The 264,484-nt window shown below is 43.7% G+C and overlaps 4 protein-coding genes across 15 annotated transcripts; 3 read left to right on the top strand and 1 right to left on the bottom strand.

The window, feature by feature from the left end:
* The first annotated feature begins 9,422 nt into the window (after positions 1-9,422).
* On the top strand, positions 9,423-21,546 carry LOC102449690 (uncharacterized). Of its 2 annotated transcripts, XM_089775457.1 has the most exons (6): positions 9,440-9,531; positions 9,637-9,683; positions 11,772-11,857; positions 12,186-12,264; positions 14,706-14,869; positions 21,024-21,546. In XM_089775457.1, exons 4-6 carry the CDS (start codon positions 12,244-12,246, stop codon positions 21,256-21,258), a joined length of 420 nt encoding a protein of 139 aa, XP_089631583.1. In that variant the 5' UTR covers positions 9,440-9,531; positions 9,637-9,683; positions 11,772-11,857; positions 12,186-12,243; the 3' UTR covers positions 21,259-21,546. The 2 variants fall into 2 exon arrangements, with proteins under 2 accessions (XP_075775722.2, XP_089631583.1); XM_075919607.2 differs by lacking the exon at positions 11,772-11,857 and having other exon boundaries at positions 9,423-9,531.
* Positions 21,547-23,418: 1,872 nt separating this feature from the next.
* Positions 23,419-51,082, bottom strand: MTRF1 (mitochondrial translation release factor 1). 3 transcript variants are annotated; one of them, XM_006124382.5, is made up of 11 exons: positions 50,944-51,082; positions 46,825-46,886; positions 45,753-46,195; positions 43,394-43,485; positions 42,228-42,309; positions 41,876-41,983; positions 41,613-41,785; positions 36,973-37,090; positions 35,979-36,115; positions 33,581-33,679; positions 23,419-23,608 (listed from the first exon to the last, which is right to left on the bottom strand). In XM_006124382.5, the coding sequence occupies exons 3-11, from the start codon at positions 46,171-46,173 to the stop codon at positions 23,489-23,491; spliced, it is 1,350 nt and encodes a 449-aa protein (XP_006124444.3). In that variant the 5' UTR covers positions 46,174-46,195; positions 46,825-46,886; positions 50,944-51,082; the 3' UTR covers positions 23,419-23,488. The 3 variants fall into 3 exon arrangements, with proteins under 3 accessions (XP_006124444.3, XP_006124443.3, XP_014429684.3); XM_006124381.5 differs by lacking the exon at positions 50,944-51,082 and adding an exon at positions 47,838-47,935; XM_014574198.4 differs by lacking the exons at positions 33,581-33,679; positions 50,944-51,082 and adding an exon at positions 47,838-47,937.
* Positions 51,083-51,109: 27 nt separating this feature from the next.
* NAA16 (N-alpha-acetyltransferase 16, NatA auxiliary subunit) lies at positions 51,110-158,861 on the top strand. 7 transcript variants are annotated; one of them, XM_006124387.5, is made up of 21 exons: positions 51,174-51,314; positions 51,955-52,072; positions 74,923-75,007; positions 79,745-79,849; positions 81,530-81,687; positions 91,246-91,380; positions 93,505-93,658; positions 97,781-97,900; positions 99,600-99,695; positions 106,085-106,191; positions 138,800-138,872; positions 139,117-139,286; positions 139,650-139,802; positions 143,095-143,223; positions 143,876-144,089; positions 151,284-151,477; positions 152,539-152,647; positions 154,369-154,467; positions 154,759-154,899; positions 156,840-156,937; positions 157,214-158,861. In XM_006124387.5, the coding sequence occupies exons 2-21, from the start codon at positions 52,070-52,072 to the stop codon at positions 157,412-157,414; spliced, it is 2,544 nt and encodes an 847-aa protein (XP_006124449.3). In that variant the 5' UTR covers positions 51,174-51,314; positions 51,955-52,069; the 3' UTR covers positions 157,415-158,861. The 7 variants fall into 7 exon arrangements, with proteins under 7 accessions (XP_006124448.3, XP_006124449.3, XP_075775053.2 ...); XM_006124386.5 differs by lacking the exon at positions 51,955-52,072 and having other exon boundaries at positions 51,110-51,314; XM_075918938.2 differs by lacking the exon at positions 51,174-51,314 and having other exon boundaries at positions 51,357-52,072.
* Positions 158,862-189,458: 30,597 nt separating this feature from the next.
* RGCC (regulator of cell cycle) lies at positions 189,459-215,363 on the top strand. 3 transcript variants are annotated; one of them, XM_089775458.1, is made up of 6 exons: positions 189,479-189,761; positions 190,211-190,435; positions 208,010-208,123; positions 211,871-211,933; positions 213,057-213,106; positions 214,993-215,363. In XM_089775458.1, exons 1-6 carry the CDS (start codon positions 189,725-189,727, stop codon positions 215,068-215,070), a joined length of 567 nt encoding a protein of 188 aa, XP_089631584.1. In that variant the 5' UTR covers positions 189,479-189,724; the 3' UTR covers positions 215,071-215,363. The 3 variants fall into 3 exon arrangements, with proteins under 3 accessions (XP_089631586.1, XP_089631584.1, XP_075775065.1); XM_089775460.1 differs by lacking the exon at positions 190,211-190,435 and having other exon boundaries at positions 189,459-189,761; XM_075918950.2 differs by lacking the exon at positions 213,057-213,106 and having other exon boundaries at positions 189,502-189,761.
* The last annotated feature ends 49,121 nt before the right edge of the window (positions 215,364-264,484 follow it).

Consider the following 264,484-nt stretch of genomic DNA (forward strand, 5'->3'; position numbering starts at 1 on the left):
CTTCTAAGTTGTCTTGCTGCAGTGCACAGCTCTGACTGTTGCTTGTGTGAATTATTCAGATGAGTGTACTGCCTGGTAACAGACAGTGCCAGATTACTGATCATAAAAGCTGACAGGGACCAAGGATATAGTGGTCCCAACATGTGAACGTACATTGAGATTGAAAAACAGAAGGATGGTGGACGTAATTGATTGCAGGGCTGCTGAAGAAAGCTGTAGCTTAACGTCCATTATATAAACAAATCAACATTTTGTTAAGGTTAGTGTACTAAAATTCACAAATGAAGTTTTTTATTTTTTCAGATGCCAAAGAAGACGGCTGTACATTGTGCTCCCCAAATTGTTTGCTGTCATCCACTAGACTAGGATATCATTGACTGTCTAATGAAGAGCTAGAGTAGGTTCCAAATATGTTGTGTTGCCATGTCTAAAGTCATGAGTACCTCATTAGAGTATGTATCAATCAATTATAGAACATATGTACAAGCTATGAAGTATTTCAGGGCCCAGATACAATCTGATGTACTTTGTAGTTACTTGTCCTGCACTTTACTCTTGCAAAATGCCCATTTATTCAATGGGCATTTTGCTTCAGCAAAGGCAATGTCTTTGTGGCCCTGCAGTTCAGCCTACAGGTGAAATGCATTGCAGCATGCACTAGTACAGGGTTATATGAAGAGAGATTAAAAAGACTTGGTCTGCATCTAGACAGGCAAGTTTTCCGCAAAAACAGCCGCTTTTGCACAAAAACTTGCCAGCTGTCTACACTGGCCACTTGATTTTGCGCAAAAGCACTGATGTTCTACTGTCCAAAATCAGTGCTTCTTGCACAAATGCTTTGATGTTCCCATTTGAGCAAAAGCCCTTTTCTGGAAATGTTTTTGCGCAAGAGGGCCAGTGTAGACAACTGAGAACCGTTTTGCACAAAAAAGCCCCGATGGCGAAAATGGCGATCGGGGCTTTCTTGCGCAAAACCGTGTCTAGATTGGCACGGACGCTTTTCCGCAAAAAGTGCTTTTGCGCAAAAGCATCCGTGCCAATCTAGATGCTCTTTTCCGCAAATGCTTTTAACGGAAAACTTTTCCGTTAAAAGCATTTGCGGAAAATCATGCCAGTCTAGACGCAGCCTTAGACTTTCAGCTTTGAAAAGAGGAGACTAATGGGGGATATGATAGTCTATAAAATCATGACTGGTGTGGAAAAAGTGAATAAGGAAAAGTTATTCCCACAATATAAGAACCAAATATAGGGGTCACCAAGTGAAATTAATAGGCAGCAGGTTTAAAACAAATAAAAGGAAGTTTTTCTTCACTCAGCACACAGTCAACCTGTGGAACTCCTTGCCAGAAGATGCAGTGAAGCCCAGAACTTTAACAGGATTCAAAAAAGAGCTATATAGATTCATGGAGGTTAGGTCGATCAATGGCTATTAGCCAGGATAGGTAGGAATGCTATCCCTAGCCTCTCTTTCTCTGGAAATGGGAGACAGGGATGGGATCATGTGATGATTACATGTTGTGATCCCTCCCTCTGGGGTATCTGGTATTGGCCACTGTCAGGAGACAGGATACTGGGCTAGATGGACCGTTGGTCTGACCCAGTGTGGCTGTTCTTATGTTCTTAGGGGTGGGCAAAAGCCTCTCAGTGGGCCAGATCCAGCCCGGTTAAGGCTTTGATCCAGCCTGTGTGATAGTTCCAGGCCCTGCGCCCTAGCGTGTCGCCTGGGAGCAGAAGATATGTGAGCCCTTTAAATAGAAGCAGTTAAAAGGGCTTGCATGCCCCAGATCCCTGGCAACACAGTAGCAACAAGCTCTTTAAATAGCAGGAATTGAAAGGGCTCGCAGCTCCTGTCCCTTGCTAATGTGATAGCAGGGAGCTGCAGGGCAGGTGCGAGCCCTTTCAACTCTTGCTATTTAAAGGCTCCACCCCTTCCAGCTGAGGCTCCGCCCCTTCCGGGGTGGTCCATGACCATGTCAAACATTTTTGAAGTGGCCCTCGTTCAAAAAATTTTTCCTACCCCTGCACTAGTACGTTGTGCTGTCACTTCCTTGTGTGAATGCTGCTGGCACTAATTATAAGCTACCCACTTGACATTAACTTAGGTCTCTTTCAAACAAGACTTTTATGTTCATGCAAATATAAGTACCTTTTAGTTCATGTCAGCGGCATCCACACAGGGGAATTACACAGTGTAACATGCTATGGCGTGCTACAGTTCATACCCTTGCAATCTGTACTTTAGGGGCATGTAGACAAACCTAAAGAGTGCAGGACTGGGGATCTTGACCATAAATTACAATAAGAATTGTGATTTGGGGAGGGAGTTGAGTGGTATTTTCCATGGAGGTGGAGAGGAATTAAATGATTACAGATTCATGCCCTTGTGTGCTGCTTGTGTTGCACTGTCATGGCAATTGTGTGGGACCTGCCAAACTGAGAAATTTCAAGGAGCTGTTTAGTGTTCACTCAGAACAGAGAAGGAGCAACTTGTGGTCATAGGTCAAGTGATAGTTAAATTTATTCAGTGTTAACATGATCAGTAAGGAAAAGTACTATGCAGGTTATGGCCTAGGACACCTGAAGTGGTAGGATTGTGTAGAAAGTGCCTAACTATACATGTACAGTATATTGTTTTGAAACTTAAAGTCAAAATTTTGAGAAGTCAAAAATTTTTTTTTGAGAAGTCAAAATTGTTAGAACTTTTGTTCCTTAAGGACAGTAAGTGTGGGGTTTCTCAAAACTATTTTCCATGCCATGTTAAATACATCATTTAAGTTCCTTCCCAAAAACAGATTCATTATTATTGTCAGTATTATGTCATTTTAAAGTGTAATCTGGGCCCTTAAAAAGCCCTAGATTTAAATAACCTTTGTTGCTTTTGGACCATACTCTTTACACTTTGACAGCTATTTCCTTGGATCACATAGAGAAATTTTACTTCATCTAAGAATTAGCTAGGGATACTGATACTCGATGGAATATTTTCTACATATGTACCGATCCCTTTTTCCTCTCAAAGTCTCATTCTTTTGGCACCCAGCACTCCAGCGCTATGTCTACACTGGCGGGTTATTGGGGAAGAACAGCCGTTCTTCCGCAGTGTCCATACTGCCCACCCGCTCTTGTGCAAGAAGATTTACAGTACAGCATGGTAAGAGAGGGCTTTGTGCGCAAGAGCTATGCTCTTTTCTAACTGGTGTAAGCTCTCTTGCACGAGAGGGCAGTGTGGACGCGCGACAGGGGTTTCTTGCACAAGAAAGCCCTATGGCTAAAATGGCCATCAGAACTTTCTTGCGCAAGAGAGCATCCACACTGCCATGGATGCTCTTGCAAAAAAGCACATCTCGCACATGGAAGTGTAGATGGGTTCCTGTGCAAGATGTTCTTGCACAATAACCCGCCAGTGTAGACATAGCAGGGGATTTTAGGGTAACTAGTTATGCTCTGTATATTTTAGTCCTTCTTTAAATTGCACTTCTTTAGCAAGTCCTTTTAATGTTGATTTGTCAAACCAAGGAATGTGATGTTATTGTTTGAAAAAAACATAGTGTTTTCTGACCGAGCTGAGTTTTCTCATCTGGCACATTTTTTATCTGAATTGTATTCTTTGTCTGCCTAGAATGACGGTATGCTTCTTGGGGTAGGAGCAATGTTTTCCTTGGTTTCTACAGCCCCATGTACTCTAGCAGCACTACTGCGCAGAAATGACTATTGGAAAAAGAGAAAGAGGAGCTGTCCTCAGCACTGGAATGGAATGTCCTCAGCACTGGAATGGAACTCAGGAGACCTAGTTTCAGACATTAGCTATGCTATTGTCTGGGTCTGTGATCTTGTTGAAAGTCACTTCACTACTATATATTTTTTTAAAATTTCCCTTTCCACCTTTTGTCTGCTTAGTCTAGTTAGACAATAAGCTCTTCAGAGTAGCTATATATGCCTAGCACAATAAGGCCCAAAACTGTTGTGCCAGGAACTGCACTGATACCACCTCCTTTTCACTTTCCAACTTAACAGGAGCTTGAATTTAACCCCCTGAGGTCTGAGCACATGAATTTGCTTGTAATCCACACGTTTCCATTTTGAGGAATAGTTGTGTCCAGTGTTTGCCTTTGACACACGATGGTCCTGCAAAATCAGATTTAGTTATAATATTCAGATACAGGGTTTTGGTCAAGTCTACTTCTGGTTGCCGCCTGGGGGTATATCTACATTATGAAATTAGGTTGAATTTGTTGAGGTTGACTTTTAGCATTCAAGTTTTATAAAGTAGAAGTTGCATGTCCTCGCTAAGCATGTGTGGTCAACAGAATGCATCCCCACTACTGTGGCTACCATCAACTCTAAGGCTTTGTTTACACTGCAGGGTTTTTGCGCAAGAAGCTTTTTGTGGAAGAGATCTTCTGCAAAAAGTTCTTGTGCAAAAGCGCGTTCACACCTCAAAAGCGCATCACAAAAGCAATGTGCTTTTGTGCAAGAGAGTATCCACACTGTATGGACGCTCTTGTGCAAGAAAGCTCTGATGGCCATTAATATAATGGCCATCAGAGCACCTATGCTTTTCTGATAGGCTCTTTCTGCATGAGAAACCCCTGCGGAGTGTCCACACATGCCTTTTTGTGACAGAGCTGTAGCACAAAAAGGAGTTATTTCTTGTGGAGAGAGGAATAACTTTACTGGCAAAAGCCTCTGTCTTGTCAATTTACTGTACTTCTTTTTTTCTTCACAAAAACATGCTTGAAGTGGGTGCTCCACCAGTTTTTGTACAAAAACCTTGCAGTGTAGACATAGCCTGAGAGCAATGCAGTGCTGTAGCCATCCTGCAGTTCCTGCTGCCCATTTGAATTGTACATTAGGCTCCCAATGCCTGCTAAGACAAAAACAGTGGTGTAGGTGGTTCTGGTACATGTTGTCAGCCGCCCATGATGCACTTACCTTTTCCCTCCTCTCTTCCTTGAAAGCAACAGCAAACAATCATTTTGTACCTTTTTTTTCTGATTGTCTATGCAGGCCCCATAGCACAGCAAGCATAGTCCCCACTCTGCTGCAAACTGCTATGGCAAGTGTTGCAAATGTCTCACACATTATCCTACAGTTTGTCCAGAGGCTATCCAGGACTCACCTGTGCAAGGAAGAATGTGAGGAGGTGTGACGTTATTCAATTCTGATATGAACACGTAAAACATGTTTTATGTTTGCACCAAATTTTGTGCAAAGTGGGCCAAGTGAGATGTCTATAGAAAGCTTATGATTCACTGACTCTGTTTATGTTGCTCGTATACATATATCATTTTTGTATTTGAAGTTATGATATTGGCTGTGTATTATATTTCAAATGTTTGCTTCCAGGAGACATCAACAAGCTTTGCCAACCTGTTCTGAAAGGGTTGCTAGTCAAGTCAATAGCAGTACTACACTGACCATTAGCCTTAATAGGTGCCAATCCACATCTGAGGAACTTTGCTGTGAACATTCAGACCAGAATTTAAGCAATGGCTGATACCTAAAAATAAGGACTGAGTAGTGCATGTGTAACCCATGTACCTGGTGTGGTTCACTGTCTTGTGTAGTGGCAGTGAGACCACTTACAGGGAGAGATAAGAACAAGTGAGCTCTACAGCCTAAGCTGAGAGTCCTGGTTCAAATCTGTCTGGTGGTGTTTACACATAGACAAGTGACAGTCTCGTGTGACAAACTCCCCTTTTTGGTATACTTCCGCACAAGGACAACAGTGGAATTCCCTCCACATGGGCAAGGGTATAAAAAAGGCCTTGGAAGTCCTCTATTTTTGTATTCATTCCTGCTCATTACTTTGCCCCGATTTGATCCTCTCAGTAGTGCCCCGGAAACCTGCTATATTACAGGAAATCACACACACAAACATGCAGGAACCCATTGAATGGATCAATTGGCATATGCTGCTGGCAGTTGGGCATGTTGGCACAGTGGAATCATAGAATCATAGAATAATAGGACTGGAAGGGACCTCGAAAGGTCATCGAGTCCAGCCCCCCGCCCTCAAGGCAGGATCAAGCTCCGTCTACACCATCCCTGACAGATGTCTATCTAACCTGTTCTTAAATATCTCCAGAGAGGGAGATTCCACCACCTCCCTTGGCAATTTATTCCAATATTTGACCACCCTGACAGTTAGGAATTTTTTCCTAATGTCCAATCTAAACCTCCCCTGCTGCACTTTAAGCCCATTACTCCTTGTCCTGTCCTCAGAAACCAAGAGGAACAAATTTTCGCCTTCCTCCTTGTGACACCCTTTTAGATATTTGAAAACCGCTATCATGTCCCCCCTTAATCTTCTTTTTTCCAAACTAAACAAGCCCAGTTCATGAAGCCTGGCTTCATAGGTCATGTTCTCTAGACCTTTAATCATTCTTGTCGCTCTTCTCTGCACCCTTTCCAATTTCTCCACATCTTTCTTGAAATGTGGCGCCCAGAACTGGACACAGTACTCCAGCTGAGGCCTAACTAGTGCAGAATAGAGCGGCAGAATGACTTCACGAGTTTTGCTTACAACACACCTGTTGATACAACCTAGAATCATATTTGCTTTTTTTGCAACAGCATCACACTGTTGACTCATATTCAACTTGTGGTCCACTATGACCCCTAGATCCCTTTCCGCCATGCTCCTTCCTAGACAGTCGCTTCCCATCTTGTATGTATGGAACTGATTGTTCCTTCCTAAGTGGAGCACTTTGCATTTCTCTTTATTAAACCTCATCCTGTTTACCTCTGACCATTTCTCTAACTTGCTAAGGTCATTTTGAATTATGTCCCTATCCTCCAAAGAAGTCGCAACCCCACCCAGTTTGGTATCATCTGCAAACTTAATAAGAGTACTCTCTATCCCAATATCTACATCATTGATGAAGATATTGAATAGTACGGGTCCCAAAACAGACCCTTGAGGAACTCCACTTGTTATCCCTTTCCAGCAGGATTTAGAACCGTTAACAACAACTCTCTGACTACGGTTATCCAGCCAATTATGCACCCACCTTATCGTGGCCCTATCTAAGTTATATTTGCCTAGTTTATCAATAAGAATATCATGCGAGACCGTATCAAATGCCTTACTAAAGTCTAGGTATATGACATCCACCGCTTCTCCCTTATCCACAAGGCTCGTTATCTTATCAAAGAAAGCTATCAGATTAGTTTGGCATGACTTGTTCTTCACAAACCCATGCTGGCTAGTCCCTATCACTTTATTACTTTCCAAGTGTTTGCATACGATTTCCTTAATTACCTGCTCCATTATCTTCCCTGGGACAGACGTTAAACTGACCGGTCTATAATTTCCTGGGTTGTTCTTATTCCCCTTTTTATAGATGGGCACAATATTTGCCCTTTTCCAGTCTTCTGGAATCTCCCCTGTCTGCCATGATTTTTCAAAGATCATAGCTAAAGGCTCAGATACCTCCTCTATCAGCTCCTTGAGTATCCTGGGATGCATTTCATCAGGACCTGGTGACTTGCTGACATCTAACTTTCCTAAGTGATTTTTAACTTGTTCTTTGTGTATCCTATCTTCTAAACTTACCCTCTCTCTGCTTGTATTCACTACGTTAGGCACACCTCCAGACTTCTCGGTGAAGACCGAAACAAAGAAGTCATTGAGCATCTCCGCCATTTCCAAGTTCCCTGTTACTGCTTCTCCCTCCTCGCTAAGCAGTGGGCCTACCCTGTCCTTGGTCTTCCTCTTGCTTTTAATGTATTTATAAAAGGTCTTCTTGTTTCCCTTTATGCCTGTAGCTAGTTTGATCTCATTTTGTGCCTTTGCCTTTCTAATCTTGCCCCTGCATTCCCGTGTTGCTTGCCTATATTCATCCTTTGTTAGTTGTCCTAGTTTCCATTTTTTATATGACTCCTTTTTTATTTTGAGATCGTGCTCCTTCATGAGCCTCAATATCTCATCCTGATCTTATGCTCATGTTCCCTGCATGCGCTCCTGTCTGGTGTGGATGACTTTTAGCAATCTGCACCTCCATGCATTGAGCTGTACCCTGGCAGTGCAGGTGGACTACATGAACTCATTAAACATTGTGTTGAATGTCGAGGTTTTTCATCTAATGTGCAAAAGCTTAACTGCTGGAGCAGGGGCAGATACCACAGATAGGCCCCCAGCTGCACTGGAAAACAAAAAGATAGACATTACAGAAGATACATTGTAAAAAACAGAAGGTTAACTCTTCTACAGTGAGTAAACCACATTAAACACAAACCACATGTTAGGTACAAGGACTTTTTTTTTTATTTTAAATGGAGCACCTACCGGTAAGGTATTACACATGGCAGAGCAGAACTCATTATGCAGGCAATCATGGTAAGCAACTCATTAACAGAGGTCTTCAGCCTCCACTTGGAAAACAAATTTGACTCCATAGGTTTAAAACCTGACCTAGACTTGATATGACTCCATTTGTTCTCCAACTCATTTTTTCTGTTAGACTCATTGCCCTGTGTCCTTTCTCACACAGTCTTATTACTGTTGGTGCAAGAACCATCTTCCTTATAGCTTTTACCCTCTGCCTTTCTGGGTGTCTCTCTCAAATTCTTTGTCTGCTCCCTTTCATCTACCTCACAATTCTTCCTTCCCTCTACCTGCTATTTAACTTTTAAATTATACTATTTCTTTCTGTGATTATGGAACTTTGCTATGTAAAACGATTACATTGTTTGTTTGAAAGTTGCTGTACAAAAAGCAATATTGTATTGTAAATAAAGCAGTAATCTCAAGAAATGGGAGTTTGATGCATGGAGCTGCCAGTCACAATTTCCAGAAAATGGAATGAAACTTGTATCAAATCAAATTATCAAATCTGAACTTGTAAATGTAGAAATAGTCTAAAATAATGTTAGGAGTTTTTTTGCCAAAATTATACGTGCCAGCTTGAAAAGAAACTGTAAATCAAATGTTAAAATGGATAAACAGTGAGGAACAATGGAACTGTTAGAAGTTGTGTTGGTTTTTAAAAATTCCTTATTTGCCAGGCCAACTGACCATTCTTATTTTATAACTTCTCCATTCCAAGAACAGGATATTGCCAGCTGCTTAAATGGATCTGATATGAAAATGCTGACTGACACTCAAAAGTATTGCTGATACGCCTATTCATATTACAGATTTTTAAGGCAGCATAAGAGATTTAGCGTACTGAGTATAATGTCAAATATAAGCTGTGTGTTATTAAACAACTGTTTATATGAAATTGTATTCTATCTAGATTCTTATATCATGCTCATCACCATAGCATCTGAGTGTCTTCCAGTAGTGCATTAAGCAACTATTGGAAATTGCTCTGACCAGTGCATCAGTCATGAGTAACAAATGACCTTTGGTTAAAATTGTTAACTTTTTAATTTTTAACAGACTGCTATTGGTGTTTGTTGTAGTTACTGCTTAGCAACATCCAAAGTATATATAAGAAAGGATTTTTTTGTGTAACAGACTATGATAAAGGGGTCTTCACAGTTATTGATCTTCTGGATGAGAAACAGCTCAGAAAGATTAAGGTTAAGAACTTTAAAAAGATGCGTAATACAAACAAAAATTTGTATCAAGTTTTTTTTTAAATATGAAAATCTTGTAGTAAACTTGTTTAGGAATTTCTTTTACAGAAAGAGACACACTTGTTCAGCCACATAGGAAGGACAGAAGAAATAAGGTAAGGTCCAAGCAAATGGTTTTGCTGGTTATGAAATATGTTTTATCCTCATTTAGGCAGAGACTATTTCTGGGAATTATCTACTTCAGGAAACATTCATAATCTTCAAAATACTAAAGTCACTGACTAACACAAACATATGCCAAAGAAACAATCTTCATTTTGTAATATGGTTATAAGAATAACTGGTTAGTTTTCCAAGTGACTGAATTAATTCAGGCTATGTCTGATTAGCATTTTCTCGTGCTTCATTTTCATAATCTTTTCCGATCTGTTTTTGCACAAAAACAAGCAGTGTGGACATTTCCATTTTGTGCAAAAAGTTTTTTTTTTCACAAAATGGAAATGTCCACATTGCTTGGTTTTGCGCAAAAACGGATTGGAAGAGATTATGCAAATGAAGCACAAAAAATACTAATCCGTGCTTCATTTGCATTGCCTCTTCCAGCAAAGCACGTAGTGTAGACATAGCCTCATAGCTTCAGGATTACTGAGAACTTTGCTGATACATTTTATGAATGATGAAATGAAGGCTGGATTTTTATTCACACTGATATTTTTCTACTGGTCTAGAAAAAAATCTGTATTTCCACTGTCTTACTCATAACTTTGGTAGGTTTAATGGTTTTTCTATGAAGTGTTAGTATTTCCTCCTATGCTTATGTTTAACTCATGCACATAGGAAATGGATATATAATTTAACAATGCTATGAAAGTACCATTATACTTAGACACATGAGAAGTCATAGATTTTTAGCATGTTTTACAGTTTGGTCAACCAACCAAAATGATTAGGGGGCTGGAGCACATGACCTAAGAGGAGAGGCTGAGGGATTTGGGCTTATTTAGTCTGCAGAAGAGAAGAGCGAGGAGGGATTTGATAGCAGCCTTCAACTTCCTGAAGGAAGGTTCCAAAGAGGATAGAGAGAGGCTGTTCTCATTAGTGACAGATGGCAGAACAAGGAGCAATGGTCTCAAGTTACAGTGGGGGAGGTCTAGAAGGTCTAGGTTGGATATTAGAAAAAATTATTTCACTAGGAGGGTGGTGAAGCACTGGAATGGGTTACCTAGGAAGGTGGTGGAATCTCCATCCCTAGAAGTTTTTAAGTCTCAGCTTGACAAAGCCCTGGCTGGGTTGATTTAGTTGGGGTTGGTCCTGCTTTGGGCAGGGGGCTGGACTCGATAACCTCCTGAGGTTTCTTCCAGCTCTAGGATTCTATGACAGTGATTCCTGCTGTTTCACTTTGGAATATGTTGCTAGACTATGGAGGGAAATTTCTGTTCTAGAAGTCAGATGAAGAAGGAAATAGATCAGAATAGATCACAATTAATTTTTCATTAAAAATGGTCATGGGAATACTGTAGGTCTCCACACATCAACCATGGACTCTGGATAACATGTCTCCATGAAAGATTCCCTTTATGAATTCCCAATCTAACAAAAGATGTGTTCTGCCTTTGCTTGTTGGGGAGTAAACTGCAGAGAAAAGATTTGTATGAGAAACTACGTTGTCAGAAACTATGCCTCCCTATGTGCACACGGTACTAAACTGGCTGCATTGGCTGAGAGATTCTCATTCTGTTAGCATATGTTGATCCTGCTGAGAAAGCTGAGTCACGAGGCAGATGCCTCATTATTCCAACACAGACACAAGGGAATTAGGAGTGACTCTTTGAAACAAAACTTCTAGAGAGTGGGTTGAGAAGTCGTAAGGAGAGAAAACTTAAGCACAATTTGTGATTGTATTGTTAATTGGTTGGTCAGTAAAGCCAAACCCTAAGAAAGGTGAGTGTGCAGAACAATGTAGGAAAGATGCCTGGTCTCTCACACAATCAAAAATAGTTAATGTGCATAAAGACAAGTGTATAGTTATATGCAGGTTCACATTTGTACATGTACAAGTATGTGGAAAGCAGTGTTTGTTTGGGTTAGAATGTCCATTTATCATTTCAAGCATTTAGTATCGATGAAATATTGGGGGACCTGGCTCAGAAAATCATATTGTTCCATTCAAGCTGTAAAGAGGTTGTGGAACAGGAAATGTGCGCACAAGAAAAGGATTCTGCTCTCTCTTATTCCTTACCCAGTTCTGAGGGCCTGAACAGCTGATCAGCCTTAACATGAGAAGTACTGCAGCTATCCAATGATCCAGGAATCATGAAGACACCCTTAGGTATTGCCACCATGGCCTCCTCTACCACAATGCATTACCCTTGATTTTCTCCAGCATAGTTCAGGAGAGACCTGAATTTCAACAGCAATATAAAAAGCCAAAAGCATTGACAACACCCTTCTGTGATAGGACCTGTGGGGTATTATCTACAGCTCATTTGCATATCTTGGCTTTTCCAGGCCAGTTAGAAGAGCTGATGCTGTTTAAATAGTAAATGATGTAGGAACTATAGTACCAATACTTTTGGAAAGTAAGGTGTGAAATATAATTGCTGTCAAAAATAATAATATATATAACATTCTTATTTTTCTCATTGCCATCCCAATAGCTGCTACATAGAAGATAAAGAAGTTTTGTCCGATGTTCAAGTGGAATCTACAATAAAAATGCCAAATAAAGCCCAAGAGGTAAACAAAAAGTACACTTACTCTTCATGTAAAGTCGTGGGGATTTTTTTTGCTTCTTTTCACCACATGGAATGTTCTCCAAAAGTGTTTCAGAGAAGCCATTAATCTTTGGGCCATTAATTTTAAGATAAAAATGCTTAAAGTGTTATATTTATCCATATTCATGCAGTTACAGCTCCTAGAAATGGAAAATTATGCCTTGAATACTTAGTCATTATAGTGCTGGGATACTATAATACAGGTAAATTGAGAAGGGTCTTGGTGATTAGCCTTGCTAGTGCCTGAAGAACATATTTGTCTCCTATGCTAATTAGATTATCTAATTTTTAATACATATTCATGTTAAGTTCTAAATGCTCCTAGTAAAATTGCCTCTGGTAACGCTAAACAAGATGTTTAATACTAAACAGAAATGTATTTATATGATAATAGCAACCAAAATGGACTAGATGCTGTAAAGATATGGAGAAACAGTCCCTTTCCTAATAAAGGTCATGCATTCTTTAAAGAACTGTACAAAATCAACATGTAAGTCCCTGCTGAGGATCAAGGCAGGGTCAGAGAACACCAGTGACCACCAGCTGGCATGATGACTTCTCCCCCAGAGTAGGAGGCTGGGCTAATGTAATGAAGGTGTGAATAGGGTTCATATGATAATCCCTTCAAGTCACTGGCAAGCAGAGAGATTTAGCACAGACCAAGATGAGGCAAAAAGCAAAAGGGGCTTATAGGGTATGTGGTCAAAGGACATGCTTACACTGGAGATAGAGATGTAACTTCCAGTTCAAGTAGCTTTGATCAAGCTAGCACACTAAGAATAGAAGCCTAGTCATGGCATGGAATGGGCCAGCTGCCCCACCTGCGCATGCCTAGGATTTCAAATGGCACTGTACTCATGTGGACGGGCTCTCATGATGCCCCGGCTACATGTCTATCCTCAACATACTTATTCAATCAGATCTATCTGCATTGGAAAGCAGATCTCCAGTTCCCATGTAGATATACCCCAAGATGCATTATAAATGCATTTTTCTATGATTCCACCTCTTATCAAATATGCCTCATCACCAGGTAGGGATGTAAAATCCCCATTTAACTGGTTAACCAGTTAAACATCACATTTAACTGGTTAACCGATTAAAGGCGGGGGCAGGCTGGAGCAGCCTCCTCTTTCCCCACCACAGGCAGGGGCTGCTTCTGCCTAGCCACCACAGCCCTTGCCTATGGTGCACCCAGGCCCATTGTGGATAGGGGCTGCTCTCGACAGCAAGAGCAGCCCCTGTCCACAGTGGGTCCTGTGGGGATGGAGCAACTCCCTGCCTGTGACAGACGGGGAGCTGCTCCAGTCCCCACTGGTTAACAGGTGATGCTTACTTGTTAACTTTTCATATCCCTTCCACCAGGTGTGTAGTATTTGTGCACATCAATTTACCGATCGGGAAGCTTTTTATTACTGTTATTTGTGTGGTCACACCTAGGCTCACTACAGCTGGTCCCCGAGTTACGAACACGATCCATGCTTATGAACAGCGTGGTCGTGTGTAACTCTGTGGGGTCCGACTTACAAACAAACCAAGTTATGGACCAATTGCTTGGTCCGTAACCGGTTAGTAAGTTGGAGAGAGGCTGTACTTCTGGACTAAGACCTGCTTATGCTAGGAACATTACACAGACTAAAAAGGCGATCCATTGTTCACTTTAATATGTATATGTCAGGGCCATAGACTGAACATAGTTTGTGGTGCTGAAAAAAAAATCATCTAGTCCGTTGCACTGTGCTGATGCAGGACCAGCTATACTTACCTCATAGCCGAAAGGATTTGGCCAACCTGTTCTTGAAAACTTCCAGTGATGTAGATTCCACAGCCCCTTCCAGAAGCCTCTTCCAGTGCATAGCTACCATGTTTCCTCTAATATCTATCCCATTTGCTACAAAGTTGATTTTGTTCCCTGTCAACAGTGGACATGAAGAACAGTTGATCCCCATCCTCCATAACAGCCGTTTGTTTTTTAAACTTTTCTTCATAAGGCAGGTTTTTAATACTTTTTATAGCTTTTGTTGCTCACCCCTGGACTTCTCCAGGATGTCCACAGCTTTTTAAAGAGTGTGGCGCACTAAATTGGACAAGGTACTCCAGCTGAGGCCTCACTACTGCCAAGTGAATGAGACAATTACCTAACATGTCTCCCATATGATGCTCCAGTTAATATATGCCAGAATGGCATTAGCTTTTCCCACAACTGCTTTATATTATTGATTCATTTTCAAGTTGTGATCCACTGTACCTCCCCAATCATTTTCAGGCGTACTACCTGCTAGCCAGTTTTCATTTAGGTTTTGCATTTTTTCCCCCTTCTTAAGAGTAGTATTTTGCATTTCTCTTTATGGCATAACATTCTTTTCCGTAAGTTAAAACAATGTGAATTTGTTTGACTGCTAGGATGCTGTCATTAACCTGAAATCAGTACAAGAACTGGGTAAGCAACTGGGTTTTGAGTGGACAATTGTTGCTAGCGAGCTGGGATTCAGCAGAGCAGAAATAACCCAGTTTCACTCAGCTAGCACAGAGAAGAAGATTCAAGCACAGAAAATGCTGGAGTGCTGGTAAGTAGCTAATGGTGAGAAGTGCAAAGTCCTTCATCCTTTCAAATAAATAGTTTAGATCATTGTATACTTTCATCCACATCTCATGGTTAAGATAGCCCCTGACCTATGGGACTAATTTTAGGTTATTGCTATTTCTTTTCTCATATAAAAGAAATATTTATGATACTTGTCACAACCTGGCCCAAAACTCTTTTGTATGGTCAGCAGTCTGTTGCAAATAAACCCACGTATGGGGCCCACAAGTGCTTCAAAACCAACTCTGAATAGAGTTTCGTCACTTTTTCTATTTCTGGGACTAATGAGTGCACTCGGGCCTTCTCGACATTTGCGTAGCTTCCTTTTGGCAACAGAACAGGGAGAGAATTTGAAATGTAATGTGACTTTTGTCAGGAAAAACACCCAGTTTTGGCCATAAAAAACTTCCACCCCTGCAAGAGACTTTTGTCTTTTTCCCTTCCTTTATTGTGAACAAATAGCCAGTGTCTCTTGTTTGTTTGCTGAGAGAACTGGCGCCTGCCAATATCCCACAATGCCTGCCCTGATGACTTTGCTCAGTGTTTTGTGATCTCTGCTGCACTGCAGGCATACAGCTCTACCCTTTCAAGGCTTTGGGAATTATCTGACAATGAAGTGAGCTGCTCTGTTTGGGGAACAAAGAACAAATCATTGGAATGCTTCTGTTCTGCCCTGTACTAGGAACACAGCAGTAGGCAGACAGCTGCTACAGGGGGAGGGCTGGAGAGAATGCTGTGCTGCTTTGACATTCCTCATCAAGGAGAGCTCACAGAGCTACAAGGGAATCCTAGGAAGCATAGGGATCAGCTCTGACTTCCCACAACACTACACCGTGGGATGCTTATCTACATTGCTTTGCTCGGTCAACAGGATGCTAGCAATGTCAACATTTCATGATCATTTTCCACTTTTGGTGACAATTGCACATCCACAGCACTTTTGTCACCAAACCTTTCCAGTGTCGACATAGCCTCATATCTCATCTGGCACCCTTCTTCAGCACATGGGAGACCAATGCCCATCTACCCTATACTGTAAAACCAGTGTCTGAGACCTTTTAATCCCCCACCCAAAAGTGCCTACACATGCTCCCTGTAACAGGCATACTCAGTGCTACAACACCTCCTGTGGGTCACTCCAGGAATTAGGTCTGTCCTCTGCAGGGCATTCCCTTCTGGCCAGTATCTCAGCCTTCCGCATTCCATGCATGCTCCACTCTCTGTTCCAGACCCATGTCATTCCCCGGATCACAGCATCCTCTTCAAGATACTGCCTCCCAGCACTGTCCACCACACTGGTCTCATCCCCCTTCCAGGGGTATCAGCAGTCCTCAGGCTTGTACTGGCCACCATGGCCAACTACAGCCTTAATCTAGCCACAAGCTCTAAAGGGCCCTCCTGAAAGTGACAAGGTGTGGTGTAAGGAGATAGGAGGGACCCAGGCCCCACCACTATTCTGGGTCCTGGCCCAGGGACCCTCTGGTGGCAGCCTTGTCCTACCCTCCTCCTTTCCCCATCTACTTCCTCATTTTACTTGGGCCACTGTGAACCATGAACCTCCCTGCCCCTTACATCAAGGCCTGCAGTCTCCCTCCCTCTCCTGAGCCTACCCAGCACTTCTCTCTCTAAGGCACTTCCTTTGAAATCAATCCTGCGCCTTTCCTGCTCAGGTTCCAACTACCCTCGGCTTTGCTGAGCAGCTCCTTAAATCCGGGGCTGCCCCAGCAAGCCACTCCCTGATTGATTGGCTCCTTCTAAGAGCCCTTTTTTCATTTGCTGGGTCTCTGCACAGGCTCTCTCCAGCCTGCTTTAACCCTTCCCCTGCCGAAGCTAGGCAACTGCCTTGCTTCTCACCCCCCTCTCCTCAGAATCCCACTTAGGTTGTGGATGCTCTGAGCGCCTAGTTTAACCCATTTGGGGACAGGCTGGCAGGAACGCAAGATACACAGACTGAGCAAAGGAATTTCTTAATTACTGTCACTTGACTCTTAAGCTACTCAAGACTTACACATTTTTTAAAACAAAATCGGTCGATCTCACAGCATCTGAGAGTTCCAGTTTGCCAGGGATGTTAGAATGCAGGAGAAACTCTACCCAATCTCAATCTCCTTCTTACATGGGGCCATGGTCAGTCCTCCAGCACAGAGCGAATGTTGCTCTTAAGTTGCTTCTCTGCATGGGCAGCTGGTATGCTAGGCAGAGAAAGGCACAGCCTTCCCAAACCGCCAGCCTGGACCCGCCCACACTCCACCCCCAGAACGCCTCCTGTAGGCATTCTGGGAGAGGAGCGTTCCAGCCCCCAGCACCTGCCCTCCTGGTGCTCTGGGCCCAAGGAGACTGAAACCATGTGCCCTCCTCCCTCTCTGTGCTCAGGGGCCGGGGAGGCTGGAGCCACCCGCCCTCCTCCTTTCCCATTCTCTGAGGCCAGGGAGACTTGGGCCATGTGCTGCCTACCCTCCCCATGCTCTGGGCTGGGGAGGCCGGGTTGCCCAACAACAGGACCTTAGCAGAAGGGACAGGGCTAGGCCTTGCCTCCGCCAGCCTTACCTTCATCAACTGATCATACTCCTCTGCCATGTAGAGATCCAGGTCCTGCCCCCAGTCCTGCTTGCCCCATCTGTGCAGAAAAAATAAACTTGTTCTCTGGGTTGGACCGGTAGTTGAGATAATAAAATGCAGTCACCCTAGACTGCAGCCTTGATAGCTTCTCAATGATAGTTCTTCAATGAGGTATCCGATATCTTTTCCAAAGAGGGCAGCTGCCTGGTATGCAGTAACGAGGCTGCCCTCCAATAAGTATATATGTATTCAATACGTAATAGAGAATGGAGTTCAGACTTCGATACAGACACAATGTCAAAATGTTCATTAAAGCTTGTTAGAATTGCAGTAACAGCATGTTAGCATGCCCAAGGGATAGAACTGTTTTTAGAATAGAGATGAAACAGTTGATTTGTGTGCAGCAAGAACAAATTTGTTTCTTTAAAATTAATTATTTTTTTCTCCATCTTTATTATTGTTTCTGTAGCACTCTAACTGTGATGTATAGGAGATAAACTGTGCCAGACCCGTAAGAGGGTGCCTGCCCAAAAAAGCTTAAAGCATAACCCTGTACAAATACAGTGTCTCTAGCTTTGTATTCTTATACACCCATGGATTGTATAATCAGACATTAAGCAAACTGCTGTGATGATCGCTAATCCTTGTCCAATCAACCAGTTACATGAAGCAATTTGGTGACTTTTCAATAGATTAAATTTTTGCAGTAAATGTAGGATCTAATTTTAAGGTCATTAAAATAACCCTTCTTGCTAAGGGCATCGTCCTGAATCCCTCTGCGTGCTATGACCGGTTTTGTATAATATGTTAGCTCAGTCTCACGTGGGTCAGATTATGTCTGATCCTTGCTGGAGGCTACTATTATGCCAACAATTCCTTCCCCTAAGCCGAGGGCAGCAGGCAGCCACAATTGCAGCCTCTGAAATCCTGGGTGCAAGAACTGCTCTGTGCTACTGCCCATAACTAGACACAACCACACATTCTCTAAAAGTGGGTAAGAAAAAATGGTGATGATGAGGTGGGGCTGTAGCTGGGAAAGAGTACACACAGAGCCAGGTTTCTGCCTCAATGGCACCTAATCTGTTCTAGTGTATTCATCAGAGCAGTGCAGCATTGTACTATCTTCCACATACCTAGGAGAGAAGAGTGGAAGAAAGAGGCAGAAAGTAAAAGCAAGGGATAGGAAATAAAAAGTGAACAAATGTTTTGGATGGATCTATAAAATGTGATTAGCTTTGTTATGGTGCAGTTCACCGGAAACGAAATACAATACCAGCCTGAATAACCCAACGACCAGAACCAGAGACATCAGAAATAGGTATTTTGCTTTTACATTTACAAGAGAGTATGAAGATCTGTGACTAAATAGGAGTTAAAGTGGGAAGCTAATTATAGGACCATCAGCCTGATTCCATTCCCAGGCAAGATAATGGGGCAACTGATATGGTAATCCATTAATAAAGAATTAGGAGGGTAATATAATTAATGCAATATGGGTTTATGGAAAAGGGATCTTGTCAAAATAACTTGCTCTCTTTTTTTTGGTGAGAATACAAATTTGGTTGATAAAGTTAAATGTTGATGAAAATGTACTTGGATTTCTGTAATGTGGTTGACTTACTACAATTTTGATTAAAAAACTAGAATGATCTAAATTTACCATGGCACACGTTACATGGATTAAAAACTGGCTAACTGATAGGTCTCAAAATATAACTGTAAATAGGGAATTATCATTAAGTGGGTGTATTGCCAATGAGGTTCCACAGGGATTGGTTCTTGGCCCTATGCTATTTAACATTTTTGTCAATGATCTGGATAAAGTTTGTAGATGACACACAAACTGGGGGAAATGGTAAATAATGAAGAGGACAAGTCACTGATTCAAAGCGATCTGAATCACTTGGTATAGGGGGCAAACAATATACATTTCAATATGGCTAAATGTAAATGAATACATGTAGGAATAAAGAATGTCTGCCATACTTAAGGAATAGGGGACACAATACTGGGAAACAATGACTTTGAAAAAGGTTTGCTGGTCATGGTGGATAGAAGTGAACCCTGAATGCGTCGTCACACTGTGGCCAAAAGAGCTAGAGCAATCATGGGATGCGTAAGCAGGGGAACCACCAGAAGTAGCTAGGTTATTTTACCTCTGTATCTGTTAACAGTGAGAGTGGTGCTGAAATACCAGGCCCAGTTCATACCACAATTCAAGAAGGGTGTTGATAAATTGGAGAGGGTTTCCAAGAAAAGCCATTAGAATGATTAAAGGATTAGAAAACATGCTTTATAACGACAGACTCAAAGGGTATGTTTACACTGCAATAAAACAACCATGGCTCGCTCATGTCAGCTGTTTGGGCATGGGCTGGTACTGATTCTGGGACCCTCGAGAGCCTGAGATCCAGCTCACCCAAACATCTGTGCTTCAGTTTTAAAGATACACGATCTCAGCACTGAGAGCTTGAGTCAACTGAAATGGGCTAGCCAGAGGTGCTTTATTGCAGTGTAAACATACCCCAAGGGATCAAAGAGAAAGTGAAGGAGTAACTTGATTACAGTCAAGTATCTACCTAAGGAACACATATTCAATAATGGGCTTTTCAGCAGAGTGAGATATAACACAATACAATGGCTGGAAGTTGATGCTAGACAAATTCGGACTGGAAATAAGGCATTCCTTTTTGACAGTGAGGATAACTGATTATTGGAACAATTAACCAAGATCATGATGGACTCTCCATCACTAATAATTTTTAAATCAAGTTTGGATTAAAAAAACCCTCCTCCTCTAGGGATTTGGGGGAGAGTGGTGTTCTATGGCCTATGTTACACAAAGTCTTAATCACAATGGTCTCTTCTGGCCTTAGAATCTCTAAAAAATTGACTTACAATGTTTGACATTTTGCTTCAGAGGGGTAGCTGAGTTAGTCTGTAACTGGAAAAACTTAAACAACAAATAATCTTGCATCAGCTTAGAGACTAACAAAACACGTAGACGGTATCATGCACTTTTGTGGGCACAATCCACTTCTTCAGATGAATTATTATGCCAAAGTACAAGGTCCACATTATATAGTTATGAATACTGAAGAAAGTGAGAGTAGTGGGTAGTAAAGTAGGTATTTAATTTGTTTGTTACAATTTTTATTTTACAGGTAAACATTAAGCACTGTGGAAACTCAGTCTATATTAAAGTACTTAAACAGGGCCTGAAAACCTTAAATGTAGGGTATCCAGTTTTGCAAATATTGGCTGGGAGAAATTAGGAGCAGTAATTCACAAAGGGTATAGCTCCACCAGTCTTGATTTTCCTACTGCAAATGTAGCCAAAGGAGCTTACACTATTTTCTGCTGCAGTGTCCCTTTTCTTATCTCCATTGGAATCCAACAGTGGTACTAGAAAGAAAAAGGAAGATATGATCTCAAATAGTATCTTGTCTGTTGGGGGGAGGTAAATATGCCATATTTTACAAATATATATAGTTGGTACACTTCAAGTGCAAATGGGGATGACTTGCATCTTATGCTGATTGATCACAATGCTGTAATGTTTGCTGCAACAAATGCAGGTATGAACGATCATGGAATAAACTTAACAAGACAAAGATCCTTCAGGATGCTCTAGAACGGGCTGGAAGAAAGGACCTGGCTGATAAACTTCAGTGCCTGCACTGGGGACATCAGAAGTTAAGCAGCAGAGTGGAGCTCCCTTCTGCTTTCCCCTTTCTCATCACTGTGCACAAAACCATCAACAACAAAGAGGGGCTTAAGAAAATTAACCAACTTAGTCGCAAGTATCCCTAAGGTGCTGCAGTTAAAACACCACAGAGTACATCTCTTTTTCATGTACACTAGAAGTGAGGCTTGAGGTTACTGTTTGTTATAGAGCTTTTCATCTGATCATTTTATAAGATTTAACTAATTTTAATTCTGTATCTGGAATGTGATATTTGAGGAAATGCCACTTTCTAAGAAAACCTATTACAGGACCCTGAAGCTGTGTAATTAATTGAAGTAATTTGTGTTATACTTCCTTAAAAGCTTCTTACTCACACCTAAGATGACACATACATATGAGAGTTGATCAAATTATTTACAAATTTGTTAGATTTTTCTTTATTCTTTTTTTAATACTGTGTGCAGATAGGTTATGAATTATATTCGATTTTGTTCTAAAGGAAGTCACACTGCCAAACTACTGAGATATAGGGTCCTACCTGATAGAGACAAGGCCCTCCAACTGATATCCTTGGCCTCCCATGGCTTTCTGGCTATCTTACAGGCTTTGGATATTTTTGGGGAGTAGACGGAGTGGCCTACCCCACCACTTGATGGGATAATGTGGAGAGATCTGGGGGCAGGGGAAGGGAGGGCCTGCAGAGGTTTCCATTCCTAAAGCTGAGCCAGGGCTTTTAATTTGAGGGGATGATCTGGGCCCCTGTGAAGTAGTATTGACTTGACTATAAAATGAATTTTGGGAAACTGACTGAATCAGAGCCTTCAGAGATACATCTTTACAGCCCCAGGAGTCAGCCTCCCATTCCAGGCTAACAGACTCAGGCTTGCAGGTCAGAAACTGAGGGCCTGAGCTCCAGGACAAGCTGCAACTTCAAAGTGCTGTCTTCAAAGCTATTTTTAGAGTGCTATGGCAAATCCAAATGGGTCTGTTGCTGTCATGGTGTGTGCAGACACTCCATTTATTACTGGAAACTGTTACCTGTGGTCCCAGCTGTATTCCTTGGAGACACATTGGCATATCAAAGCAACTTTCACAAATGGCATTGCAGAGAGATCCTGCTGTTCATCTCAGAAAAGGGGCTAAGAGTTGATCAAGCATGGAAATCAATCTTGCATTCTGACTCCTCTTTCAAGGTTCAAGGCACCCTGAAGGGGAGGCTGCATTGCTTAGGATATATTAGGGTTGCCAGGTGTCCGGTTTTCTACTGGACAGTCTGGTTTTTTTGGGCTCTGTCCACTAAAAAAAATCCAGAAAATACTGAACATGTGCAATGTCTGGTATTTTCTGGTTTTCTGACTGGGCGCCTGGAAGCCTGGTGGGGGCAGTGGCTGGGAGGCGGGGAGCCCTGGGTGTATGTGAGGAGGAGGGGCAGCTGCGTGCTTCTGCGTGCTGGTCAAGCACGTAGTGGAGCTGCAGCTCGACTGACCCGCACTTCGCCTGGACCGTGCTGGGGGCGGGAGCGCCCTGGGATCTGCACTGCCTGGGTCAGTCCCACTCCCAACTGGCTGATACGCTCCTCTGCCCCACCCCCTCCTGACCGTCCGGTTGGTTTTTCCCCACTTCTCCTCCCGATCTTCCCCGGCCAGACCCGCTGCACCCGCCGCCAGCCCTCCTTCCGGCAGCCAGTTCTCCCCTCCTCTCCTGATCTCCTCTGGCCAGCCCTGCTGTACTCAACCTCTGCCCCTGTTGCCAACTCTACCTCCTGCCATCTAGTTCCTCCTCCCAATCTTCCCTAGCCAGCCCCGCTGCACCCCCCGCCAGCGCTGCCCTCCTCCCCCAGCCAGCCCTGCTCCCGCTGGCCCTCCCCTTTCCCCCCGATCTCCCCTGGCCAACCCCATTCCACCGAACCCCCTCCCCCCACCGACCAGCTCCACTTCCCATTGGCTGCACCCCCCATCTCCCCCTGCCAGCCCCCACCCGCTCTGCTTCCCGGCTCCCCCCTTTTCCTCCCAGCCAGCCCTCCCGCCCATGAAGTGTATCTGGTATGTTTTTAAGGCTACTTGGTAACCCTACATACTGTTCTGTGGATAAACTGAAGATTTCAGTTTGCTCTTAGGCTGGCATCTTTCATCAAAACTAAATTCATGCAACAATAATGCAAACTTAGAGCTGAAATGCTAATGTGTAAAATATTTTCAAAAGCATGTTGCACAGTTAAAAATAAACGTGTCATATTTAACCATAGAAGACTATGAGAAAGACATAGATTTTATCAACATCAGACCTCTAAGAAATACTATTTTATTGCGCTACAGGATCACAAGGACTGATGTGGCATTTTGTACAAGACACATATCAGCCACCTCCTTCTAAAGATTTAAAGTTTTCTAAATGTTCAATTAGAGCCTCCATTTCTGCAGTCTCCAACAATCTGTTGATTAGCTCATCCAATGCCCCTTCACCACAGAGAAAGTCCTATCAAACAAAAGACAGAAGCATTAATTATTAGAATAGATCAATATTTCTGGAATATTAATCAAGAAAAATTCCTGGAATATATTTGCATGCAGCCTGAGCTTTATGCATTAAGTCATCAATTTTGCATTACTCCCCTCATGTGAAATCAGTCTTAGATGGTGTAAAGGAGTCAGCCGAAGACATGATGCTGAAGAAAAGCGTGTGGTTACATTAAGGATGTTAAGAGGCAGGCAATTCACCAATCATATAGTCGATAAATTTTTTATTGACTACACAATTAGTCGATAAGGGAAGGTGCTCAGTCCTGGTACATGCCAGTCCAGGAGCTACCCCTGCTGCTGCTCTGTAGTTTATATGTAGTAACAGCTGGGTGTGCAGGCAAGGCTGATAGAGGCAGCAGCATGGGGGGGAGGCAGGGAGCGGGGAAGAGGGGTGGAGTGAAAGGGAGGCAGCACCATGGAGATGGTGTTGGGGGGAACCAGCTTTTAAGCCAGCTCTCCCCAGCATGGGCTCCTGCTTTCCGCCCACCCCCATCATTGCTTTTGAAACAGAGGCAGCGGGGGGGGGGGGGGGGGGAAGCGAGCAATCAACCCTAGGTTCCCTAGCACCTTCTTGGTAATAATAAAAGGAAGTGCCTCTGTCGAACACCAACGCCTAAAATGGGGAGGGGAACCTTTTCTGGGTCAGGACTTGCTGACCCAGAGAAAAATCAGTCGGGGGCCACATGCAAGTGAGGAGCAAAAAAATTAATTCAAGTGAAAAGTAATTTAACCATACAGCCGGTCCCCGAGTTATGAATGCATCGACTTACGACCGTTCGTATTTACGACCAACCTCGTATACAGCCGGTCCCCAAATTACGAACGAAATCCGCACTTACGAACAGCACAGCTGTACGTAAGTGAATGTAATCCAACTTACGAACAGATCAAGTTACAACCAAGCGTTTGGTACATAACTCATCTGTAAGTTGGGGACCGACTGTATATAGAATTTTACCCAGAAATATGTCATCAGATAACCTTAAAAAGAAACTTTCCTGTTTCCTTTAAAGGTGACCTGCAGAGTGCAAAAATTAAAAAGAAAAGTTTGCTGGTGTGTGTTTTTACTTCTGTACCATATAAAGACAGTCTGGAAATGGTGGGGTGGGGGAGTTCATAGAATCACAGAATACTAGAACTGGAAGGGACCTCTAGAGAGCATCGAGTTCAGTCTCTTGCACTCATTACAGGACCAAGCACCGTCTAGATCATCCCTGATAGATGTCTATCCAAACTGCTCTTAAATATCTCCAGTGATGGAGATTCTACAACTCCCCTAGGCAATTTATTCTAGTGTTTAGGAAAAACTTCCTGTCAGATGGTTAATATCCAACCTAAATCTCCCTTGCTGAAGTTTAAGCCCATTGTGCTTTTTGTCCTACATTAGAGGCCAAGGAGAACAATTTTTCTCCCTCCTCCTTGTAACACCCGTTTAAATACTTGAAAAAGCCATCATGTCCCCTCTCAGTCTTCACTTTTCTAAAAGAAACAAGACCAATTCTTTCAGTCTTCCCTCATTGCTCATGTTTTCTAGATCTCTGGTCATTTTTGTTGCTCTTCTCTAGATCTTCACCACATTTCAAGAAAGATGTGGAGAAATTGGAGCCCAGAACTGCACACAATACTCCAACTGAGGCCTAATTAGCACAGAGTAGAGCGGAAGAATGACTTCTCGTGTCTTGCTCACAACACTCCTGTTAATGCATCCCAGAATCATTTTTTTTTGCAACAGTGTCACACATGCAGCTTGTACTCCATCCCACATGCAGATGGAGTACAAGCTGTCAGGAACAGTATTCCTGATGATGCCACAGCACAACTGGTGGCTGAACTCTGTGAATTTATCCTCACACACAACTATTTCAGATTTGGTGACAACATATACCTCCAGACCAGTGGCACTGCTATGGGCACCCGCATGGCCCCACAATACGCCAACATTTTTATGGCTGACCTGGAACAACGCTTCCTCAGCTCTCGTCCACTTGCACCCCTTCTCTATCTACGCTACATCGATGACATCTTCATCATCTGGACCCTTGGGAAGGAGACTCTGGAAGAATTTCACCATGATTTCAACAGCTTCCACCCCACCATCAACCTCAGCATGGACCAATCTACACGGGAGGTCCATTTCCTGGACACCACGATACAAATAAGTGACGGTCATATCAATACCACCCTATACTGAAAACCTACCGACCGCTATACTTACCTGCATGCCTCCAGTTTCCATCCCGGACACACCACACGATCCATTGTTTACAGCCAAGCACTGAGGTACAACCGCATATGCTCCAACCCCTCAGACAGAGACCTACACGTACAAGATCTTCAACAAGCATTCTGTAAACTGCGATACCCACACGAGGAAGTGAGGAGACAAATTGACAGAGCCAGACATGTACCCAGAAGCCTCCTGCTACGGGACAAGCCCAAGAAAGAAACCAACAGAACACCACTGGCCATCACCTACAGTCCCCAGCTAAAACCTCTCCAACGCATCATTAGTGATCTTCAGCCCATCCTGGACAATGATCCCTCGCTTTCACAGGCCTTGGGAGGTAGGCCGGTCCTTGCCCACAGACAACCCGCCAACCTGAAGCATATTCTGACCAGCAACTACACACCGCACCATAATAACTCGAACTCAGGAACCAATCCTTGCAACAAACCTCGGTGCCAACTCTGCCCACATATATACACCAGCAACACCATCACAGGACCTAACCAGATCAGCCATACTGTCACTGGTACATTCTCCTGCACATCCACCAACGTAATATATGCCATCATGTGCCAACAATGCCCCACTGCTATATACATCGGCCAAACAGGACAGTCCCTACGTAAAAGAATCAATGGACACAAATCAGATATTAGGAATGGCAACATACAAAAACCTGTAGGGGAACACTTCAATCTTCCTGGACACACAATTGCAGATCTAAAAGTAGCCATCCTGCAGCAAAAAAACTTCAGGACCAGACTTCAAAGAGAAACTGCTGAGCTACAGTTCATCTTCAAGTTTGACACAATCAACTCTGGATTAAACAAAGACTGTGAATGGCTCGCTAACTACAAAAGCAGCTTCTGCTCTCTTGGAATTCACACCTCCAGATCAGCTGCTAGAAGTGGGCCTCATCCTCCTTGATTGGATCCACCTGGTCATCTCCAGCCTGATCCTGGCCTGCATATTTATTCCTGCCTCTGGAAATTTCCACTACATGCATCTGACGAAGTGGGTCTTTGCCCACGAAAGCTTATGCTCCTACACTTCAGTTAGTCTATAAGGTGCCACAGGACTCCTCGTCGCTTTTGCAGATTCAGACTAACACGGCTACCCCTCTGATAAGTGTCACACTGTTGACTCATAGTTAAGGGTCCACTATGACCCTTAAATCCCTTTCTGCCGTACTCCTTCCTAGACAGTCGCTTCCCATTGTGTGTGTGAAACAGATTGTTCCTTCCTAAGTGAAGTACTTTGCATTTGTCCGTATTAAACTTCATCCTGTTTACCTCAAACCATTTCTCCAGTTTGTCCAGATCAATTTGAATTATGCCCCATCATCCAAAAGCACTGGTAACCCCTCCCAATTTGGTATCATCTGCACACTTACTAAGCGTACTCTCTATGCCAATATCTAAATTGTTGATGAAGATATTGAACAGAACTGGTCCCAAAGCAGACCCCTGCAGAATCCCACTTGTTATGCCCTTCCAGCATGACTCTGAACCATTAATAACTGCTCTCTGAGAACAGTTATCCAGTCAGTTATGCACCCACCTTGCAACCTAGATGGGGCTACTGTATTTCCCTAGTTTACTGATAAGAGACTGTATCAAATGCTTTACTGAAGTCTAGGTATACCATGTCCACCACTTGCCCCTTATCCACAAGATGTATCATCTTATCAAAAGAAAGCTATCAGATTTGTTTGACGTGATTTGTTCTTTACAAATCCATGCTAGCTGTTACCTATCACCTTATTTTCTTCCAGATCTTTGCAGATCTCAGTTACTTGCTCCATTATCTTCCCTGGCACAGAAGTTAAACTGACTGGTCTGTAGTTTCCTGGGTTGTTCTTATTTCCCTTTTTAGATGGGCACTAAGTTTGCCCTTTTCCAGTCTTCTGGAATCTCTCCTGACTTCCATGATTTTTCAAAGATGATAGCTAAAGGCTCAGATACTTCCTCTATCAGCTTCTTGAGTATTCTAGGATGCATTTCATCAGGCCTCGTGACTTGCAGACATCTAACTTTTCCAAGTAATTTATTTTTTTATTTTTAACTTCTAAACCTATCCCATTTCCACCACCACTCACTATGTTAGGCATCCTTTCACCATCAATTTTCTTGAAGAAAACCGAAACAAAGTTGTCATTAAGCACCTCTGCCATGAGCCGGCTGTTTGGGTTGGGTTGGAGCAGGCTATTTGGTTTTTAATTTTTAAACAAATTCTTCTTTTTTTTCCCCCTACATATATCAGGAATGTCAACTCTTGTCCTCCCAGGTTTGGTGAAGGACTCACTGAATGTCTCAGGGGTAGAGTATGCGCTTATCAGGCCTTCTTCATACAAAACACTTTTAATATATATCAAAGCATGGAAAGGAAGATATAGGCTTTCCCAATCTATCCTGATCAGTAGCATTTAATGATAATTCACAGTTTATGTGCACTCTTAGGGTATGTCTACACTACCCAGCTAGTTCGAACTAGCGGGGTAATGTAGGCATACCGCACTTGCAAATGAAGCCCGGGATTTGAATTTCCCGGACTTCATTTGCATAAGCGGGGAGCCGCCATTTTTAAAACCCCGCTGGTTCGAACCCCGTGCAGCGCGGCTACACGGGGCAGGAACTAGCTAGGAAGCCTAGTTCGAACTACCTAGTTCGTGCCCCGTGTAGCCGTGCTGCACGGGGTTCGAACCAGCGGGGTTTTAAAAATGGCGGCTCCCCGCTTATGCAAATGAAGCCCGGGAAATTCAAATCCCGGGCTTCATTTGCAAGTGCGGTATGCCTACATTACCCTCCTAGTTCGAACTAGGAGGGTAGTGTAGACATACCCTTAGCTTCTTGACAAACTTAGTAATTACTTTCACATGATTAACTTTGGCTAGTGATGTAATTTATATAGGTATTGTGATGGGGAGGCGGGAAGAGGAGAGGAGTACTAGCTCTGCACTGGGAAAGCTGAGCCTAACCAGGCTCACCTGATTGAAGAAGCCCTGCTGGGCATGTTCAGACTACAGCCCAGATATAAAAGTCTGGAGGAACGGTCAGTCTGGGCTGGCTGAGGAGGAGGGTGGCGGCGGCAGCGGCAGCAGCATTACCAGAGCTCCTGCAGGTGAACTTCCTGAAAGATCAGACCTGGAAACCAGCCAGCGAGACACCTACACTACTACAGGAGATTGGGAGGAAGGAGGCCTGAACCAGAGCTCCTGCAAGGGAACCAGCAGACGGACTGGACTGGGAAGCCAGCTAGCAAGACATCTGTGCTAGAGAAGATATGGAGGAAGGACCTTGGAAGGAGGCCAGTGGAGACTGGTAGGAAGTAGCCCAGTGTAGGATATTGTTACGTGTGGGTCTCAGTGTGTTGCAGTGGGATTCCCTGCTGAGAGCACAGTGGAATGCACCACTGCTAATAGGACCCTGGGCTGGGAGCCAGTGGAGTAGGGAGAGCCTAGGTCCTCCTACCCAGAGGTGGAAATAAGTAAGTAGAAATACTTTGTTACACTACTCAAGTATTTCTTTTGTGTGTGTTTGTACATTACTCAAGTAATTTATTTTTGTGATACTTCAACATTTACTCAAGTACTTTTTTTTTTAGAAAATATTGTACTGTTTACTCCACTACCATTTCCAGAAGCATTTTTGTTACTCACTGCTTTCAACACTCTTCTGACAATTGCACAAGCCAGCATTCTGATTTGCTAAAGCACAGCCGCATGCACAAAGCATCCAGTTGTCATGCAGTGACAATTTTTTTTAAAAACAATAACCAATCAACAAGCACCATGACCCTGCAAACACCTTTTCAATTAAAAAACAATCTCTATGCAGGAGTGGGGAGCCCTGAGCCTCGCGGGGCAGATCCAGCATGTTGGGGAGAAGTATGGTGCCGCATGCTGCTGCTCCAGCCAGGGGGACTGTGAGCAATGTGGTGCTGGAAACTGCTACGGGGAGGGTTTTCCTTTTGCTCCCACTGGCCGAAATCAGGCCAATGGGAGCAGCGGGCAGTGGCAAGGTGTGTGGCGCTAGGTGAGGCTGTGTCTTCACTGCAGGCTTCTTGTGCAAGAGATCTTCTGCAAAAACTTCTTGCACAAGAGCACATCCACACTGCAAAAGCGCATCAAAAAAGTGATGCGCAAGAGAGCATCCAGACTGCATGTAAGCTCTTTCCAAAGGAAACTCTGATTGCTATTTACAGAATGGCCACTAGGGCACCTGTGCTTTTTCCTCTTTCCTGTTTTTGCGCAAAAAAACCCTGCTGCCCATCCACACACACTTTGCGCAAGAGCTCTTGCACAAAAAGGAGTTATTCCTAGAAGAAAGAGGAATACCTATTGTAGCCTGTCACTTTGACACCTCATTAATATGTATCTTTAGTTATGAATATGTATTAGCTGTATTCATATTCAGTTAGAAGTTTCTAGGAATGCTGCACACGGAACGCAAGTAGCTGCACATGTCACACTGTGCTGCTGCATGCAGCACACTGATCCAGGCTGTTACAACTTGTTTATCAAAGCAACCAATCAGGGACCCTTGTTTTCCTGTACAGGGTCCAATGATTGTAAAGATAAAGATGCTGAATATTTTATGAGACGGGTGCTTTGAAGGCCTGGCTAAGAGTTGTCTGTGTTCGTTCGCACTTTTTCCACCTTGCTTGTGTTTGTGTCACCCTGTCAGTCTCAGTTAGTTAGTTAGGGTTAGCTAGCTTCTCGTCATTGAGTGTGTCCGTTAGGATTAGTGCGTCGATTCACTGCACCAGCGGCCGGGTACTTGTCCGTGACGGGAGCGTCGGGTTAGCTAGCTAGGTTGTGTGTCCAGTATAGGGAACAGGTACAGCTCGTCGATCACTGGTTCCTGCTGAAGAACAGAAGCCACCAGACGACCAGCGCCTGGCAAGTCTCCACCGGTGATTCCTGTGCCTAGGAGTGGAAGGCCCCAGACGAGGATCTTCACTACCTGCCTGCACCACACCTGTCCCCAGGGTCTCCGAGGGATCGCCTCTCTGTTCCTCACTAAGGGCTCGGAAGGAGCCTAAGGCTTGAGGTCGAGAGCACCGCAGAGGGTCACCGCTGCGAGGGATCTCCTCCTTATCTTTCACCAGAGGCTTTCAATTAGCCAAAGGCTTGAGAGATAGGAGCTTCTCACCCACTGTCAACTACTGGACTGTGTAATTATTGTATTTTGTGTCACCTTGTGTTTGTGGGGTACTTTTCTATCTTCTTTCCTTCTTGGGGTTGGGATAAAAAGTATTTACCTTCTTTTCCTTGTTGTGCTTTTAAAACTTTTACAATATATGGTTTGGCCCTTTTAAAGTGAGCAACATTTTTATTTACTGCAGCATTCTTGGGTCAGCAAACAGCTATGATAGATGAGGTTTGGTGGTATCTGCAACTTCCACTGAGGTTTAATTAATACTAATCAGATGCAAATTTAGGCTTTAGTTATCCTCAGTGTAACACTATACCACAAAAAGCCCTCTGTTCTGTTGATTCACTGTAAATTTACTTGCGCAAAAACACACTTGACGTATGGACGCTCCGTGGGTTTTTGCGCAAAAACCCTGTAGTGTAGATGTAACCTAAGTGCCCCCCCACTCCCTTCATGGCCAGTGTCTGCACCCCCATCTGTCCTCTGTACCGCCCCCCTCCTGCCCAGCCGCTCCTGCACCCTCCCACCCTTCCAGACACCCACCCTCAGCTCACTCTTGCACCTTCCTCCTGGCCAGACCTCCACTCCCAGCCCACTCTAGCACCCTACGTCTCACCCAGACCCTCACGCTCATCCCTACCCCATTCCCTGGCAACTCCCTCCCATACACTGAACCCCTCATTTTGACCTCACCTCAGAGCCTGCGGAGAATCACAGTCTACTAATCTGTAGGGATAACATATTAATGTATTGAAAATGATTCCCCAAATGGAAGTGACCCCCCCATAATTTGTTCCCCACAACTTAAAGTATTTAGATTTATTATTAATTCTTCTTCTTATTATTATTTGTTAAGATTGTTAAATGTTTAGATTTATTATTATTATTGCCCCTTTAGAATATAATGTATTAGGTCATGTAACTTAGAACTGTTAAGAAAATAATCCTATGTAACCAGAAACAGCCCCCCCCCCCCTGTGCTCCAGGGCATGCTCAAGTTTGTGCAAGGGGCTGCTTGAAATTGATATTGCAAAGATACATTGTAACAATGCATTGTCAAGCCACTAACTCTGCTATGGGAGCCAAGCCCTGTAATTGACTAAGGGCATTGTTACTTTAATTGAGGCCTGTTCTCTTTAAAACATTGTAACTTTATTCAGCACTCAGAGAATGTTTTAAGCAATACCACCCAGAAACTTTTGTAACTACAACTTTTATTATTATACAAAATACTGTATGAATGTATGAGAGAGTGCTTGGACGATGAATGAATGGCTCTGAGAGGTGCCAGCCTGAGAATACAGCAACAAAGGGCTGAAGAAGGCGTCAGGTGCCAGTGCAACCAAAAGGTGTCAAGTGGAGAAAACCAAGTACTGGAGGTCCACCCGATGAGATCACTGATGAGCACCTGGCAGCCACCCTGGAGACATCAGCATGATGCAGCAATTCCCATAGACTGGCATAGGAAAAAATTCCTATAAGAACTGGACTAAAAAACTATGGAATCAGAGTCCAAGGTTCTGCTGCCAGCCTACCAGGAGCTTCAGATGCGCATCTGATCAGGACTTTGCTCCCCACTACTATCACTTGTGTACAGAGTACCTGGCCAGTATTCTGTCACAAGCAACTTCCAGGCTGGTAACTATACACAGAACTTGAATGAATGGATGTATGAATGAATGGTTATATATACATATATATAAAAGTGTATAAGGGTTAAGTAGTGATAGGAATAAGTAGTTAAACAACGTTGTTTGCTTCTATCTTTTCTTTATTCTTTATCTTTACAATAAATGTGGCTTTTTGCCTTATCCCCCTCATAAGATCCTGCTTGCTTTTATTTGGTACAACAAATCCAGGGACCCCAAAAAGTTCATCTGGCCTGTGGGAAGCCCTGAAGCTTGGTCCTCCCTGCCTTCTCTACCTTCCCTCCCCTGCCATGGGGTTGGAGTGCATGGGGAGTGAGGTATCTCAGTTGGGGGCCACATCAGTGAGGGTTTTTTTTGGGAGGGTTGCCACTCACTTGTGTGCCCCCTGACTGATTTTTTCTGTAAGATCAGTGCCCCCCAACCCACAAATGGTGGGTATGATAATTCGGGTGGTTAATAATAGATTTCCATAGGATGGCTATATTTTACTCCTGGGTATTTGAGTACAATTAAGATGCGATACTTTTTTAACTTTTACTCAAAGTAGTTTTCCAGAAGGATACTCTGACTCTTACTAAATTACATTTTTTTTTTTTCAAAGCAGCAGTACTTTTACTCAAGTAACTTTTTGGGGTACTTTTTCCACCACTGCCCCTACCACCGCCTCAATCCCAGAGCTGGGAGGGCCTGCACCTGTTTCCTAGAGACTTTGCCTGTTAGACCGCACTGCCTTGGTGAGAGGGGCATTGGTGTATAACCACAATTGTAGAATATGGTCCCAAGAAGCCCAAGGTCTCGACAGTGCCCTCTGGGAGAGATGAGTGTACTGCCCTATGACAGGTACACACACAGTGTCTCTCAATGATAATACATGGAAAAATCTTTAACATAACTACCTTGATATTGCGGACGTCATATGAGAGCCTGTGGTCAGTGACTCTGTCCTGGGTGAAGTTATAGGTACGGATTCTCTCTGACTGGGCTCTTGTTCCTATCTGTACAACAACAACTTCTATTATTTTTTGAATCTTAAAAACGAAAACCTTTCCAAAGGAACTTAACGTAGATTGCAATGGATCAGCCTGTTCTGTAGATACATACAGTATTTACACATCTGATTAATAATCTGCATAACTGCCTCTTACACATACAAATTTTGTCAAGGTTTAAGACATTCCACCTTCCTATTTCTGTACTACTGACTTTGTAGCGGTAACAGAAGTTAAAAAGGAGTGTCAGAAGCCAAAGTTGTCACTGTTAGCTAACCTGTCTCAACACAAGTTAGATCAATCAAGTATGAAAATGTTATGTTTACAGTGATTCTTCAGATTTGACGGATACTGCTGGAACAATCGGTTTATACTATACTTAAGAACCTGATCCCGCAAAATGTTTTGCAAATAACGTAATTTTACATATAAATAGCCTCATGCATGTGCATAGTTACTCATGTGCATGTGTGTGTTGAAGCAGTGGACATCTCCCAGTACCCATTGACTTTGATGAGCCACAGAGCTAGAATTTGAAAGGTATTCGGTACCTAAATATACAGAGAGGTGCCTAGAGCTATGTGCTTAGGCACACTGAAAATACCATTAAATGCCTAGTCATGTAAACAAACATTTGAAAATCCCACTACGTGCTTAGCTGCCTAAGTTCCTACATATCTTTCAAATTCTGGCCCTTGCTCACTAAAGAAAATACTATTATTTACAATTTTTGCTGGAAAAAAAAAAGCCATGGTTGAACTAGTTGTGCAGCTTCCATATAACCATACATTTCCAAACACTACCCAAATTTTCAGGATAAACGTTTTTTTTCAGCTAAAATGCACCACAGCTCTCTGCTCAAAGATGCATTTGATAGCAACGTGAAGAATGATATGGAGCTGTTCTTCAGGGTCACAAGACTGGGAAATATTTTCCCATTTTGAAAGTGAGAAGTCTCTAGTTGGTGCCACTGTTTAAATCTCCCATTCTGAATGGCAACTATCTTTACAAAGCAAGTAACTTTGCTTGAGACTCTCACAGTCCAAGCTAGATGAAACTGTAGGATTGCAATTCCCAATAGTGATGATTAAAGTGGCACTTCTGATTATGCAATTAGCAATCTCAAAATGTACTCCATATAACAGAGGGAAGCTGAAACCCATACTAAAGAGTATGGCTCAGAGAAATGAATGCAGCTGAAGGAATAAACAGAATATTTGTGATACTGGGAGTCCTCTAGTGGTGACAAGATGGAGTTACAAGCAAATCTGAAAGTTTCAAAACTGAATTACAAGTACACTTTTTAGTTTTGTTTATTTTTTTTAAAATGGAGGGCGAGATTGAAAAGTGCGTAGAGAAACAAATACACAGCTGCCATTAAAAATAAACAGAAATTGGGTGCTTAACTAACTTAAATGCTTCTGAAAATCTTGCTTGCAGACACATTTATATTTCCAAACTGATTTAACATATTATGAAACATTAGGGGTGGGCGTTTCATTTTGGATGCCCAATTCCCATTAATTTTACTAGGAACTGCACATCCAAATACTTCAGGCAGCTTTGAAAAAAATCTCAGCCTAAATTTCAAACAACAAGAGATAAAGGCTCCATCAACTGTAGTGACTGATGGAGCACTAAATGCAATCTGCAGTTTGTGGTTGATAAGTGTCTAGGAAGCTTTTAAGAACTGAAGCTTTCAATTGCTTCTGCCCACTAAGACAATCACGTTGCAAAGAACAAGATGCTCAGAGCAAGTGAGAAAAATGGTGGTGTTCGGGGGAAAAAACAACTTTACAACTTCAGTTGTAAGATTAATTTAATTAAATTTCCGTTAATCAATATAAGTTATTTCTTCCTCATGAGAGACGGTAATTTGTTAAGTTTTTGGAAATTTAACCAATGATTCTGCAGTGGCAAGATTTTTTTTTTTTTAAATATCAAGAATATTTTCATTCCCACTTCCTTCTCCCCACAGCAGGATCCTAGCAATTACTGTATTTTAGAATTGGATTCAGAATGTGAGTACCAAAACTTCTTGTGCCAGATTCTCATTTAAACAAAAGATCTTTAGTGTAAAAGGGCAGTAAAATGGGTCGAAGTTACATGAAGGTATAAAATTACATTTAGTTAAAAGAGCAATGTAAACTAGCCTTGATTCTTCAATACATTTACAAGCACATGCTTTTCTTTTTAGCTACATCCATCTGTACATACTTTCTTCCCAGGTTATTGCTAACCATGAAAATCTAAAGCTATGGCATTATGTCCTCACCAAGTCTCAATGAGGAAAACATGTTCTTACCTGCAGTTTTCTAGCATTCTGCGTTTGGATGAAATCTCGCTCAATGATTTGCTGATACAACTTAGTTCTCAGCGTCCGCAGAGCTATTTCCTTATTTAATTGCTGTGATCGCTCCTGCTGACACTCTACTGTTAGTCCTGTGTATAATTCAAGAAAACACTGATCAAAGACCCACTGTAACAAAGAACCAACAGAATTAATCCTAAAACATAGGCAAATGAAACCACCCAGTCATACTGCTCTTTCTCTAAGGGCCTGTTCACACTTGGATGAAAGGTGTATTTTTAAAATAGGTTAGTTAAAACATTTTAGTTGCAATACGGTTTTAAAATATTCTAAATGGGACACATTTTAATACAGCTGATAAGATAACCTGAGGGATTTTTTTTTTAAATGGAGCACCTTTAATTATGGTGCTGCATCTGAAAATCCAAGGTTCATTTAAACCAGCTAATATGTGTTTAAAATATAATTTGTCCTGTATACAGTAGGATGTTTAAAACTGATATAGGATTACACTGTTTGTGTATATAATATAATAATTATGTGGTGTTTTTCATCAATAGATCTCAAAGCACTTTGCCCAAGGAGATAATACTTATCTTGGTCCTTTGTTTACATAAGACTCAATGCCTTACACTGTACCCTCAATTGTCACTTACTTTAATGAGAGGTAAGGGTATACAGTTTGCAGAAGTTATTTACATCTACCACCATGTCCCTGTCCCACCCAAAAGTTTGGTCCATTTATTCAGTTTGTCACATTGTAAAGATAAAAGTGGCAATACTATTTTTCACAAACACATAGAAACCATGACACTCCCCTGCAAAAAAAGTTAGATCCATCTGATTTTCCCTGTCCTGCCAGCTGTTCTGTGCAGACTGATCTTAGTGCGAAGTGAAGCAGCCTGCAGGAACAGAGCCTTTGTTTTAGGATCTAGTTTGTATCGTGTGTGTGCTAAAAGGCACAGATTAAAATACACAAAACACTTACCAGTGGGAATATGCACAATTCTCACAGCACTGTCCGTTGTATTTACATGTTGTCCTCCTGCACCTTTGGCCCTAAAAGTATCTATACGCAAATCCTTTGGATGCACTTTAACATCTACCTAGAGTAAAAGAAAATTAAATTGCCATCTGCTCGTAACCTTTTTAAAGAGATGCTATCAGTTTAAAAACACTAATTCTTGCCAAAATTTCCTTATCTCCCATTGTTATCAGTAGCACCAAGGTTACTCTAACTGAAAGAAATTAGTCAACAACCAACATTTCTGTTTTCAGTTTGTTTACTTTGTGCCTTTGCTAACCATTGTGTATAGTCAATTTCAGTGTTTCCCCTGTGTAATCAGTCAGTTTCCTCTGTTTTTGAAAAGTCTTAAACATAACATCTTAAACATAAAAAATAATTAAGAAAGAGGAAAATGTTACTGTAAAAACCACAACAGTTGGCAAGGAGACTCAGAAGCAGATGAAGTAACTCAACTACATTTGATTTCTTTCCTGTGTTTAAACACCAGTGTGGACCCAAGCTTCAGCTAAAGGCCCCAATCCTAAAAACACTCATGAATGTGCCTAACTTAACTCCCCTGTGTAGACCAACTGATTTGAGCACATGTGCAAGTGTTTCCATAAGGGCCTAAAACTGCTGAAGAATAGAGACATTACTGTTTAGTATCTAGTATGGTAGCATCTAGAGTCCAAAGGCACTGAAGAGACATAAGTACAACTCTGTCAAGTCAATTGTTCATGTTACTAAAAACTGTCTAGGCATTTTTTAAAACTGCAGCTGACACACCTAAACAAGTTTAATTTTAAGCATCACGTTAGAAGATTTTGACTGATTGTCTTTGATAGGGTTGCAGATATGCCATGAAGGGCCATAAAAGCTAAGTACAGTAAAACTCCAGTGGTCCGGCATCCAGGGCCAGTCTGAGCCCTTTTGGCGCCCTGAGCCCGGGCATGTAGCACCGCCCCCGGGCGCATGCGCAGCCCGGCCCAGCCAGCGCTACTAGCGCACGCGCCGGGCTGTGCTTGGCCCTGCAGCCGTAGAGGCAAGGGCACTGCTGTCCGGTGCTGCGGGAGCCGGGCGTGTGGCTCCTGATGGCAGCTGCAAGGGACGCCGCGCGCCCCTTACAACTGCCATCAGGCGCCCCCCGTGGGTTGGTGCCCTGGGCAGCTGCCCAGCTCGCTTATGCCTCTGTCCGGCCCTACCGGCATCCAATGGTCTGGTACCATCTGGAACCCAGAAGTGCTGGACAATTGGAGCTGCTCTGCCCCCGGCTTTCCCAATTCAGCCACTGGTCTGTTTCAGCAGCGGCTGACTTGGGGAAGTCTGGGGCAGAGCAGCTGGGCTGCTGCTGGGTTGGTCCTGCAGCGCTGAGGGGCGCATCCCCCCCACTCCACCCCAGACCTCTCATAGCCCCCTGTTTCCAATAGTCCAGCATATCTGATAATCTGGAACCCCCTGGGTCCTAAAGGTGCCAGATTATCGGAAGTTTACTGTAGTTCATACTATGTTTGTGGCAGAAAAGGGGGGGCCAGTGGAGGAATGCAAAGATGGAAGTGACTTGGTCAAAGCAACAAGCCTGGAAAATGATTTTTGCTGTAGTGTTTTTCATGGATATAAGTGAAGTAAGACCAAAAGGGAGTTTGTAGCAGTGGAGATACAAGACAATGAGCCCTTGGACTGGGGATGTAAAGTGTCAGTTAATTGGCTAATAGAATAGTCGATGCATTTGCATCAACTGTTCATAAAAACATAAGAATATAGGAATGGCCATACCGGGTCAGACCAAAGGTCCATCCAGCCAGTATCCTGTCTGCCGACAGTGGCCAATGTCAGATACTCCAGAGGGAGTAAACCCAACAGGAAATGATCAAGCAATCCCTCTCCTGCCATCCATCTCCACCTTCTGACAAACGGAGGCTAGGGACACCATTCCTTATCCATCCTGGCTAATAGCCATTAATGGACTTAACCTCCGTGAATGTATCTAGTTCTCTTTTAAACCCTGTTATAATCCTAGCCTTCACGACCTCCTCAGGCAAGGAGTTCCACAGGTAGACTGTGTGCTGTGTGAAGAAGAACTTCCTTTTATTTGTTTTAAACCTGTTGCCCATTAATTTAATTTGGTGGCCCCTAGTTCTTATATTATGGGAACAAGTAAATAACTTTTCCTTATTCACTTTCTCCACACCACTCTTGATTTTATAGACCTCTATCATATCCCCCCCTTAGTCTCCTCTTTTCCAAGCTGAAAAGTCCTAGTCCCTTTAATCGCTCCTCATATGGGACCTGTTCCAAACCCCTAATCATTTTAGTTGCCCTTCTCTGAACCTTTTCTAATGCCAGTATATCTTTTTTGAGATAAGGAGACCACTCAAGATGTGGGTATACCATGGATTTATATAAGGGCAAGAAGATATTCTCCATCTTATTCTCTACCCCTTTTTTAATGATTCCTAACATCCTATTTGCTTTTTTGCAATTAGTCAATACAGGTGCCTCTGCCTTTGAAATGTAGCAACAGCCCCAGGGCTGTTGCTACACTTCAAAGGTGAAAGCACTGCAGGGAGCAGTCCCCCACTGGCCCCATGCTCCCTGAGGCAGTGCTGCATGGAAATGCCATGGGGAGCCTGGTGTCAGGCATTTGGTTATCGGACAGTTCAGTGGTGCTCAACCTATTTTTATTTACAACCCCTGGGGGGGCCACCGAATTCTTTTAATTCTCAAGTTGCTCTCCTGCCACTTCCCCACCCCTGACACATGTACGTTGGGCACTGAGCCGGGAAGCCAGGAAAAGCAGCTGGATGGATCCAAGCGCTGCGACCCCCCAGGAAGGCAGCCATGACCCCCCCACGGGTTGTGTACCACTGGGATAGTTGACTAGTCGTTCACATCCCTAGCCTGGACAAGAATTTCAGCTGTATAGACTGAAACGAAAGGCTGAATCTTGGCAATGTACAGAAATGAGGTGCAAGATTTAGACACTATTCTGATGTGTTGTAAAGCACTGAGCTGAAGATGATACCTACGTTCTAGGCCTGAGTGACAGGGAGAGGATAGTGCTGTCCACCGTGATTGTGGAGAGAGCTTGCAGGGAAAGAGAAAGAGCTATGTTGCGTTTAAGCGGATGGTTGGACATCAACAAGGAGATTTCAGAAAAACAGGCCAAATCTCTAGTTCAGTTTTATAGTCTAAGCAAGCAGAGAAAAAAGTAATAAGGCACATGATTTAAAAGAAAAAGGGTATTTCGAGAGGTTTATTGTATCATACCAAACTTTTGCCGTGATGTATCTCCAACCTTCAACACATTATTTAATTTACAATCTGTTAATCCTAGTGAGTTGATCAGTTCTGTGAATGCCAGGAGCTGAAGAGCTTAACAACATTAACTTTCATAGACTCAAAGAAGTGTAAGACTGGAATGGATATTGAGATCATCTAGTCCAGTCTCCTGCACTCAAAGCAGATGTACTAACTAGACTGTACCTGACAGCTGTTTGTCTAACCTGTTTTTAAAAACCAATGACCGATATTTCACAACCTCCTTAGGTAATCTGTTCTAAGGCTCAATTTGTCAGACAGAAAGCGTCTCCTAATTCCAACCTAAACCTCCCTTGCTACGATATGAGCCCGCTGCTGCTTGTCCTACCATCAGAGGTGAACAACAGTGTTTTACCCTCCTCCATGTAACAACCTTTTATGTACTTGAAAACTGGTCTGTCCCTCTTACCTCACAAACTCATTTTTTCAATCTTTTCTCATAAGTCACCTGTAATTATTTTTGTTGCTATCCTTTGGACTTTATCCAATTTGTTCACTTCTTTCCTGAAATGTGTCTCACAATACAGGACACAATACTCCTGCTGAAGCCCAGCAGAGTGACAGAATTATTTTTTATGTCTTGCTTACAAAACTCCTGTAATACATCTCAGAATTATGTTTGCTTTTTTCAACAATGTCACACTGGTCAACTCAGTTTTTGTGAACTGGCTGTTCATTCCCACATGGAGTACTTTGCATTTGTCCTCACTAAATTTTATACTGTTCACTTCAGACCATTTCTTTAAGTTGTCCAGAATTTTTATCTTATTGACCAAAGCTCTTGCAACCCCTCCTAGCTTGATATCACCCACAAACTTTATAATTGTACTCTCTGCCATTCTCTAAATCACTGATGAAGATGTTAAACAGAACTGGATCCAGGACAAATCCATGCTATTACTTGTCCCCTTATTATCATCTTGATGTTTACAAATTGTATGTTTTGTTATTTACCCATTATCTTTCCAAGTAATGAAACGTATTGGCTGGCCTGTATTCTTATACCCTTGAATTGTGCTGTACCTCTGGCAATAGTAGATTTCTGAAAAGTCACTCAGGAGGGTCCAGTAAAGTTTGCAAGGTATCATTGGTCAGGTGCTGAGTTAAGAGTCACAGCCTTACACAGAAGACAAGCTTATGTATCCTTTGTTAGGACTTGGCTATACAAATTGGCACCAATAAAACAGTAGCAGTGACTTGGTTTAGTTCTGGGGGTTTGTTGTTTTAAATATACTACTACTAAAATGCCAAAAAGAAGTGCCAGGAAGATATTTCAATATTGTACTGATTAAAGTTTAGTTTACCTCCTCTGGCTGAGGTAGGACAACAACTGACATTGTCCCAGTGTGAATACGCTGCATTCTTGACGAAAGGCCAGTCTCAGGAATTCGCTGAACTCTGTGAGTCCCTCCTTCATATTTCAAATACTTGTAGACAGAGTCTCCTGAAATATGAGCAGCTGCATGGTGCAATCCACCTTTAAAGACAAATAATGTATAAGAGATATAATCCAAAGGTGCAGCTTTAAGTTAATCTTGTTGGCAGAAAGAACTGAACTGTATCATACCAATCTCAGCTGTTGTGTAGTTCAGAATTTCAAAGGTCCAACATTTGTAATATGCATAATTCTGGTACATCTCAAACATTTCTTTGGTGAACTGCTGGCAAATGTCACCTAAAAATTAAATATTTAGACAACACTACATGAAAAATAAGTTCACAGAATCTTGCCTGAAAGTTACCAGTTTTTAGCATTAGCAGTAACTCTATCTTTGTCGTTGGAGACAGTGCTTTGTTCAAATAATACTAATTTCTAGTAAGTGTCATTTGACATTATTACAATGCAAAAGAAACAACTGAAGTGTTCTAAACCTGGATTGATGTTTGGAGAAATGTTTACTTGTGATGACTTTGCTGACCTCCAGTGGTTCTGCCCGCCGTCACCTCTAAAATAACATCACTTTCATCATGTTTATCCCTTGGCACTATACTCTGGAAAAGCTGAAAAGAATGAAAGAACAACAACAACAAAAATCATTGTCTCCCTTCCTGATCAAGTTTACAGCTTCATCGGTCTATACCAGTGTTTCCCAATTGGTGCGCCACGGAACTCAGCACTCCCCCGTCCTCCTCTTAAAGAGACAGAGCCTTTTTGTAGCGGGACTCAGTGGGTCTTTTTCTTGTATTTTTTGGCTTGACAAATTTTACTCTGGCATATCTAGGGGTTCCTTGAAATTCTTTCAAGCTGAAAAGGTTTCTGTGGCCAAATAAAATTGGGAAACACTGGTCTACACGTACAAACCCCAGACTTGTAAATGCAAATCAGGTAGCTGCGTGTTCAAATTGCCTTGTCAGTGTTGTAGTCAGAGATTGCTAGTACACACAGGTGAGTTTTTGATGTGTTAATCAAGTCTAGCTAAAAATGTGATTCCCACAATACCAAGCATGAGACCACCAACCCCACTGTCTTGTGAACATAGTATTAACCATGAAAGTCAGTTTACATGGACATCGAATCTTCTGAAAAACAAGGTCAATTTCATACCAACAGATTATCTTAATTTTCTAAAATATAGACACTTGATTCACAAAACAACAAAACATTCCATTGAATTTCTTTCAGATTCTCTTACTACAATTATTTCCACGCACTGGTCTCATTCAACTGAAGAAAATGATAAAGGATTGAAGAGTTCCACGTGGATAAAGCATTTCAAGACACCACTGTACTCTTTCTGCTGCCATGAACGACTGATGGAACCTCATGCCATGGCATAGCGGCTCACTGTTAGAGCCTTTTCAATGATAATCTACAAACAAGCACACATACCAAAAGTGTCTAAAAGAAAGAGCTTCTAAGATTCATTTGCCAGTAGACAGACCGGTTAGAGTGAATATTTCCAGGTCTTTTCCAACAACAAAAAACAAGACGCTAGGCCTTTGTTTCATTAACTGCAGGTGTTACAGTCTGTGTTCAAAAAATCTTGCCTGGAACAATAAAACTGCATGGCTGTATGAAGACATATAAATGAAAATGTCAAGAGATATTAATCTTAAAGACTCAGCACCTTCACCGCTAGCTCACCTTTTTGCAATGTGTGTTGATTTTTTGGTTAATGATTTCCTTTTCTTCTAAGGCAAGTTCTAGCAGCTGCTTCTCATCTCTGCTGTCTAGCTCTAAATTCCAATGATAGATATAAATGTTAATCAATCTTATTTAGTTTAGAGCAAATTGTAATAGAAATGACAAATTACATCCATTACACTAGATAACAGCTTGCATTGCAGGGAATTGCTTTCTCAACATGAGACACCAAACAACAGAAACATAAGAGGATGTCTATTAGTAATTAAATCTTCAAGAGCCCTGGATGGCTTGAGACACTGGAAGTGGGGCTCAGAGGATTTTATCTTTACAACTCTGGTTCAAATCTAGCCAAAGTCAGTAGCAGTTAAAAGTCATTTCCTACAGTTCTCCACTAGCATAAATCAAATAAATTGATAATCTAATTCCTGCTAAAATGATTCACTATTTACACTAACTGGTGAATTTTGGCAGACTCAACAGTGAGGCTACAGACTAAATGGGCAAGGATCCAGAACTATCCCCTTCTTGAGAATGAATGGGGTCCTAATACATCAGGGTTTTTATTTAGGTGTTTGTTTTTAGAAGTAAATGTAAAGTGGATCAACGTTCCTGGAGACCAAACTCCTCTATTTTACCAAAGAAAAGGAAGAGACAGGCAGTGGCAGTCTAAGCTTCCCTACCAATGTATCAAATCTTTGATGTAGAGATACCACTGACACCTAGTCTACACTACACAGTTAAGTCTACCTATGGCAGCTTACATTGACTTAAATATGTCAGTATACACAATAGATTTGCTCCTGCCAAAATTTTCTCTAGTTCCCAAACATAATAACTCTGCCAAGAGGTGAAGGGCTATTTCAGTGTAATTAGAGCAATGCAATGTCTGTCTGTCTTTGGCTCTCATTCTCCAAGTCCTCCCTGCTCTACATTTTGGTGTCTCTCTCTACTATTTACTACCCATTAATGAATTTAGTATGATCAGTGGTTATTTTCCTTACTTAGCATGTGCATTGCCTTACACTGCCTAGTCTAAATTTCACATGCTAGTGTTGCAGTTATCAAATTTAGCTCCTTAGCATTTCTTTGTATTTGAAATTCTTTACCATTTCATCCTAGTCCAAGTAATATTAATAGTAATTGTATCCACAACAATTTCTACTACCTTGCTTTTCACCCCATCTTCCACATCCATCACTCATTATGTTGAAAACCTCTGGGAATAGTTCTGATCATGAGATAAACATTGTTTATTTCACTCCACATAAGAGTTCTCAAATATCTTGAAGGAACTAGTATTTCACACGGTTAAATTGAAGCCTAATAATTCAGGCCCTGGTGTTGAACATCTCCCAAGAGATGTGGGGAGGCAATAATGTAATAGATATCAATGAACCAAACACCAAAATCTAAATTTAAATGGCAACACCAAATTCTGGCATATACTGTAAATCACCTCCCCTTGCCCAAATAAATTAACCTTACCTAAAATATGTCTAAGAAAACTGTCATTAGCCCTGTGAAACATAGGCCGGAGTAGTCTTAAATACAAAGTAATAATAAATACTAGAAGATTTACCCAGCATTGCTTGGGTCCTTAACTGAAATAAGTTTTGTTATTCTTCATTAAAATCATTTCTAGGGGATGGGGCTAGCAATGAGGGGTTCAGTATGCAGGCTGCACCAGTCCAACCTCTTGGGCCAGGTGAGAAGTGCCTCTCCATGGCCACTGCAGCTCCAGTGGGCACAGCTGGGGGAGGGGTGCATGTTCCGTGGTTGGGGAACATACAGACAAGCACACAAATAGACAAACACTCACAAATATATAGTAGTTAGCTGTCCCTTTCTCCACTCCTGCACCCTGCTTGACCAATGGGGTTATATCTGTCTCCCATCGCTGGCCCCTTGATGTTCCCCCCCGTGGTCATTCTGCCAGATCCCTCTCTTTCCATTTTATGAGAAACAATCCAATTCCATGCACATCTGATTATCCTGACCTTGCTCTAAGTTAGAAGAGGAAGCTGCATACCAAATCTGGTGGTCCTAGCTCTTACCATTTAGGAGGACTTCTAGAACAAACAGACTCATGGACAGTCAGATGTACATTTCTAAAATATTTAGTAAAATTAAATTTTACTATTAGAATATTTTAGCTAGAGACAACATTCATGTGACCTTGCAACGTATTTGGGTGAAGTGGAGCTAAAGCAAAATGCAATTGTAGGATCTAGAAAGCTTTAACAGGGACATACATGTGTTTGGATTGCTCCCTGAGTGACTTGTTTCAAATTCTGGGTGAAGAGGCATATCACGTCATAAAAAAACTGCTTTGCATAATCAGATATAGTTTACTTACTTGCACACATGGAATCTATCTCTTGAATTTCTCTTTCTGCCTCTTGTATTTCTTGAAACGTAGCTGCAAGTGTGGATAAATGAGCATGTCTTCTGCTCAGAGTACTTCGATCATGCTCATTCATTGAGCCACCATTTAACAACTGGCCAATCCGCTGGTATTCTTTGTTTAAGGTCTCTAGATATTTTTCCACAGCTTCATGCTTCCACAATACTCTAAAATCTTGATGATAACTCCTTGGCCAATCATTAAATGGCATAGTAGGTTTAACTCTCTTCAATAAATAATTGTGCCTAAAGATAGATAGTTCCATCATGTGACCTGTCCTTTTAACGAGAGGAGGAGAGTAGCGATGGTGATAGCAATGGAAACAATTAGCAAGCAGACTTCTAAAAAGTCCAGTGCTTCGATGAGGTTTCATCTCAGCTTTTACTGTTCATCACCTGAAATTTAAAGCAGATACAATACAGGCCACTTTTTCACTTGCTTTTTTTTTTTTTTATAATTAAATGTGTATTTCAAAATGCTAAATAGGTACCAAATCCTGTTCTTAGTCCTGCACCAGTATAAATCTAGTAGCACCATTCCATCATAGATTCAACTAACTCAGATTTAGTTCTGGACTTAAATTTCTCCTCAAGGCTCAGGGCTGCACTGGGGAGAAAGACTTCTCCATGGCCCTGGCATAGAGCTGTCTCGGCCAGCGAAAAGGAGCCACTCTTTGCCGTCACCAGAAGGGAGTCACCCAGGTAAGCCCCACCTCCAACTCCCTATCCTCTTGAGCCCCCCCCCAGCCCTGAGCACATTCCTGAACCCCAAAGCCCTAACCTCTGGCCCCACCACAAAGCCCCCACCCCCAGCCGAGCCTGAACCCCCACTTGCATTCCAACCCGGAGCCTGTACACCCCACCCCCACCAAACCTTTCAAATTTAGACTTCATTTAAAGAGATACAAATCCATTGATTTCAACCGAATTTCACTTCTGCCAGGTAATTTGTCCACAATTTTCTAAATTGACTCAATTAACTGCATTATAAAAATATGAAACACTGCTTAAAACAGTCAGAATACCTGATATTCTGAAAAAGCTGAAGTACTCAACAATTCTTTGTAATATGGCTTCACTTGTCTCTCTGGAAATTAAAAAACAAACAAAAGGTTATTTTACTATACCTAAATTGCTGCATGGTTCAGATAAATTGGGTACTGAACTATCTAGAAATAACAACACACACAAGTAATTGTTCCCCTCTTAAACAGACAGTCAGATTAAATTTGGCCCAAAATGTAAATATTTTGAAACCACATTTTTACAAAACTTATGGCCAATACAGACTTCTATTAACTTCTTTGGTTTTAAAAACGTTAAAAATGTGCTCAATTGAAATTTCATTCTCATACAATGTTTGCAATTGAAACTTTGCAGTTTTATAGTTCATCAGAACCAAAAAGCAAAACAAGTGGTGGAAGAAAAAAAAAAAAGAGACTGACTAGTCTATTTTCACTGTCCAATCAGAGATTAAATCAAAAACAAAGCAAGAATCAGATTTTAAAATAGCTTTCAGTTTTAGTAATTAAAGGGACTATTAATAACAAATAATGTAATTGCTAAAAATATTAGTTTTAACTAGACTGTTTCATTTAAAGGTTCATTTAGTTAATTTACTTTAACTTAAAAAAAACCTTTACAAGGCTTTAGGTGCCCTAACACACTATTGACAATACAATTAAATTTCAGCAGCTTTACAGTGATCATTTCAGCAGGAACTCAGCCACCCAGCTACTTCCTCCCTCTTCACCCCATCACTATAGGAATATATTTGTAAAACTAAAAAATATTTGTAAAATGAAAAGTAATCTGACTGAAATCCCAAAAGCGGTTAGTTAATTTTAGGATTGCTCTTCTTTTCCAATTAACCCCTTTGTCCTTTAGTCTAAATGCCATCTTCCATATACAGCTCTCTTCCTTGTGTTTACATCCAAGTAAGAACTGCTTAAGGTGATGATACCCTGGGAACCAGAGGCCCTTCCTGGAATGGTATTTTACCAACAAAAAACAACACAGAATTTTAAAATAAACTTGCCCAGAAAGAACAGATGGAGCCTTATAACATGCAGCCATTACAATGAGGAAGAGACTGAAAAAGGTAAAAGGACTACCACTCCCAGGGTTCTTGCTAAGCACTTCAGTTCCCAGAATGCCACACTTGACAAGCCTGTTAACCCTTTTTTCATAAGCCAGAAAGGAAACACACTCATATGGACGTTACAATAATTAATAATAAACACAAAAATATTTTTAGAAATGTATTTTATTGTGCTAGTGATCAAAAGACTGCAGCTGCTACACTTTTCAATAAAATTCATCCTTTCATTATTTGTATGGAATTCAATATTGCTAGCCACAACTACTCAAACATCATGAGTCAGGTCCTTAAAGAACAAGTGACTAAAAATCATGAATGTTCAAAGAATAATACATTTCATAGTAAACAAAACAAATTATATCAGTTTCAGTAGCACCCAAGAAGAGTTATTAATCTGAGTATATTAAGCCTTTGATTAAAAGTAATCATGATTAATTTATTAAGCTTGATTGACAAGGGGAAAAGTAGTATAAAAGTAAACACTTTATGTAATATGAAAAGATGCCATAACATGTGTATTAGCTAATTATAAAAGGTAATTAATTTTCTCACATTCATGAGTCCCATTACTGTAAATGGAAATTAAATATGTACCAAAAGAAATATAGCTCTTATAGCAGTGCTTTCCAAACTTTGAGGTTATGCTCCCCTCTCATCCTTGTCCATGCCCCCTAACCTCCAAAATAAAATGTGAGTGGTGTTTGCAGTGACACTAAGTTTCCCAGAACTGAGACAAGCTCAAAAGCTGTGTCTTTCTCACCAACAAAAATGTGGGACATGGCATACAATAACGGAATAATACTGAATTTTGCCATCTGAAATGAAAATTCTAGAACATAAGCAGTGACACTGTTTTACTTTTCCAGACCTGAAGAAGAGCTCTGTATAAAATTGAAAGTTTGTCTATCTCCCCAACAGAAGTTGCTACAATAAAAAAAAGTATTTCATCCACGTTGTCTAACTTAAGACAGTAATTTTGGAAAATGTTATTATGTACCTTACTTAACACGGATCTGGCTCCAAACTATCACATAATATCATTTCATTGTTGGTCAGTTAAGCACTGTTTACTAGCAATACATGTTTTGCTAAATCTATTATTACAAAATATTTAAAACATACCAAAATATAGTATCTTTAATAAATAATAATATTAAATACTAAGGCTAAGTCTACACAGCTTCCCTCTTCCTCAAAAGCCTATACAAATGAAGCACAGATTAGCATATTGCCACGCTTCATTTATATAATTAGGAGCCATTTTTGTGCAAGAGCCATTCTTCCTGAAAAATGGAGGAAGAATGGCTCTTGTGAAAGGGGGGCTTTGTGCAAAAAGGCGCTATGTAGTCAGCACCTTTTTGTGCAAAAAGCTTGCACAAAAATGGCTCCTAATTAATTATGAAAAGGAAGTTCAGCAATATGCTAATCTGTGCTTCCTTTGCATAAGCTTTTGCGGAAGAGGGAAGCAATGTAGACATTGTCCAAGACATTATTGCAAATTAAACTGGTAGCATGGCCTATCTAGTTAATGTTGCTTTAACACTTTCCATTGTAAGACTGTTTTTAGTTGCATATACTTTGTCAAACGTAATAACCATTTGGGCTCAAGTTTTGCTTGCAGGTATCTGCATCAGGTTGAATTTTTGAACCTCTTTCAAAGAATGAGATTAGGAAAAAAATATGTTTATGCCCATATTACATTTTTAAAAACATTTAATTGAGAATAGTGGTAGAGATGTAGCCGTGTTAGTCTGGGGTAGCTGAAGCAAAATGCAGGACAATGTAGCACTTTAAAGACTAACAAGATGGTTTATTAGATGATGAGCTTTCGTGGGCCAGACCCACTTCCTCAGATCAAAATATTTAATTGAGAAGCTCTGGTGATCATAGAATTAAAGACAATGACCCCCTACAGCACTCCACTTGAATCCAGCTGCCAGCTAGACACTAAGCCACTAATTAGAGATGATACAAATCATGTATTTTTGTAAACATGTAACTGCTGAATTTTTCAGTGGTTACACGTTTACATGAAAGGGAGCAAGCAGGAGCTGACACTCATGAAGAGAAGACTTAAAAGTCAGTCCTTTATGAGCACTGGCACCTTCTCCCTCACTCCCCCCATAAGACACACAGGGGAGAGGGTGGCTCCTGCCTGCCCCAATCCTGCACTTCTCTCTGTGGGAGGTGGAGGGAAGCTCCTCAAGAACACCTGCCCCTGCTTTAACAGAGGCAGTAAGGTGGGGAGGGTTGCATGTAACCATTAGGATTAATAGATAAGACCAGGCTTATTAATTAATCATGTAAACAGGTACATGCTACCATCCCTACCATTAAACACTACTCATTGAGCTTGATGCTCTAGCCACTTTATAATCCAGTCATCCAAGCTATACTTCTTTACCATGCTGGCAACAATACTGTTGGAGACTGTTTTTAAGGTACACCATATCCACCGTTTTCCCCATATCCACACAGCCAATTATTTCATCATAGAAGGCAATTAGGTTGGTGAGGCCTGATTTGTCCTTGGTGAATCCATGTCGTCTATTCCTGATGGTCTGGATCACTTTCCTCTTCTCCACGTGTTTCAAAACGGGTTCCAGGAGGGCCTGTGCCATAATTTTTCCAAGGACTGAGAAGAGGCTGACCAAAAGAATCCTTCTTCCCTTTTTTTAAAAGATGGACACTACATTTGCCTTTTCCTCATTTGGACTAGAGGCAAACAGGAGAGAGAGGGGCAAGAGCTGTCCTAGGAATAAAGGGATTTCCCGTCCTCTTACCCCACAAGCACAAGTCAAACACCCCCAAGGGCCACCCCCCACTCTTCACAGCCAAACACCAGGGTGCACTGCCAGCCCCAGCCTGCAACCTCCTCGTGGGCCCTTTGCCCGGGGGCAGTGCCTGGCGGGAGAGAGGGCCGGGTCAGGTTCCCTAACGACGCCGACCGGCCCCACTAGCCAACCCCGGGATTTGTAATGACATCGCGAGAATTGGCGTCAAATCCGGGCGGGCGCGAGACCCCCCCATTACGTCCTCCTACCTCCTGGGATGCCTCTTCTCCCCCCGGGACTGACAGCGGGGAGGGGGAAAGGGGAGGAGGAGGAGGAGGCGGCAGGCGCGAGGCCCTTCCCCCGCTGGTTACCGAGTCGGATTCTGCGCGTGCGCCAGGGGGATCCCAGCGGCCATTTTGCAGCGTCAGTTGGGAAGCGAGGCCTCCCCGGCAGCTGCGCACAAGGGGCCGCGCTCGCTCGCTCGCTCGCGGTGACTGAGGGGAGCCGGCCGGGCGGCGCAGGCCAATGAGTTAAAGAGCCGCCGCCTGGCAGGAGCCGCGTCTTCTCCGGGCCGCTCTCGCGCACCATGCCGTCCGTGCTGCTGCCGCCCAAGGAGAGCAACCTCTTCAAGCGCATCCTGGTCAGTGACCGCCCCGTTCGGCCGGGCTACTCCGGCCCGGGACACGCGCCCTTTCCCGGCCCGTGCAGGCAGCTCCCCCGGGAGCAGGTGCGAGGCCCCGTGCGCTGGGCGGCGGCGCTGGCTTGGCTGGAGCTGCGGAGGCCGCCTCCGGGCTCTCGCTCGCTTCCTTCCTTTGTTTGGCGGGGGCCCGGGGCACAGCAGGCCCGGCAGCCGCTTCGCGTGAGGGGCCCGCCTGCCCCCGGCTGGGGATGTAGCGGGGCCGCAGCAAACGGCTCGGCTCGTTGTTTTGTGCCCGGCCGCCTTCCTCAGCGCGTGGCGCTCCTAAGCGGGATGCGGGCTCTCCCGGGGCACGCTCGTAGCCACGGCCACAGGCGGGTGCTGAGGGTGTAACCGAATGCGGGGCACTTTCCCCTGGCGGCGGCGGCGGCTCTTCCCCCACCCCCGCCCCTCGTCTCCAAGGGAAAAAAGTTTCGTCGGTCTCTGTCTAGGGTTTTGGCATAGCTCCTTTCAAACACACCGTTGAATTGTGAACGCCTGATCTGGGTTCAAATTTCAACCATTTCTAGAGTTTGGGTTCTTGATCTAGGTAGGTGTTCCGGTTCAGGTGCGTTGCTAATGATAATATCTTATATTTGTGCAGCACCGCTCAGCTTCCAGGAGGATCCCAAAGCACTTTACAAATGTAACCGAGGTACAGGGGCTCACCTCATCTCTGAAATGGAGCCGTCTCTTGGACAGCAACTGACCAAGAACACATGGTATATAGGGACTAGATTTAAGGCACTAAAATTCAGAAATATTTTTATCACTTAGTCCCATGGCTGAGTATAATGGGCACTGCCTGCTAAAGCAGAATCAGGTTCTTTGCAACATCATTAAAAGGGTTTTTTAGCTTGTAAGTCATTATCCTAAGTCCTCTATTTACTTACTTGACCAAGTGTCATTTAAACTCCTAGTTCTAATTTGTGTTTATAAATGAATCAGCTCATTCGTTATCCATTGTAGTTTGTTCGAAATATTTTCTTGGTTTAGGTTCTCTAGTTTAAAAAACCAACTTTTAGGCTGTTCTGTGCATAACCTATTTTATGAAAAAACAATCCATTTGGTTCAACTCCATAGGTAGGACCATGCCAAAATCATGGCCAGGAAAAATGCTTCCCAATTGTGAAATCTGCTCTCCTGTGCAGTCTGGTCTCTTGTGCTCTTTTACCCTACATTGGGTACAGATTTCAGGGGCGGGGGGAAGACCAGTATTACTCAAAGTGGGGGTCCTGGCCCAAAAGGGCATTGTAGGATGGTTGAGGTGATTATTAGGATATCCAGTTTTCCTTCTATGCTGACTGCTGAGTTAGATTTCCAGAGAATGTTGTCTTTTGCTTTGGTGCCTACCTCTGAGGACAGTGCCTCACCAGCATCTGTGCACAAGTAAAGGGGGAGCAGTACCATACCATGCTAGCTTCACTTCTGTGCTGTTCCTGGTGTCATTGGCTGCACCTTTAAAGCTGGCCAGCAGGCACAGCTGCTGCTCCTCTTGCTTAGCTCTGAATGAAGCATTGGCTCTAGCAATGGCACAGAATTAAGGCTAGCAGTACTGTGAATCCCCTGTCCTCTCTCAAAAAAACCCCAATATGACCCCCCCCACCTTTTGGGTCAGGACTCCTACAAGTATAATACTGTGAAATTTCAGTTTTAAATAGCTAAAATCATAACACTTAATATGTTTAAAATGTGATAATGATGAAATTGACCAAAATGGACCATAAATTTAGTAATGCCCTGTCCATGGGTGATAGTAATGGAGTTGTAGAGCATGTCTACAGCAGCTGGGTGATGAGATTCTTAGCTTGAAGTAGACATGCATGTGCAAACTCTGAGCTAGTTCCTAAAAATAGTTGTGTGCTTGTGGTAGCACAGGCCGCAGTTCAGGCTAGCTGCCAGAGTACATACCTGCAAGGTTTTATATCAGTGGTCCGTAACACGGTGCCCGCGGGCGCCATGGCGCCCGCGGGGGCATTTGTGTGCGCCTGCCAAGTGCTCAGGGCTGGCCTGGCCCCAGGCACGTGGCGTATGCGCAGTGCCGGAGACGGCCCCGGGCGCATGGCGCACGGTGAGCGCCGGCCCCGGGGGCGCCGCAGATTGGCCGCCTGCGCTCTGGACACGCGGCACATGGGGGAGCGCAGGCCCCGGGCGCGTGGCGCTGGGGGGGGGGCAACGCTGGCCTGGGGCGCGCGGTGCTTGGGGGGGGGGCAGCCCCAGGCGCGCGGCTATGGGGGGGCTCGCTCCCAGGCATGTGGCTATGGGGGGGCCCCCCTGGGCGCCTGGTGGGCGAACGGCCACGCCCTCTGGCGCCCGGCAACCTCAAATGGTTGGGGACCACTGTTTTATATGGAGAGCTAGCCTGAACTTCATGTTGCTGTGTCTACACTTACTTTTAGGCCCCAGCTTGAGCAGAGCTAGTGCATGTATGTTTGCAGGACTGGAAGTCACACCTCCCAGCTGCTATACAGACCTAGCCCTAGCATGAACAAAGCTCCAGGAATTTTAAAATACCTTGTCATCCATACCTGCCACAGGAGATTCAGGTGTGTTATGATGGTAAAACTACTGGAAACCATGGATTGGTTATATGCTTCTAGAGCTTCTTTCTTGCTACTTTAGGTATTAAGATAAGATTTTTTTTTTTTTTTTTTTTTTTTAGGGTTAAGTTTAGTTTGGCCAAGAGCTTAACAAGAGAACAAATCCAAGCGCCAAAGCTAAAACATTTGCTGCTGATGTGTACTGGCAAGTGTTGCTTGATTAGTTTCTCCTGTTGGTTTTGGGCAGCATTTAGATTTTAAGATTTAATAGTTTTTAACAGCAGTTTGCTGCTCACTGTATGGTTATGGTATGCCTCTTACTAAGTAATGTAGCACTCTTGCTATCTTTGCTATAAATAAATTCCTAATTTTAGAACAGTTAAGTGATTATTTTTACTATGAGCAAAGAAGTTCACAGTAGCAGTTACGTCCCAATACATCTCATATAATATTTTAAATTCTAGGTCCGTGCATTTTAGACAAATTACTACCATTTTATCTTCCAGTGTCTAACTATAGGCAGTCAGATATGTGCCTAGAAACAATCTGTATGTGGTGTTAAATGTTCTTACTGGATATTTGGTCATTATTTTTTTATTACACCTTGTTCCAGAGGTATGGTGGTGCATGCTACTGATGGTTTTTGGTGTGTACTTTTTTTTTGGGGCGGGGGGGGAGGGATTATTTGTTTCTTCTCAGATCTGCTCCGCGCTATATCTTGTGTATTACCTGCAATACTTGTTTAATTCATGTAGAATCCGTTGTGAGTTGGGTTTCCATTTTCTGAAGGACATAACATATATGTTATTTCAAACAACATCCTTGAACTTGTCATTTAACCATACTATATTGTGGCTTTCTTTATACGTCCTCTATTCCTGCATATGTTTTTTCTTCATTTTTAAGAATCCTCTGAGCAGAGTTTAGGGTTGCACGTGTGACCTATTAAACAACTGGTCAATTGATGGATTGAGAAGTGTCAATGGTCAGGTAATTTTTAAAGTACTTACTTAATAGAACAGCAACAAAAAAAGAGTAAGAGTTTATGGTCTACATCAGCTAAGCATAAGCTGAGATAATTATGCTTATTTTTTTAAAAAAAAACAATCGTTGCTATTTCAACAGAGAAAAATGTAAAACACACAAATAAAAATTCTGAAAAAATGGTACCATGCATAATTAATAAAGTAGGCAGATGTTAAATCAGGACATTCCAGCTAGAGTGTTTGATGGAGGTCAAATAATAGTTGTCAATTGACATTTAACCAGAATTTTGTGTTACTCGCTTGACCTGTGGATTTGTTTTCTCTTCTGTGACTAGCTGCTTTTATTTTTTTTAACTCCTCTAAAGTTTCATTTCACAGTGCTAGTTTTTGGTAGGAGTCCTCTGCACTTACTGAATCACAGTCATTGTTATGTAAAGGTTTAACTGTCGTTATTACTTGAACCATTTCCTGTGTTACTTAGACACAAGGGCTTGTCTACTTTGGGAAACTGTATCAGCATTGCTATACCTGTAGTTATTAGTATAAATTCCTGTGTGGTTGCTATAATTTGCAATAACAGTTGCTGTTTTCAGGTTAGCTTAATTTACTTCAAAAGGGAATTAATGCTAAACCAAAAAGGGCCACTGTTGTGAATAATAGTCCCTTTGGAGTTATATCAGTATAGCTATAGCAGTTAATTTTCCTATGTAGACAAACCCTAAGGGGAGAAACTATTAAATTGCATGCAGTGGAACTGTATGAAGAAGCAGTTGTATAAATGGTTGAGAAATTGCTAAAAATTATCATGTGATTTTGACCAGTTTATATGCAGGTAGACTTATTTGCCTTTTTGCTCCCCCTCCTAGCTTACTGCGTGCAATAATGATTTCCTGACGAGCAGTTGCTATCTTGTCTTTCATGATTGCAGACTCTAATGTGTGTTCTGTACATTAACAATACAATTGAAAAAGCTTAGAACACATTGCTAATCTGATGCTCCTACCACTGGTAGTATTGTCAGGGAATTTTTGCACTAAGAGTGTGATAAATCAAATTTGGAATTGAATCTTAGTTTAGGGATTGTGTATGTAGAACCCAAGTGCATACTAGGGATGTGAACAGGTAATTGGCCATGCCTTTTTGCCCACATGGTGGGGAGCATGGGCAGCTGTGAGTGGGAGCCTCTTCCCTGCCCTATGCACTTGGGGTTGCCCCTCCCTGGGGATCTTGGTTAACCGGTTAAATATAGGATTTAACTAGTTACTGATTCACTGGGATTTTACATTCCTAATGTGGACTGTAGGGGTGTGACTTTAATTGGTCCAGGTAGACCAGTGGTCTCCAATTGTTATACACCAAATATCACTTTTTGAATTTAAGGGCAACCTAGGATCTACTCTGTTCACTTTCTCCAACCCTCACTTTCACCAGACTGGGGTTTGGAGTGCAGGAGGAGGTATGGGCTCTGACCTGGGGTCGGGGAGTTGGGTGTGGAAGGAGGCTCTGGTCTGAGCCTGGGGAAGAGACCTGGGATGCTGGCCCTGGGAGGGCATCAGGACTGGAACAGGGACTCTAGGTTGCAAGAGGGAGTATGGGTTGCTGACTCCAGGATGGGGTTGAGTCCTCCCACCAGGTGGCACTGCTTGGTTGGCAGCACAGTGAGACAAAAGCCAGGTTTATCCTTAGGGGTACGTTTGAGTCAAGATACACAACTCCAGCTACATTAATTGCATAGCTGGAGTCATTGTACCTTGATTGAAACTTTCACACCATTCTTGCAGTGGAAGGTCGACAGGAGAAATGCTCCCATTGATTCCTCCAACGCCTTGCAAAGAGTAGGAGTACCAGCACTGATGTGGGCACCCTCAGTGTTTGAGCGGGCCCTAACTAGACCTGCTAAATTGAATGCCATAAGCTCGATCTCCAGAGGGTTGATCTTCAGGTTAAGCGTAGCTGTGGCCTAAGGCAGGTTTGCTTCCTGCCTGCTGGGTCCTACACCATTCCTAGAGCTGGCCAACACACCACTGAGAGTAGGGGACATGTGACTCCTAGGGATGTCATAGTGTAGTCAATTAACCAATAAGAAAAAGCTTATCGCTTAATGCTATAGACGACACGAATGATTCTGGACAAACTACAGAAATGGTCTGAGGTAAACAGGATGAAGTTTAATGAGGACAAATGAGAAGTACTCCACTTAGGCAGGAACAATCAGTTTCACACATACGGAATGGGAAGTGATGGTCTAAAAAGGAGTACTGCTGAAAGGGATTTAAGGGTCACTATGGATGACAAATTAAACATGAGTCGACAATGTGACACAGTTTCAGAAAAAAGAAAACATGATTCTTGGATGCATTAGCAGGAGTGTTGTGAGCAAGACCTGAGAAGTCTTCCTTCTGCTCTACTCTGTGAGGATTAGGCTTCAGTTGGAGTATTATGTCTAGGGATATGATCAGATAGAGGCAGCAAAGGGACGGGGGAAGCAACTAATTGACTAGCCTGTTGACTATCAGAAAGAGGTGGGGGGGAGGGTAGGAGAGATGGGGATACTTCAAAGCAGCAGCTCTGCATGGAGCTTGGGGTCATCTGGAGAGTCCCCTGTCATGAGGTCAGCTGGCTCCGGACTCCCTGCGGCATTTCAAAGTGGCAGTGCCCCCTGGGGACTGCTTGAGTCCCCTACTGGCCCTCTGCTCCCCGCAGTGCTTTTGCCTTTGAAGTGTAGCAACAGTCCTGGCACTGTTGCTACATTTCAAAGGTGGAAGCTCCCTTATCAACTAATCAAATAGTGGATGCAAATTGCATTGACTATTCAATAAGCCAAATCATTGAAGTTTTAATTCCCTAATTGTGTCCAGTTCTGGGCACCACATTTCAAGCAAGATGTGGAGAAATTGGAGAAGGTCCGGAGAAGAGCAACAAAAATGATTAAAGGTCTAGAAAACATGACCTGTTAAGACTGAAAGAATTGGGATTGTTTATTTTGGAAAAGAGAAGGCTGAGGAGGGACATGGTAGCTGTTTTTATGTATCTCATAGGGTAAGGAGGAGGAAGAGAAATTGTTCTCCGTGGCCTCTTGAGGATAGGACTAGAAGTAAAGAGCTTAAACTGCAGCAAGGGGAGGTTGAGATGGGAGCTATTTAAGAGCAGGTTAGATGCCAGTCAGGGATGATCCATTCTAGACCAGTGTTTCTCAACCTCACAGATGCCCATGCTCCCCACCATGTGGGCAAAAAGGCATGGCCAATTACCTGTTCACATCCCTAGTATGCACTTGGGTTCTACATACACAATCCCTAAACTAAGATTCAATTCCAAATTTAATTGATCACACTCTTAGTGCAAAAATTCCCTGACAATACTACCAGTGGTAGGAGCATCAGATTAGCAATGTGTTCTTTAAAAAAAAAAAAAAACAACCTACCCTCAGTACCTGCAGTTTTCAGACACACAATCTTTTTCTACTATTGCAACACATTTGTTTAGACAACTTAATCGGAGTGCTGGCGATGAAATTTTTGGGTGTAAAAAGTACAAAAATAATTAAGCGCTGTAAAAATTCAAAAACTTTTCTCCACACTTCAGTTGTTGACGTCCCCCCCCCTTTCTCTCACGTACCCCTAAGGCTACTCGTACCACTGGTTGAGAAACACTGATCTACGCAGTGCTTGGTCCTGCCATGAGGGCAGTGGACTGGACTGGATGACCTCTCGAGGTTCCTTCCAGTTCTATGATTCTGGGTCCTCCCCGTGCCAGTACATTTTTTAGCGGCTGGTCAGCAGCCTGGCTCAATCCTTGCTCGTGCTGGGTCCAGGATGTACCCCTGCTGCACCTCTGCATTTAAAGTTGATTAGGAGCTGGCCAGGCAGGCAGCCCAGCTCAGTTCCGGCTCGTGCCGGGTCTGGGAGTTGAAGTTAATTGACTAGTCAATTAACCAATATATAACATGCCTAAATTCCATATTTTGTGACACTCTGCTGGCACTTCTTGGCCAGCTCCCACTGGCCACAATTCCCCGTTCCTGGCCAGTGGAAGTGGTGCTTTCACGCATGCGCAGAGCTCTATGACCTCTGCCTTCCCTCTCCCTCATTCCTTGCAGGGCCGCTTCTGGTAGTGGCATGGGGCTGGGGCAGGCAGAGAGTAAGCCATCCTTAGCCCTGCTGTGCTTCTGGAGATCATGATTGGCTAGGAGAGTCCCCAGGATCGACCACATGGTCACTGTGGATGGATTAGTGACCACTGAAGTAGATAGTACTATGTTAAAGCATGCTAGAATATCATTAGGTTGCTCCAGCAGGTTAGACAGGTCCCTTAATGTTTCCTATTTAGAAAACATTATTTATTGTAGCTCTTTATAAAAAGTGTATTTAGGAATTCTTTAGATAAGAATGTTAATACTGTTTGTTTTGGGATTCTGTGATAGGGCTGACTAATGAGAATCATTGGATAATCTTCTGAAATTCCTTTGTAGAGATGTAAAATCCCAGTTAACTGGTTAAAGGTTATGTTGACCTTACATTTAATCAGTTAACTGACTAAGCAGGATCTGGGCAGGGACTGGTTCAGCCCAGCTGGAGCAGCCCCCCCCAGACTGTGGCACTCCCACTCTCAGCCCCGCACTGGGGCTGGCTGCTGGCTCCCAGCCTCTTCCAGAGCAGTCCCTGCCTGCAGGGTGTCTGAACTTGCCGTGGACAGAGGAGCACCTGGCTGTGGAGTACCTCGGCCCGCCACAGATAGAGGCTACTCTGGATGCTGGCGCAGCCCCTGTGCACAGTGGTTCTTCTGCAGGGCTGGAGTAGTCCCCTCTCTGTAGCAGGCGGAAAGCTGCTGCAGCCCTTCACCAGTTACTGGTTAACCAGAACCAGTAAGCCTTACTGGTTAATCTTTCACATCCCTACTTTGTAGAATACAGTAATTCCTCATTTAACATTATAGATGCGTTTCTGAAAATGTTCGTGCAAAGCGAAAAAATGCTATGCGGGGTCAATTTTCCTATTAAAAGTAACGGAAAAGGTGGGGGTTACATTTCAGGTGGTGGTGGCAAAGTCAATTTTTTGTTGGTGCTGGGTCGTCAACGTCAACATTAGATATCTAGCAACATAAATCGCCGTGGTTTGTTAAAATACGAAGATAAACACGTGAGTGAGTGGAGGAGTGCAGTGACCATGTGTGTTCATCCGCTCATGAGTATTACCACTGCTTTCATCCACTTATACCACCGCACGAAGTAGTCTGCCACTTGATTATCTTCATATTATTTCGGGGATGGTCATGTTATTCAAAAAAGCTCCCTAAAAAAAAAAAGCCATGCTATTGCGAAAACGTGTTAAGCGGGCATGTGTTAAATGAGTAATTACTGTATTGCCATGGTCACCAACAGGTCGATCGCGAGGCCTCAACCAGTAGCTCGCGAGGCGTCCTGTCTGCCCCGCCCCCATTTCCCTCCCACCCCCGAGAAGCCTCACTACATACCTCAAGTGAAAATGGAGGTAGTGTTGGCTTCCTGGGGATGGACAGAAGTCCCACAGCTTAGCACCACTTCCGGCAATTCCGGAAGTAGCGCTAGCTGCTCTGCTGGGTGTACTGCGGGAGGGAGCATCGGCTCCCTGCACCGCACAGGAGGGAGGAGGGGTGAGTCGGTCTCGGGGCAGGCGCACGCGCGGGGGGTGGGGTCGGCCCTGGGGCAGGTGTGTGCTGGTTTCCCTCTGGGGGGGGGGGGAATCCTGGGAGGAGGCAGACGCAGGGGACTCTGCCTCCACTGGTACCCCAGTCCCCACTCCCTGAACTCTGTCCCCACTCCCCTGTCTCCAGCTACAGAACTCTGTCCCCACTCCCCGAACTGTGTCCCCACTCTCCTGTCCTCAGCCACAGAACTCTGTTCCCACTCCCCTGTTCCCAGCTACAGAACTCTGTCCCTATTCCTGTCCCCACTGACACCCTGTCCTCTGCCCTCCCAGCACCCTGTTCCCTCTTCCCTGCCCTCCGCCGCAGAACTCTGTCCCCACAAAATGTATAATGATAAATGCTTCATTTTAGATTTAAATAGCATGAATAAAAGAGACCATTTATTTCAGAACTAAAACAGTAATATAGAAATGTTAGTAGACATTAATAACTAGTAATTAAAGCTGTACTGGTTTGTGCACGTTTGTAGAACAACATTTTGACTCGATAAATTTGCGTAGGGATACTTGGTTGATTTAATATTGATAGCATGTAGAATTAGACTAGTTTCTGTATAAAACTGAGTAGAAATCATAGGCTGTGTAATTACTATCTTGTAAGCTGAAAATCAAATAGTCATCTCAACTATGTTTGGAGTTTGTGATGTTTGAGGATAGTAACAATTCATAGATGTTTCACTCCAGTGTAATTGATGACTTGTTCATACTCACACTACAGGCAGTCCCCGGGTTACGTACAAGATAGGAACTGTAGGTTTGTTCTTAAGTTGAATCTGTATGTAAGTCGGAACTGGCGTCCAGATTCAGCCGCTGCTGAAACTGATCAGTTTCAACAGCGGCTGAATCTGGAAGCCAGTTCTGACTTACATACAGATTCAACTTAAGAACCTCAGGCATTCCCAAGTCAGCTGCTGCTGAAACTGATCAGCGGCTGATTCCAGGAAGCCCGGGGCAGGGGCTTCCTGTAGTCAGCCACTGGTCAGTTTCAGCAGCGGCTGACGTGGGGACGCCTGGGGCAGAGCAGCTGGGGTGCTGCTGGGTTGGTCCAGTAGCGCCGCCGCTCCTCTGCGCTACTGGACCAACCCAGCAGCACCCAAGCTGCTCTGCCCCAGGCGTCCTGATTCAGCCGCTGCTGAATCTGACCAGCAGTGGCTGAATCAGGACGCCTGGGGCAGAACAGCTGGGGTGCTGCCCGGTTGGTCCCGTAGCGCCCAGAGCGGCGCTACGGGACCAACTGGCAGCGCCCCAGCTGCTGTACCACAGGTGTCCGGAGCAAAGCGGCGGAACACGGAACACGCGGGCAGCGGACAGCCCAGACGTGTCTGGGCTGTCTGCTGCCTGTGTGCTCCGCGGCTTGGCTCTGCTTTGCCCCCCCCCCCCCCCCCCCCGGTCTGCAGACCAGGGAGATGGGGGGGGGGGGGGGGGCAAAGCAGAGCCAAGCCTTGGAGCGTGTGGGCAGCGGACAGCCCTGTCCGCTGCCCACGTGTTCCGCCGCTTTGCTTCCTCTCCCTGGTCTGCTGGAGACCAGGGAGAAGAACGGCCCCGTTCGTAACTGCGGATCCGACATAAGTCGGATCCGCGTAACTCGGGGACTGCCTGTATTGTGGGTAAACCTTGTGGAATTAAGAAACTTTATTGACTTATGTTAAATTTTATTGAATTTTGGTTTAATACCTTTGGGTCCATTTAATTAAATTCAGTTGTCTGTGTTTGTGGAATTGCATGCCCCATCCTCCTAGTGAAGTTCCATATTTTAATATTCATTTTGGTTATCGGTCCTCTTAAAGCCACTCTCTTTAGAAAGATTTTCATGTATGGATTGAAATTAGATTTTCCAGGGATCAAGAGTGAGAAGACTTTTGGGCAAATAGCCTGGTTTTAAATATAGCCTCAAGGTCATCTTTATGATCTAGCAAACAAGCAGCACCTCTAGTTCCTGAAGGGACCCAATTCTTAGGAACTCTCCTCCTGAGGCCTCCTAAGACTATTTGCATATTTTGAGCTGAAGTTGTACAGAGTTTGAAACAAGGAAACCCCGAGGGGGATGTAGAAAGATGACTCCAGTTCAGGTTGGAAGGTGAGCTCATGTCAGCTTATGTGTAGGTTTTTTTTTTTTTTTTTTAAACTTTTAATGTTGTCTGTGTAATACTTCTATCTCAAGAATAAAATAGACCAGTAGTATTGTTTAGGTATAGAGAGAGAGAGAGAGTTTAAACTCCCTTTTTACCTTTCTCCCTCAGGATTGTTGGAAACAATGATCCTCAAACTGGATTTAAGAAATGTGGTATCTGTGTTCCTGAATTTGATGTCTGTGTCAAAGTTTAATTTGCCTATGGAAGGCACACTCATTGCTAGTGTACTGTGCAGCAACTGCTTCTCCCTTGAAGCTTATAGGAATGTCACATCCAACTATACATTTCCAGAGGTCTGAATTCAGCACAGACACTACTTGAAAAGCCAGCCTCAGTACTGAGGCCCAAGGTGTGAAATACCACTTTGCGGAAGGCAATGCTGACACCAATGAATTTGCTTACAGGATGTCTTCCCAACCCTTGTCTGAAGGGACTTTTCAGCTGGTATCCTTCAATGATATTTGCCCCCTACACAAACTGAAGTGCCTGATCAGGCATACTCAGACTGTCAATTACAGAAAGTCACATGGCACCAGTATTCAAGGGCCTCTCTTTGTGCTTTGTAAAGAACACCTTAAATCACCTACATTTTCTGGAGTATGTACTGTGTAGGTCTCTGCATACCTCAGCACAGACTACTTCCTCTGCTGCCTGTGCGCCAGCCCCTGATGCTCCAAGTCCTCCTGTTACAAGGAAGAGAGAGAGAGTAGCATCCTGGAAAATGTACACAAGGAAACACTGACATTCTGCCATACTGAACTTCATGGTGCAATAAATGAGTGTGGGGAACTTTGTGTCAACTAACTTTTTCATTATCAGAGTTATTTGCACTTAATGCTCTACAAATGGCCAGTGTCAGAAAAGGTGAGAGTGTACCCTGAATTTTGGCATCCACTTTTCGAACATCCTCATCCAACTCAGGACACCCTCAAACCCTGCAGCCAAACTCATTTATTAGAGAGCCATCTCCCATCTTGATCTGAACTTAGATTTAACCAAGTTGATGAGACTTCCATTGGAGGCAATGAGTACGCTATTCCTGGAACACTTGTATTTAAAAAAAAAAAAGCCTTTATGAGGAAGCCTCTTCCCTTCTGAGTTTCCACCCTAAAATCCACTTTAATTAAAAGAACAAATTGATTCTACAGTAATAATCTAATGTCATTCCAGAAATTGTTTCCAGTTTCTGCCCATGGTTGTCATCTTCAGACCTTATTCACATTGCAACAAAATAAGACTACATATTGGGGTTATAAATCAAACTTTTTCTACTTACAAAGAATTAAATTACAGTAAGCTATGTATGCACAAAAATGTGAGAGCCTAGTCAAAGGTTATGGATATTAAGATCAAATTAAATAGAATTCTGCTATAGCAGAGTTAGTTAACAAATATCGGCACAATCAGGATCTCCCTTCCAGAGCTACTGAAGAGTCAAATCTCTAAGACACATTCCTGTAATGATAGCAAGGAGTCCTGTGTTAGTGTTTAAGGTGCCACATTTATTAAGGCATAAGCTTTTGTGGGCTGCAGCTCACTTCCTTAGATACATTAAGTGAAAGCTTCAGTTGATAGGGATTTATACATACCTACAGCGATGGGAGTATTCCTGTCCATGGTAATGAGGCTAATTTAATCAGGGTGCATGTGGCTTACTTCTAACAGTGATAAAATGAGAATACCTGAAAAGGAATATTACTTATTACAATGAGCTAGCTATTCCTAGTTCCTATTCAAATCCATCTGATGGTGTAAAATTTGCATATGAATATTAAATGAGTAGTTTCACACTCCAGTCTATGGTGTTTTTGCTCCAGTATGGAAACTTTCAAGTCTGTAGCTGTCTCCAGGGAGGCTAATTTTTCTCCTCCAGGTTTTTGTACATTACTATTCTTGATATTGGATTTGTCCATTTATTCTGTTGCAGAGAGTAGTGTGGTTTGTCCAATGTACATGGCAGAGGTGCATTGCTGGCACGTCATATATTGTATTAGTAGATGTGCAAGTGAATGAGCGCTTCTTGACAGTGTAGCTGAAGTGGTTAGGTCTTATGATGGTGTCACTAGATATGTGACTAGATTTGGCAACAGGGTTCGTTGCAGGGCTGGTTCCTGGATTAGAGTTTCTGTGGTGTGGTATCTGTTTTGGGTTGAGGACAGAGCTGTCTGTAAGCAAGTACTGACCTGCTTACGGTCTGAGAGTGAGGAATCAAATCTAGGATAGGCTGTAGATCCTTTAAGGTAGAGGTTTTAACTGGGAGCTCTAGATTTGGATCTCTTCTTTGCTGGGACTGTCCTATAGTATGTTACTTCTCTGTGTCCGCCTGGCTCTGTCAATCTGTTTCTTTACATCCCTAGGTGGGGATTGTAGTTTTAAGAATGCTTGATAGAGATCCATTAGGTGTTTGTTTGTCAAATGTGGTTGCATCTTAGGGTTTGGCTGTAGACAATGGATCTTATGTTATGTTCTAGATCAGTGTTTCTTAAACTTAAGACTGAGTAACACCAAACAATTTTTTTTCACCCAGCCCGCAGGGGAAAGTTGTTGAGCCAAACAAACAAACAAAACCCACTGAACCAGGAGGGTAGAGGAGCGTCTCAGGGCAGGGTGTCTGGCCAGGAGGGAGGGTAGAGGAGGGGGCTAAGGGCAGGGTGTGAGAGCAAGCTGGGAATGTGGGGTCTTGGCAAGGGGAGGAGGGTTAGGGGGGTTTGGGTACGGAGTCTGGGCATGAGGGGGGGGACGCTTACCTGGCTTGGCATCCTGCTGCAGCAGGGAAAGCCTCCAGGGGGTATGCTCTTGTTCCTCGGCGGGGGTGAGGGTGGAGAGCTCAGTTCCCTCCTGCCCCCCTCCCTTGCCCATGCAGTGGGGAACCCAGTGCAGCTGCAGCACCAGACCAGACTTCCCACTGGCAGGGGAGGGGGCAGTAGAAATGCCGACCCTCCCCGCCAGATTAAACTCTACCACTTCCCCAGCAGGCTGGGAAGGAGCGCGGGGGGAGAGAGAGCAGCTGCTCATGGGGGGCAGCAGAGCCCAAGCATGTTTCGAGTGGAGAGGGGGCAGCAGAGCCTGAGTGTGCCGCAGGTGGGTGGGAGAGGTAGGGGAGGAGACAGAGCCTGAGCTGGGTGCCCCGCAGGTGGAACTTTTAAAATGCAATGGTCCAGGAGCAGCTCTTCAGCTCCTGCCACTCCTCCCCCTCCCAGCAGCAGTGGCCGCTGTAAAAGCTGCCGCCTGCAGAAGTGGAGGAGGAGAAGGCTGCGCGGCAGCAGAGGCCCGGTGGGACAGGGTCATTTCTGCAGGCTGGTGGGGTGGGGGTGGGGGGGCGCTACTGCAGCGGGAGCTGTCTATGGGCTCTGCAGGGGAGCAGAATTTTTTCTGTTTTCTCCACAGCACACTTCTGACTGTCTTGTGGCATACTGGTGTACCGTGGAACACAGTTTAAGAAACTCTGTTCTAGATTAAATTTGGTGGTGTGTAGGCTAACACAGTGGTCAGAAGGGAAGTGAAAGTGAAACCGTATACACAGTTAACTGATAAGTCTTCACGGTAACATCCAGGCTCCTGATAAACGTCAGGAACCAGTTCAAAAGCTGGTTCTTTGCACAGTTCAGATCCTGGGGAGCTGTCTGCTACCTTCCCCATGTGCTGCTTCCTCTTGATCAGAGCAGAAGAGAGGGGACGGGCACCAGTGCATGCTGGGAATCAGCTTTTAAGATGGCTCCCCTCATACTCACTCCTGGGGAGTTGACTGTCCTCCCACTCTGTAACTACTGAAATTTCCAGCAATTATCTGTTTAAACACACTTTAACATCCCTAGTAGTCAGTCGGTTTCTGGTATAGGGTGGTTGTTACTATCACTTATTTGCACTGTAGTGTCCAGAAAGTGAATCTCTTGTGTGTACTATCCAGATTAAGATTGATAAGATGGAAATTGTTGAAATACCTGTGAAATTCCTAAATGGTATCCTTCCCATGTGTGTCTATAATGATGTCATCAATTCAGAGAAAATGGGGGAGTGTTTCCTGGGAATGAGAACCACCTGCTCCTCTTATTCTCTGTGTTACTGCCTCTGAGAGAGACAGCAGTGCAGAGGGTGAGGGAAGCAGGCAGGAGCTGGTACACCCGAAAAGCCGGCTTTCAAGCTAGCTGCCAGTGTGTTTTGGCTCCTGCAGGGGTGCTTGCTTCCCCCATGCTGTTCCCTTTCTCTCTTTCTGAGGCACTGGGGTGGGGGAGGAACAGGTGGGAACTAATATGCATGGGTAGCTGGTTCTGCAGAGCTGGTTCTGTCTATCCAGCCCCCCTTGCTCACTCCCACGGAGGCACTGGGAGGGAAGGGGGCAAGAGCTGGTGTTTGGTGGGAGCTGGCTTAAAAGCACTGGCTCCACCAGCCTCTATCGGAGGCAGCACTTTGGGGATGGGGTAGGTTGCTGTGGAGTAGTTTCTGTCCATGGCAGGCTCGGGCTCACCATGGACAGAGGCTGTTCTGTAGGTTGCTGGTGCAGCCCCTGGGGAGCTGTGATCCCTTGCCAGCAGGGGTTGCTGTTGCCCCACGTTGCTGCCTCTCTTTGGGTACGTCTAGACTACATGCCTCTCTCGCCAGAGGCATGCAGATTAGGCTACCAGACATAGGAAAATGAAGTGGCGATCAGCTGTTTGTAGGCTCAGCGCAATAGTCTGGATGCATGGGTGGCGATATCAAAGGTATTTGTCGACCACCCAGGTATACCTCATCCTGATCAGCTGTTGGTTGGCTCAGCGCGGCAGCCATGTAAATTTAAATGAAGCGGCAATTATTTAAATCGCCGCTTCATTTTCCTATGTCTGGTAGCCTAATCTACATGCCTCTGGCGACAGAGGCATGTAGTCTAGATGTACCCTATGAGGCAGCAGCATGGGGTGGCAGGCAGTAACCAATTTAAAGACCAGGTCCCCACAGACTAATTCCTGCCTGCTGCTCTGATAGAAAGGCAGCAGCATGGGATAGGAGGTAGCTCCTTAGGAGTGGGGCTGGAGTGAACTGGCTGCCAGCCCTGCCCCCCAGGACTACAGAATAATCATGTAACTGCTAATATTTGAAGCAGTTACTTGATTATTCAATTAATTGACATCTAACATCTATATTGCCTTGTTCATAATTCTGATGTTCTTAGACTGGAAGTCTCTGATTTTTAAGACCATTGTGAATTTTATTTCTGATTTGAAAGTTGCTCAGAATTCAGAGCGTAAAAATGTGAAACAGAAGTAGGGATGTTAAATATTGGTTAACTGATAGTTGATTAACTTCATGAATTCTTACTGGTTACTTGACTATTCTGTAGTCCCCGGGGTGGAACTGACAGCCAGTGTGGTCCGGCTCCATCCTGAGGATCCCCCTTCCACCCTGTGCAGCTGCCCCTATGTCAGAGTTAGCAGTGCTGGGTGTCAAGAGAAAGCTGGTCTGCAAGGGGAGCCAGCTGAAAAAACAGCTCCTCTTGTGGACCAGCTTCCTGTCACCCCATGCTGCTGCCTCTGATACTGGTCGCAGCCCCTGTCCCGGGGGTGAGGGAGGAGAAGCTGCGCTCTCACACCTGGAGTGAGTGGGAACTGAGCTAGGCTGCTGGCAAGCCTATAGGGTGGGGAAATACGTGTGGTCTGTAGCATTAACCAATAAGCTTTTGCTTGTTGGTTAATCGACTACACTATTGCATCCCTAAACAGAAGTATACCATGGAATCATTTCAAATATGTGTGAAGTCCCTGCCTACATTGTTTTCTGTGGTCATGGGATGTAATGGCTACTCGTGTGTTTGCGTATCATGGTGATAAATGTGCTGGAAATGACAGGTTATACTGTGAATATTTTTGGTCCATTTGTAACTCTGGGTGGTCATAACTTTGATAATATCTTGGATGCATTAAAACTTTTGCCTAGTTTTAGAATGTAGAGCCGTGGTCACCAACCGGTCGCTCGGGAGCTACTGGTCGATCTCGAGGCCTCGACCAGTAGCTCGTGAGGCGTCCTGTAAGTCCCGCCCCCATTTCCCTCCCACTCCCCAGAAGCCCCACTACTTACCTCCAAAGAAGACGGAGGTAGTGTCGGCTTCCGGCGCGCTGGGGTTTGGCCCCAGGGCTTCCCGGCGCGGGGATGGGGTTGGCGCCGGGACAAGCGCCCGTGGGGCTTCCCTGCGCGGGTGGGGGGGTTGGCTCCCTGGGCAGGCACGTGCGCGAGGCTTTCCTGCATGGGAGGGTGGGGTTTGGTTCTGGGGCTGGCGCGTGCGAGGCTTTCCTGCATGGAGGGGGTTGGATTCGGCGCAGGCGCGCACGCGGGGCTTCCCTGCGTGGGTGGGGGGGTCGGCTCCCTGGGCAGGCGCGTGCGAGGCTTTCCTGCACGGGGGGAGGGGTTGGCCCCGGGGCTGGTGAGTGCGTGCGGGGCTTCCCTGCACCGGTGGGGGGGGGTCAGCCCCCTGGGCAGGCGTGCGCATGCGCGCAGGGCTTCCTGGGGGGGGGGGCGGCCCGGGGGCAGGCACTCACTGGTTTCCGGGGGGGGGCGGAGGAATGCTGGGAGGAGGGAGATGCAGGGGACTCTGCCTCCACTGGCATCCCACTCCCCTGTCCCCAACTTCAGAATGCTGTCCCCACTCCCCAAACTCTGTCCCCAGCTACAGATCTGTCCCCACTGGCACTCTGTCCCCTGCTGCAGAATCCTGTCCTCTGCCCTCCCTGCCCCCTGTTCCCTCTCCCCTGCCCCCAGCCACAGTACTCCGTCCCCACAAAATGTATAATTATAAATGCTTCATTTTAGATTTAAATAGCATGAATAAAAACCAGACCATTTATTTTATAACTATAAACACGTGATTTTAGTTGTATGTATCACACACTCTGATAAACAGTTTATTTTTAAATTATGCAAGTAGGGTCTGGGGGATAGCAAGTGATGAACAGGAGGAGAATAGAGAGGGCGGGGCTTCAAGGAAGGGGCCGGGCGGGGCGGTAGATCTTCGCCAGTTCTGAGATTTAAAAAGTGATCTTGGGTGTAAAAAGGTTGGAGACCACTGATGTAGAGGAAGTGCCTTTGTATTACAAAATGAAACCTAATTTAACAGGTTCCACTACTGTGTTTGTAAGCACTTGATAGAACTTGGGCTGATCAGATTGTGTTGAACCATAACTTTATGCATGATGATAGATAAATTAAGGCCAGGTCTACACTAGAAAATGTTTGCAGCTATATTGGCAGACCTTCTTGTTGTAGGTTCTGTGACAGACCTCCTTTCCCCCCCCCCATGGACACGAATATACATAACTCAAAGGTGCTTGGAGCAAATTATTTCATGTATATCAATCTTCATGTCATGATCTGCTGGTTCTGTTTATCTTATTTTGATGTGTATATCATTCTTGTGTGTAAAATTAGACATATGGAGTGGGGAATACTTTATGATAATGATGTGAATGACAGTCATCAGGGAGGTGAAGCCTCAGTGTCTGGGCAGTCATATGCAAATAGCCTTTTGTTCTTAAGGCTTAGCAATGGTGGCCAGGTGACTCCCCATACAATAAGGGAACTCTTTTTTTTTAAAAAGAATAGGAAAAGAGGAGTTTTTTTTGGCTGGGCCACACCTAAAGAATGGACTCGAAGACCCCAGGGTTGGGGAGACAGACCTGGTTTGGAGGGGCAACAGGAAAAAAGGTTTTAGGTTTAGTTTGAAAAGTTTGTACGGAGGTTTCAGTGTAGGATTAGCCAAGTGTTTTGTTTTTTTTTTATTTGTAATCTACTTTGCTCTGCCTGTTCTCACTTATTACTACTTAAAACGTGGTTGTACTTTAATAAAATCACTTATTTTCTCCAGTGTAAACAATTACCTGGAGAAATGATCAGTGTGTACATTCCCTCTTTCATTGCTAAAGGAGGCTTACCCTTACCTAACTTTTGGGGGTACCATTTAGGGAGTGGTATCCTAGGAAGCTGGGTCCTAAACTGCACTGTCCTTGAACCTGAAGAGGTTCAGTGTCTGTACTGCTTCTCGGGCGTGGACGGGAATCTTGGCTTTGGCTCTTGGCTAGAGGAGACCAGGGAACTGGCCCAGCATAGTGAGAAGCCCCAGAGAGCAGGTGAGTGGCAGTGGCTGTGGCTGTGGCTGTGTCAGCGCTCTGAAAGGCATCACCAAGGGGTCTTCTGTGACTGCACCCCGTCACAGGTTCAAATCATATTGCCAGAAAAAGTGGCGATTTTCATGCTATAGCTTCTGCTGGTTTGTTGACTGAAATAAGACCTTTTATGCTTATATAGAAGTCTTAAGGGGGAAAATTGCATCCCAAACTGAAGTTACTATACCATCAAACATTTCTAATCTAGAGACCTAGCCTAATTACCTTGCTGCAGAATGGTCACCTCTCTTAGGGTTGCCCTAAAGTCTCTGTTCTAAAGGACTTAAAATCTAGAGGTTCCTACTGAGACACTCAAAACACAATACGGAGAAGGAACTTTCTTGGAAAATACATGGTTTAGTATCCTCTTCAAGAGGGAGCTGTTTACAAAAACATTGATTCAACTGGTGCTGTTTTGTTGATCATTTCTAAACTGCCAAACTTTAGTTTGTGTTTATATTTTATCTGTATAAATGTATTCATAATTTGAGACAGCATTTATCCCTTCTTGATAGTGTTGCTTTCTGCTTCTGAATACTTGTTTCACTTCATAGCTGTTTCAATATTGAATAAAGTTAAAAAATATAAAAGTGCTTTAGGATCTTCCTGGATTAAAGGTAAATATAAATGCAAGTCAAATTGAAGTGTTAATTTTTTATTCAGCAAAAATATTCATCCCAATTCCTTAAGTGCTCTTGACAGTTCTTTTAAAGATAAAATCATAAAGGAAGTCCACAGTATGTAGTACAAACCATGAAGGTACAGAAGTGTGTGTGTGTGTGGGGGCGGGGGGAGTGCAGGCCCCTTCAGCAGTAACAGCTATCTCCAAATAACGATGATTCATCCAGTGTGCCTGTAAAGTCAACATATCTGGGTTATTTTAGGTAAAGATGGGAAACTAAAGGGTGGACCTCCCTTGTCTGGCACGGTCGGGACCTGACTGGACCTGAACAAGAGAATTTGCCAGAATAGGGGAGGTCTTCTGTCACCGGCCCCCGAATTTATGGCCCACTGCTGGTAGGCAGCCCCAGCAGGCAACCCTGACTCCCCTTCCCCTCCCCCTCCCCCCTCAACTGGGCTATCCTCCTCTCCCCTCTTTCCCCTCCTCGCTGCTAGATGCACAGGCTCTGGCCTTGGCCCCATGTCGCTGGGGCAGCTGAGACCACGGATGTTGGACGACACATGTTGCTGGACCAGAGTGTGCTGGGTTTTTGGAGGGACCCCATTAATGAGGTCTGCATTTAAAAAAAAAAAAAAAAAAACCCTACTTGGCTAACTAAATTTGGGAGTGGGAGGTGAAGCCGTTTAAGCATTATGTAGAGGCTAATCACCCACGAGCATTAATCACAAGCATTAAATATGTTGAGGCTTAAACATAAGGAATAACTCAATTTGATTTTTCTTAGGTTAAAGAAGCAATTTCCCAGCTCTACCCTTAGGGATCTTGAAAGCAGTCCTGTCAACTTCTTGAAGTTTTTCAGTGCACAAGCCAGCACCTTGTATTCGTCAAGTGTTTTAAAATTGGTCTCCATCCATCTCTAATTCAGCCAGCACAAGTAGTGTACCATATGTACATTTGTACCAATGTAGGTCTGTATTAAAAGAATTTGGAGGCAGCTTGATATTAAGAATCATTATAGCCATAATTTATTTAATTCATACACATGGGATGAAAGGTTCTTAAGAATACACCATATCAATGTTTCTTTAATTGAAGTTGGTAGCCTGTCTTTTAGAGAAACATTGACAATCCCCATTAGCAATGGGTCTGTTACATCTCCACTAACCTCCATCTGTCATGGCTGAGGTTGCAGCTCAAAGTGAAGCATTTGTCTTTTGCTAAGATGTTGCTGTGGCTTCCCCAATGGAGACTGTTAGGTCCAAAGCTGTACATTCTTTGTCACTAAATCACAATTTGCTCTTAACAAAAGTACTCCAGTCATTCAAAGTAGAAATAGCTTTAGCTATTTGACCTGAAACCAATCTGTAGATTAAAATATGGCAGATGTTAGTGCAGAGTAAATAAAGCTGTCCTTCCACATAGTCTTGGGTGCATTGCGGTGACTTGACTTAGAACTGTTTTTATTCTGCTGTTGAGGATCTTGCACAAGATGGGACATGCTATTTTCAATTCAATTTTAAGGAAAGGGGACTTTGTACTTCATGTGAGACTCCTCCTTACCACTGGTTGGTGCTCAGCTGAATATGGATAACAGCTGGATGACATACAGTTTTTTGATAGTCCAATTTTTAATCAAATTGGAAATGGTGGAAACATTGACTTGGACTTTGCATTAATCAATACAAAATGGAGACTGAAATTCTTGTTTTCTGATATGTCAGACTTCTGAGAGAAAATTACAAATGAAATCAGGAGCGGAGTGTTTTAAGTGCCCGAATCTCTTCCCACTTTGTTTTTCCCCACCCACTTCCACACAAGGGTTCCCAAAATGTAGCAGTATTGTTCTACCTTCTTATTCACCCTGAGGTGCCAATGGGATGCATATTCATAATATTCAACAGTGGTAGTTTTCAGTTAGTAACTAGCTCACACAGTGGTTGCCTCTGATCCCACCACTCCTGCAAAGAACTCTTTTTCCCTGGATCCATGTGTAGCTTCTCAGAAAAGAGAATTCAAATTTACAGACAATCATGATTGTACAGACATTCTGTTCAGTCTTCATTCTGTTTCCTGGCTTTCAGAAGTTTTGTGTGTTTAACTCTGGTGTTCTGGAAGGGCACAAGATACTACATTATTAGGTAGCATTAACACACACTTACTTGCTCTTCTGTACTCATGTGAATGCTATAGCAACTTTCAAACATATTCCTGACCAGAATTTTTGTGTGTTCTGTTAGTACCCATAATGATAGTGCCCAGACTGGAAGTGTAAGTGAGGAGTAGGCTTATCAGTTGACCACTCTCATTCCCCCTTCTGCCTCTGTATCAGAGACAGCGGAGGTGGGAGGGAAGAAGGAGCCAGTTCTGGGGGGAAACCAGCTTAAAAGCCTGTTTTCCCCAGCATCAGCTCTGCGGTGCTGCCTGTTTTCTCTCTCCCTCCCTCTTCCCGCATGTTGCAGCCTCTATCAGAAGTTGCAGTGCTGGGGAGTGGGCAGGGGAGGCTGCTGTGAAGCAGCCACTGTCCGCAGGTAGGGATGCAAATGGTTATCAGATAGTTGACAAGCTAGTTGACTAGTCACTTCTCTCCTCCTTGCCACTACCAGAGGTATTGGGTGGTGGAAGAAATGGAGGGCACTTCAAAATGGCATTGCTGCGTGGAGCCCAGAAACGCTGTGTGCAGCCCAGCCAGCTGGGTAGTCCCCAGCTGGCCCCGGGCTGCACGCTGCATTTCAAAGTGGCAGTCCCAGGTGGAGCCAGGGTCAGCTGGGGATTCCCCTGCTAACCCTGGACTCCATGCAGCGCTGCTGCTTTAAAATGCTGCAGGGAGCATGGGGCCAGCAGGAAACTACTTGAGTGCCCTCTGGCCCCATGCTCCCTGCACTGCTTTTGCCTTTAAAGAGTGGCAAAAGCCCTGGGGCTGTTGCCACCCTTAAAAGGCAGAGGCACCCTTATTAACTAATCGAATAGTCAATGCAAATAGCATTGACTATTCAATTAACCAATTAATAAAAATTTTACATCCCTCCTTGCGGCAGGCCCAGACAGCCTGGCTCAGTCCCAGCTCATGTTGTGTCTGGGACCTACGATTGCTGTAGCTCTGCAGTTTAAATGTACTAGAGCTGGGTGGGCAGGCAACCCGGCTCTCAGTACATTTAAACTGCAGAGCCGCAACAAAGGTAGGTCCTGGACCTGGCACGAGCTGGGACTTAGCTGGCTTGCCTTCCCTTATTGACTAATTGAGTAGTCAGTTACCTGCATCTTAACATCTCTAACCCAAGCACCCATAAAGGCACTCCAATGAATGTGTAAGAGAAACAATGTACATAGTGTCGAGGAAGCAGAATTAAATAGAATTTCAATTAGTGGTCTGCTGTTTTGTCACTGAAGGACCTGATAAATTATTTTGTATTGGTCTGTTATGAGGAACTATTGTTCTAAAAGTATTTTCATTAGTGTAATCTGAGCCTCATCTTTTCCAGAAATGTTATGAACAAAAACAATACAAAAATGGGCTCAAGTTTTGCAAGATGATCCTTTCCAACCCGAAGTTTGCTGAACATGGAGGTAAGTGCATGGTTGGAAAGACTTATTCCTGTGAGAACCCAAAATTAAAACTGTAAACAGGCAGTTATGATTGATTATTTCTTTATGGTAGAACCACTCATCATCGATGGAATTAACATCTCATTTCAGACCAGGAACTGAGTGCAACACCTGGGTTTCAGTGATATTGTAGTCAGCTGTAATTCCAGATTTACAGGCAGTGATGGGAGGAGGTAATCATGCTGCCTTTCCTGTTCTTAAATACTTTTTTGCAATGGGATAGTGACTTGTTTCAAAAAGTCACTAAAACCTAATTTGTAATAGTCTCTCAAAGAAAACAAAACTTAGCTACATTCTATGTTACAATATCATTTTTTGTATTTAGTGTATTCCTTAATTAAACATTGTATTACTGATACCATGAATTATAACATGAAATGCAGAACCTGAAAGATCACATTTTGGCATGTCATAGTAATTAGAGGTGGAGATGTATTGTTTTATCTGCTCTATCTCTGTCCTAGATCAATAATTCCATACATTAGGAAAATACTGTAATTTTAAGGTGTGCTACATGATTGAGCTTCTACTATTTGTACTGAGAGAGATTACTGGTTTTCCTTCTCGCCACCCAAAAAAATCAACTTTAAATGTTAATTTTCTTAGTGCTAGGCTATTGTTGCTCTGAAACTTACTCAGATAAATATATTTCTTTAAGTACTTTTACTCTTCCGTATTTGCAGCCTACTGACGTATCTGTCCCATTTGTTTTTGCTTAAATATGTACAGTTTTAATTTTCTATTACCTCCGCTCCTTCCACTGATTTTGTTTGCATTTTTATTTTTATTTTTTGTTCTCTGAACTCCCTTAAGTATGAGGGCATCTTCAGTAGAACATCGCGTGCATCTTCAGTAGAACATCGCGTGTAGGTCTAAATACTGTATTTCTGTCTGTCACATCAAAACTGTACAGAGATCTGTTGCCTTTCCAGCTCAATGGCATGATGTATTTATATTTGAAAGTTCTCTCTCTACGTTTTTTTATTTTCTGTCTATTGGTGCCATGCCACCCCAGGTCTCACTTTTTATGGATTCTTCTCAGGTTTCTTCTTTTCACTGATTGTACAGGTTGGACCTTCCTTGTCTGGCACCTTTGGGACCTGACCAGGCCTGAACGAGGGGATTTGCCGGACCATTTGCCGGACCACAGGAGGTCCCTTCTGTCCCGTGCTGAACTGCTGCCCCTTGCTAGGATTCCAATGCAGCAGTGCTGCTGTCTGCAGCTCCCCAGGCTGCAGTTCTCTAGCTGCTGTGGGCACCATAGCTCTGCTGGTGGCCAGGGCCGGACTCTGAGTTCCACAGCTGGAGCCTCCTGGCTGGGTTGGGCTGGAGCTCTGAGGTGGCTGCTGCCTACCCCTGCTACCCTCCTGGCCACAAGGTCGAGCTCTCTGCTGTTCTGCCTACACCTTGGTATTCCCCCACCCACCCATGGGGCTCCATGCTGAGTCACCAGCCCCCATCCAGCTGCGCTCCTGCTTGTCTTCCCTATTCTTGGGCTCTGTGGTCCAGGAACACCCCCATCTTAACACCCCCATCTTGCTGGACCAGGTGTGTTGCCAGACCAGAGAATCCAGCTTAAGGGAGGTACAACTTGTAGTTTTCACCCTATGGTCCTTTGACCACCCCCATTCCCCCATCCCAATCGGCTGCAGACTTATGTCTAAGGGGTCAGTGAAAAGTTGTGACAGGCAATCTTCATTGTTGTACAATCTCCTAGAACTGGAAGGGACCTTGAAAGGTCATCAAGTCCAGTCCCCTGCCTTAACAGAAGGACTAAGTACCATCCCTGACAAATTTTTGCCCCAAATCCCTAAATAGCCTCTGCAAGGATTGAACTCGCAACCCTGGGTTTAGCAGCCTGATGCTTAAACCACTGAGCTATCACTTCCTCCCAATGATTCTTCTTCGAGTGCTTGCATGAATCCATTTCAATTTAGGGATGTTTGCCCTGAGCACAGTCACTAGAAAAATTTTCCTTCATTGGATATTTTGCAAAAAAGTGCATCTGTTTGGGAGAAAGGTCTCTTTGGGGATTTGCAGCTCAGGATCATTAACCCACAAACCATTCCTCAGAAGATCTAACTTTAAAACAGTCCCAATGTGTTAAGATTCATTAACCCCAAGATTCATTAACCCCAAGATGCCAGAAGGGAGCTCTCTAAGGTTGAGGAGGAAGGTACATGTGTAGCAAGGACTTCCCTACAAATGATCCTGGATGTTCTGGATTTGGCTTGTCCTGGTCCATGACCTCTGCAGACGTCATGCATAGGCGTTCTTGGCTCTGATCCTTGGACTTCCCACATGAGGTTCAGGAGACTCTCCAAAACCATCTTGTAGAGGGCACTTACTACTTCTCAAAGCAGACATACTCCAAGCTCTATGGCCTCAAAGATTCTAGGGCTATTCTGAAGTCCCTGGGCTTATATATCTTGATGAGTTTTGGAAAGCATGATAGGCCCCCGGCAGTACTGGTTCTTCCTTGACCAGTTTGGCAGGACTCTGAGAAGCAGAGGCTTTAGGCATAGTCCTTCACCTCTGTTGTCCTCAAAATCAATGCCTGCCTCTCAGGAGGCCTTAAGTAGACATTTTGATGGGGTGCTCATGGCTGCTGTACCCATCTTAGAAATCTTGGATCCAGCTTACCCTTTGTGGACTGCTTGTCTTACCTCCTCTGGGCATGATAGTCCCATATTATTACAGGCCATCAGGTTCTGAGAGTGGTAAATTCTTATCCTTTCTCTTCAGAGACTCTTCTGATGAGCAACGTCTTGCTTGGGAGGAACATTCTCTCGATGGGTGTGGACCATCATAAAGGTTCCACAGAATCTAAGGCAGTGGTCCCCAACCTTTCGTGGCTGCCGGGCGCTCTGGCGCGGGGCCAGCCCAGATATTTTGGCAGGCGCACATAAATGCCCTGGCAGGCGCCATGGCGCCTGTGGGCACCGCATTGGGGACCACTGATCTAAGGAGTCGGGGTGGTTCTTCTCCCATTATTTCCTAATTCTAAAAGCCATGGGAGGTCAGACCTATCCTTGATCTGTGCCAACTTGTTACCACAAAGCTGAAGTTCTACATCTCTTGGCTTCCATCATTCTCTCGCTGGATTCTGGGGACAGTTATGCCACCCATGATTTGAGACATTTGTTCTAACATCTTGATTTTTTTCAGGGGCACAGAAGGTTCCTCAGACTTGTCAATTCGTGGTTCTCCCCTTTAGCCTGTTGGCTGCACCACAAATGCTTGCAAACTGCATGGCAAACTCCTTGATGAGAGAGGTGGTGCCATGTGTACCATTACCTTGATGATTGGCTGGTCAGAGTCCAGACCAAGGCTGAAGTAGACTCGTGCATACACCTCATTCAGTCAACCTTTTGGGACTTCAGTGTGCTCCTAAATATGCAGAAATGCACACTGATCGTGGTTTAGAAGACAGAATTGTATCATCAGGACACTCAGCTCTGTCGAAGTCAGAGCTTTTGTCTGAAAACTGCCTTTTGGAGAATCCTGGTGTTCATAGTACACTTCAAGGATCACCTGATGATGATGGCTCAGAGTTGCCTGAGACTCTTGGGTCATATGACTGCATGTACTATAGTAGTTCAGGATACGAGACTACACCTCAGCCTGCTCCACGCATGGTTGGCCTCAGTGTAGTTCCCAAACAGTCACTTTCTGGCCATGGTCCTTACGAATTTTGTCTCCCATAATGGTTACAAGATAAAATGCTACTGGTGCTTAACTTAACGAACTGTGTTAAACTCAAAGGAAAGTTCTCACCACATACTTCCAGCAGTCTTACTGACCAAACTTCTTTAGGTCAAGACCCTTCTCCCATCAGAAGTTGCTTCCTTTATTCTTTCAGATGTAGAGATTTGATGGACAGAGGGGGAGAAGAGAGAGGATGTAGTGCTTGGGGAGGGGGTGTTTGTCCCTACTTCTTATGTCTTCCTCCCAGACAAAATAATTTCCAGATGGGTACCAGAAGACAAAAGAATGTATTTTTTTTGTTTCCTGCTATGGTGTTCTCTGCTGTTTGAGATTCCTTTGTTTCTATTCCAGAAAAGAATACTTACTGCTAAATGCAAATTATCCAGAATGCCGATTCCTTTATATAGGACAGACCTATTTACTAAACTCTGTTTGGCCTATGTTAATATAATCGATCCTCCGAGTTATGAACACCAGAGCAATCAACTCACCAGTCAGCCAAACACCTCATTTGGAACTGGAAATAGTCACGCAGCAGTAGCGCTCGCACATCCCCCAAGTCAAACACAGTACTGTCTAAAATGTAAACTATAAGAAGTAAAAATGTCTTCCTGTTCTTCTTCTGCATAGAGTTGCAAAGCTATATTAAATCTATGTTCAGCTGCAAACTTGAAAGAACAGTCATAATGTTTTGTTCGTTTATGAACATTTCAAAGTTATGAACAACCTCCATTCTTGTGGTGGTCATAAGTTTCTACTATAACACCGTACATTGGGATTTTATAACTTCACATACAGTGTTGCCATATGTTTTATCAGGACAGTATTGCCCAGTAAATGGTTTTCAAGTGATACCTTAGAAAGCGTACTTTGTATAAAGATTATTACAATAGTGTGCAGATTCCGAATACAGAATATATGTTAGTCCTCATAAATGATAGGTGTACATTTTGATTTCTCACATTCACAAATACAAAACCTTTTCTACAGAGACCTTGGCTATGAAAGGACTGACCTTGAACTGTTTAGGGAAGAAAGAAGAAGCATACGAATTTGTTCGTAAAGGACTTCGTAATGACGTAAAGAGTCATGTCTGTATCCTTTCTGATAGTATAACTTGACCTTTTTATACTGATGATCTTTGTTTTGCATAAATAGTTGTTTTGGGTATCAGAGGTCCAGATTTTTTTTTTCAACAAGTTTAAAAAATGGCCTCTAGTGTGTACTTTCCCTTTTTACTGGGGGGAGGAGGGGGAAGCCTTATTTTATATTGTGAAAGAAAAGTAGTAGGAAATGTTTCCCCCTGTAAAAGAGAGTTTTCTGTTCAAGATAACTGTATTATGAAAAGGGGAGAGATCTTTATAGATTCAGGACTCTGCAATGCCGTCTTACTCTGTATTTACAAACAAAGAGATTGTTGAATAATTTTTCCCCCCATGTGGATGACTTTTCCCACTTTATTGTAGGCATTTCAATGTTAAATGCTTGCTGCAAACTGTAGACTTGGGGGATTTCTACAGTTGTTGCATTTGAGTCATAGTAAAATGCAGAATTGCCCGGGGAATGAAATTGGAAGTGACCTATAAAATCATCATTGCATTTGTTGAAAGTTCATTTGCTTGTCTGGTACAAGCAATCAGGATTTGGTCAATATTTTCAATGGTACAGCAAAAGTAGCTCAGAGTGTCAAGCAGTGGTGGGTTAGTAATTGATTAGATGAACACAGGCAGCTATGAAATCTTGGGGAGACACCTTTCATGGTGAGAAATCTATAGTAGAGCTTTAAGACTATCCTTCATCTTCTGTTTTAGAGCTTTTCCACACAGTACTGGCAGCTACTCCCCGCCTATTGAAGTGGCTCCCTTCTCCCCCCCAAAGCCCTGTGTACTGGTGGCTCCTCCCTCACTATGGTGCTAAAACCCCAAGGACCCTGCATTTCCCCCCCTCCTTGGTGTATATTGGGCATAGGGAAATATGGTCACTCTATACTGTTACCTCAATCCCACAATTCTTCATACCTACAAAGGATTGTGGAAGATGGTGTTCATGGGATAACTTTTTTGAGCAATTTGTGAGTTGCAGACCAAAATTGAGAATTACTTATCTAGAGGATGCTGTATCAATTAAGATTTGTTCCTTTATTTGCAAGGATTGTGAAGTTAATGACTGAAGTGGACATCATAGATGTAATTGGAATTTTTAAGGTATTTATTAGTATCCTGCCTTGAGTTCAAAGACTTTCATGAGTTAAAAGGAAGGAGAAAAATGGGAAGTCCTCAGACTCAAGATCGCTGAATCTTCAAAGGAAGAAAAAACTGAGATACCTGAAGACTTGGTCAGCTGGGGGGGAGGGGAACACACATAATGAACGTTTTCCTCGTTGAATAAATACAGCTATTACCAGACTAGTTAGGTATTATTTTATATTAAGTTTTTTGGTTTGATGTCTTCTGTTGTTACCCAAATTGTTAACTTTAGTTGATTTGACTTAGCCTGTTACAGGGTAACGTGCTCCTGTTTTCTTGGAGTGAGGGGACTTGTAGCTCTCCTTCAGTAGTACACAGTCCTCAGCATTCTAAATAAGGCTGAAACTACACACTGTTAGTAATAATGAGGGACCAGAAAATCTCAAAGATTGAGAAAATGAACCACATCTAAATAGTATAGAAGAGTCTGAGAGGGAGAAATCTAGCTTTTTGGTCAGGATAATACATAGACAATGTAATTACCTTCAGCAAAATGTGAATGGCTGTCACTTTCCTTAACTTGTATTAGGTTGGCATGTGTACGGACTCTTGCAGCGTTCTGATAAGAAATATGATGAAGCTATTAAATGTTATCGAAATGCTCTCAAATTAGATAAAGACAATCTACAGATCCTAAGAGATCTTTCATTGTTGCAGATCCAAATGAGAGATCTAGAAGGATACAGAGTAAGTATATTCATTTAAATTTGTATGTTTTAAAATGGCTAATTATTTTTTGTATGTGGTAAGCTTAATTTGAGAGTAGCAAGTTATTTGAACTGCTGTCTAGGAAAGATTGTCAACAGTAAACTACCTTAGTAGTGAATCTGATGTAATGAGAGCATATGGAGTATGCCAGGCATGCTACTGTTACTCTGTATTAGCTTATCTACAGAGCGATCTTTGCTTTTCAGTTGCCAAACACACTCCATACTGATGTTCATTCACCAAGGTCACTCGTGCATGTATATTTTTTCTTAATATTATGTTCCTATTTAACACCTTATTTTCAAGTCTTATAACAGCATGAATTACTTACCTCAGCTTGTGGAAACCTACTTTCTGCACCTCGACGTAACACCTGTTTTTAAAGTATTTGAGGATGATTGGGATATGTTTTTTTTAAGATGATCTGTAGCCACTCATTATTTGGATCCGTACTGCTGACAGGAAAGAAATAGGGCTGTTGCCTTATCTGTTCAGAACTTCTTCTTTTCACATAAGTACTAATGCTGCCCATGACTTTCTATGGCTACTCCAAGGTCTTCTGAAACCTTCTCTCCGTGCTAGTCCTAACTGCAGGGTGCATTAGGAAGTACTGTATATTAAATGCAGATGCTAAGTTTCCTCCTCTTCTGCATATAGCATTGAGCACATAAGATACTATTCGGTATTGATCTTTAATACCAGGGTCTCAATTGTGTGATTATAAAATGTGCCAAAGGAAAGAATGTCACTAGCTGATGAGAAGGCCAAAGGAGGAAATGGGGCGATATGAAAATGAAAACACTAATTTTATTTCAGAAAAACTGATAATCTTTGAGTGATATTCCTATAAGTGCCCTACTATAGGTGCAGCAGTTCCCCTGTGCCTGGTATTGTAAGGTCTTAATCAACACTGCCTCTTGGACTGCACAGGTGCACCCTCCCTCCTCTTGTGCTGTAAGAAGGATGTATATGTAATACTGTGTGGAACCAATGGCCCCTACTTTCTTCTCTAAACCCTACTTTTGATCTGGGACAGAATCTGCAGAAAAGCCTGCTTCTCCTTTCTCTTCAGTAGGTAGTGCCTTAACTTTCCATTTTGATGTGCTTTATTACTACTTACATCATTTTTTTAAAACCTTTACTTTTACTCTGGATTTGGTTTTTTGTTTCCCCACTTCCTGCCCTTTGTGACTAGGAAGCTTCCCCCCCCCCCCCATGTATATGCCCCCATTTTATTTGAGAGGTGTGTCTCTTGCTGAAACACCTTGCCAGTAAAAGCCACACACTGTATTTTCTGTCTGGGAGAGGAACAGATGACACAAGTGTTCTCACTGCCATGGTTTGACTTCTGGGGCCAGAGAAGACCAGGACATTCAGTTGCAACTTCTCCCCTTGGAGAAATCACTGCATCCAGCGTTACACTCAAGCCTGAATTTTGCCCCTGTAAGGCATTCACTCTTGGCCAAGTTGACAGCTAATCACTGCAGTCTCATAAAAGAAAGTAGTCCGTCTCTCACTCTGTTGAGAAGAAACAGGCTTCTTCCTCACATTCTGAGACGCAACTCACCAGAATACCATGTGAGGTCAGTAGCCTCAATATCCTCTGACAAGAGACATAGCTTCAGGGCCTGTCCAAGTACCTTTGATATCGGCATGAAACCTTGGTTTAAGGATCCTAACTGGGCAAACCTACAACCCTCTACACCATCTCTCAGTTCTGAAGACTGAGACAGACTGAGTTCAGGAGTTATGACAGCAAGAAGACTCTCACCTGTCAAGTATTCAGCTTCACTTGCTGACTACACAGGGTAATGAATGTCTCCCTTTGGCACCCAGCCATGGATTAATACTGATGATGCTCCTTTCTCCTCCACAGGAATCCAGACATCCTAAAGACCTGCTGGAATCTTACATGCTTGAGTCACATCTGCTCAGACACAACCTCCTCCCCCACCTCTCTGGACTTCCGACGTTCCCCTCTTACTCCTCCAAGAACAGCATCTTTCTTCCCTAGTGCTGGGGATGAGTTCCATCATGCTCTCAAATGTGAAATCTGTGCAATCTACTTGATCTGCATGTCATCACTATACACAGTCTACACCTGTACACTAACCTGTTATGGGCCACTGGATGGAACCGCTGAGGAAGTGCCTCATGCAGCAAAGCTGGAGACTTACACCTTCAACTTCTTGATCAATATATTGGTGATCAGAGACTGACCCTCCCTCCAAATGAGGGTGAAGAGGAGGAAGTTTAATCAACATTTCTTTTTTTTCCTTCCCTAATAAGGCTATCATGCCACCAACTGCTACTGCTGATGACTTCAAATGCTTCCAGAAATAATTCCACAGGATTGCATACTTTTTCCTGGATTCTCTTTGAGGAAGAAAAAGATCGGCACTATCAATAGCTAGATATCCTGCTGACACCTTCCTCCTCCAAAATTGCCCTATCAGTGAGGCTTTCTTGATCCTGTCAGAGTGCCCTGCAGATCTGTGTATCCATCCTTCTGACTTGCAGATGAGCAGACAAAAAATATTATGGTCATACAAATGATATAGAATATTTTGCCTCCAATTCCAAGTTCCGTAGTGGTTAATACCGTGCAAGAAGGACATTATCAACCACTATCTACCCATCAGACCAGAGATGGGAAACTGTTGGACTTGGATGCAAGGCTGCTGCTTCTGTGATACTGAAATTTTGCATATTGAATTATGCAGCTCTCAAAGCCAAGTATAATTACTTGAACTACTCCTGTCTAGAGGAATTCTGCCAAGAAAGAGCAAATAAGGTTCCTTATCTATAGGACACCTCTTGGCCCATACAGCTCTATAAGCCTTTTTAGATTCTATGGATACTGTGACTCGCTTCATCTCAGTGGCCATAATCATGAGGTGAGCATCATGGCTGAACCTCTTGGGCTTCTCTAGGGAGGTAGGACTTACCTTTTGTGGGCCTCAAATTATTCATGGTACATACAGTCAACTCTTTACATTCCCTTAAATACTCACAATGTATTCTTATGTACCTATGCCAAAGAGTCACCTGGGGAGGTATAATCTTCCCCGGTAATCCTGACCCCCTCAGTACACACCGCAGCAGCATTATGGTACTTAGCAGAAATGACAAACGCTATCCCAAATATAGACAGTCTAGTTCTCTAGGCGAGCAACAATTTTGAAGGTGTGGTTAAAGCCACAAGAAGCCTCTTCCCCCACTGTTCCAGTCTTACTATCTACCTTTGACATCAAGTTAACCCTGATTTGGTGACTGCAGAGACTTGTTAGCATTGCTTCCATACACGATAGGATTCTTCTGAGGAGTTGATGTTATAGGATCCTGTTAAGGCTTCAGTATGTTTGGTATGTTTTATAAACTGCCATCCTTGGAATCCCTATGCCCTTTTGTCAGAAGGGGATGAATCCAGTACAACAGTGGTTTTCAAAGTACGGATCATAACCCTGACCTTGGTCACAGAATGTTAGACACTGGTTTGCCTTGCTGTAGAGTGACCAGATGACTAGTGATAGAAATGTAGCCGTGTTAGTCTGGGGTAGCTGAAGCAAAATGTAGGACAATGTAGCACTTTAAAGACTAACAAGATGGTTTATTAGATGATGAGCTTTCGTGGGCCAGACCCACTTCCTCAGATCAAATAGTGGAAGAAAATAGTCATAAGGCAGACATCCTGCCTGCCTTGTCACTGTGTACTGCATTACCTGTTGAAGCAGCCAGCAGCAGGTCCCACTCCTGGTTGAGGGGCTCTACCCACAGGCATCACCCTGAGCACTGACTCCACAGTTTTATTGGTGAAAATGACTGCCCTGAGGCTTCAAATGTATTGGGATAAATTTTCGCAGAAAGAGGTTAAGGTATCATTACTCATTTAGTAGCCAAGATTTCAACCACCGGATAAAAGATTTTATTCAATATGTATGCCTCATACAACCTGTAAAAATGTCTTTGACCTAATTGTGATGCAATTTCTGTAAGCTTGTACTAACTTTTTTATTTTTTTAGCTTGTAGGGCTAGTTTGACCACCCTGTCAATTTTGTTACACTTATTTTTAGGTGATTAATAATAGGTAAGTTTGCCATAGCTCATCCAATCCTGTTGCAGCCGCTTGGATTGCTTGACAGCATTAATATAGAATATGAGCTTTGGGTGTTTAATAAAAATTAAATGTATGAAATTTAGAATAAGATTAAAAGGGCAGCTGCTAATTCAAAATACTAAGATAAAATTGAAGAAAAAATCTGATTTAGTTCTTCACTGTTTTACTTTCAACTTGACAGTGAAAAGATCTGCTCTTATGACAGTCTAGTCTTTCGCTTTTATAAACTTAAAAACCAACAAATAGCCTGGTAGCACTTTAAAGACTAACAAAACATGTAGGTGGTATCATGAGCTTTCGTGGGCACAGCTTACAAGGAATGCTAGTTGGGAGCACAGAGCTATGATCCTTGGTTTGCAAGTGCTGAAGGGAAAATGCTATATTTTTTTTTAAAAAAAAAGCTTTCATTGGAATTTAAAGTAGAAATTTTTCTATTTTTAGGTCTTATATATTTTTATATAACCCGATGGAGATAATTTGCCCTGGTAGAAACACTCTGGTTTGAACAAAAAACAAACGGTAAAACATGGTGCGTTTATAGATCCACTGAGGCATTACTGTTTTCCTTCAAAGTATGTGACTTCTATAAGGTGGAGAGTTTGTGCTTATGTAGGGGGGAGAGAGTCTTGAACAATAGGAAAAAGTAGGAATAATAGAAATTGCTGAAAATTTAATGGGCTCTTCTTTCAAAGCCTGCAGAACTCTTTATGGCAGTGGTTCTTAAAGTGTGGTCCATGGAAAACTAGTGGTCCTCCACTGTTTTACAAGTGGGCCATGGGCTTGGGCCACACCCTCCCCTGCAGCAGGGAGCTTGTGCTGGCACTCTAGCCCTGCAGCCTCCCCCCCTTTGAAGCTGGAACACTGGCTTGTCACTGCGGGGTTGTGGGGAGCCTCACAGGCTTGGATCCAGCTTGTGGGAAAAGAAAGTAACTGCATATTGCCACTCCCCCTCCTCCTGGTTGGGGGAACAGCCTTACAGGAAACCACTTGCCTGGAGGCATTCCTTGCTGCTTCCATTGGCTGGAATCACAGCCAATGGGAGCAGCAGGGGGTGGCGCTTGGGGGTGGTGGGAGGCAGGGGGGCCAGATTAGCACTGCTCCTGAATTCTGCTTATGCCTAGCCCCCCCCCCTACACACACCCTGAATCCTGCACCCATCCTCCCACCCAGACCCTCCACACTCACCCTCAGCCTGCTCCTGCACCCTACCTACCAGACAGACCCCCATCGCCTGCATCTATTTTTGTCATCATAGATGGTTGGCTGGTGGTCTGTGGAAAGGCTTGTGTTTGAGGGGTATGGGCTGCAGAAAACCTTTGAAAAACTCTCTAAAGCAATCTGATTTGGCTGGCCTTATTGTCATACCATAATTATATAAGGCATAATGAAGATCACTGGTAACTTAGGCCTGGTCTACAATTAAGGTTGAATTTAGCTGGAGTAGGTTGATTTTTCTGAAAAATGAGTCGTCGTTCCCAGGCCACTCTGCTGACTTCAAGAGATGGATGTGGAACTGAGGTTGAAGAGGATCCTAAAGGGAGCAGGAAAGAATCCATTGATCATCCTTCATGTAGGAACAAATGATACGGCTAGATTCTCGCTGGAATGAATCAAGGGAGACTATGCCAGGCTAGGGAAGGACGCTTAAGGAAATCGATGCTCCGGTGATGTTCAGTGGGATTCTGCCTGTTCCTAGAGAAGGGCAATTAAGGTGCGATAGGATTATGATGTTCAATACATGGCTCAGGCAGTGGTGCTATAAGGAGGGCTTTGGGATGTATGGCCTCTGGGAGGCATTCACGGACAGAGGACTGTTCTCTCGGGATGGACTTCACCCAAGTAGGGAAGGAAACACACTTCTAGGATGGAGGCTGGCACAACTGATTGAGAGCTTTAAACTAGGAATTTGGGGGAGACAGCTGGGAGGTGTCCAGTAATCTCTATGCCGGATTTTAGCATTGAGAGGGAGGAAAATGAAGTAAGAAAGGATAAAGCCGGGGGTAGGAGAATGGACATAAGGAGGAAGGGTAGAGTGGATACTACTCTGATCATATTGGAGGTACAATGTCCGTGCCAAATTAGGTAAAATTTTTTAATGAATCTCTAAACTCGGGGGTTATACCATTTGACTGGAGAATTGCTAATATAGTTCCTATTTTTAAGGGGACGGGAAGTGACCCGGGTAACTACAGGCCTGTTAGTTTGACATCTGTAGTATGCAAGGTCTTGGAAAAAATTTTGAAGGAGAAAGTAGTTAGGGACACTGAGGTTAACGGCAATTGGGACAAATTACAGCATGGTTTTACAAAAGGTAGATCATGCCAAACCAACCTGATCTCCTTCTTTGAGAAATTAACAGATTTGTTAAAGGAAATGCAGTGGTTCTAATCTACCTTGATTTCAGTAAGGCATTTGATACAGTACCTCATGGGGTGGTATTGGTTAAATTGGAAAAGATGGGGATCAATATGAAAATTGAGAGGTGGATAACGGTAAATTTGACCTTGTATGATCAGTTTTAGAGCAGAGCAGATGCAGTGCTTTGAAATTCAACATTCTTACGCTTCGGGTGATGTCCCACAGTGCCCTAGTGTGACCATTCTAACCAGCACTTGCAGCAGAGGAAAAGCCCAAGAAAATGTCAATTTTATTTCCTGCTTGGCTAGTGTGGTGAGCAGACCTCACAGCAGGCAGCAAACCTCAGCAGCACTCCTGACTGAGTTCCCAGGGTCACAAATGAGTTCTAACATGGAGCATGCAGAAGATTCTGGACCTCATTGTTGTGTGGGGAGAACAATCAGTTAAGGCAGAACTACTAAACAGTGAAATAAACACTTGTATCTATGCCAAGATCACACAGAGCATGGTGGGAAAAGGATACACCTGGGAATCCCAGCAGTGCTGTGTGATGATAAAGAGCTCAGGTAGGCACACCAGAAGACAAAGGAGGCAAACAGATGGCTTGGGTTATTGCTGGAAACATTCTGCCTCTATGAGCAGTGGTATGGGATTCTTGGTGGAACCTGACCAGTGTCCCAACCCTATTCTTGGATTCCTTCCAAGAGACTTTTCAGGGAACAGCCTCGGGCAACAAAGTAAAACATAGTGGATGAGAGAGAGGGAAGAGGAAAATTGTCAACAGGTGAGCAAAGCATCAAATCTTAGACAGCCAAGACCTTTTTATAACTTTGGAGCCAATCCCCTCTTCACAGAGCATACCACCATGAGGCCCTGCTGGTGGGGAGGGCACTTGTGGTGAGTTGACACATTTAATCATGCTACAAGTGGGCTTATGCAATTGGATGTGATCTGTGGCAGCCACTCTGCTTATATATCGGGGACTCCCCAGAATAATTTGTTAAAATGTCTGGAGATAGATGGAATGCATAGCCCTTTTTCGCTCTATTGCCTCACCACAGTTAGGGAATCCAATCGCAGCAAAGTCCTCTGCTATGTCCTGCACGTTTCCCAGAGTCGCTACCTTTCATAGGGTATTGATTTACTTGTCTACTTGGATCACAACATCCCCACTGTAGGTTTTCCCTCTCCAAATTGATTCCCAACTCACCGGAAGTGTTGCGAGCTTCCACAGGCCTGTTGCTACTTGCTTCTCAGCTGTCAGAACAGGACTCATTCTGACATTGCTGCTCTTCAGGGCTGGAGAGAGAAATTTGTGAATTTCCATAAAAGTGGCCTTAAGCATGTGAAAATGTTGTGGACACTGGTGATAGTCCCCTAGCTGCATAACCATGCAGTCCCATCAGTCTGTGCTTGTTTTATGACACTAGAACTAGTGTTACACTGTGTCGAGGCTTAAATACTGCTAGCATCTGCCAGTTGCTTAATTTAGATGCTCAGATCCTTCTTCACTCTGTTGGACCCTGGATAGGCTGTGGATATACTCGAGCATAAGGCACAAGATGATTGCTATAGCACTTTGCTGCTGAATGGGGTCCATGCTTGCCTTGCTATGGTGTCGGCATGGATAACCAGGAAAAAAAGGAAAGATGGTTTACTGTTGCTTTCAAATGGAAGAAGGGACGGGGGGGAGGGGCAGGAGGTGAGTGCATTATGGGATGTTGATGGCATGTACCCAGAACCACCTGCTGCACTGTTTTGGTCCCGTAAGGCACTGGGAGCCTAACCCAGAATGCAAAGGGGCAGCAGGAACTGTGGGATAGCTATCAGTGTGGTGCTGTCAGTCGGTAGCTATCCTTAGGGTTGCAAGGTGTCCGATATTTAACCGGACAGTCCAGTATTTTCGCCTCCTGTCCAGTAAAAAAAGTTCAGAAAATACCAGACACCTCAAAAGTCCGGTACTTTCTGATTTACGCCCCCCACCCTGGCCAGGAGATGAAAATCCTGGGCTGTCCGGCTTAATACGGAGGCAGCTTGGCAATCCTAGTGCTTGCTGGGTTCCGCAGGAGAGCTGTCTGGCCCGGCACACGGAGGCAAGATGGTGGGTGGCTGCCAGCAGCGTGTTAGGGCCAAAAAGCCTCACCACATGGTTTTTAAAGGGGCCACAGTGGTGGTGGGTTTTTTGTTTTTTGCTTAACTCTTGGGGTCCCCCCCTCAAACTTTCTCCAAACTTTTTTTTGTTCGGTGTTTTTTCTGAAACCAGCTGGCAACCCTAGCTATCCTACTGGGGACCCACTACGTCTAATTCTTGTGCACAGTGGTGACATGCACCTTTTTTTGGCTTGACAAAATTAGGTGCTAAAAATGGACCTTAACAAATTCAACCTTATCTCATAGTGTAGACAAGGCCTGAAAGTGTTTCTTTATCTGCTTAACTAGATTTTACAGAAAATTGTTTTGTAAGACTTTTTAAACTGCCACTTAATCATGTTTAAATCTAATTTTAAGGCTATTAAGTACTTGGAATACAAGAATATTAATTGCATAAAATCTTTTGGTCTTACTCTACAAATTAATGAGGTATTAAAACACACATATGAGAATCCAGTAGTACCCACACTCTGGTCTGTTTTGCTCAGGGCAAAAGAAATTTCTCTTGTGTTCCTTGAGTGCAAAAATTCCAAATTCTTCTTTGACATGCAGATGATGGGTAAAATGTTCTGAACTGCCTGTATGACTTAAGAGCCTATCTTGCGTTCAAAAGCAACTTAAGCAGTTAGGGAGCCTATGTATTGTAAGTCAATTAGGCTTTATCATTTAAATTTCAAGAGCACTTACCTTGATTTTAAAATAGATTTTAGACTTTATGCCAAAAATGGCTCAGTATTAATTCTTTATTTCCTATTGAAATTTAATGTTTATCATTTATTTCATCGTACTTTAAGAGAGTCCAACTTTCAGTGATAATGAAGAGTAAAATGCTAGTAATGATGTCCATCACAGTGATTCTATAAGATATTTTAGATCATCTTCATTGAAATAACTTTACTTTTTATTAAAGGAGACAAGGTATCAGTTACTTCAGCTGCGTCCAACACAACGGGCTTCATGGATTGGCTATGCTATTGCATATCATTTGTTAAAAGATTATGATATGGCTTTAAAACTACTGGAGGAGTTTAGAAAAACTCAACAGGTAAATACATCGTTTCATAATAATTCTACTCAGATAAGTTAGAATTTGAATTACTGCAAATATTGAACAGAAGAAATGGTTGTTTGTACAGTCTTGTTTTTTAATTTGGCATCTTGGGACCTATTTCAGCCATGAATTGCACTGGTAGCTATTCCTCTGTCAAACTTTTTGTTCCACAGATACTGATACTTCTATTGTGACGTTTAAAGTTGAGGAGTACTTATTGCATGTGGAATGACTGAGAGGAGTTACGGAAGAGCTGGGCAATAATTTTTGATTGGGGGGGGGGCAAGGGTGCATACCAAAATTTTGGTAAGTGGTCAAGGGCTGCACTTTTCTATGGAGGGGCTGTTGGTGTGGTTGGAGGTTAGGTGCAGAAGGGAGCTGAGGATTGGTAACCAAGGTTACAGGAGAGGGTGTGGGGTCTGAGGGAGTTTGGGTGAAGGAGCAGGCTGTGATCGGGGGCAGGGGATTGGGATGCAGGATCTGGTAGGGGGTATGGGTGCAGGAGCAGGTTCTGGCCTGGGGGAGGAGTGTAGGAGGGGCTGGAAGGTCAGGGGGGATGAGTTGTGACCTTGAGCCAGGGGGAAGAGTGTACAGAGGGTTTGGCTCTGATCTGTGGCAGGGGATTGGGGAGGCGGCATGGATGCAGGAGGAGGTTTCTGGCTTGGAGAGGGTCTGGGAGGGAGTTGGGGAGGGGTACCAGATGCAGGCTCTGGCTGGGGGGGTGCTTACCTAAGTAGCTCCTGGCCAGCAGCACTCTCAGGTAGGATTCCCCCACAGCAGCCCCAGACTGTTGGCTGTGCATGTGGCTCTCTGTGCTGCCAGAAAGGGGGGGGGGAGAGGAAAAGGCTTCATGGACTGCCCTTGCCCCCAGCAAAAATCTCACCACTATTGATCAGAAAAGGCCAATGGGAGTTGGAAGATTTTGCTGGATGATGAGCAGTGTGCTGAAGCCTCTCCTTCTCGCCCTTCTCCTTGTAGCACAGAGAACAATGCAGAGCAGCTAGCTGTTTTGATCAACACTGATCTCTGCTGCAGGGGTGGGTAGGAGTTGGATCAAAAGCCTTGATGGGTCAGATCCAGCCCATGGGCTATATCTTGCTTTCCCCTGAATTAAGGTGTGTGAGACTAAGGAATAGGGAGACAAGGTGGGGGAGAGAACATCTTTTATTGGATGAACTTCTGTTGGTGAGAGACAAGTTCTGAAGAGATTCCCTTTAAGTAAGAGCTCTGTGCTGCTGCTGCTGCAGGAGCAGAATGGATGACTCAGCATCCAGCACGAGCCAGGATTGCTCGGTCCATGTGTGTGCTGAGTCCAGCAGCCCCTGTTGGCCCCCCCTCCTGCCTCTGATAGAGGCAGCGGGGGGGGGGGGGGGGGAAGGGCAGGTGGCACCCTGGAGATGGTGCTGGGGGGAACCGGCTTTTAAGCTGGCTGCCCCCAGCACTGGCTCAAACATTCTGCCCCCTCCCCCCCCCCCCCGGGGGGGTGGGATGCTGCAGGGAGCACAGGGTGAGCAGGGACTGCTTGAGTCCCTGCTCACACCATTTTCCTGCTGTAACTCTGCCTCCCCTGGGGACTATGCTATGGGGGGGACCTGTTTTTTAAGCCGGTTCCTCCCTGCACCGGTGCCTGTTTCTCCCCCCTCTACCCCACCTCTGATAGAGGCAGCAAGAGGGGGAGAAGCGACTAGACGAGTCACTGCATGACTATCCGATAAGCAAAAGCTTATCAGTAGTGGACTAGTCACTTATATCCTTAATTCTGATGGTAGCGGTTTTCAAGGTAATAGATTATAACCTGATAATTTCCAGAGTTCATGAGGGTTATTTTAAATCTTCTTCCACTGTTTGAAAAGGAGTTGGGAGAGAGGAAGGAGAAGGTGAGTACGTTTTTTTGTTTTGTTTAAAGTGTAGTCGTATGCACTAACTCCTCTATAGTGGTGGGGGCACCCAGTATCTACAGCTTCAGTTGACATCTTGTGAATTTTGCATTCTAAATTCATTGTGAGGTCTACAACTCAGTGTCATCTATTCACTGAAACTTTGAGTGCAGTATGTACAATTGCACACAGCCTAGTTATAAGAGGCATGCTGTATGCTAATTAAATCTGTCTTTTACAGATTCCTCCAAATAAAATAGACTATGAATATAGTGAACTAATCCTATACCAGAACCAGGTGATGAGAGAGGCAGATTTATTTCAAGAGTCTTTAGAACATATAGAAACTTATGAGAAGCAAATATGTGACAAGCTTGTTGTAGAAGAAATCAAAGGTAAATCTTTTTCCTCTTCCTACCCACCTTGTACCAAACCAGAATTGTCTAGTGGCTTTATATCTAAACATGATCTCAAAGTGAGGGGTATATGGAGATTCTAAATTATTCAGATATTTGTTTTATGAGTACATTTCAGATCTTTAATTGGTATATTCTCAATAAGTTACTTTGACAAAGTGGAATTGTTAGTGCCACACAACGGGTGGGGCTGAGGGGCAGCATTGTTTTGCTATGGAATTGAATAGCATTCCTTATTCTCTGTGTCAGTAGCCTTCTGATATAAAAGACAGGCCACTAGTCTGTGTATGGTAGATTAAAACTGATAACCCACTCATCTACTTAGTCCAGCAACCAAGAAATCTAATACCCTGTGCATATAGAAATGTTGGCTTCATGCTGGGAGCATCAGGTTGAGGTTTCTTTTTTTTAAATACATCAATGCCTTTGTATTAGCATGATGTTTTTAGCAGAAGTAAATATTCATTGTTCAGTTAAAATTTATGCATAAGGGTTCTTTAAAAACGTGGACTGCTGAGGTTCTGAATAATGCAACTGTGTGACAAACTGATTTAAAATATCCCTTAACTAGAGGATTTAGTCAATGTTGCCTGGGTCCTTGTGGGGGATCAGGGCAGGGAGTAAGGTTGGGGGGGATCAGGGCAGGGTATGGTAGGTGCAAAAATCAGGAGAGAAGATGGGTGGTGCAGAGGCTGGGGTGCTTGCTGTCTCCTTGTGGTCATTCATAAATATAACTCCCTGCTATCACACCCCTCCTTTTTCATGCATGTCCCATTGTCCTGGCACAACCAAACTCTGACCTTGCTTAAGTTAGAAGAGTAAACTGCATGCCAAACTTAGTGGTCCTAGGACTTACTGTTAGGACAAGTTCTTGAACAAAAAGATTTACAGGCGGACACCCAGGCAGATGTGCGCGCACTCAAATATATAGTAGATTTGGTAAGATGTCTATCAAAATTAACTCTGATAGTGACCAGATGGTCTTGAAAATATGTTCCTTGAGGTATGTCCTGGACAGTTTAACTGAAGTGCTTTGAATCCATTTTGTGGCTACAGCTATGAGCTGGGAGCACTCTGAGCATGCTGCAGCTCTTTCACAGTAACCCCATTGACTGCCTGTTGCCAAACAAAAGGGAAGAGTATTTTTGACTATTCTATTGCCTGTGCTTTTCTGCATACCTGCCAACGGATGCGTTTGGTTTGCCAGCTCTCCTGGTTTTGCCAGGAGTCTCCTGGAATTGGACTCATCTCTGAGGTGACAAGCAAAACTAGGGAGATTTTAGGCTGCCTAAAAGTCTAGGAACTTGGGCCAGTGGGAGCTGCAGGTATGGTATCCAAAAGAAAGCAGACTCCCCTGCCCCTTTTCACTCCATGGACTCAGGGATGTGCCAGCCACTTCCTGGAGTGGCAGCCATGCCTTAGTTGCGCTACACCACTGACTGGGAGCTGCCTAAGAGAGCACCACCTGGGCAGAGCCCACACTCCAGTCCCTTTCCCCAGCGTTGAGCCCCCTTATGCACCAAATTCCCTCTCAGAGCCCATGATGGATTGAGGAATGAGTGGGGTGGGACCTTGGAGAAGACGTAGGGTAGGTGGTGGGAGCAAGGATGTTTTGATGTGAAAAGTTAGTTGCCAACTATAGGATAGGCCTTTTATCTTTAACCAAGGTGGTTGCTCTAATTTGTGCCAGTAGGCAACAGCTCCTTAAGAGATCATCCATCATGTGGAGATAGGATGTGTGTGGGGGATTGGCATAAACACTCATAAATCCTGTTGTAAGGTATCTACAAAAGGAAATAGAGGTGAAGTTTCTGAGAACTTTAACTCTGATTTTCTGAGTATGACACTGTTAAATTGTGAACTTGAGGCTTCATCAGTATCGCTTACATGGAGTTTGAAATGCCTGTTTGGGCTAGCTAATAAAAACCCATTAAGTTTAATTTTTTCATATCTGGATAAGTGTCATAAAACTAAATATAGGCATCTAAACAAAAACAATTTTATGTTTCAGAATGCTTGAATCCTCTCAAATCCCTGCAAGGTCATTGTAGGGAGAGTCACTAAGTGGGATTTCTGGATTGAGAAACCTCTCTGAAAATCAGCCGCCACTTCTTTTTTGTTAATGTCTACATTAAGGATGTTAAGAAGCATGTAATTGACTAATTGTGTAGTCAATTCAAATTGTATCAACTGCACTATTAGTTGATAAGGGGAGGTACTCTGTCCTGGCTCCTGCCAGCTCCAGGAGCTACCCCCTCTGTGCCTCTGCAGTTTATATGTAGTAGGAGCTGGGCACACAGGCTGCCTGGCTCCTACTACATTTAAACTGCAGAGCCACATAAGAACAGCAATACTGGGTCAGATCAAAGGCCTATCTAGCCCAGGTATCCTGTCTTCTGTCAGTGGCCAATGCCAGATGCTCCAGAGGGAGTGAACAGGACAGGGAATCTTCAAGCAATCCTTCTCTTGTCACCCATTTCCAGCTTCCGACAGAGATTAGGGACACCATTCCTACCCATCCTGGTTAATAGCTATTGATGGACCTAACCTCCATGAATTTATCTAATTCTTTCTTGAACCCTGTTAAAGTCCTGGTGTTCACAACCTCCTCTGTCAAGGAGTTCCACAGGCCAACCATGCGCTGTATGAAGAAAAACCTTTCTTTTGTTTGTTTTTATACCTACCTATTAATTTCATTTGGTGACCCTCTAGTTCTTACGTTATGGGAATGAGCAAATAACTTTTCCTTATTCACTTTTTCCACACAACTCATGATTTTATGGACCTCTATCATTACATTGTGATGTTTCTAAAATTTTCATAGCAGATGAGGAAGGGTGATGTAGTGCACTGACAAGTGAGACGATTGGCTATTGCACAGTGCCAGAGAGAGATGTCTCTGCCCAGGACTGGTCCTGTGCATGCCTCACTTCAGGGGCTGCCTCTTCCTTAAAGCCCTAGCCTGGCTAGGAGCCACAGTGGTGACGGTGGCAGCAGCAACAGCTGCAGCCAGTGCCAGGCGCTGTCATCCATAACACTTCATCCTGTGGGGCTGACTGGATTTAGCTGAGCCCCTCACACTGCCCGAGGCAGCAACTCCATTGGAGCCTGCACCTCTTGCAGCTCAGCATTTGCCGGTGCCCAGGGCTGGCAGGATGTTACTGGATGTAGTGTGTGTGATGCTGCCTGACTTACTCCTGGGTGTTTGGCCAAAATAAAGTTGTATTAGAGATTTTTTTTCCCCCTGTAATGACAGCATTTAGTATCCATTCCGTGACCGTACCATCGCATCCACTGTCCTCTGTTCAGGGGGTTCACTCTGGCCATATTCTGTAATTGTAGGAGAAACCCTATCTGTCTGTCTGTCTGCACTCAAATTCATTTGTCAGAAATAACTACATAGCCACTGTTTACAAAGTGTTTGGGACCTGACAGACATTGCCAAGTACTCCGTAGGTAAACTGCAACTTTACTTCCTGTCTGTTAGCCACAGTGGCCTCTCCTTTTGTTTGTAAGCCATAGCAGGACTAGGTCCCAGAGCCAGCGCAAGCTGGAACTGAGCAGTCCCAGTTTATGCCGGGTCCCGGACCGCTGTACCTCTTCATTCTAAATGTAGTAAGAACCAGGTCCGGCAGGTCCTGTCTAGGCTGAGACACTGTGAGGACAGAGGCTGCTGCTGCGAAGCAATTCCTGTCTGCTGTGGCCTGGGCTGGCTGTGAACAGAGGCTGCTTGGCAGCAGCCCCCTGTCTGTGGGATGGTGAACAGCCTCTGTTTGCAGCAAGCCTAAGGCCAGCTGCTGGCAGAGGCTGCTTCGCAGCAGCCTCCCCTGTCCTCCACACCTCTGCACTGTGGAGATGATCCTGTGGGGAACCGGCTTTTAAGCAGTTTCCCCCAGCACCTGCTCTGCTTCCCTTTCCCTGCTTTGATACAGAGGCAGTGGGAGGGCGGCAAAGTGAGTAGTTGACGCAACTAGTCGCTTGCATCCCTAGTCTAAATATGGCTAATGGGGCTAGTTTCAGGTGCCCAGTTTTGAATATTTAACCTCAATTCATAAATATACTTTCATTTAACTCAAGCTGATGTTGAATTTATTGTTGTAGGAGAAATGTTGTTGAAATTGGGAAGATTAAAAGAAGCTGGGGAAGTATATAAAGAATTAATTGATCGGAATGCAGAAAACTGGTATTATTATGAAGGCTTGGAAAAAGCCATACAACCTAGTAAGTAATGCTGTAATGTACTTAATTTCCTAATTGGTATTTTAACAATTGGTGTTTTGGCAGAATGTTACAATTTGAAATTGAACATCCCAAATTCAGATGGAAATATTTGTGTATCTTCTAAATATAACACTTTGTGGTCAGATTTACTCAATTAGAAACTTACTAAAAACATCTGTACAACAGAGGAGGGGCTGCACCTCCACTCTGCATCCCCCCTCCTTCCCTCAGAGGCAGAACCTCAAGTGGATGGGGCATGAGTAGGAGCTAGCTTTTTCCAGCCAGCCCTTAACACCTCCCAACACTTGAGCAGCCTTTTAAAGGGCCCAGAATAGGGATGTTAAACAATATACCAGTAAGCATGAAGCTTACCAGTTAACTGGCCCCTCTGTCATATGACTACATATAAAAAACCCCTCACACTCCACCTGTATGGCCCTGAGGATGTCATGGGGGCGCCAGCTCTGTGCTAACTGGGCCACAAGTGACCTGCGAGTTAAGAACCCTGACCTAAAAGATTACACTAGTTAAGAGGTTGACGATATTAATGGTTACTATCTGAAGCATTTTGAAACTCACATTTTATAATTATTAATGAAGAACAAATGTGTATATATAATGTACATTTCACACAAATCCTACTGTGCTAATTATAAAACAATAATGCTACTTTATTTTTTTTAGGTGGTCTTAGGACTATTTCCTCCCCCATGGTAAGTTCTGGAGCTCCAACCTGTGACTTTATATAGGGTTTTTATATGCTTTAGTTCCAATTTTAATTTATTACTCTTAGAATTATGTATACCCTGGAGCCAGTGGGTAGCGTGCGTGCGTGTGTGTGTGTTTGTGTACATATATCTATTTCCCCACCACCGCCATCAATCTGAGACGTGACTATTTCAGATGAAACACATGTCCACGTTTAACTACTGAGCATTTTTCATGCTATAGCCTTGATCTTTCCAGTATTGCATAAGTTTACTAAGTAATTTGAGTTTTCAACTTAAATTCACTTATGAAAGTGAAAATAACATTTCAAAACCAATAGATGAGTTTGTTTTAAAGTTTTGACCACATTGGAGCTCCAAAGCATATTATGGGGGAAAGGGGAGGAGTGGGAAGAAAGTCTAAAGAAAACAAAACTTCTTAAACTTGGTGTAATGACAGTTCTTATGCTAAGTGCTTACATAGTATTAGGTAACTTTCATTGCTGCCACTTTTGTGCTAAGATTCATTTATATATTTTAAAATACTTTTCAATGGTTAAATGGTGGTTCTTAAAGAAGTTGTCCTAAGTGGATTTGTATTGACATGTTTGCATCCATTATTTCCAAATATTGAAGTACTGTTTTGTAAATGGGATTGCACAGTATGTAGTTGTAAGAAAATAAACACGATCTCTCTCAGGTTAGCAGCACAACATAATTACACTGTTTATTTACGAAGACCCTGTCTTATGTTGTTACTATATTATATATGTAAAAGATTGCAATATACTACCTTCTTTAGATAGTGTATATGATTAAATGGAAACTTAGTGTAAATTTTTGCGGTGCTGTAACTAAATCTGTACCTTCTGATAGGTTTATCTAATTTAAAGTAAAGATTAAAAGTAATGCATTTTTAAAAAAAGAATGTAATGAAAAAATAGATTTTTTTCTTCAGTGTTTCTTACATCTGTTATATTTACTGATGATAGGCACTTTAGAAGAAAGGCTTCAGATTTATGAAGAAGTTAGTAAAAGACATCCCAGAGCAGTTTCACCTAGAAGATTACCTTTAAACTTTGTTCCAGGTAACAAACTGCATATCTGTTCCATAATGCTATTATTTTTTGTTCTTTTTAATAAAATGTCAATAATTTGTCCAAAATCTGAAATGACCATTCATGGATCAAGGGCATAAAGCTATGCCTCTCTATTGGTATGGACAAAAATGTAAAAAGTACACTACAAAAGCTGACAGCAGAAGATCCTGAATGCTTGTTATTTTTGCCTTTTACTAATTAAACTGCAGCGTATAGCTGTGTATATATTGCAAGAATAGCAAAATACATAATGCCTTTGCTCCTGTGCTGTGTAATGGCTGATGTCCCCCAGATAAGAGTAAGAAGTGTGGTAAGCTGTTGTGTTAACGGAATAATAAATTTCAATTTTTTTTGTGTCTTCAGTTGTTTATACACTTTGCTAACGTTCCTCTCTAGGCTCTTGGAGAAGTCCCGTGAGACTGACTTTGTATTAATTCTAGAAAGCTCCCAACCTACCTCAAAGCATTACCTGCTGCAATGTATTGTGATATTTAACGTTGGAAATTTAACTTAATCTTTGATGTAAACTACCATTATTTTACTGTACCTTGCCAGGTTATCTGGAGCTCTGTTAGGTTTGCAGCATTTTCTAGTATGAAGTTTAATTGCTGCGTCATAAGCAGTGGTGCTATAATTTTTATAATGACTTCGTTATAAACATCCCAAAACAGAATGCGATTACACTTAAACAAATTAAAAACTCCTCTGATGAAATTTGGGGCACAAGTTCTCAAGTCTGGAAAAAGATTGAAAAAGTGGTTTTTCCAGTGATTGCACATATGCATTCCATTCTTGGCATGTGTGCACCCTGTGCATGATGGTTGGAAAGTCCCCCCCCCCCCCCAATTGGAGTGGCTCAAGTGCACTCTGCCACCTTGTGCTTCTGTGAGCTGGCATAAAAAGGCAGAGCTGCCCCAATCTCCCTCATTTCGTTTTTACTACACAGGGTGGCTGCTGGATCAGTTGGTCTTGCTTTAACAGATTTTCTGAGCCTTACTTTTTCTAGGTCATTACCCATTTTTATAGTGTTGATCGTTTAACATTTTTTTTTCCCCAGAAGCTTCGGGGGTAGCCGAGTTAGTCTGTACAGGATAAATTACAAAACAACTAATGGTCTGGTAGCACTTTATAGACTAACAAAAAATATAGAGGGTATCATTAGCTTTCGTGGGCACAGCCCACTTCAAATGACGGGAGACAATTCCCTTACTTGGAGTATTAATTACTATGCTTTAACACTGGTTACTTTTGCTGCAAGATATCATCTGAGTGCCCTGCATGCCTGGATGATTCTTGCATGTTAGACCATTTTCAGATTTATAAGAACTTCAAGCATAGGACCAAAAAGACAGATGCCAAGCTAAAGTTTCTTTTGATGGAAGCTACTATGACACTAGCATTGGAGCTTTCATGCTCAGAAAAGACCCATTTCTTTAGGTTCATTGACAAGTGTTCTGCCAGTGTTGGCAGAGTCCTGGAACCGGTTATGATCAAGTGCTGAGGAAGAATTATTAGGCTTCCATGGAAGAGGAAGATCTTTGGTTCTGAAGCCCACCAAAAAGCAAAATGGAGAATTGAGTAGATTGGGTAAGGAGGCAATGTTGACTCTGGCACTAGGATAGGCAAAGTCTTTGCCTCTACCACCGCATATCATGTGGAAAATCTTGCTCATTCTCACAGAAAACACAATGGCAGTGTTCCACCTCAACAGGCTGGGAAGGATCTCCTTGTCCCAAGTCTGCTGTACGACAGTCTAACTCTGAGATTTTTGTGTTGCCAGTTAGGTTGACCCCGGAGTCTCTTACTTTATTGGGTGCAGAAGGAGCATGCAGACCACCTTAGCAGATTATTTAAATTACAATGAGTAGTCTGTACATCCAAATATAGCCATGTGAATTTTCTAGCTCTGGAGAACTCCATCTGCTGATGTCTGTGTAATAAGAACCACAGGAAGTGTTGGCACATGCTCCCTTAAAGTTCCCTCAGACATTTTCTCGCAATCCTAGATGGACAATCTTCTGTTTCTTCCACCCATTCCACTCCTTCCAGAGTGTTGCTAAAAATCACAGGATTTGCTTTAGTCTTTATGTATAGTCCTATCTTGGTTTCAGAAGCACTCATTCCCCACTCTTTTCTTTCAGTAAAAGCTCTGATATTGCTTTCATTAATTTCTCAAGGTCAGTGATTCTACCCACATGCACAGGCTCTTCGTTTAATGGCCTGGGTTCTTCAAAGCTAAACTTTCAAGAAGAGAGTTGCTCTAAAGAGATTTGGGATGTGCTTTTAAATAGTATCTCTCTCTACTTGACAAAGTGAAAACAATTCTGTCTTGTCAGAACACTTTGGAATCTTGCTGACAAATTCTTTGATCTAGCATATCTTGAATGCTCTCTTACACCTAAAACAAGAGTTGCCTGTTAGCTGCTATGTGGACTTTGTTAGAACTCTCTCAGCTTTCAATCCTCAGGTTGATGATTTCTGTATTTTCTAAAAGGATGTTAAGATTTTTTTAAAAACGTGTGAAGCAGTTATACCCTCACGTGCAAGATCCTGTTCACCTATGGGACTTGAAGTTTGTATTGTCAAAGCTTACGAGACCTCCATTTAATCCTCTAGATGCTTGGTCCTTACAGCATCTTTCAATGAATATAGTATTTTTGGTGGCCGTCAGTGCTAGTAGGAAGATAGATGAACGATGTGCACTTGTGCTCATCCCCTCACCCATGTAAAACTTCCTTTTAATAAGTTTTCTCTGTGTACTTACCCAAAAATTATTTCACGGGGGGATGTATAACTTTCATACCAGCAAAGCAATTTATTTACCAAAGCTTAACTCAAATGATGATGAGGAGCAATTGTAAGTCACTGATAATGAAATGTACATGTGCAATCACTGGAACAAAAAAGGATCATTAACTTGTTTTGCACCTGTAGCTCTTAAAAGTGTGTTGCACATGCCTGTTACAATGCCACCCTCTACTCCTCTGCAGTGGAGATTCTGGCAAGAATGAACTGTGGGACCGGGTGAGTCAGGGATAGCTCTGCCCTTATTTCTGCTCAAAGGGCATACTACAGCAGAGAGTGCTTGACGCGCTCTGACAGCTATCACTCAGGAAAAAGTTGAAAACAGCTATGCACAGGCTACTTGCACAGAGTGAAATGAACATATGCAACACAAATAGTTAATGAATACGTTGGTAACCATTTTTTTATTGTCAGCATAACAGAATAGAAAAGTTATGCTATATTGAAGTCCATAAGATGGAACAGAAAATACTTATGCTTCTAAAGTTCTAAAAGTAGTCCTCATATAAATGTTTAGGGTGCAAAACCTTTACAAATCATAGAATTGTAAAGGGTTTGGTACAATCCATTTGAATAATTAATATTCATTACTCTAATGTTTGTTCAGTGTCTTGTAAATAAAGTGTTTGTCTACACTGCATTTTAAAATCCTAAGCAAGGCTCAGAGCCCAGGTCTGCAAACTTAAGCTTGCATTGTGGTGCTAAAATGAGTAATGTAGACATTTTGACTAAGCCTTTGAATCCCAGAATGGGGAGTAGAACTTCAGAACCTGAGCTGCAGTACCTAGGCTGCTGCTGTTGGTGCAGTAGTGAGACCTTATTCATAGACCTGGGCTCTGAGCCTCACTTGTTGCAGGTTTTAAAACACAGAAGAGATGTTCCCTCTAAGACAAAACTTTTCAACTTTGGAAACTCTGGGGGCCACAATGATACTCACAGCACATGCCAAGGATTGCAGCTGAAGTGTGATTGCATATACATGCAAATAGTTTCTTTCACACTGACGGGCATGAGTACAAAGATTAAGGCAAGACTACACAACATGCAGGCCCCATTTAAATCAGTTCTGCTGATATTAATGCAATATTTACCTGATTTTCACCCATATGACAGCACTTTTAATGAGCAATACCAGTCTAGGAATTTAACTACTAAAACGCGTATCAACAGAAGACCATTATATTGACTATTTTTTTGTTTTGGCTCCCACCCATGGACAACGTGTTGAGCCCTGCATAAACCCAAACTGCACTGCAGGCCGTAAACAAACAGGCTGTGGGCCGCATGCAGCCCACAGACCACATGTTGAATAACCCTGCTCTAAGAGCTATAAGAATTCTCACTGTATAATCATAGAAACCAAACACCAGATATGTTACCTGGTGAATTTGTCTGTCTCTTGTATGAACTTAAATCTTTTCAACTCTGCTTCCATATGGCTGTAATTTTCATGGAGGACCCTTTATGTAGCTCAGATATGTACCACAGCATTGTAGACTCTTCTGTTTTATTGTAAAATTAGCTTCTGGAGGTCCCAGTAGTGTTGAACTTCTGATTTACACTGCCCTGAGGACTAAAGAATCGATCAATGAGATGCATATTAACAATGTTTTTCTGTTCTTTCCTTGCTTCTTGAATGGCCTTGATATACAGGATACATCTACACTGCTACCGGGAGAGTACATATGATCATACCTGTGACTGAACTCACTAAATATAACTGTGTAGCAAAGATCCTCTTCAGTCCCACACGAATTGTACTTGGGTGGCTAGCCAATGCCACTGTTATCAAGCTACAATAGTCTGTTAGCTCTGATACAGATGTGCTCTGGTTGTTGTCTAGACTATATCCACTGTAGTCCAAAAAGAGAAAAATGCATTTAGTTTGAGCATTTGGGCAGGCCATAACTGGAACATAGTTTATGTAAAATCTGTAAGAGAGATATTTGTAATGCTACAAAAATGGTAAAAATAAGAAATCTGAAGTTTCTACTTCAAAGATTTCCTAACACTGAAAATTGGGAGAGACAGCAAATGATCTTCAGATTAATACAATTTAAGATCAGTTTGAGTGTTTAGCTCAGTGTGGTCATCCCTTGAAGCACTGGGGCCAGCTTGAGTATAGTCCCTTATTTTTTTTCCTTTTATTCCTGAAATCTACATATTCCTCTCCTTGATATGCAGCTTCAAAATTATCATTGCTTCACAATAGATTGAGCCAAAAATTAAAGGCTGCTGTTCGTGGCTAACTTAAATCCCACTTTAACTAATTCTTTTCTGGGGCATAGTTATCTTTATGTTCTGCTTGATTTTTAAGTAGCTCATCTTGCAAATTGATTTTGAGCAGCTACATGATGATTTACTATTTATCATGTTTTCAGATTAAATGTTTTATTCCCATAAATAGGACAAACATGAAAATTAAAAAAACCTCATTTGCCTATTAATTACTAGGGATAATTTTCAGTTAATTTCATAAATTTCAATGTGGATGTGTTCTGGAATACTTTATCATTGTACTGTTGAATGTATTCATTTACATGGGAATGGGTGTGGTAATAACAATTAGTTTGCCTCATTCTTAAGCAATACTTGGAATGAACAAAATATAATTCACAAATGGATCAGAGCCAGACTGCTTTTCACTGGGTTACCCTTTCATGCCTTTTTGTTACAAACAAGGAATTGTCATTGCTCTAATTTTTGTGTTTTTCTATGAAGCATTAACCATCAGATGTCAGTGCTATAAAGTTTGATTTGCTTGTTAGTTAATTTCCTTTACGTTTTCACAGAAATCTTGACTCTGCTAATAGAAAGATGTGATAGCACAGGTACTGCAGTTGTGTCCACAAATACATTCAGATAACTAAGTATTTCGGTAACTTTCTCCCACAATATTTTGCTAAAAGATGTGGGAACGCTGACTTATGAAACAGTCTTATCAGTTTCAATTTCTACAATTGATTTTAATGTAGAAAGTCTTAGCCACATATTAGTTTCCTAAGCATAAACATTTCTTTAGGGGAGAATATGACACTTCTGTTTTCTCTCTTAAAAAAAACACCACACATGCACCCAGGAAAGAAATCAAAACATTAGAATGCTTTTCTCTGTAGAGCAGGGCTACTCACCTTTGGAAGCCTTGGGGGCAAATATATGCAAATAGCTTCTTTCACACTGATGGGCATGAATACAAAGAAGACGGCAAGACTACACAACATGCAGGCTCCATTTAAGTCTATTCTTGCTGATATTAATAAAATGCAATATTTACCTGATTTCCACTCATATGACAGCACTTTTAATGAGCAATGACAATCCAGAAATTTAACTACTAAAACGTACATCAACAGAAGATCATTATATTGACTACTTTTTTGTTTTAGCTCCCACCTGCGGGCCGCAAACAAATGGGCTGTCGGCCGCATGTGACTCTTCAGGCCGCGTGTTGAGTAGCCCTGCTGTAGAGTCATTAGGTTGTTGGTGGTAATCCATAGTTGTATAAATATAATCACTAATCAATATACAATACTCAAACATTAAAATACAACCAATTATGCTTTTGTTTCTAGGTGAAACATTTAGAGAGCTAATGGATAAGTTCCTGCGGGTTAACTTCAGTAAAGGCTGCCCACCTTTGTTTACCACTTTGAAATCTTTATATAACAATACAGGAAAGGTAACTTTTAATATTTATTCAATTTTCATGTAATCTCTTCTAAAATATGTAAATGTTATAGATTTTCCTGCAATTTATAAATGGTTGTAATTCAACATTTCCTACTTTGTACTTAGTATGCTGCTTTCACTATAGAATTACAAGGTGATCACTCATCACACAGTAATATGAATATATCTGTATTAAATTTGATTATTTTGACATTTGAAGAATGAGCTATAAACATGTACAGAAGTTTGAAAAGCCAAGGATAAAAGAAGACTTATCTACTAAACCGTATTATTTGTTCTGAGATGCAAATGTGTTAGGGTTATTTCAACCTGTGGTTTATTATGTCTAATATTTTATCAGGTTTTAGTGTCAACTGTTAACAGTTTTGAATTGCAGTTAAGTCGTAGTATATGCTACAGATATTTGTTCCATATGTCAGTCTGTCTAAAGCTTGTGTAGTACAGGTTGCACCTCCCAAAACCAGAATTCTTTAGTTCTGCTGCATCCATGGTCTGGCAGGACCATGGATGTTCATGGATCAGAGAATCTTGGCAGCCTTAGTGGCAGGAGAGCAATCCAGGAGGGGCTGGGCTGAAGCAGCGGGACAGGGCTGGTGACAGCATTCTGTAGCAATGGGGCTGGAGTTGGCAGAAGCCCCCAACAGTGTGCAGCATTGGGACTGGTTCGGGGTAGCCCCTGACCACACAGGATTGGGTTGGTTGCAACCTGTGGCAGCGTGGGCTGGGGCCAGATCTCTGGGCAGTCCATGGAAGCGGAGCCCAAGTCCACAGGCTGCCATGGGGCTAGGACTGGACCCTGAACCTTGTGGCAGCCCGCAGCAGTGCGCGGCTGGAGCCTGTGACAACTTGCAGCAGCGTGGGGCCAGAGCCTGTGGCAGCATTGGGCCAGACCTTATGGCAGCTTTTGACAGTGTGGGCTGCTGGAGCTGGGGAGGCAGCGGCAGCAGGGCCAGCAACCAGCAGGCAGCCTGGCAGAGGCTAGAGAGGTTCTGTCCTCCCCTTGAGCTGGCAGAGTTCACCAGCTGTGTGTCAGGGAACCTTTTCGGGTCTGGCAAATTCCCTAATTTGGGATGGGTCCGTTCCTGAGGGTGCCAAATAGGAAATGTCCAACCTGTTTTACATTTCAACAGGTCTCTTTTGATCAGGGTTCAAAAAACAACTAGCTAAATTCATGGTGTCTAGGTTCATCAATGGCTATTTATCAGGATGGGTAGGAATGATGTCCCTAGCCTCTGTTTGTCAGAAGCTTGGAGTGGGTGATGAGGAGGATCACCTGACGATTACCTGTTCTGGTCATTCCCTCTGGGGTATCTGGCATTGGCCACTGTCAGAAGACAGCATACTGTCTAGATGGATCTTCGGTCTCTTATTATGGCCGTTCTTATGTCCAAAAGATTGAGGTGTTATGTTTTGTACTAAAACTGTTTTTCCATGATTAGTTCTTGGTTTTAAAGGGTTGAAGTGGTGTAGTGTGTGTATGTATATATTGGGCAAGTCTTACCTAGTTTGTCACGATTTATCAAATTAAAGGGATACTGCCAGAATATTGGGGGGAGGGAGAGAATATTGATTCACCTCTAATCAGCCTAATTTGTAATACCCACTCCCGCCTTCCCCCCCCCCCCCCCAAAAAAAAATTAGTAAAAATGCTGGGTATTACGTTGACTCTTGATAAACAGTCCATTGTATAGCTGGGATGACTCAAGTACAATATTTATTCTTTTTTGCAAGGTTGACCCTCTAGTCAGCACACTCTCATCTGGCAACATCCGTAGTCCGGCATTATTTTAGTTAGCTGGATGTCCACTTATCAAGACTGTGGCCAAGTTTCCCATTGTTCCATGAAGTTTGTTTACAGCCACCAGTCCTGGCTCTCAGTACTCTGTGCTGTTGTTCAGCTCTAATTTACCCCTAAATTTCTTCTAAAAGCCCAGGAAGCTGTGGAAATGTTGGTAATACAGGCAGTCCCTGGGTTACATGGCTCCGACTTACATCGGATCCTTACTTACAAACGGGGTGAGGCAACCCCACACTAGCTGCTTCCCCCCAGCAGACTAGGGAGATGCGAAGCTAGCGCCCCCCCCCTCCCAGCAGACCAGAGAGATATGGAGCGGCTTTTCTCAGCAGACACCTCAGCTTGAGAATAAAGGACTGAGGGAAGTGAGGTGTGGGAGAATAAAACTGAGCTCTGGAGAAATGTTTGGCTAGAGTTTCCCCTACAATATGTACCAGTTCCGACTTACATACAAATTCAACTTAAGAACAAATCTACAGTCCCTATCTTGTACATAACCCGGGGACTGCCTGTACTGCTAGACAATACTGATCTCCGGTGCTTCTGCAAATTCTCCAGTTGGGCACTGGTCAGGTCCCGAGGGTGCAGGTCCATCCTCTGATCTGAAATAACATTATACTGAATCTCCTTGGTTGCTAGGATTTTAAAATTTTGTATAGCATGTATAATAAAAACTATCGTCTACAATATAGAATGTTAATGCATGTTGAAAAATTGGTCATAAGTTACTTTAAAATTTTTAAATCACATTGAGTTTTTGTTTTTTAAGCTATAACCAAGCAAAAAGGTTTTACCCGCTTGATTTTTTTGCAACTGTCTTTACAATGCAAGAGCTGGGGGATTTCAGGAATACTGATATGGATGACAAGAATTGTAATAGCAAGTGCTTCACCAAAGATGGCAATATTAGGTGGACTGGGAAATGCTCAGAGTAGGCCAGTGTGTAATCATAGATGGAAAGGTGAGGAGAAAGGGCTAGTTAGTGCTTCCACTGTGGAAAGCTTTATGGGAGAAATTTTCTTGCCCCCCATGTTGTGAACATAGTATCAAAACTTAAGATTGCATGTAAAATTATTGGTTAGTTCCTCTTAAGTAAGTTGGCAGAGAGGGACAGTTATCAGACGTAACTAGCTTGGTATAGGAACACAGGATTTTACTTATTTTTCTCCCACTCTTTCCAGGGGAAAAAACTGGTTTATTCAAGTTTTTTGTTTTTACATTTCATTGTCGCTTATATATGTTGGAATATGGAAGTAGCAAATTTTAAAGGATTTTGAAACAAGAAAATTAGCTCTAATTTCAGTGTGAATAAAAATGTTAACTATTTTTAAATTATAAGTGAAGTAATGAAGTTTGGGATAGGAAGGAATATTACTTATGATTTGAGGGGGAGAGATCTGTCTGGTAAAATCAATTTTTCTTCATATTGGAGAGTGGTATTGTGAATTGCTTATGGACACTTGGTTTAATAGAGGCACAAGGCCTCTAATTCATTATTCTAGGAAAAAATTAAAATTGACATTGGTTTGTAATAGAAGGTGGTTGGTTGATTGTATGAAATTACCCTGTAATGGCTACAAAGAGTTGTACTAGGGGAAAATATACTTCTACTCTGTGTCAGATTCTGTGTGTGAAGTATCATGTAAAAGATGTGAATATGCCACACAGAGAAATTTTTGGCAAATTATGACTTCAGTCATCATAGGCGCTCTTTACTAACCTTGCGAAGCATCTGCAGAACACAGCACTGTGAAAGACCCATTGGTATGAGGAGTGCAGTAGGATACTTTGTAACATCTGATGAGAGAATCAGTCCTTTTACACCCAGACTTTGCCCCTCATTCCCCTATCCGAAGCTCCGGATGAGCAGGACAAGAAGGTGCATCAAGGGAGCTAGATTAGCTTGGACACCATCCAGAGGGTCCAGAACACTGAACTGAAAAAGCAGCCTAGAGTCAGAGACCCAGACCACTACTGGCCTTACTGACCAAACAAATAACCTGTGATTGGCAGGTGGAAACTGTTGGCTTCTAATTAAAGTTTGAATTCTAGAAGCCTCTGCTGATTGGCTGAGCGGCTTTATAAGGCAGTGGGCAAGCGACTAAGGAGCTTGCGAACAGGTGATTGCTAACAGCGTGTTTTGAGAGGGAGTTGGGAAGGGCGGGAGGTTCTATTGCCTTTCTTTTTAAATCCCTTTTCCAGGACAGCAGCGATGGTTGGTGATGGGTCTGCTGTTGTTACCTGCACAGCGTGTGCCATGTTTGTCTTCCTCCTGGAAGAAAGAACGGATTTCATCTGCACCAAATGCAAGCTGGTCGACATTTTGGAAGAAAAAATTAGAGGACTGGAGGCCCAAGTGTCGACCCTACGCTTGATCAGAGAGGATGAAGACTTCCTCGTTAGAAGGCAGCATTTAATCCTTCAAGCATGGCAGGCAGAAGAGCCAGAGAGGGCAGTATGTGACCAAGAAGAGAACTGGCAGCATGTAACTTCTAGAAGGGGAAAAAGGCCAGCACAGGAATCCCCCGATGCTATAGAGATAAGCAATCGCTTTCAAGCTCTCTCCACAGGCTCTGCAGTGCTGAAAGCTCTGGAAGGGACCTCACAAGGAAGAAACCAGAGGGGAACACCATCTACTGGACGGCATGGGATGCGTAGTCCTACGGATGGGGGTTCCATGGCCACCACGCCCAAAAGGAAACGACGGGTGGTGGTGGTCAGGGAGTCCCTTCTAAGAGGGACTGAGCCATCCCTCTGCCATCCGGACCTGGAATCTCGAGAGGGGTGCTGCTTACCGGGAGCTCGCATTCATGATGTCACTGAGAGGCTTACCAAGCTGATCAAACCTTTGGATCGCTACCCCTTCCTGCTTCTCCACGTGGGAACTAATGATATGGCCAAGAATGATCTTGAGCGTGTTACTGCGGATTATGTAGCACTAGGAAGAAGGATCCAAGAATTTGGAGTGCAAGTGGTATTCTCCTCCATCCTTCCTGTTGAAGGGAAAGGACTGGGCAGGGATTGTCGAATTGAGGACGTAAATGCGTGGTTGCGCAGATGGCATCGCAGAGAGGGCTTTGGTTTCTTTGACCATGGGACTCTGTTCCGGGCGCAAGGATTGTTAGGAAGAGATGGGATCCACCTAATGAAGAGAGGAAGGAGCATCTTCGCGGGCAGGCTTGCAAACCTAGTGAGGAGGGCTTTAAACTAGGTTCGTCGGGGGACGGTGACCAAAACCCTGAGGGGAGTGGGAAAGTCAGATACCGGGAAGAAATGTAGAGAGGAAGGGGCAAGAAAGGAGAACCCATGTTTCGAATGAAGAAGATAGGACGATCAGCTGGTTACCTGAAGTGTTCGTACACTAATGCGAGAAGCCTGGGCAACAAACAGGAAGAACTGGAGGCCCTGGCCCAGACCAAGAAATATGATTTAATTGGGATAACAGAGACTTGGTGGGATGACTTGCATGACTGGAGCGCTGTCATGGAAGGGTATAGACTGTTCAGGAACAACAGGCAGGGGAGAAAAGGAGGAGGAGTTGCACTATATGTAAGAGAGCACTACGATTGCTCTGAACTCCAGTATAAAGAGGGAGAAAAACCTGTTGAGAGTCTATGGGTTAAGTTTAAAGGAGCAAACAACAGCATTGATGTTGTGGTTGGTGTTTGCTGCAGGCCACGGAATCAGGTGGATGAGGTAGATGAGGCTTTCTTCGGACAACTGAGCAAAGCTTCCAGATCGCAGGCCCTGGTTCTTATGGGGAACTTTAATCACCCTGACATTTGCTGGGAAACCTATACGGCAGTACACAGGCAATCCAGGAAGTTTTTGGAGAATGTTGGGGATAACTTCTTGACACAGGTGCTGAAGGATCTGACCAGGGGCCGTGCGCAGCTTGACCTTCTACTCACAAACAGGGAGGAACTAATAGGGGAAGTGGAGGTGGGTGACAACCTGGGAAGCAGTGATCATGAGATGGTAGATTTCAGGATCCTGACCAAAGGAAGAGAAGAGAGTAGTAAATTACACACCTTGGACTTCAAAAAAGCAGATTTTGACTCCCTCTGAGATCTGATGGACAGAATCCCCTGGGATGTTAACATGAAGGGGAAAGGAGACCAGGACAGCTGGCAGTATTTTAAAGAAGCCTTATTGAAGGCACAGAAAGAAACCATCCCGACGCGTAGCAAGAGAGGCAAACATGGTAGGAGACCGGGACTGGCTTACAGGGGAAATCCTTGGTGAACTTAAGCACAAAAAGGAAGCTTACAAAGAGTGGAAACTTGAACAAATGACCAGGGAGGAGTTTAAAGGTATAGCTCGAGAATGCCAGGGGGTTACCAGGAAGGCGAAAGCGCAAATGGAATTGCGACTGGCTAAAGATGTGACGGATAACAAGAAAGGTTTCTACAGGCATGTTAACAAGAAGAAGGTGATCAGAGAAGGTGTGCGGCCCCTAATGGATGAAGGAGGTAACCTAGTGACAGATGATGTGGGGAAAGCTGAAGTACTCAATGCTTTCTTTGCCTCTGTATTCACGGACAAGTTCGGCTCCTGGACTTCTGCGCCAAGTGATGCAAGATGGGATGAAGATGGACAGCCCGTGGTGGGTAAAGAACAGGTTAGGAACTGTTTAGAAAAGCTAAACGTACATAAATCCATGGGTCCGGACTTAGTGCATCCGAGGGTACTGAGGGAATTGGCAAATGTCATTGTGGAGCCTTTGGCTATTATCTTTGAAAAGTCGTGGAGATCAGGAGAAATCCCGGATGACTGGAAAAAGGCAAATGTAGTGCCCATCTTCAAAAAAGGGAAGAAGGATGATCCAGGGAACTATAGGCCAGTCAGTCTTACCTCGGTTCCTGGAAAAATCATGGAAGGGATCCTTAAGGAATCCATATTGAGGCACTTGGATGAGAGGAAAGTGATTAGGAATAGACAGTATGGATTCACAAAGGGCAAGTCGTGCCAGACCAATCTGATTACCTTCTATGATGAGGTAACTGGCTCCGTGGGCATGGGGAAGTCAGTGGATGTTATATACCTTGACTTTAGCAAGGCTTTTGATACGGTCTTCCACAATATTCTTGCCAGCAAGTTAAGGGATTGTGGATTGGATAAATGGACGGTAAGATGGATAGAAGGATGGTTAGAAGGCTGGGCCCAGCGGGTAGTGATCAATGGCTCGATGTAAGGATGGCGGTCGGTTTCTAGCGGAGTGCCCCAAGGTTCGGTTCTAGGACCGGTTTTGTTCAATATCTTTATTAATGATCTGGATGAGGGGATGGATTGCACCCTCAGCAAGTTTGCGGATGACACTAAGTTGTGGGGGAGAGGTAGATACGCTTAAGGGCAGAGATAGGGTCCAGAATGACTTAGACAAATTGGAGGATTGGGCCACAAGAAATCTGATGAGGTTCAACAAGGACAAGTGTAGTCCTGCATTTGGGATGGAAGAATCCCAAGCATAGTTACAGGCTGGGGACCAACCGGTTAAGTAGTAGTTCTGCAGAAAAGGACCTGGGGGTTACAGTGGATGAGAAGCTAGATCTGAGTCAACAGTGTGCCCTTGTAGCCAAGAAGGCTAATGGCATATTAGGTTGCATTAAGAGGAGCATTGCCAGCAGATCCAAAGATGTCATCGTTCCCCTTTATTAGGCTTTGGTGAGGCCGCATCTGGAGTATTGTGTCCAGTTCTGGACCCCCCACTACAAAAAGGATGTGGACGCATTGGAGAGGGTCCAGCGGAGGGCAACCAAAATGATTAGGGGGCTGGAGCATATGACTTATGAGGAGAGGCTGAGGGACTTGGGTCTGTTTAGTCTGCAGAAGTGAAGAGTGAGGGGGGGATTTGATAGCAGCCTTCAACTTCCTGAAGGGAGGTTCCAAAAAGGATGGAGAGAGGCTGTTCTCAGTAGTGACAGATGGCAGAACAAGGAGCAGTGGTCTCAAGTTGTGGTGGGAGAGGTCCAGGTTGGATATTAGGAAAAACTATTTCACTCGGAGGGTGGTGAAGCACTGGAATGGGTTACCTAGGGAAGTAGTGGAGTCTCCATCCCTAGAGGTGTTTAAGTCTCGGCTTGACAAAGCCCTGGCCGGGTTGATTTAGTTGGAATTGGTCCTGCCTAGAGCAGGGGGTTGGACTTGATGACCTTCTGAGGTCTCTTCCAGTTCTATGATTCTATGAACCTTTCTATACAGACTTACTGATAAGAGTGTTGTATGTAAGACATGGGAGGTAATTGTCTCGCTCTATTCAGCACTGATAAAAATAGTGTCTAATTTTGGACATCACACTTGAGGAAGGATGTGGGTAAATTGGAGAGAATCAAGAAGAGAGCAACAAAAATAAGTTTAAAAAAACTTGACCTATGAGGAAACATTAAACTTGGGTATATTTATCTTGAAAACTGAGTGGGGACTGAAAACTGTTAAGTCTTCAATATGTTATGGGCTATTATAAAGTAAATTGAAACTAGTTCTCCATATCCACTGACAGTAGGACAAGAAGTAATTGTTTAAAGCTGCAACAAGAGATTTATATTGAATAATAAACTCTTTCTAACTATAAGAGTAATTAATTACTGGAATAGGCTTCCAAGGGAGCTTTTGTAGAAGCTCTATCACTGTGGGCTTTTAAAAAACAGGTTGTAGAAATACTTTCAGGAATTTTTAGATTTACTTGGTCCTGCCTCCGCACAGAAGGCTGGACTTGATAACCTGTTGAGGTCTTTTTCAGCCGTACATTTATATTTTATTTTTATTTATGGAGACAACAAATAAAAGATTCTTTTTATTCTGTTCTCTGTAATCCCTCCATTTCCTATCTTCATCAGTCCATTGTAGAGGTGAGATTTTATTTCAGTTGGCTATTGCATTAATATTCTGGTCAGAAAATGTACTGAATTAATAAGAATTTAGCTATTTCATGAAAATAACTTAACAAAAGTCTCAAATTTGTATCAGTTTGGATTATAACAGCAATGTGTAGTAATGAGTGAAAAAACTGTCTCCATCATATAGAATTGAAATTGTTGTAGTATTTTCACTTCCAGGTAGTGTTACAGTAAAATCTGTGTTATTCCGCACACCTGGGGATTAGGCTGTGCTGGTAATCTAAAAATTCTGATTATCTGAGGGGCAGGGAGTGGGAGCCCATGTGAGGCCTACGGGAAGTGGGGGGCACGGGAGCTGTGCGGGGGCCAGGATGTGTCCTGCTTGGGGGGGCATGAGCTGAGAGGGGGTGGGATGTGGCCTGGTGGGAGGAGGAGATGGCAGGTGGGGCCTGCTGGGTTTTTTTAACCAGTTTCTACAGTATTGTGATGCTTAATGTTCTGGATAGTGCAGGTTTTAGAGTGTGTGTGTGTGTGTGTGTGTGTGTGTGTGTGTGTGTGTGTGTGTGTGTGTAAAAACCATAAAGTTTTCATTGTTGTATGGAGAATCCACAGACAACCATTTTAAGGATGTATTAAAGGTTGCACTTCCCAAAACTGGCACTCTGGTCCAGCAACATCCATGGTCTAGCAGGACCACAGATGTTCCTGGATCAGAGAGCCTTGGTAACCTAGTGGCAAGAGGGCAATCCAGGAGTCAGGCTGGGCTGAAGCAGCGGGATGGGGCAAGCAGCAGTCCCCAGCAGTCTGGCACTGGGACCAGGTCTGGGGTGGCCTCAGCAGCACAGGAACAGGCTGGTAACAGCCTGTTGCAGCACAGGACCAGACCCACAGGCAGCCTGCTGAAGCAATTGTTGTAATTTATGGTCGGAAAATACTTCATGATGTTTGTGTATAAATCACAAAGATGATCTGCAATGTCCTGGCCAGGAAGAAGAGTAAAGGAGAAAGCTTGGGTCAGAGTGGTCTAGCCAGGAGGAGGCCTTGGGGCAGGGGTAGCAGGCCAGGAGGAAGGGTACAAGAGAGGTCTTCGGGCAGGGTGTCAGAGCAAGCTGGGAATGTGCCAATGCAGCGGGGAACCCAGCGCAACTGTAGCACCAGGTCATGCTTCCTGCTGGGAGGGCAGTGGGGGAGGGAGAGGAGGAAGTAGAAACCCCGACCTTCCCCGCCAGATCAAACTCTGCCACTTTCCCAGCAGGCTGGGGAGGGGCGCAGGGGGAGAGCAGCAGCACTTGGGGGGCAGCAGAGCCCGAGCGCACCCTGAGGGGAGGCGGGCAGCAGAGCCCAAGCTGGGTTCCACGCAGGTGGAAGTTTTAAAACGCCGCAGTCCGAGAGTTGCTCATGAGCTCTGGCCACCCTTCCCCCTCCGAGTAGCAGCGGCTGCTGTCTGCATGTGAGGAGGAGGCTGCAAGGCACCAGAACAGGGCATTCCTGAGGGGTGAAGAGGGGCTGTGCTGTGTGCTGGGGTGGGGTAGCTGCAGTGGGTGGTGGAGCTACCAAAGCCACATGCCCCCAGAATCCCGTCTTCACCGGCAAATCCCCAATAGGAGCACTGGACTAGATGACCTCTCGAGGTCACTTCCAATCCTAGTATTCCATGATACCTTGGTCTGCAAATTTCATGGTTTGGGACCAGTCAGGTCCTGAGAATGCTGGACCAGGCAGATCCAAACTGTATTGTGTATGGCTTTTTGGAGAAAGTACTAGAAATATGTAATGACTGATGCATGTAACTACAAAAATGAGTTTGCTGGTAGTACTTGCAAAGGAAGATGATGATAATACATAGTAGGCACACGCATCTTGAATGTTTTTAGTTCAATATGAGGCACTTGTTGATGGGTTCTTTCTGTTTTTAGGATAATAATTCAGCTGTTTTGTAGTTTTCCAATTTGTTTGGTTCTTAAGGTTTTGTAGCTGTTGAAGGGCTTTTTAATGATGCTGTGAAGATGTCTCTGCAATTAAGCTTATTATCCAGATTTCAGCAATATCGATTCAACCCACTAGCTTCAGAAATCTACAGCATTGTGTTTGGAGGATACTAAAATTGTATCAGGCTTGTGTTCATGAAAATAATGACATAATAGCAGACGTGTATCTAGACACATTATCTTCAACATGATAGTATCTGAATGCCCGAAGACTACTAGTTTAAATACTACATTGAGTTAGCAAGACCTAAAAGCTGCGCTTTTTCTTTGGTGTTCCCAAGCAAAAATTCTGTCTAGTAGTCCTATTATATTGAATGTGGGATTTGAGGCCTTAAGACTTGCTCTTAGCTGAGTGATTTTGATGCAAGCAAATTACTCTGAATAGAAGTGGCACCTTGAAATGTAAGAATTTCCATTTTCAATTTACTACAAAACCATAATTTAACATTGCCATCTGCTCCTATTGTTCCCAAGCAAAAGAGGAAAAAAAGATCAGACACTAAAACAAATTCTAGTTTTTTAATCTGTGTGACCAATATTCAGAACTACTCTTTGGGTACCAGTCATTGGTACTCTGTATCCACGAGATTGAATCCAAAGAGTGAAGACCTTCAATTAGTCAAGGTTTGCGTCGATTGTGTTGCAGGTGTATTGATTCCATTGAAGCGCATGTGTCCTATTTCTGTGTAACTAAAAACATGGAGGCTCTGTGAGGAAATACTGGATGAGAAAAAATGTCTGGCTGGAAGAAACCTCAGAAGTCTCAAAAAAAGGTATAAGGCTCTCTACACAGGAAGGTAGGCTGTCTTCCCCTGAAGCCCTTTCTTTTCCTTTTATAAGAAAGATGGCTTTATTTGTCCTTGACTTGGATAGCTGTAGATATGAATGGGAAGATGTGACCACATTTCTGTAGTTGGGTGCCCTTCATGAACTAGTGGTAGACCACATGAAGAAGTGAAGCACATTTTAGTTGTTATATGCTAAATATATTTGCAGTTGAAGATGGAATAAAAGGTTAGCAACAAGGGGTCTCACTGCCTTTTGTTCATCTGTATCTCTGGTTAGTTTTTTAGAAACTCTGCCTCTGGATTAGAAAGCTCCCTGGATTAGAATTTTTAAGGTTGAAGCTCAGTTGTAAATAGGCTTATAAATCACATCCAAATATCACTCGACATTCATAGCGAAAAGTAAAATATCTTTGACTTTAAAACTTACATTCATAAGAAGAATGGGATAAAGTCCAAAAAGTGTAAGTAGGAATGCAAGGAATTGTCAACTCTGATACTACTTAATGCACAATCAGCTAATATTTGCCTCCTCTCCTAATGTAGTCAGTGTTTGCTTATAATGAGCACTACAATGAAGTGTCATTAGAGGAGGTTTTGGAACAAATAGAAAAACTTAATTTAACAAATCTCCGGGATCGGAAGGCATTCATCCAAGGGTTCTAAAAGAAAATGGGAAATTGCTGAACTATTATCTGTGGTTTGTAACCTATCCTTTAATTCGGCTTCCGTACCTAATGACTGGAAGGTAGCCAATGTGACACCAATATTTAAAAAGGGCTCTAGAGGCGATCCTGGCAATTACAGACCGGTAAGTCGAACTTCAGTACCGGGCAAATTAGTCGAAACAATAGTAAAGAATAAAATTGTGAAGCATGTAGAAGAACATAATTTGTTGGACAAAAGTCAACATGGTTTCTGTAAAGGGAAATCCTGTCTTACTAATCTATTAGAGTTCTTTGAAGGGGTTAACAAGCATGCGGATAAGAGGGATCCAGTAGATATAGTATACTTGGATTTTCAGAAAGCCTTTGACAAGGTCCCTCACCAAAGGCTCTTGTGTAAATTACATGGCCATGGGATAAGAAGGAAGGTCCTTTCTTGGATTGCGAACTGGTTAAAAGACAGGAAAGAAAGAGTAGGAATAAATGGTAAATTTTCAGATTGGAGAGGGGTAACTAGTGGTGTACCCCAAGGGTCAGTCCTGGGACCAATCCTTTTCAACTTATTCATAAATGATCTGGAGAAAGGGGTAATCAGTGAGGTGGTAAAGTTTGCTGATGATACCAAACTGTTTAGGATAGTCAAGACAGAAGCAGACTGTGAGGGACTCCAAGAAGATCTCGCCAAACTGAGTGATTGGACAACAAAATGGCAAATGAAATTTAATGTGGATAAGTGTAAAGTAATGCACATCGGGAAAACTAACCCCAACTATATGTACAATATGATGGGGACTAATTTGGCTACGACAAATCAGGAAAGATCTTGGAGTTATCATGGATAGTTCTCTGAAAACTTCCACACAGTGTGCAGTGGCGGTCAAAAAGGCAAATAGGTTGCTAGGAATTATTAGGAAAGGGATAGAAAATGACATAGAATATCTTACTGTCCCTATATAAAACTATGGTATGCCCACATCTTGAATACTGCATACAGATGTGGTCTCCTCACCTCAAAGATATTTTGGCCTTGGAAAGGGTTCAGAACAGGGCAACTAAAATGATTAGAGGTTTGGAGCGGGTCCCATATGAGGAGAGGTTAAAGCGACTGGGACTTTGCAGTTTAGAAAAGAGGAGAAGACTGAGGGGGGATATGATAGAGGTCTATAAAATCATGAGTGATGTAGAGAGGGCCGATAAAGAAAAGTTATTTATTAGTTCTCTAAATAGAAGAACTAGAGGATACCAAATGAAATTAATGGATAGCAGGTTTAAAACGAATAAAAGAAAGTTCTTCACACAGCGTGTAGTCAACCTGTGGAACTCCTTGCCAGAGGAGGCTGTGAAGGCTAGGACTATAATAGAGTTTAAAGAGAAGCTAGATAATTTCATGGAGGTTAGGTCCATAAAAGGCTATTAGCCAGGAGATAAAATCGTGTCCTTGGCCTCTGTTTTTCAGAGGCTGGAGAGAGATGGCAGGAGACAAATCGCTTGATTGTTGTCTTCGGTCCACCCTCTCTGGGGCACCTGGTGCTGGCCACTGTCGGTAGACAGGATACTGGGCTAGAAGGACCTTTGGTCTGACCCAGTACAGCTGTTCTTATGTTCTTATGTACAAACAACATAGAATTAACACCACCAGTCAGTACACGAATTGAGATTTGAACTTAGTCTACTGGTTCCCAGTACAGTACCTCTTTCCCTAGGCTAGAAGGGTGTTCAGAAGGGAAAGGCAGAGCAGGAGGAAGATCTTAACTGTCTCTATGTAATTCAGTGTGGCCAATTTAGAGCAGCGGAGAAAAACATCAGTGATATCTTGGTTGGAACATACACATTATAATTGGAACACAGAAATTTTAAGGAGAGAGCCTCTACAGCTCACATATGAATGGGGATATTTTTTTCCCTGTCATAATTTGATCAAATCTGGAAGGCTTTTCATGGGGACAATAATACAGTGTAAAACACCATTCCGACCCCTAAACTAACCCTCTGCATCACAGTACAAGAAAGATGCTGGTGATCGTTATGGCCACCATGGCGGCTACCACATACGTAGTGCCCCACACTTGATTACATCTTCGGCAGCTACAACACCAGATAGCCACAGTATACGTACCTGGCAAGCACCACATATACTATGGATGCATCCCTATTGGGATGGGATGTATGCCTCGGGAACCATCACGCCCAGGGCAAATGAACTGCGGCAGAGACCCTCCAACACATCAACGTGCTGGAGCTCAGAGCAGCGCTCAATGCATGCAAGGATTTCCATTCATTGATCAAGAGGCACACAGTACAAATACTCCCTGACAATACCACCGTGGTATTCTATATAAACAGACAGGGAGGAGCATGGTCCCACTCCCTTTGTATGGAAGCAATCCTGCTGTGGAACTGATGCGTACACCACAGTGTCATAACAGCCACATACTTTCCCTTCCTGGAAGGTATTAGAGTGGATTCTCTCCACAGACACTTTGTGGAGCAACATGAGTGGGAGCTACATCAGGACGTAATACGACTTATGTTCAAACGATGGGGAACCCCTCTTATAGATCTTTTTGCTACACATCACAACACAAAGTGTCAACACTATTGCTCCAGAGCGGGCATAGGACCGTGTTCCCTAGGGGATGCCTTCCTAATCAATTGGACCTGGCACTTTATGCTTTTCCTCCAACTCTTCTACTTCTGAGTTCTAGAGAAAGTAACCAGAGATAAGCCACGGTAATACTCGTAGCCCCTTTCTGGTCACGACAAATGTGGCTCCTGTACCTGTTCCGACTGTCCCCATACCCCCCCCATTTCATCTTCCCAACCAGTACGATCAGGACTCGGAACCAGGGGGCTTGATACACTCTCAGCCCAACTGCCTCCATCTGGTGGCGTGGCTCCTCATTGGTTCCAATAAGTGGAGATGTCCTGTTCCCAAGATGTAAAGCGTATTCTGACATACAGGTGTTCAACTAGGTCAACTTACCTTCAGAAGTGGCATTGTTTTCATTTGTGGTGTTCTCGCAACAACCTACATCCGTTATCTGCCCTATTACACTGGCTCCTAGAATATGCTCTCCATCTCGAACACATGGGTCTCACACTTCCTTCAGTTAAAGTCCATCTGGCTGCGATCACGGCCTTTCGACCCTCCATCGACGAATACTCAGTCTTCGCCCATCCAGTTACTAAGAGATTTATGAAGGGCTTAACAAACCTTGTTCTTCGGGTAGTTGCCATGGGTGCTCCACGTCTGGTGTTGGGCTGGTCCCAGCGCTGTGAATCGGAGATTGCCAGAGCTGTGTTCGGTTGGACTGCGCGTGCATGAGCTGGTTTCGCGCCTTTCATCTGCCGCGCACCGTCCGGCAACCGCCAGTTTCCTCTCATCCACCTTGGGTCGTGGACGGAGCTCCTTCATCTCCTCAGAGTGATACCTGAGGGGAGGTTTAAGAAAGACTTAAACAATTTCTTTAGCCTGCTATTCATTACTTCGTTCCTCTGTTTTTAAAAAAAAAAAAAAAAAGGGGGGGGGGGGGAAGAGTTAATATAGTATAACCCATTTCTCTATGCTTACAATTGTTAACGTGCATTTCACCTGCTCCTGCCGCTTTAGCCCGTAGTCTCGGCTCTCTTTGTTGTTAGTCGTATACTTCTGGCTCTTTGTTTCTATAAAAAAAAAAAAAAAAAAGTTTCAGTTGTATATAGTTATAGTGTTTCCCTTTTGGTTTCTCCTCCTGTTGCAGCCCCTTAGCTCACGGGCTTGTTCTTCTTTTAAAAAAAAGGGGGGGGAGGAGGGGGAGAGGGAAGGAAACAAATGGAATCAACAGAGAAGTTTTTTTCTTCATGTTATAGTGTTATAGACCCTGTCTTTCAGTTACTGTTTGTTGCTAACCTCACTAGTTACCAGACTTCAAAAAAAGGGGGGGGGGGGGGAAGAGGGCGAAAATGGAACAAGAGAGAAGTGAAAGGAGACCAGACAGATAGAGGCACTAATTGACTTCTCTCTGACTCAAAATGCCGGGCTCCCCCGGGTTTAAAAAATGCTCTTTGTGCAGAGTCAGTGCCAGTCTCCGACAGGCACTCTGCTTGTGTCTGCTTCCTCGGGCAGGCACATATCCCCCAAAAATGCAACCACTGCGCTAAGCTAAGTACCAGAGCCCGCAAGGAATGGGAGCGGCGTCCGAAGGAGATTCTGTTTGACAAGGCTCTCCTGCCTTCTAATGTTACTGGCTCCTCTGCCTTGGACCCTACACCAGAAAAGCGGAAGGCTCCTTCCCCGCCTCTGACTTCCCCAAAGAGGAAGAGAGCCTCTCCTGCTCGGTCCCTGCCAGTTGCCCTGCAATCGCGGGTGAGCGCAGATGGCAAGCCAGGCACCTCTGGCTCCAGGGTAGCCCGTGCATCTACCTCAAAGCCGGCCGGCATTTCTCGTTCCCGGCTGCTGCTGACACTGCAAACAGAAGAGCTTCTTAAAGGGCCAGTTGCATGGGCATTAATGCTCCCAGTGCCGGCTCCTCAGATTCCTGCAATCACTCCTCTGTGCAAGGAGCTGTCTTCAGCACCACTGGCACCCCCGGTGCCTATTATTGACCAGGTGCCTGCATCATTACAGCCACCTGAGCCCCCAGGCTCTCAGGCTGCATGCTCTGAACAACTAGTAGCAACTTCTACTAAAGCAGCATCAAAATCAAATGTCCAGGCGGTTTCTCTCTCCCCCTCCCCAGAGCAATCTCCGCACCTTTCTACTTCTGCATACCATACAATGGGTCACGGGGAATATCATCGCTGCAGTGTGTCGTCTCTCCACCATTACCATAGAGAACAGAGCTGCTCACATCACAGATGCTCTACATCTCGATCCCCTTCAAGGTGCTCACGTTCACCGATCTGTTCACCACGCAGTGCTTATTACTACAGGCACAGCAGTGTTAGGTCCTCCAGACGCTCGTCACCTGCAGGTTCTGACCAACGTTATACCCAGTATCATAGACCCTACTACGCTGAATCATCTCATCATAGTCGTCGCGATCTTACCGCAGATCACCATGCTCCTGTAGGTCAACCAGCCCACGCTCAGTGCTTGCTGAGCTTCAGAAGCACTTTCCTCCTCGATCTGCGTTACCCTCATGTTCTCCAGCTCCCCGGTCTCAATTATCAGACGTGGAGGACGGTCAACTCTCAGACACGGATCCAGATATGTCTCCTAATGCTTGCTCATCTGTCCCCTCGCCAGGTGAAGTGGTAACTCTGGCTGAGATGCCTCCTCCCAATGACCTCCGAGTTCGAGGACCTCTTGAAACGTGTTGCGCAATCCCAGGAGGTACAGCTTACTGAGACACAGGTGAAGCAGCATAAGCTGTTCAAGAATTTACACCCTAAACAGCAGCAAAGGATTGCCCTCCCGATAGATGATGCTATTATGGAAGTAGCCGAGGAGATCTGGCAAATGCCAACATCGATACTACCTACCAACAAAAAAGCGGACAAGAAGTATTTTGTTCCATCCAAAGGGTTAGACTTTCTTTTTAATCACCCACAGCCTAACTTTCTGATAGTCGAGGCGGTCCGCCATAAGGCTAAGACACCCTACCTCAAACTCTCTCCCTGATAAGGTTGCTAAGAAATTAGACCTATTCAGGTGTAAGATTTACTCTTCCTCAACCTTACTCCTCCTAATTGCCAATTACGCTGCTCTTTTGTCAAACCGCAACTTTGACAACTACTCCAAGCTTCCAGAACTTATGCAACACCTTCCCGACAACAAGAGACCTCTGCTTAAAGGTCATCCAAGAGGGGTACACAGCATGCAGAACATTGCTTCAAATTGCCGCCGATATGGCAAACACGACAGCACGAGCCATGGCAACAGGTATTGCCATGCGGAGAGCCTCATGGCCGCTGTCAGCTGGAGCCCCTAGAGAATTGAAGTCCAAAGTGGAGGATCTCCCCTTTGACCGACAGAAGCTGTTCGCCTCCACTACTGATGAGGTTCTCCATTCTGGGAAAGACTCTCGTACTACCCTCCAGACTCTGGGTATGTACACGCCGCCTTTCAAACGTAGGCGATACTACCCCTTTCAAAGGAGGTATGATTTCTCATCCTACAGGCACCAACAGCAGCAATATGGTTCTGACCAATCCAGGTTTAGGCAACGTCCTCAATGCAAACGCCAGCAACAGAATCGCACATCAGCTCGCCCTGCTCCGAAGCTGCAGGTTTGACTTCTGTGTCAAGGACTCGAACACGTCTCCACTGGTCAACACTAACAAGCCTGCCACCAGCCTGTTCCATCACCGGCCGAGGCCATATCTTCATTAGTGGGCCAGCATTACTTCGGATCGATGGGTTCTAGAAGTGATATCATTGGGCCTCACGATCCCATTTACCTCACTCCTCCCCACTACTCCCCCCACCCCATCCCTTTTCAGGGACCCATCTCATGGGGTCGCTCTTCAAGGAGAAGTCCTTCACTCGTTAGAGAACGGAGCCACAGAGGGAGTACCCACGGAATTCCGGGGGAAAGGGTTTTACTCCAGGTATTTCCTAGTTCCCCAAAAATCCGGGGGGTGGAGGCCTATCCTTGATCTGAGAGGTCTCAATCGTTTCATTCGAAAGCAGCGCTTCAAGATGACCATGCTGGTGAAGATCATACCAGCATTAAACAAGGGAGACTGGTTCGCAGTCCCAGATTTACAAGATGTGTTCTTCCATATCACAATACATATAGCTCACAGACTATTTTTGCGGTTTGTATTGGGGGACGAGCACTTTCAATACAAGGTGCTTCCGTTCGGCCCTGTTTCGGCCCCAAGAGTGTTCTCCAAAACACTTGCAGTAGTGGCCGCCCATCTATGCAGAAGGGTGTCTCGATTTTCCCTTATCTTGACGATTGTCTCATCGAAGTTCACACTGTCAGACTCATCACATGGTAGCCAAAACTCATGCTCTATTCGAATCCCTCTGCCTCATTGTAAACATGCAAAAATTGCGTCCACAGCCAACACAAACCCTAACTTTTATAGGAGCCCGACTCGACTCCCTGTCAGAGTTCATCTGCCAGCTGAGCGCTTTCAGCTCATGCAGGACTTGATAAAAACGGTCCTGCGGTCTCCATCTGTCCCAGTACATGTATAACTACAGCTTTTGGGTCACGTGGTGGTGACTACAATCATCGTGCGCCACGCAAGATTACTTCTACAGTGCCTACAGTATACAGTCCCATCAGGCACAGCACCCGCAAATCTGTGGCTCTACCCGCACGCGTCAAAGACTCCCTGCATTGGTGGACCAACCCCAACAACATGCTCTCGGGAGTACCTTTTCATGTGGTGCAGCCTTCGAGAGAGAACCACGGATGCTTCTCTCATTGGTTGGGGTGCCCACATGGGCACAGAAACGGCACAGGGCCATTGGTCAGAAACGGAAATGATGCTCCATATCAATCTTCTCAAGCTCCAAGCGGTGTTTCATGCCTGCAGACATTTCAAGATGCGCATAAGGGGCGCGGTGACCAGAATCCTCACCGACAATATTGTGACGTTGTATTATGTAAACAGACAGGGAGGTGCCTGCTCTCAGTCCCTTTGTACAGAGGCGGTCCGCTTGTGGAGCTGGTGCATTTGAAACGACATTTTTTTATCGTGGCGTCATACTTACCCGGTGTGAACAATACTATCGCGGATGCACTGAGCAGACATTTTCGTCAAGACCATGAGTGAGTGATCCACACGGATATCCTCCTGCCGCTCTTCCATCACTGGGGTCGCCCAGAAATAGATTTGTTTGCCACGTGTGTCAATGCAAAATGCAGAGCATATTGTTCCAGAGCAGAAGTGGACAACCACTCACTGGGAGATGTGTTGTTTCTTCATTGGGGGACATCGCTATTATATGCAATTCCCCCCTGTTGTGCTCATTCCCAGAGTACTCGAAGATCATTCTGGACAAGGCCCAAGTGATACTCGTAGCCCCAGCCTGGCCGAGACAGCCATGGTACTCAACTCTCCTACCGCTGTCCATACGAGCACCGTACTGATTCCCTTACCTACCAGACCTGCTAACGCAACAGAAGGGTTCCCTTCTTCATCCGAAGCTGGACACCCTCCACCTCACGGCGTGGATGATAGATGGTTCAGCACGTCCGAGAATCTTTGCTCAGATCAGGTGAGGCGGGTCTTGCTACACAGCAGGAAGGACTCTACCAGGAAAACTTGCCTGTCCAAATGGTCTAGATTCACACGCTGGTGCGCTCCTAAGCACCTAGACCCCCTTATGTCACCACTGCATGTCTTACTGGATTATATCCTCTAGCTGCAAACGTCTGGACTATGCATGTCATCACTCAGAGTCCACGTGGCAGCAGTTGCGGCTTTTCACTACCTCGTCGAAGGGAGGTCGGTTTTTTCCATCCCATGATGACAAGATTTCTCAAAGGCCTCGCTAACCTTAACCCACCACGTAGGCCCGCGCCGCCAACATGGAGCCTTGACCTGGTGCTAGATGTCCTAACACAACCACCGTTTGAGCCGCTCGCGACAGTACCCATGTTGATGCTTACAATGAAAGTACTCTTCCTCCTTGCCGTGACATCAGCGCGTAGGGTGAACGAACTGGCAGCTCTGATGTCTACACCCCCCTATACAGTGTTCAATAATGATTCTGTAACATTGAGACCTCACCCAGCCTTCCTACCCAAGGTCTGCACAGAATTTCATATAAACAAGCCAATCGTTTTACCATGTTTCTACCCAAAACCTCATATTTCTCAGCGTGACTCGCTCCTGCATACTCTGGACGTCCGCCGAGCCCTGGCATTCTATATAGATAGGACCCGCACTCTTCGAAACATGGATCGCTTGGTTATTTCCATATCAGGGCGCTTTAGAGGCCAGCGTCTATCGGCCCAGCGTATTTCTAAATTTGTTGTCTCTTGTATTATGACCTGTTGCGATATTTGTAAGAAGCCACTACCATCTCAGCCTAGGGCCTACTCTACACGAGCAGTTGCTACGTCAGCAGCCTTTGCAAGAGGAGTCCCCCCACAGGACATCTGTCGGGCGGCAACTTGGTCTTCTAGTACCACGTTCTCAAGGCATTATGCTATCGTGCAGCAGCTAGCCTCTGATACAGCGGTGGCTCTAGCAGTGCTGCCAAGTCATCAGAATCGTGATTCCATAGCCCCCGTCTAACTGGGGTTACTGCTTCGGAGTGACCAGACATGGAGCACCCACGGGGACTACTCGAAGAAGAAGAAGAAGAAGAGGTTACTCACCTCTGTGCAGTAATGATGGTTCTTCAAGGTGTGTCTCCGTGAGTGCTCCATGACCCGCCCTCCTCCCCGCTTTGGAACCTTGTCTGTTTCTGTCTTCCAGATAGGCGGTGAGAGGAACTGGCGGTTGCCGGATGGCAAGCGGCAGATGAAAGGTTGAAACCGGCTCACGCACATGGTCCAGCCAAACACAGCTCTGGCAAGCTCTGATTCGCGGCACCGGGATCAGCCCGACACCAGACGTGAAGCACCCACAGAGACACACCTCGAAGAACCATCGCTACTGCACAGAGGTAAGTAACCTCTTCTTTTTCCACATTGCAGACAATCTCCTGAACCATAGGACCTAGAACTGGTTTTAAACGTCTTGACAAAGCCTCCCTTTGAGTCTTTGGCTACATGTGATTTGCCAACCCTGACTATGAAAACTATATTCTTGTTAGTGATAACTTCAGCCCACAGAGTGGGTGAATTGGCAGCCCTTTCGGCAGTACCACCCTACACGATGTTCAGACCTTAGGGGATCATTCGCCGCCCCCAGCCTACCTTTTTACCGAAGATAAACTCAGATTTTCATATAAATGAAACAATAGTTCTTCCTAATTTCTTTCCTAAGCCAAACTGTACTCAGGAGCATGCCCAGCTTCGCATGTTAGATGTGCGCCGAGCTTTAGCGTTGTATATTGACAGGACGCGACCCTTCCGGTCATCACAATGTCTGTTTTTCTCCACGGCCGATCATTCTAAGGGCCAACCGATCTCAGCACAACGCATATCGAAGATCATAGTCAACTGAATATGGTGTTGCTATTCTTTATGGGGCAGACCTCTCCCACACCACATCAGAGCCCATTCCTCTACAGCCTTTTTAAAGGGAGTTTCCCTTAGGGACATCTGCCGTGCTGCGATGTGGTCCTCTGGCTACACTTTTGCAAACTATTATGCCCTATCTAACATTGGCATCTGTGACTCAGCGGTACTTTCTACCGCTGGTAAACCCTACCTCTGAATCCCACCTCCTTACGTCAGGGCTATTGCTGTGAAGTCACCTACAGCGGAGCACCCATGAGGACGCTACTTGAAGAAGAAGAGGAGGAGGAAGTTATTCATGTTGGTGCAGTAACGACACTACTTCGAGATGCGTGTCCCTGTGGGTGCTCCACGACCCGCCCTCCTGCCCGCTTCCAAGTTCTTGTCTTTCAGATGCTCGGCGATTAGGAGGAACTGGCGGGAGCCAGACCATGCCTGATCAGAAATGGCGCGAAAGGCATGAGATGCTCATGCGCGGTCCGGCAAATTACTGCTGACAATTCTCCGACTTGCGGCCTGGGACGAGCCCAACACCTACAGTGGAGTACCCATAGGGGAGCGCATCTCCAAGAAGTCTCGTTACTGCACCAAGGTGAGTGACTTCTTCATTTGTATCGACTATATGATTAGTTGATAATGGAAAGTGTTCTGTCCCAACTCGTGCTGGGTCCAGGAGCTACCCCTGCTGTGGCTCTGCATTTTAAATGTAGTAAGAGCTGTCTGACTATTGCTGCATTTAAAATAGAGCCACAGCAGGGATAGCTCCCGGACCCGATATGAGCCAGGGCCTCCGATTTTCTCCCCCTCCTCTCCTTCTCTCCCCCACCCCCCAAACAGGCTGCTGCCTGCAGGGACTCCCCAAGGACAGGGATTGCTCCGCAAGATGCGAAGGAGCCTCTGCATGTGGCAAGCCTGGGCCCGCTGTAGCCAGAGGCTGCTTCCTGGCAGCCTTCCCTGCTGCTCCCCCACGTTGCTGCCTTTAATGAAGGCAGCAGAGCAAAGGGGGAGGGAGGCAGGCAGCACCCTGGAGACTGTGCTGGGGGAAAATGGGCTTTTGAGAGCTCCCCCAGCACCAGCTCCTGCTTGCCACCGTCCCCTAGCTGCTTCTGTATCAGAAATGGCGTGAAAGGCATGAGCTGCTCATGCACGGTCCGGCAGACTACTGCTGACAATTCTCCGACCTGCGGCCCAGGACGAGCCCAATATCTACAGTGGAGTACCTGCGGGGACACGCATCTCCAAGAAGTCTTGTTACTACTGTATCCGAAGCAGCAGGGGAGGAAATTAGTAGACTACTCAAGTAGTTGCTTACATCCTTAATTTGAACCATAGTTTTTATGACCACCTTAGAATAGCTGTTGTTGCTGCTTCACATGTGATGTATCAGTAAAAGTTAGCCTTTGTAACCATGCGAGAGTCTGTCCACATTACAAACAACGTTGTAGGGCTATAGCATAGTTGCTTCCTGCACTTATGGAATGAAGATAGATATATAAATATAAAAAATATAGCTAGATTGACAGAAGAATTCTTCTTTCTACCTACACATGTCTGTGCTGGATGTTCAACTTAAACTGCTCAAGGATGTGACAAAATTCACATCCTTAAGTTCTGCAGTTAACTAGGTTGATCTAAATTTTAATTGTAGACCAGGCCTAAGTATCAGTGGTTAGTTATATTCTGAATTGTAATGTATACTAAGTATGTGTTTAGATGACTTTTCAAAACTATTGAGGAAAAACCTCAGTCTTTTTTGGTGTTTTCATGCTGGGACTCTACACAGCATTGCCATTTTCTTGACACTTCGCAGGAGAAGTGCAGTCTTACAAAATTGCAGACACTAGGAATACTGTTGAGAATCTGAATCAGCCCTGTATTTCTCAACCTGCTGAGACTTCTGATAGACAGTAACAGTATTTATCTTGAATAGCTGATGAGAACAAGGCACAAGTGCTTTTTTACTGTCCACATTATCACTTCCAACTGTTCTATTGGAGCACTCTGCCTTATGGTAAGAGAGCTGCGGGTATCCAGTAATAGGAAGTTCTAAGAAACTTAAATCTTCTCAATGCTTCTGAATTATATAGTCAGTAAAGTCTTGTAAAAGTGGCTTTGTGTAAGGGAGATTGCCTAGTATACCATCAAATGGAGTGAACACCTATGATGTTCAGAAAGAGCATGTAGATATTAGGAATCTGAATGGGTAACTGGTTACCTAGTTTCCTGGGAGTAGCACCGGTGGCCAGCTCCACACGGCTGGCAGCTGGGGTCGGGAGTCAGTCCCAGGAGCCAGCCTTGTATAACTGGCGGGTGGGGTAGCCAGCGGGCAGCCTCAGTCCTCAGCACAGGGTCCAGGAGCCGCTGGAGCAGTTTCCTGCCTGAAGTCCCACTTAATTATGTTAGACTAGTCGACTATCCGATAAGCAAATGCTTGTCAGTCAGTTGACTAGTCGATTTCACCGTCCCCCCTCCCCCATTGCTGCCTCTATCCGCTTAACTACCTATGCCAGATACTCTTGTGCATTTCAAAGCTGGCACCTGCGTGCAGCCTGGAGTCAGCAGGACTTCCCGCTGGCCCTGGGCTGCACGTGGAGTTCTACTGGGGCTTGTGTACATTTCAAAGGAGGAATGCGGAAGTGCCTATCGACTAGTTGATGGAAATTCTATCAACTACTCAACTAATCAATTAACTGCTAGTTAACATCCTTAGTCCCACTTCGATGGTTAACTGATTAAACCTAACATTTGATTGGTTAACTGATTAATCAGAATTTTACATCTCTAGTTGTTGTCCTGCCACATAGAAACCTGAGAGAGTCAGACTGGTTAACCTCCTTACATAGCCCTAATTAGTGGTCCAGTGAGTGGTCACAGAATGTGTGGGGTACAACTGACTTATAGTATTAGTGCTTAGACCTTGCCTGTGGGTAAAATCTATATGAAAGATTCAAACTTTTTAGGCTTACTTTCTTAATTGTTGTACTATGTGTGGCACAAATCTTGTCTGGAGACAGTGCCAAAAGCTGTAAAAATGGTAAGGTGTGAGGGGTCTTAAAACCGGTCATTTTATTTCTTTCAAAGCAATAAAAAAAACTCATCCCACTTGGTAAGTGCATCACCTGGATGTTTCAACTAAGGCCATTAGTAATTGTTTTATATTGGCTTATGAATGGAGACATTCAGATTTCTTTGTTTCAAACTGTCTGCTATTCAGTGACCTTGTGTACAACGTAAAATGAAAGGTTGGCTAGACATCTTTCAGGGATGACCTAGATTGTGCTTGGTTGGTCCTGCCATATGGGCAAGGGACTGGACTTGATGATCTCTCAAGGTCCCTTCCAGTTCTACGATTCTATGTACATGAATTGTTGTACATCATGTATGATTCTATATACTTCTATACAGGAGGCCTCCAACTTGTGACGCAATCGGTTCCTGGGGAAGTGTCACAAGTCGGGGGCATCATAACTTGAATCCTCATTTACAATAGGTACCATGCTCCTGTTATAAATGTGGTCCGAGGATGCAAGTCTGGGGTTTTTGGCCCCTTCTGCACTTACAAAAATGGTTGTAAGGCCAGGGGGTCAGAACTCGGGCGGTCACATCTCGGGGAGCCTCATGTACCTGTATCAGTCCTATACTCAGTGTTTTCGAGGAAGCAAGACATAGGTATTGTGACATGCCCATGAAAAATTGCACAGAGCAGGAATAGATGGCACAATGGGTAAAAACATCTGCACCCTGTGTCAAGACCGGTTGTGATGTTGCCAGAAAACTAGTACAAAATTTCCTTGTAGTGCCACACATCATAGGAGACCCAAAAGACTTTCCCCATTATTATGTATGTTATAAATAATTCTGTGTTTTTTATAGTGTTAAAAATCAGTCTGCATTGTACATGTTCTATAACAGGAAATACTGTGAAACTGTACTTACTGAATGCGGACAGTCACTTGTTATAAACTGGAATTATAAGTGGCATTGAGTTAAAGAACTAACAGGCATAGAAATAATATGGAATTAAGTAGAACATGGGTTCTGAAACTTTTTCTAGAACGGAACATGCTGAACTTTCCTGGGGTTAAATGGTGCCTAACTTGTCCAGAATCTATCCATGTTAGACAGCCACTCTAGCTGTCTTAACTACCTATGGGACACCCATATCCCTTGTAGGTATCAAATTTGTATTGGATTTAGGAGCAGGTCTAGAAAGAAGAGGGAAGATAAAGCTTGCGTCTCATGGAGTGCTCCCTCCCTCTGAGCTGAGTGGGCTAGAGTGGAGATTGAAGGGGCACTTTTTGTTACAAGTTACTCCTCTTGAGGAAAAGAGCGGGGGGGGGGGGGGAAGAACTCTTAAGACTTAAAAAAAGAGGGAGCTCTAGATCGTTTCAGGAAGACGTCAGTTATGAGGCCTAAAGTCACCTCAAAGGCCTGCTATTTCACTTTCCATGTATCCTAAAAAGAGTACGGCAGAGGCTCCAAGTTCCTTCAGTATCAAGGGCTTCTGCCAACAATAAGACTTGAGTGACTCTGATACCCAGCAGTGAGGGATTACTATGGATATCATCAGCTGATAAATGCTTGGCCCCATCAAGATGACAGACAAGACTTCAGAGCCTGAAGGGATCTGGTACTGACTACAGAACTTTCAGCATCATCTATATTCTCTACAGTAAACAAGGCTACCAGGCATCTATATCACCCTTGCACTTAGAGACCAAAGTGCTGCTGGTACTGACACCTCTTGGCTTGGATTTTCACCAAGACTGCTCAAAAACACAATTAAAGATCTCACCTTTGAAACTGTTAAATTCCACAGGGTGATGGGAGGGATCATGAGAGGACTGCCTGTTGAGATCCCTCCCTCTGGGGCATCTGCTATTGGCCACTGTCGGCAAACAGGATACTGGACTAGGTGGACCTTTGGTCTGACCCAGTATGGCCGTTCTTATGGTCCATTGATGCCAAGGCCATCCTTCACTTGCTTGGAATGTAAACCCTTGCAAATTAAAGAGAACTTAGTAGATCACAGAGATATCATAGCTCTGTTCAATTTCTGATCTGTTGCAGATCATTGGAACCCTTTAGGAAAAAGCCTCTGTTCCCAAACAGGCCTCCAGCTCTATTGTGACAGCCCTTGTCTTTGAGCAAGCAATAATTTTGATTCCTTATTGAGGGTTGCAGATTATTAGCTGCTTTGTTCTCAAAGGGCTGCAGCAGGTAGGTAGAACACCTTCTCATTTCTTTCCATTTTGGGAACTAATTATTTCAGACAGGTGAGTTCTGCATGTTGTAACATCAGACAACCCCATCTATTTTGTTTCCATTCCACTCCTGCTCTATCCTCCTTAAGAGGCACCCATCACATGAATATATGAGACAGGAAACTGTCTGTCATGTGGTACGGTCATAGTTTTCTTTACTCCTGGGAAAATTCTGCTACAAAAATTAAATTGTCAACTTGACTAGTTATCACACTAATAGTTTGCTCTTAATTTTTCCCATGCTGTCTCTTGCTTAAGACAACACTGTTTATTTCTTAATACTGTTCCACTCAAGAAGAATTATTTGTGCACGGAGAGGTAACAAACGCACATTCCTGTACACCTCTAACATGTGGCTGGGGGGTGACTGATGAACCTGACCCAGCTTTCCCTTCCCAGTGCTCTCCACCCTTCATACCTGGCTGGGCCCCAGGGATGAACCTCTCTCTCTACTGCCTTTCTTCTCAAGGCAACATACTAGGGGCATGTAAGGTCAGAGCCCCCAAATATGTGTCTAAGTTGCTGGCCACTGACATCATCCACCCATCTCCTACCCGTGGTTATAGCTTGGGCAGGAAGGGTTAAGTCCTAAGGATGCATTGAGCACCAGGGCCCAGGGAATCTGGCTGTATAAAGGGGTTCAGTGAACGAGGTAAGAGAGGTGGCTCAGCTCAGGGAACAGGGCGGCCTTGCACTCCCCAAAGACAGGGAAGGGGGCAGCATGTGGAGAGGATGCTAAACAGTCCTGCATGGGGAACTGCTGGGTCAGGGCACAAAAAGGCTGGCAATAGCTTCCTCCCCACCATTCCAGAGTTGAGCTGAGAGTAGGGAATCTTCCTCTTGTCAGTACAGTGTAGGGGTTAGCATATACGGGGTTGGGCTCCTTCTGGCCAGGGCCTTGAGCAAGAGAGTCTTGAGCTTTCCTTGGGTGCCAGTCAGGCTGTTGGTTAGCTGAGTGATCTGACCAGGGGCTGGTTATCTATATAGTGCTAGGAGTGACACGCACCCCACTATGGCCATATGGAGGAGCAAAGGGGCTGGGGTGGTGAATAGGCATAGCAAGGAGAAAACAGAGAGAGGGGAACCACATGAACGGCTAATAGGTGGGCAGCAGAGGTGACCCATAACCAGTCACTGCATGCCTGTGTTCACCAGCCACCACAGCAGGCAGCCAGTGCTGGCTGAAAATGGGGGCAGGGTGGATAGGGACCTGGCATGCACTAGGGACTGCACTGATGGACCAGCAGGGAGAGCAGCTGGCCCCACATTCTGCAGCTTTGCCTGACTCTTCACAACACTCACTGCAAGTGGGGTGGGCAGCTAGTGAGCAAACATCTGAGTAGTAGTAGGATCCACCAGTACTGATGGGAGGGAAGAGAAAATATGGGATAACGTTCCCTTTTTAATAAAATAGGGACATGTAGGAAGGTTTAAATATGGAACTGTCTCTTTAAAAATCAGGACATGTAGTCATCCTCAGCATGACAGTGTCCCAGAGACACGTTTCCATCTAAACTATAGGGAACATGGTCATATTTGAGGATTTGGATGAGTAAAGATGACTCTCACTTGCAGGACATTAACTTTGGTATGAAATAGTAGATACGCTAAATGAAAGATTCATTAAGTTATTAAAAAACCATAAAGTGTATTATGAATTCTTAAAGCTATGTATTATGTAAATGCCAAAATGAGTATTGAGTTGGAAATATGCTTAGATACAGCACCACTAGTAATTTAGTAATATATAAGAGATTAAATAAATAAAAATGCTAAAACAGAGGAAAAACAAAGATGGATTCCCAGTGAATGTAGGCCTGTAACAAAGATTACATTTATATTCTTTAAATGAAAATTAGGTAGTGTTCCAGTCAAATACCTGATCTATAAAGTACTATTACTACCTTTTATTTTCAAGTTGTAGTTTTCACTGAGTTCTTCAAATATTTCTCTTGCAAATTTATCACTGAGATTGTTTTTTTCACAATTCTATTTACATTATGCTTCTGTAGTTTATAGAAACAGAACTCAGAATATTGTACTGAATAGCAGCTTGTTAAAGAAGTGAGTGAAATTTAATAGAATCTTTGTCACTTTAGAACCTCATACGGCTTAAATTGGTTCATAAACATTTTTTTGATCATTTCTTTAATTCTCCCTCACAACTTTTTGCGTTTATCAGTAGTTAAATTAGAAGAATTTAATGTCTGGGGACACTTCAGGTTGGTAATGAAAAGCACTAAGGAAAGGTAACTTGTTCCATTTTGTGTACTGTAGCTATATACCTCAAATATTCTGCCTGATGGGGAACTGATACTCAGTTTTTTTAATATTTTCCTTAAAAAAAAGAAAAAGATAGTGCTTAAGGGGCTTTCTGGTGGTCCTTTTAGAAAATTGAAGCAGGCATGTCTGAGAGCAATACCAAATTTTTTTTTCTCCTTTTTGTCTACTTGCCTTTGTGACTTTACAGCATTTTTTTGACATTGGTTGAAAGTTAAGCCTATGAAAAAGGCCTGGCATGTAAGTGCTAAGATTGTGTGGTGGTTTTTTGTTTGTTTGTTTTTTAACTAAAACATGACTTTTCTATTGAGACTCTTCATACATATATTTAAAAAAACCTCTTGAATTCACAGTGGTTTCTTGGGGCTTAACAGATACTTTGAAAAATGAGACTTGGTATTTCCTGACAGATTAAATCGGTATATGTTTACCTAATACAAAGCCTTCTGATTGCTTCCCTTTATTTTCTAGAGCAGGGGTGGGTAAGTTACGGCTTGGGTTGCAGCGGAGTGGGGGGGCATATCTTGCCCATCTGGCCTTTCAGTCTGGCCCACTGCCCATCTCACTGGACCCACAGGCAGGGAACAGCCCTAGGGGTCAGAGCAGCTGGCTGCTCCATCTGCTTCTCTGCATTGGCGGTAGGGAAGCCGTATGTGCTTCCCCCTATCCAAATCACCCAAATTCCCTCTCAGATCCTGTGTCCTCTCCTGTACCCCATCCTCTATTCCAAGGTCCTTTCTGCAACCAACGTCAGTCCTAGACTCTGCACCCTCTCCATTGAAAAGTGAAGCCCTTTACCGCTTACCAAATCTTGGAGTGGCGCCTCATCAAAAATTGTTGCCCACCTGTGTTCTAGAGTGACCTTTAGTTTTCATGTTTTAGGTCTCATACTTTTGAAAGTATATCTTCAAAATGTTGCACATTTCATCAGATTTAAATCTTGCTAATTTTGCAAGGTTATTTCATTGCTTATTCTTTATTTTAGTAATTATCTTGTTTTCTAGAGACACAAGATTGTGGTCATCAAACACAATTCAGATTTTAACTTGCATCTTAAGATGTGAAAAGCTATTGTGTTTATATAACGGGTCCATAGAGTTGTCCCCTCTCATATGCACTATACTCAGCCCTAGTTTTAAGTGCTTTTGAGCATGTAATGCATTTTGTATGCGTTGTACAGTTGTTCATCTTAATTTCTATTCTTGTTCTCCTTATTCGTTGCATACTTGCTCGACTTGAAACGCAAGTTTTAATCTCTGCTTAGTTACAAAATAACAAATAGCGCTAAAAGAATTAGAAAGGGTTTAGGTACAGATATATTGCACTGTCAAGTGCCCTTCTGTAAAATAGAATCATTTGGTGCTTATGATATGTCATTCCACAGGGCCAGAGCCCAAAAGGGTTGTAGATTCGCTTCCACACAGTGCCGATTAGGGATAATGTACTTTATTAAGCTCACTACTACTACACTTCACAGGCTACACTCTAGCAAGCGAAAACACTACAGAGCAATGGTTAAAGGAGTGTAAGGCTCCTTGGAATGCTCACGTCCCTTCAGGCACTTTTTGCAGAAAAGCATCCATGCCAATCTAGACACGCTTTTGCGCAAAAAAGCCCCGATAGCCATTTTCGCCATCGGGGCCTTTTTTGCACAAAACAAATCTCAGCTGTCTACACTGGCCCTTTTGTGCAAAAGTTTTGCGCAAAAGGACTTTTGCCCAAACGGGAGCAGCATAGTATTTCTGCAAGAAGCACTGATTTCAGACAGTAGGAAGTCAATGTTCTTGCGGAAATTCAAGTGGCCAGTGTAGACAGCTGGCAAGTTTTTTCCGCAAAAGCAGCTGCTTTTGTGGAAAACCTTGCCAGTCTAGACACAGTCCAGTTGTTTACCGGGTTGTTTACCGGGTGTGCGTGTACTTGGCTCAATTCCTTGCTTATCACTCTTATGGGCTGAGACCGAGGTCAAACTTATTTACCACTTAGCAGTTTCCCAGCTCAAGGCATGGATTAACCCTGATAAAGCCCACATCTGCTGTTTGGGCTTGCAGTGTCCCACAGTATGCTATGCTGAGTACAGCGGGGATGGAAACTTCCATCCTAGGCCTGCTAAGCTGCAGGACCCGCATACAACTTTTATGTGACATAATTTACACAACTTCTTACAGAGCATGTTTGTATTTGTATCAAGATTGTATAGTGCAAATTTAAGATGGTAGGCTAAATTTTCATGTGACTATTGATTTAATGTGTCCCACTTTTGAGTGGCCAACTTGAGACATTTTAGGGGCCTGGTTTTCAGGAAGTGCTGAGCATTAGCTTTCTTAAAATCAGGCCTCTTTATTTAGGTTTAAAAATCTAAGTCCTGTATCTAAGATTCTGACTGCCCTAGTATCATTAATAAAATTCTAACATTGTTCATGTAGTCATTTCATAGGGACTCAGCCAGAGACTCTTTTCCACTCTTTATCATTGTAAGATGCATACTTCCATTATTCTTCAGAAACAAACCCTCTTCAAGTTGCTTCAAATTGGGCATTCAAAAACTGAGGTACATAAAATATTCCCTAAGCAACACTTCAGATGGGGGGGGGGGAGTAATCAAATACTTTTGAGTTTTGATAGTTCGTTTTCAGGAATATGTGTTGGGGGTGGGAAATGTAGAGCAGCTATCATGGATAAACAAGAGGTGTATTGTATGAGTGAGAAACAAAAATTGCTATATTTCTGTAATGCACACACAAGCCATTAATACTCTTCCTAGATAAGTCTCTGGTTTTTTTTTAAGTGTAAATCCTCAGTACCTTTTCAGTTTATTTTTAAGTGATGTGCAATAACTGTAAAATGTGGACATGGACCTATTTCCAACACTTATAGTATTTTAAAATTTTCAATTTATATTTTTCCTATATAGGTAGAAATAATTCAAGAACTTGTTACTGCCTATGAAGCCTCTCTGAAAACCTGTGACTTATTTAGCCCATATGGTAAGTTTTGATAGACAGGTATAAAAATTACATTTCAGTTACCAATCTCTGTTTTGACAGTTAACAATAATTGTTGGAGTGCTGCTGCCTTTTGCCAGAGAATAGTTAGATATCTACCTTTTTGCACATGAAAACAATTTAGCAAATATTTGCTGAATTTAGCAAGGTATCTTTGTGTCCTCCCTCCCCTGCAAAATACATTTCAACTTTATTGGCACTGTAACTTTATATCTTTTTGTTACAGAAAATGGAGAGAAGGAGCCCCCAACGACGCTACTTTGGGTTCGTTATTTCCTGGCACAGCACTTTGACAAACTTGGCCAGTATTCATTGGCCTTGGAATACATTAATGCTGCAATTGCAAGCACTCCAACATTAATAGAACTGTTCTATTTAAAAGCAAAAATTTACAAGGTAAAGATGTTGAATTAAATATGTCTCAGGTCCCTTTCTCAATTGAAATGTTCATAAGATTTTTATAGTGATTTTTTTTTTCTGGCTTTGGGCATGATCTCTGTGTGTGTGCGCACACTGTTCTATCAGTCATAAAATGTAAACACACTTTGCAGTTTGTTTATACTATGGAATAAAAAATCGTAACTTACAATGAGTAGTCATGTTGGTAAATCCACAGGAAGAAAGATTAGTATCTATCTTGATTGCATATAGGTTGATTATAAATCCTGGTGTCTAAGTAAAAATGGCTGTGTGTGTGTCTATATTTAGTAAAAAATATATTTCATAATGAAGTATAACTGTCTTATTTTTCCATAACAGCATTTGGGTAATCTCAAGGAAGCTGCCAAATGGATGGATGAAGCACAGTCTTTGGATACAGCAGATAGATTCATCAACTCCAAATGTGCAAAGTATATGCTCCGAGCAAATATGGTGAAAGATGCAGAGGAGATGTGTTCCAAGTTTACAAGGGTAGGAAATATTGTTTTAAAGAGGAAGTTGACGGCATTTTCATTTGGCAAATCCCATGTATGAGATGTAGTAATCTATTTCCACATCTCTGCCATGGTAACGAGTTTGAGTTTCACTAGAAATCTATCCATTGCAGAGATTTGTCCACTTTTAAGGTATGCTTGCCTGTGTAATTATAACTTAATAGTGTCAGTAATTTTCTAGAAGACCATATACTCCAAAAACAGTTATGCATTGCCACACGTTCAGGAGTAAGTATTTTTGTGGAATGCATTTGATAGCTGTTTTGTTATGTAACTTGGAATAATTGTTGAATAACAGATCTACTGTTGCATTTCAAATTGTTCATGTTGTATCTAAATCATAATTTGGAATCATAACTCTTTCAGTTAACAATACTGGGTAACATTTTTAAAGCACCTAAGTGCCCTTTTCAAAAGTGACTTTAGGCACTTAGGGTGTGTCTAGACTACCTAGTTTTGTCGACAAAAGTGGACTTTTGTCGACAAAACTATACCAGCGTCTACACTACCGCTGAGTTCTGTCGACATAACGTCAACAGAACTCAGCAGTTTTGTCAACGCTGGTATACCTCATTTTACGAGGCATAACACCTTCTATCGACAGAACTCTGTGTTATTGCCTATAACATTGCATCCAGACTATGGAGTTCTGTCGACAAAGCAGCTTGCTTTGTCGACAGAACTCAATGTGTCTGGACGCTCTTTGTCGACGGAAGTTTTGTCGACAGTATCTGTCGACAAAACTTCCGTCGACAAAACACGGTAGTCTAGACGTACCCTTAGAATCCTAAAATCCATTGTGGTGTGGTGGTGGTGGTATTTTTTTTAATATGACTTAGAAAATCTGGCCTTTAGAAGCCAAAGTCATTTAAGTACCTAAAATGCAGATAGGCATCAGATAGGATTTTAAAACATGCCTAAATAAAGTGCCCAGTTCTCTAATGGGATTTAGCCTCATAAGCCATGGTTTTCTAGAAACCACTCCCGAAAACTTTACTTTGTAGCCCCCTATTTATAAAGTCCACATTGGCTGCATTCACATGTGAAAACTAAGGTGCTAATTGCAAAATATTTTGTATGGTTCCAGAAATTTAAGGAACACATTCGCTAACCTCAGGTGCTCACATGCTTTTCAGTTTCCAAAAACTAGAAATCCACAGTGTAATCTGATTCCCACAAGCAGAGAACTTTTTCATTGGGGGAGGAGAGATGGGGGAGAATCTGGTTTGATTTGGTATTAAGGTTGTTGGATTTTTTTTGGTATTGTGATACAAATAAAATGTAAACAAAATGTTTGTTTCCTTAAAATATCAATGGAAGTCTTACTTCATTGGCTTACCCATTGAATAATATGACTATGAAAGTTTTGATCTAGATATTTATTGATATTGACAGCAGCTGACTTGAAAAAAATAACTATTTTCATGGTTTAGTGGATAGAAATTGTAGTATTTTCTTCATATGTAATAATGCTGTTTGTTGTATCTATAGTTTAATTGATAATAGAAAATTTTACTTTTAAGTGTAAAATAGTTGTTTGAAAGAATTATACTACAGCTTGAACCTCTCTAGTTTTCTCTGGTCTGGCAGTATCTGTGGTCTAGCATGGTTTTAATTGTCAGTTTATCGTGTGGTCAAGTTTCCCACTGTCCTGTAAAATTTGTTTACAGCCAACTCTCCTGGCTCTCAAGACAGGTCTACACTGAAGTGGAAGATCGAATTAAGATATGAAACTCCAGCTATGTTAATTACGTAGCTGTAGTTGACATGTTTTAATTCGAGTTTCCCCATTACTCCCACAGTGGGAAGCTGAACGGAGCGATGGGAACGCCCTCTTAGTTTGATTTAGCGGGTCTTTACTAGACCCACTAAATCAAACTCCGGAAGATTGATCATGGCAGTGTCCATCTTCCCTCAAGTAAAGACATGGCCTCAGTGTTCTGTGCCCTTATTTAGGTCTAAATTATCCCTTAATGTCTTCCATGGCTTGCTGGAAGTACTGGTAATGCAGCTAAGTGTAAGCATGGTTTTTATGCTTTATCTACTTATTTCCTTGTGCCAATACAGTAAAATTGTTTAACAACATTAACACTTTCTTAGGGATGTTAAAGTTAGGTTATTTTACTAATTGAGTGATGGATAGAAATTTTATCAACTACTCAATTAGTCGATAGGGGAAGGCAGCTGGCCGGCGCTGAGACCAAACCCCGTTGTGGCTCTAAAATTTAGAATGCAGTAGAAGCTGGGGGGGGAGAGGAAGGACCAGTTTGGTTCCAGACTCTGCAGGGGTAGGGACTGAGCCGGGCTGCCTGCCCAGCTGGCAGCAACCCATGTCCGTAGGGGCGGTCCACAGTGAGGAGTAGACTACCCAATAATCTTTAGGCCAGGCTTATCAGGGTATATCAGTACAGTCATACGTTGTTAAACAGTATTGCAGGTGCCTTGGTGTATCCATTTATTTGCCTCAATGAAATAAAAATAAAAAGACCCACTCACTCACTACAATATAGATTTCTCTGGCTTGGCACTGATCAGGTCTCAAGGATGCCAGACTACTAAATACAGGTTGAATCTCTGTATTGTTTCTTTCCACCCTCGTGTTTTGAGAATTTGGCAGCAAATTTGGTTTCTTATATGTCCTTGTTTTTATAGTTTGTAGAAGTACCTTCCATTTTTTAAACATGGTTATTGAGCTAAAATGTTGAATATATAAAACAAAAATTCTACGATCCTCGTTAATTGAGCTGATTTATAAAACCCCCAAATGCAGACTATAAAAATTTGTTTGCAGTCAGTAGAGTTACTGACAGAAAGCCAGTACATATGCCTGTTTATTTTAAATTAACCAGTGCTTCCTCTGATTCAGGCAAAGGATAAACTAAATCCTTCCTAAAGTTAAGGATTCTCAAAAAAATGAGTGCCTCTAAATCTTAGAAGAGGGAACCATCTCTTTTCTTTCTTTTTTTTAATTTATCTTGGGCAAAAAGTAGAGATGAATTATTTTTCAAGCATGCTAGTTTGTGTCCATGTGACTTTGAAGAAATACCACTTACAGCAACAAAGAGGCTGAAAGAAGGATACATTAGAGCGGGAGTGATTTTTCTTTTCAGAATGTCAATAACTATTTAAGGGAGGTTTTGCCAGTATTAGCAATGTAATGCCAATATGTTTATAGATGAATGGTTAATACTGAAAGTCATATGTGAGAAAAGGATATACAGCAATTGGCGAATTATTGGTTTCACTTGGTATGAATATATTCATTTTAGGAAGGGACTTCTGCTATGGAAAATCTAAATGAGATGCAGTGTATGTGGTTCCAGACTGAATGCGCTTCAGCTTACCAGAGACTAGGGAAGTATGGTGATGCCTTGAAAAAATGTCATGAAGTGGAAAGGGTAAGTAGGTAAAAAGATAGATAGGTTTGTTTCCTATATAAATTCTTCATAATACAGGGTAAATCAGTTCAGCATGGCATTCTTATTATTTAAAGGTTCTGAATCAGCGCGTTAACTTAATGGATAATGGATCTTGTTTCTGTAACGTAACTATTTAAGAAATTTCAATGAAAAAACCAATAACCATAAATCTTCTGACATGCCTTTATCTAAAACTATCTTTATATTGCTTTTTGCCATTTCTTTTCTACCTGTTGGGGAAAAAATCATATATATATATATATATATATATATATATATATATATATATATATATATATATATATATATATATATATAAAAAAAAAAACCAAGAAAAAGAGGGTTTAAAAAAATAAAATAAAATGATTTAATCTTTTCTGATGGAATCAGAACAATACATTTTGCTGTTCGCAATTACTGTGCATTTTGTTAGTTAAATTAAACTAGCGTTGTTTTAAGAGAGGGAGGGGAGATTTCTTAGCCTCATTTTGACAGTATAATATTCTCTTATTTTCCATATTATATGTGTAGGTTTTCAAATACTGCTACTTTGTTACTCCGCTTTGTATGTAGATGGTAATGAACAGAAAAATTAGTGAAAGGATCTGTTTTTGTGTTTGTTTTTTTATAGCATTTTTTTGAGATAACAGATGATCAGTTTGACTTCCACACATACTGCATGAGAAAGATGACTCTTCGAGCATATGTAGACCTTCTGAGATTAGAAGATGTTCTCAGGAAACATGCTTTCTATTTCAAGGCTGCTCGATCAGCAATTGAAATCTACTTGAAACTACATGATAATCCTCTAACCAATGAAAGCAAAGAACAAGAAGTGAATTCAGGTACCTGCGCAGTAATGTAGGCTAGTCTGTATAAATAACACAAATTAAATCTTACTAAGTTAAATAACGTTACAGGATTTAAAATCGTTTTGTTGCAATATAGAGAACTTTTCATTTTTCTGTCCTTGAATATTTGATAAGCAACTGATGAAGTGGGTTTTGCCCACGAAAGCTCATGATGCTGTGTGTATTTTTGTTAGTCTCTACGGTGCCACAAGACTACTTGTTTTTTGAAAAGAAATAGTCAAGAATAAATATTACGAAGACAGTTTTTTTAATCAAATTGCCAAAAAAAAATTAGATGAAGACAGATGTCAGCTGAATTTAGTGAAATACTTGGTGTATATAAAATTTTATCTTGTTTTAGATGTCAACACCCTTAGATCTAAACCCAGGAAAATAATAAATGAAGAGGTAATGATCAAGTTTTCATGTATAGAGTTTAGGGAAGGTGGTCAGTGGATTGCTGCAGTGATTGGTGTTAAGCCTAATATATTTAATATCTTATTAATCTAATAAAATGTAATGTGGAATGTAGAAATTCTAGGTGTTTTGCACATGCCACTGTGTCTGAGGTAAGCCATACAGAGGGCTCTAGAGATGGTAGAATTATGTACAGGAAGTAAATTGAGCTTCAGTTTGGCAAAATAGAAATGAATACATCTGGGAAATCTAAAAATGATATTTGTTGGGAGACATATTTTCTCATGGTAAATGTGAGCAATCTACAGATGAATAAATTAGTTACGAGTGTCTTCAAATGAAGTATGCCTGCAAAAAAATTGAAAGATTCTTCTACCCATGTGCCAGTGACATGGCAACTACAATATTGCATGTATCCAGGGCACTTTGATGTTGACCAATGGGAAGAAATTCAAAGATAATTGTAAGGACAGGAAGAATTGACACATTGAGACCAATAAAATCTGTATCCTCCCTTCAGAGTATAATAATGTGATGTATAACGATGCATTTTTTGCTGCACAGCTCAATACTCTGTCACTTTTTCACTTTCCACCAAGTTGTCTGTCTGTTTATAGTAATCTCCTCCGTGAAGCAGCTAGTACACTTGCTGTATATAAATTATTTATACTATATAACTTTTAATTTAGAAGGTAGTATCCACCTTTTGTTGGGCCACCTGAGATCTTTCAATGAAAGGCTTTGTATGAATACAAAGTATTCTAATAGTGTCCCAGGATGTACATAATATAATGGGTTCTCCTTCAAGTGGCATCCCTGTGGATGCTAGACTCAGGTCTTGGTGCACCTTCGTGCTGCTGATCAGAAGTTTTGCCTAGCAGTGCCTTCCCTTGCCATGCCTGAGCAGTCGCCGTCTTGCACTGTTTTCATCAGTTAGGTGTGTGTGCAATGTGATCCTCCTGTTCCTTTTCTACTGTCCTTGGTTGAAGGTAGTCACAGCAGTGCTCTCCTTTCTGACAGAAAATAAAACAGTAGTATAGTTAGTTTACAAGTTCATAGTTTTAGTCCATTTTATCTAGTTCTTTAAGGGTGGGGGGGGAACCTTTCCCCGGTTCTTTTCCTCTCTGCTTGATTTATCTCCAGGTTCTGTATCCTCATGTTCGTTCAACATGTCAGGCTCTCCTGGCTTCAAGAAATGTGATTCATGTCGGAACTCAGTGCTGTTTTCTGATGGACATGCTTCCTGTATTAAATGGCTAGGCAAAAGCCACATAGTGCAAAAGTCAAAACATGATGGCCAGAATGAGGAAAGACTGAAATAAAGCTGAAGAATCTCCTCTTGGAGAAATCCCTCCAACCCTCCGGGGATACATCCCCAGAGATATGGTGCACTCAGCGCCCTGTGAGAGGGCTAGTACATTTCCCTATAGAGGCTCTTAAGTGCCGTGGGCTTCCCTGGCACGATCACTGCCTGCTACTTCACAGGCTGCTCATTCCCTGTTGCCATCTACTTCTGGCATCGCGGAGAAGCGAAAACTGACCTCAGCTAAGAGAGCTTAACTGAACTGAAATGGCAAACTACCACCACAGCACTCACCAATGCGGCTAACTGACCGGCCCCAACAAAACTGGACGTGCTGCCACTGGTGGCATCCAGAGGCATCTGTCACCAATTGAATGATCCAGTTCCAAGCAGCTAAATTACACTCTGGCACTAGAGCATAAGAAAGCTGCTAACAAAACATGCCACTTACAAAAAGCCCCACGCTCGGGCGCACCATCTCCACCTTTTTTAGGGAGTTAGCTTCACCACGCTTTCCAACATTTCCTCACTCTAGCCTGTATAGACAAAGTGTAGCAATTTTTTCTTAACTCTCCCACACCATTGTCATTGTGAACTGAACATGGCAGTATGCAGGGGAGTAGATGTTTTTCACACCTCATCCCCTTCATGGCACTCCACTTGGTATCATCCCTTTCGACAACCCCCACAACTTCTCTGGTTTAACCACCCATGTCTGTATTCACCACAAGAGCTTCAACCTCCATGACCTCTCTGGGAGCCATGGCACCAATATCGCCCCTGCTCCTCCCATCGCCACCATCCATGAGATAACTAGCCTCTATACCAGTGCATATAGCTACATGGTCTCTGGCTACCACAGCACATTCGTCACCTTCTCATCCCCCTCCTTCAGTAATAACCCAGGCAGGTCCAGCACATGATGAGAACTTTCCTCGGTCCAGTTCAGAGAGCTCTGCATAGGCCGCGCACAGTCTTCTGCTGCTCCAAACGAGGCAGTTTTCCAAGCATCATCCTCTCCAGCAGCAGATGACTGGAAACCATTCCAAGAATTGTTCAGATGGGTGGCTCAATCTTCAGACATTACGCTCCAAGAAGTACAAGACAAACAATAAATATTACTCAAAATACTTTAACCAGCTACATCCTCAAAGACAGCATTACCCATCAATGAGGCTGTCATGGAGCCATCAGCTGTACTCAGGCAGACACCAGCCTCTATTCTCCCGTCTCCCTTCCTCTTCCCCTCCCACCAACTGGAGAGTGGATAGAAAATACTTTGTCCCAGCAAAGGTGATAGATTTTCTCTTCTCACATCTCCACCCAAATTCATTGGTTGTGGACTCGGTTAATCACAAATCAAAACATCCTCAAAACAAGTCAATGCCTCACGAGAGAGAACACAAATGACTGGATCTCTTTGGCTGGAAAGTATGCTCCTCTGCCACCCTCCAGTTCAGAATATCAAATTATGTTCTTCCGGATAACTATTATCGTGCCAATCACTCCAGCTTGTGATCTCTTACAGGACCTTCTTGAAAACAAGAGACCTCCTCTCCAATCCATCAGGCCAATCCATAGCAAAACCAGCTCTCCAGGCTGCAATGAATGTGGTAGATACAGCAGCTAGGACCAAAGCTATGGCAATAGTAATGTGCAGGGCGTCATGGTTACAATCATCGGGAGTCCCAAAATAATTAGACAAAGTTGGAGGACTCACCTTTGATAGGAACCAACTGTTCGCTACAAAAACAGTTGAGATGTTGCACTCAAAGGTTCCCGCACCACACTGCATACTTTAGGTATGTATGCCCTGCCTAATAAGATGCATATATGTCTCATACCAAAGACCAAGAAACTTGAACGATCACAGGCAACGGCAGAGGCCATATGACATCAGCCCAAGCAACATCCCAATAGAAGGAGCGCTCAACACAACTAGTCCTGCACTACTCAACCCATTTGAAACAAACAGTATATGTGAAATTTTGGTTGGGGATCTGAGCGACCACCTCAAAGATCCTGTGCATCCAAACACAACCTTCCTTCACAGTCTGAGATCCTTTTACCAACAATGGGCCCTTATTACTATGGACAAATGGGTTCTCGAGATCATCAAATCGGGCCAGACAATCTCTTTTATGTCTATACCCCAGGGGTGAGCAATTTGATGGGAGGAGGCACTCCAAGAATTTGGAAAGTGGTAGAGGGCCGCACTCTTCCATGATATTAATGGAGGAAGTGCAGGGTCTGGGATGGAGGTTGGATGCAGAATGGATTTTAGGATAAGGGAGGGAATGTGGGTGAAGGAGGCAGTTGTGATCTGGGGCGCTGGACTGGGATGGAGGGGGTTGGATTGTGACCTAGGGCAGGGAACTGGGATACAAGAAAAAGGGTGTAGGGATTTGGGTTGTAAGCTAGGGCAGGAGGGGACTGTGATCTGGAGCAGGGGATTGTGGTGCTGAATCTGGGAGGGGTACAGCAAGGGGGCAGAGGATTTGGGTATGTGGAGTTAGGGGGCAGAGGTTTGGGGAAGGGAGGGATTGGGGTGCCAGAGGAAGGCTCTGCCAGGAGATTTACCAGCCAGCAGCAGTTCCTGAATCCATCTCCCTGTCTGCTCTGCCCCTGTACAGATTGCAGTCACGTGCTCTGGAGCTACTTTTGCTTCATGACTACCTGTTATTGAAACAGGCAGCTCCCATTGGCCAGAAACTGGCCAATTATGCTAGGGTTGGGAGAACTTCCTAAAGCTTCCCCCAGGACTCAGTTTTTTAAAGAAAAATTACCCCATAGCTGCATTTCTGAACAGCATGAAGGTGGGGCTCCCTGCAGCATCCGTGGGCCGGATCCGGTGGCTTGGCAAGCTAGATCCAGCACATGAACCGTGTTTTCCCAGGCCTGCTATACCCCTACCCCATCCCTCTTCAGGGACCCCTTTCATGAGCCCCTGTTACAAGAAGAGGTACAAAAGCTGCTCAGCCTAGGTGCAATAGAATATTCCCACAGAATATTAGGGAAGAGGGTTCTATTCCAACTATTTTCTAATTGTCAAGAAAACAGGTAGCTGGAGGGTAGTTTTAGATCTCAGAAAGCTCAAGTTTGTCCACAACAGCAAATTCAGAATCGTGACACTTGCAACTATTACACCAGCACTAGGCAAAGGGGACTGATTCTCAGACCTCTTCCTTCAGGATGCATATTTTTAGAAAATTGGAAAGCCAACACTGAGACTGAGTTCCCATTCGTGTTGTTCAGAGAAGTGTCTGTTCAGTTTGTCAGCCATGGTATTCTGTTGGTATGCAAGTGGCAGTTGGGATTATCTGGTTCTTGTGGCACCAATTCCAAAATCAGATTTCTTCTGCACACAGTGAGCATGATAGAGCACCTCCCTGTCAATTGATGTACAACATAGAGCAATCAACAAGATCCACTCCGACCAGGCCATGGTAATTTTGATAGCTCCCTACTGGCTGAGACAACCTTTGTTCCCTTACCTACATCACCTATCAATAAGTCAACTGATTACTCTCCCCATGAGTCTCCACTTGCTAACCCAACACTGGGGTAAGACCCACCATCCAAACATAAAAACCCCGAAATTCACAGCTTGGCTTCTCCATCGTTCCAAAATGAAGAACTTACCTCCTCAGAGACAGTTAAGCAGAGCCTACTAAATAGTTGACATTCCTCCGCAAGATGCACCTACCAAAACAAATGGAAACGCATTCAGGAGTGCTGTAGTATTCATCAGTTACAACCAAACACTGCTCCCATACCTACTGTACTAGAGTACTTCATCGACCTCAGTGATGCAGGCCTCTCCATCAGCTTGGTTCGCATCCATCTCCACGAACCAGTCAACCATCTCTCACTCTTTGCACACCCAATGACGAAGCACTTCTTAACAGGCTTGTGGAAAACGCGTACAAACTTACGCCTCCCTGTACCACCTTGGGACCTAAATCTCATACTTGAAACCCTCATTAGACCACCCTTTGAGCTACTAGCCTTGGCTCCACCACAATACCTATCCATGAAAAAATCAGAAGTCTTGTAGCACCTTATAGACTCTCAAATTTATTGGAGCATAAGCTTTCGTGAGCGAAGACCCACTTCGTCAGATGCAACGTGTGACTTTCATAGTGGCAGTAAATCTGCGAGACAAGTTGTTGAAATGGCAGCTCTCATGGCTCACCCACTGTACACTATCTTTACTAAGGATAAGATTATGCTCAAGCCTCATCCCAAGTTTCTCCACAAAGTTATGTCAGACTTTCATCTGAATGAACTTATATACTTACCCACGTACTTTCCTAAACCTCATATCTCTCCAAGAGAATCCATCTTGGCACACCCTAAATGTCTGATGAGCCCTTGCATTCTACTTTGGAGAGAAACAAGGAGACCAGGAAATCAGACAGACTCTTCATCTTTGTTTCCCCACATGGGAAAACCTGTCTTTGAGCAATGGATTTCCCAGTGGATTGCAAGCTGCATATGTACAGCTTACCAGCTTTGTAGAAAAGAACCACCACAGATTATTAGGGCACACTCCACATGTGTGATGGCCACATCAACTGCTTTCCTACATACTATGCCACTAGCGGACATTTGTAAAATAGCAACATGGTCTTCCCATCATACTTTCGCACATTATGCCTTACAAAAAGGACTCATACCTATCACCATTCTAGTAGATGCGGTCCTTGATTCTTCACATAAATGACTCCAATGCCCACCAATATATGGGGATATTGCTACTTAGTCACCTGAGTGGAGCTCCCATAGGGACACCACTCGCAGGAGGAAAAAGTTCCTCACTTTGTGCAGTAACCATGGTTCTTTGAGATGTGTCTCTCTATGGGTGCTTCACTACCCACCCTTTCTCCCCTCTATTTGGAGTCCTTTATTGGATTTCCAGTAGAAAAGGAACAGAGGGAAGATTGTGCCATGCACGCACCTAACTGACGAAAACAGTGCGAGGCTGCGTATGCACGGTGCAGGGAAGGCAATGCTAGGCAAAATCTCCAATCAGCTCTGTGAAGGAGCACTGAGACCTGAGTGGAACACCCACAGGGATACACATCTTAAAGAATCATGGATACTGCACAGGGTGAGTAACTTCTTTGTTTCCAAACTTCACATTTCATCTGACTTGTGGTTTAAAGTCCAGTCTAAGTTTCTGGACTTTCATTTTTATATTACTTTTATATAAACCTTAGCATTTAAAAATACAAGATGTTTTGTGTTGGGATTGTAATGTCCAGTAATATTGGACTACATAGTAACTAGTGCATTTTACTAATAAGTGAGAAGACTTCTTTTTGAAATTCCTATATAAATAAATCTATGCTTTCCCTGTATGAAAAGGCTAGAGATGCCCATATACTGTTTGAGCAAAACCAAGATTATTGTTGAAATTAGGTCTATGTGATCAGGTATTAATTTAAACTATTTTTCATCTCTAGAAAACCTTTCAGCCAAAGAACTGAAGAAAATGCTTAGCAAGCAGAGAAGAGCACAGAAGAAAGCCAAACTCGAAGAAGAGAGAAAACATGCAGAAAGAGAACGACAGCAAAAGAATCAAAAGAAAAAACGAGATGAGGAAGAGGAGGAAACTAGTGGTCCTAAGGAAGAACTAGTTCCTGAAAAACTGGAAAGAGTAAGCACCATGTTACATGTCTTGTATTCTTTGGCCTTTCCTTCCCCACTTCTCTCACTCCACATTTCTGGAAAACTGTAACATGGGAAATCTCCTTTTAAAGTGAGATTTAAAAAAAAAATCCTTTTAAAGGGGCAAATCAATTGAAAAATGATTTTCACAAGACAAATTTGTCCATTTTTATAACACCTATAATTAAATAAGATTACAGGAAAAATGGTAGTTCTCTTTCCACAATATGTTTAGTTTGTGCATTTGATAGCAGTTGGTTGATAATTGTGGGTGTTTTATAATATAAAAAACCAAAACTTTCTCCGTCTTGTCTCCAGAAAGCTCACAGTCAGAGATAGCAGGTGGAATCAGAAAGGGAATGTAAGGGAACAATGAGACAGAGCTGATCAGTAGGATAGGCAATAGACTTGGCATATCAGCTGTTGAGCCTTTGTCAAGTTTCTTAGGCACTGTTCTGTACAACCAGTATCCTCTGTACTTTTTTATAGGTCTTTCACATAACAGACTGGGGAGGAGTAAGAAAATGTGATAGCCACAAAAACTAAACATCTGAAACTATCTTTTTATTATAAATTGGTTCAGATGTTCTTGTAACCACTATAGGTTATATTAGTTAGATGGTACCCATCTGAAATACCTGACAGTAATGCCATACATAGCTATATTCCCTTGGGGCTCAACTTAAAATGCTCAGAGAGCAGTGATGTATAAACTTAATTCAAATACATTTTACTTGGTTCAGTTTACTTCAGACAGGTATCATGATTTACTGGTTAGATGTGTGATCCCTTAAACTGTTCTTGAGTATTAAGATTTTTTTTCTTCTTCGGTGCCAACAACTTAAATCAGCTGATTGAAGCACTCGCTTGCTTATTGTGAATAGGGGGACAAAGCCAGGATTGTAGTTCTTTTTGTTCAAAAACCAAAAAAACTAATCTGTGTCTGCATGTAGATTGAACTCCATGGAAAGCTTAATTTTTTAAAAAGATGTATGTTAGTGATAAATGCTACTTCCTAATGTAAATTAATTTTGTCTTTTATTAAAACAGGTTGAAAATCCATTAGAGGAAGCTATTAAGTTCCTTATGCCACTTAAGAATCTTGTTGCAGATAACATAGACACACATCTGTTAGCATTTGAAATATACTTTAGAAAAGGTAAAATTGTGGATTTTCTCCAAATGTTCTGATCCTATATTCCAGCCTATTTTTACCCAACTGTAGTCTATATTTATTAAGGCAAGAATTTCCACCATGCCCGAAGTTAGTGGATAAATATTACAGAAAGCTTTGTATGTACCATATCATCTTTCTTTGACAGCACATTGTTCTTAAAACTGACTTTATGAATGAAGAAATTTGTGATTGTATGCGCATGAGGTATATGGAGGAAAAATATTTATGGTTGTAATTCTTCAGCGTCTAAAAAATTAGACTAATATACCTGACCCAATGTTGGTACAGTAAAACTCCGATGGTCCGGCACCTGATGGTCCGGCACCATCAGGAACCCGGAAGTGCTCCGGGCAGCCGGACCATTGGAGCTGCTCTGCCCCCAGCTTCCCCGATTCAGCCGCTGCTAAAACTGACCAGCGGCTGAATCGGGAAGCCGGGGGCAGAGCAGCTGGAGTGCTGTCGGGTAGGTCCCGTAGTGCTGCCCCTCGGGGCTGTGGAACCCAACCCAGCAGCACCCCAGCTGTCCCTGATTCAGCCGCTGCTGAAACTGACCAGTGTCTGACTCCAGGAAGCCCGGGGCAGAGCAGCTCTGCCCCGGGCTTCCTGGAGTCTGCCGCTGGTCAGTATCAGCAGCGGCTGACTTGGGTACACCTGGGGAAGAGCAGCTGGGGTGCTGCCGGGTTGGTCCGGTAGCACCGAGGAGCAGCGCTACCGGACCGACCCGGCGGCACTCCAGCTGCTCTGCTGCAGGCGTCCCCGATTCAGCTGCTGCTGAAACTGACCAGCAGTGGCTGAATCAGGGATGCCTGGGTCAGATGCATCCCCCCCCACCCCACCTCAGACCCCTCATAGCCCCCCCCCTTCCGATAGTCCGACATATCTGATAATCCGGCACCCCCTGGGTCTTAAAGGTGCCGGATTATCGGAAGTTTACTCTAATAATAAACAGCACCTCTTTTATAATAGAATAAAGTTAGGGGCTGCCATAATGTCGTATACAGTAAAACCTGTGTTAACCAGAGCGCCCTAGTCCCCGAGCATGCCAGATATCTAAACATTCTGGTTATCTTAGGGTTCCATCAACTTAGGAAAAGCCAATTGACAATAATAGTAAAAACTCAAGTTTTTAATATTGGTAGTTTTGTAGTATGAGGCAGTTGGTGTCTCATTTCTGTTTTGAGCTAAAGATGATTAGTACTTCTTAAATAAAAAATTAAGCCAATCATGGTAAACCAAGCCAGGCCTGTGCACCTGAAGATGTGACAATATTATGGCTGGGGGCAATGCGGGTTAACAGATTTCCGGATAACAAAGGTTTCACTGTATGTATGTTATAACTAGGTATTGAGAGTACAGAAGAGACAATTATGCATACGATTTAGTGCTTTAGATTTATTAATAAAAGTACAAAGGATTTGGGGACACTACTTCCTGTAAAAGCTAGACATCTCAATATTACACTTTTACATGATTTTTCAGAAAATATTGCTATTGTCATTTTGTTGTAAAAACACATTAAAGAAAAAAGCGCACACATTTTTACTCTCCTCTTTTTAGAAACTGAATTTAACTAAATCTAAAGGTTTTTGGCATCTGAGTATGTTTGAGAAAGTGAAGGATTTGGGTAGTTGTCTGCAATGAAATTTAAAGTGATAGAACAGTTTAAAGTATATAACCTTGGTTTTGTGTTCTTTTTTGCCCAGGAAAATTTCTATTAATGTTGCAGTCTGTCAAGAGAGCTTTTGCTATCAACAGTAATAACCCGTGGCTACATGAATGTTTGATTAAATTTTCTAAATGTGGTACGTACAGTGAAACAGCAGTAGATGTAAAAGTCTAAATGCTATACAAACACTAATATATTTAAAATAAAATAGATACACGTGGCAAAAAACTGCATTATTTATGTACTACGTGTTCAGAATTTCATCAGAATCTATTGAAGCCTGTTGGTTTTTGTTGAAAATCAAAGATAGTAAAATATTGAAATTTGTAGTACCGATTTTCAACTAAAAGTGTGCGTGTACATGCGCTAAAGTGGTATATTACTAAGAATGGCAGCAACAGTAACTTTCTGTGTTTCTCCTTTTTAGTATCTGATCATAGTAATCTCCCTGAAATTGTGAACAAGGTCTTAACTCAAGAAATGCAGAAAATCTTCAACAAAGACTTAGAAAGTTTTAATGAAGAGTTTCTTAAATATAATGCTACCTCTATTCTGCATCTGTTGTCAGGTTTGTTTCTTCTGATGCTATGAAAATGTTAAATGATGGTAAATTGTCAAGCTAATGCCTTTCTCTGTAATTCGTTCCAATTAGAGTATGCCAGAGGCTCAGATAAAAAAATATTTTTGACATGTGTTTGAAAAGCTTTAACAAGCCATTTGCCCCCTTTCTTCCTCCATGTAGGAAGCTTTCATTTCTACAGGATTTATTTTTAAAAGAAAACATAAAATTCTAATCCTTATGATCTCAAAAAATCTTCATAATGTAAAGAATCCTCTCTCCTTAGTTTCCACTCAGCTGGAGTGCTTCTGCTCATAGCTTTGCAAAGAGCAGCAACAGAATGAAAGAACGAGACTAGTAACTTTCATTGCTGCTGTTCGCAACACTGAGTAATGATGGGAAAGTCAAGAATCATGTCCATTTTATGCAGCTTTTTTTGCTGCTTATGAGTTGTGACTCATAATATGTGGGAGTAGCACGCACAAACAACTTGGGGTCAGGTAAGAGAGAAAATCTGTTACCTGTGCAATGGCTAGAAGGTTCTGGATAAAAATATTTGAAGGGAAAGATCTCCCCAAGAGGGCAGTGGCATGAGGGAAAGAAATAAAACTTCTCCCTTTCAACATCTTGAGGGTCAGAAGAGACTTCACGTTTATTGTGGGACCCACAAAGGGACATGGGTATTATAGTATTGATATTTAGAGCCATCTAAATTTTAGATGGCTAGACAATCACAAAAAACAACACTGCAATCCACAAAGCGAAGTTAGACACTTAAGACTCCTATACAATAAATGGTGACACATAGGTGCCTAAGAATATGATCCAGAAAACTCAGCATGTGAGATGGAGAGCTGCATATGCAAGCCAATAAGAAATGCTGAGAAGAAACGTGGAGTAAATGCTTCCCCACTCATGGAAATAGGTGTTTCTCTTCAGCCTGACTCTTGTGTCTGTCTCTGCTTACAATTCATAACAGCAGGGGTGGGCAAAAGGGCCTCTGCAGGACAGATCCAGCCTGTGGAGGCCCTGCTGTTCCCCTGCCCCCAGGCCAATTAGGGTTTGGGGGCGGGGGAAGCGCATCAAGTTTCCTCCCTCCTGTCCAGGGCAGGTAGCACTTTGAAGTGCCCTGCGCTTCTGGCAGGGCGGGAGGAGACTACATGCGTTGCCCTGCCCCCAAGCCCTGTTTGGCCTGGGGGCAGGAAGAGTGTGCAAAGTTTCCTCTGCCCTGCGAGGTGCACACAGCACTTCAGATTGCCACGCACTCCTTGCAGGGCAGGAGGAGGCTTTGCATGCTCTCCCACCCTCAGAGCTACGGGACAAGGGAGCGCACTTCAAAGTTGTACATGCTCCTGGCAGGGCGGAGGAAACTTAGTGCACTTCCCCTGCCCCCAGGCCCTAATTGGCCTGGGGGTGGGGGAGTGTACAAAGCCTCTTCCTGCCCTGCCAGGGGCATGGGTGCTTAGTGAGAAGGGGGGGGGGGGGCAAAGGGGCTCCCCCACCCCCAGACCAATCATGGTCTGTGGGTGGGGAAGCCTGGAAGCATCCTGCCCCTTCTGGGGCAGCCAAGGGCCACTTCAAAAAATGTTGAAGTGGCTCCTGGCCAAAAAGTATTGCCCACCCGTGAAAAACAGGACGTTTGGTTGGTACAGCAATAGATTTGCCTAGGAACTGGAAAACCCAGCTTAAATTTCTACCTCCGAGAGTGCAGAAGGAATTTGAGCAAGGGGGTCTACTGTCTCTCAGGAGAGTGTGCTGATTACTGAGCTATGGGGGCATTTTGCTCTAAGTCTACCTTAGTTGAAGCTTTTCCACTGTAGATAATGAAAGAGCGGTTAGAGTGTTTTTAGGATTATTTTCTGTATCCGTTGATAATTTTACAATAAAGTATTGTACCAGAGAATGTTGTCAATGTCTGTTCAAATGTGACTTTTTTTCTTATGCTTAAGGTGCTAAGATGATGTATTTTCTGGACAAATCAAGACAAGAGAAAGCAATTGCTATTGCTACTAAATTAGATGAAACTATGAGAGACAAAAATGTGAAGGTAAAACAAATTTAATTGTAATCTCTATATATTTAGGGACAAGTAGGCAGTCTTAAAGATGTCATATGAAGCACAGGATAACGTACACTAAAAATTGTATTTTGGTTTAAAATTATAGTCTTGATTTCAGACTTTTCTAAACAAGGACAATGACATTTATTGCCAGAAGAGGGCACTTCATTCCTTAATCATGAAAGCTAGATCTAGTGAGGCCCACATTTTCTTTGGTAATGAAGTAGTCTAGACTAAATTTAAATGTTGCTCTTGTTTCTTCAGACTTTAACAAAAGTTTTCGAGGCACTGCTCGATGGCAGCTTTGGAAGCTGCCACACCCAATATGAAGAGTATCGGACAGCATGCCATAAACTGTTTCCTTTTACATCAGCCTTTATGCCTGCCACAAATGAGGATGATAGTAGCTTTGCATCAGTGAACCATACAGCTGTTAACCATGATGTGCTCTCCAATGAAATTTGATGTAGTGTACAAATAAAATATTTGACTATATTTACAGACTGGTGGGATGCAGATCAGGTTTACTTTTTCAGGATGCATTTTTTTATATCTTAAAAGTATAAAATGAAACATTTAGATGGTAAAATGAAAATGGAGTATGCTATAGTGCGTTTTCATCCAACAAGAACTGCCATTGTTTATGTAAGCATCGCTAATCAACACCTGTCATGTATATTCTTGTACTGTTAAGTCTTTTAACAACAAAATCCCCAAATTATGGACATTAAAGACTGTTTTCACCTAAGTGTTGCATATAGAAATAAACAATAATTACTTGTTAATGAAATTATAATTGAGCAGGTTTTAGCAAAAGTGCTTAAAAGTGCTGCTTGTATCATCTTCCTTCATCTTTTTCTGTTTGTTTTTGGTTGGTTTAATTTTCATCATTTTGGTTTCTTTTGAAGCACATAATTGGAAATGTTGGTTGTTTGCATGTTTCTTATCCATTCTGTGTCATACATGGAACTAGTGCTGGTGGAAATGGAGGCTTGGTTGGAAAAAAGTCTTACCATCAATTTTATCTACCTTTCGTTCCATAACTGTTGTCTTTACATTTTTTAACTGTTTAACATTTTAAAAACAGTTAAATACATGTAATTCCCTTAAATAATAGTGAATGATACTGTTTAGATACCATTGTCTGCCTACCTGTCTTTCTTTTTTTCATTGCCTCTTAATGGTTTGGAAAGGCTACTCCAGTTTTGGACAGATGCAAAAGGTACAATAATGGGGAATATGGTTCTCCTCAGGATCATAAAAATTCACTGGTAAGTTTACTGTATACCTCCATTAAAAGTCTTAGGTGTGGACTTATAGCCGATAAATGTAATACTTCTCTTGCCTAAATACTATTGCTTAAAATGCAAATACAAAGCAACTAGTAGTTGAGAAGTGCATTTTATATTAAAAACTATTTAAGGGAGCACAAAAAGGCTGACTACAAATCACAATGAACCTCTTTCTTATTCTGTGTTTTGGAGCATTAACTAATAAGTGCATAAAATATACAACACATCAAAATGAAAGTCTGAACTTAATGTAGCTGTTTTATAGCATAATATTGCTGGACAAAATGGCTACATATGACAGCTTTGCATTCTACATGAACTGCTATCAAAACTTAAATATACTGTGGCTTGTACAGAAAATACGTTTTCTGGAAACTGCAATGGAATCATTCTATCAGATTGTTTTTATTTCACTGCAATGTAAATATTTTCAGTAATATTAACTAGCCCCTTTAAGGTTAACATAAGTTCAAAAGGGGGATTTTATTAAGACAAATAAACTGTTCTAATTAAAATGGTCTCCTTTGTGTGTCATCTGTTTAGATTAAAATTTGTTGAATTGGAAACTCACTGTAAAATAATGCCAACACTTTATGCTGTAATAAATTATTTTGTACACACTTGCCTTTGGGTTTAATTTTTTGCAGATTCTGTGGCAACACAGTTTTAAAGTAAACATCCATTTCACATAAATTAGTTTTTCTGATTGAAATCTACTAACCTCAATTCCACAGTCACTGCAAGTTCAGCATTAATCTTTACAATTCCTGCAACCACGACCTCATGTATTTTGCTAATTGGTTTATGTGAGCCCTGATGTAATCAAGGGCTTTATTTCTAAATAACCCTCCTTGGATCGAATTTATAAGCAAAGAGTATACACTACCAAGCCTGTTGATTTGAAATAACAGGCCACTTACTTTGAAATCTATATTCCTGTTTTTCTCAGGAAATAGTGCTAGTGGCACTAGAGTGGTCACACCATTTCCAAATAACTACTCCCCAGAGTAATTTGAACTAATTACTCTCCAGTGCTTCCTGGGGCTCTTGAGTTGAGGTTGTGCATCCTCATTAATGGAGCCTGTCTGACTAATTTCAAGGTTTCCCTGTAGTGGGGACATGCTACTTCAATTTTGTAAAATTGGGAATTAAATTCAATTTAGTTATTTTGAAATAGTTTCCTAGTTCATCTTAAGTCAGTCTGAAATCATCTTAAACTGAAAATATTTAATGATGCTTAAATCTCAAATAGGAGAGGTTGTACAGACATAGGAGAGGTAGGTTGTAGAGACATTCCCAAAAACATGGATAAGCAACTTTTGTCTCTTTGGTCTTCCTGCCCAAAACCACCATTTTATGCCTTTGGGTGGGAAAGTAGCCTATGCATAAATGACTAGGGAAAAGCATCTAACTGCAGTTTTCTGCCATTGAGCCAAAACACCTTTAGACTCCATTTGATTCTGAAGTAGCCAAAGGTGTGTAAATCATTTGGCTCATCCAGTCTCAATATTGGGACCGGAAACAGATATCAGAATGGCTTGAGGTGTATTTTAACACTGAACAAAGATAGCAGTGCTATAGATATGCAGGAGTGATGGGCAACCTAGACTACTGAGTGGGCTGCATGAATTGGGCTCCCTCATATCAGTGGACCACAATATTGTCATTTTTGCTAACTGCCCTCATCTACCTAGAATTTATGCTTTGATTGGATAGGCTGGGAGTGCACCTCAATTTGGTGTGCAGTCTGCATGCACCTCACTTCGTGTGCCCTTGCTTTAGATGTCACCTTAGTAATACCAGTAGGAAACAAACAATACAGGCAGAAACCCAGGGAAATGGGCAACCTTGTACATAGGCAACAGTAGACAATATGTGTCATGGGCCGTACATAGAACCCCAATGGGCCGCAGGTTGCCCACCACTGGCATAGAGCATAGGGTGATAGCAATGCCACTGGGAAATTCTTTTGATTTTGATCTTTTAAATCTTGAATATAGCCCAAAAAAGAATATTCATAGCATTGTGCCAACAGTTTATTTTCTAAGAGAGCAGAAGGAAAATGTAAGATAAAGAACACTGGCAGCTGAACTAGGTCTGTAGCTTTAAAGCTTCCAGAGTGGTGTAGCCCTTTTGAAAAGCTTGTATTGAATCCCTTCATCCCTCTGCTTTTTCTGGACCTCCTGTAGGAGCTGAGGTTGGCAGAGCTTTCTTCATGACTGGGGTTGCAGGTTCAAATCAGTCTCTATGATAGCTTCTGATCACCCTACAGACCACTGCAGAGGTGGTCTAGACTTATATAGGAAGGATAAGAATAAGATAATGGCTATAATTTAGAGGCATCTGTTTGTGAGTCTGTTAATTCAAGAACTCCTATTAGACAGAAGCAGTTAGAACCATCAAATTTAGTATGCAGTGTCCTCTTTATCTGAACTTAAAGCAAAGTCAGGGTTTGGTTGTGGCAGAAAAACAGGATGTGCCTGGAATTCATTTGTTTTACATAACATGGAAAGGGAAGGACCTTATTGGAGGGATGTGATACTGCATAGTGACCATTAGGGGCAGTGAGTGTGGAGAGTATCCGTACTGTAAAGCAGGGGTGGGCAAAAGCCTCTCAGCAGGCCAGATCTGACCCACGCAGGGCTTTGATCTGGCCTCTTCCAGGCTCTGCTCCCCCAGCGTGGAGTTCTTCTAACTGCTTCTATTTAAAGGCTCATGCCTTCCCCATACCTGTCAGGTAACACGTTGCCTGGCAGCTGCAGGAAAGGTGTAAGCCCTTTAAATAGAACCAGTGTTCTCTCTAAGCTGTGTGAATCCCTGATAGTCCAGTGACTAGGGAATTCTGCAGCACAGGTGACACATTCAAATCTGACGTGCACAGGGGAGCAGCAGTGTGGCTGCAGTGGTTTTAGGCTAACAACTTGAATATATACCAGGGGATTGTATGTGAGAGGCTAGCCAGAGTCTCTGCTACCCTGCTATTTTTAGGTGCAGCTGAAGTAAAGCTAGTGTCTGTCTCGGCTGGTAATTACACAGTGTCTCAGAGGTGTAATTACTAGCTAAGGCCTTGGAAAACCCAAGGTTCACCTCCACCATCTTAACATGCATTCAAATATATTTTGCCTTGCCTGAACTCAGATGTTAATATGTTAAAACACACTTTTGCCAGTGTGGGCACCCTTTGGCAACATGCCTTCTCTACAGTTAATGCAGGAGGTTGACACCCTGGTTAACCGAGACCCCAGGTGTCAGCATTCTCTCAGCAAAATCCTGCCCATCTTACTGTGTCTTTGCTGTTTTTCCATTTGCATGCCCATAGGAGAGCATATCCCATTATTCTTCCGATGATCATCCTACTGTGTGTATTCACCGTATGCCTAAGTCCAGAACTTTTTTGCTATCACTGTCTGCTGGTCTGCATGTATACCATATAGCTCTCCTGGTGTGGACTGAGCACATAATAGGTGGGGTGGGTGTGACGGACCCGGCCATGTCTGGGCACAGCTGAGGGCGTCCGCTCAGGACGAACTGCTCGAATCCGGGGCTACTTACAGCCCCCGACTGGTGACCTCTCCACACAGGCCACAAACCAATCTCACAGAGCGCTTCAGCAACCTGCTTGAAGCCTCCCGAGCAAAACCCCTCCGACACCCCAGCAATATCCGTGCCCCAGATGGCCCCGGGCCTCATACACAGGTGGGGGGTCCTAGCACCCAATCCCACCTACCCCGAACAAGTTCTGTCCGGTTCCAAGAAACCAGCCACAGATCCCTGGTCAATTTACCCTCTGGACCTTACCCACAAATCACGCTGGGCCAATCCTTTAGAATCTGTATCTAAAGGTTTATTATTACAGGAAAGAAAAGCATGAGAGTAAGGTTATTAAAGTACAGTACGTTACATGCACCGAATCTCCCAGTTCTCGATGCAGGCTCTAGCAGAGATGTTGCAGCTGCTGGTTTAAAAGTTCTTATTGCACATCCTACAATCAGGATGGGTTCACAGGTCTTCCGGGCTCTTCAATCCCTGCAGTGCTGCCTCTGGGATGAAGTGCTGAGCTGAGAACAAAATGGCATCGACCACATGGCCTCTTTATACCTCCTTCCTGGCCTCTTCTGGTATGCAGCAGGTCACCTGGTCCTCAGCCTCTCTGTGTTCCCTGCTGGCTGCTCTCATTCAATACCCCACATGGCTCCCTTTCATCCCAATTTCTGGGGCCAACACCCCCACCTAGGGGTGCAGCAGCGATCTGGCTGCTTCCCTCCAATTCAGTAATGTGACAGTGGGTCAATGCCTTCCCAGCTCCTCCTTACCGATGAGTGGTCTGAGTTGGAATTTTTGGTGTCTTCAGCTTTTTTTCTCCTGTGTCATTGCTGTAAGATGTTGTATGTAGTTTTAAGTAGCTTTTGTAATTTTATAGTATTGTCAACATAGTATAGTTAGTATTTTTCTCTTATTTTCCCGCTATTCCCCCCCCCCCAGAAACTTTTTTCTTGTGAAATCCACGATTATGCCCAGAATTCATACACTTGTATTTCTTGCCCTTACTCCTTTTTAGTAAGTGCCAAACCTCAACACTGCTTCTACTGCCTGGGTGAGGCTTGCATTTCTGCCAAGTGCAGCAGCTGCCACACTTTTCCCTAAAGAACTTGTGCTGATCAGGAACTGAGATGCACAAAACTTCTCATGGTGAAGACAATGACGCCTCAGTCAGATCTGAGTTGGAGATGATTCCCTCATGCTTCTCACCAAACAGGCAGCACCCCTCTGAGCACAAGCTTGGAACAGAGGCAAAGACTTAAGTCCAAGGAGAACTTTTCATCTGAGAGTGTGGGGGCACAGTCACAGACATAAAGACAAACACTCATCTGCTTCCAGACTATAGAGGATGAGGGTGGTTTGGTGGCTAATGCTTCCCTCACAGTCACCTTGCATAGGGCAGATAACTTTAGGGGGATAGCTACAGTGGTTATGAAGAGAGATTTGTGATTGATTTCCTTAGAGATGTGCAATACTATCCAAGAATTGCCCTTCTCATGGATTGGGTTATTGGACACAGGTGAGCCACTCCTTTCCCTCAAAGACTTGAGGGCAGTGCTTTGTTTGCTGGACATTTATACCACTGCCCAAAAAACACCAGAGTGTGGCCTCCTCAGCCGTTTTACTGCCAATGTTTTCAGGAAACACCACTCAAAAGACTGAGGTTTTATAAACCCAGAACCCAGCTTCTTTTGACAGGCCTGCCAAGATCTGCATCCCTTTACTGGGGCTGTTTCGTTTCCCATTTCTGATATTTGGAGGTCGCTTTACCTAAATTGTCAAAATCTGGAGGGCCCTAACTACAAACAAATGGGTATTAAAAATGGTGGCTATCTGGTCAAATTTCTGTGCCTGTGCGTTCTCCAAGTTTCATGAGTCAGTTTCATAATCCACTAATCAGTATTTTTTCCAAACCTCATATTTCCACTGAAGAGATACAGCTGCATTCTCTTGACAGCTGAAGGGCTTTGGCCTTTTATCTTCAAAGAACAAAGGATGTTAAGAAGGCACCTAAACTATTTGTTACCATACCAGAGCAATCAATGAGTCAAGCTACAGAGACTTTCAGAATGGAACATGCGGTGTATTATCTTTTATTACCAACTAGCTTATATTCCCTCTCCAGGGAGGATGAGGACTCATCCCACTAAAGGGCAAACTATTTCAGCTGCATTGCTGAGATGCACTGCTCCTAGGAATACATAGGGTAGCTACTTGGACCTCTTTGCGTCCCTTCATGAGTTTCCAACTGCAGATACAGCTGGGGGAACAGCAGTACTACAGCCAACTATTAGTTCTGCACCCATAACCTGCTTCCCTACAGCTTAATCTCCTATGGGTGGAATACATGTAGGAACCATCACTTGAAGAAGAAATGGCAATAATTTACTTGTAATATTCTGAAGAATGTATGGTCCCTGTCTGTATTACATGACCCATCCTCCCTCCCTCTCTCTCTCCTGCTGCACGTTGCCTTGAACTGCAGTAAGAATTGGAAACTGGAGGTGCATCGTCATACCACCTTTTTTCTGCTTAGTTTGGCACATGAGGAGAGCTACTATGTGATCAAAGGATGCAGCTTGCAAAGGATTCCAGATTCAGTCTCATGTATTATGTTTGTGGAACCTCTAGTTTTGAGTAAATAACCCCCGTCTCTTTGTGCTGTGATAATGTAAGGTTCTTTCCCAGTCAGTTGTGTCAGATGCAAGAGAACATGTGGGAAGGCAGTTGAAGGACTAGCAGCCCTTATGTAATTCAGCTTCCCTAAAAAGAGGTAAATTCCAGCTCAAGTTAAAGTGGAACCTGTACTTTAATCCTTATCCTTTGGTGGTAAACTAGGTTGGGAGTAATGCCCTCCAAACGGGATTTATGTGACTAGTATGAAGGTTTGTGTTAAAACCTTGGTAAGAGTCCAAGCTGACTGTGCAGTGAAGATATATGTTGAGAGTGTGCTGGTAATGTGTAAGGTTACTGCTAAATAAAGGGTTTTCTTTTTCTTTTCAGTAGTATGGGGAGTAAGAAGTATTAGATAAGAAAACTGGAGGAGGCTGGTTATATTATTAGGAAATAGCTAAACATGTAGTAACGGGTTGATAACATGCTCTTAACCACAAAAAGTTAATACCGAGCAAATAAGGAAGATTGTAATGTCCTGGGGACAGTGACTATCTTTCCTCTGTGCTTGTGTCATGAGGTTCTCTTCCACAACTGGGACTCTGAGGCACTAGGTTTATGCTAAGACTACATAAAATCTGTCACACAAACAAGTAAGCAAACAAGAGAAACAAAGTGTTAAATTGTGCATGAGCTAGTACTCTGGCCCGGGGTGTAAAGCGGTCTGTCCTTTGCACAGGAAGATTCTACTCCTATCAGATTCCGTAGCTGAAAGAGTTACCTCTTCCACATCTGTCTGTTTAGCTCGTACACTCTTTTTAGGACAGTGTTTCTGAAATGCAGCCACTGTGTGGCTTCATGTGGCTGCCATGGGCTTTTCATGAGATGGTGAGGGGGAGAGGTGGGCTATTGTCCTCTTCCCCTCCCTTCTTGTTGCTCCTGGATGCACTGCCCTGCACCACCTCTGGACCCGGGTACAACACAACACTGTAGGAGCAAGGGAGATCTTGCCTTACTGATGGGCATGGGGGGAAATTGTCAAATCGTAAGGCTTAAAGGGATGTTCAGCCCTGGGCTAGCTGGACAAAAGCTCCAGGGGCAGGATTTCAGGACTCTGGCTGCAGGGCTTTGGGTGCTGATCCCTGGCTCCAGACATTTGGCCTCAGCTTTGGGCTCCAGGCCGAGGCTCCAGCCACATGGTGAAGGAAGCTGGCCTTGGGTGCTGACACCTGGCCATGTGGCAGCAGGCTCCTACCCCTGGCTTCAGCTGCACAGCCCTATCTCAGACCATGCAGTGACAGTCTGAACCCTGGCTCCAGCCATGCACACTCATCACCCTTGGCCCCCGCTGCCACCTCCTTGACCCCACCTGCCCATGATTTAATTTGTCCTGAGGCTTGCTGAGAAAAGTAATATGAAACATGCAAGTACCACTTTTCACAGAAGACTTCTGGCTATCTTAGGTGGCTGTGATAATCACTTATTAAGAGCGTGACCAGGAACAGCTAACAGGAGAGTTTGGAGAGGAAGTTCTCCAGGTAAAAGAGGAGTAAAAACGGGACCCTTCTGGTAAGTGGCTGTCTGGAGTGTGTGTTTGTGTGTGGGGGAGTTATTTGCAGTGTGCTGAGCTTGTGTTTGTCTGGATTGTTTGTTTGCTTGGTTGCTTTGTCTGTTTGAAGGAGCTTCTAAAAGGTTTGAAATCTAGAAGCCTCTCTTAATTGGCTGAGCCTCAGTCAGGGAGAGGGGCTACCAGAGCTATATAAGCCTGTGACTCAGCGACCAGGGAGAGCGCGACCAGGAACAGCTAACAGGAGAGTTTGGAGAGGGAGTTTAGAGGGCACTAGTGACTTCTGACCTTCTTTAAAACATAAAAAAATAATCTGTACTCCAGAGGTTTAAAAAGAATCCCAGTTTATACTTAAACTTATTCATTAGAAAAATGGAGACAGAAGCCCAGCAGCAGAGTGGGGGATATCCTGTTTATTGCGTCAGGTGTAACATGTATGATTACCTGCCCTGTGGGCGGGTGGCGTATGTGTGCACCCGTTGCAAGGAGCTCCTGACCCTCAGAGACCGAGTTCGGGTTTTGGAGGCCAGGGTGGCTGAACTGGAGGAGCTAAGGAAGGTAGAGAGCTATGCTGATGAGACTTTCCGGGACACTGTAGTACTGTCCCACCTCCAGTCTGAGAACCCCAGGGATCTTAAGGAGGATGAAAGTCTCAAGGGAACAGAGCATTTAATGAGAGCAGAGGGAAACCATACCGTAGTTGGGACCCTCCTCCCAGAGGATGTTGCGGTATCCTCTCGCACTGAGGATACCTCTGAGGGGGAGGGAACGCCAGTTAGGAAGAGGCAGGTGTTAGTAGTGGGTGATTCGATCGTTAGAAACATAGCTGGGTTTGTGATGACCGGGAGAACCGTATGGTCACTTGCCTGCCTGGTGCGAAGGTTGCGGATCTCTCAAGGCATCTAGACAGACTTATGTGTAGTGCTGGGGAGGAGCCGGTGGTCGTGGTACATGTAGGTACCAATGACGTAGGAAAGGGTAGGAGAGATGTCCTGGAGGCCAAATTTAGTCTGCTAGGAAAGAGACTGAAATCCAGGACCTCTATGGTGGCGTTCTCGGAAATGCTTCCAGTTCCACGCGCAGGGCCAGGTAGGCAGGCAGAGCTTCAGAGTCTCAATGCGTGGATGAGACGATGATGTAGGGAAGAGGGGTTTAGATTTATTAGGAACTGGGGACACTTTTGGGAGAGGGGGAGCCTATACAGGAAGGATGGAACCAGAGTGCTGGCACTAAACATTAAAAAGGCCGTAGAGCAGTTTTTAAACTAAGAGATGGGGGAAAGCCGATTGGTGTGGAGATGCACGTAAATCGGAGAGAGACTTCTCTTAGAGGAGAATCCGTTGATAGAGATTCTCTAAGCTGTAGTCGGAAAGAGAGGAGGGGAGAGGGAAAACCATGGGCCAGAGCTGACAAACAACAGCATACAAAGGAATCCAATGCATCAAGGAAGGGCAGACAAATAACCAGTGGCAAACTTTTAAAGTGCTTGTACACAAATGCTAGGAGTCTGACTAATAAGATGGATGAACTAGAGTACCTCATATTAAATGAGGAGATAGACATAATAGGCATCACTGAAACCTGGTGGAATGAGGAAAATCTGTGGGGGACAATCATACCGGGATATAAAATATATAGAAAGGATAGAGCAGGCTGGGTGGGTGGCGGAGTGGCACTGTATGTGAAAGATAATGTAGAATCACATGAAATAAAAATATTAAGTGAATCAACATGTTCCATAGAATCGCTATGGATAGAAATTCCATGCTCCAATAATAAGAAATTAGCAGTAGGGATATATTACCAACCACCTGAACAGGACAGCGATACTGACATAGAAATGCTGAGGGAGATTAGAGAGGCTACCAAAATATAGAACTCTCTAATAATGGGGGATTTTAATTACCCCCATATTGACTGGCCCAACTTAAATGTATACCCCAAATTAAAAAACATAGCAAGAGACCTAAAAAAGAGTCACCGTGGCTTAACCACCATGTAAAAGAAGCAATGAGGGACAAAAAGGTATCTTTTAAGAAGTGGAAGTCCAATCCTAGTGAGATAAATAGAAAGGAACATAAACACTGTCAAATCAAGTGTAAACATGTAATAAGAAAAGCAAAAAAAGATTTTGAGGAACAGCTAGCCAAAAACTCAAAAAGAAATAACAATGTTTTTTAAGTACATTAGAAACAGGAAGCCTGCTAAAAAACCTGTGGGTCCCCTAGATGATCGAGCTATAAAAGGAGCAATCAAGGACGATAAAGCCATTGCGGAGAAACTAAATGATTTCTTTGCTTCAGTCTTCACGGCTGAGAACGTTGGGGAGATTCCTGAATCTGCACCGTCCTTTTTGGGTGATGAATCTGAGGAACTGTCCCGGATTGAAGTGTCATTAGAGGAGGTTTTGGAACAAATAGAAAAACTTAATGTTAACAAATCTCCGGGACCGGATGGCATTCATCCAAGAGTTCTAAAAGAACTTAAATGGGAAATTGCTGAGCTATTATCTGTGATTTGTAACCTATCCTTTAAATCGGCTTCCGTACCTAATGACTGGAAGGTAGCCAACGTGACACCAATATTTAAAAAGGGCTCTAGAGGCGATCCTGGCAATTAGAGAATGGTAAGTCTAACTTCAGTACCGGGCAAATTAGTCGAAACAATAGTAAAGAATAAAATTGTGAAGCATGTAGAAGAACATAATTTGTTGGACAAAAGTCAACATGGTTTCTGTAAAGGGAAATCCTGTCTTACTAATCTATTAGAGTTCTTTGAAGGGGTTAACAAACATGCGGACAAGGGGGATCCAGTAGATATAGTATACTTGGATTTTCAGAAAGCCTTTGACAAGGTCCCTCACCAAAGGCTCTTGTGTAAATTACATGGCCATGGGATAAGAGGGAAGGTCCTTTCTTGGATTGAGAACTGGTTAAAAGACAGGAAACAAAGGGTAGGAATAAATGGTAAATTTTCGGATTGGAGAGGGGTAACTAGTGGTGTACCCCAAGGGTCAGTCCTGGGACCAATCCTTTTCAACTTATTCATAAATGATCTGGAGAAAGGGGTAATCAGTGAGGTGGTAAAGTTTGCTGATGATACCAAACTGTTTAGGATAGTCAAGACAGAAGCAGACTGTGAGGGAGTCCAAGAAGATCTCACCAAACTGAGTGATTGGGCAACAAAATGGCAAATGAAATTTAATGTGGATAAGTGTAAAGTAATGCACATTGGGAAAAATAACCCCAACTATATGTACAATATGATGGGGGCTAATTTGGCTACGACAAATCAGGAAAGAGATCTTGGAGTTATCGTGGACAGTTCTCTGAAAACTTCCACACAGTGTGCAGCAGCGGTCAAAAAAGCAAATAGGATGCTAGGAATTATTAGGAAAGGGATAGAAAATAAGACCCAGAATATCTTACTGCCCCTGTATAAAACTATGGTACGCCCACATCTTGAATACTGTGTACAGATGTGGTCTCCTCACCTCAAAAAAGATATTTTGGCCTTGGAAAGGGTTCAGAAAAGGGCAACTAAAATGATTAGGGGTTTGGAACGGGTCCCATATGAGAAGAGGTTAAAGTGACTGGGACTTTTCAGTTTAGAAAAGAGGACACTGAGGGGGGATATGATAGAGGTCTATAAAATCATGCGTGGTGTGGAGAAGGCTGATAAAGAAAAGTTATTTATTAGTTCCCATAATAGAAGAACTAGAGGACACCAAACGAAATTAATGGGTAGCAGGTTTAAAACGAATAAAAGAAAGTTCTTCTTCACACAGCGTGTTGTCAACCTGTGGAACTCCTTGCCAGAGGAGGCTGTGAAGGCTAGGACTATAATAGAGTTTAAAGAGAAGCTGGATAAATTCATGGAGGTTAGGTCCATAAAAGGCTATTAGCCAGGGGATAAAATGGTGTCCTTGGCCTCTGTTTGTCAGAGGCTGGAGAGGGATGGCAGGAGACAAATCGCTTGATCATTGTCTTCGGTCAACCCTCTCTGGGGCACCTGGTGTTGGCCACTGTCGGTAGACAGGATACTGGGCTAGATGGACCTTTGGTCGGACCCAGTACGGCCGTTCTTATGTTCTTATGTTCACCCAACTAACTAGTAAATCTGCTGTCAAAAGTGATATTAACACTGAGGCTTCCAAAAATGTGTTGCAAGAGCCCCTGCTTTGTGGCAGGAGCTTGTCTCATTACATGTGCATAAAACAATGAGATACTTGTTTAGTAGTGCCACAAAAAAGTCCCTACTTTAGGCAAATTTCTTTGTCTCATTGTATCTCAGTTCCCCATCTGTAAAACGGAGATTAATAGCTCCTCACTCTCAGGACTGTTGTGAAACTATGTTTAGGCTCTGAGGTGCAGGGTTGCTTTGATGGCCAGTAGGGGGCATACAAGTGCTTGAAATAGATAATCTGGAATTAAAAAAGTGTGTGTGTTTTTCTTTGGAGCTGATTCTCTGAGGCTATGTCTAGACTACAGTTTTCCCAAAAAACTCCACCGCATCCAGGGAATGCGTCTGCTCTTCTGACATTTTTACAGAAGAGCAGACACACTCTTTCAGAAGCCCTGTCTTCCTTGTGCCATGAGGAAAAAGGGCTCTTCCGAAACAGAAGGTTTTTCTGACATTTGGCCCATTGTAGACGGACCAAATTTCGGAAAAGCCTCTTTTGACAAAACTGTAGGAAGAATGCAATTTGCATACCTTTTCCTGATAAAAAGCGGCAGTCTAGACATAGCCTGAATGTTCTGCACGGGAAACCCCATCTGACAACAATGAGCATTCCAGACCCGGTCCCTAATTCTCTACCGCTTTGTGTACACAAAATATCATCTTTGTGTAGCTAAATGTATTCTATATGGAGGCACTGTTATAAGTTATTTACAGTATACGATTGTACTTTTGAGAGTATGCACAGAAAAAACTCTGTGGCTAAATACTGATGTCTATTGATGCTGAATGAGAGAGTTTCACAGGATCAATTCAAGAATATTTCTTCAAGCAACTGAAGTCCCTAGAGGCCCAAAGGAAGCCCAACATTTTCAAATATGTGTGTCTATAGCTAGATTCCTATATACACATTTTGGCATCTACATAAAAGTGATCTGACTTTTTAGAGGTGTGGAGAATCGGCAGCTCCCACTAGTATTTGTAGATGTTCAGAATGAAAACCAAGCCCATTTTTACTTAAATGTCCAAAATGTGGATTTAGGAGACTGTTTAAGCACTCAGTTTTGAAATGTTGTCCTGTATTAATATTTTATTTATTAATATATAACCCCTCGGTATAATACTAGATATTGTGTATCACATCCTTTAGCTTAAAAAATGGCTGCATAGCATAACACATTGCTTGCTTCTCGGTTCAGTGAAAGGTACCTCACAAACTGGCTTTTTGATGTGATATGTCACTTAGGCGACTGCATGTCTTTGTCATAGAAAAGTGTGTGCTATGTCTGTCACTACACTGAGAGGCAGGCCATAAAACAGGGTGGGAAACCTTTTCTGGGTCAGAGGCTGCTGACCCACAGAAAAATCAGTCGGGGATTGCACACAAGTGAACCCAGCAAAAGAACCCCTAAAAAACAAACAAAAAAAAAACCTCTCACTGACATGGCCCTCGCCTGAGAAGGAGAAAGACGCTTCTCACATTCCCCTCACAAACCAGAGCCTAGGAGGGCCCAGGCTAGTATATTTTGTGTGCTCCAGTCCCACAAGAGAGCAGTGAGAGAGAGGGGCTGGAGTACCCGTGTAGGCTCCCCAATGCTGGGGGGAGCCCCAAGCCATGGGGACTGGATACAAGCAATCTGAGGACCACATCCAGCTCCCGTGCCTTAGGTTCCCCACCCCTGCCATACAATGTTGCAGTATTCCCATGTGTTTTGTAACAGAAATTTCTGTTCATTTGTGATTTTTCATGTGTGTGTAATGTTCTGACACTATTCAGTAAAAATAAAGGTTACTTCTAACTTACATTTTTTATTCAGTATAAGTGTAGATGTGTCTTCTAACAAAGGTAAGTTGAAAATCCAGACAGATGCGATTTTTTTTTCCAGTTGGCAATGTCCCTGAAATATTAATAGCTTACACACACACACACACACACACACACACACACAGAGTTCTATTATTTATGGATGCCATGCCCCGCAGGGATCATCCATCCAGAGGCCACCATTCTGAATTTTTCATTAGGATCTCTGCATTCTGAAATGTAGGCAATGAAAGACAGCTCCACCTGACATCATTTGTCCTCCATCAGGAATGTGCAAATTATTCTTTTTTTGTTCAGTAGTGAAAGTCCTGATCAAAGAGGCTACCTTTGCCTGAAGCTTTTCTTTTATAAGCATACTTTCATCAGCCACTCAATGCTAGCACATGAAAGAAACACAAGATGTTAATCGGAAGTGATCTCCTTAACCAAGAAGATCGTCTCCATGTCCTGCCCCGGGATGTCAGATCCCTGCTCTTTCAACTCTCTTTAGCCTTCCAAATAAATATATTGTCCCCTCCCTTGATCTCCCTTTCTTTCTTCCTGCAGCTTCCTGTTGTCTCCCACGGTTTGTGAACTTTATTTAGGCTGTAAAGTTTTCAGAGCACAGAATCCATCTTTGCCTGCAAAATCCCATGTACGATTATGGTACCATGCAAATGAGATTGTTAGTTGATATACATTCCCAGAGTTGGAGGTGGGATGTGTGATGCTGTATAAAAATGGAAGATGACCATTTATATAATTGTTGCTATCACTGTTAACATATGCGTTGTAAGGTATAATTGGAAAAGGTGTAATTGGTTGAACATTGTTCTCCTGGGTATATGCATGTATTGTCATTGAATAAGAAATAATGAATCTTTGCTATGTACTGAACACAACATGTCTGAGAGACACACAAGACAAATTTATATCCAGACCAGGCATGGGTGGTGGGTCATGAAAGAGAATCAAGTCTTCCAGAGGACTTCTCCCAAGGCTGCCTCAAAGAGTATGCGGACAATGGATGCCTCATTGACCCAGCAAGGCATGTAGAACATGGACTTCCTAACTCCATATTTGAGACTAACTTTCCATGCACATGGGCATAAATTGGAGAGTGACATCCTCCCCTTCCTCTTCCTGCTCCACGTCTGCGCATTATGATTTCTAATGAGAGGTTTGAAGAACCCAATATTTGGGATGAACCAGAAACATATTTCACAACACTACCATTATCCTAGTCTACAAACTCTGAAATCAACTGTGATGTAAATGGTTCATTTAGTTTTTAGTCACTAAAGGATTGGCTACCGGTGTGGTAGTGATTTTAGGTAACATCTGGATTATATTTTGAGCTGGGTTGTGTGCCTGGTTCTTTGGAGCTGAAAGAATTAATATGTGTGATTTGTTTTTCTTTTAATAATCATTTAGCACAGAAGTCTGGCTTTTCTGGGTGGTACATGAGGGGCTAGAGGGCTTGAAGACAACTGTGTGTGGGTTGGAAGGACACATTTGTTACTGGCATGGTGAAATCTCAAGAGACTATACCATGTGTTGGGGGTACATGCCCTGTTTCCTAGCAGTCTGGCTTGAGACTGGCACTCTTACCTGTGTCTCATTGTAGGCAGCAAAAACGGGGAATGAGTGGATTAATCATATCATGGTATATATGAGCTATTTTGTGACAAGAATTTCAGATTTAACTTGGACTTGCAGTTTAGATTTGGTATAGGTCTTTAACATTACACACATACCGTATATACTCGAGTATAAGCCGAGTTTTTCAGCACAGTTTTTGTGCTGAAAAATGGCCCCCTCAGCTTATACTCGAGTCAGCCTCCTGCTCGCGGGCGGGCTCAGCGCGTCTCTGCCGCCGGCCGGGTCTAGACGCGTGAGCCTGGAGCTCCGGCGCCCCTGCCCCTGCCCTCCTGGCCCTTCCGGCCCCTGCCCTCCTGACCCTCTCAGCCCCCAGGTCCCCTTGTCCCCCCCAGCCCCTGTCTCCTCGTCCCCCCAGCCCCTGCCCTCCTGGCTCTCCTGGCCCCCCAGCCCCTGCCTGCCGGGCACCACAGGCCCTTGCCGCATGGGAGGAAGGGCGTTTGGGGCCGTTCGCCATGACGCTCGGGTGCAGCGCTGAGCTTGGGAACAGCTGGGCCAGGAGCCGACTCGGCACCGTGGGCGTCTGTTCTGGAAGCACCCGGGAGCCCTCATCACGAGCTTGGGCCCGATTCTGGGGCAGGTGCACAAGGACCAGCCACTGCTCCCTGCTCCCCCTCACCTCCCCTCCCGTGGTAAAATCCAGCCAGCACCGGCACCCCCCCCCCCCTGCTGGCTCGTTTAGAGGGGGCTCGTTGGCAGGAGAGGGGGCCGGAACGTGGGGGCTGCGGGGCGGGGGCGGCGGGGGCTGAGCTGTGGCCGTGCCTGCAGAACCATATTGTTTTTGTTGACCCCCTTTTCCACTTACAGAGCTAGGTTATTGTTTTTCTTTGAAATAAATATTCATGTAATTTTGTTGGTATCTATCTTCATTTTTTACATTTACCAGTAGCTGCCTCATTTTCTACCCTAGGCTTATACTCGAGTCAATAGTTTTTTCCAGTTCTTTGGGGTAAAATTAGGTGCCTCGGCTTATATTCGGGTCGACTTATACTCGAGTATATACGGTATATTTGTCTGTGTCCTACTGTTGTTCAACTGTCCTGCTATTTTCTTTAACTCTTTTCTTCTGTAAATATATTGACTATATGTCTGTGAATACTAATTAGTAGAAATAACATAAGCAGGCACTGAACAGCAATTGCAAATGTATGTATCTGAAAACATGTTATTTTTATAAAATAGAAGCTGGAAATAAAAAATGAGCATATGGGTGCATTTCTACTATGGATTCTCCCTCAGGCTGGAAAACTAGAGCATAGTTTAATTGGCTTTCGTTTTTTTCCACTTTGACTTGTCACAAAAAATATCTCAGGGTTTGGAAAAACTGTCAAAAATAAAAGCTATTTTTGATTAAACTGAAATGCAGTTGTCTAAGATCAGTGAAGGAGGCTGGATATAGGATAGTCATTGACCCCCAACTGCCTGGTTATTTCACATTTATACAACTTTTGGATTAGCCAGAGGGTCTGCTTTGCAAAATGAAGGCATGCTTATTTCTCAACCATAATTATACAACTCTCTGTGCTCTGATTGAGTGTGGGTTATTTAGTAGCTAATCAAAGTATGGTAGTCTTTTTGTTTTGCTTGTACAGTGCCTAGAACAATGGGGTCTTGGTTCATGCCTGGTGCTATCGTAATACAAATACATAAACAATAAGTAATAAAGTCAGAACAGATATTTATGCAAATCCTTTTACTACGTCCCTCACGTGTGCAACCATGTGCCTACAACAAACAAGTTGCCACTGCTTCTCCCTCTCATTCTGTTATTGCACATGGACCTCATTTGCAGCAGCAGCCCTGGCCCTGTTTTTCCTGATGAAATGCTGCCCCTCCTCTGCTGCCAACATTATTTTGGAAACACCTGCTTCAATAATTGGTGCGTGCGAATAGGTGCAGAATCCAGCCATTCATGCCTCCCCATGTTCCCTAGAATTATTCTGGTTTTAGTAGGCTTTGAATAGACTCAAGATTTTACACATCTGTACAAGGATGAAAGCAACAGTCTTCCTTCCAGTAGTGAAAACATAAATGAGGGACTGCTTTAGGGTTATTGCAGTCTTGTGAAACAATAGTTAAAATTGGTTTTGTGTTGCATATGTCTTTTGTCACAATGTTTGTTTGTTAGTCCCCTTTTTAGCTGAATGGTTAGCAAACATTTGGTGTCTCGTGGATTTTTTTCCAGTGGGAAGAGAAATTGACTGCACCACAGAAATATCTGACTGTAATCTAATTTATTTACAAAGAATGCCCACAAAATCCTGTTGCCCTGAACATAGTAGGAATCAAACAAAAGAAGGCAGTTTCTTTGGTCGCAGTTTCTTCGGTCACAGTTCCAAGCCTCCTTCCAACCTCGACTCTGCCCAAAAAAGCTCATGGCTTCCTGTCAGAGTCACTCTGCAAGCGTTTTTTGCTGTCTTCTTGTTGTCTGTCTTTTTGTCTTCTTTCTGCCCATTGTCGACACACACACTCACACTCACCACTCTATCTCCACCAAAAAATACCAATCTACTTTATTAGCATTCAGCTCCCAGCAAAATCCTTCTACCCACATAGCTCAGTTTCATCTCAGCCTTGCATGTGGCCTGTGTTTTGAGGAGGGGCTCCTAGTTTTAATTGTCTAACTGCAAAATATTGCTTAGCTGCTTTTTATATTCATCCTGAATGAAAGGCAGCTCTCATGCCACCAATTTCAATGAGGGTTAATCCAGTCTTCAACATAACATTATCTAGCACCAAAACTCTGTGTATTTTGTGGCAAATTGGACCTAAATTGTATGACAAAGTTCCTGGACTTTGTGGAAGATTGGTGATTCTGAGGCAACTTCAGGTTAATTCATGAATGAAGGTTTTGACTGCTCATCATGACAATAATAAAAAACACAAAGCAGTACAATTGGTCAGTGCAGCCCCAGAATTCAAAGGGAAGGGAAGAGACATCTTACTTGTTCTTCTGGCTATCCACTTGCTCCCTGCCATTGTCCTGCTGACTGTTGTGCCTCTCTGCCGCTGCCCTGCTGGCTACCCATCATGCCACTCTGCTGAAGTCTTGCTGGCTGTCAGTAGCCATCCTCTGCACATCAGTCTCTTAGGCCAGGTCTACACAAGGGGATAAGTTCAAATCCAGATATGAGTTTCTCAGAAGAGGGTTCTATTCCAACTATTTCCTAGTCCCAGAAGTGGAAGAGGATGGAGACTAATCTCAAACTTGAAAGCCTCTGTCCTTTTACAGCACTTCAGGATGGCGATGTTAGCCACTGAAATTCCATTCCTAGATCCAGGAGACTGATTCATTGCCTTTCATACCTGGGACACCTCCTCTCATTTAGCTATCAAGCATTTCTATGATTTGTAATAGGCTAAGTTCATTACAGTAGTAAGTTCTCCCTTTCAGTCTCTCCACCACCCTGGGAGTCTTTACAAAAGTCATCTCTTTGGTAGCAGCCCACTGACATTAGTGGGGCAGTGTTCTTATACGTGGATGACTGGCTCCTCAGGGGTCAGTTAACTCTAAAGTAGTGGTTCTCAAACTTTTTGGCTTGCAGCCCACCCCACTCAACACAGACCTTGCTGAAGACCACCGTGGAAGTGGGTGGGGTCTGGGTGGGAGTTAGGGTACAAAAGTGGGCTGGGGATGGGCTATCTGGGAGGGAGGGTAGGTGGGTGAGTGCAGGAGCAGGGTGGGAGTGCGGGGTCTTGGTGTGAGAGGGATGCATGAGCAACTGAAGTGTGTCTGTGTCTTGCCTGGCTTCATGCCTCCCGCTGCTCCCAGGCACTGCTCCCTGCTCCTCCCATTGGCCATGATTCCAGCCAATATGAGCAGTAGGGGAAGCCTCCAGGCAAGAGGTTTCCTGTGCTGCTGTTCCCAGCCACGAGGAGGGTAGTGGCCATGTGTGCAGACGCTTCCCACAGCGAACTGGATCTGACCCATGAGGCTCAGTCCCCTTCCCTGCCCCCCAGAGTGCAAAGCTGGCGTTGGAGCTCCAACCTCACGTGGGAGGAGGGGAGGCTGGAGTGCCAACGCAGACTCCCTGCTGCAGGGGAGGGACCAGCTAGTGGCCCACATGCAAGACAGTTGCAGACCACTAGTGGTATGTGGACCACACTTTGAGAACCATTGCTCTAGAGGTTCAATTGACCACCACCTCAAAGGTACTAGCCATAGTTCAGTCTGGCATTTGCGTACCAATCTGAAGACGTCTACACTGACTCTGGTCTGGAGACTAGATTTCATTGAAGCTACTGTAGACTCTTTAACCACCAGAGCCTATCTGTTCAAGGAGAGACTCTGCAGTATGTTCAATTTAATCTTGATCATATAGGGCAACCTGCAAATATCTTCAGGGACCTGCTTGTAACTTATGGTCCACATGTTAGCTGTCATGTTTGTCACACCTTGTAAGAGACTGCTCATCAGGTTCCTTCAGACCCCAGGTTGAATTCAGCTATGCTATTCATGTAGTGGAAGTTGCGTATCTTAAATTGATGGCCCACAGCAGCGCAGACTAGGCCAAAGACTGTCACAGTGGGTGTCAGGTTGCATCTTAATGTGCTATGAAACTGCTTCATCTGCCTCCTTAGCACCCACCTATAGTGACAAAACATCTGGAAGTACAGGTAAGTAACTTTTCTCTATCTGATTTGCATAGACAAATAGTGAAACTAGATAACTGACTACACAATCTGCAAACCCAAATACTTGTATAAATCAATATTAGGATTCCTCTAAATGTAGGTACATAAACTTGAGAGCTGATATATGTCAAAAGCACAGTAGTACCTCACGGGAGCCTTGCTATTTGGCAACAGAAGCGTGATGTTTATAAATTCTTTCCCTCCTGTGTTGTTTACAGACACAAGCCAAATCAGTAGAGCTGCTTCAACTAGCTGTGTGGCTCAGCTTGCAAAGTTAAATATGTGACAGAAAAACATAGGTTGGACAGACTGTAAACATTGCATGGTTGGCTCACAAAGAGCTGGAGACGCTGTGGCAAATGTTCTGGAGACAGTACACTTTAAATACACATTGGAGTGTTGCCTGGAAGAAGGAAGGGATTCAGCAGTTGGGGTTTACATGACAAGTCATGTGTTGGATATTTTTACTGAAGACAAAAACTAATAGCCTTGTCAGTCTTCAATGACAAGTACAGAGTCTGTGAGCAGACAGCCAGATCTCCTTTAGAAACTTTTTTCAGCGTGTCAAGTGTAGAGCTTATCTGCTCCCAGTGTCACAAGTGATAAAAATTCCTTAAGTTCAGTGATAGCAGGGTAAGGCCATCAAACAATATTTATGCAATTGCAGCCAGTATGTTCATGGATGTAGTTAATACGAACCCTTTCTTTAGCATTGATGGGCATATAATTGATTTCTTAATTTGTTGCCATGTTATGAGTCACATGACATTTCACCAACTGAATCAGAGCTACATTGGCTGTGTCTAGACTGGCCAGTTTTTCTGGAAAATCAGCCGCTTTTCTGGAAAAACTTGCCAGCTGTCTACACTGGCCGCTTGAATTTCTGCAAAAGCACTGACTTCCTACTGTAAGAAATCAGTGCTTTTTGTGGAAATACTATGCTGCTCCCATTCGGGCAAAAGTCCCTTTTGTGCAAAACTTTTGCACAAAAGGGCCAGTGTAGACAGCTGAGATTTGTTTTCCGCAAAAAAGGCCCCGATCGTGAAAATGGCGATCGGGGCTTTTTTGCACAAAAGTGCGTCTAGATTCGCCACGGACACTTTTCCGCAAAAAGTGCTTTTGCGGAAAAGCATCCGTGCCAATCTAGACGCACTTTTCTGAAAATGCTTTTAACAGAAAACTTTTCCGTTAAAAGCATTTGTGGAAAATCATGCCCATCTAGACGTAGACATTCAGTATAAGTTCAGAATGCTTCAAAGACAATAAAAACTGCTGTAGGCAACTAACATGGACATTGGGTTATCATAGATTTCTAGACCTGGAAGGGACTTTGAGAGGCCATTGAGTCCAAATCCATGCCCGCATGGCAGGACAAAGCACCATCTCAATCATCCTTGATAGGTGTCTGTCTAACCTGCTCTTAAATATCTCCAGTGATGGAAATTCCACAACCCCCCTAGGCAATTTATTCCAGTGTTTAACCACTCTGACAGGCAGGAAGTTTTTCTTGATGTCCAACCTAAACCCCCCTTGCCGCAATTTAAGCCCATTGTTTTGGGTGTAGAAATATTAACACCTTTGTTAGAAAACACACATTTAAAAGCACACTGTCTAGTAGTTTAAAATCCCAACTATAGGGATTGTTCTAGAAAGAAAAGGAAGAGAGGGGAAGGCTCAAGAAGACAGAAGTTCACAACAGGTCCAGGACTGAGGGGAGAAGTATGACACCATTTATACTGCATGCACAGAAATATTTCTGAAAGTTTTAATGTAAGTGGTAAAAACACTTTAAAAAAACTGAAAACATCCAGTCGTGTTGGAAATTCAAAGAGAAGAACCAGGAGCTAGAGTACATGAATAACTGTTAGAACTAAAAAAGTTCAGGTCATGGGGTATCAGATAAAAAAACCTGGCAGTTCTGCCATTGGCTTCTGTATGTGATCTTATCTAAATTACTTATGGCTGAATTTTCAAAAGTAGCCCTTGATTTTTGGTGCCCACTTTTGGGTACTCGAATTACGACACCTTGGGATTGATCAGAGATGCACTGTGGACCATCTACAACTATATGGGAACGTCTACACTACAGCATTATTGCAAAATATCTTCTTTCAAAATAGTTATTTCAAAATACCTTATTTCGAAATAACGCATCTACACACAAAATGCATTTCGAAATAGCGTTTTGCTATTTTGAAATAGTGAGTCCACACTGATAGGACACTGAATTGCATTTAAGGCCAGCTGGAACCGGTTCTGGCAGGGCATCAGGTCAGGAGTTACCTTGTATGGCTGCTGCCTGAGGCTTTCTGAGACCTGTGCTTAAAGGGGGACCGCCCCCCCCCCCCACGGACAGCCGGTCCTAAGGTTTCCCTGCTTGCTTGCCTACCTTGCTAATGGACAGCAATGCATTTTTTCTCTGCATGCTCTGGTTGCCCTCACTCAGGACACCACAGCACTCTATAGCATGGAGCCAGAGCTGCCCCTGGGCACTCTGGTGCTTCTCCTGGACATTCTGCTGTGAGCCTGGCAACACATTCTGCAGGCAGTAACAATTTCCCTGGTGTGCCCCACTGGGGGGTTGTGCCTTATTCCTCCCTCGTGTCTTTCCACTTTCCCCTCCCTACCCCCTCTTCCTGCTGTACAATAAAAAACATTATAACAAAGCCTCTTTATTGAATAAAACTGGGGTGTGGGGAGGGGAATGAAACTGAGGTGAGACTGGGGAAAGAAGGTGGGAGACGGGAGAAGGGAGGGTGCGAGAGGGGAGGGAGAAACCTAGGAGGAGGGATCTGGCAGGGGGAGGCAAGGGGAGGAAGGGGGAGGAGAAGCTCAGGGCTCAGGGTTGGGGGTCTTGCTGGCCCAACTGTCTTCCAGAACTGTGAATGCGGGGGCCTCGGCATCCCTGGGGGTGTGGAGAGGAAGAAGAGTGAGGGGGAGAAGGAGTGGGAGGAGGAGCAGTAGCTGTGGAATGAGGTTTACCAATTTCGAAATAAGCCCTCCGCTATTTTGATTTAATTTTGAAATAGCGGTTTGGCTGTGTAGACCCTGGTAAAGTTATTTCGAATAACGGCTGTTATTTCAAAATAACTTAGCTGTGTAGACATACCCATATATGAGAAGTCAATAGGAGATACTGGGTTCCATGTGGAAGCAGAGGTTGGTAATGGCAGGACAAAAGAACTGTGAGGCAACAGGTTAGTGAAAATGTCACTTTAAGACAGAGGCCAGCTTTGGAAATGATGACACTGAGAAGCTGAAAACTGAGGAAAAGTTTAGTATTTGTGATTATACTAGTTACCTGACTCACTGGGAAGAGAAAGACTCCATGGCCATCGTTATCAGAAAGGACACATCACCATTCCTAGGGGATGTTTCTACTGGATACCCCAGATAATCAACACCAGTCTGAGCACCTAGATTAAGCTCCAGCTACACTGGAAAGTTTTGGCAATAAAAGAACTGTAGACATTCAAAAGTCATCAAGAAGAAAGTTGACAAATCACGTTTACACTGCCACACTCTGTCACCATATCATAGTCACATTGTTAGCACTCCCCATTGACAGAAAAAGCAAAGCAATGTGGGTAAGTATCCCACTGTGCTTGGCGTCATTTTCAGTTGCTAGGCACCGTGGGACCACATAACATAGCACAAGACATTTTGGAAACATGAAAAAAGTGTCCCTTCAGCCACCTCTTTGCTTCACAGCCCTCCCAGGGTTTCCAGCTTAGTTTTGAGTCATTCCAAACTGCGACAGTCCTTGCTGTGCACTCCAGCATCTGCTGAGGGAAATCATGGATCCCAGATTTTACTCCTATGCTGTGTTCAGTATGCTTAGGACATCATGTATTGCAGCAGAGTGAGCTACTTATGAAGTTAGAGGAAAAAGATCTGGATGTGAACAGCAATGTGAGCGAGAGGGACAGCAGCAAAGTAGCATTGCATTGGGCTGTCACAGAGCAGATGTGTACAGTAGAGTCGCTTTTGGGCTAGGGAAACCAGCATTGAGTCACATTGTCATGCTGGTGTGTGATGAAGACCAATGGATACAGAACTTTTGGATACATAAAGCTGCCTTCTAGAGCTGTGTGCTGAGCTGGCTCCTGAACTGCATTGTGAAGATACCCAAATGAAGATGCTCTCTCAGTAAAGAAGCCTGTTGCCATTGCTTTGTGGAAGCTGGTGACTCTGGATTACTGCCATTCAGTTGTAAATCAGTTTAGAGTGGGAAAGTCTACTGTTGGGACAGTACCTATGCAAATGTGCAGGGCAATAAATTGCATTTTGCTGCGTAAGCTTGTGACTCTGGGAAATCATAGAATCATAGAGCTGGAAGAGACCTCAGGAAGTCATTAGGTCCAGCCCCCTGCCCAAGTCAGACCAATCCCAACTAAATCAACCCAGCCAGGGCTTTGTCAAGCTGAGACTTAAAAAACTCTAGGGATGGAGATTCCACCACCTCCCTAGGTAACCCCATTCCAGTGCAATAGTTTTTGCTAATATCCAACCTAGACCTCTCCCACTGTAACTTGAGACCATTGCTCCTTGTTCTGCCATCCATCACTACTGTGAACAGCCTTTCTCCAGCCTCTTTGGAACCCCCCTTCAGGAAGTTAAAGGCTGCTGTCAAATCCCCTCTCACTCGTCTCTTCTGCAGACTAAACAAACCCAAATCCCTCAGTCTCTCCTCATAGGTCATGCGCTCCAGCCCCCTAATCATTTTGGTTGCCCTCATCTGGACCCTCTCCAATGCGTCCACATCCTTTCTATAGTGGGAGCCCCAGAACTGGACACAATACTCCAGATGTGGCCTCACCAGAGCCGAATAAAGGAGAATAATCACTTCTCTAGATCTGCTGGCAATGCTCCTCCTAATGCAACCTAGTATGCCATTAGCCTTCTTGGCTACAAGGGCACACTGTTGACTCATATCCAGCTTCTCATCCACTGTAATCCCCAGGTCCTTTTCTTCAGAACTACTACTTAGCTATTCGGTCCCCAGGGTGTAACTATGCTTGGGATTATTCCGTCCCAAGTGCAGGACTCTACATTTGTCCTTGTTGAACCTCATCAGATTTCTTTTGGCCTACTCCTCTAATCTGTCTAGGTCACTCTGGACCCTATCTCTACCCTCCTGAGTATTTACCTCTCCCCCTAGCTTAGTGTCATCTGCAAACTTGCTGAGGGTGTAATCCGTCCCCTCCACCAGGTCATTAATAAAGATGTTGAACAAAACCAGTTCCAGAATAGATCCTCCGCTAAAAACTGACCGCCAACCTGACATCGAGCTGTTGATCACTACTCTTTGGGCCCAACAGTCTAGCCAGCTTTCTATCCATCGTACCCTTGGATGCATTAAATCTGGGCCCATGGATTTGTGTGTATTTAGCTTTTCTAAATAGTTGGTAACTTGTTCTTTTCCCCACCAAGGGCTGTCCAATCAATGACACACGTATTCTTATTATAACTCCGCACCACTTTTCCACAGAATACATCAGTCGTAAGGGGTATTTCTCCATGGTGCTTCAGGTGCCTGTGTGGAGCATGATGGACATAGTGGTGTGAAAAGGTGCACGATGCCTGCATCTTCAGGAACAGTGGCCTGTGCAGAAAGCTACAGGCTGACACTTTCTTCCCCAACCAGAAAATTACAGTGGGGAATGTAGAAATGCTCATAGCAATCCTAAATCACCCAGCTTACCCCCAACAGCTCTGACTCATGAATCTTTGCATGGGGCACTTGAATGGCAGTAAGGAATGATTCAACAACAGGCTAAGACAATGCCACATGGTTGTTGAATGTGTCTTTGGCAGATTGAAAGGCAGATGGAGGTTTCTCTGTGGCAGGCTGGACCTTGTGGAGGATCATATCCCCATGGTGGTGGCTGTAAGCTGTTGCTGACGTAATTTCTGTGAAAGTAAGGGTGAAGTGTTTGCCCATGAGTGGGACACTTAGGCACAGTGAATGGGTCACAATTTGAACAGCCAGGCACTCACAGTGTCAGAGGACTCCATCAATATAAGGGAGGCTTTGAGGGATCACTTTGACAATGAGGGGTACTGACATTTCTGTGTTTGGGGGTTGCTTTCACTGCACAGCCTGTGAACAAGGCATTCTCATGAAATCAAGGGATGATACAGGCTTCCACAGGGGCCAGCGCACTTGGTGTGGGTTGTGTCACACAAAATAAACTCATGGGAACCTGAATCAGTTTTGTCTTTATTGATCACTTTCAATCATGATGTCACACACGTATAGAGTGAATGCTTGGTGGTAAAGGTTCACAGGAAAAGCTCACAATTGTATTAATATCCAGCTGTCAAAGTCACAGCTACTGTGACAGGGAGTGGAATGTGCTGGTAAAAAAAACGCTGCCAGACCGTGACAATGAGTGTGTGGGAGTAGAGGAGGGGTTGCTGGATACAGAATTTTGCATGTGTGGCCATGGAGACTTCTGTGTGGGCGTATAGCAGTGGTTCTCAAACTTTTTGGCCCGTGGCCCACCCCACTTAACACAGACTTTCCCATGGACCACCAACTAGCCACTCATGATGACAAAATGGACACAGGAAGGGCTGAGAGCTCAGGATCTGGTTGGGAGATAGGGTGCAGAAGCAACCTGAGGGTGGGGGATCTAGCCAGAAGGTAGGGTGCAGAAGTGGGCTGAGGCTGGAGGTCTGGATGGGAAGTTGGATGCAGAAGTGGGCTGAAGATGTGGAGTTTGGGGGGTGCAAGAGCGGGCTGAGAGTGGGGGTCTGACAAGGTGCAGGAGTGGGCTGGAGGTGAGGGGGTCAGGGAGGGAGAGAGGCTGCAGGAGCGGGTTGAGGGTAAAGGGTCTGGAGGGGATGGAGGGTGTGGGAGTGGGGTGGATGCTCCAACTTCATGGGGAGGAGCCCATTGCAGAGGGGCAAGCTCCAAGCTTCCCTGGACCACACTTTGAGAACCACTGACACAGAGGTAGGGTTGCTGGGAAAAGAATTCTGCATGTGCTGCTAGGAAGACCTTTGGTTCTGTTCACTCTGCATCTTGATTTGACACTTCGGCATCTCAGTGTGGTCTTCCGTGAGCTTTAGCATGTGTTCAGGGGCTTCTGTTCTAGCTTTCATCTTCCTGGCTCGCCTTTTCTTGGTTTGGAGCATTGAATGTTGCAAGACATCCTTCACTAGGTCCTCCCTGGTCCTCAGAGGTTTTTTCCTTAGTTGATGGAGCCTGTCAACTGGGAAGCATGTCTAACTTCTCAAGGTCTGGTCTGTAAAAGTAAACATTAACAATAGAGTGACTGTACTGGTCCTGATAAAGATGCTCACATTTCACTAACATGCACATCTCTCAACAGGTCACTTTTCTTGTTACCCTAGAAGCAAACACAGATCTCTCCAAACACTTTGATCACGGTGAGTTTTAAAGGGGAGGGAAGGGGGGAAAGGATAGTTGGGCATAGGATCCCAAGAAAGTACAGACCACGCTTGTGTAGCAGGTGTACATGGAAACAATTTGTAATAATCTTACACTTGTCCACAAGCTGCCATTACTCTGGTTGACATCACCCTGCTGAAGGTTAACAGGTAAACCCAGGCTCAGCTTCAACATGTGAGCGGGAGGCACCCTGCTCCTTATGCAGCCAAACTCTGTCCCAGCAGCAAAGATAGATTGAGGAATGGTTTGGGAGAGTGTTGTACCACAGCGGTGGGGAATCAGCAGTCCTGCCAAGGAATCTCTGTGAGAATTTAATAAGTACCTCTGGGAAAACTTTGATACCATCTCCCAGCAAGATTCTATTGATATCAGTGTGCATCAATGCCCTGTTTGGACATAATGTAGACCCAGGCAGTGCTTAAGTTTGCTCACAGAAATACAGCCTCTGGTTACCCTGCAATGCTGCCTTCTTCCTCCCTCCTCTTTCCCCATAGCTACAAAAGGGCAACTTACCACCCTGCACTACTGCCCACTCCACTCTCACCCTGCTATAATAGAGCAACTTACTGCCCCACACTGCTTCCTGCCCCACCTCCACCCCACTGCAATAGAGCTACTTACTGCACCACACTGCCACCTGCCCCGCTCCTACTCTGCTATAATAGACCAACACTGCTGCCTGCCCAACCCTCACCCTATTGCAGGAATAGAGCAACTTACCCTGCATCTCCTCCCTTGCTTCATGCTCCATGCCAAGTTGCTGAGACTCCCCATGAGCCTCAGGACTTAAAAACACTTCCTGGCTGCCTACCACACTGGTTGACCCTTGAGTGAGTCTTTCCTCCTTACCCACTCCACCTCTTCATCAAGAGCCAAGAGAATACTACATGCTCAGTCAGGAAGCAGCAAATGAATTTTAAAGTTCCCAGGGCTTGTAGGAGGTAGGGTGCATTTCTGGTTACCTGCTTGAGCATTGTGGGAAACATCCTAGAGTTCAATAAACTAACACACACACACACAGAGCGCCTACAGTATGACACACTGTATGACTGCTGACAGTAAAGGGGAGGGGGAGAGACAAAAGTCCCTCATGAACGCAGAAGTTTTCTATCATTAAAACTGGGTGTTTTTTGCTACTTTTGTCATGTTGCAATGTGAACACTCTCCAGGGTTTGTCACCAAAAAGGGGATTTTTGGCAACAACACTTGCCAGTGTAGACAAGCCCTGAGTCTAGCATGGGTGTGAGCAGCCCCCTTGCAAAGTCATACCTCAACACCAGTGCTGCATTGCTTGTATGAGTTGAGTTAGGAATAATACATGCAATAAAGATTACACCATTCTTAAAATAGCTCTAAAATATTCAAAATATCCCAGCGGGCTATCTGATGTATCCAGCTCTTTGGATACTCAAAGCTTTTCAGCCTTTTCCCCATGTATATTCCTTTTGAAGGAAAGGAGGATCATGAGCAGGTAAGTACCTTGAGTAGGTGCTTCAGGGGGTAGTTGAGTTAGTCTCTAGAGTATAACTTAAAAAACAATGAGTAGTCTGGTAGCACTTTATAGACTAACAAAACATGTAGATGTGCCCAGGAAAGCTCATGACACCATCTACATGTTTTGTTAGTCTATAAAGACCATTTGTTGGTTTTTTGAGTAGCTTCTATAGTTGGGTGTTTATTATACATGTTTTGTTAGTCTTTAAAGTGGTATCAGACTACTTGTTGTTTTTTAAGTTTATACTCTAGAGACTAACTCAACTACCCCCTGAAGCTTTTAAAACACGTGAAATGGTTAACATTGTTACAGTGTTTAAATAACAATCTAATAAGCTCATCATCTAACAAGCTCATCAGCTAATAAACCATCTTGTTAGTCTTTAAAGTGCTACATAGTCCTGTCTTTTGTTTCAGCTATACCAGACTAACAAGGCTACATTTCTATCACTAAATAACAATAGTGATAATTAGGCTATAACATTAACTCTCAGGTGATAAATGGGGCATTTTCTCCACTTTCATTGTGGCTACAGTCTCAAAAGCATTGGATTCAGATGCTTTCTGAAAGTTACTCTCATGTCTAGATGGGCTACATGGTGATTAGAGCATGATAAAAACTCCTTAATTTTGTCTAGAAGACAATAGCTCCTACCATGGCTACACTACTGGAGCTGTACTGGTCTAGAATTACAGGTCCCAATTTACCCAGTGAAGATTCTGCCTTACAGTTTGTTCCTCTGATTGATGCTTTCAGCCTTTTTCGGAACTGTTTTCTTTTACAGTGCCCCAGCTCAGTGTTTACAGAACCTGGAGTGACTGTAACTTCATCTGATGAGGCTCTGGCTCCAGGTATGTATCACTACTAGACTGTGAGCCTCCCTGGACCTCTGCTGACACAAATGCCCCCACTAGAGGAAATCAAACGGGCGAGGAATAGTCTAGCATGTTCTGATTTTATGGAACATGCAATTCCGTGGATCTCCTCTTACTGATACCAACCAGAAAGTAATGTCCCAGGGTGAGGGCATGCATGCTGCAGTGTCCCTTCTAGCAAGCGGCTGAGCCAATTTATATTCATTCACACCAAAGTTCTCCAGCTTTCTCCCTCCCAAGCATTAAATCAGTGGTGGGGAAACTTTGTTGAGTGGTGGGCTGCTGACCCACAGAAAAAATTAGTCAGGGGCTGCATACAAGCAAGAAGCAAAAAAAAAAAAAAAAAAAAAAAAAACCAAACAGCCCCCCAAAAAACCCCACAACAACAAAAAATCCTCATTCCTGACCGAGAAGGAGAAAGATGATCCCCGGATTCCCCTCACACCAGAGCCTAGGTGGCCCAGGCTAATATATTCTGTGTGTTCCAGCCCGAGTGCCAGTGCAGGCCCTGAGCCTCAGGGGCCAGCTCCGGCAAGCCCGGCCCACATCAGGTTCCCCACCCTTGCACCAAATCAACAGTTAATAGGTTTTTGCCTTGATTTTAAAGAGAGCTAGATATGTTTGTCTATTATTGCTCACAAAAAGGCCCTGACTCAGCTGTAGCTAAACTCTCCGGCTACGTCTAGACTGGAATGATTTTCCGGAAATGCTTTTAACGGAAAAGTTTTCCGTTAAAAGCATTTTCGGAACAGAGCGTCTAGATTGGCATGGACGCTTTTCTGCAAAAGCACTTTTTGCAGAAAAGCGTCCGTGCCAATCTAGACGCGCTTTTAAGCAAAAAAGCCCCGATCGCCATTTTCGCGATCGGGGCTTTTTTGCGGAAAACAAATCTGAGCTGTCTACACTGGCCCTTTTGCGCAAAAGTTTTGCCCGAACGGGAGCAGAATAGTATTTCCGCAAGAACACTGGCAATCTTACATGAGATCGTCAGTGCTTTTGCGGAAATTCAAGCGGCCAGTGTAGACAGCTGGCAAGTTTTTCCGGAAAAGTGGCTGATTTTCCAGAAAAACTGGCCAGTCTAGACACAGCCTCCCTGTGCAAGCTCCTGCTGCACCTTGTTTCCGCAGTAAAAGGACACAAGACAGGTGTTACGCTTGATAGCACCGGGCACTCGCTTTGTTTGGAGGAAGCTTTCTCCGTATACTCCTACCCCGATGCAGACTCGCAGGCAGGAGCTGCGGACCGCTCCTCAGTGCCTGTCTGCCCCAGGCATGTGGGGCTTTGCCCCACTCTAGCGTGAGCTGCGCTTTCCTAACAAACAGCGTGTGCAGCGAGCAAAGGGCCCAAAGCCAGCGCTGCGGGGTATTTTCCACGGGGGGTGATGGCCCCGCTCCCTGGCCCAGGCCCAGCGGGGGGCGCAGACGGGAACCCCGCCGCGCAGGCAGAGTGCCAGGGAGGTTCGCTCGCAGCTCCTGCCGGGGGCCCGGCGCTCTGTGGGACTGGCAGGCTGCCGGGCGCGGAGGCAGGGGGCTAAGCCAGCCCCGCCGGTCGCGTCCTTCCCACTTCGCCGCCCCAGCGCGATCCCGGGCAGCGGCAGCCGGGCCCCCTCCCACTCCCGCCTCCTGCCGCGTCTGGCGGGGGCTATAAGGGCCGGGCCGCACACTCTGCAGGCAGAAGGCGGCGAGAGCCCGGAGCCATGAAACCTCCGCAAGCCCAGAGCGCGGCGGGCCCAGGTGAGCGCGGCGGGTCTCGAGCCAGCGCCGCCGTCGGGGCTGCGCCCTTCGCCTCCCGCCCCGGCCCGGGGGTGCAGCGCGGAGGCTGCCAGCCCCGGGGAGCGGCTTTAAACCGGGCGGGCTGCGCCTGGACACTGGGGTGTGGGCAGCGGGAACTGCACTCTGCGCTGCCCGTCGGTGGGGGCCCGGTCTCCCCGGGACGGGGGGGGGGGAGCTGTGGCCGAGGGGGTGACCGGTCTCTCCGGGGAGGCTTCATGGGGGGCTGTGGGGGTGTTTTCCCGGTCTCTGGGGGGCTGTGGCCGGGGGGGGTACTCGGTGTGGCCGGGGGGGGTACTCGGTGTGGCCGGGGGGGGTGCTCGGTCTCCCGGGGAAGGTGCAGGCTGAGGCTGGAGCCCCGCGCTCCGAGGGCTGCTCGGGCGGGGCACTGACGCGGGTCTGTGTCTCGCCAGGCTCCGGTGAGCGCCTCCCGCGGGCTGGGACGGCCCCGGGCGCTGGCGCGCTGCGGGCGGGGGCCGGGGAGCTGGCGGAGGCGCTGGGCGAGTTCGAGGCCGTGCTGCGGGACTTCGCCTCGCCCGCCAGCCAGCGCCGCTTCCCCTACGAGCAGCACCTGGCCCGCATGAAGCGGCGGAGCAGCGCCAGCGTGAGCGACAGCAGCGGCCTGAGCGACTCAGAGAGTGAGACCCCCCCCTCCCCCACCCCGCAGCTCCCCGCAGCCGGGCTCCTCCTGTCCCGCAGCGCGAGCCGCTTCGGGCTGCAGCCCCAGCCTGGCACAGGCACCTCCAGAGCCACCGGCTGCTGAAAGGCGCTTCGGCTTCTAGCCACTCGCAGCTTTGCCCGCCCGTCAGACAGCAGAGCGCCGCTTGGCTTCCCGCTGCGGCACGTGCCCGCTGCAGAGCTGTGACTGAATTAGCGTGGAGTCCTTTTGGCCCTCCTTGTACGAGATAAAAGTCCTTCCGGGCTTCTTTATGAATGAAAATAGTCATTTTCTTTTTTTCCTTCGCAAATATCAGGGGGGATGATGTCCCAGACATTCCCTGTTCATTCTCACCCCTTCACTCATAAAGAGGCAGACAAGGAGAAAACTCATCCCGCCCCCTGTAGTGAGCAAAACACTAACTTCTCTGAATTTGCTACTTTGGGTGCACTGAGCATGCGCTCTGTTAGCAAGGAGGTAGCAAATTGAGAGATTTTTCTACCAAAAAACACAGTTCCTCTGAATTTGCAACCAGCCAGCAAAGGTAGCAATTCCTGAGCAGTTATACCGAATGTCATGTTTGTTTGACAGAAACTGTTACCGTCACAAAAACGGAGCGGTTTCACTTTTTGCCTATACACCCCCCCTTGCCCCTTTTAATGCTGATGACTGCTGCAGCGAATCTTGCTGTACAAAAGTGAAAAAGAAACATCGTGTCACTTGCGGTGGGTGGGTAAGGTCAGAGGCTGGAAAATAAGATGTCATAGAAGAAAAGAGTTCCCAGCTGACTAGTAGACTGGGGGGCACACAGTTTTTAAAAGCCAAAGACAAACCGCAGTCCATTCTAGCAGGAAGACTCCTAATGACTTCATCAGCCTGTCGCTAGCTAAATATTTATGAAAGAAAAAAGTAGTAGTAACAGTATTTTCACAAGAGGCTTATAGAAATACCGGAAACCCCTTCCTCCTCTCCCTTCAGAGACTAGTGCTATTTTCTGTTTTTGGAGGTTGCCCTGTTAAAGCAAGGCAACTGAGCAATAAAGTTTAGCATACAAATCTTGGCATTTGTTAGTGCTAAGATTTGTGTTAATTTTAAAAAAAGTGGTTTTTTTCCTTGTTTTTCCAAGGCAAGTGTACCAAAATTAATAGTGAGTAGAACTGAAAGAGCCTGCTTTCCTATTCAAAAGCCAGGGAATCCATGTTTAAGTTTTTATAAGTAAGTTGAAGAAAGAAATACAACCAAAATCTATATTTTTGGTTGCTAACCCTTCCCCATCCAAATTCCATAGAATTTGTATTGTATAAACTTTCTTTCAGATTCCTAATGATTACTAATAATGAAATCATTTTTCACTAAAATGATAAATTATAACCAGATATTTAATGACTATATTAACAACAAAGGGGAATGAAGCGGAGTGCCCGGGTAGTCTATCCTGGGTCTGGCACTACTCAATATTGTCATTCGCAGATAACGGAGTGGAGAGTATGCTTATAAAATTTGTGATGACACCAAGCTGAGGGGTTGCAAGCACTTCAGAGGATAGGATTAGAATTCAAAATGATCTTGAAAAGTTGTGGAATTGGTCCAAAATCCATAATATTATACTTAGGTAGAAAACAAATGAGCAATAACAAATGAGCAGCACTGAGCAGAAGGATTTGAGACTTATATGAAGACACAAACTGAATATGAGAAGAATAGGATGAAGTTTAATAAGGACAAATTCCAAGTACTACACTTAGAAAGGAACAATTAGTTTCATACATACAGAATGGGAAGGAGTAGTGCAGAAAGAGCTCTAAGGGTCATACTGGCCCACAAGCTAAATATGAGTCAACAGCATGACTCTGTTGCAAAAAAGGCAAACATGATTCTGGGATGCATTAACAGGAGCATTGTGAGCAACATGCGAGAAGTCATTCTTCCTTTCTACTCTGCGCTGATTAGGCCTCAGTTGGAGTATTGTGTCCAGTTCTGGGCACCACATTTCAAGAAAGATGTGGAGAAAATTTGAGAAGGTCCAGAGAAGAACAACAAGAATGATTAAAGGTCTAGAGAACATGACCTATGAAGGAAGTCTGAAAAAATTGGGCTTGTTTAGTTTGGAAAGGAGAAGACTGAGAGGGGACATGATAGCGGTTTTCAGGTATCTTTAAAGGGTGTAACAAGGAGGAGGGAGAAAAATTGTTCTCCTTGGCCTCTGATGATAGGACAAGAAGCAATGACCTTAAATTGCATAAAGGGAGGTTTAGGTTGGACATTAGGAAAAGTTTCCTAACTGTGTGGGTGGTTGAACAGTAGAATAAATTGCCTAGGGAGGTTATGGAATCTTCATCACTGGAGATATTTAAGAGCAAGTTGGATAGACGTTTATCAGGGATGATCTAGATGGTGCTTGGTCATGCCTTCAGGGCAGAGGACTGGACTTAATGATCTCCCGAGGTCCCCTCCAATTCCAATATTCTAGGAATCAATGTAGTGCAGTTGCAAAACTAGCTAATATTATTCTGGGGTGGAATTAGCAGGAGTGTTGTATGTATGATTTGGGAGCTAATTGTCCTGACTCATTTGGTACTGGTGAGGCCTTTGCTGGAGTACTGTGTCCAATTCTGAGAACTGCACTTCAAGAAAAAAATGAAAGAATTTGAGAGTCCAGAGGCAAGCAACAAAAACGATAAGTTTTAGAAAACTTTGACCTGTGAGGAAAGGTTAAAAAATCTGGACATGTCTTCAGCTACATTAAGGGCTGTTTTAAAGAGGATGATCAATTATTCTCCATGTCCACTGCATATAGGACAAGCAATAATGGGCTTAATATTCAGAAAAACATATTTAGGTTAGAAACAACAAGTAGTCCTGTGATATCTTAGGGTATGTCTAGACTACATGCCTCTGCCAACCGAGGCATGTAAATTAGACATACTGACATAGTCAATGAAGTGGGGATTTAAATATCCCCCACTTCGTTTGAATAAAAATGGCCACCGCGTTGTGCCGGCTCAGCTGTTTGTCGGCACGAAGCGGCAGTCAAGACGGGGTTCTGTTGGCAAGGAAAGCCTTTGCCGACCGATCCTGTAAACCTCGTTGCACGAGGCATAAGGGATTGGTTGGCAAAGGCTTTCCTTGCCAACCGATCCCCGTCTTGACTGACGCTTCGTGCCGACAAACAGCTGAGCTGGCACAACGCGGTGGCCTTTTTTATTCTAATGAAACGGGATATTTAAATCTCTACTTCATTGACTATGTCTAGACCCTTAAAGTCTAAGAAAAAATATATACAGTATGAGCTTTCGTGGGCAGAACGCACTTCATCATATGCACTGGAAATTGAACTGAAAGTGACAGGAACCCAGAATTTATCAACAGAAAAAGAAAGGAAGAGAAAAAGTTACCTGTCAATAGGAGTGTCAGTGCTCATGGGGCTAATTGACTCATTAGCATCAGTACTTCTATTGCCTCATTTGCTTACATTAGGGTTCCTCTTTTAGGAATAAAACATTACAAGTTGGTTCTTCCTCTTGACAAAAGCACTTACTCAGAAAATTGCTATAATTTGGGCCATGAAACATTTGAGGAAGGGGAAAGAAACCAAGCTACATGAATTAAGCCAAGCTAGGTACAAAACCCCTCTTAAATCACATATAATTTTTTTCATTGATTTCTAGTCCATAAAAAAAACCCAGAACTTTCTTCACCATTTTCATATTTATTGCAAGCTTGCAGTCAGGTACTGGAATTTACTTAGAGACCTGTCTATACTGATATGTCCTACCTGGACTTCCCCCACCCCTCCTTGACTTTGATATAGCTCTTCTAAAAATACTCAGCAAAACTTGTTTCTTTTTCTGAACACATCATTGAATGTAGTAAATTACTCTCCAGACCTCCTTATACCATTTTGGTGAAATCAGAGATGAATGGCAGTTTTTAATAAAGAGGGTCTTTCATACCAGAGCAAGGCTCAAATGTCAGATGTAAACATAAATCCAGTGGCACTCCCCTTGTCTCTCATAACTCCTGTTACTACGTGTGCTAGTTACCAACGCTATTTCTATTCAGACACAGGCTTCATCTCTCAGCCCAGCTTCTTTTCCAACTTGATCTTTTAATGTAGTAATGACCTCACTATTCCCATGGCAACACTTGTGTTAAAAGTAGTTGCAGGATCAAAGTGAAGCTGGGCTGTGTGGGGACAATTCTTAAAATACAAATCTGCAACAGCAAAAGAAATGCTGGCAGTTTTTTTTCCCCCTCTGAAAACTGCTTTTGCTGAATAGTGTAATTCTTATAAACTTTCTTCATCTTCATAAATGTCAGATGATTACAGTAGAAATATATTAACAATATAGTATCCATTTTCAAGTACACGGAGGGACCAATTCCACAGCCATTATTCTGTATATAAGAGCTACAGGATCACATTTTTATGGCACAATCCAACAAATGCTTGCTATGGTCATTGTACCATAAATAAAGTGAAGATTGTATCACTATTTTTAGTAAAAGTCAGGCTGTGGGCAATGAACAAAATTTCATGGAAGCTTGTAACCTATCTGTGGATTTTTTCCCTAAAAATAATGGGGGAGGCACCTGTGGTGGCTGATAGTTGCAGGGCTGGCAGTTCATAACTCAGGGTCCCCGCTGATCACTGAGAGCTGTGAGGGCCCTGCTGCCCACAATGGCTGACAGCTCCAGCCCCAGAACATGGGGCTGAAGCGGAAAATATTACAAATGCCTCTGAAGAAAGTCATAGAATCAATGACCTCTGATAATCTTAACTATGAACCACAGTTGTCCTACACCAAGATGTAAGCAAAAGGCCTAGTGATCAAGGGCACCATTTTGGGAGGGTAGGGGAGCCAACAGCTATGTGCTCCAGGATGCGGCTTGCTTTTCATCAGGGACTGAGAGGAAAGTGCTTGTATTCCATGCATGCCTCTCACGCTTGGCTGGTGAAGAGAGCTCCTCAAGCACTTTCTCCTCACTCCCTGATAGTCTGGGGAGCAGGATGAAAAGCAAGCCACATCCTGGAGTGCATGGCTGCTGCCCTGCCTACTCTCCTGAAATGGCGCCCTTTTTATGCACTTCAGTTTTGGGGTGTCCAACTTGAGACACCTTGGGCTGATTGTAAAAGGTGATGAGCAACGACAGCTCTGACAGGTGTTAGTGGGCACTGTGGGTACTCAGCATTTCCAAGCTGGGCATCGCAGAACTGAGGTGCTCAAAATCAGCAGCACTTCTGAAAATTTTGGAAATCTAGTTGTAAGTGTTTGCAGGCTCAGGCTCAAAAGTGGAAAGACATATAATGTAGTTCCTGCAAATTTTGTATTATGGATCAACTTTTACATTCAATGTAACTGAAATCTCCTTCTCCGAAAGCCACTCTTGTGTAGTAGGGTGTAAAAATCCATTCCTCTTTCTAGAGCTTCTGCCAGCAGGGTAAGCCACTTTCCTTTTGCTTGCATTGCCCCCAAAATATCTTGCTACACAGAAAGCACAGTCCTTTACACATGGCTTCTGTCTGAAAAGTCCTTCTCTAAGGTAATGGACACCAGAGGGGCTAACTAAATCTTGTATCATATGGGAGGCTTCTTGAAAACTTTAGAATGAGAGTCCAAAGATATTTCCCTGTCTGGAAAATTCTCCCATTTTGTGTTTTGTCATTTTACTTTAGATTGTATGGTCTTTGGGGCATGGCTTGCCTCTAACTGTGAATACGTACAACACCTAGAACAAGGGTAGACAAAAGGGCCTCCTCAGATTCAGCCCGCAGAAGCCCTGCCGCTTTCCTGCCCCCAGGCCAATTATTGGAGTGGGGAGATGTGCACAAAGTTTCCTCTGCGTGGCTCCTGTCAGGATGGGAGGAGGCTTCACATGCTCCCTTGGCTCCAAGCCCTTATTGGCCTGGGGTGGGAGGAGCACACACAGTTTCCTCTGCCCTACCCCCGTGCCCTACCAGGAGCATACGGCACTTAGAATTGCTGCGTGCTCCTGGCAGGGTGGGAGGAGGCTTCATGTGCTCCCCCCACTCCCAAGCCCTGACTGGCCTAGGGGTGGGGGAGCATGGGAAGTCTCTTTCCCCCACCAGGGACATGGGTGCTTAGTGGGAAGGGGGGCAAAGGGGCTCCCCCACCCCCAAACCAATCATAGCTTGGGGGAGGGGGGGAAGCCTGAAGAATCCTAGCCCTGACCCTTCCTTTTGAGGCCCTGCCCCTTCCCATGCAGCCCAGGGCCACTTCAAAAATTTAGCAAAAAATTAGTGCCCACCCCGACCTAGAACAGTGGGCTCTATACCCTAAATAGTATAAAGAATTATGCCATTCACAAATGTTAATCAAGATCTTAGGTGAGATCCGCAAAGGAAATTAGGCATGTAAAGCCCCACTTCTAGGAACTAAGGCAGTAACAATTCCTAAGGCATGTAAGTTTCAGCCTCTGATCATCTGCACTATAGTCTCATGCAGGCATCTGGACCTATGTCTCACCTCTAAGCCCCGGTGAGATCCTCCTACTCTGGAGAGGGAATGCCTGTCTTCTCAGGGGGGCCTGATTCAAACAAGGTGGCCAGGGGTTGGGAGAAGAGGCAGTGACCTCTCTTGCAAATATAACCTTTAGCTCAGTGCTTAGCGCTTGTGCAGGAGGCCTGCAGTCAAGTCAGTTTTCTGCCTGAGGAGAAGGGAGGTGAACAGGGATTCCTCATCTCTCAGGTGAGTGCCAAGACCATTGAGTGATTTCTACATGGTCTCTACTTCAGTTAATAATTAAAGTAAAATGGCTTCAACACGATGAACTGACATCCATGTCTGAATATCCCATAGCCCACTTGGTAGGGCACTCACCTAGGAAGAGCTCTGCTCAGATCCCATCTTATTGGGCAGGGGGATAAATTGAACCAGAGTCTCTCTCATTCCAGATGAGTACACTAATCACCTGGATACATTTTAAGGGGGCTGTTGCTACCTTCTCCTTGGTTGTCTTAGGCGGAGGTAGGCAGGTGCCGAAATTATTCTCACAAGAAATGGCTTAGGGTCCTAAACGTCTTGAGTCCAGGAGAAGGGTTCTTGGATGTGGATCAGAAGCAGAGTCAGGTACCTCACAACAAACACCCCGCTTTTTGGCACCTCCCACTGGCTAGGTTAGGAAGTGCCTGGCCTGGCAGGTCACTTTTTTGTGTGGATCCTATTAATCTCTTTCCCATTCATTGCGTAGAGAGCTTTGCGGAGCACATAGTTTTCATAATTTTCTGGGCATCGCAACACTGGATCTTGACGTTAGTGCGTGGCTTGAAATACACCTAACAATTCAATTGGATCCATGCTGACACAACTGATGGCTTAGTGCCAAATCAGTATGGCTGCCAACACCCTGCCTCCCACTTGCTTCAGTCTCCTTTACACTGTGGCTACGTCTACACTGGCCCCTTTTCCGAAAGGGGCATGCTAATTTCACAGGTTGTAATAGGGAAATCCGCGGGGGATTTAAATATCCCCCACGGCATTTAAATAAAAATGTCCTTTGAAGTAGGAATAAGAGATCCTCCGGAAAAGGGCTTTTTTCCGGAGGATCGGGGCCAGTGTAGACGCTCTTTTCCGGCTTTTCTAAAAGCCGGAAAAAAGCGGCTGACATTTTTATTTAAATGCCACGGGGGATATTTAAATCCCCCGCGGATTTCCCTATTACGACCTGTGAAATTAGCATGCCCCTTTCGGAAAAGGGGCCAGTGTAGACGTAGCCTGTTGCTTTCTCTCCCCAACTGTCACTCGCTTTCACTGGGCTTGAGCAGGAGGTTGATGAGAGGGAGGGGAGGGCTCTGAATGGTAGTGCTGGCTCTTGGATGGGGTTTCAGTGCAGGATGAGACTCCAGGCTAAAGCCAAGGGATTCAGAGTATGGGAGGAGGTGTCGGGTCTCAGTAGTGCTTATCACAGCTTCCAGGAAGCAGCTTTCTGGTCCCTGTGGCTCCTAGGAAGATTGATGGGGACTATATGGGAAACAAGTGGAATGAGAAATCATGATATACATTAAAATTTACAGCTGATGGTATTCCTGGTATCTTCTAGGCAGAGAATTAAGGGAGATTTGAAGCTCTTCCTACCTTCAAGCCCAGGTTGTGCAAGCTGTCTCGGGGTCTGTCTCCTACTATTTCGGTTTCTTCCAAGACTTATTAACATTCATTTTTAACTCCAGCATTAGAACTATTAAATACCTGATGATTTAAAAAAAATAAGGACTTCTAGGACTTGTATAATAATAATAAATATGATTTTAAGAGGCTTTAACATAAACCTTTAACATTTCTACTGAAAACTTCAAGGATAGGATTTTAAAAAATGTTCAGTGTTGGTAAAAAGGTCCTTTTGATTTCAATGGGAGCAAAGCTAGGCCATCACTAAGCACTGTGGGGAAATCTCATCCTAAGTTGGCTTTTTGAGAATATAACAATGTATAAATATTTTCTAAAAATATTCAAAGTAAACAGGATAGTTGAAGATATCATTGCTTATTTTTAAAAGGGAAGATCTGAAGATTTCCTCTTTCAGCTAATTACTGCCCAGTAAGTTTCCATTGTTTATTTATAATACTCTATATTTACCAAGGCTTGCAGTGGTTTTATGCTGTGAGGTTTCACTGTTCTGGAACAGCAAAGGCCAGTGAGAACCTTGAATTATTTCACCAAAGTACAGTCCACCCATCTTGACTCCAAACCTTTCATTTTGCAGCTATTTGTTCATCCCGTTCTAAGTATATCAACTGAACAGACTATGGCAGGTTCAGATGGCAGATTTATAAGTGGCAAAAGCTTTTACGAGGTTACTTCTTAAGATAGTCACTCAGGGATCATAATTTAACAAACGCTAGTTTGACAGAGGAATAAAACTAAAAAGCAACAACAATAATAATAATAATAATAATTAATAAACAGGCCTGCAGATGGGAGGGTGGGATCTGATAATTCATAGGGGCCCAGACTCCTGGCTGTTGCTACTGTGGCAATGATAGCAGCTTGAGCTTCCGTTCCCTTAAATCGTCACCCAGAGGATTGAGGGGAGGAGTGTGCCATGCTCTGGTAGTGAAGACAAGAGCATGGAGCCAGCCCAGCCCCTCCCTCCCCCCGCTTTGCCCAGGGGCCTGTGGAGGCTCTCGGCACCCCTGATAATAATAAAGTGATATGACTGATGTCACAGCTAAGAGTGTGTGGGATGGGGAGGGGCAGCAGTGTGACAATTTTGGATTCAGCCTCTAGCTAGAGCATGTCAGGATGTGTTGGTATGGTGTTGCTCTTGCAATGGTGGTGGTGATGAGGATTCGAAGACTTACATTCTTTTCTGGAATGTCTCTTTGGAACAATACACAAAATGGAGCTTTGAAGCCGGCTCTCCCCAGCACCTCCTCTTCTCTCCCCCGTCCCCGCTTCCTCTTTCTGATAGAGGCAGCAAGGAGGTTGGGAAGCGACTAGTGTGTTGACTATCCGATAAGCTTTTGCTTATTGGATAGATGACTAGTCGCTTACATCCGTAAGAACCCCTGCAGTGATTGTGTCAGGGCCCCTCTCTCTTATATCCAGTCGAGAGGAGCTCTAGCAAGGAGGGTAGTATGTGTAGACTGTCTTTTCCCTCAAAACAAGGGAGATGCTGACAGGAGAAGGAAGCCAAGCTGTTTGAACTCCCGTGAAAGAGTGTTAGGATGTGTAGGTCCTGGGTGGAGCAGACTGAAGAAGATCTGTAGCTTTGGCAGCTGCATTAGAGCTAAGTATGAACTGTTGAATTCCATAAGAATGGCTATATGAGTCAAACCAATAGTCTACATAGCCGAGTATCCTGTCTTCCAGCAGTGTTGGATGCCAGATACTTTGGAGGGATGAATAGAACATGGCAAATACTTAGTGATCCATCCCCTATCATTCAGTCTTAGCCTCTAGCTGCCAGAGGCTTAGGGATATCCAGAGGACTGTATTGCATCTGAGAGCATCTGGGCTGATAGCCACTGATGACCCTATTCTTTATGAATTTATCTAATTCTTTATTGGATCCAGTTACATGTACTATATGGTCTTCATAACATCCCCTGGCAACAAATTCCACAGGTTGTTTCTGTTGTATGATGCAGTATTTCCTTCAGCTTGTTTTAAACTGCTGGGGTATGGCTACACTACCACCCTAGTTCAAACTAGGGTGGTTAATGTGTCATACGAACTTGCAAATGAAGCCCGGGATTTGAATTTCCCGGGCTTCATTTGTACGTTGCCGGGCGCCACCATTTTTAAATGTCCGCTAGTTCGGACTCCGTGCCCTCGGCTACACGCGGCACGAACAAGGTAGTTCGGACTAGGCTTCCTATTCTGAACTACCGTTAGTCCTCGTGGAACGAGGTGTACCGGTAGTTCGGAATAGGAAGCCTAGTCCGAACTACCTAGTTCGTGCCACGTGTAGCCGCGGGCATGGAGTCCGAACTAGCGGACATTTAAAAATGGCAGCGCCCGGTAACATGCAAATGAAGCCCGGGAAATTCAAATCCCGGGCTTCATTTGCAAGTTCGTATGACTACATTAACCACCCTAGTTTGAACTAGGGTGGTAGTGTAGACATACCGCTGGCTATTAATTTCTTCAAGTAACCCTTGGTTCTTGTGTTATGTGAAGGGGTAAATAACACCGTCACTCACTTTCTTCATGAGGTTCATGCTTTCCTGTCATCCTCCCTTAGCTGCCTCTTTTCAAGCTGACCAGTCTATTTAACTCTCTCCTCAAATTGAAACTGTTCTATATTCTTTTTTTCCCTCTGTACCAGTGTACACCAAGGATAGTCACCCCATGTCTTTATTTACACCCCAACACAACCTCACTTGGCGAGTACAAGAGTCCAACCCGCGTTGAGTCCTTCCTGTTTTAGTCCTTTTCTCCCAATTACACTTTGGGGACCGGTCTGGCCCAAACGTGCCTGGGACTACTAGCGCTGCCTTGGGCAGCCGGGAGAGGGGGGTCCGGGCTTGCTCTCACTCACGGACCCCAGCTCAGGGCCCTAATGATGCGGACCTGCTTTGCTCTGGTCCAGCTGGCGGGGCTTCCCGCCGTAACATGCCAGGCCGCGGGCTCCAATGAATGCTCTGCCCTGGGATGCTTCCTTTCCCCTTACTTAGTTCACAGTCTTCTTGGCACTCAGCCATTTGCCCACCACTGTCGGTCCTCCATTTCCCTTTTTGGATCCCCCGCCGGTGGGTTTGGCGTCCTGCCTTTCCTCCAACGGCTGTCTCATTTCTCTCTCACCAAGCCCTGCCTCCTTCCTTTATGTCTCGCTCTCCTCTGCCCCTTTCTGTTCTCCCCCTGGGTCTCGCCCAGAGTGGCTCTTGGGCAGCCCAGGAGTGTGCTGCAGCTGCGCCTACTCCCCCTCACTGTCCCTCCCCCTCTCCCCCCGAATGGACTCCAGTGGCTTTTAAAACCGTGGTGCCATGACGTCCTGTCACGTCCAGGCACCTTCCCTTCCAGCTGTTTCGCGGCCTGCGTGCACACCGTGCATGCTCCCTCCGTGCTCTGCCATGCCCCGTACACGGCTGGTGCCAGGGGGTTTAAAGTGTGGGGCCGCTGCGCCCTGTCACACCCCCCTTTTCAATATATCTTTTGAGATGGGGTGACCAGAACCGAATGCATTCAAGGTGTGGTTATGCCTTTTTCCAGATCATTTATGAATATATTGAAGAACATTGGTTCCAGTACAGATCTTTGAGGGAACCTGCTACTTACCTTTCTCTACTGTGAAAACTGATGATTTATTCCTACCTTGTGTTTCTTATCTTTTAACCAGTCACTTAACAGCTGTACAAGGAAAGATATTGGAGCTAATAATTAAGAAATTAATTTGTAATCACCTGGAAGATAGGGCAATAAGTAATAGTCATCATGGATTTGTAAAGAACAAATCATGTCAAACCAGTCTGATAGCTTTCTTTGACAGGATAAAAAGCCTTGTGGATGAAGGGGAAATGGTAGATGTGGTATATCTAGACTTTAGTAAGGCATTTGATACAGTCTTGTATGGCCTTCTGATTAATCAACTAGGAAGTACAACCTAGATGAATCTACTATAAGATGGGTGTATAACTGGTGAAATAACCATTCTCAGAGAGTAGTTATCAATAGTTCGTAGTCATGTTGGAAGGACATCTCGAGTGGGGTTCTGCAGGCATCAGTTTTGGGACCAGTTCTGTTAAATATCTTCATCCACAATTTAGATAATGTCAGAGAGAGTACACTTACGAAGTTTGAAGGCAATAGCAAGCTGGTAGGGGTTGCAAGTGCTTTAGAGGATAAGATAATTCAAAATTATCTGAACACACTGGAGAAATGGTCTTAGGTAAACAGGGTGAAATTCAACAAAGACAGATGCAAAGTACAGGCAGTCCCCGGGTTGCGTACAAGATAGGGACTATAGGTTTGTTCTTAAGTTGAATTTGTACGTAAGTCGGAACTGGCTCCAGATTCAGCCGCTGCTGCTGAAACTGACCAGGGGCTGACTACAGGAAGCCCGAGGCAGAGTTGCTCGGCCCCTAGCTTCCTGGAATCAGCCACTGATCAGTTTCAACAGCGGCTGAATCTGGAGCCTGGGACAGAACAGCTGGGGCGCTGCCAGGTAGGTCCCCCCAGGACCAACCCGGCAGCACCCCAGCTGCTCTACCCCAGGCGTCCACAACAAAAGCCTGGTTTGCTGGGGGGGGGGGGGCGCACTAGCTGCGCCCCCCCCCCCCCCAGCAGACCAGGGAGACCCGGAGCAAAGCCGCGGGGGCGGCGGTGTCCCGCGCCTCTGCAGCTTTGCTCCGGGTCTCCCTGGTCTGCTGGCGGGGGGGTCCCCAGCAGACCAGGGATACCCGGAGCAAAGCTGCAGAGGCGGCGGGGTCCCGCGCCTCTGCGGCTTTGCTACGGAGCAAAGCCTTGGAGGCGCGGGACACCGCCGCCTCTGCGGCTTTGCTCCGGGTATCCCTGGTCTGCTCGGGGTGTCCCTGGTCTGCTGGGGACCCCCCCAACAGACCAGGGACACCCGGAGCAGCTTTTCTCGCCCCGGAGGACACGGTGGCGGGACCACTGCGTGTCTGGGTGGTCCTGCCGCCCGCGAGTTCCAGGGCAAGAAAAGCCCCGTTCGTAAGTGCGTAACTCGGGGACTGCCTGTACTCAATTTAGGAAGTACTCAGTTCAGAGGGAGAGAAGTGGACATTTGTTTACTGGTGTCAGAGCCACAGAAATCAGAGGGGTAGCCGTGTTAGTCTGAATCTACATAAACAATGAGAAGTCCTGTGGCACCTTGTAGACTAACAAATTTATTGGAGCATGAGCTTTCGTGGGCAAAGACCCACTTTGTAAGATGCATGATAAGCATCTGCTCCACAAAAGCTCATGCTCCAATAAATTTATTAGAGCCACAGAGCTGCTGGCCAGAGTGGTCATCTAGGCACTGTGGGATAGCCTCTGGAGACTAAAAGCTATGTAAATAGGAGGAACATGTCTTCACAGGCACTTCACCACAGAAGTATGCCCAGTAAGAACTGTATGTCTCTTGTGAAAGTGGTTTTCTGTTTGTAGTGAAACTCCTGAGTTTCACCTCAAGAAGTCACTGATAAGTATAGATGGTCCCATGGCTTTTGTACAGAAGAAGGAACTTTTTGCACTTTAAATGACAAGTGGAGACATGCCCCAAAATCATCTGTAGGCATTCCACTTAAGCAAAATTGCCATCCACACTGAATAGCAGCCATTCTCCTAAAGCATAATGAGGTTTAAATTAATCTCCTAGGAGATGTCCTAATTAAATGGATTACATTACTGAATTCAAATTAAAGTGTTAGTTTTCATAGAAATGTCTTTTTCAGGTTGTTGGCTCCTAATGTGGGAACTGGCAACTTTTGGTATCTTCAACACAGTAACAACTCTTCTGTTCACTGAAGCTGTGACCAATACATTTCAAGAATAGGATATCATGGGACCATTGTAATAAAAAGAGGCACAGGTCCCTTAACTTGAGAGAAGTGTTGAGGTTGTTGGAAAAAACCTGAAAGCTTTGCCCCACATCCTAAGCCAAAGACCATTTATAATGGCATTAGGCTGAATGTCTTTTGGAAAGCAATAGGAGACTCTCAACAAATAATATAAAATAGGAGTGCAAAGTATCATCCACGGAGGAGTTATCATGGGTGGACATCTGAGAACCCTTTGGATAATTTTTAATATGGTTCTTTTATAAAAACACAAGATCTAAAAAAAGCAATGGGAGCAATATCAAGAATTATAGGCAAAGGAGATAAAATGTTTATAGATGACTTTTGAGGAAAGGTAAAATAGATTAGTCAGAAAAAGGAAAACATTTCAGAGGTAGGAACAACTGAAGTTTCGCTTCTCTGTGGCACTGAGATTGCGTGATGTATCGGAAGCAACTAGTCCCAATAGTGGCCGATTGTGGATGTGCATCTCTGCTTTCAATGTGATTTTGCCTAGTGACTTAGATTACTACACATTGTACTTATTCAGCATTGATATTAACTGCTGTGTTATGTTCTAAGCCTGCTTTTGTGGGGTTATGTCTGCTTAACAGGTTTGCTATGAATTTTTAAATGGTATTTTTAAAACAGTTCAGTTGGACACATTTTGCCTGGCTATTGTGACTCAGACAAGGCATATGAAGACTTCGGTGGGACAAGGGGCAGGGCTGTAAACTAACTACTGAATTTGATCGAATTACACAAGGGATACATTTGGCACAAATGTTTGACATTTCTTTCTCAGACCCTTATTTTGGATTGTGTCTGAGATTAAGTGCGTTCTAACATTTAGACATTGAAATGATAGATGATCTAATGGTCCCTTATGGCCTTAAAAATCTATGAATCTCAGTTCTACAGGCTTTCCGGCACTTTGCCTGATGCTTCTTCCAGAAATTTTATCTCAGGGTACAGATGTTTACCATATGTGTAGCTTGACTTCTGTATTTTGGGAAGTGGCTCCAACTAGGCCAACAGATCAGTGGGTAGGGAATCATATAACACTAGAACTGGAAGGCACCTTGAGAGGTCATCGAGTCCAGTCCCCTGCCCTCATGGCAGGACCCAGTACCATCTAGACCAGTGTTTCTGAAAGTGTTTCCGCGGTACACTTTCAGAAACACTTTAACTGGGCACAGTTTGTTTATGTACTTCATTTCGTCCTTTGTAGCCAAGGGGAGCCGCAGGAAGCACAACAGGTAATCAAGTGATCCATCAACCATTCCCAGCTTCTGAGAAACAGAGGCTAGGGACATGATCCCTGCCCATCCTGGCTAGGAGGCATTAATGGACCCTATCCTCCATGAATTTCGGTGCCTCTTTTTTGGAAACCTGTTAAAAGACCTGGTCTTCACAACATCCTCTGGCAAGAAGTTCCACAGGGTGACTGTGTGTTATGTGAAGAAATACTTTGTTTTAAACCTTCTACCTATTAGTTTCATTTGGTGATAGTTAATTCTTATGTTATGGGACCAAGTAAATAACTTTTACTTTTTCCACAGCAGTCATGATCTTATAGACCTCTATCATATTCCCCTTAAGTCTTTTATTTAACAAGCTGAAAAATCCCAGTTTTATTAATCTCCCTTCATATGGCATCCATTCCAAATCCCTAGTCATTTTTGTTTCCTTTTTCTGAACTTTTTCAATGCTAAGATTATTTTTTAGATGAGGTGACCACATCTGCATGCAGTATTCAAGACATGGGGGTACCAAGATTTATATGGAAGCAATAAGATATTCTCTGTGTCTTATTCTCTGTCCCTTTTTATATGATTCCTAACATTGTTTACTTTTTTGACTGCTGCTGCACATATGGATAGTTCTCTGAAAATATCCAAATGACTTCAAGATCTTGTGGTAACAGCTAATTTAGTCCCAGTCATTTTATGTGTATAGTCAGGATTATGTTTCCAATATGCATTACTTTACACTAACATTAAAATCCATCTTCCATTTTCTTTCCCAGTCACCTACTTTTATGAAATGCTTTTGAATCCTTTTGAAATGCTTCAGTTTGCTTTGGGCTTAACTATCTTGAGCAGTTTTGCATCATCTGTAAATTTTGCCACCTCACTGTTTATCCCTTTCTCTAGATCACTTATGAAAGGGGGTCAATTGAGACCTGTGAGCGAGGAAGTGTGCAGAGTCTTCTCCCCCCACAAGAGGCACATGGCACCTAGAGGGGGCCCCTTCTGTCTGAGGCCCCGCCCCTTCGTTGGGGGGAGGCCCCAAGCCAGCAGCGACCACTACCTATAATTCGTGAAGTGGCCCCCTTTGCAAAAATTATTGCCCACCCCTGACTTATGAATACATTGAACAGGATTGGTCCCAGTACAGACTCCCAGGGGACACCACTTGTTACCTTTCTCCATTCTGAGAACAGACTATTTATTCCTGCCATTTGTTTCCTATCTTTTAACCAGTTATCAATTTATGAAAGGACCTTCCCTCTAATCCCATGACCGCTTACTTTGCTTAAGAGCCTTTGGTGAGGCACCTTGTCAAATGCTTTCTAGAAATCTAAGTATACTATATCCACTGGATCCCTCTTTGTCCACATACTTGTTGCTATAGACTACTTACTTTTTGCAGTTTACCAAACTTGGAACAGGGTATGTTTACACTTGCTCCCTAGTTCGAGGTAGGGCTGTAAATGTAGCCGACCGAAATTGCTAATGAAGCGGGGATTTAAATGTCCCGTGCTTCATTAGCATAATCTCGCCCGCGACTTATTCCTCTCAACAGCTGATTTGAACCAGGAAGTGCACTCCAGGATGCGGTAGTTCGAATCAAACTCCTTGGCTCAAACTAACGTTACTCCTCAAAAAATGAAGAGTAATGTTAGTTCAAACCAAGGGGTTTGATTCGAACTACCACGTCCCAGAGTGCACTTCCTGGTTCGAATCAGCTGTTGAGAGGAATAAGTCGCGGGCGAGATTATGCTAATGAAGCACGGGACATTTAAATCCCCGCTTCATTAGCAATTTCGGTCGGCTACATTTGCAGCCCTAGCTCGAACTAGGGAGCAAGTGTAGATGAACCCTTAGAGAATACCCTAGCAGCTCTTTCTTAAGCACCTGTTAATCATGCTATTTATAAATTTCAGAGGGGTAGCCGTGTTAGTCTGTTTCAGTAAAAACGAGGAATTCTGTGGCATCTTAAAGACTAACATATTTGGGGGAAGTGGGCTGCAGCCCACAAAAGCTTATGATCAAATAAATTTGTCTGTAAGGTGCCACAGAGCTCCTTATTGTTTCTATTTATGAACAAAACTCTGATTCCCTTACCAAAGGGGTGCAAGCTGAGAGCAGCACATCTGTCTCCTCTGCTGAACTCAATATTGCATTGCACGCTTAGGCTTCCTGCCTGAGGCTTGAAGGGTTGTTGGTTTTTTTTTTAAGGGGGGGGGGACGGAGGGTAGCAACACAACACCCCCCTAACTCCACCTATGATACTTACATTGTTTTATTATGGTTATAAACTTTCCATAACATTAGTTTTAATATCTCATGCTTAGAATTTGCCCTACAGGTGCAGATTCACTCTACAGAAACAGTTTTAGCTTCAGCGATGAAAAACTTAACTCTCCAACAATGTCAGTTCCAATCCCGACTTTACCATCTCCAGCAGTAACTCCTTGTAAAGGTAAGTCTCATAACTTTATTTTGACTATATAAGTTTCTTCTGATCTTTTAGTAGTACAGTCTCATCTCTGTAAAATGTTCATCCACTGAGATGTAAGATGCAAACAATCTCCTGAGTGTTAGTATATCACTACTTCAAACACAAGCGCTACTAGTATCTGTGCTAAAAAATGTGTGCAATAGCCAGTGATGCTCAGGAGGTCCCCCTCCCCCAACTCTATTAGCTGTGGATGTACAGCATTAAAGGAAATGGCTTTTGGCCGATTTAAAATTGTGATGTGTCTTACTAAACCCATTCAAGGGAAGTATTTATTTTCACTAGAGAGTTAACTCATGTTACAACTTGAGTGTTGCCCAAGTCATCCTGTGAACACACAAATGCTTTGAGTGCAGGGATAATTTTAATGTGAATTGGTTGGCCTGTCAGGCTATGTCTACACTGCATTGCTATTTCGAGATTCCAGAGGTACCCTGAAATAGCTATTCCATGTCTTGAGCGCACCCATTATCTCGAAATATAATGAGCTCACTATTCCAATGTCCCTGTAAACCTCATTCCAAGAGGAGTAAGGGACATTTCAGAATAACGATTTATTTTGAAATAAGTGCTGTGTAGACAGCACCAAATTTCCAAATAAGCTATTTTGAAATAAGATCGAAATAAGATACACAATTTACATAGCTTAAATTATGTATCTTATTTCAACCTATGGTGCGGTGTAGCCACACCTTCAGGGTGGATAAGCTACAACTCGACTTATTGCAGCTTGTCAGCTGCTGACACATCACTCTGTGCAGTTGTCCTGTCGCTCTTTGCAATATCACTGCTCTCACTTGAGCTAGGATAATTTGAGGTCTTAACTGGAGTGCACATAACTTGAGTTACCTTACATCTTAGCTGAAGAGTGATGTTTGCACTGCAGCTGGGAGCAAGCTTCCCAGCAGGAATAAGCAAACCTGTGTTAGCTCTGCTCATGCCAGTACACTAAAAATAGCAGTATGGCCAGCTGGTGGGTTGGTCTGGCCAACTGAGTACATGTCGAGGGGGCTGGGAGGGTCTGTACTCAAGTGGCTAACCTCAGCCATACCCCTATTTTAAGGCTCAGAGTAAGTGGAGCTAACAGGTGTCTGCCCATGCTGGGAAGCACAATCCCAATGGCAGAGTAGATGTACACTAAGTCAATTAAAGGAACAGACATACATTCATGCCGCACAGAGCTTTCACATATACTAGCACCTCAGTGTTATGAACACCAGAGTTATAAACTGACTGGTCAACCACACTCCTCATTCAGAAGTATGCAATTAGGCAGAGACAAAAGAAAAGCAAATGTGGTATAGCACAGTACTGTATTCAGTGTAAACTACTAATAAATAAAGGGGACATTTAAAAAAGATTTGACATGGTAAAGAAAGTTTCTATGCTTATTTTATTTAAATTAAGATGGTTAAAAGCAGCATTTTTCTCTTCTGCAAAATAAAGTTTCAAAGCCATATTAGTCGATGTTCAGTCGTAAACTTGAAAGAACAACCATAACGTTTTGCTTAGAGTTACAAATACCTCGGGAATGGAGATTATTCCTAACTCTGAAGTTCTACTGTACAAGCTCAAGAATTGTGCCCACCTTCATTTTATCTGGATCTCCTTTCACATTCTGAGGTGTAATCCTGATTAGTGAGGGGTTGTCATCACCTGCCCTGCAACCTTGGATGCCTCAATGCTTGCTGTTGTATCTCCCAACTAGGTTGCTCACAAACAGCCTGCCAGCATGCATGTCACACCTTGAGTGTTTGTGTTTAGCTACAGCCCTGGTTCAATAGTTCTGATCCAAGGAGCCTGTCAACAACTCACTAGTCACACTTTGGCACCTAACAAATCTTCGTTATTATTCACATCCCAACACACTCCCAGGCCTGAATTTTCCCAACATCTATGGTGTGTACTATCCAACCCTTTCCTGGACAGTTTAGATGTTAAAGTCTGTTGTCCCTGTAAAGGATCAATGTTCAACTGTTTACTGCTTTAACTGGAGTTATCAAAAAGTTCAGTTTGAACAACACTCGGTTAGTTTAAATAAAAAATAAAACAAGCTCATTTAATTACAAAGAGGTTTTAAGTGAGCAGAAATATGATATTAAATGTCAGAAAGGATTACAAGAGAAATAAGAGAGAAAACACTTTCTAGCAGCTAAAATTTAAGGTAGACCTGGCTTAAGGTAAAATCCTTATCGCAGGTTCCCACCAACATGGTTAGCGATTTCTCAGGTCAGGATCTCCCCCTTCTGCCAGTCAAAGGGAAGGTTCCTTTGTGTTTTAAGTGAAAGAGGGTCTTGGACTTTTTTTGTAGTCCAGTCACCCTTTGAAATGCTCCTTGTTGAAATGTTTGAGAATTAATCATAGATAAAGTTTGTTACAGCTGTGAAGAAGCAGGTAAGGAGCCTCGGTGGAAGAAGTGCCATGCTGTTTGCTAAATGCCAGTTGATCTATTCCTGCCTCCCTTTGTTACCAAAGAATGATCACTTGATAGGTGATTGCCCATCAACTTTGGTGACACCTGGCTAGAGGTGTCAGTGTATCCTTTGTATTTGAGAGAGAAGTTTACTCACTTTCCTGACTTGTCTGGTAGACACATCATAATCATAATTTCAGTTTATGTTCCTAACTCTTACTACACGTTTCACACATACATTACACAAGAATATAAATAATGTGGTAAGATTTTTAAATGGTACCTCACATGGCATATTTTGCACAAAGATTATTACAAAAGTGTAATATGTGAACTAGAGCTGTCAATTGACCTGCATTAACGCCTGCAATTAATGCAGGACAGTATTAACGCGTTTATTTTTTTAACGCGTTAATCACAGGCATTAATGCTACACTGCCCCTTTGAAATGCTACTCTGGCACTTCAAAGGGGCAGCGCAAGTGGAGCCAAGGAGTCCCCAGCTGGAGTCCCCAGCTGCGAATGCTGACATGCCGTATTTCTACATTCTTTATGTAAGCTAAGGTAAAGTTGTGCAATTGAGCACTCATTTCAGGGAATGTGGAATGATTTACCTAGGAAAAAGAAAAAGCTACATATGTTCAGTTTGCTTAAGCCATCTAAGGGGAAGTAGAGAATAACCTTAGAAATATCAAAAGATTGTAAATATCAAAGGGGAATTAATTATTTAACTTGGCACTAGAATGTAATAATGAGTAATGGGATTCCAATTAAACTGGCAGCAGAGATTTATGAAAGATTTAGACTATCAGGAAGCTGTTCCTGGGAGCAAAAATTATTTGAGAGTAGAATCCCTAGAAGGAAGTGATAGAAGCCATGCAGTATTAAAACTCTGGACTGGATAAAATATTAGAATAGGTACACAAGGAACAGTTCAGTACTAGCAAGGAGGGGACCAGTGCCAGTAATGGGAAAAAACTTAACTTCTAATTTTGAAGGAAATGAAATGAGTTTTGTTCTAATGTTATCATGTGAATAACTCTAAAAAATAATCAGAGTTTTAGGCTAGATATCAGGACAGTCTTTTTAGTAAAGCATTTGGACATTGCAGTAGGCCTATTAAAGGAAGAGGTCAAAGAACCTTCTCTCAAGATCAAGAGAAGATCAGATTCTACTGGAAATGATGTTGGGAGTTGTCCTTCAAAATTGAAGCTGTTTCTCTTAGAGGTTATTTGCCTCAGACACACAGACTTGTGCTTGTAACCTATATACAGTGGGGACTTTACTCTTATTTTGCAGCAAAGCTTGGAGACACAAAAGAGCTGGAAGACTTTATTGCTGATCTTGACAGGACATTAGCAAGTAAGTAGACTCACCTTGCATGGTACCTTAAAATTATGGAAGTCAAAGTATTTACAATGTAAAATGATAGTGCAGGCCTGGCCTTAGAGCAAGGCAATTGCCTTAGGGCCCCGCACCTTCAGGGTCCCGCACTGCCCAGTGCTCGCCAGCCCCTCGCTGGCCTGGCTGGGAGCTATCCAGCCGTGCGGTGCAGCCAACCACACAGACAAACTTTGCCAGCCCTGCCCCCATACCTCCTCCCATAGGTACAGGGGAGGGGGAAGGTGCTGGGCTCCAGCCCCTGCTCACTTAAAGGAGAGGAGAAGGTGGCCACTAGCCCATCCTACGACTTCTTGCAACAGCCCCTCACCCACACCAGGAGCCTGTCTGTGGAGGGGATGTCCTGGCTAGGCAGAAGAAATTCCCAGTCTGGGATCATCCCTGCCTAGGGGCATGCCCTGGTCAGAGTGAGTGGGAAGAGAAACGCTGCTCCATTGAGAGAAATCTCCCCTCCTCCCCATATCCTGAAACATAATGTAAGGGACAGGAACAGGGGAGAGGGTCTTACACATGGGGTAAACTTACACCAGCTTCCTGAAACATGGAGTTGACATAACCCATCTTTAAAATGGTCTCATGTTGCAGAAAATCGTACAATAACCTCCAAGACGAAAACATTTACCTTCAGTACAAGTCTTTTACTCTGCTAGATGCTGGGAATACTGACCAGATGTTTTAATAAATTCAAGGTCTGTCAAATAAGTGTCAGGTCTCTAATACAAGTTGGGGATCTGAGAAGGTTTATACTAGTAGACTTTGGGGGGCTTCCATTGAAAGTATTACAGTAGTGTATTATGAGGTATAGTGAACAGTAAAGGCATGGCAGATGACACTGAAATACATGCCAGTTCAAATTTGTCTTAAGTCTAGAGGAGTTGTGGAATATATCCAGCAAGGGACTTGTGCTGCCTGGCTGGACTCTCACCCCTCAACTGGGTTTGACTTAAACTAGAGCATCCACCAGCCAGGTCCCACTGTCAGTGTGCTGCTTTGGGCCCTGCAAACTCTTTGATCAGGCCTGCACCAGTGGAGATAAGGTTGGGATGGGAACAGAATTTGTTACATAATTTCCTTTAAATATTAGAGTTCGTTTGTTGTGGAAGAGGACATGTGAACAGATCTGCCTCTGCCCAGGTATTCGTACTTTTAGGTCTCCTTCGTTTGCTCTTTGATAGTGTGAGGATATGCTACATCGATGTTCTCATCTATTTACTCCACTCCCTCCTTTTGTACATGTTCAGGTTAGCAGCCATGCTCAATTTGATTTTGATTAACACTTTCACTTATGATTGTTTTTGTTATGTCCTGAAAATGCTATATGTATTGAAGTCTCTTTGGGTATGTCTACACTACCCTCCTAGTTCGAACTAGGAGGGTAATGTAGGCATACCGCACTTGCAAATGAAGCCCGGGATTTGAATTTCCCGGGCTTCATTTGCATAAACTGGGTGCCACCATTTTTAAATCCCTGCTCGTTCAAACCCCGTGCCGCGCGGCTACACGTGGCACGAACTACCGTTACGTCTCGTGGAATGAGGAGTAACGGTAGTTCGGACTAGGAAGCCTAGTCCGAACTACCTAGTTCGTGCCGCGTGTAGCCGCGCGGCACGGGGTTTGAACAAGCAGGGATTTAAAAATGGCGGCGCCCAGTTTATGCAAATGAAGCCCGGGAAATTCAAATCCCTGGCTTCATTTGCAAGTGCGGTATGCCTACATTACCCCGCTAGTTCGAACTAGCGGGGTAGTGTAGACATACCCTTTGATAGTACGCCAGTTATGCAAGCAAGAGTTCTTCAAACACTTATTTAACAGTGCAAAAAACAGGATTGTGTTTCATAGTTCTGTAAGTCTAAATAGTTGGCAGGAACTGTGACTGCCTGGTATAAATGTAACAATTAGGCTGCTGTTATTATCTTTCCAAAATGTTAATAGAAAGGAAGTCCACACTTTAAATTTAAAAAATGGATCTAGGCTCCATTAAATGTGGACCGTATTTGTGACTACCTTACAATCGGTTATTCAGTTACACTGCTCTTTGGCTTTTCATCGGGCTATGGAAAAACACTTTTTTGAATACTATTTTACATCTATTCCCCTTCTCACAGTTTGCTTGTGCTGTTCATTTGGGTGAGCCCACATACAACAGGACTGGGCCCTAATTAAGCAGTACAAAGGATAAAAGGGTTAGCACAAATTGTGTGGGTTTTTAAAAATCCTTTGTTTCCCCTTCTTTGTATGTTTTAAGCCTTAATTGTTTTGGTTTGAGTTTAATGCAGGACAATTTCATTTATTATCATAAACCTGTGTTATCTCTGGCTTATTTGTGTTTAGCCCTTACTGTCCAATCACTTGTATCTTAACATAAGGGAAACAGAATTAAGTATTTATTCTTATTCACTGGCTTTTCCAAAGGATATCTTCTAGAACTAGTTGCTTCTTTACCACTGAGCTTGAATTTATTAACCTATAGAAGGGCAGAGACAGGAGACTTGGTATTCAAGGAAGACAGAAACCACCACCAGAGAGTCTGATACAACCTTTTCTTTGGGTTTTTGATGCTAGGGCTTTCACAGCTGAGTTGAAGGTGACTGTCTTGGGCTGCCTATTTCATACTGACTGAGAGTGTCCATTTCCTAGTTCAGGGCAAGCTGAAAGGGCAATTGCCACCTGATCCTGCTTTAGTGCATTCTAATTACTCTTTTGCAATGTGGCCACCCCTACTTTCACATGCCAGCTTTATCTTTGACTTCGTAATGCAGTGAAAAAGGCCAACTTCAGCCTTCTAGTACTATTCCATATTTTGAGTCCTATGATATAGTTGGGGTTATGCACCACCTACACTTGTGCAGATGCCCAAGACATGCATTAGAGCAGTGATTTTCTTAAGGTTTATAACTGTGATGTCTTCCTTCCATGTCCAGTAGCAGACTGTTTAAGAAACTGGATAAGTGACATTTTGATGCATCACTAAAGTGTAATTTTGCAAAGTGTAGCAACTGGGATCTCTTTCATATTTACAGGTATGTGAAGTAAAAGGATTCTTGGCAACAACATCCCTGCCTACAGATAATTCCTTAGAAGCTGCAATGAAGACTTAATGATATGGATTACTAAAAGACGCTGCCATGTCTGACAACTGTCAATCTTGCTATTCAACATATTCATCTTCTGAACATAGTCATCCTTTCTAAGCATTTAACTGATGCCAGTTTTGTTACTTTGCAGCAGGCAGGATCACATAATTTAAGTGTGCTGATGCTATATTTCCTAAATATAGCTTAAATTTTAATTTAAAATTGCTTTTATGAAAATTTGTAATTTTATATAGTTGAAAGCTTTAATGCTTTTTTCTATAATATATTTTTGTATACAAATAAAATCTGAACTGGAATCTAGCTGTCTAAAATCTCTCTGGGGGTTTAAGAAAATTGAAACTTGGAACATGCATCAGATTTTAAAATGTCTGATAACTTACTTCATGATGAGCAAAATGCAGGCTTTATGCAAAACTTTAGGCCTTTAATCAAGAAAAATGTAAAGCTGGTTAAATGTGATTATTACTTAGCATATGGAATACCTATTATGAGGAATAAAATAAATTGAGGCAAATGCTGCTTTCACACTAAAATAAGTCTGGTATAGCTCTACTGACTTCAATATACCTTAGAGTTTGGGTGCGGAGGGCAATTCAAAGCTTTGGCAGTGTCATTTAAATATTAATATAATTAAAATGTACCACTCTAAATCACACAATGATTCAGGAACTACCAAACTTAACACCTTTAAATATATTGACCTTAGGCCTTGCAGTGTTTAGTGAAGCAATGAAGGAGTTAAGTGGCTAGATGTCACTTTTGAAAATGGGACTAAGTGCATAAAACCTCAAGTCCCATTGACTTAGTAAGAATTAGGCTCTCATGTACTAAGTTACTTTTCAGTGTGAGACCTAGCCATGTAAGTCATTTAGGTAACTGCTTTTGTGGTTGCCCATGCCTGCCACTGACATTTTCAAAGCCACTGTTCAGTGTCACCTAACCCTGCATGCACCTTGCAATTTTCCTTGTTAGCATTTGCAGAGCCCCCTAAGTTATGTTGCTGCACAACAGACAGTGAACCCTTGCTCACATTGAGGCCTCAAGTAGGATTCTCAAAGTGGGTGGGGGAAATTAGGGCTGGCATTAGCGGGTAGCAAGCATGACAGTTATCCAGGGCCCCACAAAGCCAAGTTATAAGTGGTGGGTCTCAGGCTCCCGCTTTTTGATGGCTGAGGCCGATAGTGAGTTTGGCAGCCATGAGGCAGGCAAGCCCCCAGGAAGAGCCTAGAGGCCAGCAGCATTTAGTCTGACAAAATGGGTGTGTCTAGACTACATGCCTCCGTCGACGGAGGCATGTAGATTAGCCAGATCGGCAGAAGTAAATGAAGCCGCGATTAAAATAATCGCGGCTTCATTTAAATTTAAATGGCTGCCCCGCTCTGCCGATCAGCTGTTTGTCGGCAGATCGGGGCAGTCTGGACGCGCCGCGCCGACAAAGAAGCCTTTCTTGATCGGCACAGGTAAACCTGGTTTCACGAGGCATACCTGTGCCGATCAAGAAAGGCTTCTTTGTCGGCGCGTCGCGTCCAGACTGCCCCAATCTGCCGACAAACAACTGATCGGCAGAGCGGGGCAGCCATTTACATTTAAATGAAGCCGCGATTATTTTAATCGCGGCTTCATTTCCCTCTGCCGATCTGGCTAATCTACATGCCTCCGTCGACGGAGGCATGTAGTTTAGACGTACCCAATGGGTGCATGTTTCAGCATGGAGACCAACTACATATTTCTAGATGTGAACAGATACTTTTTTTTTTTTTTTTTTGCTTCTGCTAGGTTTTGCAGAAGTAGTTGGACTTTGCAACTGTCTTGTTATTTGAAACTAAATCTATGGTTCTCCCATGCAACCATAGTGAGAGAGCCCAGTGATCTTAAAAGCCCAGTGATACCTTAACATTTGGGCCTGAATTACTTTTCCTGCCAGATGTGCTGAGTATCCCTAATTCCAGTTCACACCAATTAAAACCAGGCCAAAGGTGAATCACCCAAATACTGATTTTGAAAACATTAGTGTAAATATTATAGAAAAAAAATCTCTTTCTGTAGCTGACAGGATAAGCTAGGTATGTGTTCAGAAAAAAGGTGTTCTCACCCTCCCATCCTCTGCTGCCAGAAACTAGGCTGCTACAAACGGGTTCCTTGTACATGGTGTATACACAGTAGCTATGTTTCAGTCTGGTCATTTATTCTGCTTTTTCTTTCAAAATCTGGAATCCTAACCTTAAAAGGTTCCAGGTTGAGTTCAGCTTTTGAACCCAATACATTTCCATAGGGCCCAGCTCAGACCTGTCACGTTCACCAAGCATCAAACATAAAAATGAAGTTCCAAACAATTTTGTGCTTTGTAAATCACCACATAGCTTTATTACTATCTTGATTATTGCTAATTAACCTATTAACTGTAGATAATTAGTTGAGGATCAAATTCTGGCATTGCTGAAGTTAATAGCAAAAAGTCCATTAACGTCACTGAAGTCTTGGCCCTTCTAGAATTTGAGAGAATCATCTTTCACACAAGGCATCACTCTGAGATCCCATCCACTAATACTTATTTAAAATCCTATCAAAGTAACCAAATTGCCCAGGCTACATTCCAGTGTGAGTAATCACATTTTGTCAGACTAAAATCCTCTCTTATCCAGTCATCGCTAAATATATTTGTCATGTGCTATCCTAAATTGGTAGACTGGCACCAGCACGCCCAAGAGGTGTGAAGTTATTATTGAAGTTATATGTGGTTTATTCCTGCTCCCATAGGAGTCAGTGGGAGCAGGACTCTAAGGCTACATCTACACTGCAGGCTTTTTGTTCAAGAACTGGTTTGCGCAAGAATTCTTGCACAGCGGGTGTCCACACTGCCATGTGCTTTTGCACAAGCGATGTGCTTTTGCAGTCCATGGCAGTGTGTATGCTCTCTAGCACAAGAAAGTTGGCCCTTTTAACCATAGGGGTTTCTTGCGCAAGAAACCCCTGTGGGCCGTCCCCACTGCCTTCTTGCGCTAGAGGGCTTATTCCTCATGGGGAAAGGAATAACTCTTGTGTAAGAAGCCCTCTGATGCCTCACTGTAAATATACTTGCGCAAGAACGGACATGCAGTGTAGACAGCTGTTCTTGCGCAAAAAGCCTGCAGTGTAGATGTAGCCTAAGGAGCTGATTCTGCAAATGCTTATGATTTGAAGCAGTGACTTTGGTGGGATTACTCACAGCAGTAAGTGTCTGATATTTAGGAACATAGTTTTTTCACTTTGGAAAAGTGAGGCATTCAAGCAAGTTCGTTTAGGAGAAATAACCTATAAAAGCTTGTTAAAAGTACACTTTTATTCTTCAAAAAATCTCTCAAATGTACCAAGCAATTAGCTTCTGTACAATGGCGAATAATACGTACTTACTATACTACATAATGGCAGCTACAACTCAATAGCCTTTAAACTCCTTACAGCACACAATACTATTTTTCTAATATGTCTTTGACTTTTACATCTTCAGTCCCTTCGGAAACTAAAATGTGGTTTAAAAAAAACCTAAGAACATAAGAATGGCCGTACTGGGTCAGACCAAAGGTCCATCCAGTCTAGTAGCCTGTCTGCCAAAAGTGGCCAGCACCAAGTGCCCCGGATGGGGTGGACCGAAGACAATGATCAAGCGATTTGTCTCGTGCCATCCCTCTCCAGCCTCTGACAAACAGAGGCCAGGGACACCATTCCAACCCCCTGTGTAATAGCCTTTTATGGACCTAACCTCCATGAATTTATCTAGCTTCTCTTTAAACTCTGTTATAGTTCTAGTCTTCATAACCTTCTCTGGCAAGGAGTTCCACAGATTGACTATGCGCTGTGTGAAGAAGAACTTTTGCTTATTAGTTTTAAACCTGCTCCCCATTAATTTCATTTGGTGTCCTCTAGTCCTTATAGTATGGGAACGAATGAATAACTTTGCTTTATTCACTCTCTTCACACCACTCATGGATTTTATATACCTCTATCAGATCCCCCCTCAGTCTCCACTTTTCCAAACTGAAAAGTCCCAGTCGCTTTAGCCTCTCTTCATATGGGACCTGTTCCAAACCCCTAATCATTTTAGTTGCCCTTTTCTGAACCCTTTCCAAGGCCAAAATATCTTTTTTGAGGTAAGGAGACCACATCTGTACACAGTACTCAAGATGTGGGCGTACCATAGTTTTATACGGGGCAGTAAGATATTCTGTATCTTATTTTCTATCTCGTTCTTAATAATTCCTAAATTAAAGGAGTTTAGATGGAGTTGCTTTCTATCTCAGAAATGTCATGACCCTCCTTTTTAGTGTATTGCTGTGAAATACTAGCTTTTATATTGGTTTAACAGCTTGTTAAACAGATTTTTCTTTTCTATGTTGGATGAGTCCAGTGTTTGTAGCTGGAGGAGGATCAGCAATTTAATGAAACATAGCAGTTGTAATTACTGCATATCCCAAAATGCTCTAGTCAATAGAAAACCAGTTCCAAAGGGACATTCTGCATTTTATGATATGAACCATTATGAAAGTTGAATGCTCAAACAGAGCATTTTATTTTTATAAGTCTTTTTCCCTTCTCTCAATTCTGACCTAAAATTAGGCAAGCACAGTAGTAAAGAGAGAATGCTTTTTTTGACTATAGAAAATTACTGTGGCAAGAAAACTGTGAAAAACTGCCTAACACTATTGTAGTAGAATCTGAATTGTGTGCGGGTGTGAGGGGAGATGTGAGTCAGATTTGACTTCTGGTGACAAATAAAGATGTCCAGTGGTTAGGGAGACCCAGGTTCAGTTTTCTATGTAGCCACTAATTTGATGTGACTTTAGGCAAGTCAGTTAGGCCAGTGAGCTGGGTATTTGTCAATAAAGGCAAGCACCACAAAGGTGTTTCGGCATCTCAGCCCACTATTTAGGTGCCACTGATATTCTCAAAACTATCACTCAGCTGCTGCCCAAACCTGTAGGTACCTTAAGTATCTACGTTTCCACTGATAGACATGAGCAAAGCTTTGGTTTGTACTGAGCATGCTCACATGGACCAAGCATGATCAGTAACATGGCTGAAGCAGGTTGCCCTCAATTCCTCCCCCACGGCAGGTATGGCCATCTTTAGCACCACTACTGTCCCCATAGCTAACAAGTTGCTTGGAGCCCTCCCAAAGAAAACTCGCTAGTGGCCTGTGGCAGTGTATGCCACTCACTCAGGTGAGATACCAGTCACTCCCTCTTCCTACCATCTCTAATAGCAGGGTGGTCCATGGGCCTCAGACTCTACAGTGCAAGTCACAGCCCAGGACTCCATCCGCTCTGGAGGGGCTCTCTAGTCTTCTAAGCCTCCAGCGCCTGTTGTCAGGCTCCTTAGCTCATCCACCTCTGGCACTCCTATCATAGGTCCCCCTCTCCAGCATCCAACCCAGCCTGAGCTGAATTGCTCCCTTTTATACTACCCCAGCACTTGGAGCATGCTTACTGGGGTTGGGGTGGGGGACTTTGTCTGCCCACAGTATATTCACCCCCATCATCCCAGTGCAGGGTATGCATGCCCCATCATATGGCCCCCAAATATAGATTCTCAAACTAGTCACCACTCTGCCTCTCGGTCCCAACCCATAGCTGTTCTCAGAGCATGCCTAAGACCTGCTACTTGCTAGGGAAGACAGGTAGGGGTAAGCAAGTACCTACAGTCATCTGCCTGGCATAGTTGTTAGGACACAGAAGTGGGAAACCTGGGTCTGAATCCCTGCCCTGGCTGAATTGGAACCTAGTTCTCCCACATCCCAAGTGAATGCCCTAAGCAGCCAGCTCTGGGGTATTCTGGGGTGGCGCTCTTTCCCTGGCTTGTCACGAGAAATGCCTCAGTAGCTGACCTCTCTCAGCCACCTGACTCCAGGAGAGGTTTCACAGTTGAGACTCCTGAGTGAAAGGAGGTGCTACCCAGCCATTGGGCACCTAGATGTTCAGAGTTAGGTGCTTAAATATGTTTTGCTGAGCTGGGTGTAAACCCCTCCTCTTCATTTCACTTGTGACCAATTTAAGCAGCTCCCATCCACTTCTTGGCTCATTGGGATCCCTTTCTTGGTGACCTAGTTTCCCCTGTGCATTGAATGGGCAGCCTGGGTGCCCTAGCAAAGGGATGAGGATTCCATTCAGGGCAACTAGGGTGCTAGGAGGAACATGGCTTAAGTACCTGTGTGGATTCAGTTCTTGCTGCTTTCCCAAGGGAGAACAGATCACTCGTGAGTCTAAGGGTACGTCTAGACTACCGCGTTTTGTCGACGGAAGTTTTGTCGACAGATTCTGTCGACAAAACTTCCGTCGACAAAGAGCGTCCAGACACATGGAGTTCTGTCGACAAAGCAAGCCGCTTTGTCGACAGAACTCTGTAGTCTGGACGCAACGTTACAGGCAATAACACCTTCTGTCGACAGAACTCTGTCGACAGAAGGTGTTTTGCCTCGTAAAATGAGGTATACCAGCGTCGACAAAACCGCGGAGTTCTGTCGACATTATGTCGACAGAACTCCGCGGTAGTGTAGACGCTGGTATTGTTTTGTCGACAAAAGTCCACTTTTGTCGACAAAACTAGGTAGTCTAGACACACCCTTAAGAGACGTGAATGGTGGTGCTGGTGGATGAATTCAAGTTTTGGAGCTTTGAAGGGGATAGTGATCGGAGGTTATGTCTACACTCGCGACTTCTTGTATGAGAAATATGCAAATGAGGCTAAGCGTGGAATATTGCTGAACTTCATTTGCATACCTAATGAGCCACCATTTTTGCAGAAGAGGCGCTTGCGCCAGAAGGAGCTGTCTACACTGCCCCTTCTTGCACAAGAAAAACCTTCTTGCGCAATGCTGCTACGCTGATTATTTTCCTAAGAAGCCTCACTTTGTGGGACACTGGTCCAAATTGTTATTAATAGTTTATGAAGAGTGCAGGTGTGTCTGTAGCATGGGAGAAAGGGATTCTTATAAAGGGAATTAAGTTTGTAGTACTCTTTGGGCAAGCCTACAATATGGCTGTACATCAGTGGAGCTGCACCACTGTAGTACATCTAGGCTGTGTCTACATTGGCATCCCTTTCCGGAAAAGGGATGCTAATGAGACACTTCGGAATTGCAAATCCAGGGGGGATTTAAATATCGCCCGCGGCATTTGCATTTATATGGCTGCCGCTTTTTTCCGGCTCGGGGTTTTTGCCAGAGAAAAGCGCCAGTGTAGACGCGATTTTCTGGAAAAGTAGGAATAAGGGATCGCCTGGAAAAGGGCTTATTTTCCGGAAAATCGCGTCTACACTGGCGCTTTTCTCTGGCAAAAACCCCGAGCTGGAAAAAAGCAGCAGCCATGTAAATGCAAATGCCGCGGGGGATATTTAAATCCCCTGCGGATTTGCAATTCTGAAGTGTCTCATTAGCATCCCTTTTCCGGAAAGGGATGCCAATGTAGACACAGCTCTAGTGAAGATGCCCAATGCATTGGGGTAGGAGGCCTGGGGTGCAGCAGTACCTCTTGTTTTGCAGTGACTGCCATTATTACAGTGTTTACAGTTTTGATTAATGTCTCTTGGCACCACATGGGCGTTATTCCACCCCTGCGAGAAGTGTAAGCTGGGCTGGCAAGAGTGTGTGTCCTGCTGACACAATGCTAGAATGGACAGCGCAAAACGTGTATAGCTTGGAACGGGGGCTTTTTCATACCCCTGAGCGACATAAGTTAGATCACCTTAACCAATAGTGTAGACCTGCTCTTCGAACACACTTTGATTTACCTCTCTGAGTCACAGGCATGTGAAATTAAACTGCATGGATGGGTGGGGAGGAGCTGCTTTTCAGAGGGTGCAGCTGGGTACCACACTGCCCACTAACTTACAGCACTTCTGAGTGTCAGATGCATTAGAATCACTTCAAAATGTATTAGCACTCTTTCTGCAGGTGCGCTTTATTAGGGGACCTTAGAGGACTCTGTAATTGCTAATTCAATGCTCTCATCTGCCCTTGAGGTAGCTGCTGCTAGGAGAAGCTATTCAGGTAGTCTTCATAAGTGCTTTGTATGTTTCTCCCTTCCTTTGTATTTAACAAAATCAATACAAATGAATCCCAGGTTGGAGCAAGGGACAAGCTTTGCACCCTGCCCTTCAGTCCAGCTGGTTTGGGCTATTATGAACCCACGAGAGAGTTCCAAAATGTCACCAATTTCTCCCCACAACTCCATCGCTGGCTAGCATTTGACACTGAACACATTGCTCTCAGAAAGGGTACAGTGGGAAAGTGCAAGAGCAAATACAGTGCATATTTAACAAGCTTTTAAACTCTTCCTTTGTGGACCCCAGTCTTCCCCAACACTGGATGAATAAAGGAGGATGATCCAGTTTCCTGTTTATATAGTGCCTCAGTGAATTAATGTGGCTCTGGAGTCACACTGCTCTCACTGTTTCCTTCTTTGACTGCCCATGTACCCTGGTGATTTACAGCCTTAGCCTTGTCTCTTTTTTGGGTGCACTACTCCAGCATTAAGCACTGAAAAATAACAAAATAAGAAAGGGGTTTTATTTGCTGGTGTTTATGAGATTGGATTTCATATGCACTCCTCTAAACTACACTGTCTCATTTTTCCTCTCTCGTGTGTGATGTTTTAACCCCAGTTTTAATTAACACGGCCTTTCGTGCTGGTGAGGAAAGATTACATTTTATACTTGTCTCTTGGGTAGGAGAAAGGAAGTTTCAATCTTCAGCCACACAGGCTCAATTAAATAGACCTGGTAAAAATGTCAGGCTATGTCTACGCTACGAGTTTTCTCGGCAAAAAATATGCTAATGAGGGACTCATTTGCTTGAGTCACAATCTCATTTGCATATTTTCTGCTGATTAGTTTTTGCACTGGGGTTTTTGCACAAAAACAAGCAGAGTGGATGTTTTATTTTTGCACAAAACCCCCTTTTTCCGCAAGATTGTTAGGCCGTAAAAGAAGATGGTATACCGATCTTGTGTAAAAAAAGGTTTTTTTGCGCAAAAAGAAAACGTTCACACTGCTGGTTTTTGTGCAAAAACCCCAGAGCAAAAACGGATCAACAGAAACTATACAAATGAGATTGCAATTCATGCAAAAGAGTTCCTCATTAGCATATTTTTTGCCAAGAAAACTCATAGTGTAGACGTAGCCTCAGGGATTAACTTTTTTGTCTTTATTTAACTCTGTGTGTGTGTGTGTGTGTGTGTGTGTGTTGTTTCTCTTGAAATGAACATGCACATGTTTTTAGCAATTCAATTCTGCTGTTCACTTCTTTCATCTTAGTGACTGGAGCCCCTTCAGGTCTACCAAAATACACTTTCTGGGATTCTAGGTAACTGAATTTGACAGCTAGAGTTCTTTCTTCCACAAGGATTAGTGGTTTGAGAAATAATCTTTCAGCGATGCACAACACATGCCTTGCAGTTTGTAACTGTCATGTCTCCATTTGAAACTCTTTTGAGGACTCATTTTTAAACTAAACCACATTCTTACAAACAAAAATGATCCTCTGTGATGGGAGCAACGTCTATAACTAAATAGAGAATTTTTAAAGAGAAGCTAGATAATTTCATGGAGGTTAGGTCCATAAAAGGCTATTACCCAGGGGATAAAATGGTGTCCTTGGCCTCTGTTTGTCAGAGGCTGGAGAGAGATGGCAGGAGACAAATCGCTTGATCATTATCTTCGGTCCACCCTCTCTGGGGCACCTGGTGCTGGCCACTGTCGGCAGACAGGCTACTGGGCTAGAAGGACCTTTGGTCTGACCCAGTACGGCCATTCTTATGTTCTTATGAGAATAACAAACAGCCACAATACAGCAACTTCAAACGTGCATTTTAATGTTGTACCTAGTTCTTAGGCGCAAGTCACATCTGTTTTCCTCTCCTTTACATGGCGTACTTCATAGGCTGGGTGTGTGATTCCTGGTTTGAGCGACTCACTGATTCTCTTGCTAGTCACTCTGGTTGAACTAGTGTAGCTGTGGCAGTGCGAGTGACTGCCCCGAGACTACACCTGTCCAACTGCTTCTGCTCCCCAACTACACTCTTGTTTTAACATCTTCGCTTTATCGGTGGTAACGTGGGAATGTCTCCCCAAACTTGGAGTCAGACCTCCAGCAGCAAGGGAAGACTCCTGGTCTCTAAGACTCCCGGTAAGGCTCTTTCACGGTTGTATAATTTATTTATAACTAGCAGATATACCCGGCTTCGCCTGGGGAAAATATAGTAAAAGGTGTGACGAATGAACTATGTTAATGATATTAACATAGCATATTTTATTGGAAATACTTTTCTCTGATATATTACTTTAAGAAATTAACATAGCTAGTGATGTGCTTACAAAACGACAAATCCCACAGGGTCTCTTTTCTCAATCCCCACAAATCAGGAAGGCCCATCTTCCCTTAAAGACTCTATGCAAACCAATGTCTACAGCCTCCTTGCCAGAAGCCCTGAGAAATGGAGGGGATGTCTCCTGAGCTCTGCAGCTGCAGCAAATCACTGCTCCCCAAGTAGCCACTCCCCGAGTGCCTTCAGTGCACGCTCCATGGGGCAACCTGAATGGACTTCCTAGCGGCAGCTGGAGCGGTTGCATTGATCAGACAAAGCAAAAGACCTTCAGACCAGCTGCAATGAGTGATATCTAGATGATCAGAACATGCAGCACCTGAACATACCTGTTCTAATGAGAATAGGCTGTTCTGAGTGTACCGTGTCCTCCTCAGGCTCCAGGGTGCTCAAAATCTTGTCCTCCTACCCACCTCCTCTTTGTACTGTGAGCTGAATCCTGCTAAGTGCCTAATGCCCGTGGCACTTGCTGGTAACGCACACAGCCCTGCCAGGAGAACGCAAGTAGCCCAAAGAAAGGCGAGTGGTAGGCTGGCTCGTTTGGGTGTGGGGGGAGGGAAGCAACTTTAATTTCCAGAAGTGGTTCAGTCGGAGCCCGGCTGCGTGAAGATGTTGAGAGGCTGTGATAGCTGGAGGCTTCTCCCAGCCCCAATTAGCAAGGCTGGTCCCCAGACAGTATCAGCCACATTTGGGTCTGTCCTGGAGACCTGCTGGTGCCCTAGTCTAGGGGAGGTTGCTGATTCTCTGCCCCACTGCAACCTCTCCCCCATGGGCTTTGCCTTGATGCTGCTGCAGGTGCCCACATGCTTTATCATCTAGGATCTCATAGTTGCAGTTTATGTGACACGCTTAACAGAGGAATCCAGCAAATGCCTATGACCAGGCGCTACTAAAAGCTAATTACCAGTGGACCCAATTGGGGCTCCGGGGGGAACCGATTTCAAGATATAACCAATCCAGTGATTTAAGTTAGGAAATCAGGAGTATCTGTGCAAAATTTGGTGTTTCTAGCTCTTACCATTTTGGAGCGCTTTCGGGACAAACAAACAAACAAACAAACAAACAAACAAACGCTTTCAGAAGTATTTATAAGATTACCATGATTAGGGCTCCAGTGTGCTAAGTGCCATGTATGTAAGAGACCGTCTCTGCCTAGAAGAAATTACAATCTGAATTAGCAAGACAGATAAAGGATAGCAATAAAGTGACCACATTTCCTAAAGTAAAATCAGGATGACTGGAACTTGCCTGAGCCCAAACTGCCCCCGGCTGAAACAGACCTTCCCCGACCTCCACACTGCCCTCCACTGGGGCTAAGACCTGCACCACCTGAAGCTGGGACTGACCCCTGACAGCCCTACTGCCCGGCATCTTACATCGCCACTTCCCGCCATGTTCCTCCATTCCCTGCGCCCAGTGTGGTGTATCTAACTGTTTTTTGTAAATTGGGTGCTTGTTTGCTTTTCCCAACTTACCATTAGGGAAGATCAGTGAGTGAGCGTATGGGAGAGTGAGCAACAAAGGGAGGGGATCTGGAGTGACTGGGGGCAGGGCCTCAAAGAAGGGGCAGGGCAGGGGTGTGGCCTTAGGGAAATGTGAGGGGAAAGGATGTATCATTAGGCAGTTGGCACCCTAGACGTCATGGAGCCAGCACAAGAGGTGCTCCTACAAAACACACACACACACACACACACACACACACACCCCCTCTCTCTCTAGGATACCAATGTCATTGTCAGTTCTGCAAAGAGTGAGAAAGTTGGACCCAAGAGATGACTGTGTGTGTCAACATGGGAAGGAAATCTCTGCAAACTACCAGTCAAAAACATAACAGGATCCAGTGGCTGAAACTGAGGCTAGACAAATTTAAAGTAGAAATAAGGCACAGTGAAAATGACGACCACAGGATCAATTTACCAAGGGATCTCGTGAATTTCATCACTTTAAATCAAAATTAGACATCTTAGTAAAAGATACGAGAGAAAGTCCTGGTCCCACTGTGCTCAGTGTGAGTTTTGTCATTTGCTTTAAGGAAGCTGGGATTTCACAAATCTAGCTCAACCATAAGTTATGGCTTGATGAAAGATCTCTCTGGTTAAATTCCATGGTCTATCCCAGTGACTCAGTCTTTCCAGAATACTGTACCCTTTTCAGGAATCTAATTTGTCTTACATGTCCCAAAGTTTCATATCACTTAAAAACTGTTTGCTTTCATGATCAGACAAAAAATATACAAAAGTGTTGCCGTGCACTATTAGTGAAAAATTGCTTACTTTCTCATTTTTACCATATAATTAAAAAATCAATTGGAATATAAATATTGTACTTACACTTCAGTTTACAGTATATTGAGCAATATAAGCAAGTCATTGGCTGTATGAAATTTTAGTTTGTACTGATCTTGCTAGTGCTTTTTAAGTAGCCTGTTGTAAAGCTAGGCAACATCTAGATGAATTGATATGCCCCATGGAAGACCTCTGCATACCTCCAGGCAGGCCTGCATGCAGGCATTTCCGGGTGTGTGAGGGGGTGTGAGCTGTGGGAGGGGCTGGCAGCTTCTCCCCTCTGCAGCCCAGCCCTACCCTCACCTTCCCTCCTGGGTGAGGAAGGGGGAGAATCAGTCCCAGTCTTTACCGGCTGCCCACTTGCCTGCACACCTCCCTGCTTTCCCCCGGGCAGCCAGAACACGGGGGAGGGAGATTGGGGCAATGCACCGCCCCTGCCCTTTCCTCGGTCAGCCAGAATCATCCCCATGATGGACCATGAAGGATCATGCGAGGGGAGGTTCATTTGCACCCTTCGCGCACACACCCCCATCCTGCCATATATACGGGCCTGCCAGGGCTACATGTTCCCCTGGTTGAGAACACGGATCAGACTAGATCACTATAATGGGAGCTTCTGGCCTTAAAATCTGCAAATCTTGCTCTTTCCTTCTCTTAACAGAGCAAATGGGGAGAAATCCCTGAGAGAACCTTGTTGAAAGTTCTCCCTGTTTAGTTTTCTTCTGTAACTGATTTATAGGCAGGCATGATCAGCATTAACAGCCCGGGCCGTTTGAATAACAACTTAATTATCACCCTGACTGGACTTCTGTACATCTTTAGAGCAGTCAACAAATTAAGTCATTATCCAATAAATGGCTAGATTCATCATGACTTACATTTTTTAAAGAGAGTGCTTTTTCCCGTTTGGAATTATAGCCAGTGTTATCAGCTTCCACTCCAGCCAGCTGCAGTTCACGTTTTAAAATAATTCTTTCTGTGATACGCTGCTAGATGGCCAGGGCAAATCAAGAAATACATTAGTTCTATTTCCAATATGTCATAGACTCTTTTTGTTGGTTGGGTTTTGGTTAAAAAAAAATCAGAAAAATGTTTAAAATGCCCAATTAGAACAGTAACTTTCAAATGGAGCTAAAATATTAGACCCTTTGTCTGGTCTAGGGATTTTACAGGTTTATGTGTTTCTAAGACTGGAATCAATTTTCTCTTCAATGACTATTCTCCCCTTACATCCCCTGCCACAAACACAGCAGCCTCAATGACAGTTGAGCTGAACTCAGGCTACATAACTTACGTTTCCTCTGGGACCTCTCCAAAGTCTCCACTTTTTTGCTTAAAACTAATTTTTTCTTTAGCAAGCACAAGAGACAAAGCCGACTTGCTTTCCATCCATTCTGAATGCCTTGTTTGTTCTCAAAATTTGCAACCTTCCCCCATGAGCGGCTGTATTATTACCCAGATATAGTTATGGGAACTACTTTTGTTTCTCTTTTACTGCCTGGAAAATAAAACCCAAATCAATTCAAAGGAATCTTGCCTCTGCAACCCCAATATTGTCCAATTAATGAGCTAACCAAGGGGGTCTACTGAGTTGCCTCAAGGAAAAGTCTAACTGGCAGCTCCCCTTTTGCTAATGGGGAAGTTTGGCCTGAGAAAATGGGCCTTACCTTGGGGAAGCCTAATACTTTGTGAAATTTTCTTCTCCTAGTTCTCTTTTTGTGGCCTAAAGACTAAATGGGAGAGAAGCCATCACTTTGGAGGGGAGAAAGGGGAGCATTGGACACTGCCAATGTCAACAAAGCGGCTTCCAAAAACCAATGAGAAAACTAAGCCATGAAGTTACTTACAAACCTTCCTTAACGCCCTCATGCACCCAAGTGAGTGTAAGAAGATGTAATTGGGAGGAACCTGTCTGGAATCTGAAACATGTAAGATTAATTAATACTAGAAAGAGCTGGCTTTGTGCTTCCTCCTTCCTTACACACTGACATCAATAGGGGTCTATACCAGTGGTTCTCAAAGTGTGGTCTGTAACTGTCCTGCAGGTGGGCCATAGACTCAGGGCTGGTCGTCCCCCCCCCCGTGATGTTGGAGCCTCAGCACCAACTTACTGCACCAGGAGTGTAGGGGAGGGAGCCTCGCAGGCTGGATCCAGCTTGCGGGGGAAGGAAGTGGTTCCACGCACTGCTGCTGACCCTTCCCCTGGCTGGGAGAACGGTAGACAGGAAACCGCTCGCCTGACGGCTTTCCCGCTCCTCCCAATGGCTGGAATCATGTCCAGTTGGAACAGCGGGGGGTGATGCCTGGGAGCGGCAAGATGTATGGAGCCAGGTAAGCAGTTCCCCATCCCTTTCCCACCAGTCGCCACACCACCACCCCGCTCATGAACCTCCCAGCCAGACCCTCCTACCCTCAGCCCACTCCTGCACCCAATCTCCCGGCCAAACTCCACCCTACCATCCCCTCCTGCACTCATTTTGTCATTATGAGTTCTTGGCTGATGGTCCATGGAAAGGTCCGCATTGATCTAGGTGGGCCATGGGCCAAAAAGTTTGAGAACCACTGGACAAGACTAAAACTACTCATTGACACTGTGACTCTTTGTGTTGCCGCCAAAGAGGTAAGGTCAGGGTAGCAGGAGAGGAGAGATGGCAACAGAACCATCAGAAACAAGCAAACTAGCTTTGAGCTCATCCTTCCTCCTCAGAGATCCCTGCACCTCTGAAGATCTGCGTTCACAAGTGCAATGAGTTTCATTAAACTAATCCTTTGATAATTGTCCCCATTACAAAACCAGGATTTGGCTTGACTAGCTGAGAAAAAACCCAGAAATGGAACTGCAGAGAAGCAGCTGGCTCCGCCTTAAGGTCCACTGGGTGAGGACATTTTGGTCTGTCTCCAGTGAACTGTTTTAACGAGCACCATATGATTCATGCTTTACACATACATTATCTATATGTAATTGTTAAGCCAATGGTATTTTTTCAGGTGGTTGTCTCCATGGTGTACTGACCATTTCTCAGCTGCAAGGGATAATGCTGTCAGAGCTTCGGCTTTAAGAAGAGCTTCTACTTTTCCAAGATAAATATTAATCATTTATTTTAGTTCCATCCAAATTTGCAACTCGACAGACCTCCCAGTCTTTGATTTTCTGTTCTTTAAAAAATAATTACATTAATACATGATTCAGAGTGTGGAAGGAAACCAAAAAAAAGAAAAAAAAACCAAACCACCCTACTTAGATCAATGGTACTCAACCTTTTTCTATTTCCTGGGGCCTTCCTTCCATTGATCTGGGACCCTATTTTTTGTTTACCGGCGTGGTAAGGGCAGGGTAATCATGGCCACCTACTGCCTGTTTGTGGGAGGGTGTGGCTTTTGGTTGGAGACCCCATGTCTTAGAGTTTTTGTTTCAGGCAGACACCACTGCATCCCTTTATGCAGGACTCCACTTTTCAAAGCTGTCTATGTTGCCATGAAGGGCTAGAAACAATTGATTCATTTTACATGAAACAATAAGAGAGGAAGGGGCAGATGGCTACAGTTGCACCAAAACCTGTTTTTAACCCTCTCTTGTCACCCCCGGTTGAGAACGGATAAATAAAATTCAGCTACAGCCTACAGATAGACTTATTTTTAGTATTGGTAAAACAAGTGTAACTAGACCCTCTCCCCTACGTTTGTCACTATCATTGTACACACACTTAAACCTGTCACATAAACACTTTGAAAGAAAGTGGTCAGCAGCAATCTAGATTCTGAACCTTCAATATGTTCTGCACAAGGGGCCCTTTGGATCTACATAGAGGCCCATTCACTTCAATAGGATGCTGCACAGGCATAAAGCTTCACCTGTGTGAGGACCTGATTGCAGGACAGGGCCTAAATAACTTTGAAAAACACAGTTAGTAACTGGTGATGTTGGGACACTTCCTTTTAAATGTATAGTGAAGCGCAGTAATACATTAAACAACAGCTTGGAAGTGGATTTGGACACATATCCAAGTGCCCCCTTTCATAGATGGTAAAGGAACTACCGGGGAAATTTCTTTTCAGATTTTACTACCCTTGAAAAGCTGAAGTAAAGTTTGAACTGTAATAGTTAACATTTTTATTGGAAACTGTGTAGTGAGCGGGGGGTTATTCAATATTCCTTTAAACCAGGACTGAGCAAGCTGCTTATTTCTGGATCTGAATGAGAAGCTAAAGTGACTTAAAAATCCCAGCCTGCTGCGTTTGCTGCCAGTTCAGTAGAGTCGTTTTCGGGTATTAAGATTATTTACATAGCACTGCAATAACAAATTTGCATGCTTCTCTTTATAAGGTTAGATGTATTATAGCACTTCCTTGGTGAAGTCACATTGATTTGGAAACACATCATTTAAGGGGTCACCCTCTTGTGGGAACAAAGCCAAGTGGACTATTTCTGCTTCTTCCACAATACTAAAGTAAGTTCACAATGTCTCCATGGAGGTGTGTTGCCTTACAGAGATCTTTCAGTGAGTTTGTATCCTGCATATTAGAAAGATTAGATGTTTCACAATGGAAGGGGGACGAATTTCATCTTCTTCCAGCTCCTACCTCTCCGGCCATGAAGCTTTCCCAGGAATTAGGACTTGTCAGTTGTACAAGGGATTCCAGGGGATGGAGGCCACTTTCTTTGGGCCAGTGCTCTGCACTGCTACATAGATTCCCCCCTCCCCCCCAACACTTGCACTGTGGCATGCAAAGAGAGGGTAGAGGAGAAGGACAGGAACTAGGTTAGAAGATCTGCCATTGCACTGATTATTTGGCCGTGGTCCTCATCTGTAGTGTAGTCACATTACGGATATTCATTCATGTGGCAAAGATAGCCCCCAAGCAATGGCACTGCAATTGCTCTGTGTGCTTGGAAGTCTTCTGCTTTCATCCATGTATCACCCCACTGCCCAGCTCTTTGAGTGAAGAGTTTGTCTCCACATTCATTTACAGATTAGGAGGGTGGACAATATCCCATGTGGATGGCTTTGTTGAGCCTGCAGATCCTTCCCACCTCTCACTACTCACTACACTTCCCCTGGGCTTTTCAGGGATCATCTTGGGCAGCTGCAAAGTGGTCTGGATGACTGACTATTTTGCAAGGGAGAAATCCACTTGTGTCCTCCTCTGGGAATCAAAAACAGAACACAGCCACTATTGGAGGCATTCCAGTGACTCTTCATAAGCATATTTATGTCTTGGGACACATCAATCCTATTTGGGATGGTTCAACAGTGTCTGGAGATGGGAATGGCTTCTAAATGGGGCAGATAAATTGCATGCACAGAGGCACATCCAGATGTAATCCTTGGGGGTGCTGAAAGGATGCCACAGACCCTGTGTGGGAAAACCTCACATATGTTTTCATCCTCCCATTTGGCAGTCCAGTATTGCTCATGAATGCCTGACTTCTCTTAATTAAAAATATCTGCCAACCATAGAACAGAAGTATATAAGTCACTGCATCTCTCATCAGCTATGCAGATTTACTCCTGTACATTAAAGGGCTGGTTTCTAGCAATAATTTGGCCGGGGCTGAGATACCCCTTCCATAGCTGCTGCTGTCACTCAGCTGTTGTATAAACCATTCAAGTTGGCAAGATAGTTTAAGAGGTGGGAGGTGCCTGATGTTACTTTATTCATTTTATCCTGAAACAGACAGTCAAGAGATCATAATAGATGTCCAGGAAGAGATTTAGAAATCAGAAGCCAAACTCTACTCAGTGATGCTAGTGCAAATCTAGAGTAGCTCCAACTGGTTTGAATGGGAGTCATTCTAGATTTACACTGATGTAATAGAATTTGGGCCTGCAACTAAAATCCAGAGTACAGTCTTCTAAACTGATAGTTCCCAAAAAATGGCTGGAAAGGTAAGAGAAGGCTGAATTAAAGGATTATGCCTTGGTCCTTCAGTCAGCAGCACTCCATGCAATGAGTTCTAAATGCAGGATTGAGGCAGTTCATTTATTTTGTAAGCCCAGAGACAACTCTGGCATCTCGCTGGTTTATAAACCTCTCAATACCAAAACTTTTCCAGTGGTGCTAATAGTGACATTGTCTGATAAGGCAATACATTGCACGAGATAATTTGTTTTGGGAGGCTTCCACATCCATGGGGATAGTGCTTCTGATACAGTAAATGTAATTTAAATAGACACGGGCCCAAACCAAACCCTGGATTGAAGCACCTGAACTTTGGCAAGTTCAGATCCCGATGAACATCTGCTCTTAGACCCTGGCCCCTACATATAGGACTGAAAAACAAACCAAACATCCATAGATCTAACCCTTCAAATTTGGATAAATAGATTTTAAACCCAGAAGGGATCATTATAATAATCTGATCAACATAACAAAAGCCATAGGACTTCATCCAATATTTCCTACATCAAGCCCATAAATTGTGATAGAACTAGATGAGTATATATCAATAGATAAACTCTGAGTCCAGAGCCCGTATCTACAGTTGTAGTACTTAAAACAGTATAAAGACTTAGGGTATGTCTAGACTACATGTCTCTGCTGGCAGAGGCATGTAAATTAGACTACCCGACGTAGTCAATGAAGTGTGGATTTAAATATCCCCTGCTTCATTAAAATAAGAATGGCTGTCACACTGTGCTGGCTCAGCTGATCGTCGGCACAACACGGCAGTCAAGACGTGGATCGGTTGACGAGGAAAGCCTTTGCCGACCGATCCCTTATGCCTTGTGAAATGAGGTTTACAGGATCTGTCGGCAAAGGCTTTCCTCGTTGACCGATCTGTGTATTGACTGCTGCGTTGTGCTGACGATCAGCTGAGCTGGCACAGCTTGGTGGCCATTTTTATTTTAAGGAAGTGGGAGATATTTAAATCCCGGCTTCATTGACTATGTAGGGTAGTCTAATTTACATGCCTCTACCAGCAGAGGCTTGTAGTCTAGACATACCCTTAGAGGGATAGCTGTGTTAGTCTGTAACTTTAAAAACAACAAGCAGCCCCGTGGCACCTCAGAGCAGGGGTGGGCAAAAGGGCCTCTGCGAGCCGCATCCAGCCCGCCAAGCAAGGTGATCCAGCCCATAGAGGCCCTGCCTCGCCCCATCACCCCCAGGCGAATCAGAGCCCTGGGAGCGGGGGGAAGTGCACGAAGTCTCATACTGCCCTGCCCCTACCCTGCAAGGAGTGCACAGTGCTTAGAAGCACCATGCACTCCTGGCAGAGCGGGAGGAGACTTCGCACACCCACCCCCAAGCCCTGATTGGCCTGAGGGCCAGGGTGAGTGCGCAAAGTCTCCTCCTACCCTGCAAGGGGCTCAGCAGTTAAAGTCAACTGCTCAGCTGGCAGTTGACTCTAAGCGCAGCGTTCCCTTGCAGGGTGGGGGCAGGGAGTGAGAGTGAGCAGGGGTGAGAATGAGAAGTCTCCTCCCACCACCAGAGGCACCTAGAGGGAACCACCAGGTGTTCTCTTGGGGAGAGGGGGAAGGAAGATTTTGCATGCTCCCCCACCCCCAGACCAATCAGGGTTTGTGGGTGCAGAAGCACAAAAGTGTCCTGGCCATGCCCCTTCTGCCTGAGATCCTGCCTCTTCTGGGGTGGCCCAAGGTCACTTCAAAATTATTGCCCACCCCTGCCTTAGAGACTAACAAATATATAGGATCATGAGTTTTTGTGGGTAAAATAGTAGTTGATCACACAACTTCCCCAGCATGTAAAGAAGCTTCTAATATGTAAACTATTAAGTACATATATATGTCTTTAGTCAAGAAAACTTCTATTTCTGCAGAATTGATTGTCCTCCTAATCATTCAAAATGTCAAAATGCTTAAAAGCAACACTTCACTGATTCTGGTATAGAGAAGCCAGAGTAATCTTGGCTTTTTCTCTCCCTCCCAGAGAATGAGAACTTTAGCATAAATTACAGCTGGAAAGCAGACATACCCAACAAATTGGATATATTTCAGAGTGGTGTTCTGGGATTCCTGCCAGCCGACTATTATTAATGTTAATGACAGTTGTGAGGCTAAATCTCTAAGTGCTGCGCTGAAAATGTAAGTCTGAGATTCAGATTGTCTTTAATTGAAGTAGCAGCCGTAACTTCACACATAGAATAGCAATACCTTGTATCCCAAAGGATCCCAAAGCATGTCACAAATGTAGGACTCAATCATGCAAAAATTGGGCCCTTAATCTGATAACAGAGCCTGTCCTCAGCTATTGCTTTATCTGCCAGTGAAAATGTCATATCTGTTCCCTGAGGTAGAGGCAACATTTAAGTACATAACATAAGAACAGCCATGCTGGGTCAGAACAAAGTTCCATCTCTCCTTCTATCCTGTCCTAGCTAATGCCAGGTGCCCTACAGGGATTGAAAAGAACAAGTAATCATCAAGTGATCCCTCAACTATCATCCATTCTCAGCCGCTGACAAATGGAAACGAGGGACTCCATCCCCATCCATCCTGGCCAATAGCCACTGATGGACCAAACCTCCATGAATTTATCCAGTTCTTTTAAAAACTCTGTTATAGTCTTGGCCTTCACAAAAGCTTCTGGAAGATTTCCACAGGTTGACTGTGTGTGGTGTGAAAAAACATTATATATCAGTTTAAGAAAGGAAACAAAAAAAATATAGTCACTTAACTTACAAGGGGAATAAAGTTAGGTAGACTGTTATCACCAGAATAGGACTTTGGCTGGGACATTTGGGTTAATTTTTTCTGCTTTTACAGGGGAAAAAAAAACACAGAATTTTTTTTAATAAAAAAAAGTGGCTCATCTCAAAGACTGACCCTCCTGTAATTGCATCCTCTTAATACCTCGCTGGAACATGGATTCATTTAATTACAGATTTGAATGAATTAACATCATTGATTTAATCAACACTTTTTGCACTGCTCCCCAATTCTTGTGACACTTGGGTTATTTTGAGCAAAGAAGTAACCTAAATGTCTCCACTGTGATTAACTTTAGGCTGTGTCTACACTGGCCGCGAGTTCTTGTGCAAGAACACTAACATTCTAATGTATGAAATCAGTGCTTTTTGTGCAAGAACTATGATGCTCCTGCTCAGGAATAAGCCCTGTTGCGCAACATGAATTTCTTGCACAAGAAAGCACTATGGTTAAAATGGCCATTAGAGCTTTCTTGCGCAAGAGAACGTCTACACTGGCAAGGATGCTCTTGCGCAAAAGCACATCTCTTGCGCAAAGGCACATGCCAGTGTAGACACTCTCTTCTGGAAGAGTTTTTGCACAAGAACTCTTCCAAAAAGAGTTCTTGCGCAAAATCATGCCAGTGTAGACGTAGTCTTAGAATGAACCCTTAGAACTTCCAGCCTTGTAGCTGGATGGATGTGTTGGAATAATACTTAGATTATATGATAGATAGGGTGGTGAAGTACAGGTTATATGATCAGGAATGCTTGCCAATCACTAGTGATGTACCAATGGCTGAGTTATGTAAATCATCCCACAAAATGATAACACCGTCGTGTCAAAGTCAGGATTTGTATAGGACACATAGGTTACAGAATCAAAGACCTTGGAAATCTGTCAAAAATGTATTGAAAAAAATTACCAAAACTATTTCTTGTCTCCCTCCTCCTGTAAAGCATGGTTCTTGGTTCCCATGAGCTCAGTTCTTCAGGGCTGGAGCAGGTGCAAGCAGGGGTCTCTCCAGAAATGCCTTAAAATAGATTTTCTAGGCATAAGAAATGTCATGTCTTTAGGGTTGGTTAACTTGTGGCCAAAAGCAAGTACTGTTGTTTCTGCTGGGGGGATGCTGGGAATCTCCCTTATCCATTGAGATAAAGATGCTGTTTCTACAGGCCCACAGGCTAATGGACTTCTCCTCAGCGGTGGATATAGGGCAGGGCGAGCAGGGCAGCTGCCCCGGACCCCGCGCTTCAACAGGCCCCGCTTTGAAGTGTCCTTGAGTGCTTTGATGCAGCTTTTTTTCCTCTGGACTTGGACCCCAGTTGCGGCCCGTTCCTTGAGGCTCTTGGAGAAGTCCACGCTCCACAGGAGCAGCTGGGCGAAAGCCGCGCGCTGTCTTCTAGGCGGCTTCTTTTTTCTCCTTTTCTTTTGGTTGCCTGGGGTTTTCTCCGGCCGCCAGCACCACCCCGCCCTTCTTCTTTAGAAGCCAGTTGGCTCTCCACTGCCAGGCGCTTCAAGCGGAGCCGCTCTCGCCCCCTCACGCCACCTACTGGAAGCCAGAGCTGCTGCAGGCTGCTACTATAGCCTGGACCCGGGCGCAAACGAATCAACTTCCCGGCCCTCCTGTCTCGGCCTCTCTGGCTCTCCGCGAAAAGTGTGTGTCTGAAACCCCGAAATCCCAAGAGACACCCGAGGCCTCCCGTTATTCCACACCAGCCAGGCATCTTGATCGGAGCCGGAGGGTGTTTCTCTCTCTCTCGCCTTGCTTCTAAGGAATGACCCATCATCTGCTTGGGAGAAAGGAAAAGGGGGTGGGGGACAACACCACCAAAGCTTTGCACACACCCACAGTTCTGCACTCAGACTGGACTAGTATTTGATTTGTTTTCTCGCGACGAATGTTAAATTTCCCCGCCTTGTCTATAAACTGAAAGAGGAACAGGAATGAATAAACAAATGAATCTATTTATGAAGGAATTCAACAGATGATTTGGTGCGGGTGGGGAGGAATGGTTTTTAAACAGAGCGGGTGAATTGATCGGACAAGATTATCAAGGATCCAACCCCATGTTCTAGAGGTCCCTAAACTCAGAATGCCAGATGCTGGGACTAGAAGACAAGCGATAGATCACCACGGAAGTGCCTTTTTCTGTTCATGCCTTCTGAAAGATCGGGCACCGGCCACTTCAGCTGTTTGTGTTGACAGTAGTGGTGAACAGAGCGAAGGAAAGAAAAGAGGCTTTTTCATTGGTTTATTTAGGTTTTTTATTCTCATTGGGTCAGCGGAACTGTACTCCTATTAGCCAGTCAGGATGGAGGAATTGCTCAGCACTCGGGTTATAGTAAAAACGCTTACTTATTCTATGTTGTTGCGACAAAAGAGGGATATTGAGGGTAGTTTATGTCTGCTTAAGAGGAAAGGAAATTGCATAGGTAAAGTCTTGTTCATTTTGGGTGGAGCTATACGTTTTCTGTGGTTAGGCTATATAACCTGCTTCCTGAGGGGTTGCAGAAACTTTGCCTGTTGATAATTTGGCTTGTTGTACTCAAATATCTGAGGACTAAGAACATTTATGGGGAGAGGAGTCCTGGGGAGCCTAAGAAGAGCCAGACTGTGCTGTGCCATCTATAGCTCTAGAAAGACTGAATGAATACCTGAGCAAGCTGTTGAGAGGTTTTCCTTTTGTGGGGTCTTGCACTGAGTACTAAGGCAGTGTTTTATGTGAGAAAGCACCAGCTAGCAACAGTAATTACTAATGCCAAATATAATATCAGAGGCTACTATTGGTAAAAGGAAACAGGAACTCAGGTTGTCTGGTTTTGCCTTTATATCACCTTTAAAGGAACAGGTAAAGAAAAGTCTCCCGGACATAAATAGGAAGAAACTTTGGATAAAACATTATCCCCACTCTTCACTGTAGCCAGCTTAATAGCTATGGGGGAGGGGTTTCCTTTACATTTTACAGACTATTTCTTTCATTGAGCTACATGGTCTTCATGATAGAAATCACTCCAGGTTACAGCCAATGCATATTCCACCAGATTACATTGCATCATATAATTATACTGAGTGTGCATATAACATTAAACTTTGTCTCACTTTGTAGCCATCTCAGAAGTATTATGTAGAAAGCCAGCAGGGCTGAATCTGGGACGTGTTCATTTGCATCTTTCTGAAAATTTGTTCCTTAAATGAGAAATTGTCACATAGATATAGATGGGAGATTTTTCTCAAAGGTATAGCTGATAAAGTTGGACTTTCAGCTCTGAGTTTTCATTAGAATTGGGCTATTGCAGTTGGGCCTAACTGCTATTTGTGATTTTGAAAACCTTTCTCTAAAGGTCTAAAAGGATGCAGAATAATAGGAGTATTGAGAGTACAATCATGCAGGATTTCAATGCTGTAGGGGTTTAAAAATCATGTTGGCAGGTGAATGTATTGCTTAATATTTATAGTCCTCAGTCACACATATTTGTCATGTGGTTGCTGTTGCATTTGTTTGTGAAGAAGGATTTTTAAACTTTTTTGAAAATTATCTGTGTAAAGAAATGGACTTTAAAGACATAATTGAAGAATGTGCTGCCAAAAGAGCTAGACAGCTATAATAGACTTAAATACAAATGAAATTTTAAATTATTAATGCAGAATTTTGTTTATGAATGAATTACAATATAATTAAAATAAAATTATCCAACTAAATTAAGTTTCTATCAAATTTACCCAGTTCACGTTTAATATGAAAATAGCCTTCAATTTGTGCATTTGACACCTTTTTTCTATTTTTTCTCCATAGGGGGGCCCCTCGAAATTGTGCTGCCCTGGGCCCCACAAATCTCTCATCCACCCTTGCTTCTCCGAACTATATGCTTTGATTGGCTGATAATGTGCACGACTGAATCTTGCCCGTCTCTAAAGTACAGTTTTGCTTTAGGGAAAGGAATGTTTGTGTCTGACTTCGTACATAAAAGGTGCCTTATTATGACTGTGAAGCCCTTCAAATTCATGTAGTTAATGAGTCTCCCATACAGCTATCTCACTCAAGTGAGACAGATGGCTTTCATTCAGGATCCCACCTAATGAGGGGATCCTGAATGAAAGCTACTTGGCTTAGACAGGCTAGGAAAGATGGATGGGTTGTTAATTGCCGCTGGTGGCTTAATGAAAAGTGGACTGTTTTGTGCATCCATACTTATTCATGCACATTAGAAATAAGCTGAATCCTAGAATCTTTCAGGAGAGATCAGAATGCTCGGACCCTTATGTGAGGGTAGAGTGGAAGATGCAAGAGGTTCTCTCTAATTCATAACACGGGGCAAGGGTCAGTCACAGTCCTTGTCCTCAAGGGAGCACAGAGGTAGCTCCAAGAAGAAGGATCCACCCCAAGGAGGTGGGCCCTGGTGCTGGCTGGCTGGCAAGCATGCTGGAGAAGCAGGCCACATGATTGCAAGGGATGATGAAGCTCTTACACTATATTGGACTCCAGCTGCCTAAACATTTACTCAAAAATCCCAAATTATTTTTGGTGCTTGTTGCTCTTTTTGTTATAACCACTGGGTCCAACAGAAATCACACTCTGGCACTCAGTGCTTGATCACAGCCAACGTCTCAATTCTGAGCCTCTCATCTTACCTTTTTGATGCAATGGGATAGCTCAAATGGTGGCCTGCAGCTCAGATTAAAATATGGCTTGAAGACCCACAGTGAGTGGTCAGAGTCAAGCACTGTGCCATCATTTCAGCTTCTGCTGAATCTGAGACATCACAACAGTAAAAAATAATCTTATAGATTTCATAGCTATGAAGACAAACCTCCGAACCTTGGTCCACGCTAGAAAGTTGTTTTGAAATAACAAGCAGAGCATCTACACTGCCAAGCCTGTTATTTCACAATAGAAACTTCTACTTTCCACGAAGAATAACGCTTATTTCAAAATAGTTGTTTCGTAATAGCAGCAGTGAAGCATTCACACTACCGCTATTTCAAATTAACTACTCCCCAGAGTCATTCAAAGTAATTCCTCCCTAGTGCTTCCTGGGGCTCTAAGTCAAGGTAGCATGTCCATATTAAGGAAGCCTGCCTCAGACTAATATTGAGAATTTTCTGTAGTGTGGACACACTATTTCGAAATAATTATTATTTCAAAATAATTTCCTAGTGTAGACATGCCCCAAGATACAAAGCAATACAGTGCTGGCAGTACTGACTCTGCAGAGAGGTGGCCAAAAACCAATAGCTTCAAGGGGTAAGAATTGCTCCCATCATCCCTGTTGGAATATTGTTAGCAATTTTACCCCAAATTGTTTTAGCAGAGCCCTCAAGCTCTTCTGGGATTGAACAAAGTACATCACCACTTGCCTATGCTTACCTGGGATCAACAGTAAACAAAGATTTAGTTAAATAGGACCAAGCTGGTGGGCTAATATTTGCTCCTAATTGGTACTAAGTCTCCAACATGCAAGAAAAATTCTTCTGGTCAAGTGTATATTTGAATATGTAAGGGTATGTCTACACTACAGCATTATTTTGAAATATCTTATTTTGAAATAGTTAATTCGAAATAAGTTATTTCGAAATAACACATCTACACACAAAATGCATTTCAAAATAGTGTTTTGCTATTTCGAAATAGCATGTCCACACTGAGTGGACGTTGAATCGCATTTAAGGCCAGCCGGACATCAGGACAGGAGTTACTTTGTATGGCTGCTGCCTGAGGCTATCTGAGGCCAGGCAGTTCTCAGGTTTCCCTGCTTGCTTGCCTACCTCGATGAGGGACAGCAAAGCATTTTGTCTCTGCGTGCTCTGGTTGCCCTTACTCAAGACACCACAGCACTCTGCAACATGGAGCCAGAGCTGCCCCTGGGCACTCTGGTGCTTCTCGTTGACACGTTGCTGTGAGCCTAGCTGCACTTTCTGCAGGCTGCCATCCAGGAGATCCATTGTGGGGCTGTCAGTATCCAGGCGGCCCTGCAGGAGATCTTCTACCCTGAGGAGCACTAAGAGCCTCCCTGGTCTGCCCCACTGGGGGCTTGTGCCTCATTCCTCCCTCACATCCTTCCACTTACTCCTCCCTAATCCCCCTTCCCGATGTAAAATAAAATACACGTATTTTCATGAGCACAAACTCTCTTTATTTAACAAAACTGGGGGGACAGAAGGGATTAAACTCTGGTGAGACTGGGGAAAGGAGGTGGGAGAGGGGAAGAGAGAGTGGGAGAGGGGAGGGGGAACCTGGGAGGAGGGAGATGGAAAGGGGAAGCAAGGGGAAGATGGGGGAGGGGAAGCTCAGGGTTGGGGGTCTCGCCGGACCAACTTGATTTTCATGCGAACCTGCTCCTGGGTTCACATGTGGCCTTTGGTTGCCAGGCTGGCAGCTATCCTGCCATAGACAGCCCTGTTCCTCCATCTAGTGCGGCGATCATGGACGTTGGGGGCATCCCCCAAACCTGAATAAGGTCCATGATCTCCACCATGGACCAGGAAGGCACCTGCCTTCTCCAGGCCCTGGCAGGCTCCTGGGAGCTGGCAGACTGCTCCTGGGGAGTGGTAAAGGGCTGGTTGCCAGTGGTTTGCTGGTGCATGTTTTGGGGCCACCAGGTGACTTTTGGGGCAGTGACTTTTGGCTCTGGGCTGGCAGGCTTGGAGCTGGCACAGGCACTGTGGCCAGAGTCAACCCTTTTAAGGACTCTGGGGATGGTGGGAGGGAGAGGAGTGTTCTTGGTTGAGGCTGGAGTGGCTACCAGGGCACTTATTTCAAAATAGCTATTTTGAATTTTGCGTTATTCCTCATGGAATGAGGTTTACCAAATTCAAAATAAGCCCTCCGCTATTTCAAATTAATTTTGAAATAGCCGTTTTTCTGTGTAAACGCTAGTAAAGTTATTTTGAAATACAGGCTGTTATTTTGAAATAACTTTGCTGTGTAGACATACCCTAAGAAACTAACATTTGTATTGGATAACAAATTTTGGCAGATTGCTTCAGGAAAGTCTGATATTTAATTATAAAGATTCTTGACAAAGTTTGGTCCAGTTCACTAAGGCAGGTCAAAATAGTTGCCTTATGAACAACATTCTCATTCACCATTCTATGGATTGATGGTAGTTTGGCAGGACTGGGCATGGATACAAAGAGCAACGTGTTAATGCCTCACATGCACAGACCAAAATTCCTGTAAATTTTCGTGAGGGAGAGGCGGGTTTATATGAGACAAGTGTGTAAGTTTCATTTTTGTCTGGCTACCACTTACCACCCCCTCGTGAACAATATGTCTGTGGAGTGTGTACACACACATGCCCCAAGTTAGTTGGATGCTGAAATATTTCTCAAGCTATGATCACCATTCAAGAACATTAGTCAGTCTCCAAACCATCGTGAGACTGGCTTAAAAATCATGTTATTTTAAATAGTACATTTTGGATAATTTTCCTCGTTATTTGAGCTCTGCGGATTCCATGGGTTGTAATTTCAAATTCTTCTCCACAGCTCTGCAGACTAAAAACTTCTCTTTATATGAAAGATGAGCCTTTTAAGTAATACAATGACTGCAGGAGCCAGGACTTTTAAGAAAAACACAAACTCTCATGAGTGAAGAAATAAAAGTGTGAAAGGAGCAAGCTCCTGCAAGTTAAAGACACATTAAATGCATTATTGCAGCAAATATCCAAATAAATGTGTTAAAGCTTAAGAGGGAATAAATGAAGAGGTTCAGATGGTACTGAGCCTTTATCGTCTCAAGGAAAAAAAGCATCTATAGGATGCTTTCAGGGTAAATAATCTGGCTAAGACTGTTTTCAAACTATTTGTAAGTCCCTAGTGTCACCTTCAGACATTAGTTATCTAATTTCCCGTGTGCTATAATAAGTCCATTTCCACAAAGAGATTTCCTCAATAGTTCAGCTCTGCATTTGAAAGAGAGGCACCAAAATTTACCTTGTCATTCTGGATCATCAGTGTTCTTCATCAGAACCCATTTCATCAGATGAGTTGGAGTGGAAATAACAGAATCCAAGAGATATATAACAGCAAAAGCAGTTACCTGTCACTTATGGTTAGAAAAATCACTGGATTCAAAAAAATCCTGTCAACGTCACAGGATAGCCACCATGTGATCATGTATTTATGGACCAGTAGCTGCTTATTTCTTAGCCATTACCTACATTCAGAGGCATAAGGATTTTGCGCAAAACAGGGTTTTTGCGCAAAACGGAAGTGGCTACACTGCTTCTTTTTGCACAAAAACCCCTTGTGCAAAAATAAATGGCAGAAAATATGCTAATGATGTCGCATCTTATGCTAATGTGTCTCTCATTAGCATATTTTCTTCCACAAAAACTCGCAGTGAAGACATAGCCAGAGAAAATGGTATCTCCGGGGCTATAGCTTCTAGTAAATGTGGTGGGACCACATAGACTTAGTACAGAGACGTTTAACCAAACAAAATAAAGAAAATAACCTTATTGCAACTAAACAGACATCTTCCTGTCTACTTACAATCTGTGCTTCAAGGTCCAGTCCATTTCTATGCCCAGTATTCCTTGCAGGCATGGTAGTTCTGCCTGGTTTAATTCATCTTGTTTCTCCAGATTCTAACTTAAAACTTCCACAATGAAAACAGCAGGCAGGTATATCTCTTCAATTCAAATTTCAACATCCTCTCCCATTGGATCTCCTGGCTCCCTGCCAACATCCCCTAGCTACTTGAGTTTAACCCTTTAGTCACCGAATGCTGGCCAGCACTACTCCTAGCTATCAGAGCATGTACATCATAATACATAGGGGCATTGTTGAAGTTAAAAGCTTCAGAACCTGAAAAGAAATTGCATAAACTCAAAGTATTTTCCCTAATAGGAATTAAGACTTTCAGATGACTAAATATAATGATTTGGCCCAAACCAAACTGGCATGAACATATGTCTTTTTACTCCGTTATTACAGGCCTTTTTTCACCATGACTGGCTGCACACTGCAAGGCATGTCTAATGTGCATGCGCAGAAATCCTGTGGGTAGAGGAAATTCAATATGGCTAGTTTGAAGTCTGTTTGGCCAATTGAATGTACATCTCTGGTACAGGTGTACATAAATCAAACCCCTGTTGTTTTTAAACAAGCTGCGTCTAGACTGGCAAGTTTTTCTGCAAAAACAGCTGGTTTTGCGGAAAAACTTGCCAGCTGTCTACACTGGTCGCTTGAATTTCCGCAAGAACACTGACGATCTCATGTAAGATTGTCAGTGTTCTTGCGGAAATACTGTGCTGCTCCCATTCGGGCAAAAGCCCTCTTGCACAAATGCTTTTGCGCAAAAGGGCCAGTGTAGACAACGCTGTATTGTTTCGCGCAAAAAAGCCCCGATCACGAAAATGGCTATCGGGGCTTTATTGCGCAACACCACATCTAGATTGGCATGGACACTTTTCCACAAAAAGTGCTTTTGCGGAAAAGCGTCCGTGCCAATCTAGATGCTCTTTTCCGCAAATGCTTTTAACGGAAAAACTTTTCCGTTAAAAGCATTTGCGGAAAATCATGACAGTCTAGACGTAGCCTAACTGTCTCACAATAAACCATGTCTGTACATTGGTGCTGTCAGTCCTTGAAAATCACAGAAGTTTTTGTTTAAAAACTACTGGCTCAGGCAGCTGGGAATGGAATGCAGGTGCTTTTCCTTCCAGGGGCTACTGAATCCACCTTCAGTCCCAGGCCAACGGCTGAATCAGGGGTCAGGTTAAAGACATAGAGCAAAACTAATACATTCCCTATGTTATTCCATGAATGTGGACAACAGAAAAGTGTAAACATCTTTCCATGCAAACTTGAAATCTGCTTCACTAATTGTCAGAGTCTTCAAAGAATCCTTTCATTCCCATTCAGTGAAATACAGAATGAATTTCTGTTAGTTCTACTCAATGTGTTTTCTCCCAAAATGATGATTGTCATTAATGAAAGGCACATCCATATTATACTAGAGAAATACTACTACTGAAGCCGGTATTTCTTTAAATAAACAAGTTAGGGATTGAAATATTGATGTAGAATTTGATTTTAAGGCATGGGAGTTAATCTTTTAAAGGCTTCCAAAGAGCCTTTTACAAATCTTTTATCTGTGGTTCGTGCAGTGTTTTGAAATTAGAAGAAGGGTGTTTCTCATTTAATGTAAAACTGTCCCAAGTAGAGCTATAAACAGAGCTGTCGTTTTTTGGGTTACAAAGACATTACTGTACTGCTTTCAAATGTCAGGCTTGGGAACACAGGTTTTCTTTGTTCATATATGATTATACAGCAGATGGGGTATTTAAAACAAGATGTCCATGTTTCCCAGTGATGCTAATTTGGGAAGAACAGAGACCAATGATGAACTGTGAGTGACAGAATTGAAATTTGGATCATTTGCATTACCCGTCAATGTATCTGGACTAATAGGAAAATAGAGTTCTAAAGAGATGTGTGATGAGATAAAGAATGAACCTGGAAGTCAAATTTGAGAGTGAATATTATTTAAGACACCACGAAAATATTGTAAGGTCTTGTATATCTTTTTGGATTATTTCATCTTCTCTTCCAAGATAACAACATCCCACAGTCTTCTCACACTGCTTCCCAAGCCTCAGAGGGGTAGCCACATTAGTATGTATCTGCAAAAACAATGAGGAGTTTTGTGCCTCCTAATTTTGCATTAGTGAAATGCAGATGCTGGGGTATCAATGTACAGATGTATATGTTATGTGGGTTCTTGAGGTGGCGTGTCAGGGTTCCCCCGCCTCCTGCACCTCCGCAATGGCACGAACAGACTCCACCAGCCAGTAGAATAGAGGGAGTTTATTGCTTCTCCACGATACAGCAATCCGGTTACAGGGCCAGGCCTAGGATGCCTCAGCCCCCCTTGAGATGGGGGAGACTAGGCCCTTAAATCTCAGGCCCCTTGCTTAGGCTGCCTCCTCAATGATTCCAGCCAGAAACTAAAAACCTCTCTTCCAACCCTGCCCTCCAGCCAGGTGCTGGTCTCCGCCCTCCTTCCTTTGTCTTTCTCCCTGTGAGGCTGAGCTTGGGTGTCTGGGTTAATACACATTTGGGAGAGTCAGTGAGAATCTCCCATCACAGCGCAGGGGGACCCCAGGTCACAGAGCAGACAGCACCCCCATACGTCACAGTTCTATCTACCAGATGCAGATGGAATGGCTACACAACATGGACTAGGACAGTGTTTTTCAACCCTTTTTTTATAAAGTACCCCTTTAAAAAAATTATAAGTACCTCAAATATTAAATTTCTATGTAATCTATACAGAAAAATAAAAATAGATGAAAAAAAGATTTATGAAATAATGAACATATGTGAGATACATTTACAGTCTGTTCCAGGATGTCCATTAGCATCTGTCAAGTACATTATTTGTTAATTATTCAGTCAGCTCTAGTTCTAGTCTTTAGTCTATTACTAATGCAAGAATAAATAGGTCATGCAGAGTCAATAGTGAGGACAAATCTTGCCACACTATAAGCAACGTAACTAGGAATTCTTCTCAGAAGGGTACCTGAAAAACACGGAACAAAACTGCCAAAGTTATCAGTTAAATAAGTAACTCAAGAAGGAGCTGGGCACATTTCCAAAACTGGAGAGAATGAGGTAGTTTTGGTTTAAGATAATGAAAGGTTGATGATTGACATTTCCTGGGTTTGAGGAAATATTAGAAAAATGGAGCCAGAGGGTGATTTCTAGCATGAATGATAGTTACAGCAAGCTTGGTTTTTTTTTAAAGTTTGTCTGCACAACGCATTGAGGACAGCGTATGATTTGTAAAGTCCTCTAATGTGCTGCAATTTAACTGCCCTTTGTAGACCTCACTGGCATGAACTAAAAGGTACCTACTTTGCAATAATGTAAAGTCCTTTCTCAGACTATGTTAAACAAAATCTAGGTTTCTTTTAGTTAGTGCCAACAGGACCCACATGGGGCAATTGGAGTGTAGCATATTGGAGTCTTTTAGGCTATGTCTAGACAGCAGGGCTATTTCGGGATACCGGAAGTATCCTGAAATAGCAATTCCGCATCTTAAAATGTGCCCATTATTTTGAAATATATTTTGAAATAATGGGCGCACCATTCCGGCATCCCTGTAACCTGAGTTCCACAAAGGTTAAGGGATTTGTCACACTGGCGCTTTATTTCCAAATCTGGCACAGTGTAGATAGCACCAAATTTTCAAATAAGCTATTTCGAAACAACCTTGAAATAAGCTACGCAATATGCTTAGTGCAAATTGTGTCACTTATTCGGGGTAAAGGTGCTATGTAGATGCAGCCTTAGAAATCACCCCATAAGCATTTCCCATGCTGTGGAGACAAGTCTGTGGTGAGTTGTCTTCACAGCTTCAAGTGTACCACCAGGCAGCATGTCTTCTCCAGATGACTATTCAGCCTGCCTGACTGGGGAAGAATTACAGGGGGCATAAATTCTCTTGAGTGGGCTGTTTGCAAACAGCTCTGCAATGCACAGTATTTGGCAGAAAGAGTGCACAGTATAAAATTGAGGGAAGACAACCCAGTGCTAATAATGCTACACTTCAACACAGAGGTGCCCAAACTTATCAGGATGTCCCCTTCTATCCTGGCCATAACCTCCTTCCCAAGAGTTGGGGCTAGGAGAGGGGTTGGATAGGGGTGCAATGTAGACCAAGGTAATGAGGCTGGAGCCACAGCAGGAGGCAGCTCTGGGGCTGGGAGTAGGCCAAGGAAGAGTCAGGGCCAGGGCCAAAGGCTGGGGGCAGGATAGGAGCGAAGCAGTTGCTGGACTACATCTAGGGTTGGCAGTTGGGTCCATGGCTAAGAATGGGGACAGGCATGGGGCTGGGCATTGGGGCCGGGGCCAGAGCAGAGCTGAGAGTGGAATCTAAGCTAAGCCCAATAGTGCTGTTCTTTTGGAGCAAGGAACATTTAAAGTTCCTTTTGAATCTCCACCTGAATCTTCTCTCCTCCCTCCGCACACACACACTTCATAGGAGCAGGCCAAGTAGGGGTGATGGAGTGCTCATCTTGGGCTATTGCCAAATCACCTAGGGGATGTTCTAGGAGACGTACATTACAACAGCCCCACAGCTGCTCTGATTTGTTCTGGGGTCTGGTTGAATGACCATCCAGCTTAGGAATTGGATGAAGCAGAAGGGTGACCGAGAGCCACTTTTGCCTCCCCTAGAGTACTGAGCTCCTTATCTCTGCCCCTTTCTATGTTTTTCACAGGTATCTCAAGCCAGTGGACTGGGGTAAATTCACTGTGGGTGAAATCAGGCTGGTGCCAAAAACATATTGGTAGCAGAGGTCTTTGCCTGACATTGGCCAATGTTCGTGCACTATAGCAGGGAGACTTAATGAGAAAGGGCACCTAACACATCAAAAGCCTTAGGCCACATCTTCACTACGTGGAAGGTCGACGCTGCCACGGTCAATTTTCCAGGGTTTGATTTGGCCAGTCTAGTGAAGACCTGCAAAATTGAACTCAGAGGGCACCGCCCATTGGCAGTGGTATTCTTGCTACTCACGAAGAATAAGGGAAACCAACAGGAGTATTTGCTCCTGTCAACATTGTGCTGTGTGGACAGCACGGAAACACAATTAAAGACAACTCCAGTTATGTAATTAATGTAGCTGGAGTTGCGTATCTTAATTTGACCTTCTGCTGTAGTACAGACCAGGCCTTAGACTACTCTCGTCTCTTGTGTTTTTTTTTAATATAATGTGTATGGTTTACATAAACAATCCAACCCCCAAATGACCACATGATTCCACTTTGTTGACATATCTTATCAATACCTATTTCTAGTACAAACAATGTACTAGTATTAGCTTGCTCCAAAAATGAAATGTAAGTAGCATCCTATTTCAGCTGCAATGCCGATGTGTGGATGTAATGACAAGTCTGCATGGTAAGACATCTCCACAAGCAAATGTCTTTCACACATCTCTTTGTACACTATTCATGTACAGATGACATAGACAGAGGACGTATGTTAGAACCAAAATGTCTAGCATCTGGAGAAATAATACAATTGCACTAGAAAAGCAGCTCTGCTTTCAGAACTAATTTTATTTTGTTTAAGGCCAATCAGATAAATAGTTTAGTTGTTTTTTCACTTGTTGAAAATAGCTCTCTGTGTCTTTGCTTGTCTGGAGGATTTGTTGAATCTTGTTGCTTGTTAGTGTTAGCAGAAGCTTAGCTAATCAGTTGATTATAATTGGGGGGGAGGGGAGAGACCATGTGAGCAAGTCATAGTCTAAATATAGCTAACCTAAAATATGGTTGCTGGTTGTTTCTTGGGAAAATATATAGCATATACATTGATCTGCCATGCGACTTCTTAGTTATAGATCTGTATATCTATATATCTAGGAACATTAAATGGCATTGTTTCTAGCTCTAAACCCTTGTTAAAATCAAAGCTATTTTAATTCCTAGTCTATTGCTAACTCTCACTAATTGTGTTTTTGACAATCTGATACCAGACAGCCACAGTTCAGTCCCCTCCAAAAAAAAAAAAAAAAAATAGTTGACAGAAATATTCTAGTGCCAGGGTTAACTATACCTCTTCAGAGGTAAATTGCAGCATCAAGTCTGAATTTATGAAGACACATGAGGTGGAAGAAGTTACTGATTATTTGAGAGGCAAATGATCAACCACCAAATGAGAGACTGAATAATACTCTGCAGAATTCTAGAGGAATGACTCTTCAATGGAACAGAATGGGGCTGAACGGGGCTTGGTCTATACTTAAGAAGCTTTGCTGGCATGATGATGTTGGTTGGGAATGCGACAAAATCTGGCAATAGGAACATCAACAAAAGATCTTGGGAATAAGCTGCATCTACACAAGGTGTTCAGAAGGGAGTGGTGACTTAGCCACTGGGCAAATGGAGCAGCTTAGCGAACAGGAACAGCTAACAGGGAGTTTCATGTGGGAGTTCTCTAGGTGAAGGAGGAGTGATTATGGGACCCTTAGGGTAAATGGTTGTCTGTAGCGTGTGTGTTTGGGGAGTACTTGTGGGTTGCCTGAAAGATACTGTGTGCTCAGCTTGTGTTTGTTTGTTTGGAGGTCCATGTGGTGAGGCGAGCAATTGGAAGCTGTGAGCTTCTTAGGCTTTGAAAACTAACCCTTTGAGCATTCATCAAGCCTCAACCAGGGGTGGAGCTAGCAGCAAGGCCAGGGCTATATAAAGCCCACTCCTAAGGAACCAGGGAGCTTAGTGAAAGGAGGAGCTAATGGAGTTTTGTGCGGGAGATCTCCAGGCAAAGCAGGAGTGAATACAGGACACTTGGGGCTTCGGGGTGCAATAAAAACAACATCTGAGGAAGCTCTCAGAAGGAAGTAGTATGGATAGCGAAAGGTCAGCTGTTGTGACCTGCAGCAATGTTTGTCTTCCTCCCAGAAGATAGAAGTGATTTCGTCTCTATGAAGTGCAAGCTGGTCTCCATATTGGAAGAGAAGGTTAAAGGGCTAGAGGCCCAGGTATTAGCCCTATGTTCCATCAGAGAAGATGAAGACTTTCTGTATAGGAGGCAGCATTTGATACTGCAGGCACAGGATGCTGAAGAACCAGAGAGGGCGGTACAGAATGGGGGAAGGAAATTAGCAGCATGTGACCTCCAGGAGAAGAAAGACAGCTCAGGTATCCCCAATCCCAACTGAGGTAAGTAACTGCTTTCAGGCTCTCTGCACGGGTACTACAGTGGAAAACACTTTGGCAGATACCTCTGAGGGAAGGGATCTGACGGAGAACCCCTCAACCAGAAGGCATAGGATGCATAGTCCTAGGGATGGGGGTTCCATGACCACCACTCCCAAGAGAAGGAGATGGGTGATGGTGGTCGGGGACACCTTCTTAAAAGGAATGGAGTCATCTGTCTGCCGTCCAGACGGGAATCTCGAAGTGTGATGCTTACATGGAGCTAGAATTCAGGATGTGACTGAGAGTCTCCCAGGACTGATCAAGCCTTCAGACCACTGCCTCTTCCTACTTCTCCATGTAGGAACTAACGATACGGCCAAGAATGACCTTGAATGGATCTCTGCAGATTATGTAGCACTGGAAAGAAGGATCAAAGCGTTTGAGGCACAAGTAGTGTTCTCTTCCATCCTCCCTGTTGAAGGAAAAGATCCAGGTAGGGATAGTGGAATTTTGGAAGTAAATATGTGGTTGCGCACGTGGTGTCAGAGACGGCTTTGGATTCTTCGACCATGGGATACTGTTCCGGGCACACGGTTTGCTAGGAAGAGATGGGATCCACCTTACGAAGAGAGGGAAGAACATCTTTGCAGGCAGGCTTTTGAACCAGGTTCATTGGGGGATGGTGATCTAAGCCCTAAGGTAAGTGGGGAAGTGGGATACCGGGAAGAAACACAAGGAGGAAGGTGCAACAGAGGAGGACTCCTGAATCATACCGAGAAGGTAGGGCAATCAGCTAGTTATCTAAGATGTCTGTACATGAATGCAAGAAGCCTGGGAAACAAGCAGGAAGAATTAGAAGTCCTGGCACAATCAAAGAACTATGATTTGATTGGAATAACAGAGACTTGTATGACTGTAGCAAGGCTTTTGAGATGGTCTCCCACAGTATTCTTGCCAGCAAGTTAAGGAAGAATGGATTGGATAAATCAACTGTAAAGTGGATAGAAAGCTGGCTAGACTGTTGGGCTCAACGGGTAGTGATCAATGGCTCACTGTCTGGTTGGTGGTCAGTATTAAGTGGAGTGCCCTGAGGGTCGGTTCTGGGGCTGGTTTTGTTTAATATCTTTATTCATGACCTGGATGAGGGGATGGATTGAACCCTAAGCAAGTTCGCGGATGACACTAAACTAGGGGGAGAAGTGGCTACATTGAGGGTAGGGACAGGGTCCAGAGTGACCTAGACAAAGTGGAAGATCGGTCCGAAAGAAATCTGATGAGGTTTAACAAGGGCAAGTGCAGAGTCCTGCACTTTGGACAGAAGAATCCCAAGCATTCTTACAGGCTGGGGACTGACTGGCTAAGCAGCAGTTTGGCAGAAAAGCACCTGGGGATTACAGTGGATGAAAATCTGGATATGAGTCAACAGTGTGCCCTTGTAGCCAAAAAGGCTAACAGCATATTAGGTTGCAGTAGCAGGAGCATTGCCAGCAGATTTAGAGAAGTGATTATTCCCCTTTATTCAGCACTGGTGAAGCCACATCTGGAGTATTGTGTCTAATTCTGGGCCCCCCATTACAGAAAGGATGTGGATGCATTGGAGAGGGTCCAGCGGAGGGCAACCAGAATGATTAGGGGGCTGGAGCAAATGTCTTACAAGGAGAGACAGAGGGATTTGGGCTTATTTAATCTACAGAAGAGAAGAGCTAGGGGGGATTTGATAGCAGCCTTCAACTACCTTAAAGGAGGTTCCAAAGAGGATGGAGAGAGGCTGTTCTCAGTGGTGACAGATGGCAGAACAAGGAGCAATGGTCTCAAGTTGCAGGGGGAGAAGTCTAGGTTGGATATTAGGAAAAACAATTTCACTAGGAGGGTGGTGAAGCACTGGCATGGGTTACCTAGGGAGGTGGTGGAATCTCCATCCCTAGAGGTTTAAGTCCCAGCTTGACAAACCCCTGGCAGGGTTGATTTAATTGGGATTGGTCCTACTTTGGGCAGGGGGTTATACTTGATGACCTTCTGAGGTCTCTTCCAACCCTATGATTCTATAGGGTAGCCCAGAAAAATAGGTTCTCATGCTGGGGAAACGTGATCTGTCTACCCAGCACTCCTGCTGAGGAGTGAGGGAAGCCCCCACACCCTAATCCCATTCTTTGGCATGACCTTGAGGTGGGAGGAAAGGGGGCGTGGGAGGAGACTGCAGGCAGAAAGAGTGGGGAGGCCCCCTATTAGTCTGGTCCAAGGACCACTAAAGTATAATCTTGTCTTTGTCAGAAGTGTCTAAATAGCTCTAATTTTGAAATATCTAGTTTGAGTTGTGTGAAGAACACTGAGCAATTTAAACATATTTTAACTTAAAAATCCATCAGACCCTAGAGTTACTTTGTGAGAAGTTGACTGAACTCTGACATTCACTTGCTTTGCAGCTTGAGAGTTTCTCCCATTAGCACACATGCTTTTGCTGAGAAAAAATTATCCAGAGAAACAAAGTGTCTTTTGTTAACTTAACTGACTGTCCTTAAATATCCCGACTCCACTTCAGTACTGGACAAGGTTTCATGACCTCAGCTAAGCGGTCTCTATAGTCTAAGCTTCTGGTTGAAGTTTGCAGAATATTCAATGGCAGCCACATGCCATAATTTCCTACATTCAAAGTCCTTGTTTGTGGTCCTTTTTGATTTCCCTTTGTTTTATAATGTCGGGAACAATACAAGAGAATTGAACCGTCTGTACTAGGCTGGCAAAGTCCAGGCCCTTAGAGAGAAAGAACACAGAACACCTGTGAGTCACCCTTAGTTCAGGTGTTATAGCCACAAATGAAGATGCAAAGTAATTAATTAATGCTGACTCATGTTAGCATCTCTCTCTTTCTCATCTTACACTCTGAGGGTATGGCTAGACTACAGGCTTTTGTCGACAGATACTGTCGACAAAGCTTCTGTTGACAAAGAGCGTCTAGACTACATCCAGTTCTGTCGACAAAGAAAACTGCTTTGTTGACATGACAGTGTAGACACAAAGGACAGTGTAGATGCAATAACGCCTTCTGTCGACAGAACTCTGTCGACAAAAGGCGTTATTCCTTGTAGAATGAGGTTTACATACGTTGACAAAACTGCTGAGTTATGTCGACAGAACTCAGCGGCAGTGTAGATGTAGGTATAGTTTTGTCGACAAAAGTGGACTTTTGTTGACAAAACCCTGTAGTCTAGACACACCCTGGCTGTGTCTACACTGGGCCACTTATTCCGGAAAATCAGCCGCTTTTCCGGAATAAGCTGCGAGCTGTCTACACTGGCCCTTGAATTTCCGGAAAAGCAATGACGTTGAACTGTACAAAATCAGCCGCTATTCCGGAAAAACTATTCTGCTCCCGCTCGGGCATAAGTCCTTATTCTGGAACACTGTTCCAGAAAAGGGCCAGTGTAGACAGCCCAGTAGTCTTTTCCGGAAAAAAACCCAGATCGTGGAAATGACGATCGGGGCTCTTTTCTGGAAAAGCGCATCTACATTAGCCACGGACGCTTTTCCGGAAAAGCAGCCTGCCAGTGTAGACGCTCTTTTTCCAGAAATACTTATAACGAAAACTATTCTGTTTTAAGCATTTCCGGAAATTCATGCCAGTGCAGACACAGCCCCTGAGAGTCTCCTCACTGCACTTACTTTGGTGCCACTTTGTTTTCTAGTCTCTTTCTGCAGTTTCCCTAGACACCCAGCTCACATTATTCTTCATTACTTAACAACCTCAAGGCTGCTCTAAATTGCTAGAGCCACACCAGTCCTGGTGATCAAGGGCAGCTGTAAAAGAAATATAATCAATGCAACATGGATATGGCCATCATAGATGCGTGTTGGGTGTTTAGACAACATAATGCAGTTTACAGAGTATTTTACAGCAATCTGCTGTGATGTTTAATTGTATATGACCAATGCTTAGTTGAAAAGATGATGTATGGTTTTAAAATATCATTGATAGATAAAATAGTTTGGGGATCTATTTTAAACTTTCGTTTAAAAATCAAGTATGAAATTTTGGTTTTCAAATCACTTTTAAAATGGAGGACTAGGAAAAGGACTTAAGAATACTAATGACAGGGATTTAACTTGAATGTAAAGTAATAGCCCATCTGCCTTTCAATCTTGATTCAGCTAACAGGTGGTGTATTAATGAGGTGAAAAGAACTATTATGAATCAGGCTAATAAGTCTGGAATTGTTTTTTACCTATTACCAACACATTGAAGTGCTGAATGCAGCAGTATGTTTTAGATATTTGTTTCATCTCATTTAAAGTCATTTTGCAACTACAGGTTGAAACTCTTTTAACTGGGGTTCCCTGGTCCAGCATCATCCATGCTCTGGCATGGATGTTGCAGGACTAGAGAGTCCCAGTGGACCAGGGAGCTGACAGCAGGGCTGCCCAGCACGTGGCGGCAGGTCTGCCCAGTGGGGTTGGGAGACCTGGGTGTGGCTGCCCACTGGGGCTGGGAGCCCGAGGAGTCCCAATGTGTGATACGTGGGGCTGCTCACGGAGCCCCGGTGTGGCACACATGGCTGCTGAGGAAGCTGCAGCGCACAGGGCTGCCAAGGGAGCTCCAGCATGCGTGGCTGCTTGGAGCTCCAGTGCCTGGCTACCCGGCAGAGCCATGGCAGCAATGGCTGCCCAGTGGGTCAGCAGGGCAGTAGGACCAGCAGGAGATGGGGAACCGGCCAGGGGTCCAAATATGACCTCCCCTGGTCTGTCAAAATCTCTCATCCGAGACCAGTCAGGTCCCGAAGGTGCCGAACCAGGGAGGTCTAACCTGTACCTTTTATTCATTTAACCAAGTTAAAAAAATGAATGAACTGTACCGTATCTCATTCTTATAGGAGTAACTAGGTGTTCTGTAATCACACACTTTGAGACAGAGCCTTCAAAACTGGATAAAAACCTGTAACTTGTTCTTTCATGAAAAAAGGAGAAAGGATAACTATTTACGTTTCACAATGAAATCTAAATCTGATGCTAAGGAGTTTGCAGACAGAACAGTCCATACTAAAAAACCCAGTAAAAATATAAAGTTTGCAGAGCAAAAGGCTCAAGTCACCAAATGCTAAAGGCGAGGTGCCCTCTAGTAGTTAGGAAATTGAGAAAGGGCCCACTAAAGATCTTGTGGTTTTGTTGGTCTTACAAACTGTGGCGCTGATCTAGAAATCTAATACATTCTGCCTCCTGCCTGAGCAGAGTCCCACTGAAGTCAATGAGTCTGGATAAATGCAGGCATCCCTCTAATCCCAGAATGCAGGATTAGAGTTTGTTTTATCATGGCTCTTCATAGTATCATCAGAACTCCAAGATATCTACATACAATCTTATACCTAGGCTAGCTGCATTGTGTTTTTTCTCTCTCCCACCCCATCTACCCCACTTAGGCATTTTAATATGCCTATCAAACACAATGCATATCTACTAACTATATCAAATCTGAACAGTTAATGTGCTTAAATGCAAATATAGTTAAGAGGACTTAAAAATGCAAACATATTCACAGACTCTGTACATAATGCTCTCGCCTTTCCACTTGCATTTTGTGAAAGTGAAAAATTAGAATTGAGCCAAGTCAAAGCAGGCCATGTCAGAGAGGAAAAAAATATCTGAACTAGTCTCCCCACATGTAATTATGCCCAATTTGGCAAGAGTAGTTGATTCTGGTTAAAGTGAAGCTATAAGCTACTGACTCCCTTCCTATTTAGGGTGGTCCCTTTATGTCAGGCCTGAAGTTATCCTCCGAGCAAAGTAGGAAAGTTTTCATTGTGGGGGTTGGTTAGCAGATAAAGGGGATTTTGATTTTCTGTGTTTCCCATTCAGTCTTCAGCACTTGGCATGACAACACAGAAAGCTTGAGCAGCATTCAGAAATACTGAATAAGATACACTGGGGATGATAGTGGTGGTCCAGAAAGAGATGCCTATTACATTGAGCATATTTTGTTTGACCAAACTTCCATCATGCTTTTTGTTGCAGAACGTACAACTATTGTAAGGCTAGGTACTTGGACAAGTAGAGCAGAGAATATCTGAATATACAGGAAAATCTAAGAGAAAAGTAATAAAAAACCGAGACCTGATAGGCTAAACTAATCTCAGCACTGAAAATATGGAAAGGGATGTGGGTTAATGGGCTATACTTCAGCATAGTTATTATTTATTATTATTATTATTATCTGCTGACTGTGCTTGGCACTGTTCAAACATGAAGATACTTTCGCAGTCTATGAAAAGTCTCCAATATAACTCAAATATGGAAAAATACAGCTCATATATTTATATGATACGAAACCCCATTTAGGGACAAGCCAGCCTCATTCTATTATTATTCTCAATTAGGAAACTTCTGTAGATGGCCCTAAAGCCATGAAACCAAACCAGGTTTGAATTGCAGCTTATGAATTTATATACCATATTCAGACCACATCCAACATAATTAATTCATAATAGGAAAAAAAGATGATACATCTTTGGTTTGCAAGCCTGTATTATTTAGTGTAGCACATTTGCCCAACCGTGTAAATATTTCCCTTGGAATTTCTCCAAACCACTGTCTACTTGTAATACTCTATCATGTTGCTTAATAGTCTGGTCACAAAAATTACCATAAAATGCTACTAAAATGTTTTGAATTGAAAAGATTGATGGCAAAAATGGGATTAATATCTATCAAAAGCAGAAAAGAATTTTTTGACCATATTGTGAGGAGCTTTTCCAGTGTAAGCAAGGCATTACAGTCACAGTAGGCCTGCTGAGGAGAGGAAAGGGACAATTGCCCCGGAGCCCAGAAATTCAAAAGAGCCCAGGGCTCCCAGCCAGGTCTACTGCGGCAGCAAAGGTGCCTGAACCCTGGGCATATTACATTGCCACTCATGTGCTATGTGGCGCTTACAAGATCTTTATCAGGCATTCCTGAAACTTAAATATTCACCAAGGGAAATAAAGAAACAGATTGACAGAGTCAGACAAGTACCAAGGAATCTACTTTTTCAAGACAGGTGTGCTGTGTGCAAGACACGAGAAGTCATTCTTCCACGCTACTCTGCGCTGGTTATGCCTCAGTTGGAGTATTGTGTCCAGTTCTGGGCACCACATTTCAAGAAAGATGTGGAGAAATTGGAGAGGGTCCACAGAAGAGCAATAAGAACAATTAAAGGTCTAGAGAACATGACCTATGAAGGAATGCTGAAAGAATTGGGTTTGTTTAGTTTAGAAAAGAGAAGACTGAGGGGGGACATGATAGCAGTTTTCAGATATCTAAAAGGGTGTCATAAGCAGGAGGGAGAAAACGTGTTCATCTTGGCCTCTGAGGATAGAACAAGAAGCAATGGGCTTAAACTGCAGCAAGGGAGGTTTAGGTTGGACATTAGGAAAAAGTTTGCCCAGGAAAGTTGTGGAATCCTCATCTCTGGAGACATTTAAGAGTAGGTTAGATAAATGTCTATCAGGGATGGTCTAGACAGTACAGGCAGTCCCCGGGTTACGTACAAGATAGGGACTGTAGGTTTGTTCTTAAGTTGAATCTGTATGTAAGTCGGAACTGGCATCCAGATTCAGCCGCTGAATCTGGACACCAGTTCTGACTTACATACAGATTCAACTTAAGAACCCCAGGCGTCCCCAAGTCAGCTGCTGCTGAAACTGATCAGCAGCTGATTCCAGGAAGCCTGGGGCAGAGCAACTCTGCCTCGGGCTTTCTGTAGTCAGCCGCTGGTCAGTTTCAGCAGCGGCTAACTTGGGGACGCCTGGGGTAGAGCAGCTCGGGTGCTGCTGGGTTGGTCCAGTAGTGAGGCCGCTCCTCGGCGCTACTGGACCAACCCAGCAGCACCCCAGATGCTCTGCCCCAGGCGTCCTGATTCAGCCACTGCTGAAACAGATCAGCAGCGGCTGAATCAGGACTCCTGGGGCTGAGCAGCTGGGGTGCTGCTGGGTTGGTCCAGTAGCGCCAAGGAGCGGTGTTGCGGGACCAACCGGCAGCGTCCCACCTGCTCTACCACAGGCCCCGGGCTTTGCTCCACATCTCCCTGGTCTGCTGGAGGGGGCACTAGCTGCGTCCCCCCCCAGCAGACCAGGGAGACGCTGAGCAAAGCCGCGCAGGACCCGGCCCGACCCGCGGTGCTTCCAGCTGATCTGGAAGCGGCCGCGGATCCGGCCCCGGGTCCTGCGTTGCTTTGCTCAGCGTCTCCCTGGTCTGCTAGCTCCCGCAGCAGACCAGGGAGACGGGGAGCAGCTATTCTCGCCCCGGAGGAGGCGGGCGGCGGGACCAGCGTCCCGCCGCTCAAGTCCTCCAGGGCGAGAAAATCCCTGTTCGTAACTGCGGATCCGACATAAGTCGGATCCACGTAACTCGGGGACTACCTGTATTTGCTCCTGCTGTGAGGGCAGGGGACTGGACTCGATGTCCTCTCAAGGTCCCTTCCAGTCCTAATATTCTATGATTCTAAGACAGGCCCAACAAGGAAAATAAGAGAACATCACTGGTCCTCACCTACAGCCTCCACCTTAAATTCCTCCAGAGCATCATTGACAATCTACAACCTACCTTGGAAAATGATTCCTCACTCTCATAGACCTTGGGAGACAGGCCAGTCCTCGCCTATAGACAGCCCCCTAACAGGAAGCAAATCCTTTCCAGCTGCCACACCTTGCACCTCAGATACACTCACCCAAGAACCTATCCCTGCAACGAAGCCAATTGCCTGCTCTGTCCACATAACTATACAAGTGCCAGAAATGCCCCTCTGCCATGTATATTGGCCAGACTGGACAGTCTCTGCGACAAAGGATTAATGGACATAACTCAGATATTCAAAAAGGTAACACACAGAAACCTGTTGGTGAACATTTTAACCTCTCTGTGCATTCAGTCATAGATTTAAAAATAGCCAATCTTCTACAAATGCATGTCACCAGCCAATGAGAGAGAGTGAGAGTGTGCAATTGGTATTCATCTGCAAATTTGACACTGTTTCCTCGGGCTTGAACAAATACATTAACTGGATGTCATGTTATAAAGCCAGTCTCCCTTGCCTTTAACACTATATTTTTACATCAGAAGCTAAGTATGAGATTCTTCCAGCCCACTTACTTAGCCTCATTAGCTCATTTGAAAGGTACTTCCCCTGCTCTGTTATGAATAACTTAGTTTGTTATTTCTATTCCAGATAATCATCTGATGCAGTGGGTTTTGCCCACTAAAGCTCATGATGCTATTTATTTGTGTTAGTCTCTAAGGTGCCACAGGACTACTTGTTTTCTTCAGTTGGACTTCTCATATCACAGCTATCTTGTCCCAATTTATAGGTGCTTGCCTTATTTTTTAGTCGTCAATCTACCCTTCATCCGCATCTTGAAAGAGGTATACAGCAATTTTCTGGTGCCTTTACATCGGTCTTCGGCTTCTCCCTAGAACATCTGGTCTGGTGCTGCTGGCCTTCACATTTATCTTCTAACACACATTCCTCAGTCACACACACAAAACAGGGTTAATTCCTTTCTTACACAGCCACAATATGAGTATTTAAGCAGCAGCATCAAATTACAATTTAAAGAAAATAATCATCAGACCCTTTTACTTCACGTTAATTTTAAAACTTGAAACAAACGCCATAAGAATCTATTCCTGCCTGGGAATTAGATGCAAAATTCTGTCTGGTAAGCCATTATCAATGGAACACTTAGGCCATTCCTTTCTGCTTTCAGAAAGGGTGGCTGGCAGGGTACATCAAATCATAATCCTATAATACCTCAATACATTTAGTACTTAACCCACTCAATTATTATTTTCCTTAATCTAATTTACACACTCTAAAATAGGTGATATTTCTACTCAGTAAAAATTGTCCTATGGGTGGTCAAAAGGTGTGTTTGTGCCCGAGAGGAGGCTTGTATTCCCTATGTAGAACATGTGGCAGTAAGGAGAGGGCCTACTTTGAGTTCTGCAGCAGTTTTTGGCTACTATCTTATCCAGCTTTTCTCCAAGGGGAAGAGACCTTGTAAACGTGGGGGAGCACAGGATGTGCTTGGAGTGAGCATCTACCTTCCAGGAGCAGAGCCTGCTGGGCTGCTGCATTGGATGCCATTATCCTGGCTGAGAATCATAGTGTGTTTAGAGAGGCCTCAGCCACAAATGCAGCCTCCAGGGAATCTGTCCTCAGTGTGGCACTCGGGTCAGGGTGGTCTCTGCCCTTTGGGCTCTGAAGTCTGCCAGCTAGGAAAGCATCATTCTTGCAAAGGTGAGGGCTGAAAGGGATGTCAGAGGGTTGCTGAGTTATTTTCCTTGTAAGGGTGGCTTCCATTCTCCTGTTAGGGCCTTTAGGGAAGTATTCCTGTTCTGAAGGAACAACCGTGTCCCTAGCTAGGGACGCTGCAATAGCAGCAACCTTTGGCACTTCAATTAGAACATTCTTTGGGTCTTGCAACCTGTAGAACCTAACCCTATGTGTGCTGCTTAGTTTCTCTCTGCCTGTCTTTTCCCATTCCTCCCTGATTATGTTCTCAGAGGAGTATAAGGGCATTCCCTATATGGAGGGAGGGTATTTGCTTTGAGGCTTATCTTCACGAGCCTGCTCAGACTGAATCTGTATTGGGGCCACAACGTTTTTGCACTCAGACATGGGAAAAAATGCAACAATGTTTTTATCCTTTATTCAGAACCTACAAGCTCTTCTTTCAGAGCACAGGAGAAGGATCAGAAGCAGAGTACCTTCTGGATATTTTTTGTATCTTTTCTTCACTTCTTTATTCTTTTGGCTTTTTTTATTCTGGCACATAGTTTTTTTCATCTCTATTTTGTGCAAAGCCCTTTAGAAATTTCTCCCTGGAAGGCCCCCCCCCCCCCCCCCCCCCCCCTTTACAGTATCATTTTCTCCAGAATGGGGTGTGGAGGTCAGAGTGACCCTGTCATGTTTGTTAAGTGGGGCAGAGGAGCTCAAAGGGAAGGGGCTGCATTAGAAGTCCTAGGAGAATTGCCACACTTCTGCACAGCCCCCAAAGGAAGAGGGAGATAAAAGAAAAAAGGCTGTTACTGCACAGAAATGGCAATAAAAATAAAGACAAAATAAAGGGATGGACATAAATGACCCAGCATTTCATGTTGCCATGTAGGCAGGAGAGCTGCTGGCAAATGGGAAAAAGAGGTAAGGCCAGTATACACTGTGCGGAAGCTTTGAATAGCCTCTGGGAGCTGCAGAGTAGTACCCGGCAGTAATAGAATTGAGGGAGAAACTGGACTGTAGAAAGCACCTCTAGCAGAGTTACACCATAGGAATGTAGTGCACATTGAAACAAAATCTGACTGATATATAGAAAGCTTATCAAAGGCTTGCATATGTTGTCAAAATGAAAAGTTCAGAAAGTTCAAATATTTTAAACTTCTCTTCTTAGCTTGGGCGTAGGCTCTGATTATAATATTGATCTAATGTTATAACATCAGTTAGTCTTTTGGTTTTGGCTGGAATTTCCAAAGGAGCTTTGAAAGTTAGTGAAAATTGAGAGTTTGACTCCTTTATCTGCTTTTGCAAAGTTCCCCCTCAAGATTTAGTGTCTGGGAATATGTCCTTTACAAACCCACTTATATCATAATTTGATCTAAACTGTTTATGAGAGTCTGTGAATTCAACTCAAAAAAGTTACAGGTAGTTCTTTAACCAGAGAAATTTGAAAGGTGAGAATGGGGTCATTTAAAAAAGCATATCTTTTAAATTAGGTAGACTGTTACTTGTTTATTTGGATAATGTGGACTATGATTCGTTTCACTTTAAAGGCTATCTGTATTGTTCACCTAAGTAATAACACTTCTATTATCAGAACATGACACTGCTTCATTTCATAGCAATATACACACTAGCCAGAAAAATACCACATGCAATGTTTTATTTACTTAGTTAAGCAATACTGGCATTCTAAAATAATCTGTTTATGAATCATTGCATGACTGGCAAGGAGAACACTTCTCTGTTTAAAGGTTAAGTCTCAGACTACTTATTGGCTCCCAAAAACTCTGCAGCCTTTCTCCAGTTGAATTTGCTTTGCAAGCATTTTTTCCCAGAGGAATCTTTGTTTAGTAGGTTTAAATAATTTTAAACAAGCACACATTGGTCGATAGGAGCAGAAGGGTCAAGGAACATTCTTAGTGAATAGCATTTAATCATATAACAGATTTGGTTATAGATTAAAAAAAAACCTATTATTCCTTAAAAGCATGAACCTAGAAGGCATTAAAGCCCCATTGACTTTTCTGAGACTTGAAGGCACTCAGCATTTCATAGGAGGGATTTGGTAAGGTGAACAGCTGTGTGAGTGTGTATATATATAAACTCTTTCCTTATTAAAGGGGAGATTTATCACAGTGCAAAGTATCCCTGGAAGTTTAAAGCCTCCAACAGAGTTTGTGGTGAGCAGGAACTTGGGAAGGCCATACTGAGTGAATTTCATCTTAAAGTCTTAATGGAAA

This window comes from Pelodiscus sinensis, chromosome 1 (assembly GCF_052426305.1).
Source record: "Pelodiscus sinensis isolate ZL-2025 chromosome 1, ASM5242630v1, whole genome shotgun sequence".
In the NCBI taxonomy this organism is placed as follows: Eukaryota; Metazoa; Chordata; order Testudines; family Trionychidae; genus Pelodiscus; species Pelodiscus sinensis.

What these genes read in the sequence shown, in the direction of transcription:
- LOC102449690 (XM_075919607.2), top strand. Translation starts at nt 12,244, where the DNA reads ATGCCAAATAAAGCCCAAGAG. An exon ending in TGCCAAATAAAGCCCAAGAG is followed by an intron (nt 12,265 to 14,705) that starts GTAAACAAAAAG and finishes TTTGACTGCTAG; the next exon opens with GATGCTGTCATTAACCTGAA. An exon ending in CAGAAAATGCTGGAGTGCTG is followed by an intron (nt 14,870 to 21,023) that starts GTAAGTAGCTAA and finishes CAACAAATGCAG; the next exon opens with GTATGAACGATCATGGAATA.
- MTRF1 (XM_006124382.5), bottom strand. Translation starts at nt 46,173, where the DNA reads ATGAAACCTCATCGAAGCACTGGACTTTTTAGAAGTCTGCTTGCTAAT. An exon ending in GATAGATTCCATGTGTGCAA is followed by an intron (nt 43,486 to 45,752) that starts GTAAGTAAACTA and finishes ATTGGAATTTAG; the next exon opens with AGCTAGACAGCAGAGATGAG. An exon ending in GGCGGGCAGAACCACTGGAG is followed by an intron (nt 41,984 to 42,227) that starts GTCAGCAAAGTC and finishes TTTAATTTTTAG; the next exon opens with GTGACATTTGCCAGCAGTTC.
- NAA16 (XM_006124386.5), top strand. Translation starts at nt 51,261, where the DNA reads ATGCCGTCCGTGCTGCTGCCGCCCAAGGAGAGCAACCTCTTCAAGCGC. An exon ending in TATATAACAATACAGGAAAG is followed by an intron (nt 106,192 to 138,799) that starts GTAACTTTTAAT and finishes TTTCCTATATAG; the next exon opens with GTAGAAATAATTCAAGAACT. An exon ending in TGTGTTCCAAGTTTACAAGG is followed by an intron (nt 139,803 to 143,094) that starts GTAGGAAATATT and finishes TATTCATTTTAG; the next exon opens with GAAGGGACTTCTGCTATGGA.
- RGCC (XM_089775458.1), top strand. Translation starts at nt 189,725, where the DNA reads ATGAAACCTCCGCAAGCCCAGAGCGCGGCGGGCCCAG. An exon ending in CCAGAGCGCGGCGGGCCCAG is followed by an intron (nt 189,762 to 190,210) that starts GTGAGCGCGGCG and finishes GTGTCTCGCCAG; the next exon opens with GCTCCGGTGAGCGCCTCCCG. An exon ending in ACAGATCTGCCTCTGCCCAG is followed by an intron (nt 213,107 to 214,992) that starts GTATTCGTACTT and finishes TCATATTTACAG; the next exon opens with GTATGTGAAGTAAAAGGATT.